Source organism: Carica papaya, chromosome 4, assembly GCF_054855325.1.
Source record: "Carica papaya isolate Zhongbai chromosome 4, ASM5485532v1, whole genome shotgun sequence".
In the NCBI taxonomy this organism is placed as follows: domain Eukaryota; kingdom Viridiplantae; phylum Streptophyta; class Magnoliopsida; order Brassicales; family Caricaceae; genus Carica; species Carica papaya.
The window spans coordinates 2,829,935-3,090,588 of record NC_142312.1 but is presented as its reverse complement, the minus strand read 5'-3'; the positions used below and the strand labels follow the sequence as shown (position 1 = coordinate 3,090,588).

Sequence of the window (260,654 nt, the reverse complement as noted above, 5' to 3'; positions counted from 1 at the left end):
TTTTGCTTCTAGGAGTAGACACAAATAATATAGAATCAAGTCTTTCAGGTAATACATTCAAGTTTGATGCAAAAACATGTGAAACAAATGAATGTGATGCACCAGTATCAATCAAAACATGTGCATAATGATTACAGATAGTGTACGTACCATGTACCACATCTGGGTCGGCTTCTGCATCTTGCTGAGTGAGGTTATAAGCCATGGCTGGATAGGTGGTCTAGCCTGGTTCTGGTTCCTCGGGCACTCCCTCGCATAATGTTGGGCACTCCTACATATGCAAAAAGTATTGTTGAGGTGATAGCAGAGTCGGTCCCCATGATCTCTGTCACAGTGCTAGCAAATCCTATTGTTGGAATCTGAGGGGGAGTCTGAGTCATCGACCTAAGTCTCTTATTCTGTTGAACGGGTGCAGTAGGTACTGGTCTGCGGTGTGAAGCCGAGGGCTTGAGGTTCCATGCTGCTAGAGGGAAAATGTGAAGGTTGCTCTCTACTAGTTATGCCTGGTTAAAACAGCCGAGTACGTACTAAGCTCGAACACATACAGCTGCTGTCTGATCTCAAGACAGAGACCCCACTTGAACTTTTTTATTTTCATGCTTTCATCTATCATGATTTTAGGGGAATACCGACTCAGCTCTAGGAACTTTCGAACATATTCTGATATAGTCATGTCACCCTAGATCAGGTGTGCAAATTCTATTTCCTTCAGATGTTGGAGATGCTCTGAAAGGTACTCTACATTAAAGGTCGTCAAGAATTATTCTCAAGTGACTGGAACGGACAGGGTGGCCTACCTCTCCCGTCAGTATGTAGGTGGTAAGTATGACCCTCTGTTTCAGAATCACCCCAAGAGTTGTAAATGTCTTCTTTGTCTCAGTCAGCCAGTACTCAGCCTCTTCAAAGGAGGATGTCCCTGCAAAAGTAGATGAGTTTAGTCTTTTATACCTCTCGGTGTAGTCTGAATCCATCATGGGAGAAATTCGGTCCCATGGAAAAGGGACTGGATTGTACTGAGGATGGACTGGATGGCCCTGTGGTGGTACTGGATGATACGGTGGAGGCACCGGATTGTAATGTGGCAGTGCCGAGTGATGTAGTGGTGTCAGATGGTATTGTGGCTGGGGGATCAGATCATACTGTGGTGGTGCTGGATGGTACTATGGAAGAGCACGGTCGTATCGGGGTGGCTCAGGATCCTCTCGCTATAGGGTGGCTCAACCTGTGGCAGCGGGGGAGGGTCCGCTAGCTCCCTCCTTTCCTCCCAGACCTGCTGGACAGCAATGACTCTCTCCAGTATTTCAAATAGCCAGTAAACATCCTCTTGAAGCGAACTCTCTTAGGCTACTCGGTTTAGTGGGGGACTTCCTCTCCTCATTTATTTGTACCTGCATTTCAAAAGGGACAGTTGAGTGATAATTCATGGTTTTTGGTATTTCCTAAGAATTTTGTGTAAAAAAGGGTTCCAAAGAATGTGGCTCTGATACTAACTGAAATGACCTGTGAACTAGAAAAGAAATAAATTATAAATTGAATGTAGAAGCAAAATAAATAGTTAGGGTTACATTCTTTACATAATAATTCAGATATTTCAATAAGGTTACGGGAATGACTCTTGTAAAAGAAATAACAAAAAATCAAAGGAATAAACGGAAAATAAATAACTGGGCATCCTACTCACAACCCTCTTGTAGATCGGACTCTAGATCCTGATCCTCTTTATCTGAAATAGTTAATAAAAGGGTGAGCTACAATAGCCTAGTAAGAATGTCACGCTATTCACTGACACAGAAATGAAGGTTGGTAGAAATTATTAAAACAACTAATGGAGCTCTTAATTTAAGTAAAATTCGTTTATCATAAATACAATCATTTACCGCATGTTTACCGTAGTAAGATTTTCAAAACCAACCTATAGAGTCAAGAACATAACAATACAATAATCTCATATGCAATCAGTCAGGACAACAACTTTTCACTTTAATCAATCTACTAGTATCCATGGGGGTCCATAGGGATATCTTCACTACATGTGAACCTTTATGCAATATTTTTAAATAACGGACCGTCCCCATACCCCATCCGGTATGAGTGTCAAAAGATACTACCTCTCAATACTCTGTCTTGTATGAGGGTGAAACAGGTCGTCCCCATACCCCGTTCCGTATGAGTGCCAAAGTACTAATCCTTGATACCCCGTCCGGTATGAGGCAACATTCACGATAGGATTTTTTATGTACCTGATTCGTCCACCATCTCCCAAGATATCTAGTAAGACTATCGCTCATCCATCCACTTAATCAAACAATTTTTCTTTTACTTTTAATTTCCAGTTTCCCATTTTAACCGTAATCACATAAAACAAGCAATACATGCATCAAGAAAAACACAATCGCATCATCATACCAATTCCAACGTATCATTATGCATTTGAGAAACTGTAAAATCAGGCAATCAGTTAAACATAGCAAACAGTAATAAATAACTGGTTCTGGCTCTATTAGTAACTTGTAATTAATTATGAATATTTTTTAAGTTTCACAAAACACCATATTATCTAAAATTAAACTTTAATTCCATAACAAGGAATAAGGTGAGGAATTTTAACTCAAATTGATGTCCAAAATGTTAACTTTTGACTGTGCCTATAGGTGGTCCCCCAGTCCTATGAATTTTTCTTCGATGATTAAAACACGCTTCAAGTACCTATAAATACTCCAAAAATCCCAAATCATTTTTAGGAACCCTTTTTGGCCAATTTCAGCACGGTGGCTCCACCGTGCTCTTTTAACGACACCGCCACCCACGGTGGCAGTTTGCCTTGGGTTGGCTGTTTTTGGCCTTTTGAGCCAAATTCGGCTGGTTTTGTACTAATCCTTGCAAAAAAACACATTAAGGGACCTCGGTTGGCCGAAAAAAGTCGAAAAACTAAAGCTTATCAGCGGCAGGGTTCTCCAGTGTGACGGCTCCGCTGGCTCACCTTCGCAGTTAGGTGTTTTGCTTCAATGAACCTATAGAGAAAGGAATGGTGATTACAATAGTGGAAAAAGTACACGAAACGGGAATCGGGAAGGGCTTCATCAGATGCAGTTTTTGATTTTTTTTGCGACGGCACCACCGGGCTTTACCTACGGTTTCTGGCTCATCCACTGGTTCTTTTGCTCCAATTTGGCCATGGGGGTGTTCAAGATTGAATTTTGAGAAAATGAAGGAAATTTTACCTTTTTTGGAGGTCAGAAGTGGCTCTAGCGCAGCAGCGGCTCCCTTCCTGGCGGCTATGGTTAGGGTTTGGTATGAAGAGGGGTATTTATATCCATTTTTTTTTAATCTGGGCCGTCCATTGCATTCGATCTGAACCGTCCAATCACGTTTAAATAGAAAGTAAATTTGGACCGTTCATCACGATTTGATTTAGGTCATCCAATCGCATTTAAATAGAAAGTGGATCTGGGCCGTCCATTGCATTTAATCGTGACCGTCCGATCGCGAATGAGGAGAGAACGGATCTAGACCATCCGTACGTACGGGAACAAATCCGGACCGTCTGATCGCGGGCACGCGAATCACCAGCGTGGCCTCCCGTGTGGCACTACGTCAGCGCGCCTTGCCACGCGGCGCACTCCGATTCGTCGGGGCTACTGACTGGGCGTCCTACGTGACACAATTTTTAAAATTACGTTTTGACCCCCAGTTTCTAATTTTTCTTTCAAAAACACCCTCATAACCCAAATTTTTACCCATTTCTCCCAAAATTATTTTTAATTTCATTCTCCACCTATTTTTTTCTAATTTTACATTAAATAATAATTTATAAAATTAAAAATTAAATTTTATACATTAAATAAAAATTCAAAAAATTATATTTATACATTAATTTTAACATATTAAAATTAATTAAGGATATTACATAAACATCTTAGGACAACATTCAGTAACACTTGAAGAGAGTTTGGATAGTGAGTTACTCACAACACTCTTGCTGATCGTGATCTGGATCTTGGTCCTCTTGATCTGAAATAGTTAATGAAAGTATAAGCTACACTAACCTAGTAAGAATATCACACTAATCACATATATAGAAAACTGAATATTGGTAAAAAATCAGAAAAATAACTAATGGAGTCCTTGCTTTATTTAAATACATTTGAAATTTAAAGATATCTATTTAATACTTACCATAATGATTTTTTTTCAAAGACAATATATGAAGACCCATATCCATATCACTTTCTATTTTCACACATAAGAGAACGAGAAACAATAACTTTCTTTTCTTACTTGCTTACTAGTACTCCTAGGGGTTCATAGGGGTGTCCTCTACTCGTGAACCCAATATTCAATTTACACGTAATCGGTTGTCCTCATACACCATCTGGTAATGGGCGCCAAACATTCCATCGTGTCGATAACCCGTCCAGTATGAGAGTAAACTATATCTTCCAAACTTTTTCAGTAAGGGACTTTCCAGCCCCGTCTAACTGAGGTAACGTTCACGATAGGTTCCCTATGTATCGAGCCCGTCCGTCTTTTTCCTAGATAACTAGCAAGTCTTTCACATACAGATCTTTATCAATAAATAACCAACAAATTCATACCAATATCTCATATCATATTCACATATCAATTACTACATTCATATTAATGGTATATAAACAAAATAACTAGATAGTCGATAAGACCCTTGAAACTATAAATTAAGAACATGTACCATACGAAAACTAAGCAAGTAGGACAATATAGAAAAATAAACAGGAAAACAAGACAATTGTGAACTAAACAATTCTGGCTCCACCAGTAATCTGTAATTATTTTTAGAGTTTTTTAATTTTTTACAAAAATATAAAATTATACATCCTTAAGCTTTAATTTACTGTAACAGTGAATAGGGTGAGGAATCTTCACCCGAATCGGTATTTCGAGACGTTTTACTGTTTATTACGCCTCCTAACGGGTATCAAATTTCTTAAATTTTTTCTGTAAAAATTCAAAATACTCGTCACATACCTAAAAATACCCCAAAAGTCCAAATTCGGTGTCTAAAAATTATTTTCGGCCAATTTTGGGGTTCCGGCACGACGCTGCCCCAGTGCTCCAGTGCCGACTCCGGTGTCCATAGTGGTGGTTTGCCTCAGCTTGGCCGGTTTTGGCCCATGGCCGGTTTTGATCGTATCCCTATAAAAAGAATACGTTAGGGGCCTCGATTGGCTAAAAAATTACAAAAAAAAACGAACCTACCGGTGGGAGAACCTTCAGGTGCAGCAACTCCGCCGATCCTCCTTTGCGGCTGAGGTTTTTTTTTAGTTAGCCTAAACAAAAAAGGACGGTGAACACAATGATAAAAAAACTACCTGAAATGAGAATCAGGAAGGAGCTTATCAGAAGAATTTTAGAGTTTTAGCTGCAGCGGCTCTGCAAGAATTTGTCTGCAGTATCCGGCTCACCCGCCATCCATCTTGCTCTGATTTGGTCATAAGGGTACTCGGAATCGAGTTCCGAGCAGGTAGGGAGAATTTTTACCTTTTTAGTAGTCAGCGGTGACTCCGGTGCGACGGCAATTAATAGTCGACCTCCTTCTTCGGCATCTGGTTCTTCTTCTCCGGCAGAGACTGGCGGCTAGGGTTTGGGTTCTCGTATGATGCGAAGTATTTATAACCATCCCGCATTGATCTAGGCCATCCATCGCGATCAATCTCGTCCGTCCGATCGTGCCTAAAGAAGAAACAAATCTAGGTTGTTTATCGCGATTAATCTCAACCTTCCGATCGTGCCTAAGGAAAAAATGGATCTTGGGTCGTCCACACATGCAGGATCGATCCTGAGCCGTCCGATCACGGGGCATGCAGATCGCCAGTGTGGCCTCCAGGGTGGCACCGACATCAGCGTGTCTTGCCATGCGACACACTCCGGTTCATCGAGGCTACTGATTGGGCGATCCTATGTGGTTGAACTTCCTCTATTTGTACTTTAACCTCTCGATTTTTAATTTTTCTTTCAAAACACCCTCATAACCTAAATTTTCACCTATTTTTTCTAAAATTATTTTCATTCTTATCCCTAATTTATTTTTTCTTAAAATTTCACTTAAATAAAAATAAATTAAATTAATTAATTATTTTAAATTAATAATTAAAGAATAAAAAATTTATCTCATGTCAATTTTCAGGCCCTGGTATTACATGATAATATATTACTTAATAACTCTGCCACCAGAATTATTAATTTTGAAAATATAATAATTTATAATTTTAGGAAATAGATAAAGTAATAATTATATTTCTTGAAGCAAAATTCATATTTAAAATACATATGTATTGCATAACATTATTTTTAAGTCCTTAAATATATATTCATGTATAGACTATTAGAATTTAACATTCATATGTATATACATAAATGTAACCATATATATCAGCATATTATTTGAAACTAAAAATACCACTAAAGAGTATAATTTATTTACCTTACAAATAATTCCAATTCCTTTAAAAACAAATACTCTAATTAACCTAAAATATTACATAAAATTACATAACTTTTTTATTTATTAAAACAAATCCAAATGTATGTCATTAATGTTATGCACCCTGATTGTAACGATCTGCTTTCTTTGGATAGAAATGAGTGTTACCTCACACATAAACGTAATAAATTTTGTGTAACATTACACTAATCTTATAAATCAAGAGTACATCTCTTGTACGGAGTTATAATTCATGAGGCTCACAACAACCTCTTAAAATTATATTATAATAATATATTCAGATCTACTTTACAATAAACGTTCGAGGTAGCTAAAAGATTCTTCGAAGTTTTTCTTTGATTTTGAACTCACTCCTGACCTAAACTAATCTGCACTGGAGGGGTATGAATTAAAGTAAGCTCACGGACTCAGTAAGAATAAAGTAGTATTCAAAACAGAGTTATGCAAATGCCCATTCATACAAGTTTAATAAAACAAATGCAAATTTTATATTCATAGAAATCCAATTGCCAAGACGAAGTATAACAAAAGAAATAATCAAGAACCGCATCTTTTTCATTACCCATTCCAATATATTTATATTTAGGTACTGTACATATCATTTTTATTCATAAATATCATCATATCGTATTGGATTCATATTCAGATAATTTCGTTTCATTCACAAATACCATTAACCATACTAGATACATATCCAAATCACTTCTATTTCTATTACATATTTTCATTTCCATCACCGGTACCACTGGGGGGCCCATAGGGATCCCTGCTATACGTGGATGTAAAAATATTTCTTTTATAATTCATCAATTGTCCCTATACGCCATCCGATAATGGGCGTCACAATTATAAATCATCTCAATACTCCGTCTGGTAATGAGCGCCACAATTATAAACCATCTCAATACCCCGTCCGATATGAGCGTAATTAAACCAATTCTCAATCTCGTCCAGTATGGGACTTCTTAACCCCGTACAACTGAGGAACATCCACAGTAAGGTTCACCCTATGTACCAAGCTCGTATACACTCTCTCCCACGATACACAGTAAGTTTTTTCCTCTTTAAAAATTATTTTTATTTCATATCTCAACTTCAAAAACTTAAAACCAATCACAAACATACATATTCTCATATTTTTACACTTACTAACTTGTTAGTATATCCATTGTACATATAATTTACATGTATGTAGCACACTTCATATTATATATACATACACCTACAACAATATATATCTTAACTATCCGTACATATATTTCAGATATAATCATGTCACCATTAAAAACTTACAAATTTACACCCACACTCATATGGAAGATTTAATCACTTACCGATATATACACTGTATTATATATGCTCACACATACACACAAATGCATATGCACCTGATTTATGCATATGTCATCTTGCACGCATGCATTCATCTTACCTATATATTGTATATATTTAACATATATCACATATATCCATACGAGATCATATACCACTCATTCAAAATAATTATCCAAGTAATCACATCTATATGTGTATCAAGACATACAGTTTGTAAACATACACTCCCACCTATTATCTCTTATATATGTATCTATTGGCACATGCACATATATTTAAACACACTCAACTATGTATTCATATAGCTTCAACATTATTTTTAATTACACAAACACAATCGTAGGAAGCCATTCACTCACTTTCACATACGAATTATTATTTGTGAGAAAACACATTCTAAAATCATTCATTAAACTTGAGTCCATCATTTTAAATCAATAAATTATTTTATGAAAATATGAAATCCCCAAATGAAAACTAACTCAATTCTTATCGAAATCTTTAACAAAAAAAGAAAACAGAAAGCTTTCGAACAACTTAGGCCCATACGGTCGGCTTCCTTTTCAGTTTCCTATTCCTAATTTTTCTAAAACTTTCATACACATGATTAAGGATTTAATTAAAAGAATAACTGAATATAAGGTAAAGGAAAATTTACCGAAATTGGTGTCAAATTCGGGCTTCTGACCTAAAAGAGTGCAGTTTTGGTCTCTCTCCAGTTCCCTAATTTTTGGCCTCGCATGGATCTTTGAACGGATCTAGAAGAGCCATGATCTACCTCACGTGGATCAGGTCCACCCAACACGCACTTTGCCTTTTTTTCTTTGGCAATGCATGCCTTGCGCCTAGCACTGCGTATCGCATGTCGTGCATAGCTCTTCTCTCCAAGACGCGTGCATCGCGCACCTGACACTGCACACTGTGCACAGTTCTTCTTTCAGCCATGCACCATGCTTCCTTCCTCTTCCTCCTTCTTCTTCTTCTTCTTTTTCTTTTTCTTCTTCTCCCTCTTCTCCTTCTTTTTCTTCTTCTTCTTCTCCCTCTTCTCCTTCTTCTTCTTCTTCTTCTTCTTTTCCTTCTTCTCCTTCTTCTTCTTCTTCCTTTTCTTCAACGGCAGCGTGCTCTGCACACCTGACACCACGCGTACCACACACCACGCATAGCTCTTCTCTCCCAAACGCGCACATCGCGTGCTCGAAACTGTGCATCGCACACAACTCTTCTTTCAGCCACGCACCATGCTTCCTTCATCATCCTCTTCCTTCTTATTCTTCTTCTTCTTCTTCTTCTTCTTCTTCTTCGACGGCAGCGCGCACCGCGCGCCCGACACTATACACAGCTCTTTTTTTCTGGCCGCGTGCGCCACATGCTTCTTTCTTTCTCCTTCTCCTCCACCTTTTTCTTCTTCTTCTTCTCCACCACTTCTGTCCCCCTTTCTACTAAGGTTTCTTTTTTTTTTCTTTATTTCTTTATTATTTTTTTTATTTCTTGGCCTGGACCTAGGCTTTCTCCTCTCTCTTGGGCCTGGTTATTATAATCTCTCCTCCTTAGAAAAATTTGATCCTCCAAATTTGATCTTACTCGAGGTTTGGGAATTATTAACCATTCTGACTTCCCAATGGCTTATTTAATAAAATGGTAGTGTAATAGTATTTTATCTGTATAAAGAAATATCATCCTATTTTTTGTTGGATTTCCTAATTTCATAATTATCTAATATCTCCCAATAACAACTCGAGTGATTGTCATTACCATTTAGCGTTGGGAGTATGATGACATGTTTGGTCATCATTCCAAAGAGTCTCTTGATAAGCATCGCATTCTTTATTCCCCACAAGGATGAGTTCTTAATCACCTAAATAACCCCAACACCATGGTAGGTTTACATTATCTCAAGGTTCATATCCTTAAGTGAAAATCATATGTTTTATGACCTTTAAAAATTACCTTTGAAGATTCTAAAAATGTTCTAGTATCGAAGCTTCCTCTTTTTTTTTTTTTTTCTTAGTAGTGTATGAGCAAGTTACTCTTGGTTGAGTCAAATTATATCTCCACTCCATCATGGTTTGGACTATTTCCAAGGCACCTGAGTATTGGATAATCATCATTTTTTTTTTTATTATTATCATTATTATTTATTTTTTAACATAAATTTCTTACTGAAAATCACTAGGAGTATTTGATAGAAGGGTCATATAATGGGTTGGCTAAAATGGATTGTATCTACCTATTCCAATCCTCCTAGGATTAAGTATTACACCATCGTTTTCCAATATTGCAAGTGATTACTCTTCAGCATGACCCTGAGATATGATTCATGATTTTGTCATATTCTCATTTATTCCTTATCGATTTAAAAAGCATTATTCCATGTGTTTAGATTTTAATTTAGGAGTGTCTACTTTGTGGGTCTATCTGATGTATCTGTATAATGTACAAATGTTACGTTCCAATTTCAGAATAAGGAAACGATATGCGATGGGTATTCACACTAAAGGTTTTGTTGCTAGAACATATTGCCAGAGATACTTTCTTTAGGAAATTAATTTAGGAGGGACAAGGTCCTTCAGTAGGAGTTTCTTGTTAGATATACCTTTTTCTTAAAATGTTTGATTATGTGTTGAGAACAGATCCTTATGGCTACAGTAAATGAAGGTTTGGTTAGGTTAATTCAGGTCCTCTGAGTTTTACTAATGACCATATTATGTTTAGAAATTTTGCTTTGGGTAAGGTTTTTTTTTTTTTGTATCCTAATCGAATGTTAATCTTGTAAGGCATTGAATCTACAGTTGTCACCCTCCTTTTTTTTTTGCATCAGTACTCAATTAATTTTTCCTAAAACCCTCTTGATTGTACTTGATGACTCATAGAATCTATAGTCATTACCAACGGTCATTATGAGTTCCTTATGTGGGAGGTCATTTAATAGCCTTGCTACTAATAAGAAAATTTTGTCTTCTTTTATTCTTTTGAGGCAATGTATTATACCCTTTTAATTTTCATAGTCTTTGTGTGATCATTCATAAATATAGTCTTAGAGCATAAATCTCATGTTTATCCTATCAGCAATTTCTCTTTATCGATTCAAGAGAAAGCTTTCATGTGTTATGGTTCATGAGTCTACAACACACTTCTGTTGCACCACTCTAACAGTGTTGGCTTTAAGGGTTTATCTTGGTATATTGCATCCATTTATGTGTTCTTTTTTAGCATAAGATAATTATATTCCATGTGTGTTTTTATATTATCAATGATTTAGGGTCAGAACATGTCCCTAGGACATCCTCTTCTCCCTTAGAACTTAATTTAAGAGGAATAAAGACCTTCAAGAATAAGAAAACTAATAAGGTGTACTCTATCTCATTTAATATATACATACATATAGATATCTTTACCAGGCACATGATTTATTTCATCTCTCAAAATGCTTTCATCCACGAGGTATATGAGTTGTAATGTGGAACCTCAATGCGAATTTGGAACAAGCAAGATATCTGTCCTTTCTAAAGGAAATTTCATGTGGAGTCCTAAAAGGCATCAAAATATCGAATAATTATTTGGTCTTTCAAAATATTGCTTATGAGTCTACTTGTTTTTAGGATTTCTCTTTCTTCTTAATCTCTAAAGGCTCTTCCATTTCGTAAGGAATCAATTAAAGGTAAATTATCCATTAACTAAAATATCCCTAGTAATGTCTATTGCTAGAGATAGTAGTATTAGAGCATCAATAACTTAAGTATTTGCCAAAGCTCTGGTAAGGGAAATAGGAAGATAAAGGCAGACTCGCCTCGTAAAAATATCATCTATTATAAAAATCCAATAATATCCATAAGTAATTCAGATTATATCAGAGCTTTTTAAGACAAAAGAATGGTCCAAACCTCCAAGCTCTCTATTATTTCATGATCTTGATATAGATCATGACACAATCAACAATAATAAAATTTTTGGCCCCCTTTTTGCTTGTTTGGGGAATTTATTTTCTCCTTAAAAATTTTCTCTTGCTTTATGGGGGGGTCTTCCCCCTTTAAAGGTCCCTTTATCAAACTGAGGGAAAATTTAGTTCCCTCCCAAAATTTTACTTTATTTTTTTTTTATTGGATCAACCTTTCGATAGAAGTTTAAGCTCTAATAGTTTTACATATTCATCATTCTCAATTGGCTTTGGAGTGAAGCCCTAACCTCTTCTTTGCTAGACTTATCATATTCCAACTCATACAACTCCAATCTCCTCAAAATTTTAAACTTATAATTATGTTTTCCCATGTTTTCGAACGAAGTTTCAAAAAAATCTTCTAAGGTGTATACCACCTAATTTCCTTTTGACTCTAAACCTCATAAAAACCCTACGCCTCATGATATAAGGAATGCTTCCGATGAACACGACTTTGATATCAACTGTAATGACTCGCTTTCTCTAGAGAAAAATGAGTGTTACCTCACATATAAATCTGATAAATTTTGCATAACATTACGTTAATCTCTATAAATCAACAATACATCTTTTGTATGGAGTCACAATTCATGAGACTCACAACAACCCTTCAAAATTACATCACAATAATATATTTAGTTCTACTTTACCATAAATGTCCAATGTAGCTAAAAGATTCTTCAAAGTCTTTCTTTGATCTTAAACTCACTCCTGACCTGAACTAATCTGCAGTGGAGGGGTGTGAATTGAGGTGAGCTTCACGGACTTAGTAAGAATAAAGTAGTGTTCAAAACAGAGATATGCAAATGCACATTTATATAGGTTTAATAAAACAAATGTAAATTTTATATTCATAGAAGTCTAATTTGTAAGATAACCATACTCATCATCATTACCGCAAAGTACAACAAAAGAAACAATCAAGAACCACATTGTTTTCATTACCCATTCTAACATATTTATATCTAGGTACCGTACATATCATTCTTATTAATAAATATCATCATATCATATTATATTCATATTCAGATAATTTCATTTCATTCATAAATATCATCAATCACAATAGATATAGGGCCCATAAGGATCTCCACTACACGTGGATTTATAAAATATTTCTTTTATATTTCACTGGCCGTCCCCATACCCCGTCCAGTAATGGGCACCATAATTATAAACTGTCTTAATATCTCGTCCGATAATGAGTGCCACAATTACAAATCATCTAAATATTTCATCTGGTATAAGCGTAATTAAACTAATTCTCAACCTCGTCCGGTATGGGACTTCCCAGCCTCGTACGACTGAGTACACATCCATAATAAGGTTCACCCTATGTACCAAGCTCATACACTCTCTTACATGATATACGGTAAGTTTTTTTCTCTTAAAAAATTATCTCTATTTTATATCTCAACTTCAAAAACTTAAACACCAATCACAAACATACATATTCTCATATTTCTACACTTACTGACTTGTTCCCGTATCCATTGTACATATAATTTATATGTATGTAGCACACTTCATATTATATATACATACACGCACAACAATATATATTTTAACTACCCCTACACATATTTCGCGTATAATTATGCCTACCATTAAAAACTTATAGAGTTACACTCACACTCATACAATAGCTTTAATCACTTATCGATACATACACTGTATTATATATGTTCACACATAAATACAAATGCGTATGCACCTGATTTATGCATATGTCATCCTGCGCACATGAATTCATCTTATCTATATACTATGTATTTCACATATATCTATACGAGATCATATACTGCTCATTCAAAATAATTATCTACGTAATCATATATATATATGTATCAAGACATACAGTTTGTAAACATACACTTCCATTATCTCCTATATGTGTATCTATTGGCACATGCACATACATTTAAACACACTCAGTTATCTATTCATACAGCTTCAACATTATTTTTAATTACACAAACACAATCGTAGGAAGCCAATCACACACTTTCACATACGGATGATAATTTACAAGAAAATATATTTTAAAATCATTCATTAAACTTGGGTCCATCATTTTTAAATTAATAAATTATTTTACGAAAATATTAAATCCCTAAATGAAAATTAACTCAATTCTTATCAAAATCTCCAATGAAAGAAGAAATCGAAAAGCTTTTGAACGACTTTGGTTCCATATAGTCAGCTCCCTTTTCAGTTTCCTCTTCCCAATTTTCCTAAAAATTTCATATACATAATTAAGGATTTAATTTAAAAGGATAATCAAATATAAGGTGGAAGAAAATTTACCAAAATCAGTGTTGAATTTGGGCTTCCGACTCAAAAAAGTGCAGTTTTGGTCTCTCTCTCTTCGGTTCTCTAATTTTTGGCCTCGCATGGATCTTTGAACAGATCCAAAACATTGCGCCATGGTCTTTCTCACGCGTATCAGATCCACCCAACATGTATTTTGCTTCTTCTTCTTCAGCAACGCACGCCTCGCACTCGACACCGTGCACCACGTGCAGCTCTTCTCTCCTAGTCGTGCGCGTCGCATGCCTGGCACTACGCACTACTCTTCTTCCAACCGTGCGACATGTTTCCTTCCTCCTCCTTCTTTTTCCTCTTTTTTTTTTCTTCTTCTTCTTCTCGTTCTTCTTCTTTTTCTTCTCCTTCTTCTTCTTTTTCGACGATAGTGCACGCCGCGCACCCGACATTGTACACATCTCCTCTTTTTTGCTCGTGTGCACCGCACACCATTCTTCTTTCTTTCTCCTTCTTCTCCTCCTCCTTTTTCTTCTTCTTCTTCTCCACCGCCCCTGTCCCCTTTTCTGTTAGGTTTTCTTTTTCCTTTTTTTTTTTAAATCTTTATTTCTTTATTTTTTTTTTTATTTCCTGGCCTGAACCTGGGCTTTCTCCTCTCCCTTGGACCTGGTTATTACACTGATTCTCTTAAAGCTATCCAACTCAAATTTTTATGGGTGTATAGTAATTTTCTCAAAATAAAATTTTTAATTTTAATTTAAACAAACTAAAGAATTATATTTTATTGCAAAAAGTATATCATAGTATACATCTGCATGTCAAAAAATATGTTCTGTAATTTTCTGAAATTCTAAAACTTTAAAAACTACGCCCACTTTTTATGACAATAAGAATATAAATTCACAAATTTTTCAAAAATATATAACTTGGATTGAAATTATGAAAAATAGATAGAAAATACAATATAATTTCTTAAATAAAGATAAAAATTTTAGTTGCAAATTTATTCAAAAAAAATTAAAAGTTTCTACGACCTAAAAATATAAAAAGTAAATTTTCTAAATGATCACACCTTACTTATAATAATTGCATCGAAATTTAATTGAATTTCAGTTTCATAAAATATAAATAACAATTCAGTGCAAGTAGAATAGATATTCAAAAATAAAATATATTATTTTACCAATAAACTCATGGTATGTATAATCAAGTTATGAGTGAAATTTATTCAATCATGCATTAAATATTAAACTATAACGAGTACACACTAAATAAATAAGATTTAGAAATTAATTAAAAATACAATAAGTTTGAATCAAATATAACACTACTATTTTACCCACGTCTTATTCAACAATTGAAGCCTTTAATTCATAATAACTTTAAAACTAATTAAAATACTATATTTTTGTTATTGAAATGACTATATTGATATACTTGGAGTTGTGAAAGCGAAGATATTCGGCAATATGATCTGAGTAGGTTTTGAATAAGTTGTCAACTATGGCTTCTCCAAAATGATGAACAAACATGGATTCTGTTGCTGCTCTTACGTGATCACTGACAATTTGCCCACTTTGATTCTTATTCAACACAAAATTTTCTTCCTTCATTGCTACAGCTTCCCTGAGGTCCCAATTCACTTCAAAGGTTTCCAGCTTATCGAGACTGAATGAATTTTCTTTCTCAACTATCTCTCTTATTTCTTCCTTGTATGGAGTGTACCAAGGCATGTTGAAGGAGTTTACCGCATCTTCCTTCACGAGTCCCTAGTTAACAAATGTATACATTTATTTACTAAGTAGAACACTGAAGTTATTTGTGTTTTTTTTTTTTTTTTTATTTGTTGAAAGATAATATGCAAAACCTGTACACTAAAACCAAGCATAGAAGAGAACAAGAGATACACACACACATATATATATATATATATGTACGTATCTGATAATTAATTGTAGAAATAATTAATGGTGGTTAATGATGTGGATTATTGTGATGAGAATAGCTTTATATAAATAATTAAATATAATTAATGTATTTATTTAAAACTATACATATGTAAAATTATTAATAATAAAAATAAATTACCTGGGCAACCAAATCCATGAGAGATGCTGCAAGGAGCTCCCACAATGGAAAAAAGTTCTTCGAGGCCAAGGGATATGGAATGCTTCTCCCAACTAAGATAAGAATCATACGACCTCCTACTTTCATTTCTTCGCACCGTAACCTTAAAAAGTTTGAGAAATCCTTCTCAAATTGCTCCTTGTATGCTTTATATATCTTTGGAGGACTTGATTTTCCTATGTATATATTCCCTCTGTTTTCCTCATCAATACCATCTGGAACCTTATATATACATATATAGATATATGTAAATTTAGTATTGCTATTTATTCAAACAGTGGATATGTTATTTTTTATTTGAAATTGCAAATTCTAGTTAGATTATGATTTTGTATATTTTTATTTAAAAGTTTACACAACTCTCTTAAAGATAAATGTATGAATTTTGACTTATATGTGTATATGTTTGGAAGTGAATCTAATAATTACTTGCCTTGGAGAGCCAATGAAGACTGGTAGAAGAATGTACAAAATCAAGACTTTCCCTGGGGAACAGTCTGCCATAGAAAGAACCAGCCACGGCCGACACAAAACAGCGAAGTTTGTTTTTATCATCTTGATTATAAGACACAGCAACATCTTTCAAAACAGTGTTGAAATCATTGGTAGGAAGATCGTTTAAGAAGACTTGGATTTCTGGCTCATCATTTTCTTGCAGCTGGTTGCAAATGATCTCGTCACTAATTGTGTTAATAATCTCTGAGATCACCTGCAGCGTATTGGGTCCCGACGAGCAACCCAAGTCTGCAACTCTGAAACAAGCCGGCCAACAGCCATTAACACTGCTACTCCTCCTCATTGATCTTACCATGTCGCTTATGGTTTCTACTAGAAATGGCTTGGATTTTGATATGAATATTCTCTGAAACATTAAACCCACAAAAGTTATAAAATGTTATTATAGACACGTGCATATATATATCTATATATATATATGAATTAGATGATGAAGATAAAGAAAGAGACTTGGACAAGAGAATTCTTGGCGTAGCTCTTTTTCCCATCTCCTGGAGGATTCATGCGGAGAACGCCTGCAACATCCATCTTCAATTTGATTTGGTGTTCTTTATTTTGCTACTCCAAAATTTAAACTCTATTAATAGTATTATAATACATAATGTTTAACCCTCATTCCTAGTATCACAAATTTTATATAATAAAATTAAGATACTAAAATTTTTTATTATTCGTTGAATTGAATTTTTATAGTTTATTTAAAATAACTTAATATTTTCATCATAAAATTTTTAATTTTATGAAAAATAAAATAATTTAGAAAATAATTATAGGTCAGGTTTCTAAAATTAGTAAATTCCAGGAAATAAATAAAGTAATAATTCTACTTTTTGGATCGAAATTGATTGAAGTGTTATATATATATATATATATCATGACAATATCTTTAAGTCATCAAATATATACATCTATATATATAATATTAAAATTTGAAACTCATAATATCTATGTATGAATACATAAATATAACTATATATTACTTATCAATTTTATTTAGAAAATATATTACACATATACATAAGATATATAATGTCAGTCATTTGTTTTAGAAAATAAATGGAATAACATATATTCTAGTAAATAATTATTAATATAAACATTGTCTATAATGTATTTAAGTGTAAAATGTATAATAATGATTAAAAGGAATTATTGCAGTTAGCAACCTTTTAATAATTATATAGATAGATTCAGGGTATGAAGAAAATTGTAATTTTCAGTAACTATAAAATGTACATTTAATATCATATCAACTTAATTACTGTTTAAATATCTACACATAAAAGTTAAAAATTATATTTAAATATATCATTTTTTAAATAGTTAATTTGAATTTACTCTTTGTGCATAGTTGGTATTTTACCATTTGAATATATTAATTTGAATATTATTTCTTATAAGCTAATTGAATTTATTATTAATTAAAATATCTCTATGTATATACATAATTAGAATGAATCCTAATTTAGATTTTATAACCTCCAACACACTAATTGTAATATCTGGCCCGAATATCGGCCTGGGTTGGTTTTTCTTATTTTAAAAAATATATTTTAATTTTATTTTATTAAATTTTTTAAGAAAAATAAATTATGAACGAAATTGAAAGTAATTTTAAAAAAATATATGTGAAATTTTAAATTCGAAAGTGTTTTTAAAAGAAAAATTAGAAATATGGAATTTAAATACAAAAAGAAAAAGTTCAGCCACGTGGGACATGGGTCAGTAGCCCAAGCGAACCGGAGCATGCCGCGTGGTAACCCTGCTGACATCGGTACTACGCGAGAAGTCATGCGAACAATCCGCGTGCCCAGCGATCCAAGAAGACCGGCCACCAGCCGCCGTTGCACCGAAGTCACTGCCGACTGCCAAAAAAGATTAGCCGAAGGAGAAACCCCAGTTGGAAAGGAGAACCGACAAAGCTGCTGCACTCGAAACCGCCCCTCCCCTCGCTGGTAGGTTCAGTTTTTCAATTTTTCTAGCCAACTGAGACTTACTAACGTGTTTTTTTTTTTTTTTTGCAATGATATATATGAAACCGGCCAAAACTGACCAAAGCGAGGTGAACCACCACTATGGGTGGTGGAGCCGACACTGGTGCATGCCAGTGCCGCCGTACTGAAACCTAAAATTGCTGGAAAGAATTTTCAACACTAATTTTGGATTTTTGGATTATTTTTTAGTACATTACGAATATTTTGATTTTTGCATGTAAAATTCAGGAAAACTCAGGACCCGCTAGGATGCATAGTGGGTAGCACAGCATTTTAAAATACCGATCTCGGTAAGGATCCATCACCTTATTATCGGTTATAATAAATTGAGACTTAATAATTAATACTTTGTATTTTATGAAAATTAGAAAAATTATAATAATAATTATAAGTCACTAGTAAAAGTAGAATCGGTCAGTGTACAATTGCTCTAATTTACTGTCATTTTCTCCTATATTGCTTAAAATATTTACTATTAATTTATGTGCATTAAATTGTTAGTTTAAATTGTGTTCTTGGTTATTTGGTTTACTTGGGTTATCCTGTACTGATTATTTGATTATCTGGTTACTTAATTATTTGCTTATATAAATTATATCCCTTGCTTAGATATCGTTTAAATTAACCTGTGAATGTGTAGCATGTAATTGGTGGTTGTTTGGACGACGAGAATTTATATATATGAAAGTTTACTGGGTGTTTTGGAAAAGGATGGACGGTATAGTACATAAGGAACCCTACTATGGACATTATCTCAATTGGACGGGACTAAAAAGTTTCATATCGGAAGGATTTGGAAAAGATGGTTTAGCTTATATCGAACAAGGTATCGAGGGAATGGCATGTAGGCGCTTATTACCAGACAGGGTATGGGAATAACCGAATTAAGTGTCAAATCGAGACACTGGGTTCACGAGTAGATGAATATCCTTATGGACCTCCAAGGGTCCCAATAAATAGGTTAAAAAGAAGAATTATTGATCTTATGAACGAAATTAAAATGTTACTTGGCTATTTGTTTTTATAGATTATTTTCGAAAAAATTCGTAACGGTAAGTATAAAATAAAATATTTTAAAATTAAATATATTTACTTAAATCAAGAGCTCCATTAGTTGTTTTGTGATTTTTACCAACCTTCAGTTTTCCGTATCAATGATTAGTATAATATTTTTTCTGAGCTAGTATAGCTCACCCTTTTATTAACTATTTTAAATCAAAAAGATCAAGATTCAGATCCTGATCAGTAAGAAAGTTATGAGTAATTCACCTCCCGTACTCTCCTTCAAGTGCTAATGGAGGTTAATCCCTTAAAATATCTATTTATTTGTTTTTATTATCGTTTGTCTTTTTTTATGAACCAAAATAGAAGGGATATTCTTGTAACTCTATTGAGAAATCCAATTTACTATGTAAAGAATATAAACTTTGATTTTATTATTCGCTTCCGCATTTAGATAATAAACTATTTTCATTTAATTTCAAATTTTTACACTAATTAAGTCATATGCTCTATAAATAAAATATTATAAACTAATTATTATTAATTAACATGCTAATACAGTGATAAATTTTGGATTATCACAACACAAAAAAATATCAATGATCTAACCTTTTTCTTTTAGTACAACATATCATGCATGATGAAATTATTCTCTGTAAACTTTTAAAAAATATAAGCTTGAAAAATTTTTAAAAAAATTACTTTAAAATTATATTAACAAAAACTAGAAAAGTGAAAAGAAAGTATTGTCCTTTTAATCCAATATCAGCAAAAGATGTTCATCTTCCAAAGTTCGATGTCTGACGCCAAACGATCATTGCTCTCCAAAGATAGTATCAATCTATTTTTCCTACTTACAGGACATTCTGTTTGGATAAATTTTAGTGATGTTTAATTAATATATGACAATAACAGTGATAGAATGATAATGATACAGGATGACAAAAAAATTTTATGTTTGAATGATTACTATTTTATCTCTACTTATTATATGTAATAGTAAATGGTATATAAAAAGTATATAATAAAAATAAATAAATTATTTACCAATATAATTATATTTATATTTAAATAAATAATTATTACACATAATTAAATTAAATTTTTATATTTAATAAAATAAATAATAATTTATGATAATAAAAATAGAATTAAATCTATTATATGAGAGTATGAAAAGAAAAAAAGTAATTTGTCAGTCAAATACTACTGATTTGATGATTTTAAAATTCATTCCAAATTTGTTAGTCAGATACCGTTTATTACCACTAAAAATTAAAATAAATATAATTTTTATACAACCGTAGAATACTATACATTAAAATTTTATCATTTACCATTATTCAAATAGGGTTTTAATCATACGAATTATTAACATAGTTTATGTTCACCAGGTTTCCCGTTAATGTCCTCTTTAACCTCCTTGGCCTCGTTCACCATAATCGATTGTCTTCATCATGCTCATTCACCGAAATTTCCCTCTCTCTTCCCGATCTTCTGCTCCTAAGACTTTCTGTCTTGGTGCATGTAACACCCAATTATTTTTATTTTATTTTTATTTTATTTTATTTTATTTTTATTATTTCTATATAAATATAAATATGTATTAATTGAATTTATTTTATTTTATTTTATTTTAATTTGATTAAATGAAAATAATAGTAATAATAATAATAAAAATGGTGAAAAAAATAACTGAGGATTTAATTGAAAATAATTTTGGAAAAAATGTGTGAAAATTTGGATTCTAATGGTATTTTTGAAAGAAGAATCGGAAAAACGGGGATCAAATCGCAATTTAGAAAAGTTACGCCACATCAACTGCCTGATCAGCAGCCCCGACCAACCAGGATGCGTCAGGTGACAGAGACGCTGACGTGGGAGGCCACGTGGGGGGAGCCACGTGGGCGATCCGCGTGTGCGCGATCAAACGGCTGAGATCCATTCCCGCGCGCACAGACGACCCAGATCAAAAACGCGCACGGACGGCCCAGATTCACTCCTTATTTAATTGCAATTGGATAGTTCAGATTAAAAGCGATGGACGGTTCAGATCAAAAATAGATGGGTATAAATAACCTCATCCGCACTCAAACCCTAACCCTAGCCACTAGAGCCCCTCGCCGGAGAAGACAGCCCAGTCGCCGGGGAGCCGACCGCCGCCACCCGCCGCCGCATCGGAGCAATTTTCGACCGCCAAATGAGGTAAAAAATTCTATCCTTTGCTCATAATTTGATTTCAAACCCACCCATGGCCAAATCGGAGTGAAAGAATCGGTCAATTGGCCAGAAAACGCCGCTGAAGCTCAGCGGCACCGCCGCGGGATGTTTCAGTTTTTGCCTCCAATGAGGCCCTTCCCGATTCCCATTCGATGTGATTTTTCTACTGTTGTGATCACCGTTTCCTCCTCTACAAGTTAACCGTAGCAAAATGCCCAACTGCAACGTGAGCCGGAGGAGCCGCCGCACCGGAGAGCCCCACCGCCGGTGAGTTTCACTTTTCTGTATTTTTTTGGCCCACCGAGGGCCCTAAGTGTGTTTTCTGGTAAGAATCGTTGCAAGTTTGGCTGAATTCATCTAAAAACAGCCAATCCGAGGCGGATCGCCGTCGCTAGCGCCAGCGCCGTCACCGGAGCACGGCGGAGCCGCTGTGCCAGAATTCTGAAATTGGCATAGTGGGCCCTGAGTCTAATTTTTGGATTTATTTGGGACACTTGTAGGTACCGTAAGCGCGTTTCAGTTCCCAAAGAAAAATTCAGAGAACCTAGGGACCGCCCATATGCGTAGTAACCATCTAGTTTTCGGCGTTGAATCAAGTAAGGACCCCTCACCCTAATTCCTATCATAAATGTGAAGTTTGAATAAATAATAATACGGTCTTTTGTACAGGTTAGATAAATGCAATTATGGATTGCTAATGGAGCCCGAAATCGGACATTATTCTCTGTTGATTTATTTTACAGTTTAAAGGCATGACGGTATCTGGTTTTAGAGTTTTAAATGCATGTATTACTGTATTACTTGACTACTGTGTGATTTTGGAATTTAAGATATAATTGTATTACCGGGTACATATTCATTGTTTATGTGATTGTGTTTAATTTGATAACGGAGATTAAGGATAAACAGGAAAGGGATATGATCTAATAAATGGATAAGATGACAGCCTCACTAGATATCGTGGGAGATGGTGGACGGACCGGGTTCAGATGGAACCCTATCGTGAATGTTGTCTCATACCGGACGGAGTATGAAAACTTGGTCATTTGGTGCTCATACCAGACGGGGTATGGGGACGACCTTGGAATTAAGATTGTTAATGAAAATGGTTCACGTGTAGCGGGGACACCCCTATGGATCTCTATGAATACTAGTAGGCTGATAAAAAAGGGACAATTGTTGTTTGATGATTTGAAAATAATATAACGATATGTGCTATGTTGCAGATTATATATGAAATCATGATATTTATAATGTTATTGTTTCCATAGGTTGTTTTTATAAATCTCACTGTGATAAGTGAACGGTAAATAGTTTTATTATTAATAAATGAATTTGTTTAAAATTTGTGCTCTATTGGTTATTTTTTGTTTTTCTACCAATCTTTACTTCTGTGACGATGATATATTGTGATGTCCTTACTGGATTAGTATAGTTTACTCCTTATTTAACCATTTCAGATCATGAGGACCCGGTTCCCGAATCCAATCCGCAAGAAGGTTACGAGTAGACCCTAAATACTTTATAGTTTCCTTTATTTTTTCTATTTTTTGTATTTTTTTTAAAAAATTTATTCAATGATATTTGTTAGTATTTTTGAATTATTATGTAAAGAATATTAATTTTAACATTTATTTTATTTTCGAACTCAAATTATTATATATATTTCTTTTTAAATTTTCAGAACCGTTACAGTGCAACACTGCATATCTTGGTAGGGAGAAGAACCTTTTTAATTTTGGAAAGGAGAAAAGCCAGGATTCTTTGTTAGAGGCAAGGGCAAAATAGTACCGGCAGTTACCAGTTTATTTGGAAGAGACGTCCATTTTGTCTTCTTGTCCGGCCGGACTGCTTTCGTATTGTAGGCCCACTGTTAACATTTGTTAAAATAAGCCGGGACAATAGACTACATAATTAAGAATGCTGCTTAAAGCTATCAGTTGTGCTCTCAGATCTGGAGGTAGGAAACGAGATTTCGGAGAATCAGAGAATTGGAAATCATGGAGGCATGGTGGCTGACAGGGGTTTTGGGTGTTGTGCCTTTAATGATTTGCATACTATGGTGGTGGAACGAGCTTTGGCATGTTTTGCCGCTCAAACGACACTTGGCTTCTAAGCGTGCGAAACTCCCGCCTGGTCACATGGGCTTCCCTTTAATTGGCGAGCTGCTCACTTTCATTTGGTACTTCAAGATTCTGCGCCGACCCGATGATTTCATCAATTCTAAACGAACCAAGTAAAATACCCATCTTCTTCATATGATTCATATGATAATCTTACATCAAAGCATGTGTGTGTGTGTGTATATATATATATTTTTTTTTTTTTTTTGTGCTTCTTTTACCCAAAAATATTAAGATATAATGATTAATCATGTTAAGTATTGTCTGCAATGATCAGATACGGTGATGGAGTTGGGATGTATAGAACATATCTGTTCGGCTCTCCATCGATCATCGCTTGCTCCCCAGCCGTAACGAAGTTTGTGTTCCACTCAAATCTATTTCCCTATAGATTTCCCACTAATGATCTCGTTGGCCCCAATTCTATGCTAGCAGCTAGTGGCGAGCACCACGACAGGGTCAAAGGTTATGTCAGTGCTGCAGTTGCCCACACTAGTTCTCTCAGGAAAATTGTTCTTCATATTCAACCAAGCATCAAGACCTCTCTTCGTTCATGGGCTGAGAAGGGTTCTGTGATAGCATTTGATGTTGTCAAGAAGGTCTGTTATTGTTAGAAATTGGGTGGTAAGGCTTTAACCTTCAAATAATGGAAGAATATGTTACTGAGAGTTAATATGTGTCTGCCTGCAGATGGTATTTGAGAGCATTGCTCGAGTTTTTGTCAGCATCGAACCAGGACCCTTTTTGGATGAGATTGGCCAGTACTATGCTTGTTTGCTTAAAGGATTTAAAGCACAGCCATTTAACATTCCAGGAACTACTTACTATCGTGCTGTTCAGGTAACTCAGTTTAATTGATGCATAAAACTTCATGTGAATCATATTTGGACCTGTTAATTGTGTTCATGTTATAATATGTTCTTGTTATTTTTATGCATAGGAGTGTTATTCACATAGGAATTTTGATCTGTATTTACTGTAGATACTGATGTACTCATATTAACTTGGAGAAAGTACTACTGAATGTGGGGCGTTACATGTTTCCTCATGTGCCCAAATAAGATGCATTAAACCAAATTTACTCTTTGCAGTGCCGAAGAAAGCTCATGGAAATATTTAGGCTAAAGTTGGAGAAGAGAAAAGAAAACCAAAAAGGAGATCAGGAAAACAAGGATTTGATGGATGTTCTAATGCAAATTAAGGATGGGGATGGGAAGCAGCTAAGTGACGAAGAGGTGCTTGATAACATAGTGACACTTTTTCTCGGGGGCTTCGAAACTACTGCAACTGTATCAGCCTGGGCTATGTATTACCTTGCCAAGAACCCAGAAATTCTGCAGAGGCTTAGAGTAACAATACTATTCTACTTCATCTCACATTCTGCATCTCATACTAATTTAAGTGACCTGCCACTGTAATTGAAAGAGTATTACTAAATTAAATTTAGTGGATTAATTGCTTAAACGTTTTCTGGTATTATTGAACAAACATTTGTAATAATTTCATATACTTTGTTATTGGGTAATGAATGTTGTAGGTCTTAATTTCAAATTGATTTCCAGGAAGAAAATATGGAATTGAGTTCAACAAAGGAGGGAGAATTCATTACGTTGGATGAAATTTCACAAATGAAGTATACAAAGAAGGTAATGGTGGCATACTGGATACATTGCAAATATGCTTCTGCGTTTATGTGATAACTAACTCTTGCACTAGTTCAATGTTCAATATGGACAGTGAAAACATGTACAAGGCTTCATTGAGCTGCAATAGCGTTGCTTTGTATATGCAAATTTCTATACATGAGCATTCACTTTTCAAGATTCAATATTGCACATTGTTTATTTTACTTAACACCAACTAAATGTTATTCAGGTGGTGGATGAAACAATAAGAATGGCAAACATTTCGTGCTTCATTTTCAGATCTGGTGATTATGATGTTGAATATGAAGGTCGTCTTCCTGTACAACATATAATAGTTGTTTCTTGTTGATATATATGTATTTGTATGTGTGTGTCTATACTTGTTATTTAGAAGCAGAAACAGTTTTCTAATTTTGAAATTTTGAAAGTGTCTTTCAAATATTATAGGTTATTTAATACCAAAAGGTTGGAGGGTACTTCAATGGGTCAGATATCCTCATGCAAACTCAGAATACTTTGAAGATCCAATGTGCTTTAATCCAGACAGGTGGAATGTAAGTAGGCTGCTTTCTCTCATTCTCGGAGTCATTAATTAGCTATAAATTCTTTATTGATGATGAACTTACTAATAGTTTTTTATTAATATTATTATTGATTCCTTAGCAATCAACAAAACCAGAGGCGTATCAAGCTTTTGGTGCGGGATCAATGAGATGTGTTGGCAGCAAACTTGCTCAAACACAACTTGCAGTCTTTCTTCACCATTTGGTTATGGGCTATAAGTAAGAATGATATTCTCTTGTTATAAAGTTTTAAATCATTCTTGAATTCGAATACGTAAATGTGTTTTCTTTTTTATGATTGTAATTTAATGCTTTTGTACTGATGATTCATTTTACTGATAATAGATGACATGTGAAATTGCAGGTGGGAATTAATTAACCCAGATTCAAAGATAACCTACCTGCCTCATCCAAAGCCAAATGATGGTTGCAAAATTGTAATTAGTCGATCTAACTGTCTCGAGTAAGTGCCCTTCTGTTCTTCTTCTTCTCTACGGTTATTTGTGTGATATAAATTCCACAAAGTTTCTCCAACAAAATAAGCCCTCCCTATAATTATGCTTTGCTGTGATGGAGGGCAAGTAGCAAAATCCCTTCCCCAGATTCCCAGCTTTATTCCTCAACAAACCAACAGATAGTGTTTGGTAACATTCAAAATACTAACATGTTATTATTTGAGAGAATTGAATAGAAGTAAAAAATAAATAAATTTGATGTGTGTGGATTTGGATATTCTGTTTTTTGTTTATTGCTCATTGAATGTGACAAATGTGTTTGATTATATATCTAAATATTATGATGTTGAATGCTTCTTTTCTTTTACCTTTCATTATTTGTATAAAATTTAGTTTTGAAGTATAGAACTGGTTTTAGTTAGTAGTTTAATTTTTTAAAATATATAAAGGAGTTGAATAAATTTAACTGTAATAATTGAAATTATTATATTTAACAAATAATTTGAAAGAAAACAAAGACTGACGAATCCTTCAAGACCCAAGCGGCATCCTCAAGAATCTGAACCTGAATATTTAGATTCATTCGAATACGACAAATTCTATCCGATCGTAATAATAAAACCTAAGGTTTTAGTTTTTTGGTTTTAGATTGCCTTCCCCGAACTTTCTTAAATTTTCAGTGCTGGTTTTCATTCTCAAGCTGCATAAGTTCGAGTAAAATTATATATTGGACCTACATGGGGTTAAGACAGGTACAAATTTGTATATTAAAAAAATTGGTACGCAAACAAAATAGTTTGATTGTTTGGATTTCAATACCTACTCGTATTAATAGTTTAGTACATTTTTTGTTACGTACCAATGAAATATGAATATGTTGTAACACAACAACCCTTGAGAATTTTAATTTCGAGATTGTGGCATTTGGATTATGGAGATGATGATTTCGTACTTATATTATGCCTCAAACATGGTGATAATAAGATTCCAACTCAAGTTATCAAATTCTATAAAATATATTATCTTATAAACTTTAAAGTCTACTATATAATAAACAAATAAATTCAAACCAAATTTTTCTGAAGTCTTGAACTGATAAAAAAAGAGCCAAACTTTTCTTTATATTATCTCTCAAAAGACCTCATTATGCATGCATAAATGCATAGTTTATATATATACCTATATATGCATAAATTTGTTCTTACTTAGCAAACTTGCAAGAGTTATCGAAACAAGTTCTTTTGCTCATTACTGAGCAAACTTGTACATATCTCTCCAACCAAGCCTGAGGAGTGATGTTTGAGAGAAAGTAATTTCTTGAGGCTGCAAGCTTAGGAACTTCGACAAGTCCTTGCGAAAATATTTCTTATGCATAACCAGAAATGTATCAAGTCGTGACAAAGAGGAACTAAGATATACGTGTTGAATTTTTTTTAATTTGTAGATTTAATTTGAGTCATATTATACGTATCAAGTTATCAATTTAATGGATTCGTTTAAAAGTGATCAAATGCGGTTAAATAATATTGAATATTAATGCATCGTATTTAAGTATGAACTTATAATGTGTAAATATTATTTTTGTAGTATTCTCATTTTATGATAAATGAAATGAAAATTGTAAAAATTTATCGATATAAAAAACGGTTACGGTTTCCAAATCACACAGTCGATATTTTATTTTTTTAAAATCTCGTCATCAGAAAAAATTAATTTTTAAGGCATCGTGTTGATTCAAAAGATTTTAGTGTCGAACGCGAATAATTCTTCCATGATGGATTCAAATACACTTCTGTTTATATTTTTCATTAATTTAGTACGAAATTACGTATTTAGATTTATAAATTTACTGATTTAAAAAATATTTTTATTCTAATAATACGTTTTTAATATGACTTGTTATATGATAAACTCCAATTTACTACTTGTAACCTCTAATATATTAATTAAATATATTTTATATATTGAAAATCAAGTATTATAAGTTAATTACAGTATTATTAATATACTAACAAATTTTATATTTTTAATGAAAATTGAACTCGTAAACTTAAAAAAAAAATAATCGAAACTCTTAATCACAATACTAAAAGTGTTGATAGTTTATAAATGATAGATTTTGTTTTTTTAGTATGACAGATCATGCAAGATGAAATTATCCTCTGTAAACTTTAAAAATTATTAACTTTAAAAATAAAAAATGAAACTGAAAATTACTTAATGAATGAAAGGAAAAGACAGTATTGTCCTTTCAGGTTCCTCGTCTTCCCGCGTAATCGTACGTGTTAACGGCCACTCTGTCCACCAGCTTCCCCATTAATGTCATCTTCAACCTCAACGACCTCGCTCACCAGAATCGATCGTTTTCATCATGCTCGTTCGCTGGAATTTCCCTCTCTACTCCGGACGTTCTGCTCCTAAGATGTCCTGTCTTCGTGTAGATCTTCGTTTGGAGAAGAACGTGTTAAATTTTGAAAAGGATAAAAGCAGGGATCCTTTGTAAGAGGCAAGGGCAAAATAGTACCGGCTGTTACCAGGTTCTTTGAAAAAGACCGTCCATCTATTTCTCTCCTTGTCCAGATTGCAGGACCACTGTCAACATCCACTAAAATAGCCGAGACGATAGACTTCATAACTAAAAATGTTACTTAAAAGCTATCAGTTGTGCTCTCAGATCTGGATGTAGGAAACGAGATTTCAGAGAATCAGAGATATGGAAATCATGGAGGCATGGTGGGTGGCAGGGGTTTTGGGTGCAGTGCCTTTAATGATTTGGATACTTTGGTGGTGGAACGAGCTTTGGCATGTTTTGCCGCTCAAACGACACTTGGCTTCTAAGCGTGCGAAACTCCCGCCTGGTCACATGGGCTTCCCTTTAATCGGCGAGCTGCTCACTTTCATTTGGTACTTCAAGATTCTGCGCCGACCCGATGATTTCATCAATTCTAAACGAGCCAAGTAAAATATCCATCTTCTTCATATGATTCATATGCTAATCTTACATCAAAGCATGTGTGTGTATATATATACATATATATATTTATCTTCCCGTTATGCTTCTTTTTCCCAAAAATGTTGAATTATAATGATTAATAATATTAAGTAGCGTCTGCAATGATCAGATACGGTGATGGAGTTGGGATGTATAGAACATATCTCTTCCGCTGTCCATCAATCATTGCTTGCTCCCCAGCCGTAATGAAGTTTTTTTTCCACTCAAATCTATTTCCTTATAGACTTCCCACTAATGATCTCGTTGGCCCCAATTCTATGCTAGCAGCTACTGGCGAGCACCACGCCAGGATCAAAGGTTATGTCAGTGCTGCAGTTGCCCACACTAGTTCTCTCAGGCAAATTGTTCTTCATGTTCAACCAGGTATCAAGGCCTCTCTTCGTTCATGGGCTGAGAAGGGTTCTGTGATAGCATTTGATGTAGCCAAGAAGGTATGTTATTAGTAGAAATTGGGTGGTAAGGCTTTAACCTTAAAATAATGGAAGCACGTGTTACTGAGAGGTATTTATCTGTGTCCCGCAGATGGTATTTGAGAGCATCGCCCGTGTTTTCGTCAGCATCGAACCAGGACCCCTTTTGGATGAGATTGGCCAGTACTATGCTCTTTTGCTTAAAGGGATAAAAGCACAGCCATTTAACATTCCAGGAACTACTTACTATCGCGGTATTCAGGTAACACAGTTTAATTGATACATAAAACTTTCATGAATCATATTTGGACCTGTTAATTGTGTTCATGTTATAATATATTCTTGTTAGCTTTTTGCATAGGAGTGTTTACAAGGAGAAAGTATTACTGAATGTGGCGTTACATGTTCCCTTATGTGCCCGAGTAAGATGCATTAAACCAATTTTACTCTTTGCAGTGCCGAAGAAAGCTCATGGAAATATTTAAACTAAAGTTGGAGAAGAGAAAAGAAAACCAAAAACGAGATCAGGAAAACAAGGATTTGATGGATGTTCTAATGCAAACTAAGGATGGGGATGGGAAGCAGCTAAGTGATGAAGAGGTGCTTGATAACATAGTGTCACTTTTTCTCGGAGGCTTCGACAGTACTTCAAATGTTTCAGGCTGGGCTATGTATTACCTTGCCAAGAACCCAGAAATTCTGCGGAGGCTTAGAGTAACAATACTATTCTACTTCATCTCACATTCTGCTGCTCGTGCTAATTTAAGTGACTTGCTACTATAAATTGGAAGCACATTGCTATAACTGATTTTGTGGATTAATTGCTTAAACATTTTCTGGTAGCCTTGGACAAGCATTTGTAATAATTTCATATACTTCAGTATTGTGTAATGAAATGTCGTAGGTCCTAATTTCAAATTGGTTTCCAGGAGGAGAATACGGAGTTAAGTTCAATAAAGGAGGGAGAACTCATTACATTGGATGAAATTTCACAAATGAAATATACAAAGAAGGTAATGGTGGTATATTGGGTATATTGCAAAAAGCTTCTGCTTAGAGTCATAACTAACTCTTGCAATAGTTCAATGTTCAATCAGCAAATATGGACAGTGAAAATATGTACAAGGCTTCATTGAGCTGCAATAGGCTGCTTTGGATATGCAAATTTCTACATGCGATCATTCACTTTTCAAGATTCAAATTTCCACATTGTGTGTTTAAACATAACAGCAACTACATGTTATTCAGGTGGTGGATGAAGCAATAAGAATGGCAAACATGACAACCCTTGCTTTCAGATCTAGTGATTATGATGTCGAATACGAAGGTCCTCTTCCATATATGTTGTTTCTTATAAGTACTTCAATGTTATTCAGAAGTAGAAAGGGTTTTCTGATTTTGAAAAAACTGAAAGGATCTGTCAAATGTTTAGGCTATTTTATACCAAAAGGTTGGAAGGTACTTATATGGATTCGATATCTTCATACAAACTCAGAATACTTTGAAGATCCAATGTGCTTTAATCCGGACAGGTGGAACGTAAGTAGGCTGCTTTCTCTCATTCTTGGAGGATTAATTAGGTATAAGTTATTTATTTATGATGAACTTACTAATAGTTTCTCATTATTACTCTTATGATTATGATTGGGCATAAACTTCTGTCTTAGCAATCAACAAAACCAGAGGCATACCAAGTTTTTGGTGCGGGATCAATGAGATGTGTTGGCAGCAAACTTGCTCAAACACTACTTGCAGTCTTTCTTCACCATTTGGTTTTGGGCTATGAGTAAGAATGATATTCTCTTGTTATAAAGTCTTAAATCATTCTTGAATATGTTTCCTTTGTGTGATAATAACTGTGATGCTTTTAATACAGGATGATTTGTTTCACTGATGGTAGATTACATATGAAATTGCAGGTGGGAATTAATTAACCCAGATTCAAAGATAACCTACTTGCCTCAACCAAAGCCAGATGATGGTTGCAAAATTGCAATTAGTCGAATCTAACAGCGTCGTGTAAGTGTTCTTGTTCTTGTTCTTGTTCTTTTTTATCTGCGGTTATGTGTGCGATATAAATTCCACAAAGTTTGTATTGTAAATTTTCTTCTCCAACAAAACAAGCTTTTGTTGTAATTTTGCTTTGCTGTGATGGAGGAAAAGTAGCAAAATCCCTTCTCTAGATTCCCAAAACCATCAAAGTTATGTGTTTAATATGTATGGATTGTAATTTTGATTATATATAATAAGTCTTACCCTTTTATAATTTGTATAAAATTTAGTTTCAAAGGATAAAACTGGTTTAATTTTAAAAAATATATATAATACATATAAAGGAGTGTAATAATTGAAATTTTCTTTTGGCAGCATTCAAAAGGATGTATGAGAATCTGAATTTGAAAGCGACGTGATCTAAATCTAACAACTTAACCAGTCCCCACCCCAACACTAATTGGCATCAGATTGTTGGATTGTTTGGAGTTTATAAATGTTTTACTCTTTGTACTTTTGTTGCTCTACATGCCTCTTTTGGACTACTAATTTTCATTTAAAAAATATGAAATAATAATAGATTTTAATTAATAATTGTACGTAAAAAAGTTAATTAAGTGTATTTTAAAATTTACTTCATTAAATTAATACGAACGAAAATAAATTATTATTTTTAATTTTATGATATGTTAAATTAAAAATAATAAATTTAATAGACAAGTTAATTATGATTTGTTAAATTAATATTTATTTTATTATGATATCATAAAAATAAAAAATTTAAAATATTACATGTTATTAATAGACTAATATGCGTCAGCCAACTAGACAAGTAGGGCCCCACAAGATCAAATGGGTAAGTCTTCCCTCGATCGACACGTGTCCATTAGATGATGAGAAGCTGATTTGATGGACTCACGAGTCAGAAGAAGGGTTTGGTTCCCGAGACAAGTGGAGCACTTGGCACAGTCTCAGGCTTTACCTTTTATTTGTGGTCATCCTCTCATTATCGTGCCTCTTCCCTCCATCAATTAGTTTTTTTTTTTTTTTTAATTTATTTATTTTAAGATAAATACGTAAAGAATAATATAATTTTCAGTCTTATATATTCCCAAAATTTATTATTATTATTTAATAATTTAATTATTATTATTATTAATTTACCCTACAAATAATTCATTCTTTTAAAGGTTAGGTTATTAACTTAATTTAATCCGAAATTATGTCGAACAACAAGATTAGCATTTTCTTTCCCCCACAATTTGTGATGGCAAAATGGACTTCAAGTGTGTATGTACATTGAGGTACAAGATAATGCTGCCTTCAGAACGCAATAATTAATTAATTATTAGTAAATGAGCACTAATTATAATTAATAATTTAATATTGTTATTATAATAATAAAATGGGTGCAAACTTTAAATTCTTTGTTCAATTTCAATTCACGATCGTTGGAAATGCAAAGTTAGGCAAGTAGCAGCTAGGCTAACAAAACAGTCCTGTCAATGGCACCCACTAACACATTCATGAAAATTAGGCTTTATCTCATTTATGGATAAAATAAAAAATAAAAAAAAAGTCAAAATGCTACCTCTATATATATATATATATATATATATGTGCACATTATCATCATAATAAATTTGAATTTATCTTGAACTACCATGACAAGTAATATCATATTATATTATATTATATTATATTACATGTGTATGAAAAATTGATAATCAATTTGAAGAGTAGAACCAACCCATTTTTGGTAAAAGATAAATTGATAATGCACTTCATCAATTATGGTATGTTTACATGTAAAGAAAAGGTAGAGAGGGAAGAATGAGTGATGGAAAATTGGCTTTAAAAGCAGGCCAACTTAACCCACTAATCTCCATACACAATTAGGTCTTGACAACATGGATGTGGAGAAGGCTTTTCACATGGCTGCAGGAGTTGGCAAGACCAGCTATGCCAGTAACTCTACCCTCCAGGTTCTAATTCTACACTTCCTCATCATTTTTCTATCATATACACCTACTTCCACAAATATAAACATATGTATATGTATGTGGGTGTGTGTTTTTACAGAAGAAGGCATCGGACATGGTGAAGGACATAACGATAGAGACAATACAAGAACTATACACTGCAACAGCTCCAAAAAGCTTAGGCATAGCTGATCTGGGCTGTTCCTCTGGACCAAATACACTGTCAATTATCAAAGATTTGGTGGCCGCCATTGAAGAGACTTGCAGTAGCTTGAGTCCAGTCCCAGAATTCAGAGTTTACCTTAATGATCTACCCAGCAATGATTTCAACTCCATATTTAAGGCCTTGCCTGACTTTTACAGAGACCTTAAGGAACAAAAAAATGGAGGGTATTGTCCCTCTATATTCATTGCAGGATACCCTGGTTCTTTCTACGGAAGACTCTTCCCCAACAATAGTCTGCACTTTGTCCACTCATCTTACAGTTTGCACTGGCTCTCCAAGGTCAGACTCTTCAATTAATTAGGGTCTTTTTTAATTGATTCAACAGTTTTAATTAATTTAACACAAAAGTTTTTTGGTCATTTAATTAGAGTAGGAAAAAGGACCAAACACAACAGGAATTTGATGCTGAAATTTGTGACAATACAGAAAAAGTTTTATTGACAAGTCACATTCATGATTTTAACTAAAGCTAAGAGTAATAAAATAGGTTTTTGTCATGTCAATAAAAGTTTTTTTAATAAAAAAGAATAATAATAATTCATTAACATATTAGTAAAATTATTAGTAATTAAATTAGATTTTAATTTTTTTTTTTAAATATTTTATAACGAATTAATTTTTTTAATTAAAAAAATCACCACGAATTAATACACTAATTAACTTTGTAATTATGAAAAAGCATTGGACTTATAATTTTTTTGTTGTAAAAATGCCCACTTTAAGTTATGCAATATTTTTTGTGAGGTGGGTTTTTATTTATTTATTTATTTATTTATTTATCACATAGTGCGGTAGGCATGTTGAAGTACATATAGTACCATATGTTAGCATGTGAAAATGCATGGGCAAATTAAGCAGGTTCCTCCGGGCATTTATGACGAGCAAGGAAGGTCCATAAACAAAGACAACATTTACATTTCTGAAACCAGTCCTGAAGCTGTATCTCATGCTTATTCCAACCAGTTCCATCTAGACTTTTCACTCTTTCTTCAATCAAGATCTCAAGAGGTCGTGGTTGGAGGAAAAATGGTGATCATTTTACTTGGCAGAGCAGGCCCTCCTCACGTCGATCGGGGAAACTCGTTCTTTTGGAAACTTTTATCCCAATCGCTCGCCAATTTAGTCTCTCGGGTACATACTAAATTATTTTCTATCAACTTACTTTTGAAAGCTAAAAATAAAGTTTATTGTAATAAGAATATTTGTATGTATACATAGGGAGAGACCCAACAGGAGAAATTGGATTCATATGAGGTGCATTTTTATGCACCAACTAAAGAAGAGATTGAAGAAGAGGTGAGACGACAAGGGTCGTTCGAATTAGATCGAATAAAAATGTTCGAGATAGAGAGAGATAGTACGAGTATGGAAATGAGCTATGGCACCGTGGTGGCTACTACAGTTAGAGCTGTACAAGAATCAATGGTCGGAGATCATTTTGGAGAGGCAATTTTAGATGTTTTATTTGAGAATTATGGAAGATTGGTGGATGAGGAAATGGGTAAGGAAGAAATCAAACCCATGACTTTTCTTCTTGTCCTTACAAAGAAGTATATATGAACAAATGTACTCCATTGAAAGAATCTTAGAGGAAATCTAAACTCATATTTTTAAAAATAAATAAATAAATAAATAATACTTTTGGTGTCAAATTAAATCTTGAATGTAAAAAAAGAAATTAAACCCATTAAATAATCACAATTTTTTTTTAGGGCATTGGTCTATTTACAATTGGATTAGGCCAAGTTTATATATTGAGTGTTCAATAAATTGAATCGGACTAAGTACCTCCAAGTAAAATTCATGTATTTAAAGGAAGCCCAAAGGCCCTTTTGGTAATCTGACAAAGTTTTGTTGTCCAAAATTTTTGTAATTATGGACTTGGATCCTTTTTATTTAATGGACCTAACAAAGAAGATTAAGTAAATATTTATTATAAATATTTTTAACTAAAAATTATTTGGTATTTATCAGAAATAATTATAGAATGTAGTGTTACTTAAAAATATATATATATATATATATAAATTGTGTATTTGGTAAAATTGAGTTTTGAAAATTATAAATTGTAACTTTTCAGGAAAAGCCATAATTATTTTTTAATATAATTTTTGGTCTTAATATCTATCAAATTAGCTTTTTTTTTTTTTTTTTCCACAAATCTAAACAAATTTTACTCGTTAATTTGATTAGTAGAAATTTGTGGGTTTAAATCACACTAAATTTCTAAATGTTTATAATTGACTTATTAAAAAATTACTTAATTTCATATTTGAGAAAATGGTTTAGGATGTAAATTGAGAATCGGTCCCTCTAGAAAAACATTTACTCAATTCACAAGAAATGGTAATATTCTTATTTTTAAATGGACCCCAAAAACTCCTTTTTGGTGTACTTTTTGTTTTGTGTGTGGGTATTCATTCTTCTTGTCCCTTGGTGCAATTATTATCATCAAGACATGTCATTGTTCCTCACTAACAAACACACATTTCTTTCTTTCTTTCTTTTAGTCTCTCAATTCATAATACACTTACAATATAATAAATTTTTTATTTTTTATAAAATTTAATCATTAAATTAATATATTAATATTAATATAATCACCCAATTTAAATATTATACTCAATAACTATTGTCTTATAAATATAATTTTATAACTTTATAATAAAATTTGAACTCTTAATTTTTAAATAAAAAAAATTAACCGCTAAACAATCATAATTTTAATTCTAAAATATAAATCGTTATAATATATTATAATCCAACAATAATAAAAACATGAATGAATGTATATAAAAAATATATATATATTTTTAGAATTATTTAAAATAGTTTTACCCTAAAGATCTATGTACCATGTATGTATTGTATGGTACACAGCATTTATCCATTATATAGATTTGTATATATAACTGTAGCAAAGCTACGGTGCGACAAAGCTCATACAAGGACAAAAACTTTATATATATATATATATATATATATATATATATATATATGAAGTTATGGCAGGTAGTGTAGATGAGTAAATAAAGAGTCGAATTTGTGTCCTACAACCTGGCATTTGTTTGTCACCTTGGAGAATTATGTCTTCTTGTTCCTTCACTACATTTTTATCATCATTTATGTGTATATATGTATATGTATCTGCCATTTTGAAAAGCATCAACCCATAACGACTTTAAGTTTGGGTGTCACGGATACTGCAATTGCTTTGAGTCAATCATTAAGTTTTCTCGTCAGCCAAACAGAAAATTTTAACTTCAAACTCAACTCCATTTCTTAAAGTGCATAATTATTGCTTAATAAAAATGAAAAAACGTAATGATGAGTTTAATCATTAAACTGTTGGTAGGAGTTAATTTAAATCATATTATGAAAAGTAAAAGAATCGATTTTGAGATTAAATTAAGAACAATTATTATGTTGACAAGTTTCATAATTTTATAAACATATGTGTGCATATATATATATATATTAATTGTAATAAAGCCATGTTTGGCGACAAAAGAAGATAATTAAATTAACGCACTATTTTATGACTTTAATATTCATGACAAATCCACTTTAGATGGGCTACCACACTATAATCATTACATCTACCATGATTTTACTCTTTTGGTGGCCAAAGTTTCTTAAAGTTGAAAACCTATATATATATATATATATATATATATATACATATAGAGAGAGGGAGAAGGGATAAAAAAAAATAAAATTTCTGATTATATTATCTTAAGATATTTATTGGTACTTTTATAATTTTAATTGTTACACTCTAAAAACATATTTTGTAACCGCCCCGAACAAATTTTGTTATACTCTAAAGATAATATATACATATTGAAAGAAAATAAATTATAAATTAAATATAAAAATAAAATAATAGCATTTAGCACTTATATTTTTTATATAATAATTTAAAATAACTAATAAAATTAAAAGAATGACTCTTATAAAAGAATAACTAATAATCAAATAAATAAATAGGAAATAAACAACTGAACATCCTATTCGCAATCCTCTTATGAATCGAAATCTGAATCTTGGTCATCTTAATTTGAAATAGTTAATAAAAGAATGAGGTACATTAGATCAGCAAGAGTGTCACACTACTCACCAATACATAAATTAATATTGATAAAAATCATGAAAATAATTAATAAAGCTCTTAATTTAAGTAAATTCATTTATCATAAGTAAAATCATTTATTTTACACTTACCATATCGAAATTTTCAAAACTAACCTATAGAGGCAATAGCACAAACAATATCATAATTTGATATTCAATTAAGCAAAACAACAACCTTTACTTTTTATCTGACTACTGGTATCCATAGGGGTTCATAAAGAGGTACCCACTACACGTAAACCCTTATACAACATTTTCAATGAACCAACCATCCTCACACCCCGTCCGGTATGAGAGCTAAAAATATCATCCCTCAATACCCCGTCCGACATAAGAGTGAAACGGGTCGTCACCACACTCCGTTCGATATGAGCACCAAAATACCAATCCTCCATACCCCGTCCAATATGAGACAATATTCACGGAAGGGTTCCCTATGTACTCGGTCCGTCCACCATCTCTTAGGATATTTAGGAAGGCTACCATTCATTCACTCACTTAATCAAATTATTTTTCGTTTACATTTAATTTTTAGTTTTACATTTGAACTATAAATCACGCAAAACAAGCAATACATGCATAAAAGAAACATAACTACATCACCATACCAACTCTAGTGAAATATTATGCATTTGAAACAGTAGCCAGTTTCGACTCCATTAGTAACCCGTGATTAATTATCGAAATGTTTTAAGTTGTACCAAATACCACAGTATTTATAATTAAAATTCAATTCCATAACAGAAAATATGGTGAGGGATTCTTACCTGAATCGGTGTTCGAACTCTAAACTTTTAGCTGCGCCTACTAGCGGTCCCCGGATTTTTTTAATTTTTTTCGGAGATTAAAACACACTCCAAGTACCTAGAAATATTCCAAAAAATCTAAAATCGATGTTATAAACCCTTTCCGGCCAATTTTGGGATTCTGTCATGGCAGCACTGCCATGCTCTGGTGACGATGTCGCCGTCCACGGCGATTGTTTGCCTCAGGTTAGCCATTTTTGGTCAATTTTGATAAATTTCGGTCAGTTTTGTGCTCATTTAAGTGAGAAAACACGTTAAGAGACCTCGGTTGGCATGAAAAGTTAAAAAACAGAAGCTTACTGGCGACGACATTTTTTGGTGCGACTCCTCTGCTGGCTCACCTTCGCAGCTGGGCATTTTTCTTCGACCAACCTGTAAAAAATAAAATGATGAATACAATATTAAAAAAATTACACAAAACGAGAATCGGGAAGGGCCTCATTGGAGGTAATTTTTTATTTTTCCCGTGGCAGCACCACCGGGTTTTATCCGCAGTTTTGGCTCAGTCAGTCTTTTTGCTTTGATTTGACTATGAGAGTGTTCAAAATCGAATTTCAAGTGAATTGAAATTTGTTTACCTCTTTTGGAGGTCGGAGGTGGCTCCGACACAGCAGCGGGCGACGGTTGGATCCATTCTCGGCGATTGGTTCTTTTCTCCGGCAGGGGGTTTCTAGCGGCTAGGGTTAGAGTTTGGTGTAAGGTTAGATATTTATATTCGTCTTCTTTTAATCTATGCCATCTATCGCGTTTGATTTGTACCGTTCGATCGTGTTTAAATAGGAAGTGAATCTGGATCGTTCATCGCGATTTGATCTGTATCGTCCGATTGCGTTTAAATATGAAGTAAATCTGGACCATTCGTCATGATTTGATCTGAACCGTACGATCGCGTTTAAAGAGGAAACATATTCAAACCATCCACACGCACGGGAACAAATCCGGACCGTCTGATCGTGGTCACGCAGATTGCTAGTGTGGCCTTCCACTGGCACTACACCAGTGTGCCTTGCCACGCAGTGCATTCCAGTTCGTCACGACTGCTGACTGGGCGTCCTACATGGCATATTTTTCTTAAATTATATTTTGATCCCCAGTTTCCGATATTTATTTTAAAAACACTACTATAATCCAAATTTTCACCCATTTTTTTCGAAATTATTTTCAATTTCATCCTCCTACTTATTTTTTTTTAATTTTTTACATAAATAAAATTCATAAATTAAAAAATAAATTTTTATACATTAATTTTAAATTTATTTAAAATTAAGGGTATTATAACTCTCCCACCATTAAAAGAAATTTGGTTCCTAAAATTTGTCACTTTCTCACTCAATCAAACAGTTTGGAATACTGGTCCTAGAAATTTGATTCTAGCTCCTATGTGATCTCTCTCTGTGTGTGATTCTGTCATAGGACCTTAACAAAGTGAATTTTTCAGTTGTAAAATAATTTGCTCTTTCGGTCCACAATACTGACCGGTATCCCCTCGTAAGACAGATTCTCCTAAAGTGAAAGGGGCTCATGGGCCAAAACATGCGAGAGATCCGAATTGTACTTGCGTAGCATGGACACATGAAACACATTATGGACCCTGAAAAGTTCTGGAGGCAGTGCTAGTCTGTAGGCGGCAATGCCAATTCTATCTAAAATTTCAAATGGCCCAATAAATCGGGGATTTAATTTTTCCCTCTTATTAAACCTACTGATTCGGTTGAACGAAGTGACCTAAAAGAACACCCGATCACCTTCTCAAATTCTAAATCCCTCCTCCGGTATCCGGACAAATTTTCTCTCTGCTCTGAGCCATATAGATGTTCTTCCTGATCTTAATTATTTTGGCTGTAGTCTCCTCTACAAGATCTAGACTAAACAGTCTTCTATCACCCATCTCTTTCCAACATATCGGCAATCTGTATGGGCGGCCATACAACGCTTCGTACAGAGTCATGCCAATACTTATTTGGTAGCTGTTATTATAGGAAAACTCTATTCGGAGTAAATGATCATCCCAATGACCCCCCGAAGTCAGGAACAAAAGCTTGGAGTATATCCTCCAGTGTGCGGATCATTCTTTCTAATTATCCATCGGTCTGAGCATGGAATGCAGAACTAATGGACAGTTTCGTTCCCATGACTTGTTCAAAATTAGACCAGTACCGAGAAGTAAACATAGGGTCCCTGTCGGGTACTACTGTCACTGCCATTCCATGTAACCTAACTATCTCTCGCATATACATTTTTACTATCTTGTCCAAGGGATCGGTCATCCTGATGGCTAAGAAGTGGGAAGATTTAGTAAGACAGTCAACAACTATCCAAATGACATCATGTCCCGAGCGTGTCCTAGGCAATCCTATTACGAAATTCATTATGATATATTTCTACTTCTACTCTGGAATTGGTAATGGCTGAAGTAGTCCGTCTGGCCATTGATGTTCTACCTTGATTTGCTGACATATCAAACATCTCTTTTCATCATGTTCCAACAAAATCGGGGCCGCATACTTTGATACATCTCAGTGCTTCAGGGATGCTTGATAAACTTTGAGCTATGGACCTCTGTCATGATGCTCCTTTTCAGCTCACTGTCACCTAAAACACACAATCTGTCCTGAAATCTAAGTAACCCATCAGTAGATACTCGAAATTCTGAATTAACTCCCTGTTCTGCATCTTTCTAGAGGGCTGCTAGGGTGGAATAGACAGATTGGGCTTCCTTTATTCCCTAGATCAACTCAGGTTGAATAATCAGGTGCGCCAAGCACATAACTTTCTTCAGGTCCATAAGTTATACCTATTGTGCGGCCCCTATTACCCTACAATCTGAAACAATTATGTGAACTAATATACCATCACTTTTTCTGCTGAGTGTGTCGGCTACCACATTGGCTGTACTCAGGTAATACAAGATACTGCAATCATAGTTCTTAAAGAGTTTTATCCATCTTTTCTGACGCATGTTGAGATCTTTTTTACTGAAGATATGTTTCAAGCTCTTATGATCGGTATATATCTGAAAGATCTCTCCATACAAGTAAGAGCGTGTGGATAATCTCGGCGAGTTCTAAGTCATGGGTAGGGTTGTTTTTCTCATGACTCTTCAATTACCTAGACCCATAGGTTATAACCTTTCAATGCTACATCAAAACACAATCCAACCCCATGTAGGAGGCATCACTATAAATTGTATATTCACCTATCCTGCTTAGCAAGACCAACACAGGTGCAGTAGTTAACCACTTCTTTAATTCTGAAAAACTCCTTTCACAGTTCTCGTTTCACTCGAACTTGACGTTCTTCTTTGTGAGTTGAGTTAAAGGAGCAGTTAAACTAGAAAATCTTTCCATAAATCTCAACCTTTCCGAGGTTCACTAACACTCTATCACTTGATATGATGTGCCCTAGGAAGGTAGTATGCTCGAGTTAGAACACATACTTGCTCAGCTTTGCATACAACTTCTTTTCTCTGAGGACCTGTAAAACTTTAGTTAGATGGTGAGTGTGCTCCTCTCTACTTTTTGAATAGATCAGGATATTATCGATAAATACAATGACGAACTGATCCAGGAATTTTTTGAAAACTCTGTTCATCAAATACATGAAGATGGCTGGTGTCTTGCTTAGTCCAAATAGCATGATCAAAAATTCATAGTGTCCGTACCTGATCCGAAAAGTTATTTTAGGAATGTCTTCTTCCTTGATCTTTACCTGATAGTAACCTAAACACAAGTCTATTTTGGAGAAGACCTGGGTACCCTACAACTAATCAAAAAGGTCATCGATCCTAGGGAGGAGGTACTTCTTCTTGATCGTGACCTTGCTCAGTCCTCTGTAGTCAATACATAACCTTAACTTCTCATCCTCCTTCCTTGTAAATGTGACTCTGGTACCCCGAGGGGACACGCTATGTCGAATGAATCCACTATCCTGCGATTTCTTGATCTGTTTTCTTAACTCCTCCTTCTCAACACGACTCATGTGGTAAGGGATAACTGAAATAAGCTGGGTGTCTGGCTGAAGGTCTATGGTGAATTCAACTTCTCTGTCTATTGGTAGTCCGGATAGTTCATCTGGGAACACATCGAGGAAGTCTCAAACTACTGAAATTTCTTGAATACAAATTTTTTTTTCTTAAGTTTGCCTAATTATAGAAAACAGTCGAGTTAAAGCACTTGTTAGTAAGAAAAATTATCATGAGGGAACAAATGTTAGAAAATTTATTAATTTGTAAATGACTCATCATTCTAAGGGTTAAATACAAGTTTCTTATGAAAATAATATACGATGACGTGATACACCGCTAGCCAGTTCATTCGTAGGATTACATCAAAGTCCCCCGTATCAATCTCTATTAGGTCCACACTCAAATTTCTATCTGCTATATCTATGACATAGACTCTGTATATAACCTCCCCCAGTAGTGTCCTACTCCCAAGAGTAGACACAAACAATATAGAATCAAGTCTTTCAGGTAATACATTCAAGTTTGATGCAAAAGCATGTGAAACAAATGAATGTGAGGCACCAGTATCAATCAAAATATGTGCAAAATGATTACAGATAGTGTACGTATCCTGCATCACATCTAGGTTGGCCTCTGCATCCTATTGAGTGAGGTTGCGAGCCCTGTCGACGATAGGAGGTCTGGTCTGGTTTTGATTCCTCGAGCACTCCCTTGCGTAATACTAGGCACTCCCACATATGCAGCAGGTATTGTTGAGGCGGTAGTAGGGTCGGTCCCCATGATCCTTGCCACAGTGTTGGCAAGTCCTACCACGTCTTGTTGTTGGAATTTGAGGAGAAGCCTGAGTCATTGGACTAAGTCTCTTGTTCTGCTGAACATGTGCAATAGGTGCTAGTCTGCGGTATAAAACCGGGGGCCTGAGATTCCCTACTGCTTGAAGAAAAATGTGAAGGTTCATCTCCACTAGCTGTGCTTTGGCCAGAACAACCAAGTAAGTACTGAGCTCGAATACATATAGCTGCTGTTTAATCTCAGAAATGAGACCCCACCCGAACTTTCTTATTTTTCTGCCTTTATACATCATGCTCTCAGGGGAATACCAGCCCAACTCTAGAACTTTCGAGTATATTCCGATACAGTTATATCACCCTGGACTAAGTGTGCAAACTTCTTTTCTTTTAAATGTCGAAGATGCTCTAGGAGGTACTCTACATTAAAGGTCATCAAGAATTATTCCCAAGTGACTAGAAGTCTACTTGAGTTGCTACCAGCGGCCTGCCTCTCCCACCAGCATGTAGGTGACAAGTATGACTCTCTGTTCAAGAATCATCCCAAGAGTCGTAAAGTCCTTCTCTGTCTTAACTAACCAGTACTCGGTCTCTTCAAAGAAAAATTCTCCTGCAAAAGTAGATGAGTTTAGTCTTTTATACCTCTCAATGTAGTCTGGATCCATCATGGGAGGAACTGAGTCCCATGGGAGAGGGACTGGATTGTGCTAGGGATGGACTAGATGGCCCTATGGTGGTACTGAATGATACGGTGAAGGCACCAAATTGTACAGTGGTGGTGTCAGGTGATGTGGTTGGGGTACCAGACTATACTGTGGTGGTAACAAGTGGTACTGTGGTTGGGGAACCAGATCATACAGTAGTAGTGTCGGATGGTACTGTGGAGGAGCAGGGTCTTACCAGGGTGGTTCAGGATCCTCCCACTACAGGGGTGGCTCAACCTATGGTTGTGGGGGAGGGTCAGGTAACTCCCTCCTTTCCTTTCGAGCCTGCTGAGCAACGATGAGTCTCTCAAGCATTTCAAACAATTAGTCAACATTCTCTCGAAGCAAACCCTCCCGGGATTCTCGGTTTAGTGGGAGTCTTCCTATCATCATCTATTTGTACCTGCATTTTATAAGGAATGGTTGAGTAATAATTCATTCTTTGGTATTTTCTAGGATTTTTGTGTAAGGAATTGTTCCAAAGAACGCGACTCTGATACTAATTATAACGATCCGGAACTAGAAATAAAATAAATTATAAATTTGAATACATAAGCGAAATAATAGCGTTAGAGTTTACATTCCTTACACAATAATTCTGAATATCCAATAGAGTTACGGGAATGATCATTCTAAAATAACAACAGAAATCAAAGGAATAAATTGTAAAGTAAACAATTGAATGTCCTATTTGCAACCCTCTTATGGATCGGGATCTGGATCTTGGTCCTCTTGATTTAAAATGGTTAATGAAAGAGTGAGCTACACTAACTCAGTAAGAATATCACGCTACAAATATTCATTTCGGTATCGGTGAGTAGCATGATATTCTTACTAGGTTAGTGTAGCTCACTCTTTCATTAACCATTTCAGATCAAAATGATCAAGTTCCATATCCCAAAGTAGATTGCGAATAGAATGTTCAATTGTTTACTTTCCAATTTATTTTTTTGATTTCCGTTGTTCTTTTAGAATGGTCATTCTCGTAACCTTATTGGGTATTCAGAATTATTGTATAAGAAATGTAAATCATAACGCTATTATTTCGCTTCTGCATTCAAATTTATAATTTATTTCCTTTCTAGTTCCGGGTCGTTACAAATTTAACTTAATACATAATACATAGTAGTATCAATAATAAAAGTGTTATTTAGATCTATATTAAACGAATTTTATAAATTAATTTAAAATTAATGTCATATAACATCTTACATAAATATTAATTTAATTAAAATATAATAAATATTTAATATAAGGTTACATATCACTTTTATTAATAGTATTAGTCTTTTTTAAAAGAAATAAAATTGAAATTACAAATTATGTATAGATATAATATATACACTTGTTTTAACCCCAACACAAACAAACAATAGACAAGGTACTATAGAGGATATCCCATTTCTTATAATTAAATAAATTAAACCCCATATATATTTTGTTTGAAATTGAAAGTGGGTTTGGAGAATTTAGACCTTCCAAACCTTTTCATATTATTGGTTCGACCTTGATTAACACAATACGCATGCAATTTAACAATAGTATATAAATAAAAATAACCATAATATATGGGGAATTATTAAAAAAAAAAAAACTTTATACTATTTTATATTTATAGCAAACTGATTTATTTTTTTAAAATTGGAATAATTTTTTGAAAAAATCATATAATTTTTGTATAATTCTACATGTTATGTGGAATATATAATGCATTTATTTATTTTGGAAATAATTTTAAAATATTGTTGGGAAAAAATTAAAGGTAGTTAATAAATTTACCAATATAAAAAAATATCACATTAATATGTATATTTGTAATATAAAATAATCCTTCCATCGCAATAGTGTCGGAAATAGTACCGCAAATAATTGATTGGGAGGCAAAGGTTGAATTATAAATATACAATTATAGATTACAGTATATCCTTTATATATGTATATATGTATTATATAGGTCCCCTCCCCCCCCCCGAGCACGCCTACACTAGCCTTCTTCCAATGTCTGCCCTACTTGAATATTTATATATAGTGCATAAAAAATATGTAGTTAAAATGATAAAAATATTTGAAGCTGAGATTGAGATCTCCATAGTTAAAGAGTATTCTTAAACTAATTTTGATGCATTGATACAATAATTTTCATACATATATATCTATATATATATATATATGCACACACACACACATATAAATATAAATATATATATATATAGCAAATGATATTATATGAAGAGAAAAAGGTGTTTTAGGATGTCTTAAGGGACACAATATTGAAAGCAAAAGTTTAGCATTATGAAATTGAGTTGTGGAAAAATAACTTTGAGATTACTAATTCAACCGCCCAAATCCAAAATCTCACTCTTGGTGGGATTAATCATCATTATGCCCCAACATAAAATATTAATAAATAATTAAAAAGATGAACAAATACCAACTTAATACCCTTGACTTATATTTCTCACGAATTTAAATTTATTTCAAGCTTATTATTTATTGTCTATGTTATGTACAAGTTCATTATAATATTTAATTTAATAAAATTAATTATTTAATTTATTATAATATTGATAAAGTTATAGTAATTAAATTTAATAAATGTATTATATTTTTAGACAAACAAATTGTTAATATGATTTGAATTTTGGTGATATTTATATTTTTTAGGATAATCTATATTTATTTTAGTTGATATTTTATGTATATCTTTACTATATTTTTGTATTTATCATATAAAATATTTGATGTATATCATAAAAAAAAATTTATTTGAGAAAAATTTTGTTAGTCTCTTTATAAATAATTTACTATTTTTTTGGTAATTTATTCTGTAACGACCCCGGAAATTCTAAATGAGATAAATTATAAATTTAGTATGGAAGTAAAATAAATAATTAGGGTTTATATTTCTTATACAATAACTGAAAGTGCCAAATGGGACTTACAGAAATAACCCTTCTAAAAAACAACTAATAACCAAAGAAATGAATGAAAAGTAAATAAACTGAACGTCCTACTCGCAACCCTCTTGTGGATCGGGCTATGGATCATGGTCTTCTTGATCTGAAATGATTAATGAAAGAGTAAGCTACACTAGCCCAGTAATAATATCACGCCACTCACCGACACAGAAATGAAAGTTGGTAAAAATAATAAAAACAACTAATGGAACTCTTAATTTAAGTAAATTCGTTTATCATAAATAAAATCATTTACTAAATACTTACCGTAGCGAGATTTCTAAAACAACCTATAGAATTAATAACATAACACATATCATAATTTTATATGCAATCAGTATCCATGGGGGCCAATAGGGATGTCCCTATTATGCATGACCCCTTTTTAACATTTTCAATTAATGAGCTCGGTATGAGTGCCAAAAGATATCATCCCTTAACACTCCGTCCAGTATGAGGGTGAAACGGATCGTCCCTATACCCCGTCCGGTATGAGCGCCAAATTATCAAACTTCGATGCCTTGTCCAGTATGAGCCAACGTGTACGGTAGGGTTCCCTATATACCCAATCCGTTCATCATCTCCTAGGATATCTAGTAAGGTTGTCGTTCATCTATTCATTTAATCAAACAATTTTTCGTTTACCTTTAATTTTTAATTTTTCAATTCAATCGTAATCACATAAAACAGGAAAAATATACATCAAAGGAATACAATCGCATCATCATACCAATTCTAGTATATTATCGTGTATTTGAAAACTGTAAAATCAGACAATCGGTTAAACACAGCAAACAACAGTAAATAACCAGTTCCGTCTCCATTAGTAACTTGTAATTAATTATAAATATTTTTTAAGTTTCAAAAAATACCATCATATTTAAAATTAAACTTCAATTTCGTAACAGGGAATGAGGTGAAGGATTCTTACTCAAATTGATATCCAAAAAGTTAAATTTTTTACTGTGCCTACTGAAGGTCCCTAGGTTTCTTGAATTTTCCTTCGAGAATTAAAATGTGCTTCAAGTACCCAGAAATATCCCAAAAAACTCCAAAATCAGTGTTAGGAACCCTTTTTGGCCAATTCTGAAATTTCAGCAAGGCGACTCTGCTGTGCTCCGGCGACGGTAATGCCGCCTGCGACGGCAGTTTGCCTCGAGTCAGCTATTTTTGGCTGAATTCAGTCGATTTTGTACCAATCCCTATGAGAAAATATGTTAAGGGGCCTCAGTTAGCCGAAAAAAGTAAAAAAAATTGAAGCTTATCAGCAACGGGGTTCTCCGATGTGGCGGCTCTGCTGGTTCACCTTCGCGGTTAGGTCTTTTAAGTTGGTCAACCTATAGAGAAATGAATGATGATTACAATGATGGAAAAATTACACGAAATGGGAATCAGAAAGCGCGTCATTGGAGCCAATTTTTTGCTTTTTCCTGCGATGCCGCCGTCGAGCTTTTTTCGCAGTTTTCAGGCAATCTGCCGATGCTTTTGCTCCGATTTGGCCATGAGGGTGTTTAAAATCAAATTTCAAGAAAATAAAAAAAAATTACCACTTTTAGCGATCGGAAGTGGCTCCGGCGCGGCGGCGTACGGCGATCAGCTCCCTTTTCAACTACTAGCTCTTCTTCTCCGGCGGGGGTCTGGCGGTTAGGATTAGGGTCTGGTGTGAAGAGAGTTATTTATATCCATTGTGATTTGATCTACGTCATCTATCACGTTTAATCTGGACCGATGCATTTAAATAGGAAGTGAATCTGAACTGTTCATCGCGATTTGATCTGGGTTATCCGATCATGTTTAAATAGAAAATGAATCTGGACCACTCATCGCGTTTAATCGTGACTGTCCGTTCGTGTCTAATGAGAGAACAGATCTGGACTGTCCGTGTGCGCGGGAACGAATTCGGACCGTCTGATCGCAGACACGCAGATTGCCAACGTGGCCTCCTGCGTGGCACCGCGTCAGTGTCCCTTACCACGTGGCGTGTTCCAATTCGTCGGGACTGCTAACTGGACGTCTGACGTGGCACAATTTTTTTAAATTGTGTTTTAATCCCCAGTTTTTTATTTTTCTTTCAAAAATACCTTCAGAATCTAAATTTTCACCCATTTTTTCCAAAATTATTTTCAATTTCATCCTCCTTTAATTTTTTTCATTTTTTACATTAAATAAAAATTAAGAAATAAAATAGAAAAATTATATTTATATATTAATGTTAATTACACTAAAATAAATAAATTAAGGGTATTACAACTCTCTCCCCCTTTAAAAGTAATTTGCTCCCTCAAATTTGTCTTTCTCTCACTCAATCAAATAGTCAGGGATATTAGGCTCTGAAGTCTGATTCTAGCTTCCGTATGGCCTATCTCGGTGTGTGATTCTACCATAGGACCTTAACAAAGAAAATTTTCCGATTGCGGAGTACTCTGCTCTTTCGGTTCACAATACCATCAGGTACTTCCTCGTAGGACAAATCTTTCTAGAGTGAAGAGGCTTGTGGGCCAAGACATGAGAGGAGTCTGGATTGTACTGCGTAGCATAGACACGTGAAATACATTATAGACCCTAAAAAAATTTAGAGGCAGTGCCAGTTTGTAGGCAACAGTGTCAATTCTGTCTCAAATTTCAAATGGCCCAATAAACCAGAAATTTAGTTTCCTCCTCTTGCCAAACCTACTGATTTCCTTGAAAGAAGTGACCTTAAGGAACACTCGATCACCTTTCTCAAATTTCAAATCCCTCCCTCTAAGAATCCATATAACTCTTCTACCTACTCTGAATCGTGTGAACGTTCTTCTTGATCTTAACTATTTTGGCTATAGTCTCCTCTACAAAATCTAGGCCAAACAATCTTCTATCACCCACTTCTTCCCAACAGATTGGCGATCTGCATGGGCAGCTATACAACGCCTCGTACGAAGCCATGTCAATACTTGCTTGGTAGCTGTTATTGTAGGCGAACTTATCAAGGGTAAATGATCATCACAATGGCCCACGAAGTCAAGAACACAAACTCGGAGCATATTTTTTAGTGTGCGGATCGTCCTTTTTAATTGCTCATCGATCTGAGGGTGGAATGCAGTACTAAAGGAAAGTTTCGTTCTCATGACCTGCTGAAAACTAGTTCAAAACCGAAAAGTGAACCTGGGGTCTTTGTCGGACACTACTATCACCGGCACTCCATATAATCTAACTATCTTCCGGATATACATTCTTGCTAACTTATCTAAGAGGTGAGTCATCCTGATGGTTAAGAAGTGAAAAGACTTGGTAAGCCGATCAATAATTACCCATATGACATCATGCTCTGAACGTGCTCTAGGCAATCCTGTCACAAAATTCATTGTGATATGTTCCCATTTTTACTCCGAAATTGGTTATGACTGAAGTGGCCTGCCTGGGCGTTGATACTCTGCCTTGACCTGCTGACATATCAAATACTTGAAAACAAAGTCGGTCATATCTCTTTTCATCCCTTTCCTCCAAAATCAGGATCGCATACTTTGATACACCTTAGTGCTTCCAGGATGTATGGCAAACTTTGAGTTATGGGACTCTGTCATAATGTCCCTTTTCAACTCACTGTCACCTGAAACACACACCATGTCCTGAAATCTAAACAACCCATCGGCAGAGACTCGAGATTCTGAATTAACTCCCTGTTCTGCATCTTTCTTAAGGGCTGCTAAGATGGAATCGGCAAACTGAACTTCCTTTATTCTCTGGATCAACTCAGGTTCAACAATAAGGTAGGCCAAACATATGATTCTCTTCAGGTCCTCAAGTCGTATATGTTGTGCGCCCCTATTATCCTGCATTATGAAACCATCAAGTGAGATAATACATCTGCACTTTTTCTGCTGAGTGTGATATAAGATATTGCAACCATAGTCCTTGAGGAGTTTTATCCATCTTCTCTTACGCATGTTGAGATCCTTTTGAGTGAATATGTGTTTCAAGCTCTTATGGTCTGTATAGATCTAAAAGGTCTCCCCATACAAGTAATGACGCTAAGTCTTCATGGCGTAGATAATTGCGACAACTTCTAAGTCATGGGTGGGGTAGTTTTTCTCATCACTCTTCAACTACCTAAACCCATAGGCTATGACCTTCCCATGCTGCATAAGAACACAACTCAACCCTAGGTAGGAGACATCACTATAAATTGTATATCCACCTGATCCACTCAGCAAGGCCAACACAGTTGCAGTAGTCAACCATTTCTTTAGTTCTAAAAAAATCCTTTCACAGTCCTCGTTTAACTCAAACTTGATGTTCTTCTTTGTGAACCGAGTCAGAGGAACAGATAGGTTAGAAAACCCTTCCACAAACCTACGATAATAACATGTCATCCCCAAAAAGTTACGAATTTCCTTTATCGATGTCAATTTTTTCTAGCCGAGCATTGTCTAAATTTTTTTAAGGTTCACTAGCACTCCATCCTTTTATATGATGTGTCATAAGAAGGTAGTCTACTCAAGCCAGAACCCACACTTACTCAACTTTGTATACAACTTCTTCTTTTTGAGAACCTGTAAAACTTGAGTTAGATTGTGAGCGTGTTCCTCTCTGTTTTTTCAATAAACTAAGATATAATCGACGAATACAATGACGAACTGATCTAAGAATTATCTGAAAACCATGTTCATCAAATTCATGAAGATGGCTGATGCGTTGGTTAGTCTAAAAGGCATGATAAGGAACTCATAGTGTATGTACCTGGTTCGAAAGGTTGTTTTGGAAATGTCTTTTGCCCTGATCTTTACTTTATAGTAACTGGAATGTAGGTATATCTTAGAGAAGACGTAGGTACCCTGCAACTGATCAAAAAGGTCATTGATCCTGGGAGATGGTACTTATTCTTGATCGTGACCATGTTCAGACCTCTGTAGTCAATAGATAACTTCAATGTCCCATCTCCCTTTCTTACAAATGTGATTCCAGCACCCCAAGAGGACACACTATGTCGGATGAATCCATTGTCCTATAATTCATTGATCTATTTTTCAGCTCCTCTATCTCACCACGACTCATGCGGTAAGGAGCAACTGAAATAGACTGAGTGCCTGGCTGAAGGTCTGCAGTGAATTCGACTTCTCTGTCCACTGGTAGTCCAGGTAGTTCATCCAGAAACACATCTGTAAAGTTTCAGACTACTGAAATCTCTTGAATACAAAAATTTTTCTTGAGTTTGCCTAGTTAGAAAAAAAAAGTCCGGTAAAAGTACTTGATAATAAGAAAATTTACCATGAGAGAAAAAATGTTAAACGATTTTATTAATTTATAAATGACTCCTTATTATGAGAGTTGAATACAACATTCTTGGTAAAACAATCTACAGTGGCGTGATACACTGCTAGCCAACTCATTGCTAAAATTACATCAAAGTCCTCTGTGTCAGCATCAGTATCAATTAAAATATGTACAAGATGATTACAGATAGTATACGTACCATGTATCACGTTTGGGTTTGCTTCTGCGTCTTGCTGAGTGAGGTTGTAAGCCCTACCCTGAATAGGAGGTCTGATTTGGTTCTGGTTCCTTAGACACTCCCTTGTATAATACTCGGCACTCCCACATATAAAGTAAGTGTTGTTGAGGCGATGGCAGGGTCAGTCCCTACGATCCTTGCCATAGTGCTGGCAAGTTCTATCGCATCTTGTTGTTGGAATATGAGGGGCAGTCTGAGTCATCGGCCTAGATCTCTTGTTCTATTGAACAGGTGCGGAAGGTGCTGGTTTGCAGTGTGGAGTTGAGGGTCTGAGGTTTCCCACTGCTTGAGGAAAGATATGAAGGTTCCTCTCCACTAACTGTACCTTGGCCAGAATAGCTGAGTAAGTACTGAGTTCGAATACATATAACTGCTGTCTGATCTCAGGATGGAAACCCCACTCGAACTTTCTTGCCTTTTTGCCTTCATCCATCATTCTCTCAGGGGAATACCGGCCTAACTCTAGAAACTTTCGAGCATATTTTGATAAAGTCATGTCACCTTGGACCAGGTGTGCAAACTCCATTTTCTTCAGATGTCGGATATGCTCTAAAAGGTACTCTACATGAAAGGCCATCAAGAATTGTTCCCAAATAACTGGAACGGGCAAGGTGGCCTTCTTGAGTTGCCACCAGTGGCTTGCCTCTCCCACTAGCATGTAGGTAGCAAAGATGACTCTTTGTTTAAGAATCACCCCAAGAGTCATGAAGGCAAACTCTATCTCAGCTAACCAGTACTTACTCTCTTCAAATGAGGATCCCACTGCAAAAGTAGATGAGTTTAGTCTTTTATACCTCTCAATGTAATCTGGGTCCATCATGGGAGGAACTGGGTCCCGTTGAAGAGGGACTTGATTGTATTGAGGATGGACTTATTGGTCCTATGGTAGCACCGGATGATACGGTGGAGGCACCGGGTTGTACTGCGGTGGTGTCGGGTGATGCAGTTAGGGCACCAGGCCATACTGTGGTGGTGTCGGGTGGCACTATGGCTGGGGCATCAGATCATACTGTGGTGGTACTGTGGAAGAGCAGGGTCGTAACGGAGTGGCTCGGGATCCTCTCGCCGCAGGAGTGGCTCAACCTGTGGTAGCGGGAGAGGGTCAGGTAGGTCCCTCTTTTTCTTCCAGATCTGTTGGACAACGATGAGTCTCTCCAGCATTTCAAATATCTTGTCAACATCCTCTCGAAACGAACCCTCCCGGGCTGCTCAGTTTAGTGGGGGTCTTCATCTCTTTATCTATTTGTACCTGTATTTCACAAGGAACGGTTGAGTGATAATTCATTATTTTTGGTGTTTTCTAATAATTTTGTGTAAGGAATGGTTCTGAGGAACGCAGCTCTTATACCAATTGTAAACGACTCCGAAAACTCAAAAGGAGATAAATTATATATTTAATACGGAAGTGAAATAAATAGTTAGGGTTTACATTTCTTACACAATGACTGAAAGTACTAAATGGGGCTTACGGGAATAACCCTTCTAAAAAACAACTAATAACCAAAGAAATAAATAAAAAGTAAACAAACTGAACGTACTACTCGCAACTCTCTTGTGGATCGGACTCTGGATCATGGTCCTCTTGATCTGAAATGGTTAATGAAAGAGTGAGTTACACTTGTCTAGTAAGAATATCACACCACTCACCGACACAGAAATGAAGTTTGGTAGAAATCATAAAAACAACTAATGGAGCTCTTAATTTAAGTAAATTCATTTATCATAAATAAAATTATTTACCGCATATTTACCGTAGCGAGATTTCTAAAAATAACATATAGAGTCAATAACATAACACATATTATAATTTCATAAGTAACCGTCGAAACAACAACTTTCTCTTTTTTCAGCCTATTGGTATTCATGGGGACCCATAGGGATGTCTCCACTACACGAACTTTTTTTTAACATTTTCAATTAATGGGCTGTCTCCACACCCCAATCGATATAGACGTCAAAAAATATCATCCCTCAATACCCCGTCTGGTATGAGAATGAAACGGGCTATCCCCATATCTCATCCAGTATGAGCACCAAATTATCAATCCTCAATATCTCGTCTGGTATGAGACAACGTTCACGGTAGGGTTCCCTATGTACTCAGTTCGTCCACCATATCCCAGGATATCCAGTAAGACTGTCGTTCATCCATCCATTTAATCAAATAATTTTTTATTTACATTTAATTTTCAGTTTTCCAATTCAACCGTAATCACATAAAGAAGGAAAAACATGCATCAAAGTAATACAATTGCATCATAATATCAATTATAGTGTATTATCATGTATTCAAAATTATAAAATCAAACAATCGATTAAACACAGCAAACAACAGAAAATAACCAGTTCCACCTCCATTAGTAACTTGTAATTAATTATGAATATTTTTTAAGTTTGACAAAATACCATATTATTTAAAATTAAACTTCAATTTCATAACAGGGAATAACGTGACCAATTCTTACTCAAATTGATGTCCGAAATGCTAAACTTTTGACTGCACCTACTAGTGGTCCCCCGTTCCCTAAATTTTTCTTCGGGCATTAAAACGCGCTTTAAATACCTAGAAATATTCCAAAAAATAAAAAATCAGTATTAGAAACCCTTTTTGGCCAATTCTGGAATTCTGGCACTGTGGCTCCGTCGTGTTTCGGCGACAGCACCACTGTCCGCGATGGCAGTTTACCTTAGGTCGATTTTTTTTTGCTAACTTCGGCCAGTTTTGTACCAATCCCTGCGAGAAAACAAATTAATGGGACTCGGTTGGCTGAAAAAAGTCGAAAAATTGAAGCTTACCAGCGGTGGAGTTCTCTGGTGCGGCGGTTTCACCAGCTCACCTTCGCGATTGGGTGTTTTGTTTTGATCATCCTGTAGAGAAAGAAATGCTGATTACAATGATTAAAAAAATTACACGAAACGGGAATCGGGAAGGGCATCATTAGAGGTGGTTTTTTGTTTTTTCTCGCGACTCCACTAGGCTTTACCCGCGGTTTTCAATCAATCCGCCGATTCCTTTACTCTGATTTGGCCATGGAGGTATTAAAAATCAAATTTCGAGCAAAGTAAATTTTTTTTACCTTTTTTAACAGTCGGAAGTTCCTCCGATGCAACATCAGGCAGCGGTCGACTCCCTTCTCAGTGACTAGGTCTTCTTCTCCGGGAGGGTGTGGCGACTAGGGTTGGGGTTTGGTGTGAATAAGATTATTTATATCCATCGCGATTTAATTTATACCGTTCATCACAATTTGATCTCGACTGTCCGATCACATTTAAATAAGAAGTGAATATTAACCGTTCATCGTGTTTAATCGTGGTCGTCCGATCACGTATGATGAGGGAACGGATCCGGACCGTCCGTGTGCGCAGGAATGAATCTGGACCATCTGATCACGGGTATACAGATCACCAGTGTGGCCTCCCGTGTGGCACCGCGTCAGTGTCCCTTACCACACGGTGCGCTCCGGTTCATCGGGACTTCTGACTGGAGATCCGACACAGTACAATTTTTTTAAATTATATTTTGACCTCCAGTTTTCAATTTTTATACAAAAAATACCCCTATAACTCAAATTTTTACCCATTTTCTCAAAAATTATTTTCAATTTCATCCTCCCTTTAATTTTCTTCATTTTTTACATTAAATAAAAATTAAAAAATAAAATAGAAAAAATTATATTTATATATTAATTTTAATTACATTAAAAATAAATAAATTAAGGATATTACATATTCTCATATTCTCTAATAAAAATTTTTCTTTTTAATTTTATTTATAAATATAGAAATACTATCAAATCATGTTAAAATCTTATGTTCTTTTTCTTTCTATTTTTATTTTTTGTGATTATGCATGTTTTAAATATTTATTTCTCCAAAAAAAGTATTACATGAACAATATATTTTTTTAATTAAAATAATCACATAAGTTAAATACCCTACTCAAAGTCGGCCACATCTCTTTTCATCCCGTTCTACAAAAATTAAGATCACATACTTTGATACACCTTAGTGCTTCCATAATGCATGATAAACTTTGAGTTATGGGCCTCTGTTATAATGTCTCTTTTCATATCACTGTCACCTGAAACACACACTCTGTCCTGAAATCTAAGCAACGCATCGGCAGAAACTCGAAATTCTAAATTAACTCCCTATTATGCATCTTTCTTGAGGGTTGCTAAGATGGAATCGACATACTGAACTTCCTTTAATCTCTGGATCAACTCAGGTTGAACAGTCAGGTGGGTCAAACATATGACTCTCTTCAAGTCCTGAAGTCGTATATATTGTGCGGCCCATACTACTTTGCATTCATAAACCACCAAATGAGCTAATATACCTGCATTTTTTTTTTGCTGAGTGTGATATAAGATGTTGCAATCATAGTGCTTGAGGAGTTCTATCCATCTTCTTTGACGCATGTTGAGATCCTTTTGAGTGAATATATGTTTCAAGCTCTTATCGTCGGTGTAGATCTGAAAGGTCTTCCCATACAAGTAATGGCGCCAAGTCTTCAAGACGTAGATAATTGCAGTAAGTTCTAAGTCATGGGTGGGGTAGTTTTTCTCATGACTCTTCAACTACCTGAACCCATAGGTTATGACTTTCCCATGCTGCATCAGAACACAACTCAACCCTAGGTAGGAGACATCACTATAAACTGTATATCCATCCGATCTGCTCTGTAAGACCAACACAGTTGCAGTAGTCAACCATTTCTTTAGTTATAAAAAAATTCTTTCATAGTTCTCGTTCCACTCAAACTTGACGTTATTCTTTGTGAGCCGAGTCAGAGGAGCAGCTAGGGTAGAAAATCCTTCCACAAACCTGCAGTAATAACTTGTCATCCCCAAAAAGCTACGAATTTCCTTGATCGATGTCAATTTTTCCCAGCCGAGCACTGTCTCAACTTTTTCGAGATTCACTAATATTCCATCCTTTGATATGATATGCCCTAGGAAGGTAGTCTACTCAATCCAGAACCTACATTTACTCAACTTTGCATACAACTTCTTTTCTCTAAGAACCTGCAAAACCTGAGTCAGATTGTGAGTGCGTTCCTCTCTGCTTTTTGAATAAACCAATATATCATTGATGAATACAATGACGAACTGATCTAAGAATTATCTGAAAACCTTGTTCATCAAATTCATGAAGATGGCTGGTGTGTTTGTTAGTCCAAATGGCATGATCAGGAACTCATAATGTCTGTACCTAGTTCGAAAGACTGTTTTGGAAATATTTTTTGCCTTGATCTTTACCTGATGGTAACCTGAACGTAGGTCTATCTTAGAGAAGACCTGGGTACCCTACAACTGATCAAAAAGGTCATCGATCCTAAGAAAGGGGTACTTGTTCTTGATCGTGACCCTATTCAGACTTTTGTAGTCAATACATGACTCCAACGTCCTACTTCTTTTTTTACAAATGTGACTCCAGCACCCCAAGGGGATACACTATATCGGATGAATCCACTATCCTATAATTCATTGATCTATTTTCTCAACTCCTCCATCTCAATACGACTCATGCGATAAGGAGCAACCGAAATAGGCCGAGTGTCTGGCTGAAGGTCTATAGTGAATTCGACTTCTCTGTCCACTTGTAGTCCAGATAGTTCATCCGGAAATACATCCGAAAATTTTCGGACTACTAGAATCTCTTGAATATAAATTTTTTTCTTGAATTTGCCTAGTTAGAAAAAATAGTCGAGTTAAAGCACTTGATAATAGAAAAATTTGCCATGGAGGAACAAATGTTAAAGAATTCTATTAATTTGTAAATGACTCCTCGTTATGAGTGTTGAATACAATTTTTTTATAAAAATAATCTACGGTAGCCCGATACGCCGCTAGCCAGTTCATTCCTAAAATTACATCAAAGTCCCCCGTGTCATTTTTTATTAGGTCCACACTCAATTTCTTATATGCTATATGTATGACACAGGCTATGTATATAACATCCCTCAGTAGTATCCTACTCCCAAGAGTAAACATAAACAACACAAAATCAAGTCTTTCAGATAATGCATTTAATTTTGATGCAAAAACATGTGAAACAAATGAATGTGAGGTACTAGTATCAATTAAAACATGTGCAAGATGATTACAAATAGTGTACGTACCATGTACTACGTCTGGGTTTGCTTCTGCCTCTTGCTGAGTGAGGTTGTAAGACCTACCCTGAATAGGAGGTCTGACCTGGTTCTAGTTCCTTAGGCACTCCCTTGCATAATGCTGGGCACTTCCACATATGCGACAGGTGTTGTTGAGGCGATAGCAGGGTTGATCTCCATGATTGTTGCCACAGTGGTATGTCCTGTCGCGTCCTGTTGTTAGAATCTGAGGGGCAGTTTGAGTCATCGGCCTAGATCTCTTATTCTATTGAACAGGTGCGATAGGTGCTGGTCTGTGGTATGGAGCTGAGGGCCTGAGGTTCCCCATTGTTAGAGAAAAAATATGAAGGTTCCTCTCTACTAACTATACCTTGTCCAGAACAATCGAGTAAGTACTGAGCTCGAACACATACAACTGTTATCTGATCTCAAGACGGAGACCCCACTCGAATTTTTTTGCCTTCCTACCTTCATCCATCATGCTCTCAGGGGAATACCGGCCCAACTCTAGGAACTTTCGAGCACATTCTGATACAGTCATGTCACTCTGGACCAGGTGTGCAAACTCCATTTTCTTCAGATATCGGATATGCTCTGAAAGGTACTCTGGTTGAAAGACTGTCAAGAATTGTTCCCAAGTGACTGGAACGGGCAAGGTGGCCTACTTGAGTTGTCACCAGCGGCTTGCCTCTCCCACCAGCATGTAGGTAGCAAAGATGACTCTCTATTTGGGAATCACCCTAAGAGTCGTGAAGGCATTCTTTGTCTCAGCTAACTAGTACTCGCCCTCTTTAAATGATGATCCCCTTGCAAAAGTAGATGAATTTAGTCTTTTATACCTCTCAATGTAGCCTGGGTCCATCGTGGGAGAAACTGGGTCCCATGGAAGAGGGACTGGACTGTGCTGAGGATGGATTTGTTGGTCATGTGGGGGCACCGAATGATACGGTGGAGGCATCGGATTGTACTGTGATGGAACAGAGTAATGCGATTGGGACACCGGGACATACTGTAGTGGTGTCGGGTGGCACTATGGCTTGGGCACCGAATCATACTATGGTAGTACCGGGTGGTACTGTGGAAGAGTAGGATCGTACTGTAGTGGCTCGGGATCCTCTTGATGCAAAGGTGGCTCAACTTATGGCAACGGGGGAGGGTCAGGTAGCTCCCTCCTTTCCTTCTGGATCTACTAGACAGCGATGAGTCTCTCCAGCATTTCAAATATCCAGTCAACATCCTCTCGAAGTGAACCCTCCCAGGCTGCTCAGTTTAGTGGGAGTCTTCCTCTCCTCATCTATCTGTACCTGCATTTCATAAGGAACGGTTGAGTGATAATTCATTATTTTTTGTGTTTTCAATGATTTTGTGTAAGGAATAGTTCCGAGAAATGCGACTCTGATACCAACTGTTAATGACCTCGGAACTCCAAATGAGATAAATTATAAATTTAGTGCGGAAGCGAAATAAATAGTTAGGGTTTACATTTCTTACACAATGACTGAAACTACCAAATAGGGCTTACAGGAATAACCCTTCTAAAAGAAAAACTAATAATCAAATAAATAAATGAAAAGTAAACAAACTGAACGTATTACTCGCAACCCTCTTATGGATCGAGCTCTAGATCATGGTCTTCTTGATCTAAAATGCTTAATGAAAGAATAAGTTATACTAGTTCAATAAGAATATCACGCCACTCACCTACACAGAAATGAATGTTGATAGAAATCATAAAAATAATTAATGGAGCTCTTAATTTAAGTAAATTCATTTATCATAAATAAAATCATTTACCGCATATTTCCCGTAGCGAGATTTCTAAAAATAATCTATAAAGTCAATAACATAACACATATCATAATTTCATATGCAATTAGTCGAAACAACAACTTTCTCTTTCAACCTAATAGTATTCCGGTTCGTCGGGACTGCTGATTGGACATCCGACATGGCACAATTTTTTAAAATTACGTTTTGACCTCCAGTTTCTAATTTTTTTTTTCAAATACCCCTATAATCCAAATTTTTATCTATTTTTTCTAAAATTATTTTTAATTTCATCCTCCCTTTAATTTTCTTCATTTTTTACATTAAATAAAAATAAAAAAATAAAAAAAAAAATTATATTTATATCTTAATTTTAATTACATTAAAATTAAATAAATTAAGGGTATTACATATTCTCATATTCTATAATAAAATATTTTCTTTTTAATTTTATTTGTAAATATAGAGATTCTGTCAAATCATGTTAAAATGTTATGTTATTTTTCTTTCTATCTTTGTTTTGTGTGATTATGCATGTTTTAAATATATATTTCTCCAAAAAAAAGTATTACATGATTAATATATTTTTTTAATTAGAATAATCACATCAGTTAAATACCCTACTCAAAATTTAAGCATTAAAAAAGTAAAGGATAGAAATATATATATATATATATAAAGTGAAAGGTCACCTCACTACTATAATTTATTACCATGATTATAAAAAGTGACTTTTTTCAAATGGAGATCACGGAGATATATGTAGTGAATGCAAAGTACATTTCCGGAAAATTAATCATGATTTGGTGATTGATTCTTTTCTTCAATTATAAACTTTTTTATATATTAATTTTCAATATAATTTAAAAAATATACTCCTAGAAAATATTTAATTTCAATTAATTATTCATAAAACCTTCAAAATATTTAATTTATATTACATATTTTTTAATTAAATAATAATTTTCACTATATAACAATTTTTTCGAATTTAAATCATATCTTTCGCTCAATCTTAAAATAATTATTTTCCATTTTTTTTGTAGTCGAAAAGATAATTAAGCAAAAATGTAAAAAAAGTAATCTGACTTATAAGAGCTGAAACAATAATAGAGTAATTTAATATATTATTAAAATAATTGATGATGGTGATTAATTAATAAGGTAACGATCGGGTGGGGATTGATGGTAAACAAAACTCATAAATGGGTGACTATTATCTTATTTATATGTGTGTGTGTGTGTGTGTATATATATATATATATGGACCGACTGATTAGATGTATGGTAGACTCGGTTATGGAAAGTTACAATAATGAATCACATATCAAATCTAAAAAATTTGTGTTGCTATTAATTAGTTAATGATTGAAATTAAAGTGGCTAATTTAATGGCAGGTGTTAAAGATAAAATTAAATCCCAAGTTGGGTTTGCCAAAAACATTCATAATTTTATCTGTTATATGACATGATACCCGCCTGATTTCATTAATTATTTAGGTGCGTTTTTGTTACTTAATATAATCAAGCAATTCTTAACCTTTAAATTTCAATTAAGAAATAAACCTTTATTTACTTATGCCAAATAATTAATTAATTAGATTAATAAATTAATAATAAAAAATAAATTATTAATTAGGTTACTTAATTATCGTTAATATTAAATTATTTTCTAATAAAGTTTTAATATAGACAAGAGTAATTCACATATTCTCTAGACGTAGAGTGCAGAGGGCTTTGAACCTAAATACAATACTCACAATCTTAGTAAACATATTAGCAACATAACTTTATTTAAAAAAGTTTAAGTGGCAAATCACATAAGCAATAAATTAACTTTTTTATATGCGAATAGGCTAAGATGGAATAGCATATTCATTTGTAACAATCTATTAAGTTCATCGATTCACATAGTTGTTCATATACTAATAGAAGATTCAACAATTACCACAATCTCTATTTTCTCATATGGAACTTCAGGTTGAAAGAATACTCTAAATGTTATTAAAATATCAGTAATTTTAATTTGGTACTCAAAAATATATATAATAAGTCAATTTATAATATTTAATACATGTTTTGAATCCATCGGTTATTTTAGTTTTTATTTGTGGGTGATATAAATCTCTTTATAATCTCATAAAGTAAGGATTATTGTAATAAAATAATTAAATATATTCAACATAAATTAGGAGTTAATTTAATGAAATTTTTTTATAGATATATTTTACAAAATTATCAACTAATCAAACACAAAGAAATTAGTCTTTTAAAATGTTTAGAAAAAATTTAAGAAATGAATTACAATAAAAAAATGATTAAGAATTAGATTAATATATCTACAAAATTTCGTTTATTAATTTATTAATTAATTTGTTTTTTCAACCTCTGAAGTCATGTACGATACATCTTGTCGAGCCTGTTGAGCCATTATTTTGAACTAGCAGTTGACCCGCGATGTGCATTGGTACTTCATTCAATAATCTGTTGTCTGATACACTGACCAATTTTCACTCCAAAACGTTAGAGCCATAAATTTATCTTCTTTTTTTTTTTCAATAAAAATTATATTTACAGACTCTCTTATACTAATTTGTTTTGGTCTGGACTCTCCGATATTAATTTAGAGTTAGACATTTAAATTATTTGATTTTTTTTTATAACAATTGAATTTTCATTATTTCATATAAAATATTATTTTTATATACACATCTTTTATTTAACAAAATCCAGAAGATAAATATGCAATTGGTTCTTAATTTTTTCTTGTTACAATATTGATGTAATAATTAAACAGTAATTAACATCAGTATTGGCAAAGCATATATGTCGATGCCTGTGTGAATTGTCATCAGTTCGGATCAGATTCAGTGCCTATTAATACGAAATAAGACAATATCGACAACATATTCCAAATTCTTTTTACATTACGAGAATTAAGTTACTGGGTTTTTTCGAATCATCTCCTTGATAAAAGTAAAATTACCTTCTCCGTGAAAGTAAAACTTCAGAGGAACCATGCCACCGATAAGTTCGCCTAAATTTAATTTTACACGCAAAAAAAGGAGGTAAATGCATAGCCAATCTTTTTACTCTATTCCATGTTCATGACAGATCAACACTGTGCATAGCGTTAACCAATAGCCACCAACAGTGCAAGGAGTGGAAGAAGAAGAAGAAGAAGGAAGCAAGAGACGACCTTCTTTACTTCACGGTCTCTTTTAATTTTTTCTTTTTCTGTTTGGAATTCGGAGTTAAACGAGAATTCACCTTCAAGTCTGGCTTTGAAGAACGACACTAAGGGACTCTTGCCGACGAAACTTCAACTGCTTTGCAATGAACTCTTCGATCGTTCGTTGGAACTCCTCGTTGCTCAATTCATCTTCTGGATACAATCCCCTAGCTTGGATTTTCTCGCCGAGATTCTCTCTTTCCTGGAACTTCTCTGTCTCCGATCGCCGAAGAATGCCTCCTTCCGATTTCTCTCTCGCCAACTTCTCCGACTTACTCCTCCGGTAAACTCTCCGGTTCTGTGATTCGACTTCCGGATCCGAATCGGAAACTGTACTGACGTCACGATTGGAGTGGCTTTCGCACGCAGGAGAAATCGCATTTGGCTGTGAAAAAATCACCTGCTTGTCCTCGTACACTATCTCCTCCCGTGGAGCATCTTCGCCTAACGGCTTCGCGCGATTCTCGTTGTTTCTGACAAACTCATCGTAGAGACTGCTGTCGACGTCTCCCGCAGCGTTGTTCTCGCCAGAGAATCTCCCGGAGTTCGCGATGAGCGCAGCGATTATGCCGTTACAGATAACGAACACGAAGAGAGGATTGGAGACGATGCCGGCGAGTCGGCGGATAAACTCTCCGGAGATCTTGACGACGAACGGTAGTCGAGTGCAGGTCCACGAGAGGAACACCAGAGCAAGACACACTTCTGCCAAGCGGAAAAGCCTCGCGATGCTTTGTAGGCGGTTATACCTCCTCATCGCGTTCGCTTTCTCTGCCTTCACGTTGTCAAAATCAACCGCATCCATTTCAATCAAATTGACAGAGAGATCGGGAATGAAGTCTAGTACTGAAATGCTCTACACAGAATATTTTAAACGAAAAGTTTCAAGGCATTGAAGAGTGACGAAATCAAGAGCCAGTATTCGAAACTGCTGGTTGTTTGGCCGGAGACTTTCCTGGAATTCTGAGAAAGAAACAGAGAGAAAATGGAGGGAAAAAAATGAAAAATATAGGAAAAAGATTTGGAGAGAGATAGAGAGGGAAGAGAAGAGTACAGTGAGGACACCGAAAGCTTTTTTTCGCTTTCTTTGTGCAAAGAACAAGAAGTAGTGCTCCAGATGACTGAACCTGTCTGCAGGCAAATCCGCTCTTTTATAGCCGCCTCGAAAACATACATCACTACAATTTTAAATGTAAAATTAAAAAAATAAATATTTATTAAATCAAATTAAAATTTTAATTTCAGAATTATCACGGTAAACTAATTTTTCTAAATAAAAAATTATTTTTACGGACTTACTATAGTAATTTAAAATTATAATTTGACTGTTACGATTAGATTATATTATTTAAATTAATTTAAAAATAATATTAATTTATGATTATAATTTAATTAAAAAAGTCCGAAGAAGTGAAAATTAATCTCTTACGGGAATTTGATTAGTTATCTATAGGTGTAAACTATAATTAAATGGCGTTAATTAATTAATCAGTCAGAAACTAGCCTTTTTAAGTTTTATCTGACGGTTGGGCAGGTGGAGCCCACTGCGGAAATGCCACGTGGATAATCTATAAAAATAATTTATCCTTTCCTGTATTTAAATATTCTTTATCATTTTTTTTAATTTTTAAAATTTTTGTAAGAGCGTGACATTTGAGGCAATAAAATATGGTTGGTTTTCACGTGAGATATATGTAACCGTGAAGTGTGACTCTTTAATTACTTACATTGTTAAATATAATCCATTTTATAGCATCATCTAATATTTATAATTATTAAATTATAAATTTTTTTTAAATTTATTTAATAATTAAAATGTCTATATATATATACACATGTATATATGTAATAACAATTGGGGATAATTCTTAATTATATATAGATATGTATGTATTTTAATTTCAATTAATAATGATGATGAGGAAGGAGGCAGTGACAAGAAGTTAGATGGGGGGGAAGTCGTTTAAATTTAATTAAAGTGTTGTTGAATCTTGAGAATCCCGTGTTCATCAGAGTTTTCTCTTTTTTTTTTTTCTTTAATTTCTGTGTTTAATTTATTATTATTATTATTATTTTTGGTAAAATAATAAGGATAAAAAATTACAATATATATCCAAATTAATATATAAATATTTATATTTTTAATCATAATGTATTTAATAAAATTATTAAACAATTAGTAATTTAGAAGAGATTTTGGGAAATTTACGTGACTACGTGAAGTGTACACAATTTACGGGGTACTCTACAAAATCATGTCCGTACACCGTGGCATAATGTTCAGCCACGTCTTATCTCGATCACCCCTGACACTCACTCTATGCCACGTATTAATTTCCTTTTTATAAAATATTTATTTTAGAAAACTAATATATGTATAATATTTAAGTATTTTTTTTTTAGTCTCATCTTTTAAAAAATATGTAATTTAATTTTCTCCTACTTATTTATTTATTTATATATTCAGAAATGAGGGTAGTCTAGTCAACCCAAATTGCCAATTGCCAACAATCTATATATTTACATGGACCCCTACTTCCCCTTCTGCATTTTTTGTTGCTGACATGTCTGCCTCTGGCTCATCATGCAACATTATTATTTTTTAAAAAATTAAAATATTATATTTTGTTCAAATAATTACTGATATTAAAATTCTAACTGCTAATAAATAAATATAAATACAAATAAATTATAATTTTCATTTTATTTAGGGGGTAATCTAAATCTAGAAAGTATAAATTGTTTTAATTAAAGATTAAATTTTTACCAAAACAGTGTTAGTCTAGGTAGTACCAAGAAATTTTACCAAATTAATTATCACAATAATTCATAAAGTTTATCAAGTCTAATATAATTAACTATTATATATATATTTTTTTATAAAAAATGAAACAAACTAATTTAAAATAAATAAAAATATTTAAGAATAAAATTACAATAAGAATGTAATAAATAACAAAATTTGAAAATTAGTTTTATAAATATATCCTAAAATTAAATACTACAAATAAAAAGCTTATCATTTCTAATGATTTGACAACCAAATTGCGCATATTTATTTTTCTAAAAAATAGATATAAGAATATTATCTAATCAATCAATGTGTACAAATATTGTAATTATTTTTTAAGATAGAACAAGGCAGCCGTACTACTTAACAAATCGTCAATGCTCTATTATATATTAAGGATTAGGTCGTGCCTATAAATAGGAAGCAAATAGACCATTTTGGCAATTTGGCACGTCAAATGTTAAACAAACCTAATGTATATATACACATATATATAATAAATAAATATAAAATATTTTTAGATTTTTATAAATATATATATATATATATAGGGTCTTATTGTTTGAAGTTAGCAAGATTTGGTTGTCTTGACAATCCCCATCATATAATTTGTAGGAAGGAGACAAAATTAAATCATGTGAGATGATGGCATTAGAAACTTATGGACATTTAATTATGCAATATGACGAGCTCCATACTTTCATTCACCAATTTGAGCATAATTTATCATGTATAAAGTTAATAATATACGTCATTTATGTTACAATTTAATGGTGTATTCTTAATGTTTGAACATGTTTTTTTTTTTTATATAAAAAAATTTATAAAATTAATTATTAAAATTTGTCATTCATTATAATTTAAATTTTAATTTACTATTAAAAAAATATTTAAAATTTATAAATTATCTTTACTAAAGTTTTAACTAATAATAATAATAATAATAATATATAATAATAGTAGAGGTAGTCGGGCGTGGAATTTTTTTGGGAGTATGTAGATGGATAGAATTAAAAAGAATATTGGAATAATGAAAAGATAATTAAATAACATATTTTGGAATCAAAATACAAAATTCTGAAACGATTCATCATCCACTTAGCAGGCAAAGTCATTTATAATATATATATATATATATATGTGTGTGTGTGTGTCTATATATACATACATATATATATATTCTTTTCTATTCAACTGGGTCTTTAATTTCGATCAGACAAACACCATTTATATTATTATTTATAAATTAATTTATTTATATTCTACATATTCTGCACCTTTGATTTTATTCCTCATTACTCATCAAGTTCAACATATGGAATTATAAAAAATTAATTTAGATTTCGTAACATGCATGTACAGTTTCTACTATAGGATTATATACTATTCACCCTTCTACTCCGATATTTATAATCCTCAATCAAATTACATATTCATTACTTTATAAAGAAATCAATTCCTAATATAATGATAAATTCTATAATAAAAACAAAACTCTCCAACAACCACCATACACATAGAAGTTCAAATACTGTTTCAATACTGTGAGTGTAATACTATGTCTCATTACGATTGATAACATCTTGATACTTTTAAGTCCGTTGCTCCGTTGCTAAGCTTTCCATTTTTGGCTCTTGCATCAACACATTTAAAATGGAAGTAATAAGTATACATAACCTAATAAGATGAAATTAGAACTAAAAACTAACGAATAACAATTAAATGATCTCCCTCCCTACTATCATTTCTCTACATCTATCATTCTGTTTTCTTCTTTTGATAATTATTAAATGACCACACCCATCTCTCTTAATCGTTCATGCATTGTGGGGACATCCTTATAAACCTCAATGGATACCAGTAGGCTGATAAAGAATAAGATTGTTATTCAAATCGATTACATATGAAATCATGATCTGTGTTATGTTATTGTCTCTGTAAGTTGTTTTGTAAATCTCACTATGGTAAGTAAATGGTAAAAGATTTTATTTATAATAAATGAGTTCGTTTAATTAAGAACTATATTAGTTGTTTTGATTTTTCTACCAAACTTAATTTATGTGTCAGTGAGTAGTGTGATATTCTTACTGGGATAGTGTAGTTTATTTTTTATTTAACTATTTCAGATCAAGAGGATCAGGATCCAGAGCCTGATGCACAAGAGGGTTGCGAGTAGGATGTCAGTAACTTTTGGGGTTACCGGCGGATAGAGAAGTTGAATTTACTATAAAATTACAACCCAGAACTCAACCAATCTCTAAAGTAACTATCTTACGAAAGCAATCCACATGGGCATGCTGTGTAGCTAACCAATTTATCTCAATATTACATCAAAATCCCTAATATCTAATAAGATTAAGTCCACTCTTACTTCTCTCCCCTCCTTGAATAACCTCTAGAGTGGCCTCCGCATTATGTGCTGTCAAGGCGAACACTCTACCTAGAACCATTACTCTGTTAGTCTACCTGGGTGCGGGACAGTCCCGTATTAAATGCCAAGTACTGCCACATCTATAACATCTACGCCCAGAATTCGGGCATGGTTTATCCCTATGACTCTGACCACAATGCGTATACTCGACATTCTTTGGCTAAAGCTGATGTCCTGGGGGTTAGATCATGTACTATCCTCTGCCTCTTCTCTATTTGGACGAAGGGTGGTGGTATTCGCTTATAACTGGGGGGTCCTCCACCATAGTCCATATGTTCCCTATATAGAGTTTATACCAACTGTGTTTTCTCTAGTACCGCCTGATAAGTAGGTAGGGCAAACACTGCTACTTGGTGATACAACTCTGGTCTTAGTCCTTTCTTAAATATTCTAGCCTTCTTCAATTCATGCAATATAACTTTTGGAGCAAAACGACCCAATTCTATATACTTCTCGGCATACTCTGCCACTGACAACTTCCCTTGGCATTGCTCTGCAAATTCAGTTTTTTTCCTTTATCTAAGAAAATCAGGGAAGTACTTATTAATGAATGCCTCTTGGAATACTTCCTAAGTCACTAGAGGGATTAGAGCCCCTCTTTTCAGACTCCACCAACATTCCACAGATCCTCTTAACATGAAAGTGGCTAGCTGTACTTTTTGTTCAGTTGTTATCTCTATTACATCAAATAACTTCTCGGTTTTTTTGATCCAATCTTCTACAACCAGTGAGTCGGAACCTCCATTGAATGCAGGGGGATTTAATCTTCGATATTTTTCAATATTACTCGTGTCCAACCCCCCCCCCCCCCCCCCCCCCTTAGCCAGTACTCTGATGTACCTGGAAGGATGGCTCTGGCCTTAATTCCTTCTCCCAAATCATGGTGGCCAGACTCTCCACTACTCTGCACAACTAATTAAAATTATCTTGGTGGCCAGGGGTCTGTCCTATAGGCGACACCTGGGGTGGTCTAGGAAAAGTGGTGGGTGATTTGTTGTGAATGGGGGCGGCCCTTGAAATGCAGAGAGTGGCACCTGCTGAAACGCGGAGTCCCGGGGGATGCTGTTGGCATCTCCCAAAGGGCTAGTGTTGATCCCTGTCGAGGTCGGCCCCTACCTCTTTTCATTGTTTCGCCTTGTCCACCTGCATTGTAACAACCTGCATTAGTCTTCTTTTCCTTAAAAGATAGTAGATATTATAACTTATTAAATGCTCTATGTCTGTAAGATGATATTCTGATACTAACTGTAATATCCCTGTACGATTTCTACTATAGGATTATACAATATTCATTCTTCTACCCCGAGTAAGATATTTATAATCCTGAACCAAATTGCATATCCATTACTTTATAAAGAAATCAATTCATGTTACAATGATAAACTCTATACTCAAAGAAACTCTCCAACTATCACCATACACATAGAAGTTCTAATACTATTTTAGTACTGTGAGTATACTACTATGTCTCTTTATGATTAATAACATCTTGCTACTTTTAAGTTCGGTGCTCCTTTGCTAAGCTTTTCTTTTTTAGTTCTAGCCTCAACACATCTGAAATGAAAATAATGAGTATACGTAACCCAATAAGATGAAATTATAACTAAAAACTAACAAATGACAATTAAATGACCTCCCTCCCTACTATCATTTCTCTACCTTTATCATTCTGTTTTCCTCCCTTGATAATTATTAAATGACCGCACCTTTCTCTCCTAATCCCACTTAACCCCTTACCGTTAGCCCCCTCGTTCTCCAACTCCCATAACAAAAATACATTATACCCCTTTGTTTTAACCCTAGTACCTTATCAACTCTCAATCTACTCCACCTCTATTACACTTTTTTTTTAAAACTGGTCCACCAGGGCCATACACACACACCCTTGCTGCATCTTAGGGCTCTGCCTCAACAACAACCACAATCACCATGTCGGCCATTACATGACCTCGTGCACTATCACACCACAACATAGAATACACACTATTATTCCCGCGACAATGACCACTGAATATCCCCATCGAACTCTACCAACTTCGACCAAACAGTCTCACACACACCTGACTGGGTACAACATGCCACTACTCATCATACTAGCACATCCATATCTGCAAGCCTCGACCAAAGGCCTTACACACACAACTCACACACACGAACACACAACATGCCACTGATTTCCACACCAGCATACCAGAATGCCTCCCACACCTACTTACATACACATACACATACCATTGCCCAACCTACACATTATAACATGTGACCCCGACAGACCCCCACCCCACCTATAACTACACACACACAGACCACGAACCACCATCCTTGCACAACAGAAGACATCTCCCTCGACCAAGTAGCCTTACCCACATAACTAAACCTAACCCCGCCACAAGTCACCCATTGCCTATACTTATACCTATACAACAATGCATCCCACTCTCACATTTACCTCACTTCTCGGTTACACACAAACTCCTCATCCATAGGCTCCGTCCCCGTCCACACGACACCTCCAGTTCATTCCTCTCCCTCTCTTTACAGTGTACTCCCTCTCCCTCCCCATACCTCAATTTTTCTTACACTTCCTCAACTATTACAACTCCTCTACTTCCGTCTCCTTGACGAGGAGCATCTCCATTAACCTACACATACAATTTCTCGAGGTTTGTCCTAAATTAGTTTAGAATTCCAAATTTCTCTTAACTCTTGTTCTATCCTCCTCTATCTCCCAAAGCTACTGCGACCTCACCTCTTCCTGAACTTCCGAATAGTTCTCCTTCCATATTTGCCTCTGATTTCTGCCTCTTGTAATTGTCTCCCTCTCTCTCACCTGCACTCTATGTTTTCCCTTTTCCCTTCTTTCCCCTCTTCTTCCCTTCCTCTCTCTTCTCGACGCCGCTTTTATACCTATCCAAACTTCACATCTCGACCGTCGATTTCTCCCATCCCATCCTAACCGTTCATCCCACTCTCCCTCACAGATCTAGCCTATTATAGATTATCATAAAATTATAAAAGAAAATAAATAATATGTTTATATCTACGTTTATTAATTAAATAATATACATACATAAATATAAATAAACAATATATTTATATCAATCATCAAATAAAAATACATGTAATAATACAGACCGAATTGAACTTACAATTTTTTTAAAAGAAGAGATCTATTAATTATTTATAGTAACTTAAACGAGCCTTTGTCCATTGCATAATGCTATGCCTACTTTGGTTTGGGAACCAACTTGATGATTTTAATTCTTTTCACTTATTGACATCAACATAAATAAATATGAAACAAAAGGTAAACAAAAACAAGATTTATCAATGGTGGAAATATTATTCTCGTGGAATCTACAGTGATGATCAGCAAAAATTATTGTTTGCCAAGAAATTGACATATACATTATATACATACATAGAAAGGTATTTTTTTAAAAAAAGAATATGACGCGCCGATCTTAGCTGTAAAGTGGGCATGAAGAATCTTTGTAAGCTCTGGTTATAGATGCTTAAATTTGTATAAAAACTCTTGTGTTTTCTTCTTTTTTCTTTTTGCTGGGTTTGATTATGTGGTGTGGATAAGCTCTTATCTAAAAAAAGTTGACATCCACCTTTTTCCTTCCTCCTCGTGATCTTGTTTCTTTTGGGACACTCCATCAACTCACTACTCTTAATTAATGCACACACATATCTTAGACATACATACATACATATATATATATATTTACATGTATATGTATAGTTATATATGTGTGACATGACTTCATCTATAGAGCTCACGATTTATATATGATTTAGATATACATAGATATATTAACTTTTAAGTTCTAGTTAGTTCCGAATCAAGCTAATTTATTTCATCATACCATTGAAATTGTATTTAAATGAATCAAGAACATGTATGTACATATACATTATGGTCCTTGCAAAATATTTATCATAATAATTTTATAATATAATGTTTTTGTGTCATTTCAACATAATATCTATTACTGAATATATATGATTCTTTCTTTTTCTTTTTCTTTTTTTGTACACCCAACACTGTTAAATACATAAATTTTTACTTTTTAATAAGATTTTACTAAGTAACTCAAAATTCTATAACATTTAGTTAAGCACATTTGTTTTAATAATCTCAAACCCCTTTAAACCTAAGAAAAAAAATGTATCTAAAAATTTTTCTAACTCAAACAGTTAAACACTTAAAACTTATTGAACCTAAATCTCTCACAGGCTTAAAAGCATGTGTGTGTATTTTATGAATAATTTCTTTTTGTACCTTAGGGGCATTGCTAAGATAGCTTTCATTGTTAAAAGCATGGGCCGTATGAGCCCACGGGCTAAGCCTGAAAACTTGTAAAGGTTTGACGAACCTGCAGCAAAAATATATTTTACTGTGTATGTAAATATACTTAAGAGTTTAACAATAGATTATGTACACGAGAGGGTTACATAAACCTTAACCTAAATATAAATAGTATTATTTATTACTGTTATAAGTAAAAAGAAAGTAGAGAGGAAACCAAGTTATTCTATCGTCATCTTGCCCTACTCTTGTTCTTGCTTGATCTTTTGTAAATCCGTAAGAATCTACTTCAATTCTCTACTGTTTCAAGTCGTTACACGTGTACGTACCAAAACTAAATTTCTTACTAATAATTTTAAAGACGTACTTTTTCACTTTGATCTTGTATATTTAATTTTATTTATAAATATTACAAGTCTAAATTAAATTTAATTAGCCAACTTACAAAGTGCATTTTGTTATCGGAATGTTAATCAATTTGGAACTAAAAGCAGATTTAAATTAACCGATTTTTTTAGTCAGTTTGATTTTCGTAATGGGAATAATGACCAACTTGCGATTTAGAACTGAATTGAACACCACTAGTTAATTGCTAACTCAAGTCTTGTCTCTTACAGAGTCAAATTTATTGCTTGATATAACGAGACACTTGGACCATATTCCTTTTTAATTGCCTGTGCCAAACAGGGTCTAAATGCGGCATATGCATCAACCTTGATCAAATTCTATATTTTCTCTCATTTTCAAGTCTTCGCACATTGACCGACCAAAAGAAAAGACAAGAAAAAAAAAAACCAAAGTCTTCTCCCGTTCGTGATGTTGATTGGTCTTTCAGTCACCAACCGGTTACTATATCATGGCTCCTCAATCAAGGCCCAATTTGAAAATTGATTGGCTCGTACTGTTTTCAAAGTTCAAATTCCCCGTTAAGTTGTCGTGGGCTTTGTCCCAAATAAAAATTTATAATCTAAAGTTTATACTAATGTATAAAAATATTTTTAATTTTAATCTTCTAAATTCATTTATATTTTTTAGATATATAAATATATATATATATATGAATTTATGTGTCTATTGATATATATTTTAATTTGCATAGTAATAAGCAAAACCGGTGAGTGTTTTAACGGTTAAATTTTTAAAATTTATTAGAATTTTATAAGTTTAAATTTTATTAAAAATATAAAATTTGTTAATTATTATAAGGTGATAGTATTAATTCATAATATTTAATTTAATAAATTTAGAATTTCGGTAATTAGTGTGTTTAGAAAACTTTATTAGTTACAAATTAATAGAATTAAGGTAACAAAGAAATTTCTATTAACTGTTACATTGTGGTTTCCGGAATTAAGGATTTACCTTTTGTGCTACAAAAATGCGCAACGTGGTGATATGTGATTTGATTAGATGAAGAAGACGACGATCCGATACTGTTCCCAGTCGGTCAACCTGTCAGCGTCTGTAATCTGAGTCCTTCTCGCAACTGCTATTTCTATTCACAGAAAAAAGCATCGACATTACGTCTCTTCCCCAGATGCTACATTTGGATTATTCTCAGCCAAACAATCTACTCCATAGCAACTGAAAATTAATTGTATCTATCAAACTTCACTACATATTCTAATGGTGATTCTTGTCTGCTCCTCCTCTTCTCATTTCCGCCTCCTCTGCTCTGCTTTCTCAGACCTAACCGAAAATGGCAGCTGCCGCGTTCTTTCTCCGTCAACCTACTTTCAATTTTCTTCCTAATTCTTCTTCTAAGCTTAATAGTTTTAGTTATCGTCCAAGACCTAATTTCTGTCTTCGACTTCGGAGCTCGAAATCGGGTTTTCTCGGTGGGTTTCTGTCCAGTGAAAGAGGGGTGTTGGGTCCAAAAACCATGGCGGAGGCGTTTAAATGTTATACTTTTAGGAGCAACGGCAATCGGGATGAAGGAGTCCAAGTGCTTGAACAAGAGGTTCTGATGGATGACTCGAATAAAAATACATGTAATAATACAGACCGAATTGAACTTACAATTTTTTTAAAACAAGAAATCTATTAATTAATTATTTATAGTAACTTAAACGAACCTTTGTCCATTGCATAATGCTATGCCTATTTTGGTTTGGGAACCAACTTGATGATTTTAATTCTTTTCACTTATTGACATCAACATAAATAAATATGAAACAAAAGGTAAACAAAAACATGATTTATCAATGGTGGAAATATTATTCTCGTAGAATCTGCAGTGATGATCAGCAAAAGTTATTGTTTGCCAAGAAATTAACATATATATTATATACATACATAGAAAGGTATTTTTTTTAAAAAAAGAATATGACGCGCCGATCTTAGCTGTAAAGTGGGCATGAAGAATCTTTGTAAGCTCTGGTTATAGATGCTTAAATTTGTATAAAAACTCTTGTGTTTTCTTCTTTTTTCTTTTTGCTGGGTTTGATTATGTGGTGTGGATAAGCTCTTATCTAAAAAAAGTTGACATCCACCTTTTTCCTTCCTCCTCGTGATCTTGTTTCTTTTGGGACACTCCATCAACTCACTACTCTTAATTAATGCACACACATATCTTATACATACATACATACATATATATATATATATATATTTACATGTATATGTATAGTTATATATGTGTGACATGACTTCATCTGTGGAGCTCACGATTTATATATGATTTAGATATACATAGATATATTAACTTTTAAGTTCTAGTTAGTTCCGAATCAAGCTAATTTATTTCATCATACCATTGAAATTGTGTTTAAATGAATCAAGAGCATGTATGTACATATACTTGCAAAATATTTATCATAATAATTTTATAATATAATGTTTTTGTGTCATTTCAACGTAATATCTATTATTGAATATATATGAATCTTTTTTTTTTTTTTTTTGTACACCCAACACTCTTAAATACATAAATTTTTACTTTTTAATAAGATTTTACTAAGTAACTCAAAATTCTATAACATTTAGCTAAGCACATTTGTTTTAATAATCTCAAACCCCCTTTAAACCTAAGAAAAAAAATGTATCTAAAAATTTTTCTAACTCAAACAACTATACACTTAAAACTTATTGAACCTAAATCTCTCACAGGCTTAAAAGCATGTGTGTGTGTGTGTATTTTATGAATAATTTCTTTTTTGTACCTTAGGGGCATTGCTAAGCTAGTTTTTATTGTTAAAAGTGTGGGTCGTATGAGCCCACGGGCTAAGCCCGAAAACTTGTAAAGGTTTGATGAACCTGCAGCAAAAATATATTTTACTGTGTATGTAAATATATTTAAGAGTTTAACAATAGATTATGTACAGGAGAGGGTTACATACACCTTAACCTAAATATAAATAGTATTATTTATTACTGTTATAAGTAAAAAGAAAAAAGAGAGGAAACTAAGTTATTCTATCATCATCTTGTTCTCGTTTCTTACTTGCATTCTTGCTTCATCTTTTGTAAATCCGTAAAAATCTACTTCAATTCTCTACTGTTTCAAGTCATCACACATGTACATACCAAAACTAAATTTCTTACTAATAATTTTAAAGACATACTTTTTCACTTTGATCTGCTATATTTAATTTTATTTATAAATATTACAAGTCTAAATTAAATTTAATTAGCCAACTTACAAAGTGCATTTTGTTATCGGAATGTTAATCAATTCGGAACTAAAAGCATATTTAACTTAACCGATTTTTTCAGTCAGTTTGATTTTCGTAATGGGAATAATGACCAACTTGCGATTTAGAACTGAATTGAACACCACTAGTTAATTGCTAACTCAAGTCTTGTCTCTTACAGAGTCAAATTTATTGCTTGATATTTCGAGACACTTGGACCATATTCCTTTTTAATTGCCTGTGCCAAACAGGGTCTAAATGCGGCGTATGCATCAACCTTGATCAAATTCTATATTTTCTCTCACTTTCTACAGCATCAATTCTATGTACCTGTTTTTGTTGTTGGTCATTTTCAAGTCTTCGCACATTGACCGACCAAAAGAAAAGACAAGAAAAAAAAAAACCAAAGTCTTCCCCTGTTCGTGATGTTGATTGGTCTTTCAGTCACCAACCGGTTACTATATCATGGCTCCTCAATCAAGGCCCAATTTGAAAATTGATTGGCCCGTACTGTTTTCAAAGTTCAAATTCCCCGTTAAGTTGTCGTGGGCTTTGTACCAAATAAAAATTTATAATCTAAAGTTTATACTAATGTATAAAAATACTTTTAATTTTAATCTTCTAAATTCATTTATATTTTTTAGATATATAAATATATATATATGAATTTATGTGTCTATTGATATATATTTTAATTTGCATAGTAATAAACAAAATCGGTGAGTGTTTTAACGGTCAAATTTTTAAAATTTATTAGAATTTTATAAGTTTAAATTTTATTAAAAATATAAAATTTATTAATTATTATAAGGTGATAGTATTAATTCATAATATTTAATTTAATAAATTTAGAATTTCGGTAATTAGTGTGTTTAGAAAACTTTATTAGTTACAAATTAATAGAATTAAGGTAACAAAGAAATTTCTATTAACTGTTACATTGTGGTTTCCGGAATTAAGGATTTACCTTTTGTGCTGCAAAAATGCGCAACGTGGTGATATGTGATTTGATTAGATGAAGAAGACGACGATCCGATACTGTTCCCAGTCGGTCAACCTGTCAGCGTCTGTAATCTGAGTCCTTCTCGCAACTGCTATTTCTATTCACAGAAAAAAGCATCGACATTACATCTCTTCCCCAGATGCTACATTTGGATTATTCTCAGCCAAACAATCTACTCCATAGCAACTGAAAATTTATTGTATCTATCAAACTTCACTACATATTCTAATGGTGATTCTTGTCTGCTCCTCCTCTTCTCATTTCCACCTCCTCTGCTCTGCTTGCTCAGACCTAACCGAAAATGGCAGCTGCCGCGTTCTTTCTCCGTCAACCTACTTTCAATTTTCTTCCTAATTCTTCTTCTAAGCTTAATAGTTTTAGTTATCGTCCAAGACCTAATTTCTGTCTTCGACTTCAGAGCTCGAAATCGGGTTTTCTCGGTGGGTTTCTGTCCAGTGAAAGAGGGGTGTTGGGTCCAAAAACCATGGCGGAGGCGTTTAAATGTTATACTTTTAGGAGCAACGGCAATCGGGATGAAGGAGTCCAAGTGCTTGAACAAGAAGTTCTGATGGATGACTCGAACGGGTTGTTGGCTAGTGGATTCGAGTCCATTCTTAATCGTCTGGTTAGTGAGTATCAAGCATATATTTACATATATATGTATGATATTCGCGAAAGTAATTGAAATTTATTGCTGTGTTTCTATATTTAGTAAGTTATGTTTCTAGATGTAGTGAGTTTAACAAATGATTTAGCCAAGAATCAAGACTTCAAAATCTAGATATGTATTCATTTTATACTTCAAATTTAGGTTATGCAGTTGGGAACTAAATGGTTTTATAATTTTCTAGAAGCCTGAATTTTTGAGAATCAGTACTTCAAAATCTAGACATGGACTCATTTTTTTACTTAAATTTAGATTATCCAGTTGGGAACTAGATGGTCATTTGTAGGAGGTGGCTGGCCAACGTTTTGAGCAAATTTATAACCGACTACAGCGGTCAATCCTTGAATTGCCCAAAATAGCTCAGTGAACTTTGCCTGGGTTGGAGTATGATGCGAAACCCCAAGATTCTTACTTGAACCTTAAAACTCTTCAATCGGTGTAGAACATAATTTATATCACAATTTAAAAGAAATTAAATTTGTTCAATCATTCAAATGGTAGAAGTTAAATAAAACTTAAGAAAGATAAATGATATCTCTTGAACCCAATCTAAACAAGCACCAAGAACAATTGAAATAGAAAATCAAAATTGAAATACAAGTGATAACAATTGTATTCCAAATCAACACCTTGTGCATAAAGTGAAAAAAATGTCAAAACACTCTGAACTCAATTATGAAATATTTGATTACAACTCTTGATGTCCATAAAGAAGAGTTCCTTTGGTCAAAGAAATCAATGATAACTTACAACAAAATAATTACAATTGTAACTTCTACAATAAGTAGGCTAATTATGTGATAATTACAATTGTAACTCCAACAATAACTAGGCTAGTTATAGGCATGTAATTGTTATGTAACTCCTTATAACTCTAATCTTCTTAACAAACAGCCTTAATTGTTTGTGGCACCATATAGTTATGAATTCATTCTTGTAATAATACTGAAACAATATTTAAGCCCAAATGAGTTACACTTGACTATATGGGCTTACTTAATTCAAACTAAAATAAAACAATTCAAAATATTTAAAACAACTCAACTAATTCAACCCATACAAAAGGCTTATTCATCCATTACAATAGAACTCAAACAAATTCAAATTATCCCAAATCATTTAAGCCTAATTAAAGTTACGAATTTGGGTTGTTCAAAAAGCTCATATTTGAACTTTACACAATTGGTCATCTCATCATCCACATGTTTTTGAGTGCAAACTTGGAGCAACTCTTTAAACTCCTTTGCCTTTGATCTTGTTACTTGTCTACTGAAACTTTCTAGGTTTGGAACTCTATTTGTGTTCACATCATTTGAAATTTGTTGCAAGTCATCTTTTGATGCTTTTTTAGTATTTTGAGTGTTTTTATCATTGTTTGCATCATTCCCCCTCCCCTCAAAAGGATTCATCCTCGAATTAATTCCTGCATCAATTTCAAAAAGGGATAAATCAGATATGTTAAATGTAGCCGAAACACTATACTCACCTGGTAAGTCCACTTTATAGGCATTTTCATTGATTTTGGCTATGATTTAAAATGGACTATCCCCACGAACATCCAACTTAGATTTTCATTTTGATGGAAATCAATGATTTCATAGTTTTCTTAGAAGCCTGAATTTTATGAATAAATGCAGAACAAATCTAACAATATTTTGCAAATGCATACGTAAGTTAAGTAGGAAATTATCAGCTAATTCAATTAGGATATCATATAAACTATATTAAGGTGATAAGATTTTTATGTAGAATTGAAACAACAAAATCATTTTTTAAAGAAAAGTTTTCAATATTTTTCAGTTGAAGTATAAGTTTGTAAATAAATTCTGTCAAATTTATAGGTTTATTCTAAATATAACCTTAATATAGAATCACGGATATAACCTTTGTGATCTTATTGGGTGGTGTAGTGTAAGTGGTCAGTATTAAGAACAAACAACACCATTTATCTGTACCATTTATTTGATCATGTTGATTGAAATTTCTGGTTTTGAGGAGGTTATGCTTCATAATCTGTTTGTTGTTTTTGACAGAGTAAATGGCTTGTAGCTGCCCTTTTCGGTGGAGTCATTCTATGGAGGCATGATGCAGAAGCCTTGTGGGTGGCTATGGGTTCTGTTATAAATGCTATGCTCTCAGTTGTACTCAAGCGTATATTAAATCAAGAGCGGCCTTTTTCGACCATGAGATCTGACCCTGGGATGCCATCATCTCATGCACAATCAATCTTCTATACTTCAATGTTTGCTGTTTTATCAGGTGATAAATGCTTTCTATTCTTTACATCAGTATGAAATGAGTTTTTTCTCCGCCTTTGACGATTTACAAATTATAGTTTGGGTGTAAGATATTTTGAGCTAAATTGTTTAATGCTTGATATTCGTCATTGTGCTTCATTCAAATATGATATCATCACGTGATATCAAAGAGCGATGAGGAACTAGTACAAAACTACGAATGGGAGAAAAAAGCAGGTTAAATTGGCTGCAGAACCCGATTAATAACAGTGTCAAACATGAGTATCTTAATTCATCAATTTATTGATAATTTTTCATAAGCTGTTTCATGATTCTTCTATGTTTTTCATTCATTTGTTTTTTGAATTCGTGTCGAACTCTATCTCTGTTTTGGAAGATTGTTTCCTTCATATTGGCTTTTTATTGATCAAAGTACTTAGTGTCTTCTTCTAGCATGAGTAAATAGGATGAGCGTGTATCGTGTTCATGTCCCTTACCTTTGTCAGAAAATCTTTTTCCCTTGTCAGAAAATCTTTTTCAGCTGTCTTCAATCAGACATGTAATAATTTTCTGCTTTCTACTGTTGCAGTTGTGGAATGGCTTGGTATAAATGAATTCTCATTGACTATCAACGGACTCATCCTGGCATTTGGTTCATATCTTGTAAGTATTATTATTTGCTCCTATGTTAGTCAAATGCTTTGTATCAAATCCTTGGTTGATCATATTATGACAAAGGCTAGCAGATGGATTTTGCGTCTAAACTAGATCAAATTCCAGTTATCCTTAGCTAAATATTTCAAGATTGTCAATGGTGAAAATTCTCTAAACTTCATTCCAAAGTTAATTTTGATGCAGTTTAATAATGTAGAATAAATAACCTAATTTAGGTCTTAAATGAAACTCAGTGTCTTAAATGAAGCTCGGTGATGGCCCTTAATATTCTATCCAAACACTAACCTAATTGTTTTTTTTTTCTCTCGAGTCTTATTAGTCAGCATCAATTAGAGAATATTGAGAAACATTCTAAAGTTATGGACAGGATGAGTTTCCAATTGAACTAGAATTATGAGTATGTCAGAGTTGTGATATCTTTTAGGAATTCCAGGCTCAAACTTTGGTGCAGAAACCTAACTGTTACATGAATTGCCGTGCTGGTTTATTCCGCAAATTCTTTTCTTTGACATGATATCTCTGTTATCCATTCTGATTCTTTTGCCATAAGTTGACTTAGAATCATTTTAGTTTATAAACCTGGCATATTTTCTGCTCTCATTGCTGAATGGATAATGCCCTCAGACAGTAGAGAATGGACATGTTGGTCATGTATCTCTAATCTGTGTTTGCAGTCTTGGTTGAGGGTTTCGCAGAGGCTCCATACAATCAGTCAAATAGGGGTGGGTGCTGCCGTTGGATCCCTGTTCTCTATTTTGTGGTACTTGTTCTGGAAAGCCATTGTTTCTGAAGCATTTGCTTCTTATTTATGGGTACAGATAGTTGTTATTTTTGGGGCTGCTGCATTTTGCTTAGGCTTTGTTATATATGTTATTTGTTACTGGTTTAGAGATGAACGGTTGTAAATACATTGAAGAATTTTTTAGATGATATACATTTCATGAGTTCAAGGAACAAAGTGATTTTCTTCTGTAATGGTAGAAGAACGTTGTCATTGACATATTTTCCTTATTATACAACATTATTTCCTCACAACCAAGTACCAAGTCACGTTAGGAATGGGGACAGTGGCAGGTTTCAATTACATTGCCGAAGGGATGAAAGATTCATCTATCTAGTCTAGCAATAGGTTAACCAAATAAAAACCAAGCAGAATAATTTGGAGATGCTCCAGTGCGCTGAGAATACCAGTAACCATTTCACAAAAGAGTGGGTCCCAACCTTTTCGGAGGGAAGGGGTTGCAGCTAGGACACAATCTACACTTAGAGGTACCGTAATCAGCCAGGCTTGGCAAAATTCTCGCTTTCAATCAAATAGTTAATCTACTTTCTCTTCAATCAAATAGTTCAGGAGATAGCTGCATCCAAAATGTTCATTAATCCACCTGAGAGCTCAGCTTTGAGAAATCAACACCCTGATACAGAATTGTCTTTCTCATATCCAGCTCAAGTGAATGGAAATCCTCACTCCGACATTATTGACTGAGATTTTGAAGATATCAGGATTTGGAAAAAATAAGTAATTGAATAATGTTAAGCAAAGGCAAAAGATGCACGAGAGAAATCATGCCCATGATGGTCCATAATTTACATCTCCAACCAATCTGACAAATTTGGAGATTTCATCTTGATCTTAAATTAACATGGGCTTCTCTGACTTTCTTCTCTTAACTCTTCCAGGAACAGCACTGCCACTCTTCCTGAGTGCAATCTCATAATCAGGTTCATCTGTAACTCACACATTCTGATCATGGAAACCAAAACAAATTTTCGATGCTGCTCCTTTCCAGAAGCATAGCTTCATTAGTAGATAGAAGATAGCACACCTCTGAGCAACAACGAAAGGGACATTGCTTTAAGCTGGGTCAACAATGTTTAGAAGAGCCAATTCCTGGCTTGTAATTTCTGTCCCCGATGCTAGTAAATCCAAGATGCTGTATATCTCTTCGCCCTGTGGATTAGAAGTATCACCAGCCACAAATGCGGAAACCTGATCCTTGATCTTGATCCAGGACCATCCTGGCTCCTTGATCAAACCTCTCAATTTCATCATCTTCCTGACATCTGCTGCTTCCTTCCACTTTCCTCGAGCAGAATATATGTTAGACAGGGTAATGTGAGCCCCGGCACTATTTGGATCTAATTCAAGAATCTTTTCTGCTGTACGTCTTCCACAGTCAATATCACTATCTAACCTGCATGCTCTAAGAAGAGTTGACCACACAACATCGTCCTTTTTGCATGGCATATTGTTAATCATTTGTTCTGCATCCTTCAATTGTCCAGCGCGGCAAAGGAGATCAATCATGCAGCCATAATGTTCTTTTGAAGGATTTATCTGGTACTTACTAAGTATTGAATTGAAGTAGTTGAATCCAAGATCAACAAGTCCAGCATGACTACAAGCTGTCAAAACACCTATAAAAGCTACAGAGTCAGGTATCAAACCAGCCATTGGAATCTTGTCGAACAAATCAATGGCCTCTTTGCTGTATCCATGTTCAGCAAATCCGTTGATCATGGCAGTCCATGACACAATATCATCCTTTTCTCCCTCATCAAAGATTTTTGCTGCTTCTCTAATACTCCCACATTTTGAGTACATGTTTATTAGAGCACTTTGGATCATAGCTATTTGGTCCAATCCAATGGAGAGGACATGAGCATGAACTTGCCTCCCTTGCTCAAGAATCACCATACTTCCACACACGCTCAACACACTTGCAAGAGCAAACTCATTGGGTTTTGGCCCTTTCCTTCTCATCTGCGAGAGATATTCAAAAGCTTCTTCTCCAAAACCTCCTTGACAAAAACCACCAATGATGGTGCTCCATGAAATAACATCCCTCCTCCTCATTCCGTGGAACGCCAACGAAACTGAGCTTAGCCTTCCACATTTAGAATACATTGACATGATGGAATTCGCCACTGACAAAGAATCTGCCAAACCCAGATGGATAACATGGGCATGAATTTGCTCACCCCATTCAACTCTAGAAATTCCAGCACAGCCAGAGAAAACTGCAGCAAAAGTGAACTCATTAGGGTTGACACCAGATTCCCTCATCCTTATAAAAGCTTCAATGGCCTGTTCCTCTTGACCCAGCTGAACATAGGATGTTATCAAAGTTGTCCATGAAACTACATCTGGTGTACTCATTCTTCCAAACAAACACAACCCATAATCTAACTTCCCACACTTATTATACATTGTAGCAAGAGAATTAGCCACAAAGGATGTAACTTCAAGTCCTCTCTTCAGAATCTGAGAATGAATCTCCCTTCCATAATTCAAACAACCCGAAACAGCAGATGCCTTCAATGCAATCGCAAATGTATATGAATCACAAACCACCCTCGATCTCCACATTTCTGAAAAGTACAACAGCGCCTCCTGATTACAACCGGCACGAACAAGCCCAGTAATAATGGCGGTCCAAGAAACTACATTTCTAATAGGCATTTCATCGAACACTCTGCAACCTTCCTCAAATTTGCCGGTTTTCGTGTACATATCCAGAAGAGCACTACCCACGAACACCGAATTAACGAAACTACTTTTCACCGAATATCCATGTAATGCTTCACCGTATTTAACGCTTGAATTTAACCCGCAAGCCTTGAGCGCGACGCTAAGAACAAACGGATCCATGGAAAGGCCAGGCTGAAGCCACATGTGGGAGAACAACATCAAAGCTTCGGCTGGGTCCATGGCGCTGACATAGCCGGAAATCATGATGGTCCATGAAACTTCGTCTCTTTGCGACATTTTGTTGAACATTTGGCGAGCAAGATGCAATTGACCTGCTTTGACTAGCTCTCGCAATGGAGAATTGACCTCGATCATGTTCACACGATTGGGCGAATGGGTTCCATGTGATGGCTGCCATGGCGTTGTCTCGAGAACCAGAGATTCGCCGTGTTCGGTGCAGGGAATGGTTGAAGTTGTTCTGCATAGTCTCCCGGTATTGACGTAAGACCTAATTGATGAAGACCATATTTTGGCCGTCGGAGAAGCGGCCATGGCGGGCACTAGTATGGAGTGTTGCCGCTTGATACGAAAATGGATTCTGAAAGACGAAAGATGAATTGGGAGCCCAACTTTGGCCCAAGAGAGTCTACAGCAATGGCTCGCCCGGGTCTACAGGTCCAAGTGTAGCCCAGTTTTCTAATACGACATCGTTTTGGTCTCAGACCAGAAAGTGGTGAACCAGGAAATTATGATCAAGGTCAATATTTAGGACGAGTTAAATTTATTTTTAGGTGTTGGTGATAATTGTTTAGTTTGTAATTTTTCAAATAATTATCATCCAAAAATTAATTTGACAAACAGATTTAAAATATTATTTTTTTATTAATTATACAGACTTGCATTGAATTGGTACCAAGAAATCATAAAATAAAATAACAAGAAACAATAGCAAGTGAGAGTAGAATATTTTCAAGCCTTTCTTTTTAGACTAAAACCTGAGAGTTTACTTTAACAAACTCAATATGCCGCAGAAACTATGAAGACTGATATAACTCTTGATTGATTTCGTCCTGGACGAACAAGATTCATCTCTAGGAGAAAGCTCTCACCCAAAAGAAAAGACTAATTAGGAAGACAAGAACCTTCTTCAACTGCACTCCAATATATTTTTAACCCTAAATTTGTTGCACATCTATATATATATATATATATATATATATTCTTAGATATATATGTATGCATGAATCAGATCCCAATTTCTTCAGTTCCCAATTTTCTTGCCTCTTCTTCCACCACGCCACTGACTGTTCCTAATTGCTCTTGCTCTCTTCCACCTCCATACATTCCTCATCCTGGTAAAGATCCTTCTGATTTGGTCTAGCTTGTGAGACTGTTGAGCAATCAAATTTGCAGTTGAGGACCCTTGGCTCAGAACTATCCCATATCCATCCTGGAAAGAATCCATTCCTTCACTTAGGAGCTGCCAAAACAGGCCTCCTGCAGCTGCTCCTCCCCTTTTGGCCGAAGAGTATATCTTGTAGTACACGTTGTTGAATGTCAGGTCCCTCTGATACGTGCTATAACCAGGATCTTTCCATGATTTTCCGAATTCTGCCACAATGATGGGCTTCCGGAGAACGTACTGTGCATCTTGAATATGGGTACTTAGCCAGTTGTTCAAGAAGGAAAGCTGGTATTGATCGTTTGAGTTGGATAACCTGCATGAACATAGCAGCTAGATTCTAACTCAAAAATGTACAATGAGAGATAAACTTGGTCAATAACATGCTCTAATAACAACCTTATCAAGAACTTCAATCAAGAAAAAACAAACCAAAGCTCTTATCCACTATTTATTTCATGACATCTCAAGTTGGAATTCTTATTACCATTGATCAGGATATGCGTGAACAGTAGCAAAATCAATGCCTGGGATCTGGTTATTTGCTATGAAATCTGTTCCAACATTCAAACTAGGATTAAGGCTCAACCGCTGAGGTGTTGATTGTCCATAAAATCCTTCTAAACCAGCTTCCAGCAAGTGATTTCTGTCTATTGATTTCACATAAGAAGCCATTTCCATTATCCAAGCCTGAAATAAAAGCACCAAGGCCTTAAAAAGTTGGCATGAAATCTGCTTTAAATTAATAAGCCCTTTGCTTTTTTAACAAACAGAGAGACTAAAACAAGTAGCTTATATCTGAATTTACAAGCAGTAAATAAAGAATCCACTAAAATTAAGAAAATAAAGTCAAGAAGAAAAAGTCACATCTAAAAGGAGGTAAGTAAACCTGAATTGTCCTGCCAGAAGGATCTGATGTACATCTAGGTTCATTCATTAGCTCCCAAGCCATAATTGTTGGGTCATCCTTGTAATGAATTCCGGTAAAGCTGTTATATCTGTTAAGAACAGTCTGCGAAGAAAAAAAAAAGGGTCACAAGTAAAATTAGGATAGATCTCCATCCTTGTGATCAAAAGCACTATAAACTATTAGATATATAAACTACTCAACATTCTCATACTCAGTCCATGAATAACATCAACTACCCTTCCTGCTCTGCACAGCCAAGGAAACAGATTGGCTCTGATTCCATTTTAGATTTTAAACAAAAATCTTATGGCGGTAGGCAAAGTAACACATCAAATGTTTAAATCATTACAAGTTATTATATGCAAGATTCCCTTAATAAAATCAAAATCTCTGATTGGACTCCAAAAGAAGATATCTCAGCTAATTCTCAACCATTTTCAAGAAATAAAAGAACATTTTCAATATGAGGTATGGCTTAAAAACGAGAACGGAAAGATCAAGAAGATGAATCTTCATTATTTACCCTGATGTGGTTCTTGTAAAACCCCTTAACAACTGGGTTTCTGAAGAAGTCATCCTCAGATGTAAGGTACTGTCCTCTACTTCTAGCCCAATCCACATACTGCTTCTTCCCTCCAAAGCTCTCATAGTTGTTTGCCAAACTTAATATCAGCTTTATCCCATATCTTCTGGCCTCAGCTACCACAAAATCCAAACCCTAGAAGCAAAACCCAGATGAATTATAATTCCAAAAACCAACATTTTCAACTCGGAAAACTAACAAGGATTAATGGAAACTCTAAAATTAAAAAACCTTAAACGTCTGTTCATTGTAGGAGCCAGGGGCGGTCTGCAACGGTCTGTAGCCACCGTCGCTGAAAGCCCAGGTTCTGGCGACGGTGAGGCCGTGACTCGCGGCTTGACGGAAAGCAGATGAAACCCTAAACCTCTGTGACGGGTCAGACGCCATGTACATTAACCAGTAGGCATTGAAACCATTGGCGTAGTATGGGTTCCCATTGAGTAGAAACTGAGCTCCTTTGGTTCTGACAAACCAATCTCCGGCGACGACGTTGAGAAGAAAAAATGGCTGGTGGATTAAAACTAACAGTAGAAGAACCAGACCTAAATGCTTCATCTTCTTCCTCTGCTCTTCTTCTCTGGTTTTCACTCTGAGATTCTCAGGTTAGGGAAGAATATTTTATAGAGCAGTGGTGTGTTAGAAAGCAGCACGCTATAGAAGAACTAAGCAATGGCCCGAAGATGAAGTGTTGTCTTCTTACAACTGCAATTGATTTTTTTTTTTTTTTTTTTGGAAAAAGAATTAACGGTCGCGTGAAACCGACAAGGCTATGAAAATCCGTAGAGATTTTAGAACAAATCTCAACTTCCACTGTTAAACAGTGTTGATTTTTATGGTGTTTTTTTTTTTATAATAAAAAATTTTTTGTATTTAATTAGAGAATTTACTTTAGGAATTGGTATTTATTTAATATTAAATTTCTTGTCGACTGTAATTATTTCACTACATTTGTGTAAAAAAAAAAATTAACCACTACATTGAGTGGATAATGATTATTTCTATTCATTTTTCACATATTAATAATTTAATATATATCTATAAATGATTATGGCTTGTATATTCAATGTATCTATACATTTATATATTCATCAATTAGAAATTTTTTTATGTTTTTAAACTTTAATTTAGGGATGGAAGCCAACAAAAATAAGAATCGAAATTCCTTGGGAGACAAAAAGTCCATAAAAGATGAGGTGAAAAAGGTTAAAAAGTCATATGGGCCCTACTCACCAAACCATCCACCAATCTGTACCGTACACATGCGGTACGCTTTCCACAATTTAGGAAGTTCGGGATCTAAACCTGTCGTAGCCGTTGGATTTTCAGATATGGCCATTAGAACTTTTGATGCTGGATGATGCTCGCAAGAATGGCATCATCAAAGTAATATATATATATATATATATATATATAAATATCATATGCTATTTACAAAAAGATTGTTAAGTTAAAATTTTAAATCGTTGTTATTATTTTAATTACAAAAACTTTAACTATAATTTAAAAAAAAAAAATTAATAATTTTACATAATTAAATATTATAATACAACAATAAAGTAAAAAGTTTTATATTCAATAAGATTCAAATATGTAATTTCAAATAAAAACAAAAATAGTAGAAAGACATAAATTGGACGCAATTAAAAATTGAGTAGGACTGTATCTTATCACGTATATAATAATATAGGATTTCATAAATTCCAAACCATATATAAACATAAGGAAAAAAAAAAAAAAGATCAATAATTTTATTTTCTTTTTATGGTGGACAGAGAAAAGAAAAAGGGGGGAGGGGGATGAATTGTTGAATGGGAATACGCGTGGTACAGGATTTGCACCCTCTTTAAAGGTCACAATCTTAATCCCATACAAGACGGAGCTTTTCATGTGAGAAGAGACACCCCCCCAACTCCTCCTGTGACTGCAAACACCAATCCTCCCCCCATTTAATGTCAATAGTGGGATGCATGTGCTAATGTTTTTGTCAATTTCTTTATCACCCTTTTTCACCTCAAAGAAAAATGGGGGCCTGAGAGCCGGACATATCCTTACCATGAATATCAGTGTTTTATCATTTTTATTTAAAATGATAAAGAATTAGTCAATTAATTAAATCAATTCCAAAGTGGTCAGTTTTCTTTTTCTTTTTCTTTTTTTTTTTTTCTAAATATGAGCTGAGTTGTATGTCAAATCTAAAGTTTTCTCGATTAAAAACAACAATTTGAGTGCATAATATCTCTTACTTAATATGCATAACCAATACTATTCACCCTTTTATTTTATATGTATGCCCAACTTAATTTCCATATCTAGTATCTAATCAACATAGGATTATTTTCCAATAGTGCAAAAACTGATAGAATAATATACCAGCCACCAAAAAAGTAAAATTTTTGCTCCAATTAAATCTGTCGGAAATCGAATTTAGAAGCGAAACCTCTTTTATATGTGTCGTACGCGCGTGCGTGTGTGTGTGTATATATATATATATATATATATATGCATGTATAAGAGGTACACACATCCGTTTATACAAGAAGAATTGAAACCGTGTAAGAAAACCTGACAAGACTTAAAGAATGACCCTTTAGCCGAAAGCTCATGGCCAAATTTACGACTCCAAGTAAAAGTAGGAGTTGATGACCAACTCCACTTCAAATGCAATTTCTTCCGTCAATCAAGCCTACTAATCATATGCAATTAGGTTCAAGTTTTGCTGACTTGGTGGCCACATTTATAAATATATATTATTTTTAAAGCGGGGTAGGAGGGTATTTGCAATTATACAAGACTTGTGGCCAAATTTAGGAATAGTACTTCCTCTTTGGGTCCTCTGCTCTGTAAGTAGCGACAGGAATCAGACGTACAAATCTTACATGGAAGATTATCATGATTCCAGATTTTGAAAACCACCATATGTTCCCAACGTATGTATCAATCAGGCTTCGCAGGACAATCATGGGTTCTGGTTGCCATCATGATGATGTGAAAATCAGAAAATAAAGAGATACTCTTGATCATCATGTGATGATCATGGGCATTGGGTTACTATCATGCATGCATCAGGTTGATGTTAAGAGCGAAGGTAATCTTCACACTATTAAGATCATGGAGAGATCTTATGGATGACAACACCCTCATCTGACAGAATTACACAGACATTTTTGTTAGAACATATTAGCCTCTCTCTTGCACAAAATCAAAATGAATCAATAAAATGCAAATAATCTCCCAAATCATTAACGTTCCAGGAGCACCCTATAATTTTCTAATAGAAAAATATTTTCCTACCATCATGACTAGTTTTCCTTCCTAGGATCATCATCCTCATCCTATGACTCATTATGCTATAGATCGTCTAATTTTTCTTTCATTGACAAATGCTATGGTAAAACAAATCATCACTTCAAAATTTTTATATCAGTTTGAAGAGAATTTACAATTTTAGTCTTTATAGTTTGATGTTATTGCAGCTCAATTCTGTCCTTTTTCCGTGAGAGGTAAGAACTAATATGTTTCGTTTTTTATCATTTCGCAAAACTTATTAGTTTCTTAGGTTATTATGTTGTATATTTTTTAACTTCTGTTTTTTTCTCATAATTTCTATTTATTTATTTATCTTTTAAATTCTGTATTCATGTCTGGAATTTCATATACAGATATTCTATTAAAAAATTAACAATTTTTTTTAAAAAAAATATCAAAAAAATAAAACACCTAATACTAAATAATCACAAAACAGATAAAAGAAATTAAAATATAATCAAAACCAAACCAATAAAAAGAGAGGGCAATCACAAGTAACTGGGCTTTCAAAACCAAGGATTTTGTTTTCTAGTATCAATCAAACTGAACGCTCAACGCGCTGCCACCGACAGGTTTGGGTGGTGCTATCTCCGGATCTAAACATTTAGCATGGCGTGTCGCATCTCATGTCTGGGGCCTAAGGAAAGACCGACAGACAGGTTCAGAACTCTTTTCACAGCTATCTCCCATTCCATGTGCACACTTGCATTACATCGGCTCCCCCCCCCCCCCCCCCACCCCCAACCCCCAACACAGACAACGACTGTATGCCCATTTCACCACACTACCAACCTTTAAAGAGCATATACCCAATTGGGCTCCGGTTCTTTTAGGAATAACTATTAAGCCCGTCCACTAAGGATCCAACCACCGGAAATGGGTGTGAACAGCTTAATATGCCAAGACCTTTAGAAGAAGTCACAGTCCAACTCTAAATTACTTTAGCCCAACCCACCTAATGGTATCACGTGCATTTGCAGTTACATATATACATGGGCATCTACATCTATATGTTATATGTATATCGGTCAGCCTATGGGACTAATGTAATGACCACATGTTCTACTGTCATATCTAAGGTTCAGTAGTAATTTGGTAACTTTGTTAGTAATCACCTAGCATTATGTAGTAATTCAGTTACTACACAAAGTTGAATGATTATTACACAAAGCTGCTAAATTACTAATAACTGCACTGAGTTCCAGAAGACACACAAAACGGTAGAATGCTGATGTACTGGAAGGATAAACGGCAGGTACTAACAAAATTACCTGTAAGTTTTCAGATCATTGGCTAGCGGCACTGTACCAATTCCTGTCTTCAGCTGGCAAGAGGAATCATGCAGAAAAGACTACGCAATTGACGAAACAGAACAATTAAAAAAAATTGATTCAGATAATTTTAACTTACATTTCGCTGAATACAAAGAATTGATTTAATGGCCAAACTACAATGCTCGAATTTGCCCCCCGTAGCCATAGTACTTCAACAGCCCTTCATCCTGCCGCCAATTTTCTTTTACTTTCACTTCAATCTGTTCAGATGGAGTTCCTTTTGGTCATTTGTTTTCACACCAGTAACAAACAGAAAAAGCTAGAATGAATTATACAATGGACTGAATGAATTATTCAATGATATGCAGCAGCCTGAATTTTAGATGGTAATACACTAGCAGTCCATTTGTTCAAGTACTATTCCATTCTTATCCTTTTCCCTTACTTGACCACTGTATATCTTGATATGTAAAAACAAGGCAATAGTTCTTATGTTTTGAATTAATTTCTCATAAGTTAAATTGATGGATTTCCAGTTTTAATTTGGTTAGGTAAAAATCAAATGCTCACCTCCAAATAATTCAAGATATTAGGGAAGTTCATTCAGTATGTAAAGTAAAGAAATTAAATAGAAGTTGAACCTAATATATTGCAAGGTTGCCTTTAGATCAATTTCCCATTAAATTTATGGTCAGTTCCTAGTTCTAGTTTTCCATATAAGCCATAATATGTAAATTTAGGAGATAATTTTGTGGTGTTTGGGTAACCACCATCCCCATCTTGAAATTGAATGAAAATTGAGATAAAATTACCTACTAGGAATTGAGTCCAATAAATTTTGTTCTAATTATACATAATAAAACTAAAAACAAATTGTCGATTTAGTTTCCATATAAGTGAATTTTTTCCCTGTAATTGAGTAACATAAAATATGATTTAGAATATATAACATTCTTATTTAGGATAGGAAATTGAGAAAAAAAAGTCAATGAATAGTTATTTCCTCTATTATAATCTATATTGGTTAAATAAAACAAATTAATTGTTCATATTAAGGTAACTTTAGTTATAATAACTTCCAAACTTAATTAAAAGCATAACACAGAAAAAAGGAAAAAAATTTTGCTGTTTTTTGTCAAAATTTTCATAGTTATATAAAAAGAGTATGAATTGAAATAATTTTATAAATTTAAGAACCAAACTATGATTAAAAAAAAAATTACAACCTAATGGTAACACAGCAAATAAATCAGAGTTAAAATAATAGTTTGCCTGAAAACTAAAATCAAATTTTAAACTATGAATTGAACGTGAACTGAACTAAGCACGGTATAAAAGCCTCATGCTATATTAAACAACTAATTTTTTCCTACAAATGCATTACTGTTTAAGTATCCAAGTGAATATATAAACACAACAACCTAAACTTATCTGCTTGTTTTGTCCTTCAAATTATATAACTGATTTATGGTAGAGAAGTTAAGAGTTGAAGTTGGCACCTCAAGATAGACTTTCTTCTGTAGAAAATCTTCTACGTCAAGCCGAGCAGCAGTTGCAAGCAGTTTCAAAGCCTTCCCTTCCTACAATGATGGGAAAAGCAAAACAAAATGAAAAGCAAACAGTACTGCTATGAAACAGTAATAGAACTTGCCACTCAACCCATCAAAACCAATAACAAATTCCTGTCACTTGCAAACAACCACCGTGCACAAACTAGGCAACTGAATGCCTCATTTTGCTCTCTGTGCCCTTGCTCTATGCTTACTAGTCTTGCGGCTCTTGCATACATTCAAAAACACTGCAATTTAGGTCTGACCTAGCTTGACCCCATTTTTTGCCAATGATAATTAACTTCTTCGCTAAAAGGCAGTACCTCTCTCCACCTTTTTCTTTCCTTTTAGTCAGCTTTCTCCTTCTAAAATTGAGTCCTCGCTTATTGCACCATTATTACGATATGCCTCCAGCTCAAGCCCCCATAAGCAGGCATCAATCATGCTTTGAAAAAAATTCTGAGTGAAAGATCCATACTTACTTTTCCAATGAGGATGATTTTCTGTGTGTTTTTCTCGACTATGATCTCCACCTGTATAAAATCTTTTGCAGTTGGCCTACTTTTATAGCTGACCACATTGACCTGAAAAATTCAAAGAGCAAGATACTAAATTTCTGTACCATGCATTACCTCTAGAAGTGTTCAAGGAACAAAAACCCTCCCTTCTTAATTCAATACAGAGGAATAGGGGGATAGGAGTGAGAAAATAACTGTATCAGGATACTACAGTGTGAATTTTTGTATTACCTGACACGCATAAGGTACTTCATTGCGGTATTGCAAAAATATCTTCTCTCTGACAATTTCAGCGATAAAGAATCTTTCTGGATGCTCGCTAACAATATCCTGAAAATTTCATGGCCAATATATCTTCATATTCACGTGATAGATGAAACCCCTACTAGAAGAGTTTCTGATAGACTAGTTAACACTCCAGGTGAAGTAAGAATTTTCAATTATCAAGTTACTGCTGTCCAATCATTCTGGAAGACGAGAAAATATGTGATTCAGCTTGCTCCATACCTTTGGATAATAAGCTGGCCCAAGGGGAAGTTTTGATAGTATCCAATCCTTGATATCATCTACTCCATAACCATATTTGGCACTTACAGGTATGACCTCATCAACATCTGTAAATTTCTCATACCACTGCAACAAAAATAAAGTGCAAAATATTATTTTTTTAAAAAATAAAATAAAAATAAAGTGCAAAATAAATAAAGGAACCTAAGCTACCATGCTTCCAACTCTATGACTAATCCAGGACCAGAAACACCCACAACAGGGGGAAGAACCAGATAATTTAATGGGTTCAAACCTCATTTCTACACATACATCCAGCCTTATTCAATAGGTATTAACCATCCAAATCAGTGGCTCTATCTTAATATTATGTTACATGCTAACTACAGGCAATCAAACACAAGGATCTGCATTAAGACGCATCTAGACTACACAGATCAAATAAGTAGCAAAGTGCAAAATAAATGACCAAGTAATTTCCTAATAGAGTCACTAGCCTGTTAGATGAAAACTTTAGTGATTTAACAAATTAAACCAATCAAGGCTGTATTGGTATTTTTTCAAAATCAAATATTTTTGATGATTTGTTTACAGAAGTAACGGACCGTTGAAGGAAAGTAACTTCCCAGTTCATGTGAACCAGGAGTAAAGAAGGAAGTTAATTAAACTTAAAATTTGTTATAACAACTATTTTCACCGCAATAAACCTATTGATGAACAAGTGTAAATAATTAACATTCATTTACTAGACTCTAGACTATCAAAGCGGTAGATATCACGACACATACAAAATGGGTTTTCATTCTTAAACATAATACAACAGGATGAAGTGCAGATATTAAAAGACTTTCACCTCCAGTTTTTTTGCAATTTCACCCGGTTTAATCAAATCTTTCTTGTTCATCACCAGCAACGTTGGCAGCTTATCTTTGAGGTTTCCAACACCTTCTTCCAACACTTCATCAATCTATGAAAAAGAAACATTCAGTTTAGCAAACAGAAAGCAATCTTCAGAAACAAAACAAGAAACAAAAGTACCATACTTTCTCAGGCACTTTACATGCATCGACAAGTACTATTACACAGTCTGCATTAACAGCTGCACTGCGCACATTCTTCATCATCATGGAGTCCAACTTGTGCATTTTCTTCTCAATGACACCTGGTGTATCGTAAAGTATCATCTGCAAGAAAAGGCTTGGGTCATACTGATGGATACAGATTATCTAAGGCCCTATAAGGTGAACGGATTTTCATAATCCCAATGAATTCTTCTATGCATGTCCACTTGGGACATGTGAGAGGAGACATTGACTGCCCATGAGATAATAAACAAGTATGAATCTATAAACTATGTTTAATTGATGATTTTGTCATTTATTAAGTCAGGTTAAAGATATTACTGAATTGATCTAAGTTTGTGATTTTATTTTGTTAAAAACCTGTGGTGATGCCTTATAAGTCATAACTGTGGATATAGGATGCCAGCTCCAGTACACTGATAGAGAGAATACCCCTATTTACATTCAACCTAGTTAGTTTCCTCTTCCTCAAAATATAAATAATAGACTGGATTCTTTCCAACACCTAAAGCTTTTGGAAGTATTGGTCCACCTCTATTATTTAACATAGTCATAGAATTAGAGTTCTACCATTTGAATACTGAATTCTTTCTAACCCTTAGAGCTTTTGGAAGTATTGGTCCACCTCTTTTAGTTAACATAGTAATGGAGTTAAAGTTCTACTGTTTGAATAATGGCTGCTCCATTTCTCTTAATTTAGTTTCGTACAATTCTTAATCCACACTATCGACCTAGTGAGCTTACACACAATATTTCCTTCTGCCCTGACCACCTTACTTTCTGTTGACAAAATTTCAACATTGCCACAGCAACTTTGTGTTTAATACCTAGTGGACTTGCTTCCATTAGGTAGCATGGTAAACTATAAATAATTTATTGCAATATTTCCTATCAACTTAAACTTTTCTAATAACAAGCTTTTATCAAATATCTCACACTCTCTAGAATATGTTTGCTTCCTATGGCCAACAATGAGAAGAAGGGAAGACCTTGTTTGACCCCATAGTCCATAATAAGGTTACTCAGTCCACTGCTTCAGCGCCTAATTTCCGTTCAATTGGTATCTAAATCCATACTCCTTATTCCTTAAAAGCGTTAGGAATTTACCACACTCTGATCTGTAAAGGAGCAATCGTTATTAATACGAACTTCTAAAAGAGAGTAGAAAACAATCAAACCTGATAATCTGGGCCGGAACATATACCAAGAATTCGATGCCTCGTGGTTTGAGGTTTATCCGTAACTATAGACAATTTTTGACCTATCATTTGATTTGCAAGCGTACTCTTTCCAACATTTGGTTTGCCAAGCACAGCCACGAATCCTGCCCCTCAACAAAATTACCCAACAGATCACCTCTAAGATTTCAAATACTTGCTAATATAATCTCCATTGTTAATGAAGTTTTAAGAAACTAACCACTGCGATGGTTAGGATCAGAGTCGTAACCAATCTCCTCCATTTCGTAATCGTCGAGCAAAGCCATGTTTCTCTCCGGCTTTCCGCTTAGAGAGAGGAAACTCGACTCGTCATCGCTAGTGCTGGCTTTCTCTTCTTCTTCTTCTTCTTCGTATTCGTTGTGTTCAGACTGTCGTCGGCTGACCCACAGGTGTCGCTGTTTCTCTGATAACGAACGGTGTGCAGGTGTCGCGCTGCCACTTTGGACATGGAGCCGAAAGCGGGAGTCTCTGTTGGGGTTTCTGATGTGGAGAGGGAAAAGAATGAGCTTCTTATCCGTAGTGACAGTAAAAAGTTTTTCTCTGGGAATAGCTGCTGAGAAGTGTAGTGTTAGCTCCATTGTCGGAGCTTGCTTCGGGGTGCTACTTCAGAATTTTTCTTTTCTCTGTAGATGATACTGGATAATGCTTAAACCCCGCCTCGGGCAAACGGCGTCGTATCATATCGACTCCAACATGTTTTATCTGAACCAGACAAATCATTGTTTAACCACACAGAACTAACAAATAACAATGCTCGTTTAAGATTCTTGTCCTATTAAAAGATAGTGATAAAAATGTAGAATTTATTATTTTTGTAAATGACTAACAGTGAACTTAATTCAATAAGTATAAAGATTTAATTTATTAATGAAATTATACGTTAAAATAATTGAAGTCATCAATAAAATGACTACAATTATGACCAAATATAAACCCGGATAAACAGAACACTAATCAAATTGTGATCCCAGGCTGGGGGAACTCGCACCAAGTAAACTAATAGTTAAATTCCTGGTTTCCGACGAAATGAAAAAACAACTCGGTGTGCATAAAAAGGACACGCATGAAGTGCTCCCGAAAGCTACAACATTGAAAATTCAGGATTTATTCAGCATTCAGCACCTCCAAAATTGCCAGAAAAGGTGCAAGCCACAACTAGAGATGCCTAAATTATCTTTGGTAGCATGATATGTCCTTTGAACAGATACGAGCAAAGAGATTTCTATTCACATGGTTGATACATCCAAGCCTTTTATTTTTGTGTCTTTCCCTACTTCATGATCCTGCCATCACAATCCCAATTGATCAGCAGTCATCATTTATCTGCATTGTCATGCTCGGCAAATTGAGAGTCAGCAGGGGAGGAAGATCCTTTTGCAGCAGGGAGATAAGTCCATGCCAAGGCTGCAGTCCCAAGAGTAATTATGGCAGCAATTGAACCCCAAACCCACCTCTGTCTTCTTTTCCTTCTTTGCCTCTCCCGCCTAGACATCTCTGTAGCATCAACCACAAAAACCCAGAAGTTACAACTGGACTATGAACCTATCATGCTTCTGCTAATTCAAGAAGAAATGTATCATTTACAAGCAGCAACACATGAGTGAATTTCATCTTATAACAGCACTTTCCCCTTCTGCGCAAATATAACAATATTCTATAAATACATGGCACAATAAATAGGTACTTGGCATAATCTTCAGATAAATGTTTAAAGACAACAAGCCCAAGAGAGACTGCAATATAGGACAGGCGTCCCACCAAGAAATATAAAGCAAGTTCTACGAGGTTAAGATTGGAGGAGAATTCAAAGATGATCGTAGAAGTAGATAAGAAATTAAAAAAATGTGACTCCAGGTGAAGAAATCTCACCTACGGCTTCCTGGTTCCTGTGCGACATTTCTCGATTTACAGCCTCATAATAGTGAAGTCGGTCTAACAATCGTGCAATTTCGAAGTTCTTTGATTCAATCTGAGATTCCATCTCCATCCCCAGCTCAGCCTTTGCGATGCCCCTGCCAATAGAATCTGACACAAATCGAGCAACATGAAGCTGCAGTGACAACTCTTCCGCAGCATCAATATCCACCTGCCCGCCCTCAGCTGCAACAGTGGGATCTGCAGGAATTATCAATCCACGGCTAGCTAACTGCTGCCTCATACTCTCCCAATGACTTCGCAGGTGGATCAAAGCTTCCTCTGCTTGCTTCCTCTTCTCTATCTCAATTAATAAACTCAATCTTATTTCACACAGTTCCCCTTCAATGTCACGAAATGAAGCCTGCTGTCCACTTCCGGAGGACAACTCTGCAGGCAAAAACAAAAATGAGCTTCGACTGTGACAACAAAATCTAGAATACAATTTTAATATTATCCACAACATCTATTGATATTTTAGCAGCTTCTAGGGAAGTAAAACAACTGCTACATATTTAAAATCCTTTTATCTAAAATTCAGGATTTTCGCACAAATATAACAGCAAAGAAACTATCCTTTTGTCACTAGACACAACACATATCCTTCAAGAAACACAAATAATTCACACAATAAGAAGGTGGGATGCTTTCATACATTTCCAATTTGCTACCATATGCACAATTAAAAATATAGGAAGGGGAAATAAGATCACAAAGGAAAATTAAAGAAGGAACTAGTCTCCAACCCCAGCAATACAATCATCCATATATCATCTAAATATTATAAACAATTAGAACAGCTGAAATATAAAGCTCAAGTACCTTCCCAAGCATCATAAAACTCTCCAACTGGTGTAGCAAGCTTCGTAGAACTTTCATTACCAGCATAATCCTCTTCCTCTGTATTACTTGTGACACTTATTGATTCTTGGGGGTCATAGAAATCTTCAGATTCAACTTCTCTACAAGAATCCACTGGAACAAGCTTTCTTATGCCATTTTCCTTTGTAAAACCATAACTTGCATTGCTGGCTTCAGGTCCCCTACTGCTGCATTCCACCTCCACTTGACTTTTTGCAAGCTCTAAATGATCAGCTCCATCCAAATTTCCCTCTTCAACAGGGTAAACATTGGTACAATTAGCATCAATCTGTTGAACAGGTCCATCATTCTCATTAACATGCTCTTCCATGATAGGCCCGGGAATAGGGAAAACAACAGAATTTGACTTAGTTAAATTGGGAGTCCTGGCTTCAGTATCTGCGGTTCTCCCATTAGCTTTTTCTTCATTCTGAGTTTTTTTCCAAGAAGATACATCATCCTCAGAAAAGCTCTTTAGAAGGCGTGGCCCGCGCCGCTTGTGATTAATAATGTAGGGAGATGGAGGGAATGAAGATGGTGAATCAGGGAGCGGAGTCGTCTTGGGAGTGGCATAAAGGGCAGGTGATATTTGAGGGCGAGGTACTTTCCTCTCTGTAGTAGATTTACTACTTACCTCCTCCAGCTTTGAATTAGGGGGTTTGGAGAGTGGAGGTCTCAAATTAGGAGTAGACTTGCTGGCTGATTTGGAAGTCCCAGGTTCCAACAACCTGTCCAAAGCTATAGCTGTAAATGTGGGCATGGTTCTGCATCATCACAAAGTGAGATAAAACAATTATATTTGGGTCCAAAAATGGGGAAAGGAAAACAAGAACCATTTAAAAACCTCATGGTAAAATTTAACCAACACATTCTTGATTCTCCCTCTGACATGAGGTCATTATTCACTTGGAACTTGGATGAGGAAAAGAGAGAAAATGAAATTCAATATTCAAAAGTTAATTCCTAATCATTTTCCTCATTGTACCAGGAAGCAACATTGTGCATGGTGTAGCTTAAAAGTCATAAAATTATTCAAGCCAAATTTTGGAGAAAACTTTTTTTTTGGATAAAAATAAATACAAACTCGCCTAAGAAAAAATTCAACTTAATGCACGATAGATGCTACACAGGCTCACCGATCTAATAGTTAAAAGGAAAACTTTAAATTTATAAACCCTCATCCCAACATGGTCCCTCAAAATAACTGGAAAGTCCTGTAAGCATTATAAAGGAATTATGAAGCTATTTTGAGGGAAGTTTTTCCTCTATTTTCTACATGCATTTTCCAGCTTCAAAGGAGCATATTTACACACAAATGAATAACAACTTTTCTGCACTAAAGCCAGATTTTGTGGAGCAAGAGAATATTCAGAATTGGTGTAACCAATTCTGTTATTCTCCTTTCTACGGTACACAAGAAAGGACAAAGGAAATGACAGTTGTTTTCCTTCTAGAATAACAGCTATTTTCCACATTTTCTACACTCCCCCTCAATCTAAGTTTTACATAAATGTTGTGTCAACCTAAATTGAATACAATATTTTCAAATACATGTTTAGGAAGAGCTTTGGTTAGTATATCAGCAACTTGTCGATATGTGGGAATATGAATAATGTTTATAACACTGTTTTCGATCTTCTCTCTGATAAAATGACGGTCTATCTCCACATGCTTTGTCCTATCATGATAGACTAGATTCTTTGCCATTCGGATAGTTGACTGATTATCACATCACACTTTTATGGGCACTTGTGGAGTCAGATTTAATTCTTACAATACTCTCTTTAACTAGAAACCTTCACATATACTATGAGCAAGAGCTCTGAATTCCAATTCTGCACTACTTCGTGATACCACTGATTGCTTCTTACTTCGCCATGTAACAAGGTTACCCCAGACGTAGGTGCAGTACCCTGAGGTTGACCTCCTATCATTGACTGAACCAGCCCAATTAGCATTTGTATAAACTCCTATCTCCATGTCTGTATTCTTTTGGAAAAATAGACCATGTCCTGGTGTTTTCTTTAGATACCTAAGAATTCTGTACACAGCTCCCATGTGTGTGTCAGTTGGTTGACTCATAAACTGGCTCACTGTACTGACTGCAAAACTTATATCTAGTCTCGTATGTACCAAATACATGAGCTTCCCAACTAACCTCTGACACCTCTCCTTATCAGTCAACTTGTCACCCTCACTCTTGCCAAGTTTCACAGTAGAATCCATGGGTGTGTTCGCAGGCTTGCAGTCAAGCGTTCCGGTTTCCTTTAGGAAATCAAGTACATATTTCCGTTGGGCAACAAAAATTCCCTTCTTTGATTGTGCAATCTCCATGCCTAGAAAATATCTGAGTATTCTTAGGTCTTTTATCTCAAATTCTTTGGCCAGGAACTCTTTTAATTTCTGTATTTCTTCACCATTGTCCCCTGTAATTATAATATCATTAACATAAACTATTAAGATTGACTTCTTACCCGAGTCACAGTTTTTGACAAATAAAGTGTAATATGACTGACACTGCTCATATTCCACTTGCTTGACAGCTCTTGTGAATCTTTCAAACCATGCCCTTGAAGACTGCTTAAGTCCATAGCGTGCCTTTCTAAGTATGTACACCTTATGAGAGTTGTCGTTTATCTCAAAACCCGGATGGATGTCTATGTACACTTCCTCCTCCAAGTTTCTGTTAAGGAAAGCATTCTTCACATCTAATTGGAACAAAGGCCAATCTAGATTTACTGCAAGAGAAAACAAGATTCGTATCGTGTTGTGCTTGGCTACAGGAGTGAAAGTCTCTTGATAGTCTATTCCATACGATTGTGTGAACCCCTTTGCCACCAGACAGGCTTTGTGTCTGTCTATACTACCATCATGATTATATTTAGTTGTGAAAACCCATTTACATCCTATCTGCGCTTGTCAGGAGGCAACTCTATCAATTCTCATGTCCCATTCTTTTCAAGAGCTCTCATTTCTTCCCGGATAGTTGCTAGCCATTCTGGAATTCTGAGTGCCTCATGAACTATCTTAGGCTCAGGTGAGCTCTCATCTAGTTTGCTTACAAAAGTATAATATTTTGTAAACAGATTACCAAGCGACAAATAATCTTGTATGGGGTGATTAGTACAGAATTTGGTTCCTTTTCTCAAGGCAAGAGGTAAATCATCACCAGTAGTAATAGTCTTACCAGTCGGGTCTAGGATGGTCGGAGGCGGAGTCGAGTCATGGCAAAGCTCAGTCCCTGCTGGAACACTACCTTTCTAGGTCTTGTTCCTCCTGGTGTAGACACGTAACTCCTTTGTTGTAGGTAATGTACTTTCTGGTTTGAGCTCATTTTGTGTGGGTGATATCTGGTGTGTGTCGACAAGTAATGAAGAAATGGTAGCTTCCCAAATGTGACATTCTTGAGTATATTTCTCCTCCTGAATGTTGCTTTTGGGAAAAAATGGTTTATCTTGAAAAAAGGTGACATCCATGATGTGATAGAACCGATGAGTATCCGGAAAGAAGCATTTGTATCCTTTTTGATGAGGGGAATAACCCACAAAAATGCACTTAAGAGCTCTAGGATCAAGTTTAACCCGAAGGTGTGAGTAAACATGAACATATGCGGAGCAGCCAAAGACCTTTAGTGGTAGGGAATATAGGATACGGGAATGTGGAAAGAATTCTGAGAGAAGATTAATTGGGTTTGGTACTTGAGGACTCAGGAAGGCATTCTGTTTATCAAGTAAGTGGCCGTGAGCAAGGCTTCCCCCTAAAAATGTTTTGAGTACATTCATAGCAAACATAATGGACCTAGTGACTTCAAGAATGTGTCTATTTTTTCTCTCAGCAACACCATTCTACTGAGGAGAATAGACGCATGACCTCTGATGAATTATACCATTTTCAGCAAAATAACTATTAAGGGTTGATGTTAAGTACTCACAAGTATTATCAAATCTTAACACTTGTATTGTTGTGCCAAATTGAATTTTGATCATTTTGTGAAATTTTTGAAATATAGCTCCTACTTCTAACTTCTCTTTTATAGGAATACTCAAATAATCCTTGTGTGATCATCAATGAATGATACAAACCACTTATTTCCGGATATGTCAGTGAGTCGGAAAGGTCCCCAAACATCACTGTGAATTAAGAAAAATGATTTAGATGACGTATACTTCAGACTAGGAAAAGTATTCCGAACATGCTTAGAAAGTTGACAGGTTTCACATCGATATAACAAAGGATCTTTATTAGTGAACAATGACATAAACGTTTTCTTTAAATACAGAAAGTTTGGATGTCCCAAGCATGAATGCCATAACATGATTTCATGATCACAAGTACTACTAACAGAAATAGAACCAGTACATACTACATTTGGAGCTTGTCTACTAGAAGGTTCAGCACGGAGGAGGTAGAGTCTGGTATGTACTCTAGCACTGCCAATCATCTTTCCCGAGTCCAAATCCTGAAATTACACAAAGTTAAACCAAATTTAGCAGCACAGTTGAGATCAGTAGTCAGTTTCCAAACTGATAGTAAATTATATGCTAAATTTGAAAATTGATTTCAGAACAATTTAGAGTGACACGACAACTGAGCCAATACCAACCACTCTAGATACAGTTCCATCCGCAACCCTAATGGTGAAATACTCACTACAAGGAGGATAATCTTTAAACAGAGAAACATTACCAGTCATGTGATCGGTTGCACCGAAATCAACTATCCATGCTTGATCAACTGTAGAATATGCTATAAACAGAGTACCTGAGGATTATTACCTTTTTGAGTGACTATTATATTAGCTGAATCTTGGGACAACAATTTTTAAATGGTCTTTTCGAGAATATCAAGTTGCCCTGGGGTAAAATAGTCCTTTCCAGAACCTGAGGCAGACTTAGACCCTTCTTCATTTGTTGCTGCGACTGCAGCCGCGTTACTTCGCGATTCTGTGGAGCTTTCAGATTTCAAAGGACGACGGTCGGCTGGCTTGCCATGAAGTCGCCAACAACGGCTGCATACATGGTCAAGCTTTTGCAGTAATCACAAAATGGTCTGCCCTTTTTTCTGCAACTCTCAGAATGCGTCATTAGAGCCGACGTATTCTCAGATGACCCTGCTACAAAGCGGCCCTCACCCATCATAATTTTCTTCCGGCTCTCCTCTCTTTTGACTTCTGAGAAGGCTTCGCAAATGCTGGGCAGAGGCTTCTGACCTAGAATGCATCCTCTTACATCGTCAAGGTAGGGATTTAGACCCAGTATAAATTTAAACATCCTCTTTCGTTCAACCAAGTTCTGGTAGGTTCTGGCATCTTTAGGGGAGACCCATTTCACTTCTTCAAACGCGTCAAGTCACTGCCAGCTTCGCGTAAGAATATTATAATATTGTATCATGATGGAGTCGCCTTGGTGGAGGTCGTGGAGGGCTGTTTCCACTTCAAACACAGCTGCGGTATTGTGTTTGGAGGAATAAAATTCCTTGGCAGAAATCCAAATATCGTGAGCAGCTTCGTATAGGAGGAAATTTTCTCCTATTTCTGACGTTATTGAGGCGACGAGCCAAGACATGACGAGGTTGTTCTCCATTTTCCATGTCTTCATGTTTGGATCGGTGGCGAATGGTGGTGTTGTTTCTTCGGTGATATATTCTTATTTACCCTTGCCCCGGATGAAAAACAGCACAGAAGAGGACCACTGTAGATAGTTGTTTTCAATCAGCTTGTGGCCCGTAATTTGTGAAGACGTTTGTTTTCCGAGGCCGTGCATGACTGCTAAAGAAAGGAGAGGTCCTGAAGATACCTCAAGTGAAGATGAGGACGAAGTACCTCCAGAAGCCATAACACTTGTTGTATTATCCTGGAACAGGGGTAGTCGAATGTGGAATCCGAACCAAAGAAGCTCTGATACCCTAAAGGAATTATGAAGCTATTTTGAGGGAAGTTTTTCCTTTATTTTCTGCTTGCATTTTCCAGCTCCAAATGAGCATATTTATACACAAATGAATAACAACTTTTCTCCACCAGAACCAAATTTTGTGGGGTAAGGGAATATTCAGAATTGGTGTAGGTGACACACCACCAATTCTGTTATTCTCCTTTCTACGGTACACAAGAAAAGACAAAGGAGATGATAGTTGTTTTCCTTCTAGAATAACAGCTATTTTCTACATTTTCTACACATAATGTCAACCATTCAAGGGGATTTCTCGAACTCTTGAAAAGACTAAAACTACATGCCAAACAACTATAGCTAACACCAAAATCAAAGCCAATGAAACCCTAATTTCAAACTTTGAAATAACCCCTAGAAAGAAGCTAAAAAAATTTTAGAATCAACAGTGAACTGAAGGCTATGGCAATTCCTCACGGACCGTAGCTCACCAACTACAAAAGAAAGTAGCAAATAAAAAACTACTAAAATGAAATCCAATCAACAATAGAATAAAGCCCAAGCATTGGTACAAACTGCAACCTATAACTTATTTGGGACACCAAAAAAGATTAAAATTCAACAGTTACCTTCACTCAATTTTCTCACAACCACATGGTTCAAACACAAGCTAAAATTGGAAATAAAAGGCAAAGACAACACAAAATGATAATAAAACAAGAATGCCAAAAAGAAAAAGAAAAAAATAGAAAAGCTAAAAAAATAATGATCATCTCATGATAATTACGATAGGTAAACCTACCATTAAATGTAGAGATGTTCAATTGGGAAAGAAAATTCCAGACAACAATGAGCTTAGAGAAAAACAAAGAGATCAGTGATGAATTGGCGAGAAAGAGGAGTAGAACCAAAATGGCATCATATGAAGGGTTCTTGACTCTTCTTTTCCCAGACCTCGAGGGGAAAAAGAAACCCCTCCCCCAAGCTTCCCATGCCAATGACTGCCTCTCTACCTCTTCTCTATCCACTATCGAAACCAGGGACGCAGGGGTCCTCAAAATTAAATGTTGTTTGATTGGGAATTGCTGCTGATCCATTAAGGTGGAAACAATCACAAATTTTGCACTATTTTAATCAAAAGAAATTTGAGTCTAAAATCCTTCAAAAAAAAATTTGAGTCCAAAATGAGACAATTTGAAATGTTGTATGACACCCGCCTCATTATGTAGAATAATTCGTTAGGCCTAATTTTAACATATATTGATGTCCTAATCTAATAGCACGTGTGAGGTAATGTTTAAATCTAATCAACAAAAATACATTAAACTATTACATATTAAAGTACAGAAGTAAAAAAAAGTAATAAGATAGAAACAAGAAGGGCAGAATAATAGTGTGGATTCAAGTTTGCTCCTTTAAGGTAAGTTCTTGGTTAGTTGCTCTGTCTCTAATTCATGCTTCAGAATCTCTTTGTTGTAAAAATCATATATAGCATATACATTTCCTACAACATTTTTTCACAGCACATGTAAGTGGATTTGATCCGTATTTAATACTGAACAAGTACGAAAAATATTGAAGGTGATTTTATTTGCCAAAGTGTATATGCTATTTACAATATTACAAGTCATGAGCATATAAAGTCCTTAATACAAGTCATGATCAATCTATATAAGTACCCATCTTCTTGGCATTCAAATCCCTCTTAAAACATAGCCTCCACTACCATTTTGACAAGGACAAAGAAGCCATTTAGGTGGTAGAAATAACTCCAACAAATTCCTGGTCAATGACCTTTTTCAATAGATCTAGCAATCCAAACCAACGGGGGTCAGTTTGGACAAGGCAAGGCAAACATAAGAGCCGATTCCTCTTGCTAAACCGTGGGTCAAAACACAAGCAAACTCTTTCCAGTACATATGTATTCAGCCTGTAGAGGATGCATTTTTAAGGACACACAAAACATAAACCGTTTGACCCGCAATCACATAAGAACACCAGTAATAGATCCAAAATTAAAGGAGGTAGCAATACCGACAAGGAAAGCAAAAAGGAAAAAAAAACAAAAAGAATCAAGAAGAAAAATCTTCATAGTATTTTTGTCGAGCGGATGGCGTGCAAACAGACCACCCTGTCCATTACGACCTATATCGTGCAAGCCAAAGGAAAAAAGAAAATTTAAAATAACTCATTACGACCCTACATCGTGCAAGCCAAAGGAAAATAAGAAAATTAACAGAGGTAATCCACGCATTAATAATCACGAACCCGTCATCATTTCTTTCAGAACACGTTATATGAAAACAATAGAGCTAAAGGAAATCTTACCAATCAAGCTTTGATCCGAATGGAGCAGCAATAAATTTGCCTCTCGGAAAAGAGTCAGAATTATCTCATAAACAAAAAGGCTTTCTTGTATGTTCTCTACTTACGTTCACTCCTCTCTCTCTTCCTGCTCGCCCTTGGTCCCTGTCTCTGGTTCTCTCTCTTCTTTTCTCTCTGATTTTCCCCTTCTTCCCAGCCTCTCCTCTATTATTTCCAATTTATCTTCCCCCTCCCCGTTTTTCCGCGACAGTCTATATCCAAGCTTCCCTCCTCCAGTCCCGTTCCTCCTTTTCCGCAGCAACAGCCTCGAGTTCTTCCCTCTGCTTTTCGATCAAAAGCGTCGACGTCTAGCCGCCCCTCGTCTTCTCTGATTCATCTTTTTTCTGGAACGCTTCGTCTCTGTCTCCTTCCAAAACTCTCTTCTACACGAACAGCACCCGTTCTCCTTCTTCCTTGTCCTTATTTTTTGCGTTACCTTCTTTTGTTCCAGACTTTTCGCTTTAGATTTTTGCTGTTCGAACCATGAGACAAGAGAAGCGAAGTTTCGCGGGTAAGAATTGGGTGCAGCAGATCGTACTTGATACTATTTTAATAATCATTCATTTTACAAATAATTTGGGAAGGGTTATGGTATACTCGTGTCTATGATAATAAAATAAAAATATGACATCGTAAGTTCACACAGGCACAACTGTTAAGTAATGAGAAGACGAAAATACCCTTACACACGGGCATTATAAATGAGGAAGACGTGATGTGACGTGAAGATGACGTGGGTGTTCCGGTTCTATCGAGAATCTGTCAGGCCGTCGGGTGTGCGCTTTGCAGTTGGCCAGTTGGAAGGGTGACGTTGTTTGGTTCCCCAAAAGAAAGTTTCGGCAACGTGGCCGGATTTAAGATGGGTTTTATCAAATTTAAATCCGCCCCGTTTTTATGAATAATAATTATATATTAACAAAAATTAAAATATACTTATTTAATATAATTTATTAATACAAATATAAATATATTTTATAATAATAAAAAATTAAAAAAAGACTTTAAAATCCAAGCACACCATTCCCTTAACTTTAACGGTGCTGGTCCAAATACAATTTCAGTATGGGACGAGACAGATTCAGTTGAGTGGGCCCCGTTAAGAGATTCCGAATCATTGAATTGTGGGCTAACGTCTTTTCGGCCTCCATCGTTGAATCTATATCACTTCCCATCTTTTGTGGTGGGGTCCACTTAATATATATAATAATAATTTTTAATTATAATATAATATATAGATATACAAAGTATGACTGCCATTCGATAGTCGAGTTGGTGGCCGGCCAGTTGCTGCAGAGAAGGAAGAGATGATCGTCATCGTCGAAGGTTGGTGTGTGCCAAGTGGCCGAAACGGCACTGGTACCGAGCAGATATGGTTTAATGGGTTTGTTGGTGAGATTGTCATTGCCTGCACTAGTGGTGGTACTGGTAATCAATATATTTTATATAGAAATTTTAAAATAATTTGTTTAATTTTTAATTCAACAAAAAACTTTTATATTGATCATAAAAATTATGATAAATCATTAATTTATTTTTATTACAATTTAATTTTTAATATATTTTTTTATTTATGTCAGTTTATTTCTTTCTAATTTTTCATTAAATATTTAAAAAATAATTTAAAAGAATGAATTTAACTAATTAATTAATTAATTCTATGCTTATATTTATTAATTTATTAATTATAATTAATGAAATCAAATTTATTTTTTATAATATTATGTTAACCAGAAAAAATATTCTATTGATGTCGACAGATCCTATTCATTCACCAATTTACATGGGCTAGGGGCTTGAGAATACTTCTTTAAAGTCCGGTCTAACTGGGCCCAGAGCTGATTCAATCAATGAATCAATAATTATATTGATAACATGGTACAAGGTATATTTTGCCATAAACAAATATATATATATATATATATATATACATATGGCATATTGATATTCGTGTATTTGTTTCAATAGTTTTATTTTTTGACGAATAAAAATATTAAATCAAAATTTTAATCGGCTTTAATATGTAACACTACTAATGGTTTGTCTTGCAAATTATTAAAAAGTAAAAAAAAAAAAAAAAACATTTTGCATAAATAATTAAATAAGTTATCCACAAATTAAACCAATTGATTAATGCACAATCAATGAAATTTAACTGACCTTCTTCTTCCTCATTAATCACGAAATAAACCTACATATCTCCTAATCACAATTTCTGGGTCATCTCCATTTAGAAAATTCTTCAAACATACATGTGTCTATATATATATATATATATTATGATCCAAAAAAAATAAAAAATAAAAAAGGAAGTAAGAGACACCATTTATGTTTTCTGGTTTTCTCTATTTGTAATGCATAACAGGCATACTTGAATTCCGATCCCACAATCCTCCCTCCTTCACATACTCCAGATACCTCTGGAACTCCTGCTTCGCCGTCGTCTTCTTCTTGCTCCGGCGAACGTCAAACAAACTGAACAGCGGGTGAGCCTTGCTCGCCTTCTTCACATTATTATTACTATTAACATTATTCTTCGCCACAGCCGCAGGCTTGATATTTCCTAATTTGGGATTAACAATTTTCTCTTCGTAGAGTATTTCAATTTCCGGCACCAACTTTGTTGACCGGCAGAAAAGTCTGGACGCCGGCACGCTAGTCGTTCTCTGCAACTTGCCCTCCATAAGGCCGACGCTGGGGTCGTCGACGAGCCGCTCGTAGCCGCCGTGGGGTTTTCTGGTGCTCAAAGCTCTGAGCAGGGCCATGGCTGGCTTCTTGAAATTCTGGGTCTGATCTGGTTTTGTCGCAGAGATAGGTGCGGAGTTGGAGTATGTCTGCGGGTTCTTACAGCGTATATATATATATATAAAGGAGAGGAGAGGAGAGTTGGTAAGAGATGATGATGAGTGAGAGAGTTGAAGGATAAAGACTTAAAATAAGTTTGGAGGAATTTGTTGGCGCATGCCTTGTTTGATTAAGTTTGGTCGTCGGCTATTTATATATATATATATATTAATATTTTCATGTCAGTAAATATACAAAACATACAGAAAAAATTTAATGAAAATTTTTAATTATTAATATATATATATATATTAATAGGCAAATGAATTCAATTAGCAATTTTCAATTACGAAAATTATAAGAGTCAGTTAAGTATAAAGGAAGTTATGAGAATTATAAGATGACGTGGTAGTTGAGTGTGGAAATAAAGACCAGTTTGGGGATGCTATTTTGACTTTTTAATTTACAGAAGAAAATCTCCACTAATATGAAGAAACGTAGTTACTTTCTAGTCACGTGCTAAACATGGCCTCCACCTCGTGGGGCCTGGTCGTTTTGACTATGTCACCTCCAGTTTGACCAGCCAAACCTGGCTGCGGGTGCTTATTATTTTTATTATTTTTTAAAAAAAATTGTGAACTTTTTTCATTTGTTTTAATTAAATAATAATGTAGATCGAGTCAGGGTCCAAACATTGTTTACCGTAATTTAAGGATTCAAGTTTAGTGAAAAAGTGCAATTTTAAATTTATACAAAATTAATTTTACTCTAATTTATCTTCATATTATATTATAAAATAAAATAAAATATAACCTATAAAGACAAATTTTTACTACATCTTAACAAGTGATTATAACACTTCAATTCAGTCACATAGCATATATTGATGGAATCATCTCCGTGGAACTTTGCTACTTCCCACTTCCTTAAGCAACCCTTTCTCCTTCATAACACCTCTTAGCTTATCTACAGAATCCCACTTTCCAATTGCTGCATAGAAATTGGAAACCAGCACGAAATTCCCAGGTTTTTTGGGTTCGATTTCCAGGAGATTTTTGGCAGCAAACTCGCCTCTCGAAACGTCCAGGTTAAGACTACAAGCATTTAGCAACGCAGCCCATACAGCTGCTGTAGACTTACTACCCTTCCTAACCATCTCACTGAATAAACACCACACATCTTCTATCTCCCCAGCCCTGCTAAGTATATCTATGACGCAAGCATAGTGCTCTGGCTCTGCCTCAATACCATACTTATTAGTCATCAACTCCAAACATTCTCTTCCTTCTTGCACTAGCCCTGCATGCCCACAAGCAGATAAAACAACAAGGAATGTCACAGAATTTGGTGAGACTCCATTTTCGTGCTCACTCATTTTCTTGAACAACTCAAGAGCTTCCAGTCCATATCCATGAACTCCATACGCATCTATCATGCTTGTCCAAGAAACTACATCCTTGTGTTGAATTCCATCAAATAAAGAACGAGCATTCCTAATCTTTCCACATTTTGCGTACATATCTAACACAACATTGCATAATTGAGTATCGGTAGTGAATCTGAAACGAATTGTAACACAATGGATCTGCTTCCCTATCCACAAATCCGAAATATCAGAGCATGCAGAGAGAATACTAGTGAGCGCCCGTATGCTGGGTTTGATTGTGCTAATAACGGAAAATGCTTCCTTTAGGTTTCGAGTTCGAACACACCCAGCAATCAGAGAATTCAACATGATCTCATCTGTTTTGTCATTTAAGCTTGAATATGCTTTCATGGCTTCCCTAATCTGCCCAACACTGGAATAAAAATCAATAAGGGCAGTACCTAAAACAACCAAATCACGACCCATCACAACCACCAGTCCATGAACCTGTTTCCCTCTCTTAAAATCCTTGGAGGAAGCACAAGCTTTGAGCACAGAACATAAAGTGAACTCACTGACTTCCACATTTTCTCTCTTCATGGCTTCAAAAACGCCAAGCGCTTCCATGGTAAGACCCTGACGCAGAAAGCTCGAAAGCAACGCGTTCCAACTCACAACATCCCTGAATTCCATCTCTTCAAACACTCTAACAGAGTTACCCAATTGCCCATATTTCGAGTACATGTCCATTAAAGCGGTTTTGGACACGGTTCCCGTGTCAGCGCCCGTTTTAATCATTAGTCCATGCACTTGTTTGCCGCGTTCGGGACCCGGCAAGACCGAGCACGCCCCAAGAACTGGGGTGAAAGAGTGCGCATTGAGAGCGGAGCACGCGGAGTTCATACGTCTAAAGAGAGCCCATGCGGAAATAACGTTGCCGTTTCGAACGTAAGATGCGAGTTGGGAATTAAGCGAGTGGATCTCTCTGTGGGGATTTTCTTCGAACAGGTGGTCGGCATCGACATGGCGGTTTTGATGCTTGATTAATGCATCGGAGGGTCTTCTTGAGTAACATAATTCGAGGGTTCTGAGAGGGAAGTTTAGAGATTGTGTGCAGTAATAGGACTTAGACATGGTTTCTTCCTATAACTTTCCTCCATTTCTGCTTCCTTCATCTCTGTAATTACTCTAGCTTTCGGGCTTGAATTTTTCGCCCATGATTAACCCGATGAATAAATTTTCAAGTCGTGGAATGGAGCTGCTTATACGCTGTCGTCTTACCATGCGCGTGCACACCATAACATCTAGACTAGACCTCCAAACTCACCTGATCCGGTTCACTCGGATTAACCATGATTTCTTCTTTTTTTTTTGTTTAAGTGCATGTTTAGGTTCAGGTTCGGGTTCGAGTTTAACATCTATTTGAAGTCAATTCATTACATGCATAGATATTTTAATTTTTATTATTATAAACATTTTATATTTATATAAATAAATAATTATATTTATATTAAAATATATATATATATTTTTTTTTTATATTTTAAATAATATAAAAATACATCGGGTTCTGACAAGATAACCCCTCCACCTGATACGATCCACAAAATTTAAAAAAAAAAAAAAAAAAAAATTGAAACTCAATTTGGATCTGAAGTGAGTTTGGATTTAGCTTTTTTATAAAACCTAAACACACAGTTATTAGAAGTCATCTTTAACTTTTCTCTTTTTTGTTTTTTTATTTCTCTTAATTCTAAACCCTCAGATGAATGGAATAAAACGTTTTGATATGTTCAGTCGAGCCTTTCTGTTCTGTTTGAAGTCGTAGATAGCTCCCCACCCGGGCATTCTTTCTCCTAGTTTTCTCTATCTTGAATATTACGGGTACAGTTTCTGAATACATACATATATTATATATGTAACATAAAGGAAGCTGGGTTTCTCAACTTTCAAAAAGGGGAAATGAATTTTTCTCTTTTACTAGTTTCACACCTGTTTCTTTGAGCTTAAGATTACATTTCAAAACTACATAGATAAACTAAAATATCCAATCGCTACGAAAAATCTACTACCTCGCTGTGTAAATTTACAGAATTGACCATGAACTGTAGAAATACGCAAATCTGCAAGCACAACAAGCTACCGTTCTTCAGAGTTGAATTTGTTCCAAGCTTCCTGGAAATTGTCAGAAACAACAGTACACATTCAGAGGAAGCCAAATGGCAATGCACCAACACTTTACCATCAACATTTAGACATTTATCACCTCATCACAGACGAATAAATATTACCCACTAGAGTTCTACAAGGTCTAAAATAGTCTGTCCAATTATTTTTTTTTTCTATCTTTAACAACACAAGAACCATATGATTTCCCATGAAGGAACCCAAAGAAAGAACAGAAAGTGCACACTATTTTTCAGTGATGCAAACTAGTTGTCAACCGAGTATTTTACTTCTAGATAGAAGGTTATCAACACTTTGTTAGTTTGGACAGAAACCAAGATGTAAGTAACGAACCTTCAGAAGATCAAAGACCTTTTCACAAATGTACTTCTGCTGAATACTTGCACCTCGTTGTTGTAATTTGTCAGGATGAACACAAAGGGTAGCTTTCCTGTAAGCTTTCTTTACCGCAGGTGCAGTTATGACTTCTGTTAACGGGATTGGCTGCCAACCACTATCTGGGCCAAGGATCTGTCAAACAAACATAAGGTAAAGAAAGAATGTATTTCATTTGTCTATGACATCAATTCAATTGTCCTGTAATCAACTTTTCTATTTCTAGTTATGTCATTCAAGGAAAATTTAGTGGACAACTCAAAAACTACAAACATGAAATAATTGCTGCATAAGAGTGCATCCATAACTGCAATCAACACATATATATCAAAGCAGCATAATCTAAAGCATATCTTAGGACTTCCAGGTGTGCATACATTTCACAAGAGGGCAACAAACAGAAAATAACACTTTTAGGATCCTTATAGAACAGCTGCTGCCAAGTACAACATAAGAAATAGAAGTTTTAGAAGCCTGAGCATCAAGCCAAACATGAAGGCTATATTAAGACAGGATAGCAACTCGTACATATTGCAATGTTGAAAGCAATGCACGGAGGTTCCCTTCTTTTCCACTGGACCACCTTTTGACATCTGCATCCAAGGTTTCTGCTAATCTCTGCAAACAAAATTAGATCCAAGATAAATAAGTCAAATTTTCATTTCAGAGTTGAAGAAACTATCTTATAGGTGCAAAGATTACATTTCTCTCTGCTTGCTCTCTTTGAGCGATAAGATCACGCATGTTCTTCTCTGCAAGCGCTTTTGCCTACAAAACCCAGAAATGTCGAGTTACCTCGTTATATATCAAGATATACATAAATCATTGAACTTAGTGGGCACTAAAGAATCCTACTGCACGTTCAGCTGTTCGGCGATGCCTCTCTAGTCTAGCTTTACACCTTTGAGCTGATTCACCATCAACTCCTTCAGACTTCTCACCATAATAGGAAGCTTCAAGCAAAAAAATTATGTCCATAGGTTAGCAGTGACCATAAAGCAAATGTTAAGAGGATTTGGTGGGGTGAAGGGAAAACTTTTTCTAATTCTAGCCTATGCAGAAGACACTGTTGGTCTTTCTGAAACTGCTTACCACCATAAGCTGAATGAAATCTTTGAGCACCCAAAGAGCCTGTAGTCTGAAATTGATGATCATGCACATCCTGGAAAAGTAACAAATTAAAAGACTATCTGAGGCTGCTAAAGCCAGAAAAATTAAGTTATATTTATACTCACTGAGAATGAAGAGCTTGGTCTCATTCCACTATTTCGGGAAGAAGTAGAGAATTTATCTGATACAGATCTTTCCATCCGTTCTCTTGCCTCAAATGCAGCTTTTTCAGCAGCACGTTCTCGAGCCTCTGCAGTTGCCCTCTCAACAGCAGCACGTTCTGCCCTGAGCCTAGCCTCCACAGATGCCTTCTCACCAAATGATTTCTCCTTAGCCTCTGCACATGCCTTCTCTAACCTTTCACGAGCCTCTGCCAGTGCTCTTTGCCGGGCTTCAGCTGTTACCCTTTCCACAGCAAGCCTTTCTGCCCTATCACGAACTTCAGCATTCAATCTGTCGACAGCCATCCTGTCCTTTTCTCTTTCTCTTTCTCTCTCCCTTTCTTCTTCTATCTTTCTGAGGCGCTCGTTTTCAAGCTCTCGTTCTCTTCTTATCCTTTCACTTTCTTTCTCTTCCAATCTAGAAAACTCATTGAGATTTCTGTCTTTTCTTCGTGCATTTCTGTCATTAACCTGCTGAGCTGCTTTTGGGGTGCTTCTTTTCCCTTCTAGCATAGAAGACTCTGTCAATTCCACTTTCTTTCCACCTTCAACTGATTCCCTCATTGTTTCATTTGAACTGGACTTATCCCTGTTTTCTTCTTGATTCAGGATGGTTTGTGTTTGCGTGATATGATTCCCTCTTCCCTCCAACTCATAAGCAAATTTCTTATTGTGATTTCTCAAATCAGATCCTAACTGGGAAACATCTTTAGTTTTCTCCACATCTGTTTGTGCAATACTGCTTCCAGCTTCACCTGCTCTATTTACTCTCTGCTCTTGGATAAGCAACTCTGCTACATACGCATCTCTGGATAGGCTCTCTACAAATTCTAAGTTGCGACGAACCATCCCAGATTTAACATATTCTTCATCAAATAAAATGTCTACAGTTCCGACAACCTGTGGTCTCTTTTCAGTGTCCTTTAGTGCAGCTACCATCTTTCTATCCTCTTCAACAAAAGCCACTTGGATTTTTTCAAGTTTTCCACTGTCCATCTCTTGTTTTCTAGCTGATTCAGTTGTTTGAAGATCTTCATCATCAGATGGGTCATATGCCTCATCAGAAACTCCAAGATATTCCACTTCCCTCTGTAGATTAGTTCCTTCCTCCTCCTTACACATCTTCCTGTTTTTATCATTCTCAGTTGGTTGCTGCTCTTGGTTTGTTGTCTTCAGCTCTTCACTCTGAGCAGTGTCTTTAAGTTGCTTTTCAGTTTCTTCCAAATTACAAGCCTTCTTTGTTTTCTCATTTATTTCTTCCTTAAATGCTTCTTTCAATCTCATTTCACTTTCTTCACCTCCAGGAGACTCTTTCAATATCCTGCTGCTGTCTTCTTGTCCACACTCCTCTTCTAGACTAACCTTTCCATAAGCCTCTTTAAGACACTTCTCAATCTCCTCCTCATGCGCCATTTCAAGTCTCTTTTCAGTTTCCTCTCTTTCACGAGCCTCTTTTACTGCCCTCTCATTTTCTTCTCGCTGAAGAGCTTCTTTAAATCTTTTCTCCTTTTCTTCTCTTTCAAGAGCCTGAAGTTGTCTCTTCTCCATCTCATCCTGTTCAGGAGCATCTTTTAATTTCCTCTCTTCTGCATGATCAAAAGCCTCTTCCATTCTCCTTTCTTCCTCTGCATACTTAAGAGCCACATTCTGTCTCCTCTCATCCTTTACCAGCTCACGAGCTTCATTAAGTCTCCTCTCATTGTCTTCTCTTTCATGAGCCTCTTTCTTTTTCTTTTCACTTTCTTCTTGTTCAAGAACCTCCTTTAACCTCTTCTCTTTTTCTTCCTGCTCCAGAACCTCCTTAATTCTTTTCTCAAACTCTTCTTCTTCAAGAGCCTTCCTGAGTTTTCTATCATTTTCTTTTAACTCAAAGACCTCTTCCTGTGTCTTTTCACAGACTTCTCTTCCATGAGACCCATTAGTACATTTCTGGTTTTGCACACTTCTACTAGCCTCTTTCAGTTGCGAGTTATTTTCCTTCTTCTTCATAGCCTGCTCAGCTGAGATTTTGTTTTCTTGACGAACCTTTTCCAAGTTCCCGTATTTTTCTGATTGGTCAATAGAAGTTGCTTTCTTCTCTGCTCCCACAGGTTGTGGGGCTATCTTAGATTTCTTCTCTCCCTCTTCTTCATGAAAATCCTTTACAATCTTTACCTTCTTCTCATGCTTCTTCTGCCGAGGTGCTTCTATTGATGTACCTGATTTTCCGTACTTATCCTTATGCTCACAAACCACCTTTGCTGTTTCTGATTTCTTCTCAAGTTTCTCAGCAGTTTGATTTTCTCCCACTGCCTTCAACTTCCGTTCTGGTTGCTTCTCTGAGTTTCTCACAGTTGACCACTTCTCCTTCTGACCATCCTCGTGAAGAAACTTTGTGTTATGCAATAAAATATCTTCACTGTTTTCATATTCGAAACTGGCTCTTGATTTGTCTAGTCTCACCAGTTCAAAAAATTGTGTTGCTTCTTTCCATTCATCATTTTCATCAATTTCATTGAGCTGTTGAGGTGACAAAGATTTCTTTTCAGGCTTCTCCTCTGAAGACTTCCTAACCACATTAAAAATTTTGTCAACTTCAATTGAACCAGGAACTTCCTGTGTTGATTTTATTACTTTGTGCCTTTCATCTCTAACATAAAAGTTCATTCCATTATCACCTTGGGCACGAACACCACATGCTATTTCTTCTTTTATGCCATCTGACCCATCGACATTCTTGTTTAGTGTTCCTTCCTTATCTTTTCTGCCATTCTTAGAACCTGACTTCAGGTTATTTTTAACACTTTCTCTCTTCCTCTCCATTGATTCTTTTGCACTTTTAATTTTTGCTTGTGCTTTCTCCATAGCTTCTTTGATAGCGGCAGCAGATACTGCAGCAGCCGAACTTGCATCTATCTCTACATCAAAGAAAGGTGGTGAACTAGCAAATGCAGGCCCTTCAGTGGCATTCGTTCCACTGTTTGAAGTGAATCTACAAGCATCTTCTGTTCTAGCATCTAACAAAGGTGGTGGTCTAGAGGGAGGTGGCAATTCAGAAGGCTGAGTTCGAAGGCTGACTTCAGAAACAGTTACAAACATGGAATTAGGAAAAGAGCTGTTCCTGCTATACATTTTCCTCTTTGTAACGTCATCTTCGAATGTCTGTCCGCCAGTGTTACCATTTGCAGAGTGCAAGGTTTTGGTTTTCCTCAGATGTCTTCCTTTCATCATTCTTCCAGTGTTATCAAGAGTGCTATCATCAGTCACCTTCAAGCATGGATTCTCATACTCTTTTGGCAGTCGAGTGGTTTTATCAACAGCAAAAGTATATCCAGGAATTGACTCAGTCACATGTGTCACCCCATTTGACATTCCTATCTCACTTTGACAAGCCTTGTTGTATGATACGCTGAACTCCATGCTGCCATCAATTGACTCGAGAGAATCTCCATTAGACAAACATGGACTCTTCCCAGAATGATCTGATCCTTCGAGTGGAGATTCAGTTTCGACAGGAGTCCTATTGATGAGGAATCACAAGAAACATATTTTCAACAAACCCAGCATTACTTCATTGAAATCAATCAAGATGCCATTTTTCCCCTTCCATGGATGCAAACGTACAATCAATAAAAGAGAATAATATACTGAGACTTCTAAGTAAATGAACCAAGAAATTAACTTCTTAATAAACTTGATTTTCAGTGAAACAACCAAATACCTGAAGCACAGTTAATCTTCCAGCCAAAAACTACTAAAACGATATAAGAAGCATGATCCACAGCACAACATCCCATTATCAGTAAAGCTAAAAAAATTACCACCAAGCAAGAATGTAGGTCAACAACACCAAAAGTTTGTGGTTCGTCCGAAAAAAAAAAATTACTGAACTCAAGAACCCAGATCAGTGTCTCATCCTTATCCATGACTACTAGCACATAACTATTAATTGACGAAATTCATCTCTTTTGTTCGTAAAACCCACAAGCATTACGTCTCGAAACCCACACACAAAAATGCAACTTTCACGGTAAATATGCTAGCTGTGGGAACAGCAAGAAATCAAGGACAATGACACAGAAGAAAAGGCCTGAGAGGTAACCAAACGACACAGCGAAACATTTTGCTTAACCAGAAAAATAAACAAAGCTAAACATTTTCGAAACGAAAAAAAAAAAAGAAGGGAAAAGAAAAGAGAGTAAAAGATAGATGGATCATTACCAAGCTTCTTCAGAGGAATCACCATCACCACCCTTAGACTGGTCCATTACCAACTCCTCATATGACGACGCGAAATCGAGACTGTCAAATCCACCAAAAACCTCACCGTAGTCAAATCCGGAGCTCCGCACATCGGAAAATACCTCGTCCTCGTGGACCAGCGGAAGATCGAGAACCGGAATCGACAAGCCGCGAGGCGCGTTAAACCCACCGAAAATCTCGCCGTAGTCCTCTAACCGGGGAGAGAGCGCCGAGGCCCCGAACCTCGGTGGGCCACCGAAGACGTCGTCGTAGGTGTTGGCTTTGCCGGAGTTGAAGGTGTTGCCATTGCAAGCTTTCTTGGGTAGTGAAGGTAAGCCCTTGTTCGGCAGCCGAGAATGTGAGAGATTCTCCATCGGAAATGGAAGTAGTTGTAGCTAGGGTTCGCGTCTAGTGTTCGTGCGCGCGTTATATCGGTTTGGTGGTCTTGTGAGCTCTGTTTCCCATTCCTGTCCCTCCGTGCAGGTTCTGTTCACAGTCAGGAGGAGGAGGAGGAGAAAGCAAGTATTTTTCTTTTTAAAAAAAAAAAAAAAAAAGAAAATGGGGATAAGTAAAACGTGAAATGACGAAAATGACCTTTGCATTTCGATGAATAATTTTGTAAAGAAAAGAAAAATTCTAAAATTCCGAAATTTCCAAAATGCCATGTCGTCTTCTTGTAATAATCGGGCACGGTTGTTAATATGGAAAACACTGGGAAAAATTCAAATTAGTCGACTGACCGGTCTACCTGCTAAACCGGTAACAACTACTCCTCAAAGTGTTTTTTTTTTTTGTTTTAAAAAATTAATTAATAACATTTATTTCTAACTTTTTTCTGCGTTTGGATATAAATATAATCTAAAGTTACATTGAGCAATTAAAGTATTATACTTTATGAAATAATAAATTTAAATATTCAATTATAAGTTAATAAAAAATCACCAAATTAATTGTTTATTTTCTACTTTAATACAATTTCCACGTGTAAAATCGGGTTATTTTGTCAAAATAATAATAATAATTTTTGTAATTTATTTGAAACACACACTTTTTACTGCTAAAATTATTAAAGAGTTAGAACTCCTTTCAAAAATTATTTTAAAAAATTTACTAAAAATGTACACCTTTACATTTAATTATTTTTTTACTTAGTACAATATATTTTTTCAATCTTCTCAAAGAAAAAAAAATGTGAGACAATAATAATAAGTTATAATATAAGGTTACGTGTCCCATTTCAGGATGATGGAGACTCAAAGTCATTGTTATTATGAAAATGAAGACAAAAATAAGTGGCAATTTGTTCTTACGAGTTTTTTTAGGCTTTTTTTTTTTTTTGTACTTATTCTCGACAATTGACAGTGCATTCGCATTATTTTAACATCTAAAATTATTATTTAAAAAAATTAATTAATAAATGATAAAATATTAATTAATAAATATTTAAAATTAAATGCGTACTAGTTGTACCAGCTGGGTGGTCCTAATCATCAAATTTGGCTGTTGTTGCATTAATTAAAACTTTAGTCTTAATTAAACATTATTTATAACTAATTACTTGCTTATTACCCCACGACATTAACAACAATCTACTTTACAGATTTGACTTTTAATCTAACCCATTTGATGCTTTAAATTTGTGAAATACCCATTTTTAAATATTTCGTTATCACAAAATGACAAAATTAAAACATCAATTAAGAGACTAAGTATAATTTAAATTAAGAAAAACAGTTATAAGACTTAATTAAATCAGTAAATTCTAGGGCATGGATTGTATTTCTCTCTCTCTCTCTATATATATATATATATATGTACGCATATATTAGCTTAAATATAAATTTATTCCATGTAATTTCACGTAATTTTTAAATCGGTATATTATCATTATTAAACATTTAATACCGTTTAACTTTATATATTACATATAAAATTTATTAATATATGATATATTTTAAAATATTATTGACACATTTTAAATATTATGTGACATATTATATAATAAAAAATAATTTTATAGCATTAACAAATTTATAGTAATTAACCCACATGCAATTTTTCTTTTTCTTACCACGTTAACGTGAGTTAATGATATATTAAATATACATAACATTTAAAATTAACAAACTTTATAATTTAATAGCACGAAGAAATTAATTCCAACAAATTTGTATTTTATCGTACGACATACATATATTATATATGTGTATATACAATATGCATATTAGATTTTTCAGCATAACCTAAATAAAGTTTTTTTAAAATATATATATATATATATATTTTTGTATGGACATAGATACGGAGAAGTTATTGACAAAGACATATAGAAAGTATCGTGAAACCATAACACTAAAATTGTCCACAAGCTCAAATATTCGTAACTAATCAAAGGGTTTTTGAAATTACAAGTTTACCCTTTCATAATTTAATTTTTTCATAATTTAAATCCTACTTTTTGCTGAAAATTCGATTATATTTTATTATTTTTTGTGCTTTTAATTTTGCATAAATATCAACAATTTTTTTTTTATTACAACAAAAATACAAACACAAAAAACAGAAAAAAAAATCACCTTTAAATATTACACATTTTATGAGAAAATACTTACATGAGATATTCTATATAAATATTTAAAATATGTATATGAGAGCGTTATAGAAATTATAATTCAGTTGTCGGATAGTTTGCACGTTGATTTTATTTTCGATAGATATATTATATCTTAATAATTAATTTTTTCATGAACCCTACAGCTTGCAAAACAATCAAAATCAATACTTCATAATTATATAATCTTATAAATTTTCAAAATTTCTTCTAACTCTAATTTATTTATTATCAAATTTCTATATATTAACGGTTAAAATTTAAGATAGTTGTATAAGTTATCTAACAATTATCGAGTTTACCTAAAATTGAAATAAATTAATTTTAAAATACAAAAAATCCATAAAAAAACTGAAATATATATATATATAAATAATATTTTCCCACATTGATTCTTGTAAATTCATAAATTATTCTATAAATATTTGTGATTCATGCACCAAAAACTAATAAAAATCTACTTTATATTAATTTTTTTTCAATAATTTTATATATAATTTTATTTTTTGGGAAGAAGTAAAATTATTATACATTGTACAATAAAAATATTTGACGAGAAGCAAAAAAAAAAAAAAAAAGGGAATATTTTGACTATGAAGTATGAAAGAGATAATACAAAAATGTATTTATTATATATATATACACATGTATGATTGCCAAACATCCATCATGATTGGAACCCATGCTTGCCTTGTTTACAAGATTTACTTATTAATGCATTATATAATACATACATATACATATACATATACATATACATGTGTGTGTGTGGGTATATATACCGTATACATACACATTTTTTAAGAAATAATAATAATAAAAAAAAAACCCTTTTCAGAGTTCTCTCTTTAAAGTGATTTAAAAATTATATTAAACAAATTTTTGAAAAATGATAAAAATAAAAACCATGTTTCTTGGGTACCCCAAAATGTTATTTTAGATAAAACAATGACAGATTCTTCTTTTCGTTACTTTTCCCACTTTGGATTTTGTCCCCAAATGCACTCTGTCGTCACTCCCCTAATTTTTTTAAACCCAATATTTTATTTTATTTTTAAAAAAAAATTCAAATTATACACACACACACACATATATATATATATATAATGTAATAATTCGATTAGGGACAGTTTGACTGAAAAATTATAGTTTTATTTTCTTTACAAAATTTTGAGATTTAAAGATATTATTGCATTAAATTTTTTTATATATGGAAATTAATTATTTTGGGTGATTTTAAAGATGTATTTTCTTATACCGAAGCTATGAATAAAAATTAAACTTAAAAATATAATAAAAGAAGAAAAATATAATTTTGTAATAATATTGTTATGGGGAGGTGGTTTTTTTAGTAATTTTGGTGGTAAAGAAATAAAAAGTTGAATTATTGAAATCTCAGTTGGGACCCACATGGGCCCATACATGATGAGCTCATACCAATTAAGAACACAGAATATATTTGTTTTTGTTTTTTTTTTTTTAAAAAAGAAAGAGGGGCTCCTCCTGTGGGCCCCATGTGTTGTTTCATCTTGCAATGGAGCTAAAAAAAAAAAAAAAAAATCATCATTCCTACTTGTTTAAATGTTAATAGACTTGACCAATAATAAACTAACTTAATTTATTATTATTATTATTATTTTAAAAATATATAATTTAAATGTATCTCCAATATTAATAATATAAAAATAATTTCTAAATATTTAATTTATTTTTTAAAAAAAGTAAAATTAAGTATTTTTAAATATAACCCGTTTGTAATTTTAATTTTTTGCTTGTTACCACTTAATTCCATTCATTTTCAGACCAGAATTTATATATAATTTTAGTAAAATGCAAATAATTCTTTGATTGAAAAAGGACTTACTTTCAAAATTATTTAAAATCTTAACAAATTATCAAATTTTTTTTAAAAAAAAAGCAAATTACATTTTTCAAGTTGTACGTACATCAAATTATTAAAACATGATTACACTTACATGCATGCCAGCACCTAAATAAACCATCATGATCAAAAGAATAGTGGATCAAGGTCAAATATATATATATATATATATATGTGTGTGTGTGTGTGTTATATAGGATATAATTTCTTATCCAATTTATTTGAACAAATGATGGGTTATATATAAATCAATGTTGATTTTGACTAGGTCATGGGTGTCAAAAAAGTTTAAGGGATTTAAGTATTTAATTTATTTCTGTAGATCAATAAATTAATTAGTGATAAGCATGCTTAGTGGAGAACACGTAGTAGGGTATAGAGGGAAGCTTGAATAATACTTTTTAAGATGTTAATTATACAGACACTAAACAATGTAGAATTTGCTTACCAGTTAAATAAACCAACAAAAACTATTTGAGATTTACGTCATAAAACATACACATACAAAAAACTGGAGAGTGAATTGTTTATGTGCTTACAATGGTTATAATCATGGCTCTACGACTCAAAATGCCCTTGTTGATATCTTTGTGGGCTGTTTAAGAGTGATACTTCAACAATTCCACCACACCATATCTCAGAAATCCAGAGCATGCAGAAAGTAAAATAAATAAATAAAACTTGGTGAAAACTCTATTCCTTCTGTACTTATATGAGAAGAAGAAAAAGATAATCAGCTTCACGAAACACCTGAATAATAGTAAATTTTACAAGAAGGTACTAGGGCTTTGGTATGCGTGAATCCATTACTTCTCAAATTCTGAAAATATTTTTTAATATACATGAACAATAATAGTTATATATATATATATATATATGTTATACAGTAATCATATCCCTGTAAAGTACCAAACAATATCGACATAAGAAGGAGTTATGCTTGAAAAAACACAAAAGAGTAAGAGTTTTATATTATGTCTGGATAAATAGTTAACCAAATGAATTTTAGTTTTAGGATTATGATGCTATCTTTTGTGTTTTTTCAAAAGATATTGTTTGGTACTGTAATTATACCAAAACATGCGGAACAACATTAGGTTCAGCAAATTATATCAGACTCCAAAATGCCTGATTCTTAGTTCTTATTACTGGTAAATAGAAATGAAGCACTCAAGTAAACTAGTAAACTTTGGATGCCTCAGTAGTCAGCACTCGTGACCTTCTTGGATATTAAACATTTTCATGGTTCACTTAAGTATTTTCTCTTCCAAAAGAATAACATCAATTCTCTAAAACGAAAGAGAATGAATAGTCACATGCCTGAAATGTGCATAATTGTTTGACTATTCACTTCCGCTCCTCCAAAATTATTTGAATAAAATTCAGCCATTTCCTTTTGTACCCGCACAAGCAAGTATCAGATGATATTTGAGTCTCACGAGAAGCCTAACCAAAGAAGTAAATCATGATTTAAGCAGCTTTTGGCATTTTGTCCTTCAGAATACTGTCCGGAAGGATAAGTTCTGGAGGGGTTTCGCGGACAACGCCAAGCATTGAGTCATATTCCTCGTCACGATGTGCAAACTTTTTGCGAAGCACTTTCTCAAACTCAATTTCATCAAAGCTCTTTGCATTTTCTGCTGCGTGAACCTGAGCCAGGTTGGAATAGTTTATTGCTGATTGAGAAATGAAGGCCATCTCTTCTTCCGTAAGCTTTCTCAAAAACCTAGCTGGATTTCCTCCCCAGACCTGTACTTCGTATAAGTAGAACAAGAATTAGATATTCAAGACCAAAGATTCAAGCTTCAAAACCTAAGATGAAGAATAAAATCTTGTTTACTTCTCATTTTGTTGGCTCAAATACAACTTGAACAACTGGAGTAGAATGAATCAGTTGCTCTATAATGCCAACTTGAATATATGATTTCATGAAAGAAAACTACTAAGATCTGCTCCATCAAAACCAGGCAGAAGGAAAGAGGCTATCATGTGGGATTTTCATTTTCATTTCCCCATGAAAACTTTTAAAGATCTATTATACAAAACTCAATGTGAGTCTTCTGAAAACAGCAGGTGAAGAGACCGCAAACCATGGTGTAACAGCCCAGGGACTTTTGAGGCTTAAATGCAGATCAATTTACCAAATAGTTAAGCAAGAAAACACAATACTTAACAAATGTGCATTAGATGAGAAATGACATACTAACTTCAAAGGGGTATTGCCAGAATCCTAACTAGTTGTTTTAGTATTCATTTGCAAGTTTTAACAACACACCAACCTTCTGTGTCTCTTCCCTACTTGTTGTCGGGAAATGCTGACTTTTGAATTACTTATATGCAAAAACACGTAAAAGAGAATATCCAATTGCAGTTCAACGTTCCTATTGGATATATATGAAAAGTTCAAAAAGGTTCTCATAACCAAACAGGTATCAAGTTCCAAAAGAACACTTAGAAAGAGCTCACAAACCTCTCCGCAGGGTATCCTGGTATTCTGCCTAACAAGAGCTCCAGCAGCAACCATGGCGTGCTTTTCAACAAAAACGCCATCTAACAAGGTTGCCCCCATACCAACAAAGGCCTCATCCTCAACAGTGCATCCATGTAAGACAGCACTATGACCTGTAAAGTTCAACTTGGTTATCCTTACTAAAAAACCTTAAGTATTAATATGATTGAAAGAACAGTTCCACATTACTTACCAACAGTAACATTGTCTCCAATAATAGTTGGTAAAACCTTCCCACTTAAATTAGATTTTGCTACATGAACAAGAGAGTTATCTTGGATGTTGGTTCCAGATCCAACACTGATGCTGTTAACATCACCTGCACCATGCAATTACAAATCCAAATTCAGACAAGCCACTTAGTAACCCATGAGGGAAAGAGTAACATTTGCATGCATCATATATCATCTACTCTACTTTTTCAAAGAGGCTTTCTGTTTCTTCTTTAGATAAATTGTGTTTTCTTAAGCAACTTTACCGACGAGGTTCATATCTATTTCCCAGCAATAATTTACAATTTTTTTAACCAAAGCAGCTTGATATCATTTTTTTAAGAATATACATTATCTGCTAATAATAAGTCACCAATGTAGTAACTGATGCCAACATTACTTCATAGTAGTGATAGTTGTGGCGCAAAAGCTGAAGAAATCATCTATATCATGCTTTCTAGTCTGATCTCAAGATTCTAAATGGTATTATTACTAATATCAACTTGATATTTAAAACCTAGTAAATGCATTTTCCAATCTCTTGAGTTTGTAAAGAATATCTACATATTCTACATCTTGCAAAACAATCCCAATTTAGCATAATTAGACCAAGATTATGAATGAGTTTAGACTACCAAATACCATCAAGTTATTATCATGGTGCATCACCGCTGCTTACCTCTTAAAACACACCCATACCATATGGAAGAACCTCGGCCCACACTAACATCACCGATAATGGATGCACTTGGGGCCACAAAGGCATCCTTGTCCACTGTAGGAGCTTTGTCAAATACGTTCATGAGTGTCCGATGCCTTGATACTGGACAACCAAGAAAGTATCAGAGAACAAGAACAAACATAAAAAATTTCATAATAGGTGAATAAAATGAAGTGAGAAAAATTAGTGAACTGGTTTATAGTTGAAAAATTTTAGGACTTGACTTTATGAATCCTTAATCAGCCTGGTCCAAAGCAGAATAGTAGTAGTGTTAAAGATCTTCTACCAGTAACAGAACTAAATATGAATAGAAAGCCTAATTTGAAGCAAAAGTCACGTTCATTGGACCAAACACCAGCATGACAAAGGCAAAACGGCCTTAAACCAGATGATCCACAGGAGCCTCAAACTCTATCTCAGTTGTGACTTTTCACAATCATAACAACAGAACATTATTCAGAACCCTAGACAAATCATGCATCAAAAAGTGTATGGATGAAAATAAAACAGCAGGTGGACAACACGTTCATAATCTCATATATAAAAGGAGGGGCTCAACATTTCCTCTGCGGAGGCACTCACATTGCACATACACCCAACAGAATAAGCAAATTACTCGAACTCTTCTCCCTTTGTGACTCATCTTTATAATTAAAAAGAAAAGATCGAACAGAGAGGAAGCTACAAACTAATGGTATTTCATTTGCAACATATGACACCAGGTAAAAAATCAAGAATCAAAATCTTCAAACAACAAAAAAAAAATTAAGATCCTAGTTTCTACATTTTCCTTCTCTCCTCTGCGCCACCAAACAGACTATTATATATGCGTGTACGAGGCAATTACTGCATTCCCGTTTTAAATCTAAACCATCGGCTACGGGACCAAATCTTATCAACCCTATCACGCTCATTTCAAATTCAAACCAGAAATTTCAAAACAGAACTATAACTCCGTCCACCATTCAACAGAAAAACGTCCAGAAAATGAAGTCATAACCAGGAGAAGAATCCAACTCAGCATGGTGCGAAGAAATTGGGGTTTGAGGGTTGACGAGAATCAAGTAATGAACAAGATCACGAACGAGAGAACATACGAGAAATGATTATTGATTAGAGACATACACTGTTCTTGAAAGTAATAATTTCCTTGAAGGCGACAACCGAGACGATCAAGGGCTTGGCCGGTTTCTCGGATCCAAAATCCAACGGTGTAAACTGCTTTCCCCAATGTCCCCATCTTCTACTTCTTCTTGGCCTCCTTCTTGTTCTAGTAAGCTGAGATTGACAGGGTTTGGTATTCTACAGGAGACTGTTATAGCTGAGAAAGCAAAGCAGTCGAGAGATGGGAGGAAGGGAAGACTCTCCCCAAAATGCAGCGAAAGTTAGAGTGTTGTACGTGGGTGCCCCTACTGCTTCACCCAGTGGTACCTGGCTATCTAATATTCGGGTCGGGTCGGAGCTCCAATGGGTTTCATGGACATTCTTTCAGGCGCTAAATTATTTTTTGCCCCGTTTCATTTTCCTCATTAACGACGTCGTTCGATATACAATAATATGAATTTTACACTTAAAATAAGAGAACTTATCAATTTAGATCGTGAGTTAGAAATTATATTGTAATTAAGCCTCAAAATTATTTGGATCTCTTAAAATAATTTACAGAATTAATTAAAAATGTAGTTTTTAATAAATTTTTTTACAAAACAGTAGAAATTATTTATATATTTTGTGACGTAAAAATTATTTAAAAATATAATATTTTCTATTATTATATATAAATTAAGAGTTAAAATTGATAAAAAATATTATGACTAAAGCATTTTTTATAAGTATATGTACCAATAATTACAAAAATAATTTTTAAGATATAATTATTACAAAAACTTCCATATGTTTTATAGTAATTTATTTTATAATATGTGAGTTTATACTGCATTCATGATCCAAATCCTTCATTTTTTAGGGAAAAAAAACCTGTAGAGATACTTTCAACCAAAAGCTATGGGCTACATGTGTGTCCAGCCTACTTTTAACCAAAACAAAGTATAACGACAACAGCTTAACAAGACATGGATTTCCCAATTTCCTCTCGAGAAACTGGAAATAAAAGTTTTTTTTTTTTGGTGAAAAACCCAGATTGATGATGTATTAGTTATAACAGTATTCCTTCAAAGTAATTGGCTCAAAGCTTAACCAGACTCCATAGTTGTTCACTTCCTCAAGCTTTCCACAATGTAAGAAGCATATAGATCCCTGCAAGTGGAACCATGTAATGTAAAATAAGTAATTGCATATTTGGGTTTCTTTTTTTTTTTTTTTTTTGAAATAAAAAAGTGTAAAACTATTAACAAAGCATCAAGGGGGGTGGGGTGCAATCCATGTGCAAAAAAATTACATATTTATTAGGCAATCAATCAAGAACCCAAAATCTTCCATCCTTACATATCATGCCTCAATAATAGAGCCCCAAATAAATGAAACTATCTATCTCTAGTTCTGCCCATATCACTTTCTACCAGAAAATAGTGAGCGGAATTAGACTAAAGAAATCTAGAAAGAATGAAATCCAGGCATGGAGTCTCAAAAAGTAAAATCATACCAGTTCGATGATTGGAAATAAATTGATAAATAAGGCAAAAGAATAGATTAACCTTAAGGTTTGCTCATTTCAAAGAAAAAGTTTGTTTTCTGATAGTTTTAACTATTTTGAGATTCTACTTTTAGACAAAATGGTGAAGTATAGTTTTGATTACCAATATTCAACTAACAAAACTTTTAACTACATTTTCTTTTAGACACTCTTTTTGATATTTGGATGGAATTTAAGTACATTTTTATGAAGTTTTGATACATTGATTAGGCAGATCTGTATTACAGTTGTGATCTTTTGTCAAAATGAACTTAAAATAAGTGACAGAATTTTCTTAGGAAAATAAGTGTACTAAAACAATGCAAGATTTGTGCAATTACAAAGATAGCAAAATGACATTAGTACTTAGTTTTGAAACTTCAGGATATCAACTGTCTCAAAATAAAAACTTGACCAAGCAAAACAATAATTTTTCCAAAATAAAAACTTACATGGAGTACTCGATCGCTTCAATAGCAGAGTCAGCTGGCAGAAAATCTTCAACAGCCACTTTCTTGTTCTCATTCTTTTTGTCTGTCATTAGTGATAGGTAAAGGAATACAGTTCGCAAGTAGATACTGTTAGCAAATACCAATATTTAGACACTTAAAAATTACATATTAGAAAGTTGACATGCATGGAAAATTCAATGTTCATAAGACATATTTATCACTATGACCTTTCAAAAATGAAACAGAAACACTAATATTTGTAAGCAGGAAAAGAATTTGAGTGCAGGAAATGGATACAGTCCTCAAAGAAGCGGCGAATTTCAGAAAGGCGATGAGGAGGAAGCTCTTTGATGTCTGTGTAGTGACGGAACTCAGGATCATCAGCACATACAGCAATGATTTTGTCATCCTTTTCACCCTGCAAAAGAAATTCTACTTTATTAATAAAGGATCTGATTACTGTCCGGATATCAATAGGAAGTGGAGCAAATGGGATCTGCTGGAGAAAACAATAGGCAAAACAACCAGAAGAGAAGGGGTTGGTACATTTAGTTATCAATATTTTTTATTTCCACAATCAAAGGCATCCATCCATGATTAGTGGTATCAAAATTATCAATGATCATCATCCCTTTGGACCTACAAAGATAACCAGATAAATGGACTCAAAGACAGATCAGGCACAGAGTTTCCAGGTTCAGCTTGACATTGTTAAGATATCATATAGCTAATATTGGGCATTTTCCTAATTATTTGAAGTTTTTGAGAAAATTAGTCACAATTTATTATTCAATATGGTATTAGAGTTTGAGATTTTGATTTTAAGTTTTCCCATCTACATATTTCTCTTCAGCTATGGATGTATTATTCAACTAAGATAAGCAAAAATTGAGAGCAAAATATTTACCTGATCAATCATAGGCATTAGTCCAATAGCACGAGCACGGAGGAAAGTACCTGGCAACACAGGCTCCTATAGAAAGGAAAATCCAAAGGCTGAGTTAGTTCATTTGGATTGAGAATCTGAATTTAACTGATTGCAGCAAATTAATAAGCCAAACAAACACAACCTGCATCAGTATCAGGACATCCATCGGATCACTATCCTCACAAATAGTGCGTGGAATGAAGCCGTAGTTGTGTGGGTAAACAACTGATGAGTAGAGAATGCGATCAACCTATTTCAGATACACTCAATCATTTGTTCTTAAAAAATTATTAAGTATTCCAGGAATACAAAGGAGTTGAAGACCTATAAACGCAATTGGTACACTTAAATTTTTTCTTTACACAATTGTTTGACAAAAATTTGAAAAAGAATCAATTATTCCAATTCATTTCAACCCTGATACATCTAATAATTACTTTTGTTCTTTCCTTCATAGTCTTCAGGCATGAATTTTACATTGTCTTAAAACCAATGTAACAGCAGCTAAAACATGATTCAAATAAAACCACAGTATCAAGCTCAGATATGGAACATTAAAATCGTTGTAGTTTAATATGTAAATATTGAACACATTCTAGTATCTATTTTACATTTGACTTCAACATAGTTTTACTTGTGGGCTACTTGTAAGAATATACAGGCTTAAGAAGAGATATATACCGCAAAAATCCAAGCTCCACTCTCGAGTAAAGCAATAAGCAGAAACATTTGCTTACGTTTTCACAGTCCAAAAAAGTATTATGACAATTTAATAAGTTGAAAAATGATAGTTAGTAGGCACTGCAAACATGGGTTTTTAATTTATTTAGCAAAAAATAATGGGTTTTTAAATCATATAAGACATTCCTAGAGCTGATTAGTCACTGTAAAGTCAGTCCTTCCTATAAAACTAAATTAAAAGATTACACCTGCAACAAGATAGAAGCAGTTTTACAAAATATATAAAACTAAGCATAAAAGATTCTGTTTAAGATAGAAAGGAGAAAAATCTCACTTTGATAAGGCCACTGGTCTTGTCAAGCTCATACTTGACCTTGCTGCCTTTGCCAATTTCAACCACCTGCAATGGAAATTCATATCAGGATCATATCAGTAAATGATCTGAGTTAATATTACAATCTTGAATAAAGTTTCCCCCGTGGTAAAAAGTTTCTCGATTGAACTTAATGCTCTGATGTCAGAACTACACATTCACCCACACACCTAAAAGTGTGTTTTGTTTCGTATAAGTTATGTTGTGTTCTATTATATTTTGTTCTATCCTATTTATGCACCAAAACCCACAATTGGCAGTAACTTGTATTTGTCGCAGTTGGACAGAACACTCCATTAAGACTACTGGCTTTCTAGTTGATGCAGCCACTGTTATGGCGACATTATGATGTATTAGGGAAAATAGATGATGAGTTAAGTGGGTGGACAAGTGTGTTAGGGAGAATAGATCAGTATATGTCATGTGTAATATGATGTGTTAACAGTGGACATGTGTAGTAGCGAGAATAAGTCTATACAAGGATAAAGGAACAGTTAATTCTTTATTTAAAAATAAAAATGAATAGTTAATTCTGAAAATAACTTCCAGATAATTACCGTTTATCTTGTACAGATACATGCTATCTACTTCGAAAATTTTTAGGAAAGAAGAAAGTTACGAAAAAGTATTGAGTACTTTCTTATACAAAAAATCGATAGGTTTTCTCTTAACGAGCTCGCTCATACTATTAACAAAAAAAATCAGAAACCATTAGTTTTCCTATTAATGAGTCCATACTATTAATATAATTCCATAAAAACATCCACATATCAGGATTGTAACAGCCACCCACTGGAAACATGAAATTCTTCTCAGTCGATTCATTACTTTACAAGTAAATGAAGCTCTCAAACTTCCAATACCTGAATGAACATATTGACACAAGCGACAAGTTTCTCTAAGATTACTAATCTAAATGAACGATTTATGAACAAATGTGTCAGATGAGTACTATTGAACAATATCGTGCTTTTTACAGAACCAGCCAAGAGTTACATCTTAGAAGAGTAAGATTATACAACAATTTATGATCTTAGTATTTTATCCTTTTCCTATTAGGAAAGGCCATAGATAAGCCAGGCAACCCATCCAACAAATCACTTGGATTCTTTATTACACAATCTTCCCTACATAGACAATAAAACTTACACAATTGAATATGGCTGGAGCGCCAGGTCCTGCATAAATATGAAGAAGAAGAAGAGTGACATGTTAGGGATGTTTCGTGCTTGAGCAAAACTTCAATATGAGAGGGAGTATAAATCATATATGCTGTCGTATTAAATAATAAGTCATCCAGTTATTTCAAGAACTTGTAGCAGCAAAAAATGAACTGATTTATTATTTATATCGTATCCTATCGCTCTCCTCACAAGCAAGCACAATTTCGTATGTACCAAGCTGAGCACAAGCAGAATTGCATATATATTAACTAAGCAGAAATCCCGCCATGATGATATACAACGGAAGTTTAAGGTAGAGGATTCTCAAAAACAATCTGAAACTAGTACCAAAGTTCCAATTTATTAATTATATAAAAACTAATTGTAGAAACCCGTTGTATACATGAAACGTAACCAGAAAAGAGATTGTAATCTCTGCAACACAAGACAAACATACCAATCTCTAAGTCATGCCAAGGATGAGCAGCAACAGATCTCGTAGATATAGAAGAAAGAATCCTTTCATTGAGGACCAAACGAGGGTAGCCTGCGCTCCTGCTGCTTGCTTCTCCAAAACTGGTAGCCATTCTGCAAAATATGTACGTAATAGGTATATAGACACCCAAAATTACATAAGTGAAAATCATTTCAAAAACAGACAAATAATATGAAATTGATAAATTACTTCCAACATTCAAGAAAATTGGCATTCAAAACAAAATGCAAAGTCAAGAAAACATTTAAATAAATCCCCCCATTTTTCACCTGTTATCAGTATCAATCAACAAAAAAAAAAAAGAAACAATTAGTATAATCGCAAGTGATAATTTCATTGAGAAAATGCAAGAGATGCTGGCAGAGGCACGAATCAAAACCAATAAAATTCAAGAAAAATGATCTAAAATAAAAAAAGAACCAAAGTAACCCCCCCTCCCGCCCAAGAAAATAAAAAACCACTCCAAGAACTAATAAAGAAAATGAAGCATTCATGAGAACTCAACTCTCAAAAGACCCAGAAAAAGAAGTACATACAACGACGCCGAACAATATTAATTTACCTAGCTGATAGTGCTCAGGAAATTTCTTGGCAAACAAACAAAATGAGTGTCCCTTAATCTGCAATCTCCCTTTAAAAGACTGAAACCAAATAAACTACAAAAAGAAATCAATTAAACATGCGTGTTCTAGTGGAATTCCAACTTACAGAGAATCAAGCAAAAGCTCACCTCCAATCCAAATGGTCCAAACTCCTTTACTACAATACTATTGCTTATACGTCTATATATGCATATACAAAAGCCACCCAGTGTACTAAAAAGAGAGATAGAGATAGAGATAGAGAATATACTACGGAGGGAAAATATGTTGCTTATTTATGGAAGGTGAGGGAAGTGCTGTTGTAAAGTCCAAGAGCCAAGAAACAGTTCTTGGGCATCGTTCAACGGCCAGTCTATGATCAATATGGTTCGTTGGATGTAAATGTGAATTGATGGACGGCTAGTGATGAAGACACGTGTTATGATTTTATTTTGCCCGTGTAATTCCCTACTTTCTTGAGGGATTTTTTGTGATAGATGACATGACGGTCATCTAAAGGACGAATGAAAGATATACACGTGTAATTAAGCACTCAACGACTATATATAACCAGATGCTCCAATTATTCTGTTTGGCATTTTAAGATATTCCAATTTTCAAGTTGGTGGTAAACCAATTCCGTACCCCACTGAAGCCTGAAGTGCACATGCGGATGTGGTGACCTTTTTTTGAACTAATTCCAGACGGTTATCCGCATAAAATAAAATCCATGATTCTGCGAAGCAAGTGAAGCTGCTGTCTGAAACGGTGTCGTAATAGTTGCCCATGGTTGGTGTTGCGAATAATGCCAAGTTAACCAAACTGGGCCCAGGCAAGTTCTTTTGTAAGGAATTTAATTAAGCAAGGACCAGGCCCAGGCCCAGGCCCAGGCCCAGGCCCAGGCCCAATATGAATAATTAATAATTGACCGAAAGTCTATTTTAAGAATATAAATATTAAATAAAAACCCTTAATGCTTACATTTTGTCCTTAAAACTTTAAAATTTGGATGTTAAAATACAATAATTCACTTTATTTTATATTGTAAAATATCGGTTGAATTTACATTTTGCTTTTAGAATTAATTCGTAACGTGATGCTGTAATTATGAAACAGTTATTTTTTGGTAAAATAACTGAAGAAAATTAAATATTATTTTAAACGAAATAAAAACTGAATAAAATAAAATTATATACATATGTATATGTATATATATGTATGTCGTATGCAGACAAGTGCTGCAGGATCTCATGAACAATAGCTTTGGATTTCTGTAACTCTCTTTAATTGTTTCATCTTCAACTCTTACCTACCAGCACCAATAGCTTTAAGAATAAGCTATAGATGATGGCATGTTACCCGTAATCAACCCACAAGTACTAACGAGAATATTAAGATTATACAAATTGTCGATTCCTCGAGCTCTTCCTGTATATACTCATGAACTTGGCCACAAATTCTGCGCAAGAAAAGGGTCAATATTAGACTGAGAAGTCAAGACTTGGTATTGGAGATGAAATATTAAGATTTCGTATCTTTTTTAAAAATAAAGCGAGTGTAATACGAGAATTTCTCAAAAAATCACCCTTATTAGTATTATTTTCATCAAAATTTTATATGTTGATTGTTTATACCTTTCAAAATCAACTTTTAGCACAAAGTATGGAGGCTTCATACTTTGTTTAATGTATTAGTATAATAGACTTACATGCGAAAATATATGTAAAAATATAAATAACAAGTTGGGTAATTTCCTATCATATTAAGGCTTTAAAATAGGCTTTTTGTTAAAACTTCATAATGTTATGAAAGGGAGAAAAGTTTGTGATTTGATTAGTTCATGTTACCTTCTAGTTTCAGCAAAGCAGTGGTTCCGGCCGGAAGCCTCTTCTCCTGTCAATTATCACGACATTTAAGTTACTTCCCTTTAACCTTCCTCCACAAGAAGTAAACATAATTAATGGAGAAATACAAGTCGGAACTTACATAATAAGCATGCCAGTAAAAGACTTCCCTTTTTAAACTAGCCTCAATTCCCTTGAGGAATTGTTCTACAAGCTTCTGCATTTTCCAAAAACAAAATCCGCAAATAATGCAATATTCATTTGTAATGGAGTTGCCTAATTTTAAGTTAATATACCAAAAAGCATCACCTGAAGAATCAGCTTTGGATGAACAAAGTCTACGAGAAGTGTCTGAAATTTTCCCCGAAGGAAAAACAATCTGATTAATCGTAATTAGTAAGATGTCATTTTGAGTTTATTATATATAGAAGACAAATGAATAACACTATTGGTATCTTCTTTTCTATTTCTGAATCAACTATTCAAGAATTCTCATATTTGTATAGATTACTTCAAGGGCAAGAAGAGAATAGTTTGGTTCTTGCAGAATAATTGTATTAAATAATGCATTATAATAAACTTTTTTCAAAAAATTAAACCGATAACACAATATATACATATACATGTATATATTTGACTGTTTTTCCCAAAAAATCAGAAAGAGACCTTTTAGGTGATGGATCAGCCAAGATTTCTGCAGCAATTTCTATCAAGACCTCTTCCCACCCAAGTTGAATTGGCTGGTCATCAACAAAAGGATAGCTGTGTGGGCAAAGCAATAAATAATTAAAATGCAGAAAAAGTTTATGAGAAAATTTTCATTTTTTAATAGGTTCATACTTATTGGAAATTCAGTAATATCTTCTTCAATTTCTTACTTGTTTGCTTTGCATGCTTCAAGAGCCATGATTGCTTTCCTTAAGTTCTGCTTCGATTTTGTAGCAATTTTGGCTGCAAAGCTCATAGGCAGATCAATGTCCTCCTTCCTTGCTATCTGAATTAGTATCTCCATGATCTACAAAATTGACAGTTATCTTATATTGACAACTAACAAAATTGGGTAATCTTCTAAGATTTAAACACGAAACCTCTAACTTTATTATAATACTAAATAATAAGGTAGGATTAATTCTTCGAAAAGCTTAAGTTGATAAGTTAGGACTAATCTTTTATTCATATATTTACAAGATCAACTTAGGAGATCTCTGTGATTGACCAAAATGAGTTCTGACTCCGAAAATAAGATGATACTTACTTCATGAGTTATAGGAGCATCAACCTTGATAATTGTGCAGAGGTTTCTCACTGGTTCTATGATGTTAGCATCATCTTCACAGCAGAGGATGAGTTTACAGACGTCTGTGTATCGGTCCACAATCAATTTTATCAAGTGTTGGATGTTCTCTTCTGCTTTGTCCACTTCATAAAGAACTATAACTGAAAAATCAAAGAAACAAAACTCTTATCAGCCATATGGTGGACAGCTTAATCATTTGGTTTTCAATTATACATGCATTCAAGAAATTGGACCTTTATAATCTGCCTTGAGACTAGCATTGCTCACTTCAGGAGGGATTGCATAGCGGCTGTTTATTTCTTTGACCAAACCCATTAATGCATATTTAGCATTTGGTTCCAATTTTACATTAAGCTCCATATGGCGAGTACTGGATGTTATTGGAACAGGTACTTGTATTGGCCGTTTTTCCTGGTAAAAAGAGAAGATTCAGTTAAAAATACTTCTCCTTTCTATGTAGCTTCCGGGATATGTTACACTCAACATTTTTGTCTATGATCTCCAGTTTACTTTGTCAAATTAGTCAGTTCAAGATTAAAGCTTAGATTAAACAGCTGGGTCCTAATTGGTTTTCAGGATCATGCACATCGATAAGCTTCACATAGCACAAATTAAAAGTATCAAATCTGTTCGAGAACAATATACCTGAACTGGGAAAAATCTTAGTTCATGAGATACCTGCATCCAAAGAGAAAAAACAAAATTTCATTATCCTTGTATGCTGTTGGGGGGAATGAAAATCAGCAAACTTACTGTAAATTAAACCAAAAACATACGTTCCAACATTGATCGCCATATATTTCATGTAGCAGAGCCATTGCTAAGGCTCTTTTTCCAGATCCTGATGGTCCTTTGAATAGAATATGAGGACAACTTTCTCGGGATACCTAGAATAGCAAAGAGGACCAAGTTACTAGCCAACAAATGTGTCTTAATTTCACCAAACTCTATGTAGTTTCTTTTTTTTTGTTTCTCCATGCAGCTGCTCTGCATGAATGCATCTTTATTCTCTAAAATGTTATTGTTGCTACTTTGTGAGACATAAACATAAGGAGGTTATGGTTTGAATGCAAGAAAACAAATGCAACTTTTAGATTTATTCTATTATGAATTCAGATCCATCTATCCAGCAGAATAGGTGATTTTGACTGAATTACGTGAATCTCTTGTGGTTAATTACGCAGAACAAAAGCTTATTAGCATCATGAGGAGATTCACGAACATTATGAGATGATCAGATAAAAGAGACAGAAGAGCTTGGGATCTGGGATTTACTTACAAGTTGCTTGAGGAGCTGAGCTTCTTGTTTATGGCAAATGAATCCATTTAAAGAACCAGGTTGATGCTTATCAGCCCAAAATGGCCCAAGTTCTTCAACCACAAATGCCTTCTCAATAAAATTGGTCTCGTCAATCGCTGTCCTATCCGGAGATTTTGGGGTCCTGCAGGCCCCCTTTCTCATACAGGCAAACCATGTATCTGTCTGGCTTTTGCGCCTATTCGCTGTGAACTTCCCCATGCTTACGCTTGTTCTCCCACTAACTTCACTAGCTTTACTACTTCTGCTGCTAAGCTTACTACTCTGCCTGCTAATATTGGAGCTAGAGGTCATAGTAGTTTGTGAGAAACCAGAATTCATTGAGTTTACCCTTCTTGTTTTCTGATCAAGACTACCGTTTACTTTACCAGCTTGCGGATGAGAGATAAACTTTTTCTGGGAAAACGCTGGAGGCTCGGGGAGAAAATGGCTGTCAGAACCAGTTTTGTTCAGCATAGAATTTTTCTGCATTGCCAAGGCAGTGTGATCATGAGAGAAGAAGATATCACCTGGTGAAATAGACTCAGTGCTCTCAATATTTGCAACATCAAACAAAGGCCCTATTGACATCTTTGAGTTGGCAACCATTTCATTGAGTTCCCCAACTGATGGTGATTTTGCAGGCTGTGAAACTTCACCATGCTTCCCCATTATGTTCCTAGCTAAAGGCGATGGAGTTCTCTCTCCCCTTCGCTTCACTTGATTCCCATTGCTGTTCTGTAATTTCTGTTGGTCCATCTCCCATTTTCTCAGTCTCGGGGCAGTGACTGATCTTCGATTGTAGCTCAGGCTTTCACTCACCTTACTGACTCCATGAAGCTGTGAATTACTTTCCCTTTCATTTCTAGCAGGTGTTTTTTGATTTTGCCATCTGTTTGACACAAGAACATCATCCTTAACCCCATTAGCATCCACTTCTTTGTCTACTCTTTCAGATTTAAAAGGAGAAATATATCTTCTACGCTCAAATTTGGACAGTGGTCTAATGTTTCGGTTGACATCCAAGCTGGGTTTGAGCAAAAGATCAATGCCATCATCCCTCCTTGGCTTATACGGTGACTTGCTGCTAGCTCTCCTTTGAGTTGGGCCAATTCTTGAATCCTTATTACCCGCGGAAGATCCATCTTGGTACTCAAACATTGAAGACTTTCTTTGTCTAAGTCTCATAGGACTTATCTTTATGTTTCTGGGCAAATCAGAAACCATGTTAAGATCACCAGCTTCATTTGTTTGGTTGTGATCATGCCATGGACTTTCTTGCCATTCTGTTTCCGTATCAGAAGGCTCGTAACCACTCCTCCTTTGCTTCAACAAAACAGAGGAATAAAGGTGAGGACTTCTCCCATGCCTTGCAGAACCCTCCATCTTTCTTCTTAGCAACACTGAACTGTCAAATTGAATCAAAAGAAATTCAGATCAATATTATCTAAAATTTCATATTTTTATTCCATTTCAGTAAAGGGTGTTCAAGATTTATGAGTGAATGAAGAAGATAACAGGCGAAAAAAGAATAATCAGAGAGAATCCAAGGTATGAAGAGAGATATAAAGATGCCGAAAATGCTTAAATTGTTTAAGCAGTCGATGGTTACAAAGCAAAGACATCGGGGAAGACAATGTCTTTGTATTCTGCAGTTTTTTAATGTTCTAACTTGTATCCAGCTAGCCGTGTTTACAAGTGAACAAACACTTCTAGCATGTCCTGCAATTACTAAGCACTTCATTAATGACAATTCTGTCTTTTGTCCTTTCTTTCTGTCTGCTTCTGTCTCTCCGCTTGGCGACTGTGAATAAAATTAAAAAATCAACTTATTTTCAGAGGCTTTCCTTGGATGCTAGCAATTGGAAATTTTGATTATATTTTCTGTTATTTCCCTGAGAAAAGAGAAACTGTAATGAAGTTAACCAGGGTGATGACACATCTTCCTTGTTGTTTTTACAGATTTTGTCCCGAAAAGAAAACAAAAAATATATTATTGATTAAAAAAGATCTACATGAAAAATCTGATGAAATATAAATATTCCTTCAGCAGAAGCTAGCATAGGACACAAGTCAATGGACATTCAGATTTGGATGCTGAGGCATCTTAGAATGAAGTATCTGAAAAAGTACTCTTATGAATAATGGAATGACAAGGCATATTCCATGGTTCACAGTCCCTCCAAAAAGCTTAGCCAAATTAACTTGGTGCAAGTAAGGTTATATTCCTTCAAATTTAGCTTTGTAGGCTGTAACATTTTAATCAAAGCTCTATCAGCTAGTGAAGTAGAATTGATTATTCTTCAACATCATTTAACTTTTTGCAGAACGTGATTCCATATTAAAGGAGCATAAGCTTGTCTTCTCATTAAAATCCATAGTTCCATTTACTTAGATTATAAAATATCTCTTGGATTCTTGAGAGGGTGGGTATAAATTTCTTGATGCCTAAAGCACCGTTAGCTGAAATCCTTGTAAACAACAATGGATCATTTGGATTTATCAATGGGGAATCCAACAGATCAAACCAAAACCTATCCAGTAATTCCAAGTATAGATTTCCATTTATCTTATCGAGTAAATTTCAGAACTTCTCCTAGCCTAAGAAATATCAAAGAACAAAATTGACGGGGAATTTACAGGTAGATTGATTACATATGGTAACGAAACAATCACGGTAATATTCATAGCTGAAATACAAAGAGTAATGTAAAAAAGAATACAACTGTAAAGAGACCAGAAACAGCTGTGAGACAGAGTACTCCTTATGGTTGAAAGTCTAAAACGGAAACGAGGAGAGACGCTATACATTTATCTCAGACAAACTGATCAAGGAATTCGTCCACAGTATCGTATTTCACCTCAGGATATAGCTCAGAAGCCTCTATGCCAAATGAAGACTCGATTTTAAAGTTTGTAGCATATCCTTTCACCAGTACAGCATGGCACATAGACAAAATGAGATTTACAGGACTTGGAGATTCTGTAGAAAGGCAAGAACAAGAAAAGATTTCAATATCGAGATGTCTACTAGAGGGAAATGGTTATCATGTTGCATATAACTCTTAGTTATTCTCACATTAGTCTTAATACACATAATTGAAACATATTTTATTGTGTTCGAATTACCAGCACTCCCATCTTGAATTGCTTGGTGGCAGGAATTCAACTCTCACCACGAAAAGTTATAGATTGAATTCCCACCAGCAAGGAATTCAAGGTGGAGGGATAATAACTTAAACACAGTGGGTTATATTTTGATTATGCATATTAGAACTAATAAGAGAACTAAAACTAGGCATTGAATTAAAAAAGACACAAAACCCAATCTCAGGATTATGATCCTGTTAAAGGATTAAGTCTTTGAGCAATGCATCTTGTCTTGTTTTTGCAAAAAAATTCAATCACCTTTGATAGTCTTAAGGAGCCGATCCTCAGGAATATAGATCTTCTCCAGCTTCTTGCCAATTTTCTTTTCCCACAAGGCAATTACCTCATTGAAGGACAAAACATTAGCTGGTGGAGCCATATAAAGAATCTTGTCTAGGGTCCTTGGATCATCTACTGCTTTAATAGTGTATATAGCTGCATCTTCTTCCTTGACAATAATTGCTGAAACATGGGAGAATCAACAGCTAATAGTACTTGAAACAGAACTACCATAAGCTTGTTTCCCTGACTCTATCAAATGCTTCAAGGCACTAAAAGAAAAAAAAGCACATACTAAAGAATTATATAGCAGAATTTGAGTAAAAACCTTTTGGATTTCCATCTCCAAGTATGATAATTTTATCCCTAGGAGGGGCTGTAGCATTTGGCTGTGCTAAGGTTGGCAGAAAATACCCAGCAAGAGCATTGGATATGACGTAGGTATAAGGTATCCCTTCAGCTTCTACAGCTCTTCTAATCTTAGTTTTGAGAGCCCAGAGGCTAGCAACAGGCTCAACGGCATGAACACGATCCACATCTATGCCGAATTCTGATGGGAGGAATCTCTGAAACTCAGGTAATTTCCGTCACTTAAAAGGTCAATCACTAATGCTCCTTACAATTTTGGTGAAACAAGACAGAAAATACCCAAAACGAAAGAAAAGGAAAGGTTTAGAGAATCAAGAAAAGTTGCTTGCCTTGACATTTCCAACTTCTTTAATGGCTGCAATTATCTTCTCTTGATCAGCAAGCTGCTCTGATCCTACAGTGGAGATCACTACATCAACTTGCTTGATTGCTTTGACCAAATTCTCATGATCATGGATGTCACCCTGTGAAAAGATCACCCAGATGGCAAGATTCTTGTCAGCAAGTATTTAGGTTGCGTTGGTTCATTTCATATTTTTTTTCTTATTCAATTTCTGGGTCAGTCCTGTATTAGTGTTAAGATGCATAATTATAACACAACAAATTGTATTCTAATCGTACACATTAAGACCGATACAATAATTAGACTTAAGAAAATTAAAAGGAATTGAAGAAGAAGTGAACAAAACACAGTATAAGTGTAAAAAAGAATCAGCCGGAAAATAAGATTGTACTGAAATTACTTTTAAAGTACATACATATAACAATGTTACTCCAGAGCTCCTAAATTTCTCAATGAGCTGTGACCTTTCAGGGCTAGAAACTGAGCTTTCTCTGACCAATGCAAAAGTAGGGTGCCCAGCCTTTACACTTGCCTCAACCATGAATTTCCCCACATACCCGGTTGCTCCTATGATCAATATCTTGCTTTTCTCAGCCATTTGATTTTCCTCTCCCACAAACAAGAACTTGGAGATAGGTTTTGAATTAGATTTGATTTGTGGGTTAAGACTTGTAAGGTATATTATGCACACAGGCAATAGAGGAAAGTTGACTTTCTCATGGGAGTCTTACCAAGTCCAAGTAAAACTTAATAAACTAAGATAGGTGATCATTTCAGAGGGAAAAAAAGAAAGACTTACGGAAGTATAACTAGTAGTCACCTGTCTACCCATGTTTAGAATTATTTTATAGTGAGCAGTGAGGTTTGTTTTATTCAATAATTAAATTAAATAGGAGAAAAATGAATTACCCATGTGACTACTTTTTCTCGCCATGATCATCAGAATGTATTTCTATTATGAAAATATATTCAGTTTTAACCACAGTTAATATTTTCTTCAAGTTTACTTTCTAATTTTTAGGTCGTCCAAAGCCATCATCGGAGTAGACAAAAATGTAATAACCTATAGAGTAAACGTAAAAAATTACATTAATCTGGATATCCATCTCTATTCTTTACTCAAATATTACTTGTCTTTTTCATATTTCATTAATTTGATTCCATTCTGATCAACCAATTTAAAAGGAAGATATTTGAGCTCAGGCACTGTAATCTGAGAGCTCGCTGAAAAAGTCGACAGACAAAGAAAGATTCCTGTGACGTCCTCCAAACAGGGAATAAATAAGATTCCTGTTGAATTTCAAGTATGAGAATTAATACAAAAATAGCTTGTTCAAATTATTAGTATGGTGGGACTATGACAACCTATATAATTCCTATCATATTCTCAAACCAGCCAATAATACAAAGAATAATTACAATTTTGATTGTATTTACATTTATAATACAGATAATACCTCGATGAAGATGTAAGCATCTCGCAAAAAAATAAAACAGTTTCACACCGTTTGAAGAGAGGTGCTAGGCGTTAGAGTAGACAACCAATCAACTAAAGCCCTATTGACAAGTTCTGGAACTTCATCATGAGGACAGTGGCCAGCCTGCAAGTGCACGAGAGATGTGTTTGGATAGAACTCTTTGATTCTGTTAGCCTTTGCAGGACCTACCCATGGATCTAAGTCGCCCCAGAGCAGCAGCAATGGACAAGATAGCTTGCTTAAGACACTGTCTAGAGTGTATTTGCTTTGATTCATCATAAACCGCGTCATTAATCTGCCCAAATATGGTTTTAGTCTTTAGGCGAGGTAAGGAAAAGAACACTTCAAAATTCCATTACACTAGTTAGCAGTCATTCAACCAATCATTTTTTTAATAATAATAATATGACAATTCATTTTGGTTTTGAAAGAAAATTCGCAACAGTGTTGACAAATGTTCAGAAAATTGGGTGCTCGTCCTATGTGGCAGGTTTCCATTGACAAATTTCAGGGGTTACATTTTCATGTATACCTGTAATAAACTTCTCCAGCATTTGGGTCAGCTGCCGGCCTTGTTATTGACTCGACAAGATAGTCATCCACATTGGAAGTATTTATATACACCTATATCAACGAGAAGATTATGTATTATTATAGGAACAACACAACAGTGAATGAGGAGCACAAGGTAACAAATATATTTGCTTAGCAGAGTTTCTATATTATAGTGTCTATGTGAATCTATTCCCTATGTTTTTGCCATACCTAAAATGCTTATCAACTCCATCATAATATTAGAGCAAAGGAAATTATTTTAGAGAGTAATGGTAAATGTTCTGCTTATGCAAAATAATATAAAGCTTCTGAACTCTTTTTAAGGTTTTAATTCAGTAAGTGACAAGTTCAGGAAAAAGGATCAAGTAACATACACTCTTTAAAACAGATTCTATGCGAGAAGGTTGCTTTGTTTGCCAGAACAAGAAACCAAGAACTACACGCTGGAAAATTTCCTTCAGTGGCTTTAGGACAAACCTCTGCAGCACTGTTTCTTTGGACTCTTTGGACTCTTTAATGGCATCTCCAAATTGTCCGGCAGAATTTAATAGTGCAACCCCAGCAACTAGCTCTGGCAACCTTACTGCTGCAGCCAAAACAGTAAAACCTCCAAGACTGGAAATTAGGATTAGTTAGATACTGTTTTCATACGGTCTCTGCAAGAGATTCAAATACACTTGTAGGTGAAAAGAAGCAGAATAGAGAAACAAAATCAGCACGCTAAAGGATGCAAGGGCTAGTATACATGGACATACCATAAGGACAAATGCAAAGAAGCCAAGCATGACCCAGACTCACTCATTACAGAAGTATATACTAATGGAGCATATTTTAAAACTTAAATATGCATATTTCTTAGAATCAACCACTAAATACTGGGTTGACTGCCTTGAACCAATGGTGAGGATCCAGCAATGTCTCATTAACATTAAAAATTAAAAGGAAAAAAACAACAAAAAAGACATGCAGAGCATCAAGAATGATAAATCCAAAAGAGTCATGTCATAAGAGAAACTAATAGCCTCTAAGACCGGCAATCACTCAAGAGAATGATTAACTTAAAAACAAAAGAAAAGCTATTATTTACCATAAGTGAATTGATGAAACCATAATATGGATGCAATCAGAGAGACAAAGAAACATTTTCTAATTAAGGAACCGTTTAACCCTACTGGTGCTGGTGCTATAAGTTATTTAACGGAGCTAAACAACAAGCAAACGGAAATCAAACTGGAAATACAGCACTCGGCAGCCTTACTTAAGAGAAGTTGAAGATATGACTATATAGCCATGAAACTTAAAAAAAAAATGGAACTAATCAGCTAGTCATTACTTGGATGAATCCTGAAATTTTTCTTGGATCTTGAAAGCAAGGTAATGATAATTTTGGGATTACCAGAATTCAAGAGACTTAAATATTCCACATATATACAGTCTGACATAAACAAAAGAAATACAAGGTATGAAGCCTCGGAAATTACCTGTTTCCAACTAAAACAGCTGGCTCTTTCACAATCTCCTTCAAGAAATCCGCTAGTTGATCCCTCCACACCATAGCATCATACTCTATTAGCGCTTTGTCACTCCACCCAAACCCTAGCAAGTCTATAGCATAAACCTTGTAGTGCTTGGCCAACTCAGGTATATTATACCTGCAAATATGACAGGAGAAAGAACTTGATTATGCATCCAAGATTAGTCATCTTATGGTCTAACCAATAAGCAAGAGTGTAAAACAGAATTGAGTGTATTAGCTTACATTTATGTAACATGGTTAATTTGAAAACATATTCCACAATAAAGAAAGAACAATGCACATGGTAAAAATTGCATAATTTGCCAAATTGTCTTGAAATTTAAAAGATGAACATGTTTTACATGTCAAATTAACATAGAATAAGCCAAAGATTATAACACTCCATTATGGTGCTCAGACGATCTGAAGTACTAAGGTAAGCAGAGTCGCAAGACCCAAGTATTCACCTTTCAAAAACCGGAAGAAAGGCAGAAAATGACAAACCTCCAATGAAAAGCGGAAGCACCAAAGCCATGAACAAGAACAATTGGAAATCCTTCCCCTTGCACTACATAATGAATTTTATGACCCATCCACGTCCAAAAATTGTATCCCTCGGGCTTGAATGGTAACCTCTCCAGCCCTACATCGGAATTTAACTTAACAATATTCCATCAAGTACGCAATTGACAAACATAATGACCATTACGACAGAACAGAACTAATGAAATCTAAGGTATGCTATACGCCATTCTTGGGAACCAAGAAGGACAAGAAAGGAAATTCCCCATACTTCATAACTAGAAGAACAACCAATAGTTAATACACATATATATATATATATATATATGTATTAGTGTGTGATTAGTACCTTAATCACAAGATTCGTGCAAATATCATTTAATCAAAGCGATTATAGTATCAGCTAAGGCAATCAGGATCAATCGTAATAACCATGCACCACCTCACTGATTCTTATCCTTTGGAATTCTACATCAAGTAAAAGATGAAGACATTTTTGAGAAATAAAAAGAGCTAGCTGGATATTTAAACTGACCTTGAACTGTTTCACTAAGCAGAGAAGAACCCATAACCGAAACTCCCGAAGCAACAATCCCTTTCAAAGCAAAACCCCTTCTGTTTATTTCACATTTGCCTCCTTCAAGCAAATACCAATCAACAAACGTCAGGAAAAAATAAACGCAATTAAGCTTAAAATGTTGATTTCAGAAAGAATATCAGCCAATTTCCCAGAGGAACAGTGCTTTAAAAAGCTTACTGTTTCGATAGAGTCTTGACGGAGCAATGAACCTGCTAGAGGTCGGGTTAATAAGCTCTGCCCTAATAGATGGTGACACAGCACATGAAGCAGACATCAAGACTTCAGAATCAGAACCCTAAAAACCCTTTCAAGTTGGAGAAATGAAAGAGAGAGAGAGATATATATATATAGAGCGCGAGGAAGAAAGTAAGAAGAGACAACGGAGGTTTGTTTCGTTTTATGTCCATTATTTTTGGCTGGTATACGAATAGGAGTTGTGGCAAAGTAGTGGCCATCCGGCCATGGCCATGATGTTAAAAATTTCCCCTCCTTTTCCCGGCAAAACTGGTTACTGCAGCACTGCGGACTGTCGTTATACCAGAAATTACCGGGACATGTTCAAACTAGTACGTCGCCGTTTCGACGTAAAAAATATAAATTATTTTTTAACACATTTTGAACAAATTAAATTATATATATAATTTATAACTAAACGTGCATTTTTATCAATATTTGTCAATAATAAAATATTTATAATTTTCTTTGATTTTAACGTAATATAAATTAATTTAATTGGTCTGTCAATAATATTAATTTAATTTGACAACATAAGTTAAGATGATTATTCTTTTTATCCGTTTTTGAATGGAATGGTTTGATTATATAATTTTTATTTTGTAGTTAAAATAATTTCATAAAATCAAACATATATAACCTTAACATTTTAGTATTTGATTGTGTTTAATATTTTAATTGATTAAACTTTTTAAACAAAACTAAATTTTATATAACCAAATTTAATTCTTTATCGAAATATTTAATTTTTAACTAATTTATATAATTAATAAAAAATAAAATTAATTGTTTATCTTATGTTAAAGTTAATAAATGGTAACGCGGAAGCTTCACTATTACTTACTCAAAATTTAATCAAAATCAACATCATCAAATGAGTATTACAACTTAGTTATCAAATGGGGATGTTCGAAGACTTTGCGTTGAATTTTAACCCCCTTATTAAGTGAGCAATCAACTAATTAAGAAATATTTACTTATTTTTATTAATTATTAAATAATAATTTATTATGTTATAAACATATTTAATACTTTAAAATCAACATGCTTAATTGGACAATAATTAATTTTTTCTCATTAATTTTAAAAATAAAAAATAATTGGAATTAACTAAAACATAAAAACCAATTGAAATATTTTAATACGGAAAAAATGTTTAATTTTGGCTATAAATTATATAATAACCAAATTAATTGGCTCTCACTATAAGCTGACCGTTCGTTAGTTGTTTTCATTTTTTTTTTTTTTTTTTTTTTTTTGTTTTTGGGAGGAGGCTGTTTGTTGATTGCTAAATCCAAACAACTACATATGAATATTATCGAAGACGCTTGAAAATGGAGATTAAATTTCATAAATTCAGTTGAATCAAATGCCTCAAAGCGCACTTTCGGCCATGGCAGCATCCTCGAGGATTTTCAGTCCTACTCTAAATCGCCATCTCCTCTCCAAAACAACTACAGAAGCTATAGTCCAGTCTCCCAGATTACCCACATCGCTCCGTCGATCCATAAACGACGTCGTCTCCAGGGCCTATCTCTCTTCCCCTCGCGTCCACTGTTGCTCGCCTTCACCAATCTTGGGATCCCTTATTTCTCCATTTCCAAACCCCTTCTCCTCTCTCTCCTCTTCGTCGTCTTTCAACTCCACCAACCACCGCACCCCATTTCGGTCCAACCCAGACGAGGGCGGTTTTGTCTGGAACCGAGCTCCGCGGAGCGTTATCAATGGAGGAAACATCGAGGGCTTTGGCGACAAAAAGCGAGAGGTGACAGTGGTTCTCTTGGGTTGGCTGGGAGCCAAAACGAAGCACCTGAGAAGATATGTTGAATGGTACAACTCCAGGGGTATTAACGCCGTTACCTTCGTGGTTGAAGTGGGAGAATTGCTGCTATCATTAGATTTGGGTCACAAGCTTGAGAAGCGATTGGCTGAGTTGGGCAACGAGCTGGCTTCGTGGGTATTATCGAAGGAGGAAGATCTTAGAGAACGGTGTCTGATTTTCCATACTTTCAGCAACACGGGTTGGTTTGCGTAGGTTGATTAATTGGTTCTTCGTTTTCGTTTTTGTTTTTCCTCTTCTATCTATTGTAGATAATATGATTTTCCCTGGTGCAGAATCAGAATGTAGTTCTACTATTACTAGCTTTATTTTGGGTTTTTTTTTTTTTTTTTTTTTGGTGCAGTTATGGTTCCCTTCTCAATATCTTTGAGGGAAGGAAGGAGTTGACGGAGAAGATTAAGGGCTGTATCGTGGATTCAGGAGGAGGAGATCCATTCAATCCTCAGGTTATATATACATGTTATATATATTCTGTGAATTTCAATTGTTTGATAACTTAGGATTTATGCAAATTTTGCTTGATCTGATTATGCTTTATCCAAATTGGATTGTGCTTGGGAACCACTGGCAACCTTAAGAACAATCCAGTTATCATAGTACGTTTAAATTACAAGTAACATTTTCAAGTCATGGAATAGAAGGAAGTGAGTCATAAAACTGAACATTATGCAAACCATCAGCAAAAAGTTAATGTGATTTTGCGAGCATTACAATGTGATTGATGTGCTTAGGCTAGGATTTTAATGCGGTTCGGTGATGTTCGTATTGCTTTCTTTCTTTTACTTTGCTCTTTACAATCTTTGGCCTCGATCCTAGTATGGAGAAGTAGGAAATGCTTAAGGTAGAATTATGACTGTTCAAGCGACGCGTTTTGCGGGCTCATTGTCACTCTATTCACTTAAATCTAACCATTACAGTTAGCAACCACCTGATAGGTGAGAGATGTCAAGGCTCAAGCTGAAAAACTCTACCTTAAATTCAATTGTGATGATCTAGAACCATCTGAGGAGATGAAACTAGTTAAGACTTGAGTCAAGGACCATATACCATTTTTTCAGCTAAATTACTTCCTTTGGCTCCAGTCTCTCTTGGGAGTCTTCATTCCAAGTTATCTGATAAATCTGGACTGAGATAGGTGAAGATTTTTTTTGTTCACAGGCCTTGGAAAGGTCCTGGGTCAAGCACTCAAGGCTCTGCAGTTGGAGCGTTTGCCTTGTAGAAGGAATCCCACTACACGAGCTTATACTTTGCAACTTATGTGTGCATCCACAGATTAAAACTTGTCTTTGTTACATGAATCATGCATGGTATACATATTTGACTGGACTCTTTCCTCTCTTCTTCCATGCTCTCTAAATTGAGCTGGATTATATATGTGTGCCGTAATTAGAAGGCAAACCTTGTGAAATTTCTGCATCCTCATTTGCATAATATGAAGGGGAAGAGGAGGCAGTTTCTCATACCGTTTTCATTGATATGTAAGATTTCCATAACAATTATGGTAGTACGCAATGTGATAAACTCTTTTTCACCTTGTAGGTTTGGGCAGCTGGATTTTCTGCTGCTATCCTGAAGAAATGCAACTCTTCGGAAAACACTGAAATGAATGGAGCAAAAAATGAAGCGAGCCTATCAACAACGCAAGAAAAGGAACCTCTCATGACTGAAACCCTGCTGTTAGCATTACTGGAGAAGTTCTTTTCCTTTATTCTAAAGTTGCCTGATGTAGATGAGTAAGTTTTACATCTATGGCCTAGTAATCTATAAATAGTAGGTCTAATCTAATTTTACTCCTGAGATAAATAATGGGTTCAGTTCTTTCTTATTATTTTATTTTTTGAAAAACTGTTTATAGTTAAATATTTTACATGATATCATATCAAAATTAGATATCTATATCTAGTATTAAACCTTGGCTATTGTTCCATCTCTGTTAATTAATGTTCCTAAAAGGTAAGATGCGTCCTTGTTTGCGGCAAGTCTATGGGCTTGTGGGGGAAGATAATTGGTCAGAATCAATTATTTCACTTGAATTGCTTCAATTTCCAGTTTCCATGATCATCAGTATGAATCTCAATCATCAAACTTGATAGGTGACGGTTTCATGACTGTTTCTGCAGGAGGTTAAAGAAAGTTGTCTACACGCTGTACAACAATCAGCCTCCATGTCCTCAATTGTATCTTTATAGCACAGCAGACAAGGTGGTTCCATTCCAATCAATAGAACATCTTATTAGTGAGCAGAGAAAGCTGGGGAGAAAAGTATTTTCCTTCAAGTTTGAATCATCCCCGCATGTGGATCATTATAGAACTTTCCCTGATTTGTATTCATCAGTGCTGCAAAACTTCTTGAAAGTTTGTTTTGCTACTGTGAAGCAGATGTGAAGTCCTTGAATGCCAGATTGTTTGTTCCTGTAGAGCAGTAGGTCTTCATTTGATACCCCTTTTGACTCCATTGTTGTGGCTTGCTAAGAAAAACCATATTACAGTAGCATTTTGAAAATTTGTTTTGAATAACAGAGAAATACTGATCTAATATCCTTTATATTATAAATGAAAAATAATACTGGCAGATTATTTCAATTTGTATCAATTTTTAGAGAAAAAATTAATTTTATTTACGTGGTTTAATTTTGTTGCTCTTCAATTTTTTTTATTGTTGAAGCTTAAAATTAAAAAAAAAAAACTTATATAAAATTATGCTCTCAAATTAGTGATTTAACGTATAGAAAATTAAGTGATCAGGGGGAAATGCATGAGTGAAATTACATTTTATATTAATTTTTATTTTTTTTCTTTTACTCCTACTAATTTTTATCATTATTATTATTTTTTAATTTTGAAATATGTATATTAAATTTAAATAGAAATTTCTTTAAAGTGAATTTAAGGATATTCATAATTAAAAAAATATAATTAAAGGGACATTAGTCGAGGGTCTGGCAAATGCCTCCGTTTGTGGGTTAGAGGGATGCATTTATGTGATTATTTACATTTTTGCCCTTCACAACAAACGTAAATGAGAGGAGGAGGAGAAGTAAACGTGCCGAACACCTAACGAGACTTAACTCTACCGCTTTCTGGTTTTGGTTTTGAGGCAGCAATGGCGATCTTGGAGGATTTGGTGGTAAATCTCAACTTATCTGCCCCGAATTCTTACGGAGCTGTGGTTCTCGGCGGTACCTTTGATAGATTACACGACGGCCATCGCCTCTTCCTCAAGGTAACATCCTCTCTCTCTCTCTCTCTCTCTCGCTGTCTCTCTCGGGATATATGTTTATGTATGTGTATATGTTTTATGTATTAATTTCGAAATGAACAAAGAGAAATAAATTGATTTGGAGCAGCAATCAGCAGAGCTGGCAAGAGAGAGGATTGTGGTGGGAGTATGCGACGGTCCTATGTTGACCAACAAACAGGTAAATATTTTTCACTTTTGTTCTTTGTTTTCCTTCAAAAATTTAGTTAAAGTTACATCAATTTATTACTTAATGTTCATCCACCATTTCGTTTGTGATTTAGCAACCTATTCAAACCAGGACGATATCTGTTGTCGTGTGTTTTGGATGATGGTGTCATTTTTGCTGTTGCTGGATATCGTTCAAACTCAGCATTTATATGACTTAATGCCGAATTTTCTCTTGATGGTGGATTATTATGTAGTTTTGTACATCTAAGATCTCACCCGATGATGATATGTCCTTTTTCCTTCAGGATTTTTTTAGGCGTTATTAAAGCATCCCTATTTATAAGTTTCATGAGCATCAGTACTCAGATCCCCTCGAGTTCATTCTATTTTAAATCTCAAAACTAGCGGTCACAAGAAAGTGTCTTCTGAAAAAAATTTCAACTTTTTGCCTTCATATCTCATTATGGGGATGATGGAAATTATGCCTTTGTTTTTCACGTACAAATAGTCAAGAAACTGTTTAGGTTGTCTAATCATGATATTGTTCGACATTGTTTTGTAGTTCTCTGATTTAATACAGCCCATTGAAGAGAGGATGCATAATGTTGAAAATTACATCAAGGTATGAAAAAAATTGTCTTGCGCATTCAAGTAGAGAAAACACTTTGGAGCTCTGTTTATTATATTTGGTTTGAGACTGGTTAATCATGTGACATGTTTATTACTTTATATCATAGCTGAGATTTTGGGTATGAAGTGGTTTTACGTGTACTCCCCCTCTTACCTCTGCTCATATCTATTTCGTAGAAGATGGAAATGGAAGTTGATTGCCAATGTTTTGTTCTTTCTAAAGATCTATTCGAGTGAAATTTGCTTTATGAATAACTTGGTAGGGAGAGACACTTGTTCATTAGCCCTGTGACCTCAAGTTGGAGTACCAAAATTTTTTTACCTGGAGATTCTTTAGGAAATGTATAAGAAGAATTTTCTTTTATTCTCTGTTTGTTGTGAGTTCATAATGGAGATAATCTAAAATCTAAGTATATTTCTTAAATCTCTGTGCAGTCCATAAAGCCAGAGTTGTTAGTGCAAGTTGAGCCTATTACAGATCCCTACGGCCCTTCAATTGTTGATGAAAACTTAGAGGCTATTGTTGTCAGGTCTGTTTTTGCTTCTTCAATTGTCAAATCTGTGCTTTAAATTGCTTAACTTGGATTACTCTACTTTGAGAAAATTTAAATTTTAAAATCACCCTTTGAATCTTCTCCTTATCTACCCATTCCAATGGTTATATTGACAACCAAAGTCGAGGGAACAATTGGGTTTATGCTTTTTCAATCATCCAGAAAAGGTTCAGGACATGACTAACTGTTTGACTTTCCGGCAGCAAGGAGACAGTACCAGGTGGACTGTCAGTTAATAAGAAGAGAGCTGACAGAGGTCTTTCACAACTGAAGGTTTGAGTTTTTAGTCTGTTTATATGATCTATATATGATTTTCATTTAACAGCGCCTGATGTCAGAAGTTTTCTAAAACTGAGTAATGCTGCATTTAAAAGGTGCAAAAAATCATTTACAAATTGATGGGACAGTATGCATAAAAAGTTCACATAAAGGAAACTACAAATTTTTTCTATTTCATAAGCTGTAATCAGGTTCGAGGAAGTTTTTTTTTTTTTTTTTTTTTATTTTTTTAAGTTTTAAGCTGATTCATCAGTCTGTAAAAAGATTTTTATAAAAAAAAAAAATGACTTCATATGATTCACATTTCTGAGAGTATCATCGTTAATTAGCCATTAAAATTGGGTTACTGTGCAGATTGAAGTCGTAGATCTAGTTCCCGAGGGATCCACTGGAGAGAAACTGAGTTCATCAACATTAAGGAAGCTCGACGCCGAGAAGGCCAAAAAGCTACAATCGGGCAGAGAACAAGACTAATCCTTCAAGAATGTACTGGCAAGAGGAGTAGTAAGTTAGCAGCAACATATCTGAAGTGGATTTTAAATTCCTGGAGACAAGGATGCTACGTGATTGTTCTGTCTGATAAGAAAGCTAGGCTTCGTGCAATATCTACTCTTGAGTTGCTGCTGTCTTATGGTATGTTCATAGTCTCCTCCTGAAATACCATATGGATGCACACATAGAATAGAATGTACTTGTACCACCTCCTGGTGAATAAATCTTTTTGAATAAATTAAATAGAAGTTTTTGATGTTTGGATGTATTTATAATTAGAGTTTAATATTTTTTAATAATAATTTATTTTCTTATACGTTAAAAATGATTTACACTATGATTTAAATTTAAATGACATTCAAGAAAAAGAGAGAATAAAAAAATAAAAAAATAAAAAAAAAATTGTATTAAATAAAAGCGTTAAACAAGATTAATTAATTAATTACACTCAACAAACCTATTTGACCAAGAGCAACCTTTTTTTTTTTTTGACGACATTTGGAAAGGCTAACATAAAACGAGGTCGTTTCCACAAAGTTCTTTGGTTAACCGCCTCAAAGTTACCGGGGTTAAAACGCTGTCGTTTTGGAATGCTAGCTTGAAACCAATCTATTTAGGCGGACCGCATCCACATTGCCTGTTAAAAAACCAACGGCTATCCGACGTTAAGAACGGCAATTTGAATTTTGTAACTGAAAGATCGTAATCTTTCCGTCCCATTTAAATACTCCCCCCCTCAACACTCATTCTTTCTTTTCAATTTTCTCTTTGAGATTTGTAAAGAGAAAATATCTTAGGCAATTCTCTGGTCTGTCAACCGATCTTCTCAAGGTTTTTTCTTTCACTTTCCTTGAATTTCCAGGATTACCATGGATTGGAGTTTTTGACTTTCGCGGTAAAGATATTGTATGGGCCTCACTTCTTTGAATTTCCATAGAGACTATAAACTGATTTCTGTTTGGTTTTTCTTTCCATTTCACTTTTTTCACGATTTTGATTTGTTCGTTTTCGTCTTCTTGAGTTTCTTTCTCGTTTTCCCTTCTCATATACTCGTTTCCTCTTCTTTCTCGCTTCTGCAATTCACTCAGTTTTCTTGGGACAGTTCAATCTCAAAGAACAGAGAAAATTTCAAAAGTTTATCTGACACTCGGATAGTTAAAAAGGGTACAATACCATTTTTGTTAGTTTGTTAATTTCATTTGGAATTTTTCACAAGTATGTTAATATATTGTTTTTTAGCAATTTCGCTTACTAATTTCTGGTTTTCTTGATTTTTTCCAGATAGGTTTTTGCAAATTTCTTGCAAAAGATGAACGATCTAATGACCAAATCGTTCTTAAATTATGTGGAACTGAAGAAACAGGCGCAGAGAGATCTTGATTCAGAACAAGATATCGAAAATGGCCAACTCAACAAGGCAGAAGAAGAGAACCTCTGTCAGTTCTTCCAAGAAGTGGAAGCAATCAAGGTTGAAATCGAAGAGATCCCCAGTCTCTTGCTTGATCTTCAAGCCCTCAACGAAGAATCCAAATCCGCTCACAGCGCTAAACTTCTTCGGGGGTTAAGAGATCGAATGGAATCAGATGTTGTCTCAGTCCTCCGCAAAGCAAAAATTGTCAAGGCAAGACTGGAGTCCCTTGATCGATCCAATGCACTAAACCGGACTGTATCAGAAAATTACAGAGAAGGAACATGTGTTGATCGAACCAGAATCTTCATCACCAATGGTTTACGAGTTAAACTTAGGGAGATTATGAACGATTTCCAGTCACTGAGGGAAAAAATTGTATCAGATCACAAAGAGGATCTGAAGAGAAGATACTATAATGCAACTGGAGAGAAACCATGCGAGGAAATAATTGAGAAAATGATGGTTTCAGGAGGAGAGAAAGTTGAGTTACTTGAAGGGAAAACAGAAGTAGATTTGAGAAATGAAGAGAAACATGAGGCGGTGATGGATTTAGAGAGAAGTTTGAATAGGTTGCATCAGGTTTTCCTAGACATGGCTGTTCTAGTTGAGACACAAGGGGAGAAGATGGATGATATTGAAGAGAATATAGTTAATGCAGGTCAGTTTATTAATGGTGGAACTAATAATCTGTACTATGCAAATCAGATGAAAAAGAAGAAGGCGGCATCTTTTTTCTGGGTCTGGGCCGTTGGGCTGATAGTGCTTCTGGTTTGCATCATTTCCATGTTGGCTTCTTAAAATCATCACAGAGACTGATGAAAGATTATCAGGTGGGGAACCCTATATTAGTCTGTAATTTTTTTCCTCCATTGATTTTTCGGTATCAGGGAGGAGGAGAGTCTTGATGGTTTTTGTAGTTACTGGCTAGTAAAAAAGTGATTTTGGTGATAAGATTCTGGAACTTGGTATTATATGTTTTTGCAGTTAGATCTGCTTGATTGAGTAGGATATGATCTCAAAAAGTTGGTGGTGTCTTGGTTTTCTTTGTTTTCTCACCTCTGCTACTTACTACTTACTCTACAGGGATTTCTTTCTCAATGGAATATTTGAACTGGTTGAGCATTGGGAGTATATTTGAAAGTCAGTTTAGTTTGAGGGCTCTATTTAGGTTTAGGGTATATTAAGTCTTATTTCATCTGGTTTTAGGATATCCAAATGGAATTACTTATAGTAAAATGCAATTTAGGGTTTCATTAAATAAAGAATTGTTATCTTTGATATAAATATATATGCATAAGTTTGATTTTTTAGTTTAGAATTTTCACTGGTGTTTGAAAATTCAATTGTTTTTTTCCCCCAAAAAAAAAATTCATAGAAAAATGACCCAAAAAATTCACCCACAATGACCGAATCATCCAAAAATAAATGAAACCACGTTAAAATGAAATTATAGTTTGCTCTTAATTCTAATGGTGCCTTATGTATACTTTACTTATATTATATATTTAATACAAATTAAAATGAAATTTTATTTGATAAAATTATATTATCATTTATTTATTTTTATTATCTCATAACTAAATTAATAATATAATATGAAATTAAAAATTAAACCAACCTACACATTTTATAGTAATTTGGTAATATCCATAAATTGCATCCAAATTTAACAACATTTTCTATCATGCAAAAGCTTGATGATGACAGCGACAATTGGGAAAAACAAATCAGGAACCAGCCAAAAGCATCCCTTAGAAAAATCAGAAAGAAAATCCAAGGGTCAAGAACCTTATCCCAACTGCTAAAACAATACCAGGCCAATAGAGCAATTGCTCTACTCTGCCTTGGACGACCAGGATGCCGTCTATCTTGCTGAACTCAAGGACCCAATTCTCCTTAGATTCAAAAAATGCAGAGACCACCCTGTCTCTGCTCCAAAGATGTTCGAATGTAGATGAACTAAAGCAGATTCATGGACGGATGCTTAAAACAGGCTTTGTTCGTAATAGTGTCCTCACGAGCAAGTTCCTTTCTTGCTGTGTCTCAACTAATTCCAGCAATTTAGTTTATGCGCAGATGGTTTTTGACAGAATTAGCAGACCAAACACCTTCACGTGGAACATTATGATCAGAGGATACTCACAGAGCAATGAACCAGAACAGGCCCTCCTGCTCTACACCCAGATGATTTCTCATTCAGTTGAACACAATGGTTATACCTTCCCATTCCTGCTCAAAGCCTGTTCTTATCTTTCGGCCTTGCAAGAAGCAAAACAAATCCATGCCCACATCGTTAAGTTGGGATCTGGCTCAGATGAGTATGCCATAAACTCCCTTCTTCGTGCTTATGCAGTATCCGGGAGCATCCCATCTGCAAATCTGCTCTTCAACCAAGTCTCAGAAGGCAATGTTGTTTCATGGAATTCAATGATTTATGGCTATGCAAAGTGTGGGAACATGGAAAAAGCTTTTGAACTTTTTGAAAATTTGCCAATAAAGAATATTATCTCATGGACTACAATGATTTCTGGCTGTGTTGGGGCAGGCATGAATAAGGAAGCTTTGAACTTATTTCATGCAATGCAGGATGCAGGTGTCAAACCTGATAATGTAGCTCTGGCAAACACTCTATCAGCTTGCACAAATCTAGGGGCACTGGACCAAGGCAGATGGATTCATATATATATAAACAAAACAAGAATAGAAATAGACCAGGTATTGGGCTGTGTTCTTATAGATATGTATGCGAAGTGTGGTGATATGGAAGAAGCTCTTGAAGTGTTCAAGAAAATGAAGAGGAAGTGTCTCTCTACCTGGACTGCAATAATTTCTGGTTTTGCCATTCATGGTCATGGAAGAGAGGCACTTAATTGGTTTGCACAAATGCAAAAAGATGGAATCAAGCCTAACGCAATCACCTTCACAGCAATTTTGACAGCATGTAGCTATGCAGGACTAGTTGCTGAAGGCTATACATTGTTTGAGAGCATGGAGAGAAACTATGACCTGAACCCAAGCATAGAGCACTACGGTTGCATGGTTGATCTACTAGGCCGAGCAGGATTGCTTAAGGAAGCAGTACAGTTGGTGGAAACAATGCCTGTACAACCAAATGCCATCATCTGGGGGACACTGCTGAAAGCCTGCTGGATGCATAGAAACGTTGAATTAGGTAAACATATAGGAGAAATTCTGATTGAAATAGATCCTAACCACGGTGGCCGATATATTCAGTTGGCAAGCATCCATGCTCTGGCAGGGGAATGGGACCGAGTAATTGAAGCAAGAATGCGGATGAAACAACAAGGAGTTTCAAAGCTTCCAGGATGCAGTTCAATAAGCATCAACGGGATCGTCCATGAATTTTTAGCTGGACATCGATCCCACCCAAATATGAAAGAAATACAATACATGTGGAACAAGATTGCAGAAAGATTAAGGTATTCAGGATATAAACCTGTCATAGAGCCTCTGCCACTTGATCTGGAAGACGAGGAGAAAGAAACAGCAATACATCAGCACAGTGAGAAGCTTGCTATTTCATTTGCACTAATAAAAACCAGACCTGGAACTACAATTCGGATCACAAAAAATCTTCGGGTCTGCGAGGACTGCCACATAGTGGCAAAACTTATTTCTAAGATATATGCCAGGGACATCATAATGCGGGACAGAACACGGTTCCACCATTTCAGGGATGGGAAGTGTTCTTGTGGGGATTACTGGTGAAAATAGTAGCCACCAAATACACTCATGGTAGAAAAATAAATAACAAATATGTCAATCGAAGATGCAACAACTTGAATTTTACATTATTGAGAATCCATGATTATCCGAATTACTCGTTACAGCTTAAAAGGATTACAAGATTGAATACAAAAATATTTTATTGTTTCCATAAAAATGAGACCAAGAAGGCTAATAACATGAGAAAGTAAGAAAAAAAATCTCTCGCTACCAGAACTTATTAAGTGGTACAAGCTGCATTCAGCAATTCAGACAATGCTGAGAAACTGGTTTGCCGTCCATGATGATTTGGGCTCTAGCTGGACATTTCCAATCTGAGTGCACATGTAAAAATTAACAAAAACTTCTCACTAGAAATGCTTACTGCATCAGACAAGAAGCACACGTAATAACTGTTTGGTCAACATGCCATCCTTTTGCTGGGCAGTTCCTAAGCTATCATTATGAAACAGGCTTGTGCTATCAAGATACAAAATGATCTATCACGTAACTAGGAAAGAATGTATGTTAATACCTTAGCATTTTCAACGCAAACAAAATCTCTATAACATGCTTCCATCTGCAGATGTGGGTTCCACAGAACAGTATCCAACCAACTAAAAAGGCAAAAAACCACACAATAGCCAAATATATGTGAGAAAGTGAGGGGAAGATCAGACCAAATTCAGGTAAAAATATGAAATGATGTTTGACCTAACTTACTTTGTATTCTTTATAGATACTATGTCGCCCAGCCCATTATTGAGCTGTAACTCCCCAGGTGCATCAAGGTAGATGCAATCTACAAATCCAGGAAAAGTGATCACATCCCTATATGAGAATATAACAGTTAGAAAAGTGCGGGTACATCAGCATCGAGAACCATAGAGATTTGTAGTTAAAAGTTATGTTTGTTAAGAATGGATGTGCAATACTGCAATTCTTTTTTTTTTTTTTTGCAATAAAAGAATCAAAAGTAGAGAAGGGAAGAAGATGCATCCAACTCGTGATGAGAATTATGTATGATATTTATACATTATTTTCCAGACTATCATATGATATTTATAGTCTTTTATTCCTGAATATAAACATTAACTCTCATTCTCTGAAGAAGAAAATTAAGTATTTCTGTACTGCAGCCATAAAGCAAAAAGAATGTTGCTGACCTTTCCTCCTTACTCTCCACCGGATTCTTTGGATCTGGATCTTTATTCAGAGTTTTGCAACCTTTCAAACCTCTCACAGATGCACCTATTATAGAAGCCTGGATGGTAACGTTTAATATTAAACTATTACATTCATTTCTTCAAGTCAAATAATCAGTAAATATATACGATTTAGAAATATCACTCTCATAGCACACAATTTCCCATTTATGTATTGACTTCTGGAAATATGACTAACTTATCAACTTATTTTGATATGAAGATTTCCTACAATCAATGTCAAGTTATTCGGTCAAATCTTATTTGGTGATCCCAGAATGAAATCCACCGAACTTTGGATTATGCTACTTACTCTGAAGTATGTATGTAAAGCAGTACTGAATGAAAATGGCTTATCGTCAGTGTTTGTAACTTTTAGCTCAGTGGAAATGCTCTTTTCGTTTAGGACCACCTGAAAAGAACTGAACAAACTAAATATGATTTGTAAACAATTAAGCATATATCAAAATGCAACACGATCATATCCATAGAATTACCAAATACTCTGAGGTGACACTTAAGATACAAATCAGATGCATACAAAGTATAAATAGACGAAATACATACATGTGGTTGCAGTAGAAAATGAGAAATCAACCACTGACCTTAAATAAAGTCTGGAAACTGAAATCCCACATGGCTCGACTATAAGGGCCATCCTTTAGCTCAAGGGTTACAGCAGGATTGCCTTCTACATTTTCTGAATCAACAACGGACCAATCCATGTTTCTTGCAAAGCCGTGCTGTTAGTAGCAGCAATGAAACCTCCAAAGTCAAAACGAAATGATACAGAATAAAGAAATTAACCATGAATGAAAAAGGTAATTTAGAGGGACTTAGCAGTAGCTTTCTCAGGAAAGTTCAATTCTTTTGCAGATATGGAGTGAATATAAAAGGGTGCGAGCATTATTTTCTTATAGCACACAGCAAATTTATGAAGATATATTTACTTGATGATCAATATTATACAACTCCTAGAAGATAACTGCATACTCATCAATATGGTAGAATCAAGAGTGAACATTTACTTGGCCAAGATCATTGTCAGCAATTAGTAGTACTATTACCACTGAGTCTCATTTTTCAGCCATTAAGTAATAATTTATCTGATGAGCCATGAAAACTAAACTAAACCTATAAATTATGGGATGAAGCGAGACAGATGAAGGTTGCCACTGGAACTTGGAAGAACTGTGGAATGTTCATACCTGCTGCATTGGGCCAGGTCCAAACTGGGGGAAACAATGTGGAATTCCTCCACTGTCCAAATAACAAAAGGAATCAGGAATTTTCTGAGTTCAAGTCATTACATGACCAAAGAGAAAAAAGAAAAGGACATCCCTTTTTACCAAATGGATAATGGATAACCAAGAAAGATTTAAAAATATATTTAAGACTGGTTTGAAAAAAGAAAAATCAAGAATTTTCGTAGAATTCGTTTCAAAATTCACAAACCAGTTTAATTAGAAGCCAGTAAAAATTTCATTTAGAATAAGTAAACTTGAAAACATAAAAAAATTTGAAGTGGAATTGAAACAATGGACTATTAATTACATAATCTTTTATATCTTATAGTAGAATTTTCACTACCTGTTATAAACTTAGTGTAGGTTTCTAAATGACTAGTAAAAAGAAAATTGATTTATTCCAAACATAGCCTAAAACTTGTACCAAGTAGGTCCAGTTTACTCATTCTCTATTCTTCTACTTCTTTCCTGTTATTTACTTTTACTATATGCAAATGCAAAAGACTACAATCTCAAAAAAACTGCTCTGAAGTAGCTGGCAATTACAACTACCAAAAAAAGGAATTATAACCTGATAGGTTTTTTCTTGTTGAACACAGCATCTGGCCGGACAAAAAGGAGGTCCTTACCACCTGCTACTTTCCAAGATGTAATGCAACCCCCAAACAAGTATATCTCCGCCTCACTGCAAAATCCACAAATAAATTTAACAAAAAAAAGGTTTACTTGCAAAAATGAAACAAAAAGGGGGGAAAGAAAGCAAGTTGGTGAAGAATGCAGACCTGCCCTGAGGAGAAGTGAGCACAACTTTGGGCAAATTACCTTCCCCTTCCGTGACTTTCACTCCCATTGCAAACGCCATACCAGAGTATCTGCTTCTCAAACCAGGTTGAAATTCAATTCCAAAAGGAAAAATAATTATATAATATAATATGAAATTTGAAGACTTTGAAAGTTTTCAGGTGCCTAATCACAGAGAGTAGAAATGTCGATGCACGGGTATGGACTCACCGGTTGACTCGCAATGAGCTGCGGGGGTTCATCGCAGGAAGAGAGGAGGCCATCGAAACAATCGCCATGGTTTCCTCTCTGCAACCAATGACAAGAAAAATGTACAAACCAAAAACACAAAGCTACATAATATTCATATATATATATATATATATATATATATACAGTGTCATTTCGTTTCTGCAATTAAAGATCGGGTTGCGTTTGGAACGCTAGAAAATATTTTTGGTATACAGATTCGGATAATATATATTTCTCGTTTTTACAGTTGCATGGGCCAGTCCAACGGGCCTTTAGTTTAGGCCCATTAGATTGAGAAAGTCCCAACTCAAAGGGCCCAAATATTAGGAACCACCCTTAATTAGTACATTTACAATTTTATCCTTTGTTGATTGCTTTTTCTTTTTTGTAATTTAAATTTTTTGTCATTAAAGAAATTGCTAATTTTTAACTTATTATCTTATATTTTCATTTAATTTTTTAAGTTATTCATTGCGAAAATATATATATATATTATATTTAATATAAGTTAATACATTCATATTAATCACAATAGAAATTTTAAATGAAAATACACAAAAGTAAAATTTAACTCTGAATTTATAATTTTTTATTAAAAAAAAATGATGTAGGAACCATTCAATTTATAGTAATTATTAATTATATATAGTTAGATAATAATATATGTATATATATATATATAATGAATTCACATCAAAATGCTTTTTCTTTGTGTCAGCTTGAGTTGGGACAGAAGTAGATCCAATTATAATTACTAGAAGGGGAAAAAGAAGAAAAGTTAAACCGATGTGGCTTGCCATTTTTCTCAGGGAGAAATTCCTTTGGCTAAAATTGCTTTTCTTACATATACATATGCATATACATATATATATATATATCTGAAGCTGTCGTGTATATATGTATATATGTGTATAGGCCATGACAATGCAAAGGAGAGAAGGAAGAGGAGCTGATTAGGTGAGAAACTGAAAAGAGTAAATTTCCATCAAAGCTTGTAAGCAACACACTGAAAGAGACTTCAATATCATTTTTGACTGACGTAGAAGCTGAAATTTGCTAGCTGACTAGTTTTGAGTCAATATTTTTTCCTTTTTCTAATATATATATATATATATATTATTTTATTTGTTCTGTTATAAAATAATTAAAAATTAGATATATAATTATTATTCATGTATTAAAAGTTGCTAATAATAATTAAATATATGTCTATTATTAAATTGCGAAATTATTTAAAATAATTAAGTTATATTTTTATCAATTTGTATTTGTAAAAATTAATTTAACTAAGAAAAATAACCCAGCAAATATTATTTATATATATCCTTTAATATATATATGTATGTTCTTTGAATTTATGATTCTAATATTAATATGTGTAATACACTCGGCAACCAAAGGAACAGAAACCAACTTGTACATCAGCCTATCTAAAAAGTACTGCTAATTAATTAAAGCTTAATCTTCAAGGAAAAGGAACAAATAGCATTAGATTCTGTTTACATTTATGTGTGTACGCGTGTGTGTGTGTGTGTGTGTGTGTATATATGTGTACGTGTGTGTATATATATATATATATATATATATATATAATATAATATAATATAAAACACGATCTACCCAAGCTTAGTTGTAGATGGGGAAAATGCTTATAATAAAAGTTACCAATCAGAGGATTACATATATATATATATATATGTATGTAATTCCTTACCAGCTATTTCCAGAACACGCAGTTGTAATTTATACAATTCCCAATCGTATGCAGGCACTTGGAAGTTCATAAGGTTTTGTAATATACGAGACATATATTCTAATAAGCAGGAATATATGCATTTTGTACCTCTACCAATCCCACTGAACATATATATATGTTTTAATTAATTTGCAGAATACGTTAATTACGTTTTTATTTTTGATAAAATTAAATAAGTAAAAAAATAAAAGAAAGTGGAGGCATGGGGCCCCCTCCAAAAAACACAAGAACCAATTTGAAGTGATCATCATGGCTTTGCAATCTTATCGAAATGGCTATCAAATTTTACACACAAAATTAGTATCTTCGATCACTAGTCCCCATCAACCAACTAATATATATATATATATATATATATATATATATGTATAGATATAAACATGGTGGCCACAATCAATTAATCCAACTGGCTGACTACCAGAGAGAGACAATCATGATTAATCAAAAACCCCTTTTGCTTTTAGCGTGCAATGAACTTATGATTATGATAATCTCCTTTGTTTAAGTTAATCTTTTTTTTTTTTTTTTTGGGTAAACCAAATTACTATATGTTATCTTTAAGTGATTTAGCCCTTCAATTTTTTGTTAATTGCCCCCAGCGATATAGCCAAGGATTTAATTATTTACATCTTGAAATCAATCATCCCTCATTCATGTATATATCACACACACACACATATATTTTAATTTACCAATTAGGGTATTCGAATTAATTCAGATTTGCGTACAATAAACAATTCATTTTTTTTTTCTCACTAATATAATATAAAGATTAAAAAAATCAAACTCTTCTAAACCTAATTACATTATACCCATAACTAATAAATTAAAAAAAACAAAAAACCAAATACCACCCAAAAAGCAAAAGAAAATTAGACCTCCCAATTCTTTGTTTAGTGATTATCTCACCCATTTTAAAAATTAAATTAAAAAAGTAATTTAACATGTTACATGGTTGCTTGTTACATAATTTATGAAATAAATAAATTTACTTATAATTCATTTAATATCAAAGAATAATAATAATTTACTCATTATTTATGTGATATTAAAAGTAAAAAATTATTAGTAGTAAAATAGGCAATTCTATCTTCCCTCAATTATTTATTCGTCCAAAATTCAAAAATTATAAATTAAAAATATTATAAGGTAAGAAAATTGTGTGATAAATGTGAAATTGCGGTCCACTTTTTATATTAAAAATAAATAAATTAGAGGGCACGAGCAGAACATGTGGGTGATTAGCCAATATGAGGGTGAGTGGTGGGGTTATGGCACGTGCAGATGTGGCCTCTTTTGGGGAACGCCACGCCCATTGACCTACCACTCTTGTCACGCGCCACCACCACTCATCTTAGATGGGCTCTTTACATGGTTGGTAATACCACGATGAGATTCATCTCAATATATTATCATTTTATTTTTATATAAAAAATTTATATTTTACATCCCATATAGCAAAGTATATTTTACGTTAATATTTTTATACATATATATTTTTTTTAAAAAAATGTTAATTCGAGTCTCAAATTATTTATTTCTCTTATAAAAACTGTTAGATGGAAAGAATTTAAAACTTTTTTTTTTAAATTATTATGGGCAGTATTTTTACATTTTTCATTAAAATACTAAAATATCCACTTAAAATTTTACTAAAAAACCTACAAAGTTGGAATATTTAATTTAAAAACCCAATTGGAGTTTTGTAAAATTTAAATTAAATAACTATCGAGTTTTGGAGAATTATTTCCTCAAAATTTAAATTATTCAAAAACATAATTTAATAGATATTTTAATATTAAATTTTCGAACGTCCAAATGCGAAATACAAAAGAGCCGGACCGGAAGCCCAAAAAAAAATTCCAAACGGAACCTAGTGTCTATGATATCTGATGCACAGATCAGCTTACTCGCCACGTGGCTGTGAGATATGCGTTAGTATCGGTACGAGTGCAAATACGGTAAGATTACCCAATATGAAAATAATAATAATATTATTATTATACTATGAAGTTAATTATCCCGTTAAGATAACCATTTAAACGGATTAATACGAAAATAGAACCACTCACGTTTTTATTTAAAATCAAAAAGCAGAAAAACAGGGACCTTAGATTTGGTGTCCTAAGGGGGGGAGGGAGGGAGGGAAAGAGAGAGAGAGAGAGAGAGAGAGAGAGGAATATCGGAGCAGTGACTAGCTGGTGAGGCAGAAGGTGGTTGTGGTGGTGGCTGTGACCATGGTCGGTGGCGCCAGTGGTGGAAGAAGGATGTGCAGGCTCTTTTCTTGATCCGCGATAGCCACCGGAAAAAGGGAGAGATAAATAGAGAGTCCGACAAGGACAGCGATGGTCGCTGTTGCTCGTTCGGGCCTTTGTTTCTCCGATTTGATCTCCTTTTGGATCTTGTCGAAGGACCCTCTTCTTCTTTCCCATCGTCGTGTTTCTTTTCTTCTTCTTCCTCTTTGTTGACAGCGATTCTGCGTTTGGGCTGGTTCGTCTTCGTCTGGATCGATTTCGACAGAGGTGGGTTGGTTGGTTGGTTTTTTTCCTCCCCTTTGTTTTCTATTTCGGTGATCTGTGTTACGCATTTTAATGACTGGTATTTCTGTTCTGTCTTTTTTCTTTTCTGAGTTAATTTTCCGTTGAATGGTTCGTCGTCAATGGTGGATGTTTGATTTGGTATATCTTTTCTTTTCTTTTTCAATTTTATATGATTATTGTGCAAATTATTTTTATAACAAGCATGTAAACGAGAGAGTGAGCCTGGGTTGATGAGAGATGAGAAGGAAAATGATTTTCTTGGACGCTTGTAGGAGCATAAGCTTAAGGCTTTTGAGAATCACAGCTTGGGGTTTAATTGCTGAACAATAGAAATGGATTGTGAAGAAAAGAAACCCTAACTTTAGCTGAATCTATTCTCTTCGGTTAAAAATTTCTCCAAATTGGCTGTTTGCTTGACAAGATTTTAGCTTCATGGTAACTGAAATTTTGATCAAATATGCTTGTAGTTGAAGATTGGGTGATATTCAGAATTGATATGTTGTAAAAAGATGTCCTTTAAAAGCATTGTCCGTGAGCTGAGGGAGATAAGAGATGGGATTGGAAGTGTCTCCCGACGAAACCGGGCAAAGTCCCACATTGCTCCGGATCATGCTCCGGCTCCAGAGTCCATTCAGCAGAGTCCTTGGGCAAATCTGCCGCCTGAATTGCTCTTGGACATAATCCGGAGGGTGGAAGAGAGTGAGACCTCGTGGCCTGCCCGGGCTGTTGTGGTCTTTTGCGCTTCTGTCTGCAGATCATGGAGGGAGATTATCAAGGAAATTGTGAAAACTCCTGAGCAGTGTGGGAGGTTGACATTTCCCATCTCATTGAAGCAGGTATACCATTGTTTTCTTCGTTACATATATAAATATATATATATTTGCAGGTCAAGGGTTCTTATGTTGTTATTGTCACTGTAATTCTTCTTATCGCTTTGTTGATTATTTTCTGCCTGTGAATAGCCGGGTCCTCGTGAGTCTCCCATACAATGTTTTATAAGGAGGGAGAGCTCATCATCGACGTACTTCTTATACTATGGACTGGTCCCATGTGAGTTATCATTTTCTCTTTAGCTTTTGTATGTGAAAACATTGATCCACACGTTATTGAACAAGAATGTATTTTCTAAAACTTTTTGGGTTTCCAGCATTCTACTCTTTGGTATTGGGTCTAGTTAACCGGGTAATTTATATGCCCTCTTTCTGTTGGCCTATTGCTGAATGATCTTCTCCAAGAATCACTACAAAATCTGTTTGTTGGTTTTTGGCCACCTGGAGAAACTTCAATCAGGAGATAAAATTGTTTATGTTCTGACCAGAAGAAACCTAATTTTGGATAATGCTACTTTAAATGTTTTCTTAGCTAAGTAAAACTGTTCTGAAGGCATTATGAAGTGGTACCAAGTGATCTCTAAGAGGGATCCATGTTGTTAATTCTCTTCTATTTGCAGCTGAAAATGAGAACCACAAACTGTTGCTAGCAGCCAGAAAGAATAGGAGGGCAACATGCACGGATTTTGTCATATCTTTGGCTGCAGATGATTTTTCGCGAGCCAGCAATACATATGTTGGTAAATTGAGGTAAGTCTTATCCACCAGACCTGTTACTTATATTCATTCATCTTTTGTTACTGACAAATTAGTGACATCTTTGTCAGGTCTAATTTTTTTGGTACCAAGTTCATCATACATGACAGTCAACCTCCATGTGAAATGGCCGCGATTCATCCCAATAATAGATCAAATCGCAGATTTCATTCGAAGCAAGTATCTCCTAAATTACCTGCATGTAATTACAGCATAAGCACCATTTCGTATGAGCTCAATGTTCTCCGAACTAGAGGACCAAGAAGAATGCATTGCATAATGGAGTCTATTCCGGTCTCTTCTATTGAGGAGGGTGGTACTGCTCCAACACCAGCCTCATTCCCGCAGTCCTTAGATGAGCAGTTATCTCTCTCACCTGCGTCAAAAGGAAAGGAACCCGCCATAGAAAGTGGATGCCCAAGTAGTGCAGAGACGCCAGTGGTAGCTTCATACTTATCACAACCACTGGTTCTCAAGAACAAGGCACCTCGATGGCATGAGCAGTTACAGTGTTGGTGTCTTAATTTCAAGGGAAGGGTTACAGTGGCTTCAGTGAAGAATTTCCAGCTTGTAGCAGAAATTGGTCCATCACTAAATGTTCCAGCTGAAGAGCAAGAGAGGGTAATCTTACAGTTTGGAAAAGTTGGGAAAGACATCTTCACGATGGATTATCGATATCCTCTCTCTGCCTTCCAAGCATTTGCAATCTGCCTCAGCAGCTTTGACACCAAACCAGCCTGTGAATGATAACAATTTGGCTGACCTTTGATATAATCACCTTCCTCGAAGCTTCCTTCTGATTCTGAAAGTATTTATATGTTCTACACCGTAGCAACTTCGTGAAAAACCATTTAGAGCCAAGTCTTAACTGTGCATTCAGTAGTTCCTCCGATGACGGGGTATGACTTCTATGTTATTGCATCATTTTGGCTATTGAAATGAAGTTTGAAGGAAAAAGTTGAGTTAATTTTATGTAGTTGCAGCGATGTTAGTTGAGATAACTGAATTTCTAACTAGCCTGAAACTTAAGGGAAACTCCTTTGTCTTCTGCAACATCACTGACAGTACCTTCTTACTTCCTGATGAATTGCATCTCATATTGCTGTGTTTTATTTAGCCTTTCGTATCTCGTAGGAAATCCTCTCGACATTCCAAAAATCTTATCTGGATCATCAATCCACCTTAGGTTAACTGTTTCTACATGTGATTTACCATCATTCCTCTGAAGCAAAGCATTAAAAAAGTGAAAGGAGAAATTACAATTTCACCTTTTAGATTTGGTTTTTTCACTTCTTTTTTTTTTTTTTGAAAAAAATCTCCTTTGACAATTCAGTCATTGTGATTTTGCTGATTCATTGGACTGTTAATAAACGAAGTAGGATATCTTACTTAGACAACCAATTCTCAGATCAGCTGAATATACATGAAAAAGGACCATAATACTAACAAAGTTAAAGGACTTTTATAAGTGAATTCATTCAAGATATTTAGTATCAAAGGTGCAACACCAAATACATCAGATATGTTTTACATCACGACTCGACAAAGATATTAACATACATATACATATATATATATATATGCCTATACCGTTGTTTTACCACATATTTATCCGGCACTTCCATCATCTGGTTGTTCTCATCAAATATCCTCGGACCCCGCCAGTTTGGGAAGCTATGACATACTTACCTTTCTCCCACTTTGTTTTCTCATTGCCTCATCTTATGGATGAGTAAGTAATGAATTCCCTCGATGTAAATTGAAACTGTTGATGTGGGATTGGATTCCTGTCATTAGTCATTTTTTTTAATTAGAAAAGCTACTAAGCAATTTAAAATTGGCAAGAAAAAAGAAAATAAATAAGGAGTTAAGGGTAAAATGTCCATTATTGAAAGCAAATAATGTAGGGAGCTCACGGTCTTGGTCCATAAACTTTGATTTGGCGCACATGAGTATCCCTCCCATTAAGGTGATTTGATAAGACAGCAATTTGCAACATAAAGGTGTTGACAAAAGTTTCCCTGAGGAAACTCTAGGTTAGATATTAGTTGGAAAGCAGATAGAAACACAAGGTATCAGACAATTTAAGGAGAAAAAAATGTCTTAACAGCCAATCAAACACTTCTCAAGCGAAGTGCTAGTTTCTCTGTTACTAAGAAACACCCAAACAGCCAGGAGGAAGGGGCCTTTTGATGAATTATCTTTCTTCTCAATAAGAAAAAACGAAAAAAACAAATAGGCAACCTAAAGATCTCATTTTAGTCACAGATTAATCCATTTCCAGGAGTAACTTTAGCCATTAACTTACACATTCCTTGTCATCAATGTCTAAATATGTGCCATGTATTTTGGGTATATCAAACAATATAATCATATTGGTTATCATAGCAAGGACATTAGGAAAAAGAAAACCAAAGTCTTTATTGATCGATTATTCTTAGCATAGACAATGCAAAAGACAGTCAATTGGAAAATATTGTTCAAATATTATATAGGAGTTTGCATTTTCAGTTGCAACCACCAATAGTATTACTAGTAGTTAACCCCACAATCAATATGCAATGGACAATCTCAAAAGGAAAAACCAAAGTTCTTGACTGATCATTATAAAAACCATAAACTATAGACAATGTTAAACAGGAAATCTGTTTGAGATTTCATATAGGATTTTGCATTTCCAGCCACCACCAAGATTATAGTATTAGTTAATCCCTTGCCCTTCCCCCTCTCCAGTCCCCCCAAAAAAAAAAAAGGAAAAAGAAGACATGATTGAACCGTGGATTCTTTCTTTTTCAAGAACCGATTGAAAGGTGCACAAAGCCCTCAAGGAGTTGAACCATTGCTCCCACCTTAGCAGAGGCCAAGAATACCAAACAAGCCAAGACACCTTGGTAATTGAGTACTGAACTTCTATGAGAACATTTTGGGACTCCAATATGAAACATGCAAACCAAGCACACAACTTGATGCTCTAAATTCATAAAGGGAGGCACACAAACTTTTCCAAGTCGAAAATATGTGTAGCTTGGACCAACTACTAAAAAATAGCATAACTTTTATATTTTTACGCATCTATTGATTCTTCTACCAATCATAGAACAAATCCAATGAAAAGTACCAGAATGGAAGATGAATTAACAAATATTTGAAAGAAAATGGAAAACAGCAATGCACTGAGATAATGTCTTAGCTCATACCTAGGATCATTTCCAGACAAGGATATATAAACCCAACCTGTTGGCTTCACAAGCTCCACAGCTTTGATCTCCTGAAATCATTGGCAAAAAAAGCAGAGCCATGTACATTACTCAAATTGACTTCAACAGGAAAAAAATGATAAGAATATCAGAAGTCAGAAACACACAGACATCTCAGAAAACATCAGCTCCAATGATGTCTATTCCAATTGCAGAAAACATCAGAATTTGCTACCAATGATATCTACTCTCAGAACTCAAAGCCAAGTTACATACCTTCATGTTGTGGAAGCCATCGCCAGCTCGAATGGAGATCTTACTTGGAGTATAGCTCTCATCAAGCTTGAAATCAACATATAGGACAACTAACTTCAACCAAACAAAAAAAGCCCAAATTTTCATCCACAATAAACATAACAGCCGAAAATGATTACTTCAAAGGCGAAAGAATCCATAATACCGAACTTGTAGCTTAACTTTCTTCTGGAACTGGATATTAACTAAATGCGGCTGCGCACCATCTGATCTGGAATTGAAAACAGAAAACAAAATTCGGGATTTTAGAGAGCGGGAGAGAGAGAGAGAGAGAGCTGAGTATAGAGATCAAGTGGTGGGTTTTTGGAGTAACTGCCAATAGGTATCGAGATTGTCATCACGGAGAGAGGAGACGCCATTGCCGGGCTTGCAAGAGCTAACACTCCAGGCAGCTTTCTTCCCCATCTCTCTCAGATTGTCATCCACAATCAGCGTCTCATTTCCTCCTCTGATTTTCCCTTCCTCTTCTGATTCGGATGACTCCGTCGCCATTTATCTCTCTCTGAGATTATCTCGAAACAGCGAGACAAGATTAAAATGCCCTAATTCGAATCTGAACCCTAAAACCTCTGTTACATTATGCAGAACAAAACCCTATATTTGATTTGAGCGTTTTTCCTTCCATAAAGATTTTCGCTCTCTTTTTCTCGATAAAAAGAAAGAAGCTTTACCGATACCAGGCCAAGTGATTTACTAATTTCTTTTTCGGAAAAATAAAAAATAATTAAATTACTTTACTAATTTCTTTTTTTTTTAAACAAGAATATTATATTATATTTTAAATCAAATTACAAAAATATAACCATATTCAACAATTATAACAAATTTTTGCATAATAATTATATATATTTTTGTTAAATTAATTGTTGATAACAATATAAATATTTATAGTAAAAAATAAAACAAAATATTATTATATATTTGCATGTCTTGTAAGAGCAACATATTTATTGACCTTATACAAATTAAAATTATTTTTTAACTTGTTTATAACTCATAAGTTTAATTAATATAAGATGGGTATTTTTACCAAGGTGCATAAAAATATATCTTAAATTTAAAATTTATATATGTGTATAAAAAAATATATATATATATGTGAAGACTAAAAATGAATTAAGTTTAAATTAAAATGAAAAATTAATTTAAGATGGAATAATAATTAAAAATTGAAAAATCAAAATAGAAATAATTGAGGAAGAGAGAGAGGACATCACCACCTTCGTCTTTTCTTTCTCCTTTCTTCTTCTTCTCTTACAAACGTTATTTTCATCATCTTAATGGTGTGGTCCTCATCCTCTATCTTTTTTCTTCTATACAACTCATATACATATACACACACACATATATATATACATACACAATAAGTACCTACTCTAGTACCGTTACAGTTTGAAAGCTATAGAACATGACTCTGTCTCTTACGAACAATCTTGCCCTGAAATCTTTAGAATTTTCCATTCTATGTACAATATGTTTCTATCGTTTTATCAGTAGATCCCTCGAAAGCCCTAGAAATTAATTCCCCCGTACAAGTTTGGTTCCGGTTCCGGCAAGATCACGTTGTTGCTCGTGACAGAGTCCGAAGTCATCGATTCCTGCAAAAATAAATGATAAATTCTTTTATTTCATAATTTAATACTTTTTAACTCTCAATTAGCTTTTCCGTATCGTGTTATAAGTTGAAGTTAAACAGTCTGTAAAACTTTTATTGTCGGATGTGAATAGAATTTTTTTTTTCTTCTCGATACATCGAACTACGTTTATCATTTTAAGGTGGAGAAAAAAAGGGTACAAATAATTAGCCCTCAGTTACAAGAAGAAGGAAAGTTACCTGTGAATATTAGAGACGTCATCTTCAGTTAAAACCAAAATTGTACAAATTGAGAAGGGCTTGTGCATCAATATTATCCCAAGTGGAAAAGGACTGAGCTTGCTGCAATATAAATTATGTAACCATTTAATCACGTTAGATTCTATAATGAAGTTATACGAATTGAAATATAAACTCTGAAAGTTGAGAAAGAATAATTACACAGATTTTGCTTAAAGAATCAGGACATAATTTCAGAAGAGAAACCGAAGAGCTCGTGCTCTCGAGAGGTGGTGTTTGAGCAGAAATGAAATCCATCGATACATCTAGCATACAATTCGCGGTGCATTGTTGCGATGGATTGAACTCGACACTTGGGTTTAAAGCAGCAAGTTTCATAGACAAGAACTGAAATAATAAGACAGAGAGATGGAACTCCAACTTTTTAGGTTTCGATACTCAAAAAGTAATCAAATGAACAATCGAAACGACATATATGTAATGAGTAATGGAAGTTTTTTGTGTTACCTCAACTTGTCTTTGAAGAGACTGAACATAGTTGATGATTTCGTCAAGCATTCCAGCTTTTCCGGTGATTCGATTGCAGCCAGGAACTAAATCTTGCAGGCATTTCATCTTCTTGCTGATCTTTTCTCTTCTAGCCTGCACACCATGAAACAGAAGTATTTGTTATAACATGTCCACTTTTCACAATAGCACGGTACCTCTAAATTTAGGTTTCTCACTATTATATGTATCGCGATTACTGTTACTTTTTACAAGATTTCTGATACACTCGAGTTAATTGAAATTGAGAGTTTTCGTTAACTTACTCTTTCGGCTAAGCTATGGCTGTCCGTGGCCTGGCCACGACGAGCCCGGACATGAATGTAGTCTGGTTTCTGAGCCTGGGAAGTTGTGGAATTTTGCTTTGAAGTTTCTGTGTCTGTACTGCTTTTAGCTTTGAAGCTGGACTCTGTTTCCACCTCTGTTTTAATTCTTTTCTCTTTATATTCCTCTCTTCCAACACCCTGTAAGCACAAAATAAAATAAACATGAAATGAAATATATACCTGAAATTCACCAAAGAGATAATAATTACCATACCCAATTGAGATTACCATGATTAAGTCCTTGTGCTAAAATTTACTGTTATTAGGATATAAAGAATTGATTAAATCTTTTATTAACAGTTGTACATTATTTAATCCATTAAAATTTGCATGAATTTAGAAATTAATAATGTAAAATTATGAAATTTTCTTATATAATCAATTCTTGAAAAACAGAGTCCTTTTTTTTTTGTTAAAAAAAAAAAAAAACAAACAAACAAACAGAGCAATTAGTGGTAAAGTGAGATCAGGCACCTCTGTTTTTCTCTTGTTAAACTTCTGTTCCTCAGTTGAGCCAAAAGCTTCGCCTTCAACTTTCTCTTCCTCTTTCTTCATCACCATCGCCATGTCTGCTGCCTCTACACGGCAATCAGACGCCGGAAAATCCACCCTGCCACCAACCAAATCCGTTCCCACCACTGAAAACTTGCCGAATTTCGGCAACTCATAACTACCCAGAAAAGCTTCCTGTCTTTTCGGCTGAACAAACAGTCTCCCGCCAGCGACATTCTCGAGCAAACCATGAAACTGAGGCGCAGAGGAGAATTCAATCGAACTCAGTTGAGAACCCACAACATCAGTCGCCGGCTGCGGTTGTTGTTGCCGCTGCCACTTCAACCTTTCTTGCACCATCAGGTCAACCGCACCATTTCCGGCGAAGCTCTCCGGCGAGATTAAACCCTGCAACATCTTGTCAAAACTAAGCTCTGCTTGAAGTGGGATTTGAAAGAGGAAGAAGAAGAAGAAGAAGAAGAAGCAAAGAAAGGGTTAAATGGGTGAAGCTAGTAACTACGGAGGTTTGAGATGATGAGTGTGGTGATCTTAGAGAGCTTCAATGGCGAGTTTGAGATAACCATGAAGATCCAATCTTGGAAGAGATAATTAATAGAGGGAGAGCCAAAAGGAATGTGGTGGGCAAATGGTCCCCAAGTGACATAACTGCCATGTGAATGTGTCCGTTGAACGGGAAACGGAGAGGAGAAGGGGGTTGAACGGAACGGGGGTTTAGAGGGTTTTGAAGGGGTTAGGTTTTGTGGAGTTTGGAGGTTTGCCGAGGAAATAACGAAGGAGAGAGGCTAAAGAAGATTGAGGGTTGGGTTGGTCACTTGATGGTGACAAAAGGTGAGAATAATGGGTTATTAGTGGGCTCAACCTTTGATAATTAACCATCAAATCAATGAAAAAACATTACCAATATATATATATGTATGTATGTATGTATGTATCAAGAAAAATAGGATATGATTGGAAAATGAAAATCTTTATAAGTTAATTAAAATATTAAAAATACTCCTAGTATATAAAAGTGTTAATTCTTTTCGAAATTATTCTTTAAAATATTTTATTTATATTTAAACTTAAGTTTAAATTATCATTATATCTAACTTGATATAAGGTAAATTTTACACAACACAAGTAATATGATCTAATAGTTATATTAATCGTGTTAAATTTTGATTTTCTAAAATTAGTATGTCAAATTAGTCTATTAAATTTTATTTTATATTGACTAATCTTAGTCAAATATAAATTTTACATATAATCTCGTTTTAATTTAATAAAAAATATTTATAAATCTAAAATTATATATTAAACTTATTTTAAATATTAAAAAATTAATTAAATATTTATGTCAAATAAAATTGATTGAATCTAATCTTAAATTTGTGTTAACCTAACATAAATTCTTTTAAAATTTTATTTACGATTGAATCTGATTTAATTTATTAAAAATTTACTTCACTCTATTAATAAAAAAATAATGATAATTTTAAATAAGAATAAATTGTTGTAAGAATTTATATGATTTAAAATATTTTTTAAAAATATGACTTATAAGTTAGTTCTTTAACTATTTGCTTAATGAGCTTTTTTAGTGGATATAAGCTATAATTTTATATTTTCTTTAGTCATGTAGTTTTTAGAGAATTTATAAGTTGTTTAAAATAAAAATTATGAAGCAAGGTCATAAGGTTTTAGTTATTTATTAAACATGTCAAAAAAATTTAAAAAGTTGCCAAAAAATTTATGAAACTATTGTTAGTGAAAAAATAAGGTACAATAGAAAGAACTCTTAGAAATTTAATAAATTTTTTTTAAAAAAAAAAAATCAAAACGTTCTTAAATAGCTTATTGGAAAAATAAGTTACAATAAATAATGCCTAACCCCGCTAGAGGAAGGGCTTGAACCTTCGACCTTGTGGTTAACAGCCACACGCTCTAACCAACTGAGCTACTCCAGCTAACTGATACTTGGCGTATTAAGTATCTAGGAAATACATTCTATAATTTTTAGTATGACATATAAAAACTGCAATTAGCCAAATTCATATTAACCCATGACAGAAATAATCATATTCACTCCAAAATAAAACCAGTGCCTACCGCCAAGACTAGATCAAAAATGAGATTTATTTGCACCCTAAAACTTGTCAATGGCTTATTCAATTTTCACGAGGAAGATGATTAGTGTGAACTACCATCACTGCTACGATATGTACTTCCTGAATGAGCTGGAATACAAATTCTTTTTTATGGGGAACGTTTGGGAGGCTGAATATTATAAAAGAAAAAAAATATGAAGGCACGAGTACCAAGAGACACTTAGTTCTCCATGTTGAGGAATATATGTATCGCTACTTAAATGGATTATATGTATGTATGGCTGACCCACCGACAGTAAGTGCCAAGTTTAGACAGCCCCGAGCAAATCCTATCACTCTCCCTTCATTTCTCATCTCATACCCCAAATTTCTTTATGATCACAATTGTCATGATAACCGGGAAAGAAAAAAAAAAAAAAAAAAAAAACACAGACATATATATTTAGTGTTCAAATTCTGCTAAAAGGAAATCTTTGAACTTCATGGAATAGATTTGGTGGTACTCAAATTTGCTTGAAGACAATTTTATATCGTAACTTGAGTTACTGTTGAGCTTTTCAAGATATTGAAGAATCTAGAACTCAGAAATATAAATAAAAACAACATTCAAACAGTAATTAATTTTACGTATCTAAAAAATTCGAATACTTTCATTAGATTTGGTAATGAGAATAATAAGACAAGACAGGAAGATAAGAAAAAATTAAGAATGTTCATTAGTTACTACTAATCAATTAGATTCAAATAATAAAATATAACACTGAATTATCTGAAATATGACGATTATTATTGAAAAAATTATTATTAATAATTTGTAAAGAATAAAATATTTCAGGATAAATAGATTTTTTTAACTTTGGATAGTCATAACGGATAAAACGTTTTAACTAACAATTTCTCCAATATGGCTGGATAAAACAAAGTGAATATCTAGCTAACCAAGGAAGATTTGATAATCTAAATTACTTATGATCCACTTGTTGGATATATATATATATATATATATATATATATATACATATGCACCAAAGTGGAGATAAAAATTCAAGTTCAAATGGGACAAAATGGCATTAGATTTGATAAGAGAATAGCCTCAATTGATGAAACATAGATGTGTATACATGCATACATATATATATATATATATGTGTATGCATATTGATAATTGATAAACATAAGTTAGTTTTAGAAGAATGGGCATGAGAATAAATGACGGTGTGGTAGGAAACATTGAGTTGGAAGTATTGGGAGTATCTGCACCCACTCATATGGGAGTGTCTTCAGAGGCTTTGGCCTCGAAAACTCACTCCTTTACCAACTGATTGGCTCTAGTGTTCCCCGCCAACCCTATATCTGCCTACTGAACAATAACAATGGCAACCGAATTTTTTTTTTCTTCATAAATGTATGCGAACGAGTTATCTTCTTTCATCTCTGATTGAATAAAGAATAAATTCATAAACTCACTTATGAATTTACCAGCACTAATAGAAAAATATATATATATAGTTTTGTGTAGCAGTCACTTAACACCAGAGAGTTATTTGATGAGTAATATGCAATATTATGTAGCGCTTACAAAATGTTACTACCTCCTAATATAGACTCAAGAGAAGTTATAAGGACGTTTGAAGGACACTGAACTAGTTGTGACACTTACGATATACTACTGCAGTTCCTAAAAAACGCTCTGTAGAAATTGAACCCGCCAAGTGAATGTCTAAATCCTAAGCAGCTTAGCATTGAAGAATTTCTGGGGGCTCTTTGGTGGGGGATGATAGGGAATAGGGGAAAAAACTCAAGCCCGAGTACTTCCTCTATTATAACTGTACATTCGTGTCTGAGTATATATATATATACAGCCAGTAAATTGCAGGAGATACATTTTACGAAGTAATCAAATTTATGAGTAGCTACATCAGGGAATTAGAGTAAAAACGAATCAAAATCTAACTACATCTATCTAATATATACTGCATGGCAGCTAAAAGAGGAGCCAGTTCTGGGGAGACTACAAACCTTACCAGACAGATTCACTGCAATAGGAGCCATCTGAAGATTTGCCTTCACTTCTCTGAGAACTGGTTTTGGAGAAAACGGAAAACTTTGTCCTCAAAAACCTCAATGCCTTAGAAGATGACTTCTTTTTCACAAAGAGGTTAGTAGCATCTTCAACAACAGAACAATCAGATCCAAAGCTTTTTTCTTCATTAATGTATCTGATATCTCTTAGTAACCGGAGCAATTCTAATGCAGTCACCTTCCCTTTCTCACTTCCATTAACAGATGTAAGAACTAGAGCAGGGATGATACCCTCATCCATGACCAACTGACAATATTGAACCCGCTGAGAGCACAATGAAAGGAGAACAGCCACTGCATGTTCTTGTTCCTCATTGCTGCCACTTCCAAGCAGTTCAGCAATAGATGTGAGACATCCATCAGTTTCAATAATAGACACCCTGCCCTCTTCTAAATTGCTCAAGTTTCTCAATATGCTTATGCTATGTCTTGCAAGAGTGCTATCAAGTAAGAAAGGAACCAACTTAGGGATGCATCCCAAAGAGATCAACTGGGAACAAATATCACTCGTTGAGGACAGGTTTTGCAATATCTTAGTGGCCTGTTCTTGGAGACCTCTCATCTGGGAATCAAGGATTTCTATAATGGAAGCATGAGCACCAGATGAAACAATTTTAGATTGACAATATGGGAGGGCAGACAACACTTCCATCACATCAAGAGCCTCTTCCATTAATTCTGAATGAAGAAACAATGTCAATAGGCTAAATGCATCTTCTGGCAAGTATTCCATCCACATTCTGCATGACGACAACTAGCATTAATATACACCAAAAAATGACAGAAAATCAGGTCAACCAAATAACTGCCAAGTTCATATAAAATTTCTATAATATATGCGCCAGTGTCACTGGCAATAGTGAACACAAAATATTTTACCTGTTTTTGTTCACAATTTCCAGTAGTAACTGCAATCCAGTTTTCCCAGATTCTACATCACATCGATCATGTGCATTCTCCAAAAACTTAATCAGTGGCTCAACAAAATCCTCAGCAGACATATAATGAAAAGCTTGATCATCATATTTCATGTGACTTATGAGGTCTTTTACCACTTTGCATTGCGATTCCCAGCAAAAATCAGCCAGTCTAGACAGACAGACAGAAGTTATGTCGCTTGACGTGTTTGTAACATAAGCTTCTGAGATCTCTGAACAACTGGTATCTAGAGATCCAACTGAGATGTTGCTGTTATCCACTGGAAGCCTGAGATCATTCATGGAACTCCCAAAACTAGCAATGGAAGAGGAAGAATTTTCCAGCGAGTGAAAGGCTTCTGGTTGCATACTTGGGTTATCAATAGCTATTCTGTACTTGAAACACCATTTTGATATTAGATCCTTCATTGCTGTATTAGGGGTCATTGATAGATGGACCAGTTTCATTTTAGTTTTTGGACATATAACATTACCTTCATCAAACCACCTCTTTATCGACATCCTATCAAATGTTTGCCCAGAAGCAATGACAACAGGATCACACATTAATTTCAAAGATATAGGACACATAAATTCCTCAGGAGGTATAGCTTTACTTAATTCATCAAGCTGATAATTACATTGTCCATCTCCTCTACGAGATTCCATTTCAACAGAATCCTTACTGGAGCTCCTAAATGCAATTGGTTCTTCATGCTGAAAGAAAGAATTCTCAGTTTTCTCTCCAATGATTAAGTTTCCATGCATCTTCAACAGATGCAGAAGGTATCGCAGGATCTTCTTTCTCACTGGATCACTATCACCTACTTTATCCAGCAGCTTCCTTATAGATCTTTTCTCTATTAAGATTGCCTTTGGGGTCGTAATTTGAAGCCTTGATGCTGCAAATTTAAGAGCTCCAATTTCAGAATATTTAATTGAATCTGATGCAGAAGTATCTTTCTGAATCAATTCCCGCACAACTTTCCCAGCCTCCTCTTCGGATGAATCCAGGACAAATATTGCAGCCCCAAGATCATCAATAATATGAGAAATCTGCAAATAAGATTTCATGTGAATGCTGCAAAGACTTGGAAAAAGAGGAGAATTGGAGAAACTGACAAAAATTGTATAGGAAAAGATAACTTGCGCACTTAATGTCAATCCCAACCTTGTTTTTACATAAAAAGTATCCCAATCACAAAGAATCCAATATTGCCACTCAATGTACCCAGCATTAACAGGATTTACAGTTTCTCAAGAACATGCTTATTATCGACAAACAGATCAAAAGACTGTAAAGGGAAGTTTTAGTTATAATTGGACTGAAAGCAGGCGAACAGGGAAAGATCTGTTTCAGTCTACTACAAATACATCCAATCTTTGGATGCGGGCAATAACCAAACAAAAAATGTCACATCAACACCCTAAGGGGATGAAAAAACTCAAAAATCCAAAGTGTTGATAGTGCAAACTATGGAATAACAGCACAAAAAGGTAGCACTAATTATGCTGGGTGGCTAAAAACAGGGAAACAGAACAAAGAAAAATGGAAGGTTGAGATTAAATGTACAAGAAAACAATATGTATACGTTGTTAGCAGTCCATCCTGGGAAGAGGGAGGATTTGACAAACCTAGGAAAGCCAGCGTAACTGGGGATATATTGGAGGGGAGCGTGAAGTAGAATGAGAACAGTGAAAGGATAAAAGGATTTATGGTTTGACAAACCTCAAAAGCCAACATCACTGGGACCATATTTTGAATTTGTCTTAGACTGTCTTCCAATAAGTTCCTTGATCTCCGACATCGTGAGACTATCACATCCCCTGTTATGGCCTGAAAGCAATAGGAAAGCTATCAACTACAAATGAACAGGTATATCTATAGACCATAAGGAGGTTATTTTGACAAACAGTAAAATTAATAATAACGGACTGCACGTTTTATCAGATTCCATATAGCAATAAAATGTCCAAAGAGAAGAAAAAATTGAAATCAACTGTAATGGAAACAGGAAATCACTCCATACATCATATGTTAAAAGGTACACTGCAATAAATAAACTTAAAAAACAGTTCTTTCCTTGAAAAGATATTTCATGCCAACAATCATCCATGCAATAATAATCGGTTCACGACATGAACGATCTTGGAAATAGCAACTTGATATGGTCTCTGGAGCCTACGCAGTGTTAATCACTAAAGAAACTTAATTAATTACGTAAGAGAACACACCAGATAGAGTTTACTAGACTCTCTACAGTGCTGAAGGAGAAGCTTTGCTTTCTCAAGGGCACTGTTAAGCGAGCATAGTGACTGTATCCCCAAGGAACACCGAGGTCGAGCTGCTTCTAGATCTGGAAATATCTCTATGATTCTGTCCACTAACTTCATAAGTTCTGTGCACATTGCACAATGCACCTGCAATTGACATAATTCATGAATCTGATCTAGGTAACTGAAATAAATTATTGAAAACATCTGTCCAAGAACTAGATTTGAACTAAAACATCATTGACTATGATCCCGTTAGAATTTGACAGGCAAACCTTCTGCCATCTTTTTATTTTTTCTCAAAAGAATTTAGAAAGAAAGCAAGGATACAGCTTTCTATTTTCAGTTCTACGACACTGAATGAGATATAGCAAGTATCTCTCAATAGTCTATATTTCCTTTTCTTGGATTCAATCAACTAGAATCACCCAAACAGCATTGTAGATGAAGCATTCTCTTTTAATTTTTAGTTTTCTCCAGCAAAATCTTATCTGAAGTGCAAGAATAGCTTTACCTACGTGATAAATGATGTGATTTTAAATAATTAACTTGTACATCTGTTCAAGACATGGTTACTCGTGGGTAACATAAAAATGTAATTGGCATAAACTACCGCTCCTCATGATACATTAAGTAGTCAGTAAAAGTCAAAATGCTACTATCACAATATAACATGACCACACATAAAGAAACAATCACAAGAGGGTCATAACAAAGAGACTTTCACTGAAACATCTATACCTTGAAGGAAGGAAGAGTCTCTACTGCTTCAGCAGCATCAGTCCCCATTCAAAAAAGAGTATATCCTGAATCATCACCTCTGTTAGCAATATAAACAGTCTGATGCAAATTTTGCCTAACTATAGCACCCCAATTCAAGCAATAAATAAACTACTTAGGAATATGATAAAGTTATCATAGCGAGAATTTTAGATAACACGTGAAGTATTACTGAAGAATCAAAATGATTGACAACCAAAATAGCAGATATTGCAGATTGAGCACCAAAAAAGGTTCAACTATGTATTCTCATAGAAACTTGATAAACATCTAAAAAATGAGCATAATTGCATTTCATTTAAAGGAACTCGAAGAACCAACAACGTCTGTTATCAATTTCGTGCTGCCTTTGAATTACAGGTGTTAAGAGTATCCAAAAGCTAACAGTAGGCGACATATCAATCAAACAATTCTAATTCATGACGAAAAGTACTTCTACAAGTTTCATTCATCATAATCGTAATTGACGCGAAAAAGAAAAACTCTACCAGGTAGTACGGATATCACAAGGCAAAAGTTACTCTTCAAAATTCAAGTGAAGCAGCTTCCCCTGAAGTAACGGCACTTCACCAGCCGAACTCCAAATAAGCAAAATAATCAGATATTATATTTCAAAAATACCAGTTCGCTGTATCTTCTGAGCCATCGGAAGGCAAGAAACGCTCACTGCACAAATCAGGCGTGACACAGTTCTAAAGCCCAAGAAAATAAGTTAAATAACCTTCTCAAGTACGTGAAACTTCAGATCTTCAAAGAACTTCCCGTGCAGCTCTCCCGTATACAAACAAGGTGAATAGGAACCGTCGGCTGAAACAAAGTCTTTTGCACGAAGAGTATTCAAAACCCCAGTGCATAACGTTCTTGCTCATATAATAAAATTCAATCTAAAAAGAACCGCAGACACAGAGATAAAACAGAAAAGGAAAAGAAAGCAAAGGAAATCCAGCAGCCAAAACTTCGTCGAGAGTTCAATGAAGGAGATAAATGGCTGGTTAACGAAAGTGAAGTTTTACAGAAAATAAAAAACAATAGAAGAAATACCAGTCAAGTCTCTATTTTATCACAACAGAAGGGACTACTTTCATTCCATTTAATTTTCGAAACAAGAAGGAAATGGCAATTTACAAGGTCGCGTAAATTTTGTCAAAGCGGTGAAACAGTCATCAGAATTTCGTGACGGGACTGTGACGACTGTGACGAACATTCACCGTCGATTTCCACGAAAGGATCTCTCTGAACGGGCCCCACGTCGGCGATAATCCAAATCGAACCGTGAAAAACAGTTATTAAAAGGTCGGATGGGTTGATGACCACTGACATTATCACTGACGGTAGCTTTAATTAAACAGGCTTTGGCGCAGTCTATATTGAATGACTGATTCCATTTGGAGAAAAAGTCAACTGATTCTCCACTGGATTTTTTTCCTTTGAATGGGATTCCCTACCAATTTGACGCTAATTAATACATTTTGGATAAGACGTCTTAAATTTTGAACTAAATTATATTAGATTGTATTTTAAATCAAAATTTGAGTTTCTAAATTCTTTTTTTTTTTTTTTAAATAAATTTTATATTTATGAATTTCTTAAACTAAAACCCGAACCACAACTTTTAAATAAAATAAATTAAAATTATTTCTTTAAATTTGTATAAAATTGTAAATAAATTTTCAAAAAATAGGAAAATACCCTTTTATATATTAACTTATAACTTTTTCCTTAACACACTTAATTAATTATTTATTTTATTTTTAAATATAGTAAATATTAGTTTTTTAGAATAATTATTTTCATACAAGTACATAACTATATGTTTTTTAAATGGCTGATTGCTCTAAAGGTCATAGCAAGACATTATTAAAGAAATAATAATGATAATAATAAAAAATAATTAAGTATTAAATTTTTTTAGTTGTAGAAGTAAAATTTTTAGCATAGAAAAATATGGTTCATATTGTGTTTGGTTGATTTTTACTTGTCGTGTACTTTTGACTCTCAACCTTTAGTTTATCTTTTGTTTTCTTTTAATTGGGTTTGACATAATTAAGAGAACAATAATATTATTAAATTAAATAAATGAAATATAAAATGAAAAAAGAGAAAAAGAAAAAATTAAAAATTAAAATAAAAATTGAAGCGTATGACCGGCGTCAAATGGTTTACTTGAGGCCCGGCCAAAAATAGAGAGTATCTTTTGTCGCGTCAGCCACTACATAATTTTTTTATAATTTATTTATAAATTTATAATTACTATAAATAAAAGATTACAAATATTAAAAATATTATTTTATTAAAATTTTGTATACAGTTAGAGTAATATTTATGAATTAATATTGTTCCCGTCAAATATGATTATATTTATACATATTAGTCGAATTATTATTATATTAAAATAAAGTTTGAATAAAATATTTCTTAATTCAATTAAAATATTGTATAAATGTAAAAATTTAAATCACTATCAAATATTTAGAGCACTTAGCCTTGTCATATTAATATAATAACACTATAATTTTTATTTTGCAGGAGAATTGAAGGTTTAAAGATTATATCTCTTGTACGTTTTAAAAACTGTATCCAATTCGATAATAGGCGTCACGATTTAAAAACCGTCTCAATATCCAGTCGAGTATGAGTAAAATTAATTACTCCCAATCCCGTTCGGTATGGGACTTCTCAACCACGTACGACTAAGGATACATCTACAGTAAGGTTTACCCCATACACTAAGTCCGTATACTCTCTCCTATAATACCCAATAGGTTATTTTTATCGATTTAAGCATGCATATTTTTTATTGTATTTGACCAACGTAAGACCTGTGCTTCAATTAATACTAGAATATAAAATTCATGTTTCGAAACCTATTAAGAAAATAAAAAAACATAAATAAAAATGAAGTAAAATATCATGATAGGATCAGATCTTCTATATGCAATAGCGTGAACAACAAAATGAAATAAATAGATCATGACGAAATTAATAAGGCACGATACGATAAATAAGAAGAATATAATAAATAAACAGCATGGAGTGAAAACAAAATGAAACAAATACAAACAATTTAAGATGATAAGTGATACAATAGTTATAAATGGACATGGCGAGATAAGGACGAAAATAGGTTAGACCAACAGAAGAAAAGTACGCGACTACAAAATAAAAAAATAAGCAAATAAAAACGAAAAATAAAATAATAAATATCATAAGATAAGAATTGAGGCAAAAATAATAAATAGATAGCATAAGATAAAGCTAGTGGCCAACATAAATAATCGTTTAACCGGCTCCATCGACAACTTTTATTTAATTATTAGGAATTCACAGAACAATATATAATTACTTTTTTATTATCTATTAATTCTTACACTGGGTCGAAGGTTAGAATATCATCTTCAACTACAGTCCGCGGCGACTCTCGACTCTCAAATTTCTTGAAATTTTTGGTAAAATTAAGAAACATACATCAAAATGATGTGGGAACACGTGTAAAGGGCGGTGAAAAGGAGCAGAGAAGACTCACCAGGTCGATTCATAGTTCCGGCATGGCAGGGCCACCGAGCTCCACCATCTGGTTCCTCTTTCTTGACGCTGCTCTCCCTTAATTACATTGAAACTAGCAGGGTTATGGTGGGAATTAGCTTAAAACATGGATAGAAAGTGTTTTATAGAATAAAAAGAAGAAATTTTGACCTTATTGGCGTTGGTTTGGCCTTCGGCATGGTGACGCAACTAGGCTTCGTCGCTCTTCCAGTGTCTGAGCTCCCTCTAAGTGCCCCCAGCTTCTTCTTCTCCGGTGGACCTAGCGGCTAGGATTTGAGAGACCGACTGAAAAGAGGTTTAAATACATTTCCCCCTTTTATCTAGGTCGTTCGTGTGGGTCTGCGTGAAACAACGAGAGTCGTCCGCCTCTCGATCAAGCTATTTAGGGCATCCCGAATTTTCTTCCCGTGTGCATTTCGGACTGTTTGATCGATCAACCCTGTGAATATGAGTCATTGATCATGTGACTGTTGGCTCCATCACGTGGGCATTCAGAGCTGTTCATTCGAATTCAAGCGAGATTGTGATTTGACTATTCGTGCAAGCAGGAATGAATTCTAGTTGTTTGATCTCTCAGGTACATAGATCGCCAAGGTGGCTTCTCGCATGGAGATGCTTGCTGACACGATTGTCACACGGCGCACCCTGATTCGTCGTGCTGCTGATGTAGTCATCCTACGTGGCCCGTTTCCTTTAATTTACAAAATAGTCTCGATTTTCTAAGTTTTCTTTTGAGTGAGCTCTCCTATATTTTATAAATTGGCTATAATTCTTGAAATTTGTTTTAAAAGTATTCAAAATACATGTTTTCTTTATTATTATTATTTTATTATAACTATTATTATTATTTTTTTAAAAATAATTTACTATCACAAGGCTAATTATCTTGAACCCAGAATGTTACAATAAATTTTATTAAAATATTATAAAAATTCACCAAACACAAAACTTTATATAGAATTCTATTAATAAATTTTAAATTTTCATCAAACTTGATAAATTTAAAATATATTATTCTAATTTTATATGAAATTATTTGGAATGTTGATTTTTATTAATAGTAAAAAAAAAATTCTCAAAAATATAAAAATTTTAATTTATTAATATATTATAAAGTGACAGGGATTGATATGTAATGTTTAATTTCTTAAAAATAATAATAACTCATTGGTAGGTGATATAATTGAGACGAAGTTGGGAGAAACGAAAAAAAAAAAAAAAAGCAGGCCCCACAAACTTTAATTCATTTGGCATGTTGTTGTACCACACATTAATTGTCCTACTGTACAAAATTTATGTGTGCACATGTATTATCATATATACATAACTTTATTACATGAATATGATCCATCCTCCCCTACATAATAATTTTACGTCCCACATATAAATATAAATATAAAGAATAACATGTATTATGTATCTTGAGAAATACATATAGTACAGATGTTCAAACATAAAATAAAGAATAATTAAGATGTTTGAATTATTCCTATTCAATTACACAATTTTTTTTGTACTTTTAAATTTTTGTTGTTTTAAATAAAATTTTAACATATTTCAATTGGAAAAACTCTATATTTTACAAACAAATTTTATAAAATTTATAAAATTATTTCAAAGATAATCCGAAATTGTATAAACTTGATTGGAAAATTAAATCCAAATCATCCATATATTTTTTAAGAATCAAAATTTAAAATTGATAAAAAAATATTGGGTGGATTAGATCCTATTTACCACGATACATTTGATCATATGCATGACATAGAAATTAATAGAGAAATACTTGGTAGATCGAATCTAATTCACCACGGTATGTTATATCAACTGCATAATATAAAGATAAATTTAAATCTAACTGAAGAATTAAATCCATATCAAACATATATTTTTCAAGAAGATAAATTTGAAATCAATAGAAAAACATTCTTTGGATCATATCATATTCAACATAATGCATTAGACCAAGTACATGACATGAAAATTAATAAAAAAACACATGTTGGATCGAATCCAATTCACCATGATATGTTAGATCGACTGTATGATATGAAGACAAGTACAATTTTGACTAAAGAATCAAATCCAGATCGTTCATATATTTTTCAAGAATCAAAGTTTAAAATCGATAGAAAAATATCTAGCGAATCAGACACTATTCATCATGATGCACTTGGTCAGATGCATGATATAGGATAATGAGAAGCACCTAATAGATCAAATCTAATCCACTATGGTTTATCAAATCAACTGCATAATATAGAAAGATGTATAAAGTCAACTAAAAAATCATATTCAGATCTTTCATATATATTTTTTAAGAATCAAAATTTAAAATCAATAGAAAAACACTTAGTGGATTAGATCTTATTCATCATGAAGCACTAAGTCAGATGGATGACATGGAAGTTAATAGAGAAATACCTGGTGGATCAAATCTAATTCACCATGGTGCACCAAACTCCAATGTTCATAAATAAAGAAAGCATTATGCAACAAACATCTTCATATTGCCACTATTTGTATATGATTCTTCAGCTGTACCTATTATGTAATATTAAATTACAAATATTCATATATTACTTACCGTACTAACTCGTTTAAGAGTGAATATGTTTTTGCTACCTTAAGATCATTCTCATCAACATCTAACAATTATAACTCCATATTTTTGCCAGAAGCTCTTTTATGATCAACTTACGCTTTCTAGAATTTTTTTTAATATTTACACATGTAATAAATATTTTTATAAGTAATATATATCAATTGACCTGTAACGACTCCGGAATTTTCAAAGGAAATAAATCATAAATTAAGTACGGAAGTGAAATGATTAGTTAGGGTTTACATTCCTTACATAATAACTTAAAGTACCCAATAGTGCTACGAGAATTACATTTTTGAAGAAAATACAAAAAATTAAGAAAATAAACATAAAATAATTAAAACTGGCATCCTACTCGCAACCCTCTTGTGGATCGGGCTCTGGATCTTGGTATTCTTGATATGAAATGATTAAATTTGAAATGAGCTACACTAGCCCAATAAGAATATCATATTACTCACCGACACAGAAATGAAGGTTGGTAGAAAAATCAAAATAACTAATAGAGCTCTTAATTAAACAAATTCATTTATCATAAACAAAATCTTTTACTACCTACTTACAGTAGTGAGATTTACAAAATAACTTATAAAGACAACAATATAACACAGATCATGATTTCATATATAATTAATTTGAACAACAATTTTATCATTTATCAGTTTACTGGTATCCATGAAGGTTTATAGGGATGTCCTCACAGCGCGTGAACCATTTTTTTTTAATATTTCAAATTAATGGGCCGTCCCCACATCCCATCCGGTATGAGCGCCAACCTACTAAACCTCAATACCCTGTCCGGTATGAGGGTGAAACAGGTTGTCCCCATACCCCGTCTAGTATGAGCGCCAAATTACCAAACCTCGATACCCCGTCCGATATGAGGCAACGTTCATGGTAGGGTTCCCTATGTACCCGATCCATCTACCATCTCCTAGAATATCCAGTAAGGCTGTCGTTTCATCCATTCACTTAATCATGCAATTTTTCATTTTCTTTTAATCTCCATTTCCCCCTATTTCAATCGTAAACACATAAAACAAACAATACATGCATTCAAAGCTATAAAATCGATCAATCAGATACTATCATGTATTCAAACCATAAAAATAATTAACATAAATAATAATAGATAATTTTCAGTTCTGTCTCCATTAGTAACCCGTAATTAATTAGGAATATTTTCTAAATTGTACAAAATACCATATTATTGTTAATTTGACTTCAATTCTATAATAAAGAATAGAGTGATGGATTCTTACTCAAATTGATGCCCGAAAAGTTAAGCTTGTTGACTGCACCTACTGGCGGTCCCCGGGTTCCCTGAATTTTTTCTTCGGGGATTAAAACGCGCAACAATTACCTATAAATATCCCAAAAAATCCAAAATAAATGTCAGGACCCCTCTTTGACCAATTCTAAAATTCTGGCACGGTGGCTCCGCCATGCTCCAACGACGGCGGTCTGCCTCGGGTTGGCTATTTTTGATCATATTTGGCTAAATTCGGCCGATTTTGCATCAACCCCTGAGAGAAGACACGTTAAGGGGCCTTGGTTGGCCAAAAAAAATGAAAAATTGAAACACACCGGCGACGAGGCTATTAGGTGTGGCGGCTCCACCGGCTCACTTTTGCGGTTGAGTATTTTGCTTCGGTCAACCTCTTTTAACAGTCGGAAGTGGCTTCCACGGGTGGCAGCGGCTTCCTTCCCGGTAGCTAGGTCTTCTTCTCCTGCGAGGGGGTCTAGCGGTTAGGGTTAGGGTTTGGTGTGAAGATGGTTATTTATATCTGTCATCATTTAATATAGACCGTCCATCGCGTTTGATTTGAACAGTTCGATTGCGAAGAGGGAACGCATCTGGGTAGTCCGTATGCGCAGAAGCGAATTTGGGCCGTTCGATCGTAGGTACGCGGATCGCTCGCATGGCCTCTCGTATGGCACCGCGTCAGCATCCATTGCCACACGGTGTGTTCTGGTTCGTCGGGACTGCTGACCGAGCATCCTACGTGGCACAACTTTTTTAAATTATATTTTAACCTCCAGTTTCTAATTTTTCTTTCAAAAATACCCCCAGACCCCAAAATTTCACCCATTTTTTCCAAAATATTTTTTAATTTTATCCTCCATCAAATTTTCTTCATTTTTACACTAAATTAAAATTAAAAAATTATATTTATAAATTAATTTAAATTGCATAATAATTAATTTGGGTATTAAAACTCTCCCCCCGTAACAGAAATTTGGTTCCTCAACTTTGTCTCTCTCACTCTCAATCAAACAATTAGGAATATTGGGCTTTGAATTCTGATTCTAGCTCCTATGTAGCCTCTCTCGGTGTGTGATTCTGCTATAGAACCTTAACAATAAAAATTTCCCGGTTGCGGAGTAATCTGCTCTTTCGGTCCATAATACCGACTAGTACTTCTTCATAGGACAGATCCTCCTGAAGTGAAAGAGACTCGTAGGCCAAGACGTGAGAGGGGTCCGAGTTGTACTTGCATAGCATGAACACATGAAACACATTATGGACCTTAGACAGTTCTGAAGGCAGTACCAGTCTGTAGGCCGCTGTACCAATTCTGTATAAGATTTCAAATAGCCCAATAAACTGGGGATTTAGTTTCTCCCTCTTGCCAAACTTGCTGATTCTCTTGAAATGAGTGACCTTAAGGAATACTCGATCACCTTTCCCAAATTCTAAATCTATTCTCCAGGTGTCCGTATAACTCTTCTGCCTGCTCTGAGTCGTCTGAATGTTCTTTCTGATCTTAACTATTTTGGCCGTAGTCTCCTCTACGAGATCTGGACCGAACAATTTTCTATCACCTACTTCTTCTCAATAGATCGGCGATTTGCATGAGCGACCATACAATGCCTTGTACAAAGCCATACCAATACTTGCTTGGTACCTGTTGTTGTAGGTGAACTCTATCAGGGGTAGATAGTCATCCCAATGGCCTCCAAAGTTAAGAACACAAGCTCGGAGCATATCCTCAAGTGTGCGGATCATTTTTTTTTACTGTCCATCTGTTTGAGGGTGGAATGCAGTACTAAGGGACAGTTTCGCTCCCATGGCTTGTTGAAAGCTATACTAGAACCGAGAAGTAAATCTGAGGTCCCTGTTGGACACTACTATCACTGGCACTCCATGTAATCTGACTATCTCCAGACATACATTCTTGCTAACTTGTACAAGAGATCGGTCATCTTGATGGCCAAAAAATGAAAAGACTTGGTAAGCCGGTCAACAATTATCCAGATGACATCATGTCCTGAGAGTGTCCTAAGCAATCATGTTATGAAATCTATGGTGATATGTTTCCACTTTTACTTTGAAGTTGGTAATGGCTGAAGTAGCTCACCTGGGCGTTGATACTCTACCTTGACCTGCTGATATACCAAACACTTAGAAATAAAGTTAGCTACATCTCTTTTCATCTCGTTCCACCAAAATCGGGACCGCATATTTTGTTACATCTTAGTGCTTTCGGGACACATGAAAAACTTTGAGCTATGAGCCTTTGTCATGTTGTCTCTTTTCAACTCACTGTCACTTGGAATACACACTCTGTCCTGGAATCTGAGCAACCCATCGGTAGAGACTCAGAATTTTGAGTTAACTGCTTATTCTGCATCTTTCTTGAGGGTTGCTAGGATGAAATCGGCGAACTGAGCTTCCTTTATTCTCTGGATTAACTCAAGTTGAACAGCTAGGTGACCCAAATATGTGACTCTCTTCAGGTCCCGAAGCCGTATCTGTTGTGTGACCCCTATCTTCCTGCATTCTAAAACCATCAAATGAGCTAATGTACTTGCACTTTTCCTGCTGAGTGCGTCGGCTACCACTTTGCCCTTACCCAAGTAATATAAGATGTCGTAATCATAGTCCTTGAGGAGTTCTATCCACCTCATCTGAGGTATGTTGAGATCATTTTGAGTGAATATGTATTTTAAGCTCTTATGATCGGTATAGATCTGAAAGGTCTCCTAATATAAATAATGGCACCAAGTCTTCAAGGCGTGGATAATTACGGCAAGTTCTAAGTCATGGGTGAGGTAATTTTTCTCATGACTTTTTAACTGCTTAGACCCATAGGTTATGACATTCCCATGCTACATCAAAACACAACCCAACCTTAGGTAGAAGGCATCACTGTAAACTGTATATCCACTTGATTCGCTCGGTAAGGCCAACACAGGTTCGGTAGTCAACCGTTTCTTTAGTTCTAAGGAACTTCTTTCATAGTTCTCGTTCTATTCAAACTTGATGTTCTTCTTTATGAGCCGAGTTAAAGGAGTAACTATGCTAGAAAATCATTCCACAAACTTGGAGTAATAACCTGCAATCTTAGAAAGCTACGGATATCCTTAACCAAGGTCAATTTTTCCCAGCCTAGCATTGCTTCAACTTTTTTGGAGTTCACTGACACTCTATCCTTTGATATGATGTGTCCTAAGAAGGTAATCTGCTCAAGCCAGAACCCACACTTATTCAACTTTACATACAACTTCTTCTCTCTAAGAACCTGCAAAACTTGAGTAAGATGGTGAGCGTGTTTCTATCTACTTTTTGAATAAACTAAGATATCATCGATAAACACAATGACAAAGTGATCCAGGAATTATCTAAAAATCCTGTTCATCAAGTCCATGAAGATGGTTGGAGCGTTGGTTAGTCCAAATGATATGATCAGGAACTCATGGTATCTCTATTTAGTTTGAAAGGCTGTTTTGAAAATGTCTTCTGCTCTGATCTTTACCTGATGGTAACCTGAACGTAGGTCTATCTTGGAGAAGACCTGAGCACCCTACAACTGATCAAAGAGGTCATTGATCCGGGGGATGGGGTACTTGTTATTGATCGTGACCCTGTTCAGACCTCTGTAATCAATACATAACCTCAATGTCTCATCTCCATTTCTTGCAAATGTGACTCTAGCACCCCAAAGGGACACACTATGTCGGATGAATCCACTTTCCTGCAATTCAGTGATTTATTTCATCAGTTCCTCCATCTTAACACGACTCATGCGGTAAAGAGCAACTGAAATAGGTTGGGTGCCAAGTTGAAGGTCTATGGTGAATTCGACTTCTTTGTTCACTGACAGTCCTGGTAGTTCATCCGCAAACACATCTGGAAAGTCTCGGACTACTAGAATCTCTTGAATACAAATTTCTTTCTTGGGTTTGCCTAGTTAGAGAAAATAACTGGGTTAAAGTACTTGATAATAAGAAAATTTGCCATGAGGGAACAAATGTTAAACGATTTTATTAATTTGTAAATGGCTCTTCATTATGAGGGTTGAATACAACCTTCTTGCTAAAACAATCTACGGTGGCGTGATACACCGCTAGTTAGTTCATTCCTAAAATTACATCAAAATTCCTAATGTCTATTTCTAGTAGATCCACACTCAATTTTCTATCTGCGATATCTATAACACACACTCTGTATATAACATTTTCCAATAGTGTCATACTCCCAATAGTAGATACAAACAACACAAAATTGAGTTTTTTAGATAATATATTTAATTTTGATGCAAAAATATATGAAACAAATGAATGCAATACACCAGTATCAATCAAAACATGAGCAAGATGGTTACAGATAGTGTACATATCCTGTACAACGTTCGGGTTGGGTTCTGCATCCTACTGAGTGAGATTATAAGTCCTGCATTGGATAGGAGGTCTGGCCTAGTTTTGGTTCCTTGGGCACTCCCTTGCATAATGTTGGGCACTACCACATATGCGACGTATGTTGTTGAGGTGATAGCAGGGTCGGTCCCCATGATCCTTGCCACAGTGTTGACATGTCTTACCATGTCCTGCTGCTGGAACCTGAGGGGGAGCTTGAGTCATCAGCCTGGGTCACTTATTCTATTGAACAGGTGCAGTAGGTACTGGTCTACAATGTAGAGCCGAGGGCCTGAGGTTCCCTACTACTGGAGATAAAGTGTGGAGGTTCCTCTCCACTAACTGTGCATTGGCTAGAATAGCCGAATAAGTACTGAGCTCGAGCACATACAACTACTGTCTAATATCAGAACGGAGTCCCCACTCGAACCTTCTAGCCTTCTTGCCTTTATCCATCATGCTCTCAGGGGAATATCGGCCCAACTCTAGGAACTTGAGAGCATATTCTAATACAGCCATGTCCCCCTGGACCAAGTGCATAAACTCCCTCTCATTCAGATGTTGGAGATGCTCTAAAAGGCACTCTGCATGAAAGACCGTCAGGAACTATTCCCAAGTGACTGGAACGGTAGGGTGGCCTACTTGAGTATCCACCAACGATCTACTTCTCCCACCAGCATGTAGGTAGCAAGGATGAATTTCTGTTCAGGAATCACCCCAAGGGTCGTGAAGGCCTTTTCTGTCTTAGCTAACCAGTACTCGGCCTCTTCAAAGGAGGATCCCCCTGCAAAAGTAGATGAATTTAGTCTTTTATACCTTTCTATGTAGCTTGGGTCCATTATGGGAGGAGTTGAGTCTCGTGGAAGAGGGACTAGACTGTGCTGAGAATTTACTGGATGGCCCTGCGGTGGTACTTGATAATACAGTGGAGGCACCGGATTGTAATATGGTGGTGCCAAGTGATGCGGTTGGGGCACCAGGACATACTGTCGTGGTGCCGAGTGGTACTGTGGTTGAGGCACCGGATCTTACTGTGGTGGTGCCAGGTGGTACTGTGGAGGAGCAAGGTCATAACAGGGTGGCTCGTGATCCTCTCGCTACAAGGGTGGCCAACCTGTGGCAATAGGGAGGGTCATGTAACTCCCTCATTTCCTCCTGGGCCTGTTGGGCAGCAATGAGTCTCTCCATCTTAAATAACCAGTCAACATCCTCTCTAAGTGAACCATCCCAGACTGCTCGATTTAGTGGGGGTCTTCCTCTCCTCATCTATCTGTACCTGCATTTCACAAGGAATGGTTGAGTGGTAATTTATTATTTTTGGTGTTTCTTAAAGATTTTGTGTAAGGAATGGGTATGAAGAACCTAGCTCTAATACCGATTGTAACGTCCTCGGAATTTTCAAAGAAAATAAATCATAAATTAAGTGCGGAAGCGAAATAATTAGTTAGGGTTTACATTCCTTACACAATAACTTAAAATAACCAATAGTGATATGAGAATTACCCTTTTGAAGGAATACAAAAAATTAAGAAAATAAATGAAAAATAATTAAAACTGGCATTCTACTCGCAACTCTCTTGTGGATCGGGCTCTGGATCCTGGTCATCTTAATCTGAAATAGTTAAATAGGGAATGAGATACACTAGCCTAGTAAGAATATTAAGCTACTCACTGACACAGAAATGAAGGTTGGTAAAAAAATTAAAACAACTAATGGAGCTCTTAATTAAATAAATTCATTTATCATAAACAAAATCTTTTACCACCTACTTACTGTAGTGAAATTTATAAAACAACTTATAGAGACAATAACATAACACAGATCATGATTTCATATATAATCAATTTGAACAACAATTTTATCATTTATCAGCCTACTGATATCCATGGGGGTTCATAGGGATGTCTCCACAGTGCGTGAACTATTTCCTTTAACATTTCAAATTAACGGACTGTCCCCACACCCCGTCCGATATGAGCACTAACCTACTAAACCTCAATAACCCGTTCGGTATGATAGTGAAACTGGCCGTCTCTATACCCCGTCCGGTATGAGTGCCAAATTACCAAACCTTGATACCTCGTCCGATATGAGACAACGTTCACAGTAGGGTTCCCTATGTACCCGGTCTGTTCACCATCTTTCAGGATATCTAATAAGGCTGTCATTTCATCTATTCACTTAATCACGCAATTTTTTATTTTTCTTTAATCTCCATTTCAACCGTAAACACATAAAATAAATAATACATGCATTTAAAGCTATAAAATTGATCAATAAGATACTATCATGCATTCAAACTGTAAAAATAATTAATAAAAATAACAGTAGATAATTTTCTATTCTGTCTCCATTAGTAACTCGTAATTAATTATGAATATTTTTTAAATCGTACAAAATACCGTACTATTGTTAATTTGACTTCAATTATATAACAGAGAATAGGGTGAGAGATTCTTACTCAAATTGATGCCCGAAAAGCTAAGTTTGTTGACTGCGCCTACTGGCGGTCCCCAGGTTTCCTGAATTTTTTCTTCGGGGATTAAAACACGTAACAATTATCTACAAATATCCCAAAAAACCAAAAATAAGTGTCAGGACCCTTTTTGGCCAATTCTAGAATTCTGGTCGCCGTGCTCCGGTGACAGCACCGCTGTCCGCGGCAGCAGTCGGCCTCGGGTTGGCTATTTTAGACCGAATTCGGCTGATTTTGCATCAATTCATTCGAGAAAATACATTAAGGGGCATCGGTTGGCAAAAAAAAACCAAAATTCACCAACAGTAGGGATCTTCGGTGCGGCGGCTCTATCGACTCACTTATGCGGTTGCGTGTTTTGCTTTGGTCAACCTCTTTTGGCAGTCAAAAGTGACTTCGGTGTGGCGGCGAGTGGCGACGGCTTCCTTTCCGGCGGCTGGGTCTTCTTCTCCGGCAGGGGGTTCTGGCGGTTAGGGTTAGGGTTTGGTGTGAAAATTGTTATTTATATCTGTCCCCATTTAATATGGGTCGTCCATCGCGTTTGATCTGAACCGTCCGATCGAGATTAAATAGAGAGTGAATTTGGACTGTTCATCATGATCTAATCTGGGCTATCCGATTGTGTTTAAATAGAAAATAGATCTAGACCGTTGATCGCGTTTAAATCTGATCGTCCGATCACGTTTGGGGAGGGAACACATCCGGGCCGTCCGTGCTCGCTGGAGCGAATCTGGACCCTTCAATCACGGGCACGCGAATCGCCCGCATGGCACCGCGTCAACATCCGTTGCCACGCGGTGCGTTCTGGTTCGTCGAGACTGCTGAGTGGGCATCCTACGTGGCACAACTTTTTAAAATTATATTTTGACCCACAGTTTTCGATTTTTCTTTCAAAAACACCTATAGAACCCAAAATTTCACCCATTGTTTTTAAATTATTTTTAATTTTATCCTCTATCAAATTTTCTTCATTTTTACACTAAATTAAAATTAAAAATTAAAAAATTATATTTACAAATTAATTTAAATTACATAATAATTAATTTAGGTATTACAACAACTACTATGATCTCATATCATGTGAATATCTCTTCATTAACATTTGTAACATATCTTGAGCTTTTTTTATTAGCGTTACTTGTGCTCTCCTTTTGCTTTTCTTCTTTTTTTTTTTTGTAATTAGAAAAAAGAAAAGAGCAAGAAGAAAAATAGAGCTGAATATTAACATTATTTATCTTTAAAAAAATTACGATGTATATTTTTTTAATTTCTTTTGCCTTTAATTACGTTTTTTTTATTTCATATATATAATAAAGAAAATTAATTGTGGTAATAATCAATTCTGTTATAATTTTATAATTACAATCCGAAATTTATAATTGGACTTAATTTAGTATATAAACTATCTGAATCTCATAAATAAATCACACTATGTAAGAATTCTAAGTGAATCTAAAAAATTAATAATAAATCATATGTTTTGATTCAATTTTTGTAATTCAATTGAATTTAATAAAAACTAAAATATATAATCAAATAAAAATATTTGATTGTATGATAATATTTACACAAATTTGTTTCAAAATCAAATATCTCTTTAATTTTTTTATTAGTATAAATTTTTTTTTTTTGAAATGTTTTAATTTCTGATGTTCTTCCTCAAACAATACATTATAAATGATAATAAATCTTAATTATTGAACTATGTCCGGATTCTTCTACTCAATTCAATTCATGAGTATTTATTCAAAAAGTTCGCTTTTGGTTCACAACTCAAATCACAATTCAATATATATATATATATATGCAAATATATATACCCAAATTAATTAATTAATGTGTAGATTTTTCTCTATCCGCAGCAATTTAAGTAGATCATGCATGCATAACTGTGATGTATGTAGGAACCACCAATTTATAAGTATATTATGACATGCACAGGAAATCTAATTGGTGGATTCTCTTTTCTGATTTTTTTTTTTTTATTTAATTATAAGTGGGTGATGGATATATACACCAATCTAAGTAGAAATGATATTGGGGAATATATATTTATGAGGGTTCTACGTTTCTAATAATAATGACCTTAGGCCTATATAAAAGGTTTATTTTGTTATGTGAATCTCCTAATTTAGTTTATGAATTTTAGCAATATGATTAATCTCAGTAGCTATAAGTTAACTATACTTATTATTTTTTTGATCATTAATGTTTCTCTGTCTCTTAAAGATCTTCAGGTACAAAATTATGATCATGTCAGTAAGAAAATGTCTGCCGGATCTGATTCTTCTTCCTATTATGCACCTAGTCAGGTGCATAATATAAAAAGTGACAAAACCTTAGTCGAAGAACCGTATTCTGGCCGCAGACATCTTTTTCAGAAATTACAGTTCGAAATCCATAGAAGCTCACCTGCAGGACCAGATCCCAGACATCATGGTGCACCAGGCAAAATGCAGAATATGAATGTCGACTCAAACTCAATTGCAGAACCAGATCTTGATCGGAAACATCTTCTTCAAGGACTGGATATGAATAAATGAACATCTTCTGCAAATTGAGTTGCACCTGTTTAAGTGTTTAAGTTCTGTATTTTTAATTAATGTCGTTAATAAAACATATGAGATTATGTTGATATATGCTTGCTATTAAAACTTATTATTATATTTAATTCAAAATGTGTTTTATGTATTTGTATATTGAAATTGCAAAGACTCGTTGAAATTCAAACGGAAGATAATTATTATAATGTGAATTCATTAATGGAATGGATAGGATTTGAAATGGAAATTCGGAAGAGGGGAGAAAGCATAACATAACGTGAATTTAGCAGGGAGTGTAAAATGTTGAATACATGCATTTGTATTTTATATTCTTCGGAATAATATGTAATTGTGGGTGAGACGTGGTCCGAGGGAGAGAGCTCGGATGAGATTTGGTAGATTGAGGCTCCTGGTTGTAAAATCCAAAATAATGAAGTGGATTTCCTCTGAATCGTGGTCAGGGGAAGGAAAAATCTGGAGATAGTCATGGAGGTCGTCAAAGGAAAGATAAGCAACTGAGGAGAGAGTGAGAAGGGGTTTCTGGGTACGCATATCCAATTGAAAGAAATCTGACAACTAGATAGGAATAGAAGTCTGAAAAACTGGGCGAGTAGAAGTAGAGAGGGGGAATGGAAGGCTTACAGGATGATAGAATAGCAGGGAGCGGAATAGAGATGAGTTGAAGAACTTCCAAGTGATCCATATAATTAGGTCGACAAATCTGTATTGGGAGTGATACCAGAAGTGAAACTATAATGGCAGAACATGAACGGAGTTGAGTGTTGAGCCTTGAGTAGGTTGGGTAGCAGTGTGATAAAATGGGAATGACAGATGATATGAATTAGAGAATAAATGTAAAATGGAATTAAGTTGAAACTGATCCTTCATATTCTTCTTTTATGCTGTCATCTCTTTTGTGGTGAGTGTGTGGCCTGTGCTGGCCGGGATGATGAATTGAACCAGCTGACTAATGATCAGTTGTGCAGAGAGGACTGGATAATAGATGGTCCGAAGGGGAGGAGAGCTCCCAGATGTATGCTGTGATTGAGGCCAGAGACATGGCCGTAAGAGGAGGCTCTTAGGGGTCGGGTACGCGTGCTTAAATGAAAGCTGTGTGTGTGTGTCTGGCCTTGCGGCCGGTGTGGGTGTGTGTTATTCCGATATGAACAGTACTAACAGAGAGCTGTAAATATGAACTGAGTGAGTAAACTGGCGTGACTGAGGTTAAAGAAGAACAGGCAGGAAAGAGTGTAATGATGGGGATGAAAAGCAGATATATAGTTGGGAGATTTAAGCTTGTGCGTTGAGTTTTCTGTTGATAAGTATTTTCTGTGATGATAATTAAGTTGCTAGATGAATGTTGCATTCAAAACTACAGAATGGGTGAGAAGAAAACTTGCAGGTAAGTGGTTTAGTTCTGCAGCATGGGTGGGGATTTAAATAAGCTAATTGTGAGTCATTCCGATTTTGATTGTATAATCTATTATAATAATTATAATGTTTGAAAGTGCCTGGAAGAAAACGGCAGAATGGATAGAGGAAAATTGCAGGTAAGTTGTATAACTCGAGGAAAACACCCACCAAGGTGGATGAGTTGCTGCACTTAGAAGCAAATTCTGGTTGCCGGAAATGCTGACTTGAAACTTACTGAGCATCTTATGCTCATCTTATTATTTAATGTTGTTTTTTCATATCAAATAAAACAGGAGGGTGATCCCAATCGGGTCAACATAATCCCATACGTATAGAGGAAAAAGAGAAAACTAAAGCTATCTATGAGTGAAATTAGATAGAGTTTCATGCAGTGTAGAGGAATACAAGAACAATGCTGCTGAAAAAGGAAAACAGTGAGAGGCAGTAGACTAGATAGAGAATATTTATACATTTAGTTGGTAGGATTGGAGAACGATACAAATGTATGAACATTTTTTTTTTGGATCTTCTCCAATTATGTTTATCTTATATATATATATATATATATATAAAAGATATGAAAGATTATGAGCACGTACATATGAATTTTCGGATTGAATCATTACAGTTAAAATTTTAATATAAAAATCAAAAGAAAATTATGTAACACTTGAGGTCGAAAATTTGGCATGAGATAATTTTACATTAATAAGATAATGTATTAAAATAATTTATTTTTTATTTTAATGAAATTTTTGAAGAAAAATAGATTCGGGGATAAAATTAAAAATAATTTTGAAAAAATAGGATGAAACTGTAAATAAGGGGGGGTGTTTTTAAAAGAGGAAATTAAAACAGGGGATTGAATTACAAAAAGGTGAAATATGATCACGTGGGACAACCACGTCAGCTGTAACGGCAAGTCAAAATGCGCTGCGTGGCGGACACACTGACACTGTTCCACGCAGGAGGTCACGCCGGCGATTCGCATGCCAACGGATCTAACAGCCCAGATAGTATATTGTGCGCACGGACGGCCCAGATGCGTTTTTTTTAGGCGCGATCGAACTGTTAGATTTGATCAGATTGTACAGTTCAGATTAATTCTCAAAATAAGAGAAATCCAATGGCTACCAAAGGCCCATGTCGCCTCGAATGGACGATCCAGATCTAATGAAGAGGAGTATTTAAACTCCTCTTCGCACGGAACCAAAACTCTAGCCGATAGAGGGGTGACCATAGAAGAAGAAGAAGGGCGGCCGAGAAGTGAACCAGACACCGGAGAATGAGACTGGCCACCGTCACCGCCACACTAGAGCCACTGCCAATGCCGAAAAGGTAAGATTTTCCTCCCCTCCGCTTGGAATTTAATCCTGAACCTCTCTACGCCCATATCAGAGCCAAAAGGTTGGCGGGTGAGACGAAAAATACGAGTGGAGCTCGATCGAGCCGCTGCGGTTAAAACCCGAAACCTTCTCCAATAAGCCTCTTCCCATTTTTTGTTTTCCTCAATTTTTTGACCATTGTGATCCTCATTTCCTTTTATTGCAGGTTAGCCGAAGAAACACCCCGATTGCAAAAGAGGAACGGCGGAGCTACCACACCCGGAGACCCTTCCGCCAGTAAGGTATCAGTTTTCTCCTTTTCCGACCGATAGAGGCCCCTTAACATTTTTTTTTTGTTTCCATACAAAACCAGCCAAAATTTGTCTAAATTGGCTGAAAATGACTAGACCAAGAAGAACCGCCATTGTGGGCAGTAAAGCCGATGCTAGAGTACAGCGATGCTGCCTTGTCGAAACCTTAAATTGGCCAGAAAAGTTTAAAAACACTTATTTTTGCCTTTTTGGGGTATTTTTGGATACGTGATGCATATTTTTTAATTTCACAGAAAAAATATGGGAAATCAAGAACTACCAGGACGCCCAATAAAAAATATAGTATTTTAAACATCGATCCGGGGTAAGAACCCCTCACCCTTCTCCCTGTTATGACAAATTAAAGCTTAATAATCAATAATATTGTATTTTGTGAAAATTAAAAAAAATTTAACATTAATTACAAGTCACCAGTGGAGCCGATAACTAGTTAGTATAAAATTACCTATTTTGTCGATATTGTTTCTCTACTGATAGGGTATGTTTGTTGGTTTGCAGCGTGCACTTGTATTATGGATTTATTGTCATCTCGGTATTGATTACCTGATTGTTTCTCTTATTTGCATATTGATTGAAATAAATGTTATAATCATGTTTTTCTTAATTTACGCGTTGTCTATTTTTATGGTTTACTGTTAATTGGTAAAAAAATAAGATATTGGTATGTGATGTGTGATTGGTTGATGATGTGGATCTATGGATGAAAGACTTATCGGGTACCCTAGAGAAGGGTGTACACTCAGTACATAAGGAAAATCCTACTGTGGATATTACTTTAATCGAACAGGGCTGAGAAGTTCCATATCGGAAGAGGTTGGGAGGTATAGTTCACCCTCATATCGAACGAGATATTGAGGCAGTGGTATGTTTGACACTCATTACTGGATAGGGTATGGGGACGAGCAGTCAATCGAGAAATTGGATATTGAGTTTACGAGTAGGGTGATATCCCTATGGACCCCTAGAGGTACTGGTAATCAGGTAACTTTATTGTTATTGCTCATTTGAATATGTAACCAAAATACAACTAGGGTTATTATCTTCATAGGTTGATTTTGGAAACTCATAAGAGTAAGTATGAAATAACATTTTTTAAGTTAAATGAATTTATTTAAGAAAATAAATGACTATATTGGTTGTTTTATGATTTTTTACCAACCTTTGATTTTCTGTTTCGATGTTAATTGTGATATTCTTACTGGGCTAGTATAGCTCATTCCTCTATTTAATCATTACAGATCAGGAAGACCAAGATCCAAATCCTGAAAAACAGCAGGAGGGTTGCGAATAAAAGTTATCTCCCGAACCCAATTGGAGTTACCTAGCGAAGGTCAACCCTATAGGATTTTTATTTTGTTTAGTTTTAATTATTTATTCCGTTACTTTTAACTTCTATAAAGGGACATTTCTGTAACCCTATTGGGTATCCTGATTTACTGTGTAAGCAATGAAAATCCTAAATTCTAAATTGCTTCCGCATATAGTTGATATAATTTAATATTTCTATTTCCTTAAGTTTTAGATCTTTACAGCTGGTATTTGAGTCGCGTTTCTCGGCACCATTTCTTGCACAAAGATTTAAATTACTAAAATACAATCTGACACTCAACTCTGTTTTGTGAAGTGCGTGTATAAGGATATGGGGAAAAAAAATCCCCACTAAACTGAGTAACCCTGGATGGGTCACTTTGAGAGGATGTCGATTGACTCTTTAAGATGCTGGAGAGACTTGTCTCCATCCAACAGGCCCGAGAAGAGAGGAGAGAGTTGTCTAACCCTCCACTTTTGCCACAGTATGAGCCACTCCTACAACGAGAAGATCCAGTGCTACCCCGATACAACCTTGTTCCTCCACCATATCATTTGGCATCGACACAGTACAATCTGGTGCCCCCACCATACAATCAGGTGCCACCACAGGACCACCCGGTCCCTCCCCCAACATAATCTAATCCCTCTTCAATGGGACCCAGTTCTACCCATGATGGACCCAAGCTACATTGATAAGTACAAGAGACTAAACTCATCTACCTTTGTGGGGACATCCTCATTTGAAAAGGCTGAATATCGGTTAGCAGAGACAGAGAAGGTCTTCGCAACTCTTGGAATGATTCCCGAACAAAAGGTTGTACTTATCACCTACATGCTCGTGGGTGAGGCAGGTTGCTGATGACAGCTGAAGCAGGTCACTCTGTCCATTCCAGTCACTTGGGAACAGTTTCTAGTATCCTTCAATGTAGAGTACCTCCTAGAGTATTTTCGATATTTGAAGAAAATAGAGTTAGCGTAACTAATCTAGGGTGAGATAAAAGTGTCTGAGTATACCCGAAAGTTCCTAAAGTTGGGTCGGTATTCTCCTGAGAGTATGATGGATGAAGGCAGAAAAGTAAGAAAGTTTGAGTGAGGCCTCCATCTTGAGATCAAACAATAACTATATATATTCGAGCTCAGCACCTACTTAGTAGTCCTAGTTAAGACATAGCTAATAGAAAGGAACCTTCGTATATTTCCTCCAACAGTGGGAAATTCCAGGCCTACGGTTCTACACCACAGACCAACATCTACTACACCGATTCAACAGAACAAAAGACTTAAACCTATGACTCAAGCTCCTTCTCAGGCTCTAACAACAGGACGCAGTAGGACTTATCAGCATTGTGGCAAGGATCATGGAGACCGACATTGCTATCGCCTCAACAATACCTGCTGCATATATGGAAGTACCAAGCACTATGCGAGAGAGTGCTCACGAAATTAAAATCAAGCCAGACCTCCCATCCAGGGTAGAGCTTACATCCTCACTCACCAAGATGCTGAAGCCAACTCGAACGTGATATAGGGTACGTACACTATTTGTAATTACTTTGCACATGTTTTTATTGATATTGGTACTTCACATTCTTTTGTCTCACATGTTTTTGCAAAAAGTTTGAATGTGTTACTTGAAAGTTTTAATTTTGTACTATTTGTGTCTACTCCTAGGAATGAGACACTACTAGGAGAGGTCATATACAAATCTTGTATCATAAAAATAACAGATAAAAAATTGAGTATAGATCTGATAAAAATAGATATAGAAGATTTTGATGTAATTCTGGGGATGAACTGGTTGGCGGCGTATCATGCCACCTAGATTATTTTCATAAGAATATTGTATTCAATCTTTCTAATGAAGAGTCATTCACAAATTAATAAAATTTTTAGATATTATTCTCTCATGGTAACTGCATTATTTATATAATGCTTTAACTCGATTGGTTTTTTCCTACATTAGGCCAACCTAAGAAAAAAATTTATATTCAAGAGATCACTGTGGTTTGAGAATTTTCAGATATATTTTCCGATGAACTACCTGTACTGTCAGTGGATATAGAAGTTGATTTTACCATAGATTTTTAGTCTGGCACTCAGCCCATCTCAATTGTCCCTTACCGCATGAGTCGTGTAGAGATAGAAGAACTGAAAAAATAGATCAAAAAATTGCAAGATAATGGGTTCATCCAACACAATATATCTCATTAGGGTGCTGGATACATGTTCGTAAGGAAAAAAGATGGGTCCCTGATGTTGTGTATTGACTATAGGGGATTGAATAGAGTCATAATCAAGAACAAGTACCCCCTCCCCAAGATCGACGATTTTTTCGATCAATTACAAGGTACTCAGGTTTTCTCCAAAATAGACTTGCATTCAGGTTACCATTAGGTAAAGATCAGGCAGAGGACATTCACAAGACATTTTTCAAAATCAGGTACGAACACTATGAGTTCCTGGTCATGCCATTTGGCTAACTAATACGTCAACCATTTTTATGGACTTAATTAACAGGGTTTTCAGGCAATTTCTGGATCAGTTCTTCATAGTATTTATTGATGATATCATGGTCTGCTCAAAGAGTAGAGAGGAACACGCTCAATACCTGACTCAAGTTTTATAGGTCCTCAAGGAAAAGAAGCTATATGAAAAATTGAATATGTGTGAGTTTTGACTCGAGCAAACTACCTTCATATGGCATATGATATCAAATGATAGTGTGTTAGTGAATCCCGATAAGGTTGAGGCGATATTGGTTTGGGAGAAATTGATTTCGGTTAAGAAGATTCATAGCTTTTTGGGAATGATGGGTTATTACCACATCTTTGTAGAAAGATTTTCAAGCTTAGCTGTTTCCTTGACTCAGCTTATGAAGAAGAACGTCAAGTTTTAGTGGAACAAGGATTGTGAGAGGAGTTTTATAGAACTTAAAAAGCAGTTGACTATCGCACTAGTTTTGGCTCTGCCGAGTGGGACAGATGGATACACAATGTATAGTGATGTTTCCTACCTAGGGTTAGGCTGTGTTCTGATAGAGCATGAAAATATTATAGCCTATGGGTCCAGGTAGTTGAAAAATCATGAAAAGAAATACTCCACCCACGATTTGAAACTTGCCGCTATCATCTACGCCTTAAAGACCTAGCGTCATTACTTGTATGTGGAGACTTTTGATATTTATGCAGACCATAAAAGCTTGAAACATATGTTCACCCAGAAGGATCTCAACATACATCAAAAGCGTTGGATAAAACTTCTCAAGGACTACGATTATAAGATCGTGTATCACTTAGGCAAGGGTAATATGGTAACTGACGCGCTCAACAAGAAAAATGTAGGTATGTTAGCTCACTTAATGATTTTTGAATGTAGGATAATAGGGGTTGTGCAACAGATACGGTTTTGGGATTTGAAGAGGGATACATGTCTGACCTATCTAGTTGTCCAACCTGAGCTGATTTAGAGAATAAAAGAATCCTAATTAACTGATTTCACCGTATTAGCTCTTAGGAAGAATATAAAACAAGGGTAAATTCAGAATTTCGAATATCTGCCGATTAGTTGCTCAGGTTCTAAGATAGGGTGTGTGTCCTAGATAACAGTGAACTAAAAATGGAGATTATGATAGAGGCTCACAGCTCAAGGTTCACCGTACATCCCGAAAGTACTAAGATGTATTAAAGTATGAAACCCTAGTTTTAGTGGAGCGGGATAAAAGAGAAATTGTCTATTTTATCTCCAAGTGTCGTGTATGTCAGCAGGTTAAGAATGAACATCAAGCTCAAGTGGTTTAGTCCAGCCATTACCAATCCCGAAGTAGAAATGGTATCACCATAAATTTTATAATATGATTACCTAAGGCACGCTCGGGGTATGATGCCATCTGGTAATTATTGACTGACTCATCGACTCTTCTCATTTCTCGGTCATCAGAATGACCGACCTTTAGACAAGATAACAAAAATTTATATCCGGGAGATAGTCAAGCTATATGAAGTTCTTGTGACAGTGGTATCCAAAAGGGACACCAGGTTCACCTTTCGGTTTTGGTTAAATTTTCAGCAAGTGATGAGAACAAAACTGCCTGTCAGCACAACATTCTCCCTCAAACAGATGGACAGTTAGAACGAACCATTCGCACACTAGAGAATATGTTCAGAGCTTATGTTCTGGACTTTGAGGGACATTGGGACAATCACCTACCTCTAATAGAGTTCGCCTACAATAACCGTTACCAAGTAAGTATCGACATGGTCCTGTATGAGGCATTATGTGGTCGACCCTATAGGTCATCGATATGTTGGGAAGATGTGGGTGATAGAAAATTATTTGGCCCAGACCTTGTAGAGGAGACCACAACTAAAACAGTTAAAATCAGGAAGAACATCCAGATAGCTCAGAGTAGGCAGAAGAGTTATGCGGACACCCGAATGAGAGATTTGGAATTTGAGAAGGGAGATCGAGTATTTCTCAAGTTCACCCCCTTTAAGGGTATTAACAGGTTTAGAAAGAGAGAAAAATTAAACTCCCAGTTCATCAGACCGTTTGAAATCTTGGACAGGGTGGGTATGTTCATCTACAGACTAGTACTACCTCCAGAACTATCCAGAGTCTATAATGTATTCCATGTATCTATGCTACACAAGTACAACCCAGACTCCTTATATATTTTATCTCATGAGTCACTTTCACTCTAGGAGGATCTATCCTATGAGAAGGTACCAGTAGGTATTTTAGATCGGAAGAGTAGAGTGCTTGGCAACAGAGAAATTCTCTTCTTCAATATCTTATAGTAGAATTATGCAAAGGACGAGACCACTTGGGAGCTAGAATCAGACTTTAGGACCTAGTACCCTAACTGTTTGACTAGTGAGAGAGTGATAAATTTGAGGAAACAAATTTCTTCTTAAGAAGGGGAGAGTTGTAATGTCCTGGCCAGAAATTTAGTCCGAAATAATTTTACATTAATAAGATAATGTATTAAAATAATTTAATTTTTTATTTTTATGAAATTTTTCAAGAAAAATGGATTCGAAGATGAAATTAAAAATAATTTTAAAAAAATAAGGTGAAACTGTGAATAAGGGGAGGGGGTTTTTGAAAAAGAAAATTAAAACAGGGGGTCAAATTATAAAAAGGTAAAATATGGCCACGTAGGACAGCAATGTCAGCAGCAACGACGAGTCAAAATGCACTGTGTGGTAGACACGGTGATACTGTTCCACGCGGACAATCCACGTGCTATGGATCCAACGACCCATATTGCATCCGGCGCGTATGGACGGCCTAAATGCATTTCTTCTTCAGATGTGATCAAATGGTTGGATTTGATCAGATCATGCGGTCCAGATTAATTCTCTAAATAAGAGAAATCCAACGGTTATGGATGTGTCACGTCATCTCAAACGAACGACTTCAATCTAATGAAGAGGAGTATTTAAACTCCTATTTACAAGGAACCAAAACCCTAGTCGACAGAGGAGTGACTAGAGAAGAATAAGAAAGGCGGTGGGGAAGTGAACTAGACGTTGGAGAAGGAGACCAGCCACCGTCGCTGCCACTCCGAAGCCACTAACGACGCTGAAAATGTAAGATTTTTCTCCCCTCCGCTCGGAATTTAATCTGAACCTCTCTATATCCATATTGAAGCTGAAAGGCCGATGGGTTTATCGAAAAACACGAATGAAGCTCGACTGAGCCGCCGCAATCGAAACCCAAAACCCTCTTTGATGAACCCTTTTTCCTTTCCTGCTTTTCTCAATTTTCTAACCATTATGATCCTAGTTTCCTTATGGTGCTGGTTAGTCAAAAAAACACCCCGACCACAAAAGAGGAACGACAGAGTCGCCACACCCGAAGACCCTTCCACCGGTAGGGTCTTGGTTTTCCCTTTTTCCAGTGGACAGAGGCCCCCTAACGTTGTTTTTTTATAGGTTTTCATATAAAATCAGCCAAAACTGGTCTAAACTGGCCGAAAACAGCAAGACTGAGAAGAACTGCCATCAGAGCATGGTGGTTGTGCTGTGTCGGAACCCTAAATTGGCCGAAAAAGTTCAAAAACACTTATTTTGGCCTTTTTGAGATATTTTTGGATATGTGACGCATATTTTTTATTTAAAAAAAAAAAACTCAGAAAACCCAAGAACTACTAGGAGGCGTAGTAAAAAATACGATATTTCGAATATCGATCCGGGATAAGAATCCCTCACTTTTCTCCCCATTATGGTAAATTGAAGCTTAATAATCAATAGCATTGTGTTTTGTGAAAATTAAAAAAATTTTAAAATTAATTACAGGTCACCAATGGAGCTAGTAACTAGTCAGTGTAAAATTACCTATTTTGTCGATACTATTCCTCAATTGGTATGGTATGTTTGTTGGTTTGTCGCGCGCACTTGTATTATGGATTTATTGTCCTTTCGATATTGATTACCTGATTATTTCTCTTATTTGCCTATTGATTGAAATAAATGTTATAATCATGTTTTTCTTAATTTACGCGTTGTCTATTTATATGATTTACTGTTGATTAGAAAAAGTGAGATGTCGATGTGTGATGTGTCATTGGTTGATGATGTGAACTTATGGATGAAAGGCTTATCGGGTACCTTGGAAAAGAGTGTACGGACTCGGTATATAGGAAAAATCCTACCGCGGATATTATCTCAGTCGAAGAGGCTGAGAAGTCCCATAACAGAAAGGGTTGGGAGGTACCGTTCACCCTCATACCGAACGGGGTATTAAGGCGGTGGTATGTTTGGTGTCCATTAGCGGACGAGGTATGAGGATGATCGATCAATCAAAAAATTGGATACTGGGTTCACGCGTAGGGGAATATCCGTATAGACTCCCAAATGTACTAGTAAGTAGGTAAGTTTATTGTTATTGCTCATTTGAATATGTAACCAAAATACAATTAGTGTTATTGCTTTCACAGGTCGGTTTTGAAAACTCATAAGGGTAAGTATAAAATAACACTTTTTAAGTTAAATGAATTTATTTAAGAAAGCAAATGACTCCATTAGTTATTTTATAATTTTTTTACCAACATTTGGTTTTTCATTTCGGTGTTAAGTGTGATATTTTTACTGTACGAGTGTAGTTTATTTTCCTATTTAACCATTTCATATCAGGAAGACCAAGATCCAGATCCTAGATAGTAAGAGGGTTGCGAATAAAGTTACCTCTCAAATCCAATCGGAGTTGCCCAACGGAGGTCAACCTTATAGAATTTTTATTTTGTTTAGTTTTGATTATTTATTTCGTTACTTTGAACTTTTATAAAAAAATATTTTCGTACCCTATTGGGTATCTTAATTTATTATATAATGAATGAAAATCCTAAATTTTATATTGCTTCCGCTTATAGTTGATATAATTTGATATTTCAATTTTCTTAAGTTTTGAGCATTTACAGATTAAGTCTCATTTGAAGTAAGAACAAGTTAAAATAAAAATTCAAGGACAAACTTTTTCCCTCAACTAAAAAAAAAATTTAAGGAAAAAAAGTAAACTAATATTGTTTTTTTAAAAGTTATTCTAATAATTTAAGTTATTCTAAAATATTTATTTTATTTAATATAGATCTTAATTTAAATTCTTGTTCTTTAATTCTAATTATTTAAATTCATTATAATAAATATAAAATTTTTGATGGTGAACTAGTATTATATATTTTATAATACATATAAAATTCTATTAATATAAGAAAGCTTAAACTCATTATTTTAATTTCATATAAATTTTTAAATAGAATTGATTTAAGTTGAATTTATATATGAATTTTACAATCTATTTTACTTTTTAAAAATAGAATTAATGGTTGTGACATTTAGGCGTTCATTTTTTGAAGTAATTAAAGTAAAATTTTTCATGAAATTATATACCTAATAACTTATACATTACAAAATGCAATCATATTTTTATACAATAAGTGCACGCATGGAGAAAATTTTTACTCAATTTCTTTTCAAATTATTTTAAATTAATTATATAATTGGTTTACAAAAGAAAATTCATTTTTATTGGTATCAATAAAATGGTTTAATTGAATGATTAAAAAAAATTGTAACTATATTATAAATATCAATATATATATATATTTTAATATTTAAGAGATATAGAGGTTAGTCACTGTTAAAATGAGTGAAATAAATAATTATTAAAGAAAAAAAATAAAAAACAATTGAGTTAGATCTCAATAAAATTTGTAAGTTTAAAATATATTTCCAAAGTTCCTTTATAATTTTCTGTGGACATTTTTCAGTTTCATAGATTCATTCTGGTAATCTAAATATATACATAAATCAATCTAATTAATTAGTACATTAATTTTTTGAGTATCTACAATAATTTAAGTAGATATATGATTAATTAATGTACTGATTGTATCATATCTGTACTAATTTTGATATATTATATGTTACATGTCTATGTGAGATATGTTGTGACTTATAAGTTCAAATTTTAAATATTTAATGTGGTGTATCTACCATAATTGTTCTAAATATATTAATTTTTAAGTATCTACAATAGTTTAAGTAGATACATACATCATTTAAGTATCTACAATAAATTTAAACTGATTGTTTTATATTTGTATTAATATAAATAGATTATCCATTGCGTATCTTTTTTTAAAGTATTATTGTAACTTATATAGATTCAAAATTTAAATATAGAATATGGTATATCTGCACATAATATGATTTTTTTTTTTTTAACATAGTTTCTGCTACATTCAATGTACTATCCAATTATAATGGATTGTACTCTCCATTTAACAATGACCATATGCTCTATATAAATGGCTTATCTTATTACATTAATCTTATAACTTAACTACAATATCTTGTGTAACATGGCTAATTTAACTACTTGTAAACTAATGTTCATGATCATTACTTCCATTGTTAATATTTCATTATTATATGAGAGTACTTATGCACAAAAACTTAGTGAACATAGAGAAATACAAAGCATCAATAACCAATACCTTATACAAGAACCAGAATTTGATGTTAACAGAGAAATACCTAGTGGATCGAACTCGATTCACCGTGGTATCTCAAATCAACTACATAATATAAAGATAGGTATAAGCTTGATTGAAGAACCAAATCCAAATCTTTCATACTTTTTTAAAAAATCGAAGTATGAAAATGATAGAAAAACACCCAGTGGATCAGATCCTATTCACCATGATGCACTAGATCAGATACATGACATAAAAGTTAATAGAGAGACACCTACTGGATCGAATCTAATTCACAATGATATGTCAAATGAACTGCATAATATAGAGACAACTATAAACTCAACCGGAGAATCGGATCCAAATCATCCATATATTTTTCAAGAATCAAAATTTCAAATCAATAGAAAAGCACCCGATGAATCAGATTCTGTTCACTATGATGTGCTAGATCAGATGCATGACATGGAAGTTAAAAGAGAAATATCTAGTGGATCGAATCTAATTCATCATGGTATGTTAGATCAACTGCATAATATAAAATTTGGTATAAACTTGGTTAGAGAACCATATCCACGTCGTCCATACATTTTTCAAGAATCAAAGTTTAAAATAGATGGAGAAACATTCATTGGGGCAGATCCTACTCACAACGATGCACTAGTTCATATGCATGACATAAAAGTTAATAGAGAAACACCTAGTGGATCAAATCTAATTCACCATGGTGTACTAAGTCAACCGTACGATGCAGAGACAAAGATAAGTTCAACTAGAGAACCAGATCTAGATTTTCCATATAATTTTCAAGAATTAAAGTTTAACATTGACAGAGAAATACCTAATGGATCAAATCCTATTCACAATGATGCATTAGGTCAAATGCATAACATATACGTTAATAGAGAAGCAATTGGTTGATCGAATCCAATTCACCATGGTATACCAAACTCCAATGTCCATAAATAAAAAAGCATTGTGCAACAAACTTGATTTATTGTTATTTATTCAAGTGTTTCACTTATGTTGTCTAGTATATCATCAATAAAAGTCTTTGAATTAAGTTAATAATTCATTATGTGCTTAAGATGTTTGCGTTTATAAATTATAAATACATGTTTGTGGTACTTATTAAAATTTAACATAAGACAATTATTATTTTATTATTAGTTGGGCTATGTGAAATGTATCTTCTACCTTTTTGTTTAAAGAGCTCAATATAGGTAATTGATAAAAACTAAAATATGTATTTAAGATTCATTAATTAATATCTTATGATAAAAATATATTTTTTAAAATAATAATTTTTGGGTAAATTATATTTTATATAACGAGCAAAAAGAAAATATTTTCATGTACCAAACATAATATTATCTTCTATACAACTTAGAAATTGAAAAAAAAAAATTTAAAAGTTACAAGTTTAAATCTGATTGATGATATAAGCTTGCCACTTTATGAATATATTATAAGTTGATATTAATTAAATTAAAATATTTTGTTTAACAACTAATTTTTTGTAATTGGATAGTTATAACCAATTAAAAAATTGTCATATTTTTATTTATTTATTAAAAAGAAGTGTCAAATGACACATGGTAGCTACAAAAAATATCACTCACAATATCTACATGTCACTAATATTCGTATATGATTATTCAATCATACCCATTATATAATGTTAAAGCACAAATATTCAAATATTACTTACCATATTAACTAGTTTAATACTGAATATGTTTTTGGTACCTTAACAACATTCTCTTCAACATCTTACAATTATAACTCTATATATGCTAACAAATATTATTTATAAAAATATATTTTTAGCTCAAAAATAATTATATTTAATCAAAACCCTGCTTTTAAAAATTTGAAAAAGAAATTTTTTTGTCTTATTTGAATAATTAAAATTTTAAAAAATAAAGAGAAGGAAAAAATAGCTGCAATATTTATTTTTTTTAACTTTGTAAAAAAAAATAATAAAAATAGTTAATAATACTATTTATTTATAGGATGACAAGTAAGCTGCTTACCTGTAATATAGCAATCAAAATCCCAACTTTATATAATTGTAGTTGTGTATATATTTTCTCTTGATTTTAAATAAAATTCATTCAAATTAATAATTTAGAATTTTATAATATTAAAATTGTAACATCCTGAAGATTTGAGTGGTGATCCTAGGGGTATTTTTGTAACAAATTTTTAATTATTAGAAAAGGTTGAAAGAAAGGACCAAATCGCAAAGGCTTTGAAAGAAGAGGGGCAATATGGAACTAAAAGTAGGTGTTGGGTAGTAAAGGGAAATCCAGGAATTTTAAAAAAGCAAGGAAGCCAACGGTCCAGATCTGTTCCTGAGATCGAACGGTTCCAAAAACCCCTATAAAATGTTCCTCTTCTCAGCCATTTCAAAAAAAAAAAAAAAAAGAAGAAAAAGAAAGGAAAAAGAAGAGGGAATCCTAGCTGCAATTGAGAGTCGCGGAGGAAGAGAGAGAAGTGAGATTCGAAAGGCCAAAGGAAGAGGTTGTGCGGCGAAAGGCTGGAAGCAGAAAGCCATTTCAGCATGCGAGCTCCGACGCGAAGAGAGCTCAGGGAGAAGAAGACCGTCACCGCGATCCAATTCCATCACCGCAATCGATAATGTAAGTTGTATTTGATTTTCTTAACCCGGATATGAAATTATGTGCATCACATTCTCTTCATGAAGTACCGTAAGTGCTGGGTAGAATTATGGTGGAAGAAGTAAGGTCAATTTGATCTTCTTAACCCGAATTTGAAATTGAGTACGTTTACCTTTTTGTTGTGTTTGGTGATTCTGAGCAGTGAGATATTGCAAATGATGATGTAGATTATAAATGCATTCATGCATCTAAGTGGTATTCTGCGTTCACTGTCGGAAATAGGGGATAATCAGTAAATCTATTGGATGTGCGTAGCTAGGAACGAGAGGGCATAGAATCCAACTGGCCAAGCTGGAATGGCTTGAGCCGAGATCAGGAGATGTTTGACCGGGGAGTATGTTTTGTGATGGAAAAGTTGGCTGGGTGGGTTGTGATCCTGCTTGGTTGAACCCAATTCAAGGGCCGAAACACGGAGGGGACTGTGGAGGGAAGAAAAACAGCTGTGTGAAATTAACTGAAAAAGTATATATAGAGTGAGCTGACTGCAGGTAAACAAAAATTAAAAAAAAAAAGCGTGAGAGAGTGTAAGAACCTGAATGACCAAATTTAGGGGTGAGAAATTGTATGCATAATGATTTAGGAAGGGAATGTTGAACCAACACCAAATTGTGAAGTAAGCAGTGCCAGGTGCTATACTTGGAGGGGACTTCTAGGGAGGCCAAGACAAACAGAAATTGAAAAGTCATTAGGAACTGGTCAGGATTCGTAGACGAACAAGAATGGAAATTAATGGGGAGAGCAATGGAAAAGTATAGTAAACCTATATAAGCAACTGAAAAGAACTGTTGGGAGTTATCCTCTCGCAAACAAAAGAGGAAAAAGAGTTGAATAGCAAAGGAAAAAAGTGATGGAAGTAGAGCTTCCAGGCAGGGATAATGGGGTTATGTTTACCTACATGAAGGGAAATATCAGGCAGAAATATTGTTATTGGCCGAGGGAAGGTGAGTAGTTAATAACGAGAGGGGAATGGTGATAAACAAACAGAAATAGCATTATGTGTAACAATTCCAAAAATCCAAACGAAATAAATAATAACTTAAGTGCGGAAGCGAAATAAAATGGTTAAGATTTATATTTCTTACACAATAACTTACAAGTACTAAACGACATTACGGAATTCACTTTTAAAAAAAACAATACAAATAAGGAAATAAACGGAAAAGAGAAAATATCTAGCATTTACTCACAATCTTCTTGCGGATCAGGTTTTGGAACCTGCTCCTTTTAATCTGAAATGGTTAAATAAGAAATGAGTTATATTAGCTCATTAAGGATATCACCCTATATTACCGATACAGAAATAAAGGTGGGTATAAAAACAAAAACAACTAATGGAGCACTAAATTTAGCAAATTCATTTATCAATCATGAAATCATTTAACGCTCACTTATCGTAATGAGATTTATAGAAAACAATTTACAGAAAACAATAACATAACACATATCATAATTTCATATGCAATCAGTCGAAACAACAATATAGTGCATATCATAAATCTATACACATCGTCAATAACCAAACAATAACTGTCACATTTTCACTAGTTTACTAGTATCCATGGGGGTTTATAGGGATGTCCCCGCTACACGTGATCCATTTTCTTTAACAATCTCAATTACGGACAGTCCCCATACCCCGTCCAGTATGAGTACTAAATTATTAAACCTCAATATCCCGTCCGGTATGAGACAACGTTCACGGTAGGGTTCTCTATGTATCCGGTCCGTCTATTATCTCCCAAGATATCTAGTAAGGTTGCCGTTCCATCTGTTTATTCAACCACACAACTTTTTCGTTTTCCTTTAGTCTCCATTTTCCAAATCAACCATGATCACATAAACAAATAAACATGCATCAGGAAATGCAATCATATCTCAATTTCCCAATCAAACAGTAGTTACATAAGACAATAATTCATGCATTCAAATCATAAAAGTGATAAATCAGATACCATCATACTTTTAGACTGTAAAATAAATTAACATAAATCAATAAAGAACAATTTCCGGTTTGGGCTTCATTAGCAATCCGTAATTAATTATGCACATTTATTTAATTTGCAAAAATATCATATTATTATTAATTTAAACTTCAATTCTATGATAGAGAATATTGTGATGAATCTTTACTCGATTTGACGCTAAAAAAGGTAAGTTGTTTACTGCACCTATGGATGGTCCTTAGATTTCCTGAATTTTTCTCCGGGAATCGAAACATGCTAATAGTACCTACAAATATTTCAAACAAACCCAAAATCAGTTCTCGGGGCCCATTTGGCCAATTTCAAAATTCCGGCACGGCGACTCTGCTGTGCTCCGGCGATGGCACTGCCGCCTATGGTGGCGATCTGTCTTGGGTCGACCGTTTTTGCATCGATCCCTGCAAAAAAATACGTTAAAGGGTCTCGGTTGGCCGAAAAAATACGAAAAATTGAAACTCACTGGCAGTGGGGCTCTCCAGTACGGCAGTTCCTCCGGCTCACGTTGCGGTTGAGTGTTGTGCTTTGGTCAACCTGTAGAGAAGAAAACATTGATCACAATGGTGAAAAAATTATGCGAAACGGGAATTGGGAAGGGCCTCATCGGAGGCGTTTTGTGAAACTTCTTGCAGCGGCGCCGTCGTTTTCCGGCCAATTGGCCGATTTTTTTACTCCGATTTGGACATGGATGAGCTTAAAATTGAATTTCGTGCAAAAGAGGAAGTTTTTACCTTTTTTGGCGGTCGGAAAGGGTTCCAGTGCGGCGGCAGGTGGCAGCGGTCGGCTCCCCGGCGGTTGGGTCATCCTCTCCACCGAGGGGTTTTGGCGGCTAGGGTTAGGATTTTGTGCGGATGAGAGTTATTTATATCAATTTGTTTTTTATCTGAACCATTCATCGCGTTTGATTTGTACCGTCCGATCGCGATTAAATAGAAAATGAATCTGGACCGTTCATCGCGATTCAATCTGAACCATCTATCGCGATTCAATCTGTACTGTCCGATCGCTGAGATTTTACTTTACACAGAGATAATGTTGGTATACATGTGACAGAGAAGACTTTTTCTATCTTGGTGGAATTAGTGTTGAAACTTTACTAGATAGTGGATATATATATATATATATATATGTAGGTATGTTTATTTCGTATGTGAAATGGAATCCCTCGTATGGGTTTGCGCATGCCTATGCATTTCTACAAAGGGATGAGAAAGGTGAAGGAGAAAGCTTGGGAATGACATTCTGTCTCACCTGGGATCCGGGTTGTCACAAAAATGACATTCTATCTTCATATTTTTCTGCATTAAATTAAAAAATAATTTAATGAGCTCAGCTCAAAAAACTTTTGCTGCATTTAATTGGCCAAAGATTATTATCTTTTTATTGTCTACTAAAACAAAATTATTTGGTTACAAATTTAATTATAGGGATTTCATCCAAAAAACATGTCAAAATTAATTGGTCCAGAAATTTATGTTCCTACAAACACATATAATATTAAAAACTTAGACCACTGAATGGCTATAACCAAGTAAAAAATAAAATAATATTTAATATTTAATTAAATAAGTAGTACTTTCATTTATTTTTTAAAGTGCCAATTTGAATATTAAACGGTGTAACTCATAAAAAATGAAAAATAAAAAAATAAATTTTGCCCTACACAAAATTTTATTTTTAGAAGACAAACTAATACTATTTTTCTAAAAGTTATTCTAATAGTTTAAATTATTTAAGATATTTATTTTATTTAATATAAATCTTAATTTAAATTCCTGTTCTTTACTTTTAAAGTAAAAACTTAATATAATAAATATAACGCTATTAAGATGATTTAAATTATATTTTCATAATACATATAAAATTCTATTAAAATTAAACTATTATTTTAGATCTATTTTGACTTTTTTTAAAAATAGACTTAATGATTGTGATTCCAGCTTTTCATTTTTAATGAATTAAAAACCCTATAAAATTTCTATTATGTTAATTTCATTGTAACAAAATCAACTAATAAAAATTTCTTGACAAAATAATTCTAATAATCTAAATACACTCAAAACTCAATTTAATTAATTAATATGTTGATTTTAAGTATATACTGAAATACCTAAATTAATTTTTATGTAATTTAAATTAATTTATAAATATAATTTTTTTAATTTTTTAATTTTAATTTAATGTAAAAATTAAGAAAAATAGGTAGATGAGAAAATTGAAAACAATTTTGGAAAAAAGATGTGAAAATTTGGATTCCGATGGTATTTTTGAAAGAAAAATCAGAAACTGAAGGTTAAAACGCAATTTAAGAAATTTGTGCCACGTAGGATGCCCAGTTAGTAGCCCCGACAAACCAGAACGCACTGTGTGGCAAGGGACGCTGACGCGGTGCCACGCAGGCGATCCGCGTGTCCGCGATCGGACGGTCCAGATTCACTCTTCCGGGCACGGATGGCCCAGATGGGTTCGCTTCTCAGACACGATCGAACGGTTAGATTTAAACGCGATCAACAGTCCATATCCACTTTCTATTTAAATGCAATCGAACGGTCCATATCAAATTGCGATAAACGGTTTAGATTCACTCCCTATTTAATCGTGATCGGACGGTACATATCAAACGCGATAGATAGTCCATATTAAAATAGGACGGATATAAATAACCATCTTTACACTAAACCCTAACTCTAGCCGTCAAACCCCCCCCCCCCCTTCCCTTGGCTGGAGAAGAAGACCCAATCGCCAGGAAGGGAAGCCATCGCCACCTGCCACTGTGCTGGAGCCACTTCCGACCGCCAAAAGAGGTAAAAAAATTTTATTAGCTCGAAATTCAATTTTAAACACCACCATAGCCAAATCGGAACAAAAAGACCGACGGATTGGCCGAAAATCGCAGGTAATGCCCGGCGACGCCACTGCAAAAATTATAAAAATACCTTTGATGAGGCCTTTTTTTATTCCTGTTCTACGTAATTCTTTCACCATTGTGATCACCGTTTCCTTCTCTACAGGTTGACCGAAGCAAAACACCCAACTGCAAAAGTGAGTCGGTGAAGCCACTGCACCAGAGAATCCCACCGCCGGTGAGTTTCAGTTTTTTATTTTTTTTGGGCCAATCAAGCTCCCTTAACGTATTTTCTTGAAGGGATTGATGCAAAACTGGCCGAAAACAGCCAACCTAAGGCAAACCACTGTCACGGGTGGCGGCACCGTCACCGGAGCATAGCGGAGCCGCCGTGCCAGAATTTCAGAATTGGCCAAAAAGGAGTTCTGACACTATTTTTGGATTTTTTGGGATATTTGTAGGTACTTGTAGCGCATTTTAATCCATGAAGAAAAATTCAGGGAACCTGGGCGCCTCTGCAGGAAATTTCACAAACCGCCTCCGATGAGCCCTTCCTGATTCTCGTTTCGTAAAATTTTTCCACCGTTGTAATCACCGTTTTCTTCTCTACAGCTTGACCAAAGCGAAACACCCAACCGCAACGTGAGTCAGAAGAGTCACTGCACCGGAGAGCCCCGTTGCCGGTGAATTTTGATTTTAAATATTTTGTTCAGTCAACCGAGATCCTTTAACGTATTTTCTCACAGAAATTGATGTAAAATCAGTTGAATTGGGCCGAAAATGGCCGAAAAAGGCCGACCAGAGGCATGCCGCCGCCACGCGCGGCGGCGTCGGAGCACGGCGGAGTCGCCGTGCCAGATTTTTAAAATTGGCCTAGTTGGTCCTGGGACTGATTTTGGGTTTATTTGGAACATTTGTAGGTACTATAAGCACGTTTCAGTTCCCGGAGAAAATTCGAGGAACCTAGGGACCGCCCATAGGCGCAGTAAACCGTTTAACTTTTCGGCGTCAAATCGAATAAGGATCCCTCACCCTATTCCCTATCATAGAATTGGAGTCTAAATAAATAATAATATAGCATTTTGCATAAATTAAATAAATGTGCATAATTAATTATGCATTGCTAATGGAGTTTGAGCCAGAAATTATTTCGTGTTGATCTATTTCATAGTTTAAAAGCATGATAGTATTTGATTATTCTATGTTATGATTTGAATGCATGTATTGCTGCCTTACGTGACTACTTTTTTATTGGAATTTGAGATATGATTGTATTACTTGATGCATGTTTATTTGTTTATGTGATTATGTTTGATTTAGTAATGGAGACTAAAGAAAAATAGAAATGTTGTGTGATCAAATAACAGATGGAACGACAGTCTTACTAGATATCTTGAGAGATGGTGGATGGATCGGGTACATAGGGAATTCTACCGTAAACGTTGTCTCATACCAGATGGGGTATGGAGACTTGGTAATTTGGCGCTCATACCAGACGGGGTATAGGGACGACCCGCTTCACCCTCATATCGAATAGGTATTGAGATTTAATTTTTTGGCACTCATACCGGACGGGGTATGAAGACGGCTCTATAATTGAGATTGTTGAAGGAAATAGTTTATGCGTAGCGGAGACATCCCTATGAACCCCCATGGATACTAGTAGGCTGGTGAAAAGGGAAATCGTTATGATTTGGTTTATTGTTAATGGATATGGATTTAATGTATGTTCTATGTCGCTGATTGTTCATGAAGTTATTATTTGTATGGTATTATTATCTCTATAGGTTGTTTTTATAAATTCCACTATGGTAAGTGAATGGTAACTAGTTTTATGATTGATAAATATATTGGTTTAAACTTAATGCTCAATTAGTGATTTTCGATTTTATAGCAACCTTTGCTTCTATGCTGGTGATATAGTGTGATATCCTTACTAAACTAGTGTAGCTCAACATTTATTTAACTATTTCAAATCAAGAGAACCAGGTTCCAGAGCCCGATCAGCAAGAAGAGTGTGAGTAGATGCTAAATATTTTTTATTTTCTATTTATTTCCTTATTTCTTGTATTTCTTTTAAAGAATTAATTCGGTAATGCTGTTAAGTACTTTTAAGTTATTGTGTAAAGAATGTAAACTTTAACTTTTTATTTCGCTTCCACACTTAACTTATTATATATTCCCTTTTGGATTTCCGGGGTAGTTACACGCTATGTAATATTCGGACTCGAAATTTGGCCTGAGATTAATTTTAAAATTTTAAAAATGTATAAAAATATAATTTTAAAGTTAATAAATTTTTATTTAATGTGAAATTAGGAAAAAAAATAGGTTGAAGATGAAATTAAAAATAATTTTGGGAAAAAATATGCGAAAATTTAGGTTCAAATGGTGTTTTAAAAAAAAATCGAAAACTGGGGGTCAAAACACAATTAAAAAAATTGCGCCACGTAGGACTGCTTAGTCAGCAGCCCTGACGAACCGGAGCACGCTGCATGATAAGGCATGCTGACTCGGTATCACGCGGGAGGCCACAATGGTAATTTGCGTGCCCACGATCGGACGGTCCGGAAGCGTTCTTGCACGCGTGTACGGTCCGGATCTGTTCCCTCTTCAAACGCGATCAGACAGTTGCGATTAAACGCGAACGGTCTAAATTTGTTCATTCTTTAAATGCGATCGAACGGTCGAGATCAAATCGCGATGAACGGTCTAAATTCATTTCTTCTTTAAATGTGATCGGACAATCAAGATCAAACGCGATGAATGACCCAAATTTAAGGGAGATAAGTATAAATATCTCGCATCACATCGAACCCAAACTCTAGCCACTAGCCTTCTACCAGAGAAGAAGAACCAGTCGCCGGAGAAGGGAGCCAACCACTGCCCCCCGCCGTGTCGGAGCCACCTTCGACCATCAAAAAAGGTAAAATTTCTCCTATGAACTCGAAATTTGATTTCGAGCACCTCCATGGCCAAATTAGAGAAAAGAGAATAGTGGCACTGCTACGGGTAAAACCCAAAATCACTTCCGATGAATCCCTTCTCGTTTCTTGTTTCATGCCATTTTTTCACAATTGTGTTCATTGTTCTTTTTTCTACAGGTTGACCGAAGAAAAACACTTACCCGCGAAGGTGAGTTGGCGGAGTCGCAGCACCAGAAAATCCCATCACTGATAGATTTTTATTTTTTGACTTTTTTCGGCCAACCGAGACCCCCTAATGTGTTTTCTCACAAGAATTGGTATAAAATCGGTCGAAACTAGCCAAAAATGGCCGAAGACGGCCAGGCTGAGGCAAATTGCCATCGTGGGCGGCGGTGTCGTCGTCGGAGCATGGCGTGCCGTCGTGCCAAAATTTTAAAATTGATCGAAAACGTTTTTAACACAAATTTTTGGTTTTTTGGAGGTATTTTTAAGTAGGTGAAGCGTGTTTCAATCTCCGCAGAAAAATTCAGAAAATTCGCAGACCGTCAGTAGGCGCAGTTGAAAGTTTGATATTTCAGACACCGATTCGGGTAAGAATCCATCACCTTATTCCCTGTTATGGAATTGAAGCTTAATAATCGGTAATATGGTATTTTGTGTAATCTAGAAAACTTTGAGAATAATTATAGGTTACTAATAGAGCCGAAACTTGATTAGTCATTTATTTATTATCATGTTTATCTGATTATTGAATTTATAGTTTTAAATACATGATGATATACTGAAATAATTAATTGATTCAATTATGCTTTCTTGATATATATATTGTTTGTCTTGCGTGATTTACGGTTGATTTGTGAAATTGATAATTAATATGCAAACGAAAAATTGATTGGTCATATGAATTAATGAATGGTAGCCTTACTGGATATCCTAGGAGATGGTAGATAGACCGGGTACATAGGGAACCCTACCGTGAACGTTGCCTTATACTAGATGGGGTATTGAGAATTGGTATTTTTGGCATTCATACCGGACGGGGTATGAGGACAACCCGTTTCATCCTCATATTGAACAAGGTATTGAGGGATGGTATTTTTGGCGCTCATACTGGATGGAGTTTGAGAACGGCTAGTTAGTTGATAATGTTGAATATTGGTTCACGCGTAGTGGGACATCTCTATAGACCCCCAGAAATACTAGTAGGCAAATAAAAAAGGAAAGTTATTATTCTTACTCACTTGAATATGAGATTGGAATGTTATTTGGGTTATTGTCTCTATAGATCAATTTTGAAAATCTCGTAACGGTAAATATATACAATAAATGGTTTTCTTTATGATAAATGTGTTTACTTAAATCAAGAGCTCCATTGGTTGTTTTTATGATTTTTACTAACCTTCAGTTTCTGTATCAGTGAGTAGTGAAATATTCTTACTAAGCTAATATAGCCCATCCTTTCATTAACTATTTTAGATCAAGAGGACCAAAACTCAGATCCCAATCAATAAGAAGGTTGTGAATAGTTCACCACCCGGACTCCCTTCAAAAGCTAGTGAAGGTCGTCCTAGAATACTCAGCATATTGTCTTTTATTTATTTCTTTAATTTTGTTTGTTCTTTTAAAATTGTCATTCTCATAACTCTATTGGACATTCTAAATTATTGTGTAAGGAATATAAACCCTAAACTCTATTGTTTCGCTTCCGCATTTAATTCATGACTTTATTTCCTTTTAAGTTCTGGGTCTTTATAGTTGGTATTAGAGCCGTGTTTCTCAGAACCATTCGTTACACAAAAATCTTAGGAAATACCAAAAAATGAATTATCACTCAACCATTCCTTGTGAAATGCAGGTACAGATATATGATGAGAGGAAGACCCCCACTAAACTGAGCAGTCCGGGAGGGTTCGCTTTGAGAGGATGTTGACCGACTATTTGAAGTGCTGGAGAGACTTATCTCTGCACAGCAAGCTCAGGAGGAAAGGAGGGAGCTACCTGACCCTCTCCCGCTGCCACAGTTTGAGCCACCCTTGCAGCGGGAGGATCCTGAGCCACCTTAGTATGACTTTGCTCCGTACCATCCGGCACTACCACAGTATGGTCTGGTGCCCCAACCGCATCACCCGACACTACCATAATATAGTCTGGTGCTCCAACCCCATCACTAGACACCACCACAGTACAATTCAGTGCCTCCACCATATCATCTAGTACCACCACAGGGCCATCCGGTCCCTTCCTAGCACAATCCAGTCCCTCTTCCACAGGACCTAGTTCTACCCATGATGGACCCAGGCTACATTGAGAGGTACAAAAGATTAAACTCATCTACTTTTATAGGAACATTCTCCTTTGAAAAGGCCAAGTACTAGTTAGTTGAGATAGAGAAGACTTTCACGACTCTTGGAGTGATTCCTGAACAGAGAGCTATACTCGTCACCTACATGCTGGTGGGAGAGACATGTCACTGGTGGCAACTCAAGCAGGCCACCTTGCCCGTTCTAGTCACTTGGAAATAGTTCATGATGGCCTTCAATACAGAGTACCTCCCAAAACATCTCCGACAAATGAAGAAAATAGAGTTTGCACACTTGATCCATGGTGATATGACTGTGTTAAAATATGCCCAAACATTCCTAGAGTTAGGCCGGTATTTCTCTGGGAGCATGATGGATGAAGGCAGAAAGATAAAAAAGTTCGAGTGGGGCCTCTGTCCTAAAATTAGACAGAAGCTTTATGTGTTCGAGTTCAATACTTACTCACCTGTTCTGGGTAAGGCACAACTAGTGGAGAGGAATCTTCGCATCTTTCCTCAAGTAGTAGGGAACCTCAGGCCTTCGGTTTCACACTGCAGACCAGCACTCACTGCACCTATTCAGCAGAACAAGAGACCTAGGTCAGTGACTCAGACTCCTCCTCAAATTCTGGCAACAAGACGCGGTAGGACTTGCCAGCATTGTGGCAAAGATCATGGGGACCAACCCTGCTATAACCTCAACAATACATGTCGTATATGTGGAAGTGCCCCAGCATTATACGAGAGAGTGCTCGAGGAATCAAAACTAGGTCAGACCTCCCATCTAGAGTAGAGTTTACAACCTCTCTCAGCAGGATGCAGAGGCCAACCCAGATGTGATATAGGGTATGTACACGATCTGTAATATTCTTACATATGTTTTGATTGATACTGGTGCCTCACATTCTTTTATACCAAACTTAAACGTATTACCTGAAAGACTTGATTATGTGCTGTTTGTGTGTACTCTTGGGAGTATGACACAACTAGGGAAGGTTATATACAGAGTCTGTATCATAGATATTGCATATAAAAAATTGAGTGTGGACCTAATAGAAATTAACACGGGGGACTTTGATGCAATCCTAGTAATGAACTGGCTAGCAGCATATCATGCCATCATAGATTATTTTCACAAGAAACTTGTATTCAACCGTCCTAATGAAGAGTCATTTATAAATTAATAAAATTCTTTAAACATTATTTGTTCATGGCAATTTTTCTATTACCAAGTTCTTTAACTCGACTATTTTCTCTAATTAGGCAAACCTAAGAAATTTGCATTTAAGAGATTCCGGTAGTCCGAGACTTTCTAGATATATTTTTAAATGAATTACCCAGACTGTCAATAGACAGAGAAGTTAAATTCACCATAGATCTTCAGTCGGGCACCCAGCCTATCTCGATTATCCCTTACTGCATGAGTCGTGTCGAGATGGAAGAGTTGAAGAAACAGATGAATGAATTACAGGATAGTGGATTCATCCTACATAGTGTATCCCCTTAGGGTGCTGGAATCACATTTGCAAAGGATGATGGGATGTTAAGCTTATGTATTGACTACAGAGGACTAAACAGGTCACAATCAAGAATAAATATCCCCTCCCCAAGATCGATGACCTTTTTGATCGGTTGCAGGGTGCTCAAGTCTTCTCTAAAATAGACCTGCATTTAGGTTACCATCAGGTAAAGGTCAAGGCAGAATACATTCCCAAAATAGCTTTCCAAACCAGGTACGAACATTATAAGTTCCTGGTCATGCCTTTTGCACTAACCAACGCACCAGCCATCTTCATGGATTTGATGAACAGGATTTTCAGACAATTCTTGGATCAGTTTGTCATTATATTTATCGATGATATCCTGATCTATTTAAAAAACAGAGAGGAATATGTTCATCATCTAACTCAGGTTTTGCAGGTTCTCAGAGAAAAGAAGTTGTATGAAAAGTTGAGTAAGTGTGAGTTCTACTTTGAACAGACTATCTTCCTATGGCACATCATCTCAAGAGATGGAATGTCCGTGAACCCCAAAAAAGTTGAGGCAGTAATCGATTGGGAGAAATTGATATCGGTCAAGGAGATTCATAACTTTCTAGGGATGACAGATTATTACCGCAGGTTTGTGGAAGGATTTTCTAGCCTAACTGTTCCTTTAACTGGGCTCACAAAGAAGAATGTCAAGTTTGAGTGGAACGAAAACTGTGAAATGAGTTTTTCAAAATTAAAGAAGTGGTTGACTACTGCACTTGTGTTGACCTTGCCGAGCGGGACAGGTAGATATATAGTTTATAGTAATTCCTCTTACCTAAGGATGGGTTGTGTTCTGATGCAGCATGGGAATGTCATAGTCTATGGGTCCAGTCAGTTAAAGAGTCATGAGAAATACTACCCCGCCCATGACTTATAACTTGCTGCGATTATCCACGCATTGAAGACTTGGCGTCTTTACTTGGATGGGGAGACTTTTTAAATCTATACCGACCATAATAGCTTGAAACGCATATTCACTCAAAATGATCTCAACATGCGTAAGAGACGATGGATAGAACTCCTCAATGACTACGAGTATAACATCTTGTATCACCCAGAAAGGGCAACGTGATAGCCGACACACTCAACAGAAAAAGTGTAGGTACATTAGTTCACCTAATAATTTCAGAATGCAGGGTAATAGGGGCCGCACAACAGGTACAACTTTAGGACCATAAGAGAGTTACATGTTTGGCTCACCTGACTGTTCAACCTGAGTTGATCTAGAGAATAAATAAAGCTTAATTCACCGATTCCACCCTAGCAACCCTAAGGAAAGATGTAGAATAGAGAGTAAATTTAGAATTTCGAGTCTTTGCCGATGGGTTGCTCAGATTTTAGGACAAGGTATGTGTTCCATGTGATAGTGAGCTAAAAATAGACATCATGACATAAGCTCATAGCTCAAAGTTTGTCATACATCCTGGAAGCACTAAGATGTATCAAAGTATGTGACTCCGATTTTGGTGAAACATGATGAAAAGAGAGGTGGCCGACTTTGTTTCCAAGTGTCTGGTGTGTCAGCAAGTCAAAGAAGAACATCAACGCCCAGACAGGCTACTTCAGCCATTACCGATTCTGGAGTAGAAGTGGAAACACATCACAATGAATTTCATGACATGATTACCTAGGGCACACTCGGGACATGACGCCTTTTAAGTAATTGTTGATCGGCTCACCAAGTCTTTTCACTTCTTGACCATCAAGATAACTGACCTCGTGGATAAGTTAGCAAGAATGTATATATGGGAGATAGTCAGGTTACATCGAGTGCCAATAACAATAGTATCCGATAGGGATCCCATGTTCACTTCTCGATTTGGGTTTAATTTTAAACAAGCCATGGGAACGAAATTGTCTCTTAATACTGCATTCCATCCTCAGACCGATGGACAATCAGAAAAGACGATCTACACACTAGATGATATACTCCGAGCTTATGTTCTTGACTTCAGGAGTCATTGGGATGATCATTTACCCTTAATAAAGTTTGCCTATAATAACAGCTACCAAGCTAGTATCAGCATGGCTCTGTACGAGACGTTATATGGCCACTCATTCAGATCACCGATCTGTTGGGAAGAGGTGTGTGATAGAAAATTGTTCGGCCCAGATCTTGTGGATAAGACTAAAGTCAAAGTAGTTAAGATCAGGAAGAACATCCAAACAGCTTAAAGCAGGCAGAAGAGTTATGCGAACACCCAGAGAAGGGATTTGGAATTTGAGAAATGTGATAAAGTGTTCCTTAAGGTCACTCCTTTCAAGAGAATCAGTAGATTTGACAAGAGGGAGAAACTAAATTTTTGGTTTATTGGGCTATTTGAAATTTTAGACAGAACTGGTACCGCTGCCTACAGACTGGCACTACCTCTAGAACTATCTAGGATCCATAATATGTTTTATGTGTCCATGCTATGTAACTACAACTCGGACCTTTTCAACATATTGGCCCACGATCCCCTTTCACTTTAGGAGGATCTGTCCTATGAGGAGGTACCGGTAAGTATTGTGGACCGAAAGAGTAAAGTATTCCGCAACCAAAAAATTTCATTCATTAAGGTCCTATGGCAAAATCACACATAGAGAGAGGCCACATTGGAGTTAGAATCAAACTTCAGAGACTAGTATTCCCAATTGTTTGATTGAGTGAGAGAGATAAATTTGAGGGACTAAATTTCTTTTAAGGAGGGGAGAGTTGTAATACCCGGACCCGAAATTTAGTCTAAGATTAATTTTAAAACTTAAAAAATATATAAAAATATAATTCTAAAATTAATAAATTTTTATTTAATGTGAAATTAGGGAAAAAATAGATTGAGGATGAAATTGAAAATAATTTTAGAAAAAAAATGTGAAAATTTGAGTTCGAATGGTATTTTTGAAAGAAAAATAAGAAACTATGGGTCAAAATATAATTACAAAAATTACCCTGGGAGTTTGTTACAGCCCTTACCCATACCCGAGTGGAAGTGAGAACGTGTCTCCATGAATTGATGACCGAGTTGCCAAGTAACCGTAAGAAATATGATAGTGTTTGGGTGGTGGTTGATCGTCTAATTAAATCTTCTCATTTCTTAGCAACGAAAGTGACGGATTCAGTGGAGCAATTGGCTAGATTATATGTCAAGGAGGTAGTAAGGTTACACGGCATTCCCGTATCGATTGTTTTCGATCGGAATTTCTGATTCACCTCTAGATTTTTGAGAGGGTTGCAACAAGCTTTGGGTACTAAATTGAGCTTTAGCACAGCTTCTCACCCACAGATGCATGGTGTCGTTGGGGCGTACGGGAGATCTATGAGAGAGAGAGAAGAGGTTGTGTGCGGTGAGTGTGAGCACCGAGGGAAGCTCATTGAGAGGAAGAGGGAGTGAGCAGTTTGGCGTGTGTGGGGAAATCCGAGATGACGAAGGGAGTCATGTGCAGGAGCGGGGGTGCGGAGAGAGTCGCGAGCAGAATGAGCAGGAGGAACAAATTCGGTGAGTGTCCAGTGAGAGGGGTGAGTGTGGGGAGTGTGATAGTGTGAGTTCGGACTGTGCGAGGGTGAGAGGGACGTGCGTGGTGAGTGGGACGGTGTGAGTTTGGACTGTGAAAGGGAGGGGACTATGGAATAGAAATTGACATGTATGAAAAGTTTCGGGTGAGGGAAGAGGCTTATGGAACCATAGGGAGAGGTCGGTTTAGCGAGGGATAAGAACATAGTTGCTGGAGATTGGGATGGTATAGGAGGGGACTATAAAGTATGGTTTAGGGCGAAAGAGTAGGGACGCGTTGGTAGGGGTATAACGGGAGTGTGGTGAGGGGAAATGGTTTGGTATAGTTACTATAAATTTAAAAGTTGGTGAGGGAACATCGCCGGCGTGGGTGTGAAGTCTTGGTGTGCGTGTGGCCTAATAAGGTCGAGAGGTAGTGGAGGGAGCATGAATCGCCGATGTTGGTGATGTGCGGATTGTATGTGTGTGTGTGGCCTGTTTGGGTCGAGGTATGGACAGATTATGTGTGTGTGTGGCCTGTTGGGGTCGAGGTATGGACGGATTGTGTGCGTGCGTGGCCTATTGGGGTCGAGGTATGGATGAATTGTGTGTGTGTGGCCTGTTGGGGTCGAGGTGTGGACGGATTGTGTGTATGCGTGGCCTATTGGGGTCGAGGTGTGGACGGATGGTGTGTGTGCGTGGCCTATTATGGTCGAGGTGTGGGGTAGTGAGCATGAGTCATCGATGTTGGTGACGTGCGAGAACGGATTATGTGTGTGTGTGGCCTGTTGGGGTCGAGGTGTGGATGGATTGTGTGCGTGCGTGGCCTATTGGGGTCGAGGTATGGACGGATTGTGTGTTTGGGTGGCCTGTTGGGGTCGAGGTGTGGACGGATTGTGTGTGTGCATGGCCTATTGGGGTCGAGGTGCGGAGGAGTGAGCATGAGTCGCCGATGTTGGTGACGAGCGAGAATGGTATTGTATGTGTGAGTGGCCAATGGGGTCGAGAGGTAGAGATATGAGTATGAGTCGCCGATGTTGGTGACGTGTGGTAATGGTATTCGTGTGCGTGTGTGGCCTCTTGGGGTTGAGGTGGTGGATATGAGCCGCTGATGTTAGTGACACGAGATGGTGGTGTGTGTGTGTGGGTGGCCTATTAGGGTGGAGTAAGGGAGAAGGGCGTACGAGTAGTTGATATTGGTGATGAATGTGAACCGGGGCGCTTAGGGTGTGACTTCGGTCAGGGAGTCACGTGGGATAGGCACCCGAATAGTCTACCAGGGTAGGGGGCTGGTGTTATACTAGAGTAAGGTTAAGGTAGGAGGTAAGTGGTATAGACAGGGTACTTATGGGGGTACTGGAGTTGCTGTTGTTGTATGTGTTATTGAATAGCTGGTCTTTCGGGGTAGGTACATAACAGTTAGTTGTAGGGTGGTTCTAAAGCATGACTTGGGTAGTGTAAGAGAAATGCATATAGATATACTAACTGTCTTGTCACTGCATATTATACCTGCAACTTGGTTTTTATCGTATTGAGTTATGTGAACTCACTTCTTGTCATTTTTCAGATGAAGTAGGGATAGAGCCAGGATCTGAGTTGCTGGGTACGGAGCCTAGTCTTTAGCGCCATAGGGCCAGGGTTTCCTTGTGGCGGGTTACCGCCTGTAAAAGTTTATATTAGTATGGATGTTAACTTGCTGGAAGGGTATGGTATGGGGTGTCATTGATGTATAGGTAGAACTACAAGTTTACCTTGAGTTAAAACAATGAACTGTGGACAAGTTTTGTTTATGGGGAATGCTATTGGTATGAAATTAGCGTGTTGGGTCATAGGATTGTTGATCGTACGTCGTTGAAAAAAAAAAACGGGGCGTTACAGTGCCCAATCAGCAGCCTCGACTAATCAGAGTGTGTCGCATGACAAGGTACGTTAACTCGATGCCATGTGGGAGGCCATGCTGGCAATCTGCGTGCCCACAATCAGATAGCCCGGAAGCATTCCCGCACATGTGGACGATTTGGATTTGTTCCCTCCTCAGGTGCGATCGGACGGTCGCGATTAAACGTAATGAATGGTCCAGATTTGCTCCCTCTTTAAACGCGATCGGACAGTCGAGATCAAATCACGATGAACGGTCTAAATTCATTTCATCTTTAAATGCTATCGGATGATCAAGATCAAACGCGACGAACGGTCCAGATTTAAGTGAGATATGTGTAAATATCTCTCATCACACTAAACCAAAACCCTAGTCACCAGCCTCCCACTGAAGAAGGGAGCCGACTGCTGCCCGCCGTCATGCCGGAGCCATCTCCGACCGCCAAAAAAAGTAAAAATTCTCTTATCCGCTCAATATTTGATTCTGAGCACCCCCATGACCAAATTGTAGCAAAAAGAATGGTGGATGAGCCAGAAACTACGGGCAAAATCCAACATTGCCACCGCAGAAAAAACCTGAAACCACCTCCAATGAACCCCTTCTCGTTTCCTGTTTCGTACAATTTTTCTACCATTGTGTTCATCGTTCTATTTTCTATAGGTTGATTGAAGAAAAATGCCCAGCTGCGAAGGTGAGTCGGCGGAGCCGTCGCACCGAAAAATTTCACGGTTGGTAGGTTTTTATTTTTTGACTTTTTTTTTACCAACCGATGCCCCCTAACATATTTTCTCGTAGGGATGAATATAAAACTAGCTAAAACTTTCCAAAACTGACCAAAAAATGTTTTTAACACCGATTTTGAATTTTTAAAGGTATTTTTAGGTACGTGAAGCGTGTTTTAATCTCTGTAAGAAAATTCAGGAAACATGGGGACTGTCAGTACGTGCAGCTGAAAGTTCGGTATTTCAGATACCGATTGGGGTAAGAATTTTTCACCTTATTCCCTGTTATGGAATTGAAGCTTAATAATCGGTAATATGGTATTTTGTGTAATTTAGAAAATTTTGAGAATAATTACATGTTACCAATGGAGTCGGAAACAGGTTAATCATTTATTTGTTGTCATGTTTAACTGATTGTTGAATTTACCGTTTTAAATATATGATGATATACTAGAGTGGTTAAATGATTCAATTGTGCTTTCTTAATATATATATTACTTGTCTTGTGTGATTTACGGTTGATTTGTAAAATTGATAATTAATATGCAAACGAAAAATTATTTGGTCACGTGAATTAATGAATGGTAGCCTTATTAGATATTCTATGAGATGGTGGACGGACCATGTACATGGGGAACTCTACCGTAAACATTGTCTCATATCGGACGGGGTATCGAGGAATGATATTTTTGGCACTCATACTGGATGAGTTATGAGGACGGCCTGATTCACCCTCATACCGGACCAGGTATAGAGGGATTGTATTTTTGGCACTCATACCGGAGGTATGGGGACGGTTAGTTTTTTGATAAATATTAAATATGAATTCACGTGTAGTGGGACATCCTTATGGGCCCCCAGGGATACCAGTAGATAAATAAAAAGAAAGTTATAGTTCTTATTCACTTGAATATGAAGTTGGAATGTTATTTGAGTTATTGTCTTTATAGATCAATTTTAAAAATCTCGCAATGGTAAATATATGTAATAAATTATTTTCTTTATGATAAATGAATTTACTTAAATTAAGAGTTCAATTGGTTGTTTTTATTATTTTTATCAACTTTCAGTTTCTGTATCGATGAGTAATGTGATATTCTTACTGGGGGTAGTGTAGCTCACATTTTCATTAATTATTTCAGATTAAGAGGACCAAGACCCAGATCCCACTCAATAAAAAGGTTGTGAATAGTTCACCACCCGAACTTCCTTCAAAAACTAGTGAAGGTCGTCTTAGAATACTTAATTATTGGTTTTTTGTTTATTTCATTAATTTTTGTAATTTCTTTTAGAATGGACATTCCCGTAGCTTTATTGAGTATTCTAAATTATTTTCTAAAGAATGTAAACCCTAAATTCTATTATTTTGCTTCTGCATTTAATTCATGACTTTATTTCCTTTTAAGTTCCAGACCTCTAGAAATTACCTTATTTAAACCCAAGTCCATTTACATTTTAAAATATTTTCATCCATTTACAAAATTTAATTTAAAACCCATGAAAGCCCACCAAACTACCAAAACCCTTATCCGATCTCTCTTTTATCTAAAACAACACAGTTTCGAAATAGGTATAAAAAATTATTTAGGGTTTTTTAGTTTATTTATTCTTCCAAAATCAGAAGGGGGAACCACAATAATGGGGTGACTATGAACGTTGAACAAGATGATGTTTGAACAATAATGATTAATCGTTGTACAAATATATATAAAACATAAAATTAAAAGTCCAAGAAACTTCAAGAGAATATAACTAGCAACCGAAACAATGAGAAGAATATCTATTGTATAATACCAAAAATACAAATATTCAGTTAGTACTAACCATGTTAACTCGTTCAAGAGAGAGCTCATCTTTACTATCTTAGCATCATTATTGCGACCAAACTTATAACTTCATATATTATAGAACATGAGACAAAAAGAATTGGATTAATATACCCACTCTGAACTCTTAAAATGTTTCTCTTAATTTTATTTCCTCTACAATTCTTTTAATAGCTTAAGCTCCATAAAGAGGTTTTCTCCAACATTTAAAATGAAATAAGTATTTTACTAATTGATTGTAGATAAATTGACCAACGACAAAACTATTAGAAATATATTAGGTCACAAGTATTCATATGTAACTTACCATATTAACTCGTTTAATAGTGAACATATTTTTGCAGTCTTAAGATCATTTTGGTAAACATGTAACAATTATTGTAACACCCATAAATTTTTTGGGGCAATTAAATAATTAATAAATATAAATTTTATTATTTTATTGTATTTTATTTTATTTAATTTAGAGAAAAAAATGAAATAAAATTGATGGAGGATTTAATTGAAAATAATTTTGAGGAAAATGGGTGAAAATTTAGGTTTTGAGAGTATTTTTGAAAGAAAAATCGAAAAACAGGGGCCAAAATACAATTTTAGGAAGTTTTGCCACGTCAGATGCCTGGTCAGCAACTCTGACAAACCAGGACGCGCCAAGTGGCAGAGACGCTGACATAGGAGGCCAAACGGGGGGCCATGTAGGTGATCCGCGTGCCTGCGATCGAACGGCTGATGTCCGTTCTCGCGTGCATGGATGGCCTAAATGCGCTCCCTCCCAAACACGATCGAACGGTCAGATTCAAACACAATCAGACGGCCTAGATTGGATCACAATGAACGGCCCAGATTCACTCCCTATTTAATCGCGATCGGACAGTTCAGATCAAACGCGATTGAAGGTTCAGATCAAAAGCAGATTGATATAAATAATCCCCATCCACACCAAACCCTAACCCTAGCCCCCAGAACCCCTCGTCGGAGAAGACAATCCAGCTGTCGGAGAGCCAACCGCTGCCACCTGCCACCGCACCGGAACCCTTTCCGACAGCCAAAAAAGGTAAAAACTTACCTTTTTGCACGAAATTCAATTTTAAGCTCACCCATGGCCAAATTGGAGTGAAAAGACTAGCCAATTGACCGAAAAATACGGACAAAGCTGCCATAGAGAATTTCATAAAATACCTCTGATGAGGCACTTCTCGATTCCTATTTCTTGTAATTTTTTCATCGTTGTAATCACTGTTTTCTTCTCTACAGGTTAGCCGAAACAAAACACCCAACCGCAACGTGAGCTAGAGGAGCCGCCGCATCGGAGAGTCCCACCACCGGTGAGTTTTAATTTTTCATGTTTTTTCAGCCAACCGATACCCTTTAACGTGTTTGCTTGCAGGAATCGATGCAAAATCAGCTGAATTTAGCCAAAAATGGTTAATCCAAGGCAGACCACCGTCGCGGGCGATGACGCTGTCGCCAGAGCACAGTGGAGCCGCCGTGCCAGATTTCTGAAATTGGCCAAGTGGGCCATGAGACTTATTTTGGGTTTATTTGGAACATTTGTAGGTACTATTAATGCGTTTCAGTTCCGAGAGAAAAATTTAGGGAACCTAGAGATCGTCCGTAGGTGCAGTAAATCGTTTAGCTTTTTGGGTATCAAATCGAGTAAAGATCCCTCACTCTATTCTTTATTATATAACTGAAGTTTAAATAAATAATAATGTGGTATTTTGTGCGATTTTAGTAAACATACGTAATTAATTACGGATTACTAATGGAGCTGGAACTGAAAATTATCTACTGCTATTTGTTGATTGATTTTACAGTTTATATGCATGATGGTATCTGACTTATTTTATGGCTTTGAACGCATGTATAGTTTAATTGATGTGTTTACTGCTGAATCAGGAAAAAGAAAATGTTAAACAGTAAAGAAATTGTGTGATTTAAATAAATAGATGAAACGACAGCCTTACTGGATATCCTGAGAGATGGTGGACGGACTGAGTACATAGGGAACCCTACCGTGAATGTTATCTCATACTAAATGGGGTATGGAGACTTGATAATTTGGCCCTCATACCAAATGGGGTATGGGGACGGCCTGCTTCGCCTTCATATCGAACGAGATATTGAGGTTTAATGATTTGGTGTTCATACCGGACGGGGTCTGGGGACGATCCTGTAATTGAGATTGTTAAAGGAAAGGGTTCACGTGTAGTGGAGACATCCCTATGAACTCTCATGGATACTAGTAGACTGGTGAAAAGAGAAACAGTTATAGTTTGGTTTATTGTTAATGGATATGGATTTGTAATATGTCCTATGTTGCTGATTGTTCATGAAATTATGATCTGTGTGGTATTATTATTTTTATAGGTTGTTTTTATAAATTTCACTATGGTAAGTGAACGAGAAATGATTTTATGATTGATAAATGAATGTACTAAATTTAATGCTCCATTAGTTGTTTTTAATTTTATACTAACATTTACTTCTGTGCCGGTGATATAGTGTGATATCCTTACTGGGTTAGTGTACATCATCCTTTATTTAACCATTTCAGACCAAGAGGACTAGGTTCCAGAGCTCGATCCGCAAGAAGATTGCGAGTAGATGCTAGATATTTTTTATTTTCTATTTATTTCCTTATTTCTCGTATTTCTTTCAAAGAATAAATTCTGTAATGCTGTTAGTACTTTTAAGTTATTGTGTAAGGAATGTAAACCTTAATCTTTTATTTCACTTTTGCATTTAAGTTATTATATATTTTCTTTTGGATTTCTGGGGTCGTTATAGTTGGTATCAGAGTCGCGTTCCTCGGACCCATTCCTTACACAATAATCCTTAGGGAAACACTAAAACAATGAATTATTACTCAACCATTTCTTGTGAAATGCAGGTACAGAGAGATGAGGAGAGGAAGACCCCCACTAAACCGAACAGTACGGGATGGTTCGCTTAAAGAAGATGTTAACTGAATATTTGAGATGCTGGAGGCATTCATTGCTGCCTAGCAGGGACGAGAGGAGAGGAGAGAGCTATCTGACCCTCCCCCACTGCCACAGGTTGAGCCACCCCTGCAGCGAGAGGATCCCGAGCTACCTCGGTACGACCCTGCTCCTCCACAGTACCAGCCGGCACTAGCACAGTATGATCCAGTGCCCCAGCCACAATACCACCTGGCACTGCCACAGTGCAATCTAGTGCCCCCACCGTATCAGCAAGTACCACTGCAAGGCCACCCAGTCTATCCTCAGCATGGCCTAGTCCCTCTTCCCCAGGACCCAGCTCCTCCCATGATTGACTCATGCTACATAGAGAGGTATAGAGATTAAACTCATCTACTTTTGCAGGGGGATCCTCTTTTGAAGATGACGAGTACTGGTTAGTAAAGACAGAGAAGGCCTTCAAGACCCTGGCAGTGACTCCCGAACAGAAAGTCACCCTTGCTACTTACATGATAGTGGAAAAAGCAAACTACTGGTGGGAACTCAAACAGACCACCCTACCTGTTCCAGTTATTTGGAAACAGTTCCTAGCAGCCTTTCATGCAGAGTACCTTCCAGAGAATCTCCGACATCTGAAGGAGATAGAGTTTGTACAGTTGGTCCAGGGAAACATGACTATGTCAGAATATGCTCGCAAGTTCCTAGAGTTGGGCCAATACTCCCCTGAGATGTTGTTGGATGAAGGCAGGAAGACTAGGAGGTTCGAGTGGGGTCTCCACCCAGAAATTAGACAATATTTGTTTGTGTTAGAGCTCATGACTTATTTCGCCGTTCTAGCCAAGGCACAATTAGTGGATAGGAGCTTCCGCACCCTCTCTCAAGTAGTAGGGAACCTCAGACTCTCAGCTTCACCCTGCAGACCAGCACCTACTGCGCCTGTTCAACAGAACAAGAGGCCCAGGCCGATGATCCAGGCTCCCCCTCAGGCTCCAGTGGCAGGACGTGGTAAGATCTGTCAGTATTGTGCCAGGAATCATGGGGACCGACCCTAGTATCACCTCAACAATACCTGTCGCACATGTGGTAGTGCCCAACATTATGCGATGGAGTGCCCAAGGAACCAGAATCAGGGCAGACCTCCTACCTAGGGCAGAGCTTACAATCTCACCCAGTATGATGCAGAAGCCAACCCGGACGTGGTACAGAGCAAATCCAAGAAAGATATTTGTATTCAAGAGATTCTGGTAGTCCGAGACTTTCCATATGTGTTTCTGGATGAACTAGCCGGACTGCCAGTGGACAGGGAAGTCAAAGTTGTATGCAAAGTTGAGTAAGTGGGGACTTTGACCTGAGCAGACCACCTTCCTGTGACACATCATATCAAAGGATGGAGTGTCAATGAACCCTGAAAAGGTTGAAGCAGTGCTCGGCTGGAAAAAATTGACATCAGTTAAGGAGATCCGTAGCTTTCTGGGGATGGTGGGTTATTACCGCAGGTTGGTGGAAGGGTTTTCTAGTCTAGCTGCTCCCCTGACTCGGCTCACAAAGAAGAATGTCAAGTTTGAGTGGAATAAGGACTGTGAAAAAAGTTTCTCAGAGCTAAAGAAGCAGCTGATTACTGCACCTGTGTTGGCCTTGCCGAGTGGATCGGGGGGATATACAGTTTTCAGTGATGCCTCATACCTAGGCCTAGGTTGTGTTTTAATGCAGCATGGAAAGGTCATAGCCTATGGGTTCAGACAGTTGAAGAGTCATGAGAAAATTATCCCACTCATGACTTAGAGATAGCCGTAATCATACACGCCTTGAAGACTTAACGCCATTATTTATATGGAGAGACCTTTCAGATCTATACCGATCACAAGAGTTTGAAACACATATTCACTCAAAAAGATCTCAATATGCGTCAGAGAATGTGGATAGAACTTCTTAAGGACTATGATTGCGACATCTTGTATCACATGGGTAAGAGCAACGTGGTGGCCGATGCACTCAGCAAAAAAAGTGCAGGTATATTAGCCCATTTGATGGTTTCATAATGCAGGCAAATTGGGGCCACAAAATAGGTACGGCTTCAGAACTTGAGAGTCACATGTTTGGGTTACCTAATCGTTCAGTCTGAGTTAATCCAGAGAAGCTCAGTCCACCGATTCCACCCTAGTAGCCCTCAAGAGAGATGCAGAATAGAGAGTTAGCTCAGAATTTCGAATCTCCGCTGATGGGTTGCTCAGATTCCAGGACAGGGTGTTTGTTCCAGGTGACAGTGAGTTAAAGAGGGACATCATGACAGAGGCCCATAGCTCAAAGTTTTCAATGCATCCCGAAAGCACTAAAATGTACCAAAATATGCGACCCCGATTTTGGTAGAACGAGATGAAAAGAGATATAGTTGACTTTATTTCTAAGTGTTTGGTATGTCAGCAAGTCAAGACAGAGCATCAACGCCCAAGCGGGATACTTCAGCCATTGCTGATGCCAGAATGAAAGTGGAAACATATCACCACAGACTTCGTGACATGATTACCTTAGGCACGCTCAGCACATGATGCTATCTGGGTAATTGTTGACTGGCTTACTAAGTCTTCTCACTTCTTGACCATCAGGATAACCGATCTCTTGGACAAGTTAGTAAGAATGTATATCCAGAAAATAGTTAAATTGCATGGAGTACTAGTGACAGTAGTATTCGATAGGGACCCAAGGTTCACTTCTTGATTTTGGAATAGCTTTTAGCAAGCCATGGGAACGAAGCTGTTCCTTAGTACTGCATTCTATTCTCAAACCGATAGATAGTCAGAAAAGACAATCCGTACACTTGAGAATATGTTCTGAGCTTGTGTCCTTGACTCCGAGGGCCATTGGGATGACCATCTACCCCTAATAGAGTTTTCTTACAACAACAACTACCAAACGAGTATTGGCATGGCTCCGTATGAGGCGTTATATGGACGCCCATGATCACCGATTTGTTGAGAAGAAGTGGGCGATAGAAAACTATTCGGTCCAGATCTAGTAGAGGAGACTACATCCAAAATAGTTAAGATCAGGAAGAACATTCAGACGGCTTAGAGCAGGCAGAAGAGTTATGCGAACACCCGGATGAGAGATTTGAAATTTGAGAAAGGCGATCAGGTATTCTTTAAGGTCACTTCTTTCAAGAGAATCAGTAGGTTCGGCAGGAGGGAAAACTAAACCCCCGATTTATTAGACTATTTGAAGTCTTAGACAGAATTGGTACCACCGCCTATAGACTAGAACTGCCTCCAGAACTTTCCGAGGTCCATAATATATTTTATGTGTCCATGCTATACAAGTACAACCCGGACCCCTCTCATGTCTTGGTCCACGAGCCTCTTCTACTTCATGAGGATCTGTCTTACGAGAAAGTGTCGATCGGCATTGTGGATCGAAAGAGCAGATTACTCTACAACCGGAAACTTCTTTTTGTAAAGGTCATATGGTAAAACCACACACCGAAGGAGGTTACATGGAAGCTGAAATAAGACTTTAGAGTCCAATATCCCCAGCTATTCGATTGAGAGTGACAGACAAATTTGAGAGAATAAATTTCTTTTAAGATGAGGAGAGTTGTAACACCCACAATTTTTTTGAGGTGATTAAATAATTAATAAATATAAATTTTATTAATTTATTATATTTTATTTTATTTTATTTAGAGTATAAAATAAAATAAAATTGATGGAGGATTTAATTGAAAATAATTTTGGAAAAAATGGATAAAAATTTGGGAAGTTTCGCCATGTTAGACGATGGGTCAGTAGCCCTGACCAACCAGGACGTGCCAGGGAGCCGACCACCGCCACCCGCTGCCGCATCGGAACCCTTTTCAATCGCCAAAAAAGTTAAAAACTTACACTTTTGCACGAAATTCAATTTTAAGCTCACCCATGACCAAATCAAAGTGAAAAGACTGGTTAATTGGCCGAAAAATACCGATAAAGCCTGGCGGCGGCACCGCGGGAAATTTCATAAAATGTCTTTGATGAGGCCCTTCCTGATTCCCGTTTCGCGTAATTTTTCTACTGTTGTGATCACCATTTTCTTCTCTATAGGTTAAATGAAGCAAAACACCCAACCGCAACGTGAGACGGAGGAGCCGCCGCATCGGAGAGCCTCGCCGCCGGTGAGTTTTGATTTTTCGTATTTTTTGGCCAACTGAGACCCTTTAACGTGTTTGCTCGCATGAATCGATGCAAAATTAGCTGAATTCAGCCAAAAACGGCCGACTCGAAGCAGACTGCCGCCGCGGGCAGTGCCGGATTTTCAAAATTGGTTGAGTGTGCCTTGTGACTTATTTTGAGTTTATTTGCAACATTTGTAGGTACTATTAGTGCGTTTCAGTTCCCGGAGAAAAATTCAGAGAACCTAGGGACCGCCTATAGGCGCAGTAAACTGTTTAGCTTTTCAGGCATTAAATCGAGTAAGGATCCCTCACCATATTATCTATCATAGAACTGAAGTTTAAATAAATAATAATGTGGTATTTTGTGCAATTTTAATAAACATGCATAATTAATTACGGATTGCTAATGGAGCTGGAACCGAAAATTATCTACTGTTGTTTGTTGATTGATTTTACAGTTTATATGCATGATGGTATCTGACTTATTTTATGGCCTTGAACGCATGTATGGTTTAATTGATGTGTTTACTGGTGAATCGGGAAAAATGAAATGTTAAATAGTAAGAAAATTGTGTGATTTAAATGAATAGATGAAACAACAGCCTTACTGGATATCCTGGGAAATGGTGGACAGACCGGGTACATAGAGAACCCTACCGTGAATATTGTTTCAAACCGGACGGGATATGGGGACGACTCGCTTCACCCTCATACCGGATGAGATATTGAGGTTTAATAATTTGGTGCTCATACCGAACGGGGTATGGGGACGGCCCTGTAATTGAGATTTTTAAAGAAAATAGTTCATGTGTAGCGGGGACATCCCTATGAACTCCCTTGGATACTAGTAGGCTGGTGAAAAGAGAAACGGTTATGGTTTAGTTTATTGTTAATGGATATGCATTTATAATATGTTCTACGTTGCTGATTGTTAATGAAATTATAATCTGTATAGTATTATTGTTTTTATAGGTTGTTTTCATAAATTCTACTATGGTAAGTGAACGAGAAATGATTTTATGATTGATAAATGAATGTACTAAATTTAATGCTCCATTAGTAGTTTTTGATTTTATACCAACCTTTACTTCTGTGCCGGTGATATAATGTAATATCCTTACTGGACTAGTGTAGCTCATCCTTTATTTAACTATTTCAGATCAAGAAGTCCAGGTTCCAGAGCCCGATTCACAAAAATATTGCGAGTAGATGCTAGATACTTTCTATTTTCCATTTGTTTCCTTATTTCTCGTGTTTCTTTCAAAGAATAAATTCCGTAATACTGTTAAGTACTTTTAAGTTATTGTGTAAGGAATGTAAACCTTAACCATTTATTTCACTTTCGCATTTAAGTTATTGTATTTTTTTTTTTAGATTTTCGAAATAGTTATAATTATAACTCAATACTTTATCTAGAAGCTCTTTTATGAATAACTTATGATCACTAGAATATTTCTAATATTTACACATGAAATCGATATTCTTAATTTCTTTTGCCATTACTTTTTCTTTATTTTATATATACTAAAGAAAATTAATTGTGGTAATAATCGATTATGTTATATTTTATAACTATAACTCGACTCAATTTAATAATTAAACTATCTGAATCTCATAAGTAAATCACTCTATGTAAGAATTCTAAGAGAATCTAAAATTTTGATAATATATCATATGTTTTGATTCAATTTTTGTAATACACTTGAATTTAACAACTAAAATACGTAATCAAATATTTTTATTTGATTATATGATACTATTTACACAAATTTATTTTAAAATCAAAATTTCTTTAATTTTCTTATTAGTATAATTTTTTTTTGAAATATTTTAATTTCTAATATTTTTTGTAACGGTCCGTGAACTTTAAAGAAAATAAATCATAAATTAAGTATGGAAGCGAAATAATTAATTAGGGTTTACATTCTTTACACAATAACTTAAAATACCAAATAATATTACAAGAATTACCCTTTTGAAGGAAATACAAAAAATTAAGGAAATAAACGAAAAATAAATAAAACTGGTATCCTACTTGCAACCCTCTTGTGGATCGGGCTCTCGATCCTGGTCCTCTTGATATGAAATTATTAAATAAGGAATGAGCTACACTAACCTAGTAAGAATATCACGTTACTCACCGACATAGAAATGAAGATTGGTAGAAAAATCAAAACAGCTACTGAAACTCTTAATTAAACAAATTCATTTATCATAAAAAATATATTTTATCATCTACTTATATAGTGAAATATACAAAACAACTTATAGATACAATAACATAACTCATATCATGATTTCATATGTAATCGCTTTGAACAACAATTCTATCATTTATCAGCCTAATGGTATCCATAGGGGTTCATAAAGATGTCCCCACAATATGTGAACCCTTTCTTTTAACATTTCAAATTACGGGCCGTCTCCATACCCCGTCCGGTATGAACTGTAGCAGCCCCGGTAATTCAAAATGGAAATTATATTATAAATATTTAATGCGGAAGCGAGATCAAAATTTCGGTTAACATCCCTTACACGAAAACCAAAAACGTACTTAAAATATAAAAAATTAAACTAACTAAGAGAGAAACTCGAAAATAAAACTATGAGTATGACTACAGAGTCTCTAGACATCCCCTTCGTCGTCCTCCTGCGGAACGGGCTCGGGAACCATGTCTTCCTGATCTGAAATGGTTAAATAAGGAGTGAGCTACACTAGCCCAGTAAGAACATCACGATATCTCACCGTCACGGAGGTAAAGGTGGGTAGAAAAACACAAAAGACCAATGGAGCATGATTTACAACAAATCCTTTTTATTTATGATAAAACCTTTACCATCCACTTACCTCGGTGGAATTCATGAAGCAATATAAGAAAACAATAACATTATCACAATCATGGAATAATATAAGCTGTAAAACATAGCACTTATCACGCATTTTGTAATTCAATCATTATACAACATATCATTTTCTCATTTACCAGCCTACTAGTATCCATGGGGGTCCATAGGGGTCCCGCTACCCGTTAACCTTTAACATTCATAATCGGTTTCCAGGGCCGTCCCCATACCCCGTTTGGTATGGGCGCCAAAACCATAAGATCTTCATACCCCGTCCGGCATGTGAGACCACAATCCCGGTAGGGTTCCCTACGGACCCGGTCCGTCCACCATCTCCCAGGATATCTAGTCAGGCTGACCCCATCATACAATTATCAGTCTACACAATCTTTCATTTTCCTTTTCCTCAATAAGCATCATCAATTCACATTTAAACAAGCAAATTGTAATTCATGCCAAACAGACAACATACAGTATCAGTTCTTCAGTCATTCAACCCATAATTAATAAAACAGTAATATATGCACTCGAAACTATAAAATGAACACATCAAACCTCATAATGCATTTAAAGCTGTAAAACAGGCCAAATAACAGTAAATCATCAATCACACTAGACTCGAGCTCCATTAGCAACCTTAAGTAATTTCACACATGCGTTAATTCAAGAAATACCGTTTTATCATTTTTGAACTTTAATACCGTGATAGAAAATAGGGTGAGGGGTCCTTACTTGTTTTCGGGATCCAAATACGATTCACAGTGCGCCTACAGGCCGTCCCTAATTTTCCCTGAATTTTTCCCGGGGAACTGAAACACACTAACGGTACCTGCACGTGTTCCAAAAAAAACCCAAATTAGGCCCAGGGCCTCTTTCGGCCCAAATCGCAACTCCGGCACGGCGGCTCCGCCGTTCTCCGGCTACGCCGCCGCCGCTGGCGGCGGCGAGTCGCCTCGGGTTGGCTGTTTTAGGCCGAATTCGGCCACACTCGCATCAATCCCTGTGAGAAAACAACCCTAGGGCCCTCGGGGGGGCCAAAAAATCACGGAAAAACAGAGCTTACCGGCGGCGGCGCTCTCGGGTGCGGCGGCTCTCCGGCGAGGTTCGTGTTTTGGTGATTCAGCTTCGGTCAACCTGTAAAGAAAAGAATGGTGATCACGTTGATATAAAAATTGCATCAAACGGAGGCCGGGAAGGGCCTCGTCGGAGGCAAAAACCGAGAGGGGGCGCGGCGGTGCCGCTGGTCTTCGGCCGCATATTCCGGCCGTTTGACCGGGATTTTGGCTTCGATTTGGCCATAGGAGGAATCAGCGTGGAAAAACAAGTCGGGGGTATGAAATTTACCTCGATCGGCGGTCGGAAATTTCCCCGGTGCGGCGGCGGGTGGCAGCGGTCGGCCTCTGGTTCGTCTTCTCCGGCGAGCGGCAGGCGGCTAGGGTTTGTGGTCTGGTGTGGGGGTTCTATTTATAACCCCTTGCCCTTTGATCTCAGCCGTCCATTTTGTTTTAATCTGGGCCGTCCGTGCGATTAAATCTGGGCCGTCCGATCACGCGATTGATCTGGGCCGTCCAATCGCGCCCACGCGGATCGCCAACGTGGCCCGTTCAGGAGCGACGTGGTCTTGCCACGTGGCAGGCCCCGGTTGGCCGGGACTGCTGACCGGGCCTGCTGACGTGGCTGCCGACGTGGCTTTTTTTTTTTTCCTCGGTCCGGGCGCTACATGAACGCCAAACCACTAAACCTCAATACCCTGTCCGGTATGAGAGTGAAATGGGACGTCCTCATACTCCGTCTAGTATGAGCACCAAATTACCAAAACTCGATACCCCGTCCGGTATGAGGCAATGTTCACGGTAGGGTTCCCTATGTACCTGGTCCGTCCATCATCTCCCAGGATATCTAGTAAGGCTGTTGTTTCATCCATTCACTTAATCACGTAATTTTTTATTTTTCTTTAATCGCCCTTTTTTCCAATTCAACCGTAAACCCATAAAATAAAAAATACATGCATTCAAAGCTGTAAAATCGATCAATCAGATACTATCATGCATTCAATTTGTAAAAACAGTCAACAAAAATATCAGTAGATAATTTCCAGTTCTGGCTCCATTAGTAACCCGTAATTAACTATGGATATTTTTTAAATTGTACAAAAATATCATATTATTGTTAATTTAACTTCAATTCCATAACAGAGAATAGGGTGAAGAATTCTTACACAATTCGATGCTTAAAAAGTGAAACTTGTTGACCGCACCTACCGGTGGTCCCTGAATTCTCTGAATTTTTTTCGGGGATTAAAATACGTTACAAGTACCTACAAATATCCCAAAAAAATTCAAAAACAGTGTCTGGACCCCTTTTTGGACAATTTCAGAATTCTGACACGACGACGGTCCACCTCGAGTTGGCTATTTTTGGCCGTTTTAAGCCAAATTCGACCGGTTGTGCATCAATCCCTATGAGAAAACACGTTAAGGGGCCTCAGTTGGCCGAAAAAACTAAAAAACTAAAACTCACCAGCGACGGGGTTCTCCGGTGCGGCTCTACCGCCTCACTTTTGCGGTTAGGTATTTTGCTTCGGTCAACTATAGAGAAGAAAACGGTGATTACAACAGTGGAAAAATTTTACAGAACGAGAATCGAGAAGGGCCTCGTAGGAGGCGATTTTTGTAATTTTCTGCGGCAGCGGCGCTGGACTTTGCCCCCAGTTTTCGGCCAATCAACCGGTCTTTTTGCTCCAATTTGGTCATCGGTGTGTTTAAAATTGAATTTTGAGCTACCTTATTTGGTGATCGAAAGTGGCTCCAACACGGCGGCGGGTGGCAGCGGCTCTCCTTCCCGGCGACTGGGTCTTCTTCTTTGGCGAGGGTGTTTAGCGACTAGGGTTAGGATTTGGTGTGAAGAGGGTTATTTATATCCATCTCTTTTTTATCTGGACCGTCCATCTTATTTGATCTGGACCGTTCGATCGCGATTAAATAAGAAGTGAATCTGGACCATTCATCGCGATCTGATCTGGACTGTCCAATCGCGTTTAAATAGGAAGTGGATTTGGACTGTTGATCGCGTTTAAATCTGACAGTCTGATCGCGTTTAGGGAGGGAACTCATCTATGCCATCTATGCACGTGGGAGCAAATCTGGGCCGTTCGATCGCGAGCACGCAGATCGCCCGTGTGGCACTGCATCAGCGTTTGTTGCCACACAACGCATTCTGGTTTGTCGGAGCTGCTGACCGGGCATCCTACGTAGCATAACTTTTTTAAATGATATTTTGACTCCCAGTTTTCGATTTTTCTTTCAAAAATACCCCCAGAACACAAATTTTCACTCATTTTTCCTAAAATTGTTTTCAATTTCATCCTCCTTCAAATTTCCTTCATTTTTACACTAAATTAAAAAAAATACATTTATAAATTAATTTAAATTATAAAAAATTAATTTGGGTATTATAACTCCCCCCCCCCCCACTTAAAAGAAATTTAGTCCCTCAAATTTATCTCTCTCACTCTCAATCAAACAGTTTGGGAGCTTTGAAGTCTCATTCAAGCTCCCATGTAGCCTCTTTTAGTGTGTGATTTTGCCATAGGACCTTAACACAGGGAATTTCTCGATTGCGGAGTAATCTACTCTTTCGGTCCACAATACCAACCGATACTTTCTCGTAAGACAGGTCCTCCTAGAATGAAAGAGACTCGTGGGCCAAGACGTGAAAGGGGTCCGAGTTGTACTTGCATAGCATGGACACATGAAACACATTGTGGACCCTGAGAAGTTCTTGAGGCAGTATCAGTCTATAGGCGGCGGTAACAATTCTGTCTAAAATTTTAAATGGCCCAATAAACCAGGAATTTAGTTTTCCCCTCTTGCCAAACTTACTGATTCCTTGAAAGGAGTGACCTTAAGGAACACCCGATCGTATTTCTTAAATTTCAAATCCCTCCTCTAGGTGTCCGCATAACTCTTCTGCCTACTCTGGGCCATCTGAATATTCTTCCTGATCTTAACTATTTTGGTTGTAGTCTCTTCTACGAGATCTAGGCCGAACAATTTTCTATCATCCACTTTTTCCCAACATATCGATGATCTGCATTGGCGGCCATACAACGTCTCATACAGAGCCATGCCAATACTTGCTTGGTAGCTGTTGTTGTAGGTGAACTCTATCAGGGGTAGATGGTCATCCCAATGGCCCCCGAAGTCAAGAACACAAGCTCGCATCATATCCTTAAGTGTGCGGATCATCTTTTCTAACTATCCATCGGTCTTATGGTGAAATGCAGTGCTAAGGGACAGTTTCGTTCCCATGCCTTGTTGAAATCTAGACCAAAATCGAGAAGTGAACCTAAGATCCCTGTCAGACACTACTGTCACTGGCACTCTATGTAATCTGATTATCTCCCGGATATACATTTTTACCAACTTGTCCAAGGGATCGGTCATCCTGATGGTCAAGAAGTGGGAAGACTTGATAAGCCGGTCAATAATTACCTAGATGACATCATGTCTTGAGCGTGCCTTAAGCAATTCTATCACAAAATTCATGGTGATATGTTCCCACTTCCACTCTAGAATTAGTAATGGCTGAAGTAGCCCACCTGGGCGTTGATGCTCTATCTTGACCTGCTAACATACTAAACATTTAGAAACAAAGTCAGCTACATCTTTTTTTATCCCGTTCCACCAAAATCGGGGTCGCATACTTTAATATATTTTAGTGCTTCCAGGATGTATGGAAAACTTTGAGCTATGGGCCTCTGTCTTGATGTCCCTTTTCAACTCATTGTCACCTGGAACACACACCCTATCCTGGAATCTGAGCAACCCATCAGCAGAGACTCAAAATTCTGAATTAATTCCCTATTTTGCATCTTTCTTGAGGGCTACTAAGGTAGAATCAGCAGACTGAGCTTCCTTTATTCTCTGGATTTACTCAAGTTGAACAGTCAGGTGGCCCAAACATGTGACTCTCTTTATGTCCTGAAGTCATACCTGTTATGCGGCCCTTATCTGCTTGCATTCTGAAACCATCAAATGAGCTAATGTACCTGCACTTTTCCTACTGAGTGCGTCAGCTACCATGTTGTCCTTACCCAGGTGATACAAGATGTCGCAATCATAGTCCTTGAGGAGTTCTATCTATCTTCTCTGACGTATGTTGAGATCCTTTTGAGTGAATATGTGTTTCAAATTCTTATGATCAGTATATATCTGAAAGGTCTCCCCATACAAATAATAGCGCTAAGTCTTTAAGGTGTGGATAATTACAGCCAGTTCTAAGTCATGGGTGGGGTAGTTTTTTCATGACTCTTTAACTGTCTAGACTCATAGGTTATGACATTCCCATGCTGCATCAAAATACAACCCAACACTAGTTAGGAGGCATCATTATAGACTGTATATCCACCCGATCTGCTCAGCAAGGCTAATACAGGTGGTAGTCAACCGTCTCTTTAGTTCTGAAAAACTTCTTTCACAGTCCTCGTTCCACTCAAATTTGACGTTCTTCTTTATGAGACAAGTCAGGAGAGCAGCTAGGCTAGAAAACCCGTCCACAAACCTACGGTAATAACCTGTCATCCCCAGAAAGCCACATATCTCTTTAACCGAGCTCAATCTTTCCCAGTCGAGCACTGCTTCAACTTTTTTGGGGTTCATTGATACTCCATCTTTTGATATAATGTGTCCTAGAAAGGTAGTTTGCTCAAGTCAGAATCCACACTTACTCAACTTTGCATACAGCTTCTTCTCTCTGAGAACCCGCAAAACCTAAATCAGATGGTGAGCGTGTTCCTCTCTACTTTTTGAATAAGCCAAAATATCATCGATGAGCACAATGACGAACTGATCCAGGAATTATCTAAAAATCTTGTTCATCAAGTCTATGAAAATGACTGGAGCGTTGGTTAGTACAAATGGCATGACCAGAAACTCATAGTGTCTATACCTAGTTCAAAAGGCTGTTTTAGGAATATCTTCTGCCCTGATCCTTACTTGAGGTAACTTGAATGCATGTATATCTTGGAGAGGACCTAGGCACCCTGCAACTGATCAAAAAGGTCATTGATCCTTAGTCGAGGGTACTTATTCTTGATCGTGACCCTGTTCAAACCTCTATAGTCTATACATAACTTCAACGTCCCATCTTCCTCTCTTGCAAATGTGACACCAGCGCCCCAAGGGGATACACTATGCCAAATGAATCCACTGTCCTGTAATTCAGTGATCTGTTTTCTCAGTTCCCCCATCTCAACACGACTCATGCGGTAAGGAGCAACTGAAATAAGTTGGGTGCCTAGTTGAATGTCTATGGTGAATTCGACTTCTCTGTCCACTAGTAGTCTAGGTAGTTCATCCGGGAACACATCTGAAAAGTCTCAGACTACTAGAATCTCTTGAATACAAATTTATTTCTTGGGTTTGTTTAGTTAGAGAAAACAGTCGGGTTAAAGTACTTGATAATAAGAGAATTTATCATGAGGAAAATAAATGTTAAAGAATTTTATTAATTTGTAAATGACTCATCATTAGGAAGGTTGAATACAACCTTCTTGTTAAAATAATTTATTGTGGCGTGATATGCCGCTAGCTAGTTCATTCCTAAGATTACATCAAATTCTTCCATGTCAATCTCTATTAGGTTCACACTCAATTTCCTATATGCTATATCTATGACACAGCCTCTGTATATAACTTCCTCCAGTAGTGTCATACTCCCAAGAGTAGACACAAACAATATAGAATTAAATTTTTCAGGTAATAAATCTAATTTTAATGCAAAAACATGTGAAACAAATGAATGCGATGCACTAGTGTCAATTAAAACATGAGCAGGATGATTATAGATAGTGTACGTACCATGTACCACGTCTGAGTCGGCTTCTGCATCCTGTTAAGTGAGGTTGTAACCCCTGCCCTAAATAGGAGGTCTGGCCTGATTCTGGTTCCTCGGGCACTCCCTTACATAATGTTGGGCACTACCGTATATGCGGCAGGTGTTGTTGAGGCGATAGCAGGGTTGGTCCCTATGATCCTTGCTATAGTGCTGACAGGTCTTACTGCGGTCTGCTACTGGAACCTGAGGAGGAGCCTGAATCATCGGTTTAGGTCTCTTGTTCTATTGAACATATGTAGTAGGTACTGGTCTGCGGGGTAGAGCCGAGGGCATGAGGTTCCCTACTGTTAGAGAGAATGTACAAAGGTTCCTCTCCACCAACTGTGCCTTGGCCAGGACAACGGAATAAATGCTGACCTCAAGCACAAACAATTGTTGTCTGATCTTAGGACGGAGACCCCACTCGAACCTTTTAGCCTTCCTACCTTCATCTGTCATACTCTCTGGGGAATATCGACCCAACTCTAAGAACTGGCGAGCATATTCTGATACAGTCGTGTCCCTTTGAACCAAGTGTGCAAACTCTATCTCCTTCAAATGTCTGAGATGCTCTGGAAGGTACTCTGCATGAAAGGCCGTCAGGAACTGTTCCCAAGTGACTGGAAATGGCAGGGTGGCCTGCTTGAGTTGCCACTAGTGGCCTGTCTCTCCCACCAGCATGTAGGTAACAAGGATAAGTTTCTATTCGGGAGTCACCCCAAGCGTCATGAAGGCCTTCTCTATCTCAGCTAACTAGTACTCGGCCTCTTCAAATAAGGACCCCCCTGCAAAAGTAGATGAATTTAGTCTTTTATACCTCTCGATGTAGCCTGGGTCTATCATGAGAGGAGCTGGGTCCTGTGAAAGAGGGATTAGATTGCGCTGAGGATGGACTGGGTGGCCCTGCGATGGTACTAGATAATACAGTGGAGGCACCGAATTATACTGTGGTGGTGCCGGGTGATGTGGTTGGGTCACCGGGCCATACTGTGGTGGTGCCAAGTGGTACTGTGGTTGAGACACTAGATCATACTGTGGTGGTGTTAGGTGGTACTGTGGAGGAGCAGGGTCATATCGGGGTAGCTTGGGATCCTCTCACTACAGGGGTGGCTCAATCTGTAGCAGCGGGGGAGGGTAAGATAGCTCCCTCCTTTCCTCTAGGGCTTGCTGGGCAGCAATGAGTCTCTCCAGTATCTCAAATAACCGGTCAACATCCTCTCTAAGCGAACCTTCCTGGGCTGCTCAGTTTAGTGGGTGTCTTCCTCTCCTCATCTATCTGTACCTGCATTTCACAAAGAATGGTTGAGTGATAATTCATTATTTTTTGTGTTTCCTAAGGATTTTGTGTAAGGAATGAGTCCGAGGAATGCAGCTCTGATACCAACTGTAAAGGCCCGTGAACTTTAAAGAAAATAAATCATAAATTAAGTACATGAGCAAAATAATTAGTTAGGGTTTACATTCTTTACACAATAATTTAAAGTACCAAATAGTGCTACAAAAATTACCTTTTTGAAGGAAATACAAAAAATTAAGAAAATAAACGGAAAATAAATAAAACTGGTCTCCTACTCGCAACCCTCTTGTGGATCAGGCTCTGGATCCTGGTCCTCTTGATTTAAAATAGTTAAATAAAAAATGAGCTACACTAACCCAGTAAGAATATCACGCTACTCACCGATATAGAAATAAAAGTTTGTACAAAAATTAAAACAACTAATAGAGCTCTTAATTAAACAAATTCATTTATCATAAACAAAATCTTTTGTCATCTACTTACCGTAGTGAGATTTATAAAAAAAATTATAGAGACAATAACATAACTCAAATCATGATTTCATATGTAATCGATTTGAACAATAATTCTATCATTTATCAGCCTACTGGTATCCATGGGGGTTCATAGGGATGTCCCACAACACATGAACCTTTTCCTTTAACATTTCAAATTAACGGGTCGTCCCCATACCACGTCCAGTATGAGCGCCAAACCACTAAACCTCAATTCCTCATCCGGTGTGAGAGTGAAATGGGTCATCCTCATACCTCGTCTGGTATGAGAAATATTACCAAACCTCGATATCTCGTCCGATATGAGGCAACGTTCACGGTAGGGTTCCCTATGCACCTGGTCCGTCCACAATCTCCCAGGATATCCAGTAAGGTTGTCGTTTCATCCATTCACTTAATCACGCAATTTCTCGTTTTCTTTTAATCTCTTTTTTTTTCAATTCAACTGTAAACCTATAAAACAAACAATACATGCATTCAAAGCTGTAAAATCGATCAATCAGATACTATCATGCATTCAAACAGTAAAAATAGTCAACAAAAACAACAGTAGATAATTTTTCAGTTCTGACTCCATTAGTAACCCGTAATTAATTATAGATATTTTTAAATTGTACAAAAAAACTGTATTATTATTAATTTGACTTCAATTCCATAGCAGATAATAGGATGAGGGATTCTTACACAATTCGATACCCGAAAAGAAAAACTTGTTTACTGCACCTACCGGTGGTCCCTGGATTCTCTGAATTTTTCTTCGGGGATTAAAATGTGTTACAAGTACCTACAAATATCCCAAAAAACCTAAAAATAATTTCAGCACCCCTTTTTGGCCAATTTCGAAATTCTAGCACGGCGGTGGTCCGTCTCGGGTTGGTTATTTTTTGCCATTTTCAGTCAAATTCGGTCGGTTTTGCATGAATCCCTACAAGAAAACACGTTAAAGGGCATTGGTTTGCCAAAAAAATTGAAAAATTGAAACTCACATGCGGCGGGGCTCTCTGGTACGGTAGCTCTGCCAGCTAACTTTTACGACTGGGTGTTTTGTTTCGGTCAACTTGTAGAGAAGGAAACGATGATTACAACGGTGGAAAAATTTTACAGAACAATAATCGAGAAAGGCCTCATCGGAGGCAGTTTTGTAATTTCCTACGGCAGGGCTGCCAAGCTTTGCTCGCAGTTTTCGGCCAATCGGCCAGTCCTTTTGCTCTAATTTGGTCATGGAGATTTTTTAAATTGAATTCTGAGCAAAGGGAGAAATGTTTACCTCTTTTGGCGGTCTGAAATGGCTCCGGCGCAGCGGCAGGTGGCAGTGGCTCTCCTTCTCGGCGGCTGGGTCTTCTTCTCCGATGAGAGTGTCTGGCAGCTAGGGTTAGGATTTGGTGTGAAAAGGGTTATTTATATCTGTCTCCCTTTAATCTGGGTCGTCCCCATACCCTGTCAGGTATGAGCACCAAACCACTAAACCTCAATACCCCGTCCAATATGATGGTGAAACGGGCCGTCCCCATACACCGTCCGGTATGAGCGCCAAATTACCAAATATCGATACCCCATCCAGTATGATGCAACATTTACGGTAGGGTTCCCTATGCACTTGGTCTGTCCACCATCTCCCAGAATATCCAGTAATGCTGTTGTTTCATCCATTTACTTAATCACGCAAATTTTCATTTTTCTTTAATCTCCCTTTTTTCCAATTCAACCGTAAACCCATAAAACAAATGATACATACATTTAAAGCTGTAAAATCAATCAATCAGATACTATCATGCATTCAAACTGTAAAAATGGTTAACAAAAACAATATTAGATAATTTTCAGTTCGGCTCCATTAGTAACCCATAATTAATTATAGATATTTTTTAAATTATACAAAATACCGTATTATTGTTAATTTGACTTCAATTCCATAACAGAGAATAGGGTGAAGGATTCTTACACAATTCGATGCCCGAAAAGTGAAACTTATTGACTGCACCTACCGGTGGTCCCCGGATTCCCTAAATTTTTTTTTGGGATTAAAACGTACTACAAGTACCTACAAATATCCTAAAAAATCCAAAAACAATGTCAGGACCCCTTTTTGGCCAATGTTAGAATTTCGGCACGGCGGCAGTCCGCCTCGGGTTGGCTATTTTCAATCATTTTCGGCTATTTTCGGCCAAATTCGATCGATTTTACATCAATCCCTGCAAGAAAACATGTTAAAGGGCCTCGGTTGGCTGAAAAAACTGAAAAATCAAAACTCACCAGCGATGATGCTCTCTGGTGCGGCGGCTCCGTTAGCTCACTTTTGCGGTTGGGTGTTTTGCTTCTGTCAACCTGTGGAGAAAAAAACCGGTGGAAAAATTTTGCAGAACAGGAATCGAGAAAGGCCTCATCGGATGCGATTTTTGCAATTTTTTGCAGCGGCGCCACCAAGCTTTGCCCATGATTTCTGGCCAATCGGCCAATCCTTTTGCTCCGATTTGTCCATAAGTGTGTTTAAAATTGAATTTCGAGTAAAGAGAGAACTATCCGTTGCCACGCGGCGGGTTCTGGTTCGTCGAAGCTGCTGACCGAGCATCCTATGTGGCACAACATTCCTAAATTATATTTTGACTCCCAGTTTCTGATTTTTCTTTCAAAAATAACTCCAGAACCTAAATTTTTATCCCTTTTTTCTAAAATTGTTTTCAATTTCATCCTCCTTCAATTTTATTTTTTTTTTTACACTAAATTAAAATAAACTAAATTAAAAAAATTACATTTACAAATTAATTTAAATTACAAAAAATTAATTTAGGTATTACATTCTTCCTTAAACAATACATATAAATGATGATAAATCTTCTACTCAATTCAGTTCATGAGTATTTATTCAAAAAGTTAAATTGTTGGTTCACAACTCAAATCACAATTCCTATAACGGTAGTATGACATATGTATATATATGTATACCCAAACTAATTAACTAATGAGTAGATTTTTCTCTATCCACAGCAATTTAAGTAGATCATGCATGCATATCCATTTACTTAACTGTCATGTATATATAGGAACCAATTATAAGTATGCCATCACATGCACATGAAATCAAATCGGTGGATTCTCTTTTCTGATTTTTTTTTTTAAAAAAATTATAAGTGGGTAGTGGATATATACAACAATCTAGGTACTAATGATATTGGAGGATATATGGAGTATTAACCAAGTAATTATTGGGGTTGTACCTCCTGATAATAATGACCTTATGGCAACCAAATAATTATTATATTTTTATAATACATATAAAATTCTACTATAATTTTCATAATACAAAACAATTCTAATAATCTAACGACACTGATAACTCAATCTAATTAATTAATATGTTGATTTTTAAGTATTTGCAATAATTTAAAAAGATATACAATTAATTAAT

General features: G+C 35.5%; 27 protein-coding genes, 3 long non-coding RNA genes and 1 other non-coding gene across 60 annotated transcripts; 11 read left to right on the top strand and 20 right to left on the bottom strand.

Annotated features, from left to right (window-relative positions):
* Positions 1-13,552: 13,552 nt before the first annotated feature.
* LOC148266200 (uncharacterized) lies at positions 13,553-14,652 on the bottom strand. The gene is made up of 2 exons (XR_015818279.1): positions 14,058-14,652; positions 13,553-13,984 (listed from the first exon to the last, which is right to left on the bottom strand). It is a non-coding gene; the product is annotated as an uncharacterized LOC148266200 (long non-coding RNA).
* A 632-nt stretch (positions 14,653-15,284) lies between these two features.
* Positions 15,285-17,302, bottom strand: LOC110822348 (benzoate carboxyl methyltransferase-like). The gene is made up of 4 exons (XM_022052437.2): positions 17,106-17,302; positions 16,573-17,001; positions 16,101-16,361; positions 15,285-15,781 (listed from the first exon to the last, which is right to left on the bottom strand). Exons 1-4 carry the CDS (start codon positions 17,181-17,183, stop codon positions 15,413-15,415), a joined length of 1,137 nt encoding a protein of 378 aa, XP_021908129.1. The 5' UTR covers positions 17,184-17,302; the 3' UTR covers positions 15,285-15,412.
* A 6,349-nt stretch (positions 17,303-23,651) lies between these two features.
* LOC110822156 (beta-amyrin 11-oxidase-like) lies at positions 23,652-26,935 on the top strand. The gene is made up of 9 exons (XM_022052171.2): positions 23,652-24,107; positions 24,272-24,593; positions 24,685-24,834; positions 25,086-25,343; positions 25,557-25,640; positions 25,870-25,948; positions 26,088-26,194; positions 26,304-26,422; positions 26,568-26,935. Exons 1-9 carry the CDS (start codon positions 23,872-23,874, stop codon positions 26,668-26,670), a joined length of 1,458 nt encoding a protein of 485 aa, XP_021907863.2. The 5' UTR covers positions 23,652-23,871; the 3' UTR covers positions 26,671-26,935.
* A 2,020-nt stretch (positions 26,936-28,955) lies between these two features.
* On the top strand, positions 28,956-32,588 carry LOC110822285 (ent-kaurenoic acid oxidase 1-like). 4 transcript variants are annotated; one of them, XM_022052359.2, is made up of 10 exons: positions 28,957-29,616; positions 29,781-30,102; positions 30,194-30,343; positions 30,538-30,795; positions 31,011-31,094; positions 31,330-31,408; positions 31,514-31,620; positions 31,749-31,867; positions 32,001-32,100; positions 32,449-32,588. In XM_022052359.2, exons 1-9 carry the CDS (start codon positions 29,372-29,374, stop codon positions 32,089-32,091), a joined length of 1,455 nt encoding a protein of 484 aa, XP_021908051.1. In that variant the 5' UTR covers positions 28,957-29,371; the 3' UTR covers positions 32,092-32,100; positions 32,449-32,588. The 4 variants fall into 4 exon arrangements, 3 of the variants coding, with proteins under 3 accessions (XP_088073484.1, XP_021908051.1, XP_021908050.1); XR_002541235.2 differs by lacking the exon at positions 32,449-32,588 and having other exon boundaries at positions 28,956-29,616; positions 31,514-31,661; positions 32,001-32,071; XM_088217358.1 differs by lacking the exon at positions 32,449-32,588 and having other exon boundaries at positions 28,956-29,616; positions 29,939-30,102; positions 32,001-32,347.
* Positions 32,589-33,862: 1,274 nt separating this feature from the next.
* On the top strand, positions 33,863-35,919 carry LOC110822553 (S-adenosyl-L-methionine-dependent methyltransferases superfamily protein). The gene is made up of 4 exons (XM_022052697.2): positions 33,863-34,058; positions 34,156-34,560; positions 35,140-35,412; positions 35,500-35,919. The coding sequence occupies exons 1-4, from the start codon at positions 33,984-33,986 to the stop codon at positions 35,839-35,841; spliced, it is 1,095 nt and encodes a 364-aa protein (XP_021908389.2). The 5' UTR covers positions 33,863-33,983; the 3' UTR covers positions 35,842-35,919.
* Positions 35,920-63,881: 27,962 nt separating this feature from the next.
* On the bottom strand, positions 63,882-65,374 carry LOC110812876 (tRNA-methyltransferase non-catalytic subunit trm6MTase subunit). Its single transcript, XM_022039757.2, has one exon. It carries the CDS (start codon positions 65,039-65,041, stop codon positions 64,277-64,279), a length of 765 nt encoding a protein of 254 aa, XP_021895449.2. The 5' UTR covers positions 65,042-65,374; the 3' UTR covers positions 63,882-64,276.
* Positions 65,375-78,445: 13,071 nt separating this feature from the next.
* LPPEPSILON2 (Phosphatidic acid phosphatase (PAP2) family protein) lies at positions 78,446-82,945 on the top strand. Its single transcript, XM_022056743.2, has 4 exons — positions 78,446-79,033; positions 81,109-81,334; positions 81,902-81,975; positions 82,662-82,945. Exons 1-4 carry the CDS (start codon positions 78,710-78,712, stop codon positions 82,890-82,892), a joined length of 855 nt encoding a protein of 284 aa, XP_021912435.1. The 5' UTR covers positions 78,446-78,709; the 3' UTR covers positions 82,893-82,945.
* Positions 82,872-86,009, bottom strand: LOC110824685 (putative pentatricopeptide repeat-containing protein At3g47840). The gene has a single exon (XM_022055215.2). It carries the CDS (start codon positions 85,832-85,834, stop codon positions 83,843-83,845), a length of 1,992 nt encoding a protein of 663 aa, XP_021910907.2. The 5' UTR covers positions 85,835-86,009; the 3' UTR covers positions 82,872-83,842.
* A 312-nt stretch (positions 86,010-86,321) lies between these two features.
* MAN7 (Glycosyl hydrolase superfamily protein) lies at positions 86,322-89,163 on the bottom strand. Its single transcript, XM_022052403.2, has 5 exons — positions 88,586-89,163; positions 88,295-88,489; positions 87,751-87,873; positions 87,349-87,551; positions 86,322-87,177 (listed from the first exon to the last, which is right to left on the bottom strand). Exons 1-5 carry the CDS (start codon positions 88,907-88,909, stop codon positions 86,721-86,723), a joined length of 1,302 nt encoding a protein of 433 aa, XP_021908095.2. The 5' UTR covers positions 88,910-89,163; the 3' UTR covers positions 86,322-86,720.
* A 1,855-nt stretch (positions 89,164-91,018) lies between these two features.
* Positions 91,019-98,475, bottom strand: LOC110822383 (GTP-binding protein Era-like protein). Of its 7 annotated transcripts, none has more exons than XR_015818276.1 (11): positions 98,011-98,475; positions 97,770-97,915; positions 96,553-96,693; positions 96,363-96,476; positions 95,510-95,635; positions 95,234-95,332; positions 94,967-95,068; positions 94,434-94,514; positions 93,071-93,194; positions 92,932-93,011; positions 91,019-91,495 (listed from the first exon to the last, which is right to left on the bottom strand). XR_015818276.1 is itself a non-coding variant. In XM_088217356.1 (10 exons), the coding sequence occupies exons 1-9, from the start codon at positions 98,387-98,389 to the stop codon at positions 93,108-93,110; spliced, it is 1,275 nt and encodes a 424-aa protein (XP_088073482.1). In that variant the 5' UTR covers positions 98,390-98,475; the 3' UTR covers positions 92,115-93,011; positions 93,071-93,107. The 7 variants fall into 7 exon arrangements, 3 of the variants coding, with proteins under 3 accessions (XP_088073482.1, XP_088073481.1, XP_021908180.2); XR_015818275.1 differs by having other exon boundaries at positions 92,932-92,984; XR_015818278.1 differs by having other exon boundaries at positions 91,019-91,319; positions 92,932-92,984.
* A 265-nt stretch (positions 98,476-98,740) lies between these two features.
* On the bottom strand, positions 98,741-109,377 carry LOC110822210 (uncharacterized). 6 transcript variants are annotated; one of them, XM_022052240.2, is made up of 5 exons: positions 108,800-109,377; positions 104,946-105,045; positions 100,548-101,350; positions 99,681-100,115; positions 98,741-99,305 (listed from the first exon to the last, which is right to left on the bottom strand). In XM_022052240.2, the coding sequence occupies exons 3-5, from the start codon at positions 101,344-101,346 to the stop codon at positions 99,127-99,129; spliced, it is 1,413 nt and encodes a 470-aa protein (XP_021907932.1). In that variant the 5' UTR covers positions 101,347-101,350; positions 104,946-105,045; positions 108,800-109,377; the 3' UTR covers positions 98,741-99,126. The 6 variants fall into 6 exon arrangements, with proteins under 6 accessions (XP_021907932.1, XP_021907931.1, XP_088073478.1 ...); XM_022052239.2 differs by having other exon boundaries at positions 104,950-105,045; XM_088217352.1 differs by having other exon boundaries at positions 104,950-105,045; positions 108,904-109,377.
* Positions 109,378-110,977: 1,600 nt separating this feature from the next.
* On the bottom strand, positions 110,978-111,801 carry LOC110822305 (uncharacterized). Its single transcript, XM_022052388.2, has one exon. The coding sequence runs from the start codon at positions 111,595-111,597 to the stop codon at positions 111,178-111,180; it is 420 nt and encodes a 139-aa protein (XP_021908080.1). The 5' UTR covers positions 111,598-111,801; the 3' UTR covers positions 110,978-111,177.
* Positions 111,802-112,425: 624 nt separating this feature from the next.
* LOC110822127 (Tetratricopeptide repeat (TPR)-like superfamily protein) lies at positions 112,426-114,430 on the bottom strand. Its single transcript, XM_022052138.2, has one exon. The coding sequence runs from the start codon at positions 114,114-114,116 to the stop codon at positions 112,509-112,511; it is 1,608 nt and encodes a 535-aa protein (XP_021907830.1). The 5' UTR covers positions 114,117-114,430; the 3' UTR covers positions 112,426-112,508.
* Positions 114,431-114,920: 490 nt separating this feature from the next.
* On the bottom strand, positions 114,921-121,552 carry LOC110822456 (Chaperone DnaJ-domain superfamily protein). Of its 2 annotated transcripts, none has more exons than XM_088217350.1 (8): positions 121,016-121,552; positions 116,780-120,314; positions 116,637-116,706; positions 116,400-116,497; positions 116,247-116,312; positions 116,073-116,162; positions 115,503-115,679; positions 114,921-115,157 (listed from the first exon to the last, which is right to left on the bottom strand). In XM_088217350.1, exons 1-8 carry the CDS (start codon positions 121,408-121,410, stop codon positions 115,122-115,124), a joined length of 4,467 nt encoding a protein of 1,488 aa, XP_088073476.1. In that variant the 5' UTR covers positions 121,411-121,552; the 3' UTR covers positions 114,921-115,121. The 2 variants fall into 2 exon arrangements, with proteins under 2 accessions (XP_088073476.1, XP_088073477.1); XM_088217351.1 differs by having other exon boundaries at positions 116,637-116,682.
* Positions 121,553-126,627: 5,075 nt separating this feature from the next.
* On the bottom strand, positions 126,628-130,399 carry LOC110822454 (gamma carbonic anhydrase 3). Its single transcript, XM_088217349.1, has 5 exons — positions 130,097-130,399; positions 128,930-129,073; positions 128,232-128,357; positions 128,000-128,151; positions 126,628-127,278 (listed from the first exon to the last, which is right to left on the bottom strand). The coding sequence occupies exons 1-5, from the start codon at positions 130,209-130,211 to the stop codon at positions 127,000-127,002; spliced, it is 816 nt and encodes a 271-aa protein (XP_088073475.1). The 5' UTR covers positions 130,212-130,399; the 3' UTR covers positions 126,628-126,999.
* A 514-nt stretch (positions 130,400-130,913) lies between these two features.
* Positions 130,914-136,583, bottom strand: PPA2 (pyrophosphorylase 2). 4 transcript variants are annotated; one of them, XM_022052529.2, is made up of 10 exons: positions 136,427-136,583; positions 136,259-136,352; positions 135,658-135,788; positions 135,187-135,215; positions 133,999-134,064; positions 133,126-133,233; positions 132,963-133,028; positions 132,353-132,473; positions 132,056-132,137; positions 130,914-131,227 (listed from the first exon to the last, which is right to left on the bottom strand). In XM_022052529.2, exons 3-10 carry the CDS (start codon positions 135,785-135,787, stop codon positions 131,185-131,187), a joined length of 645 nt encoding a protein of 214 aa, XP_021908221.1. In that variant the 5' UTR covers position 135,788; positions 136,259-136,352; positions 136,427-136,583; the 3' UTR covers positions 130,914-131,184. The 4 variants fall into 4 exon arrangements, with proteins under 4 accessions (XP_021908221.1, XP_021908222.1, XP_021908224.1 ...); XM_022052530.2 differs by having other exon boundaries at positions 136,259-136,337; XM_022052532.2 differs by lacking the exon at positions 136,259-136,352 and having other exon boundaries at positions 136,427-136,572.
* An 868-nt stretch (positions 136,584-137,451) lies between these two features.
* On the bottom strand, positions 137,452-142,603 carry LOC110822243 (uncharacterized). Of its 3 annotated transcripts, XM_022052299.2 has the most exons (11): positions 140,698-142,602; positions 140,195-140,305; positions 140,064-140,096; positions 139,652-139,829; positions 139,377-139,558; positions 139,000-139,136; positions 138,788-138,883; positions 138,431-138,500; positions 138,264-138,338; positions 138,125-138,170; positions 137,452-137,736 (listed from the first exon to the last, which is right to left on the bottom strand). In XM_022052299.2, exons 1-11 carry the CDS (start codon positions 142,099-142,101, stop codon positions 137,675-137,677), a joined length of 2,394 nt encoding a protein of 797 aa, XP_021907991.1. In that variant the 5' UTR covers positions 142,102-142,602; the 3' UTR covers positions 137,452-137,674. The 3 variants fall into 3 exon arrangements, 2 of the variants coding, with proteins under 2 accessions (XP_021907991.1, XP_088073472.1); XR_015818274.1 differs by having other exon boundaries at positions 137,711-137,736; positions 138,264-138,472; positions 140,698-142,603; XM_088217346.1 differs by lacking the exons at positions 137,452-137,736; positions 138,125-138,170 and having other exon boundaries at positions 138,431-138,472; positions 140,698-142,603.
* Positions 142,604-143,339: 736 nt separating this feature from the next.
* On the bottom strand, positions 143,340-145,981 carry LOC148266199 (eugenol synthase 2-like). The gene is made up of 5 exons (XM_088217348.1): positions 145,272-145,981; positions 144,843-144,977; positions 144,473-144,710; positions 144,124-144,327; positions 143,340-143,698 (listed from the first exon to the last, which is right to left on the bottom strand). The coding sequence occupies exons 1-5, from the start codon at positions 145,452-145,454 to the stop codon at positions 143,532-143,534; spliced, it is 927 nt and encodes a 308-aa protein (XP_088073474.1). The 5' UTR covers positions 145,455-145,981; the 3' UTR covers positions 143,340-143,531.
* Positions 145,982-146,134: 153 nt separating this feature from the next.
* LOC110822244 (alpha/beta-Hydrolases superfamily protein) lies at positions 146,135-149,960 on the bottom strand. 2 transcript variants are annotated; one of them, XM_088217347.1, is made up of 7 exons: positions 149,685-149,960; positions 149,463-149,561; positions 148,910-149,048; positions 148,371-148,541; positions 147,264-147,504; positions 146,867-146,958; positions 146,135-146,629 (listed from the first exon to the last, which is right to left on the bottom strand). In XM_088217347.1, exons 1-7 carry the CDS (start codon positions 149,779-149,781, stop codon positions 146,356-146,358), a joined length of 1,113 nt encoding a protein of 370 aa, XP_088073473.1. In that variant the 5' UTR covers positions 149,782-149,960; the 3' UTR covers positions 146,135-146,355. The 2 variants fall into 2 exon arrangements, with proteins under 2 accessions (XP_088073473.1, XP_021907995.1); XM_022052303.2 differs by having other exon boundaries at positions 149,463-149,564; positions 149,685-149,956.
* A 1,026-nt stretch (positions 149,961-150,986) lies between these two features.
* LOC110822447 (alpha/beta-Hydrolases superfamily protein) lies at positions 150,987-154,164 on the top strand. Its single transcript, XM_022052574.2, has 4 exons — positions 150,987-151,772; positions 151,925-152,027; positions 153,121-153,314; positions 153,702-154,164. Exons 1-4 carry the CDS (start codon positions 151,111-151,113, stop codon positions 153,964-153,966), a joined length of 1,224 nt encoding a protein of 407 aa, XP_021908266.2. The 5' UTR covers positions 150,987-151,110; the 3' UTR covers positions 153,967-154,164.
* A 377-nt stretch (positions 154,165-154,541) lies between these two features.
* On the top strand, positions 154,542-157,201 carry COAD (4-phosphopantetheine adenylyltransferase). 2 transcript variants are annotated; one of them, XM_022052666.2, is made up of 6 exons: positions 154,551-154,804; positions 154,929-155,000; positions 155,553-155,612; positions 156,056-156,150; positions 156,378-156,447; positions 156,808-157,201. In XM_022052666.2, exons 1-6 carry the CDS (start codon positions 154,685-154,687, stop codon positions 156,925-156,927), a joined length of 537 nt encoding a protein of 178 aa, XP_021908358.2. In that variant the 5' UTR covers positions 154,551-154,684; the 3' UTR covers positions 156,928-157,201. The 2 variants fall into 2 exon arrangements, with proteins under 2 accessions (XP_088073471.1, XP_021908358.2); XM_088217345.1 differs by lacking the exon at positions 155,553-155,612 and having other exon boundaries at positions 154,542-154,804.
* Positions 157,202-157,589: 388 nt separating this feature from the next.
* On the top strand, positions 157,590-159,649 carry SYP112 (syntaxin of plants 112). Of its 4 annotated transcripts, none has more exons than XM_088217341.1 (3): positions 157,591-157,851; positions 158,048-158,109; positions 158,227-159,643. In XM_088217341.1, exon 3 carries the CDS (start codon positions 158,255-158,257, stop codon positions 159,152-159,154), a length of 900 nt encoding a protein of 299 aa, XP_088073467.1. In that variant the 5' UTR covers positions 157,591-157,851; positions 158,048-158,109; positions 158,227-158,254; the 3' UTR covers positions 159,155-159,643. The 4 variants fall into 4 exon arrangements, with proteins under 4 accessions (XP_088073468.1, XP_088073467.1, XP_088073466.1 ...); XM_088217340.1 differs by having other exon boundaries at positions 158,034-158,109; positions 158,227-159,642; XM_088217342.1 differs by lacking the exon at positions 158,048-158,109 and having other exon boundaries at positions 157,590-157,851; positions 158,227-159,648.
* A 564-nt stretch (positions 159,650-160,213) lies between these two features.
* LOC110822258 (Tetratricopeptide repeat (TPR)-like superfamily protein) lies at positions 160,214-162,188 on the top strand. The gene has a single exon (XM_022052322.2). The coding sequence runs from the start codon at positions 160,214-160,216 to the stop codon at positions 162,083-162,085; it is 1,872 nt and encodes a 623-aa protein (XP_021908014.1). The 3' UTR covers positions 162,086-162,188.
* On the bottom strand, positions 162,148-165,754 carry LOC110822259 (Galactose mutarotase-like superfamily protein). Of its 4 annotated transcripts, none has more exons than XM_022052325.2 (10): positions 165,546-165,754; positions 165,317-165,409; positions 165,106-165,219; positions 164,496-164,547; positions 163,893-164,030; positions 163,661-163,699; positions 163,249-163,346; positions 162,806-162,913; positions 162,618-162,699; positions 162,148-162,417 (listed from the first exon to the last, which is right to left on the bottom strand). In XM_022052325.2, exons 1-10 carry the CDS (start codon positions 165,611-165,613, stop codon positions 162,352-162,354), a joined length of 858 nt encoding a protein of 285 aa, XP_021908017.1. In that variant the 5' UTR covers positions 165,614-165,754; the 3' UTR covers positions 162,148-162,351. The 4 variants fall into 4 exon arrangements, with proteins under 4 accessions (XP_021908017.1, XP_021908018.1, XP_021908015.1 ...); XM_022052326.2 differs by having other exon boundaries at positions 162,148-162,466; positions 163,601-163,699; positions 165,546-165,753; XM_022052323.2 differs by having other exon boundaries at positions 163,601-163,699; positions 165,546-165,751.
* Positions 165,755-169,454: 3,700 nt separating this feature from the next.
* TLP2 (tubby like protein 2) lies at positions 169,455-172,415 on the top strand. Its single transcript, XM_088217338.1, has 5 exons — positions 169,455-169,844; positions 170,330-170,698; positions 170,825-170,912; positions 171,313-171,442; positions 171,520-172,415. Exons 2-5 carry the CDS (start codon positions 170,372-170,374, stop codon positions 172,193-172,195), a joined length of 1,221 nt encoding a protein of 406 aa, XP_088073464.1. The 5' UTR covers positions 169,455-169,844; positions 170,330-170,371; the 3' UTR covers positions 172,196-172,415.
* Positions 172,416-172,888: 473 nt separating this feature from the next.
* Positions 172,889-175,637, bottom strand: APC10 (anaphase promoting complex 10). 2 transcript variants are annotated; one of them, XM_088217339.1, is made up of 6 exons: positions 175,274-175,637; positions 175,111-175,171; positions 174,922-175,014; positions 174,646-174,713; positions 173,365-173,469; positions 172,889-173,235 (listed from the first exon to the last, which is right to left on the bottom strand). In XM_088217339.1, exons 1-6 carry the CDS (start codon positions 175,450-175,452, stop codon positions 173,166-173,168), a joined length of 576 nt encoding a protein of 191 aa, XP_088073465.1. In that variant the 5' UTR covers positions 175,453-175,637; the 3' UTR covers positions 172,889-173,165. The 2 variants fall into 2 exon arrangements, with proteins under 2 accessions (XP_088073465.1, XP_021908396.2); XM_022052704.2 differs by having other exon boundaries at positions 174,646-174,716; positions 175,274-175,634.
* A 467-nt stretch (positions 175,638-176,104) lies between these two features.
* Positions 176,105-178,941, bottom strand: HBI1 (basic helix-loop-helix (bHLH) DNA-binding superfamily protein). Its single transcript, XM_022052156.2, has 6 exons — positions 178,141-178,941; positions 177,607-177,804; positions 177,302-177,436; positions 176,996-177,181; positions 176,795-176,896; positions 176,105-176,558 (listed from the first exon to the last, which is right to left on the bottom strand). Exons 1-5 carry the CDS (start codon positions 178,573-178,575, stop codon positions 176,819-176,821), a joined length of 1,032 nt encoding a protein of 343 aa, XP_021907848.1. The 5' UTR covers positions 178,576-178,941; the 3' UTR covers positions 176,105-176,558; positions 176,795-176,818.
* Positions 178,942-180,054: 1,113 nt separating this feature from the next.
* Positions 180,055-180,128, bottom strand: TRNAN-GUU (transfer RNA asparagine (anticodon GUU)). Its single transcript has one exon. It is a non-coding gene; the product is annotated as a tRNA-Asn (tRNA).
* Positions 180,129-182,054: 1,926 nt separating this feature from the next.
* LOC110822247 (ARM repeat superfamily protein) lies at positions 182,055-187,436 on the bottom strand. The gene is made up of 6 exons (XM_088217337.1): positions 186,811-187,436; positions 186,284-186,348; positions 185,504-185,689; positions 184,998-185,105; positions 183,231-184,324; positions 182,055-183,091 (listed from the first exon to the last, which is right to left on the bottom strand). Exons 2-6 carry the CDS (start codon positions 186,329-186,331, stop codon positions 182,290-182,292), a joined length of 2,238 nt encoding a protein of 745 aa, XP_088073463.1. The 5' UTR covers positions 186,332-186,348; positions 186,811-187,436; the 3' UTR covers positions 182,055-182,289.
* A 15,042-nt stretch (positions 187,437-202,478) lies between these two features.
* Positions 202,479-203,284, top strand: LOC148266197 (uncharacterized). Its single transcript, XR_015818743.1, has 2 exons — positions 202,479-202,690; positions 202,817-203,284. It is a non-coding gene; the product is annotated as an uncharacterized LOC148266197 (long non-coding RNA).
* Positions 203,285-218,826: 15,542 nt separating this feature from the next.
* On the top strand, positions 218,827-225,868 carry LOC148266196 (uncharacterized). The gene is made up of 2 exons (XR_015818273.1): positions 218,827-219,133; positions 225,364-225,868. It is a non-coding gene; the product is annotated as an uncharacterized LOC148266196 (long non-coding RNA).
* Positions 225,869-260,654: the final 34,786 nt, after the last annotated feature.

Excerpts from the sequence above, each read along its gene's own strand:
- LOC110822383 (XM_088217356.1), bottom strand. The coding sequence starts at position 98,389 with ATGGAGCTAACACTACACTTCTCAGCAGCTATTCCCAGAGAAAAACTT. Across the intron at positions 97,916-98,010 it reads TGATCCTAACCATCGCAGTG|GATTCGTGGCTGTGCTTGGC; the intron begins GTTAGTTTCTTA and ends GTTGAGGGGCAG. Across the intron at positions 94,515-94,966 it reads AAATCATCCTCATTGGAAAA|GAAGGGAAGGCTTTGAAACT; the intron begins GTAAGTATGGAT and ends CCATCATTGTAG.
- LOC110822454 (XM_088217349.1), bottom strand. The coding sequence starts at position 130,211 with ATGGGGACATTGGGGAAAGCAGTTTACACCGTTGGATTTTGGATCCGA. Across the intron at positions 128,358-128,929 it reads GTATGGGTGTGTTTTAAGAG|GTGATGTTAACAGCATCAGT; the intron begins GTAAGCAGCGGT and ends TGCATGGTGCAG. Across the intron at positions 127,279-127,999 it reads CCAGGATACCCTGCGGAGAG|GTCTGGGGAGGAAATCCAGC; the intron begins GTTTGTGAGCTC and ends TACGAAGTACAG.
- LOC110822247 (XM_088217337.1), bottom strand. The coding sequence starts at position 186,331 with ATGGGGACTGATGCTGCTGAAGCAGTAGAGACTCTTCCTTCCTTCAAG. Across the intron at positions 185,690-186,283 it reads AGACTCTTCCTTCCTTCAAG|GTGCATTGTGCAATGTGCAC; the intron begins GTATAGATGTTT and ends TGTCAATTGCAG. Across the intron at positions 183,092-183,230 it reads GAAATTGTGAACAAAAACAG|AATGTGGATGGAATACTTGC; the intron begins GTAAAATATTTT and ends GTCGTCATGCAG.
- LOC148266199 (XM_088217348.1), bottom strand. The coding sequence starts at position 145,454 with ATGGCTGAGAAAAGCAAGATATTGATCATAGGAGCAACCGGGTATGTG. Across the intron at positions 144,711-144,842 it reads AAGAAGTTGGAAATGTCAAG|AGATTCCTCCCATCAGAATT; the intron begins GCAAGCAACTTT and ends CCTGAGTTTCAG. Across the intron at positions 144,328-144,472 it reads TGGAGATGGAAATCCAAAAG|CAATTATTGTCAAGGAAGAA; the intron begins GTTTTTACTCAA and ends CCCATGTTTCAG.
- LOC110822244 (XM_022052303.2), bottom strand. The coding sequence starts at position 149,781 with ATGTCTGCTTCATGTGCTGTGTCACCATCTATTAGGGCAGAGCTTATT. Across the intron at positions 148,542-148,909 it reads GCTTCCGCTTTTCATTGGAG|GTATAATATACCTGAGTTGG; the intron begins GTTTGTCATTTT and ends TCATATTTGCAG. Across the intron at positions 146,630-146,866 it reads GCTGGAGAAGTTTATTACAG|ATTAATGACGCGGTTTATGA; the intron begins GTATACATGAAA and ends ATATTTGGGCAG.
- LOC110822127 (XM_022052138.2), bottom strand. The coding sequence starts at position 114,116 with ATGTCTAAGTCCTATTACTGCACACAATCTCTAAACTTCCCTCTCAGA.
- LOC110822305 (XM_022052388.2), bottom strand. The coding sequence starts at position 111,597 with ATGGCCCTGCTCAGAGCTTTGAGCACCAGAAAACCCCACGGCGGCTAC.
- HBI1 (XM_022052156.2), bottom strand. The coding sequence starts at position 178,575 with ATGTTGCAGGGTTTAATCTCGCCGGAGAGCTTCGCCGGAAATGGTGCG. Across the intron at positions 177,805-178,140 it reads TTAACAAGAGAAAAACAGAG|GGTGTTGGAAGAGAGGAATA; the intron begins GTGCCTGATCTC and ends TTGTGCTTACAG. Across the intron at positions 177,182-177,301 it reads CTCTTCAAAGACAAGTTGAG|TTCTTGTCTATGAAACTTGC; the intron begins GTAACACAAAAA and ends TTATTATTTCAG.
- LOC110822210 (XM_022052240.2), bottom strand. The coding sequence starts at position 101,346 with ATGCCCACATTTACAGCTATAGCTTTGGACAGGTTGTTGGAACCTGGG. Across the intron at positions 100,116-100,547 it reads GTTTTATGATGCTTGGGAAG|AGTTGTCCTCCGGAAGTGGA; the intron begins GTACTTGAGCTT and ends TTTTGCCTGCAG. Across the intron at positions 99,306-99,680 it reads CAGGAACCAGGAAGCCGTAG|AGATGTCTAGGCGGGAGAGG; the intron begins GTGAGATTTCTT and ends TTGATGCTACAG.
- LOC110822259 (XM_022052323.2), bottom strand. The coding sequence starts at position 165,613 with ATGGCGATTGTTTCGATGGCCTCCTCTCTTCCTGCGATGAACCCCCGC. Across the intron at positions 165,220-165,316 it reads CTCACTTCTCCTCAGGGCAG|TGAGGCGGAGATATACTTGT; the intron begins GTCTGCATTCTT and ends TGGATTTTGCAG. Across the intron at positions 163,347-163,600 it reads CTTTACATACATACTTCAGA|GCTTCTATAATAGGTGCATC; the intron begins GTAAGTAGCATA and ends GTTACCATCCAG.
- APC10 (XM_022052704.2), bottom strand. The coding sequence starts at position 175,452 with ATGGCGACGGAGTCATCCGAATCAGAAGAGGAAGGGAAAATCAGAGGA. Across the intron at positions 174,717-174,921 it reads ATGGCTTCCACAACATGAAG|GAGATCAAAGCTGTGGAGCT; the intron begins GTATGTAACTTG and ends CAATGATTTCAG. Across the intron at positions 173,470-174,645 it reads TTGTCTGGAAATGATCCTAG|GGAAACTTTTGTCAACACCT; the intron begins GTATGAGCTAAG and ends GAGTTTCCTCAG.
- PPA2 (XM_022052529.2), bottom strand. The coding sequence starts at position 135,787 with ATGGCTACCAGTTTTGGAGAAGCAAGCAGCAGGAGCGCAGGCTACCCT. Across the intron at positions 133,234-133,998 it reads AGACCAGTGGCCTTATCAAA|GTTGATCGCATTCTCTACTC; the intron begins GTGAGATTTTTC and ends TATCTGAAATAG. Across the intron at positions 133,029-133,125 it reads ATGTCCTGATACTGATGCAG|GAGCCTGTGTTGCCAGGTAC; the intron begins GTTGTGTTTGTT and ends TCCTTTCTATAG.
- LOC110822285 (XM_022052359.2), top strand. The coding sequence starts at position 29,372 with ATGGAAATCATGGAGGCATGGTGGGTGGCAGGGGTTTTGGGTGCAGTG. Across the intron at positions 29,617-29,780 it reads ATCAATTCTAAACGAGCCAA|ATACGGTGATGGAGTTGGGA; the intron begins GTAAAATATCCA and ends TGCAATGATCAG. Across the intron at positions 31,868-32,000 it reads CATTTGGTTTTGGGCTATGA|GTGGGAATTAATTAACCCAG; the intron begins GTAAGAATGATA and ends ATGAAATTGCAG.
- LOC110822553 (XM_022052697.2), top strand. The coding sequence starts at position 33,984 with ATGGATGTGGAGAAGGCTTTTCACATGGCTGCAGGAGTTGGCAAGACC. Across the intron at positions 34,059-34,155 it reads CCAGTAACTCTACCCTCCAG|AAGAAGGCATCGGACATGGT; the intron begins GTTCTAATTCTA and ends GTGTTTTTACAG. Across the intron at positions 35,413-35,499 it reads TCGCCAATTTAGTCTCTCGG|GGAGAGACCCAACAGGAGAA; the intron begins GTACATACTAAA and ends ATGTATACATAG.
- TLP2 (XM_088217338.1), top strand. The coding sequence starts at position 170,372 with ATGTCCTTTAAAAGCATTGTCCGTGAGCTGAGGGAGATAAGAGATGGG. Across the intron at positions 170,913-171,312 it reads ATACTATGGACTGGTCCCAT|CTGAAAATGAGAACCACAAA; the intron begins GTGAGTTATCAT and ends TTCTATTTGCAG. Across the intron at positions 171,443-171,519 it reads ACATATGTTGGTAAATTGAG|GTCTAATTTTTTTGGTACCA; the intron begins GTAAGTCTTATC and ends CATCTTTGTCAG.
- SYP112 (XM_088217343.1), top strand. The coding sequence starts at position 158,255 with ATGAACGATCTAATGACCAAATCGTTCTTAAATTATGTGGAACTGAAG.
- LOC110822348 (XM_022052437.2), bottom strand. The coding sequence starts at position 17,183 with ATGGATGTTGCAGGCGTTCTCCGCATGAATCCTCCAGGAGATGGGAAA. Across the intron at positions 17,002-17,105 it reads CCAAGAATTCTCTTGTCCAA|AGAATATTCATATCAAAATC; the intron begins GTCTCTTTCTTT and ends TTAATGTTTCAG. Across the intron at positions 15,782-16,100 it reads TCATGGATTTGGTTGCCCAG|GGACTCGTGAAGGAAGATGC; the intron begins GTAATTTATTTT and ends TTTGTTAACTAG.
- LOC110822243 (XM_022052299.2), bottom strand. The coding sequence starts at position 142,101 with ATGGAGGGTTCTGCAAGGCATGGGAGAAGTCCTCACCTTTATTCCTCT. Across the intron at positions 139,137-139,376 it reads ATGCTCCTATAACTCATGAA|ATCATGGAGATACTAATTCA; the intron begins GTAAGTATCATC and ends TCAATTTTGTAG. Across the intron at positions 138,501-138,787 it reads GCTGATCCATCACCTAAAAG|ATTGTTTTTCCTTCGGGGAA; the intron begins GTCTCTTTCTGA and ends ACGATTAATCAG.
- LOC110812876 (XM_022039757.2), bottom strand. The coding sequence starts at position 65,041 with ATGGATGCGGTTGATTTTGACAACGTGAAGGCAGAGAAAGCGAACGCG.
- LOC110822447 (XM_022052574.2), top strand. The coding sequence starts at position 151,111 with ATGCCTCAAAGCGCACTTTCGGCCATGGCAGCATCCTCGAGGATTTTC. Across the intron at positions 152,028-153,120 it reads GAGATCCATTCAATCCTCAG|GTTTGGGCAGCTGGATTTTC; the intron begins GTTATATATACA and ends TTCACCTTGTAG. Across the intron at positions 153,315-153,701 it reads AAGTTGCCTGATGTAGATGA|GAGGTTAAAGAAAGTTGTCT; the intron begins GTAAGTTTTACA and ends CTGTTTCTGCAG.
- MAN7 (XM_022052403.2), bottom strand. The coding sequence starts at position 88,909 with ATGAAGCATTTAGGTCTGGTTCTTCTACTGTTAGTTTTAATCCACCAG. Across the intron at positions 88,490-88,585 it reads ACAATGAACAGACGTTTAAG|GGTTTGGATTTTGTGGTAGC; the intron begins GTTTTTTAATTT and ends TTTTGCTTCTAG. Across the intron at positions 87,552-87,750 it reads CTTCTGGCAGGACAATTCAG|GCTTGGATAATGGAAATGGC; the intron begins GTTTACTTACCT and ends CTTTTATTTCAG.
- LOC110822156 (XM_022052171.2), top strand. The coding sequence starts at position 23,872 with ATGGAGGCATGGTGGCTGACAGGGGTTTTGGGTGTTGTGCCTTTAATG. Across the intron at positions 24,594-24,684 it reads CATTTGATGTTGTCAAGAAG|ATGGTATTTGAGAGCATTGC; the intron begins GTCTGTTATTGT and ends GTCTGCCTGCAG. Across the intron at positions 25,641-25,869 it reads AAATGAAGTATACAAAGAAG|GTGGTGGATGAAACAATAAG; the intron begins GTAATGGTGGCA and ends AATGTTATTCAG.
- COAD (XM_022052666.2), top strand. The coding sequence starts at position 154,685 with ATGGCGATCTTGGAGGATTTGGTGGTAAATCTCAACTTATCTGCCCCG. Across the intron at positions 155,613-156,055 it reads ATGTTGAAAATTACATCAAG|TCCATAAAGCCAGAGTTGTT; the intron begins GTATGAAAAAAA and ends ATCTCTGTGCAG. Across the intron at positions 156,448-156,807 it reads GAGGTCTTTCACAACTGAAG|ATTGAAGTCGTAGATCTAGT; the intron begins GTTTGAGTTTTT and ends GTTACTGTGCAG.
- LOC110822258 (XM_022052322.2), top strand. The coding sequence starts at position 160,214 with ATGCCGTCTATCTTGCTGAACTCAAGGACCCAATTCTCCTTAGATTCA.
- LPPEPSILON2 (XM_022056743.2), top strand. The coding sequence starts at position 78,710 with ATGGCAGCTGCCGCGTTCTTTCTCCGTCAACCTACTTTCAATTTTCTT. Across the intron at positions 79,034-81,108 it reads AGTCCATTCTTAATCGTCTG|AGTAAATGGCTTGTAGCTGC; the intron begins GTTAGTGAGTAT and ends TGTTTTTGACAG. Across the intron at positions 81,976-82,661 it reads TGGCATTTGGTTCATATCTT|TCTTGGTTGAGGGTTTCGCA; the intron begins GTAAGTATTATT and ends CTGTGTTTGCAG.
- LOC110822456 (XM_088217350.1), bottom strand. The coding sequence starts at position 121,410 with ATGGAGAATCTCTCACATTCTCGGCTGCCGAACAAGGGCTTACCTTCA. Across the intron at positions 116,498-116,636 it reads ATTTCATTCAGCTTATGGTG|CTTCCTATTATGGTGAGAAG; the intron begins GTAAGCAGTTTC and ends TTTTGCTTGAAG. Across the intron at positions 115,158-115,502 it reads AGGTCTTTGATCTTCTGAAG|GAAGCTTGGAACAAATTCAA; the intron begins GTTCGTTACTTA and ends GACAATTTCCAG.
- LOC110824685 (XM_022055215.2), bottom strand. The coding sequence starts at position 85,834 with ATGATCGAGGTCAATTCTCCATTGCGAGAGCTAGTCAAAGCAGGTCAA.